At 37.6% G+C, this 248,598-nt stretch overlaps 4 protein-coding genes and 1 gene segment (V, D, J or C); 1 reads left to right on the top strand and 4 right to left on the bottom strand.

The window, feature by feature from the left end:
* Positions 1-5,135: 5,135 nt before the first annotated feature.
* cacna1aa (calcium channel, voltage-dependent, P/Q type, alpha 1A subunit, a) lies at positions 5,136-142,713 on the bottom strand. Its single transcript, XM_073839715.1, has 49 exons — positions 142,442-142,713; positions 115,695-115,800; positions 115,360-115,499; positions 92,274-92,365; positions 89,379-89,531; positions 89,079-89,266; positions 84,420-84,523; positions 83,066-83,181; positions 82,775-82,831; positions 82,353-82,427; positions 81,234-81,440; positions 79,884-79,996; positions 78,749-78,861; positions 78,515-78,646; positions 78,298-78,370; positions 78,102-78,219; positions 77,934-78,001; positions 77,464-77,570; positions 75,942-75,992; positions 75,294-75,426; positions 74,383-74,888; positions 72,762-73,105; positions 72,531-72,669; positions 72,210-72,339; positions 71,906-71,965; positions 70,559-70,665; positions 57,844-57,943; positions 56,278-56,438; positions 56,059-56,199; positions 55,684-55,885; positions 55,376-55,540; positions 54,993-55,103; positions 51,957-52,040; positions 48,878-48,994; positions 46,944-47,009; positions 46,720-46,817; positions 46,478-46,628; positions 44,840-44,967; positions 42,314-42,410; positions 37,468-37,582; positions 35,960-36,067; positions 34,243-34,346; positions 26,999-27,108; positions 24,434-24,569; positions 22,161-22,274; positions 16,984-17,025; positions 13,166-13,367; positions 12,809-13,053; positions 5,136-10,796 (listed from the first exon to the last, which is right to left on the bottom strand). Exons 1-49 carry the CDS (start codon positions 142,711-142,713, stop codon positions 10,176-10,178), a joined length of 7,122 nt encoding a protein of 2,373 aa, XP_073695816.1. The 3' UTR covers positions 5,136-10,175.
* Positions 142,714-160,874: 18,161 nt separating this feature from the next.
* alkbh7 (alkB homolog 7) lies at positions 160,875-163,121 on the top strand. Its single transcript, XM_073835400.1, has 4 exons — positions 160,875-161,232; positions 162,172-162,345; positions 162,444-162,568; positions 162,690-163,121. Exons 1-4 carry the CDS (start codon positions 160,951-160,953, stop codon positions 162,808-162,810), a joined length of 702 nt encoding a protein of 233 aa, XP_073691501.1. The 5' UTR covers positions 160,875-160,950; the 3' UTR covers positions 162,811-163,121.
* A 67-nt stretch (positions 163,122-163,188) lies between these two features.
* gtf2f1 (general transcription factor IIF, polypeptide 1) lies at positions 163,189-176,026 on the bottom strand. Its single transcript, XM_073835390.1, has 14 exons — positions 175,822-176,026; positions 175,175-175,216; positions 173,367-173,413; positions 173,191-173,263; positions 172,830-173,023; positions 171,107-171,277; positions 170,774-170,979; positions 170,546-170,699; positions 170,359-170,417; positions 169,368-169,499; positions 169,021-169,091; positions 168,489-168,630; positions 166,298-166,430; positions 163,189-163,921 (listed from the first exon to the last, which is right to left on the bottom strand). The coding sequence occupies exons 2-14, from the start codon at positions 175,184-175,186 to the stop codon at positions 163,717-163,719; spliced, it is 1,599 nt and encodes a 532-aa protein (XP_073691491.1). The 5' UTR covers positions 175,187-175,216; positions 175,822-176,026; the 3' UTR covers positions 163,189-163,716.
* A 1,985-nt stretch (positions 176,027-178,011) lies between these two features.
* The window catches only part of ighd (immunoglobulin heavy constant delta), a 157,922-nt gene continuing 87,335 nt past the window's right edge, over positions 178,012-248,598 (bottom strand). The window contains exons 5-16 of the mRNA XM_073832539.1: positions 185,648-185,986; positions 185,238-185,555; positions 184,715-185,095; positions 183,612-183,775; positions 181,502-181,643; positions 181,090-181,362; positions 180,685-180,984; positions 180,228-180,573; positions 180,092-180,117; positions 178,915-179,235; positions 178,514-178,828; positions 178,012-178,370 (exon numbers count right to left, since the gene is read on the bottom strand). Coding sequence (XP_073688640.1) covers positions 178,027-178,370; positions 178,514-178,828; positions 178,915-179,235; positions 180,092-180,117; positions 180,228-180,573; positions 180,685-180,984; positions 181,090-181,362; positions 181,502-181,643; positions 183,612-183,775; positions 184,715-185,095; positions 185,238-185,555; positions 185,648-185,986 — 3,269 coding nt within the window. The 3' untranslated portion in view covers positions 178,012-178,026. The remainder of the gene's footprint in view (positions 178,371-178,513; positions 178,829-178,914; positions 179,236-180,091; positions 180,118-180,227; positions 180,574-180,684; positions 180,985-181,089; positions 181,363-181,501; positions 181,644-183,611; positions 183,776-184,714; positions 185,096-185,237; positions 185,556-185,647; positions 185,987-248,598) is intronic.
* On the bottom strand, positions 228,468-233,412 carry LOC141342308 (Ig mu chain C region membrane-bound form-like). The segment is given in 4 exon segments: positions 228,468-228,637; positions 230,510-230,797; positions 230,887-231,177; positions 233,394-233,412. Coding segments are annotated over 4 exon segments (768 nt in total).

Here is a 248,598-nt window from a genome sequence, read left to right as displayed (position 1 = left end):
AAAGTTTGTCAAGACAAACTAGGTTAGTTTAAAAGTAGATAGATTAGATGATTAGCATGTTGCTAGCATGATTAGAATGTAGTTAGCATTATTCTAACATTTTTCTAGCATGTCTAGTATGTTTCTAGCATGATTAGCAAATTTCTAGCATGGTTAGCCAAGTTGCTAGCATAATTAACATGTTACTTGCATTATTAGCATGTCATTAGCATGTTTCCAGCATGATTAACTAGTTGCTAGCATGCTTTATCATGATCAGCAAGTTGCTAACCCGTTTCTAACATGTTTCTAACATGATTAACAAATTCCTAGCATGTTTCTAGCATGATTGACAAGTTGCTAGCATGTTTCTAGCATTATTAGCAACATGTTTCTATCATGATTAATAAGTTGCTAGCATGTTTGCAACATGATTAATAAGTTGCTAGCGTGTTTTCAGCATGATTAGCAAGTTGCGAGCATGTTTCTAGCCTGACTAGCAAGTTGCTAGCATGCTGTAGTATGACTAACAAGTTGCTAACATATTTCTAACATGATTAGCAATTTGCTAGCATGCTCTAGCATGATCAGCAAGCTTCTAACATGTTTCTAACATGATTAGCAAGTTGCTAACATGCTTTAGCAAGTTACTTTTATCTAACAAGGATGCTTAAAAAAATAAAATAATAATATATATATATACATATATATATATATATATATATATATATATATATATATATATATATATATATATATATATTTTTTTTTTTTTTTTTTTTTTTTTAAGCAGCACATCAGAATAATGATTTCTGAAGGATCGTGTGACTGGAGTAATGATGCTAAAAATTCAGCTTTGAAATCACTGAAATAAATTACATTTTAAAACATATTCAGATAGAAAACAGTTCTTTTAAATAGTAAAAATATTTCAAAAAGTTGTACTTTTTTGCTGGACTTTGGATCAGAAAGTGCAGGCTTGGTGAGAATTAAAAAAACAAAGACATTCTTAGTCAATCTACACAATCTTACTGTTCAAAAACTTTTGACTGGTAGTGTATATATAAAGTATGTTTTATTTTTTGTCCGATACAGAAGAGTCCGCGCTCCAGCAACATACTGTTGTTATGGTCACCTCTGCACAGATTTGTAACCTAATATAATTACTAAAATATTTACTATATATACACTTGTAATTTCATTCAAAACCCAAGACTTGATTGGCATTGTGGTGTTATTAACAAACTCTGTGAGTTAGATTAAACAAATATGTGTAACAGAAACATAAATCTGATTTTCATCATGTGTATATTTGTTGTTGACGCAGCAAATCATGCCCCATGTTGGAAGGGGGTAAGGGAGCAGGAAGCAGGAAGTGGGGCAGGCGCGAGAGAGAGGAATGTGCGAGTGAGCGGAAGGAGGTATTAATAGACTGGAGGAAGGACAGCACCCTTCACACATCCGCACATCTGGCCGACATACAGCAGACAGCCAGGGGGGAGGGGGATCTGCTGAATGCCTGTGTGGCCCATCGATTGTCCTGCTAATGGAATGAGCTTCCCCCTCCCTTCCCTTTTGGAGTCTGAAACCCGAGCCTCCAGTGTCTGAAATCTCACAGGAATGCACTGTTAGCTCCTGCAATCTCCTGACCAAACCACTTTACAACACTGGGATCAGCAGAACTACATATACACAAAGACAAGCAGGAGCAGAAAAGGACAGAGCAAGGGTAAAAATAAAAGAGAGAAGCTAATCATTTATCATGCCACCCGATGATACAGTAGATTTAAGATTCGAAGCTTTGACTTGTGACAATAATAGACCCTTTCACACATTTTATAATTACTGGTAAATCACTGTTAAGAGATTGTGTGTGAATTTTTATAAAATACCGGTAAATTTGTTCTGGCAATTTTTCTAGCTGCTGATATGAGAAGTTGTAAAATTACGCAGAATGACATTACCGGCATGAGCATGAACGAGTTCAGAACACGCTGATGTAAGATGTCTACTCTGGGCCAAACTCAAATGGTGCATTAACTCCTAAAGTTGCCTGATGTCTAAAGTTGTGTCTGAGCCAAAAGCTACTGCATAAATGTGAACATTTGAAACAAAAACACTGACTGCGTTTACTAATGTCACAAAATTTACTGGTATTTTGAAACTGATGCATGAATGGCGTTTTACTGGTAAAAAAAGACTGAACGTCGCTGCCTGTGTGAACAGTTTTTTGCATTACCGGTAGTGTTGGGTCCGAGTCTTTAACCATTCGAGTCCGAGTCCAAAAAGGGGCGAGTCGGAGTCCAACTAAACGCTACTGTTTGTCAGTATCTTAACCTTGTTTTAACCTTTACAACTAGAATAAGGCAATGCCAATTTAAATCTAACAAAGCAAACCTCTATTGCATATTGCCATTTGGATTTTTGATTTCACACCATCTCATAATTACTGTCCTGCTCAGCAAACTTTAAAGTCATGTAACAGAAGTTATAGATTATGTATTGTGACATATTTCAGAGTGAAAAAAGCTTTTAGAATGTGAAAAATTCAACGGGGTGGGTAGAGGAAGCTTAGTGAATGAGCAGAAAATACACCTCTTATCTCTGATTGTGGCTGTGTTTTGGGTTTTATATGACGAATGATAAGGCCTTAGACAGGGTAGATTGCTTTTTTTTTTTAAATGAGGCTGTAAGGGTTAATGACAGTTTATTAGTAGCAGAACTGACAAACTCGCTACTGTTGAGTTAAATTGAGTTATAAAGTCAGTAAAATTTCCGTCAACTGTCCCTGGACTCAATAATTCCTGAGTCCGAAAAGCTCAAGTCCGAGTCAAAATGCATCCGAGTCCGCTAAAAATTGTACTCAAGACCGGACTCAAGTCTGAGTACCCCAACTCTAATAACCGGTAAAGTCGCTCAGGTAATTTTACGTCAATTTACTGGTATTACTGTGTGAAAGGGGCTAATGACCATATTGAAGAGTTAGTTAATCCAAATCTGAAAATTCTTTCAACCTTCACATGTTGTTCCAAATCTGCATAACTTGCTTTAGGGAAGCCTGTTTCTGCCACAGAATTAAAAAGGTAATTGCAGATTTTTATCCCACAATTCAGCATTTGTTTCTCGCAAATCTAAGTTTATATCTCATAATTTAATTTAAAAAAAAAAACAGTTTTGAGATAAAAAGTTTTTATAGTTGTGCTGGCAACAGAAAGCTGAAGACACATTTACAGTAGTGTTTTTGTTTTTAAAACACATAACTTGCTAAGGTTACCCCTATCGTTAAGACTACTCCAGTGTTCTCAACCCTTGAAAATGGAGACTTTCGAAAACACTGCAGACCCCGTTTTAGTTTAAAAACTCCAGGGTTGCATTTCAGTGTAAACTGACCAAAACGCAGACTTTTGAAAATGATGGCGTGGCTGCCCACATTTGGTTGTGTAGTGTGGATAGAGATCGTTTCTGAAACGCAGTGAAAATGCCAGTGTAGGCAAGGAACATTTTCATTTTAAAATGCAGTTTTTAAAACGAAAACGCACTTGTGTAAACAGGGCCTGAATTGTGAGGTGTAAACTCAAGTCAGAACTATGAGATGTGACCCTGATATGGTGGAGGGGGAATCAGAATTCCGAGTTGATGTCCTACAATTCTTTTTACTTTCTTTTTTCTTGTTTCTCTTTTTCCCTCCAAATCTGAAATTATGAGGTAAAAATTCACAATTACCTTTTTTTAGTTCATGGCAGAAATGGGCTTCCATATTTTTACAGATTTTGAATTACATATAGTCAAACGTTTTTGGACAGTGAGATTTTGTGTTTTTTAAAGTCTTGTCTGCTCACCAAGCCTGCATTTATTTGATCCAAAGTATAGCAAAAACAGAAACATTTTGAATTTGTTTTACTATTTAAAATAACCTTTTTCTATTTATATTCTAAAATGTAATTTGTTCCAGTGATTTCAATTTTAACATGAATTTTTAGCATCATTACTACAGTCACATGATCCTTCAGAAATCATTCTGATTTGATTTCAAAAACATTTATTATTAATATTTTTTATGTTGAAAACAGCTACGTAGAATTTTTTCAGGTGTCTTTGATGAATAGAAAGTTCAGAAGAACAGCGTTTATCTGAAACAAATCTTTTGTAACATTACTGTCTTTATCAACACTTTTGATCAATTTAAAGCACTATTACTAAGTTAAAGTGTTCATTTCTATCATTTCTTCCCCCCAAAAAATGATACTGACTCCAATTTTTTGAATGGTATAGTGTATAATGTTACAAAAGCTTTTTATTTCAGATAAATGCTGATCTTTGGATCTTTCTATTCATCAAAGAAAAAACATTTTACTCAACTGTTTTAAATATTGTTAATAATAATAATAATAATAATAGTAGTAGTAGTAATAAATACTTAATAAATTAATAGAATGATTTCTAAAGGATCATGTGACACTGAAGACCGGAGTAATGATGCTGAAAATGTAGCTTTGATCACAGGAATAAATTACATTTTAAAATATATTCAAATAGAAAGCAGTTATTTTTAAATAGTAAAAATATTTCACAATTACTGTTTTTGCTGTATTTTAGATCAAATAAATGCAGGCTTGGTAAACAGAAGAGACTTCTTTAAAAAAAAATGGCAGAGTAAGTGTAAGTAAATAATGACAAAATTTCATATTTTCCCTCTTTGTATTTGACGTCCTTGTTACCACTGAAGCTTCATTTTGGATCCATCTATCAAATTTTACACACTTATTAATGTTCGTGTAGCTCAAGGAAGAAAAATAGAATAAATGTCTGGGAATTTTGGGGCCAACTGTACATATTGGTGCTTTTCAAATATTTGCCAACAGCGTGGGTGTGTAACTGATAACAGCTGCACCATAAATGGAAAGTGTTAAATCCCACTCAGAGCACTTTCTTCCGACCATACTCGATTTAAGCAAGCCACTTGACCTCTGAAACTCTAGAGGTGTCCTATGACTACTCCTGTGGTCTGTGTGTCAGATAAGGCTGAAACATGCTCTGTGTACTCCCAACCATGCCCCGTTTTGCCAAATCCACATTCTTTTGGAATTGTGAAAGAATCAGAAACTTAAAACCAAATAGTTGCGCACACTCCGGGTCTGAATCAAAAACAGCAAGGATTTTCTTCTTGACTCTTTTATTTCTTTTTTTGTGTGACAGTAGTCATATTGACGTGCCCTGAACATAGTGTTGAAGTGTCTCTCCTTCTAGTTGGCAGAAAAAAACAGCTAGAAACAGAAAGAAATAAACAACTTCCAAATTGCATCAAAGTGATTTTCCTCCACAGAATATGCTGTTATTTTTTTTGTTTGTTTGTTTTAAAAAATAGAGCATAAAGGAATATATTACTTTAAAAAAGATTGATCTGTACTCGTGTGTGTTTTTCTACAAAACATTTCAGTTTTTTTTTATTCCTGCAGTTGACTTATCAAACGCTGTGGCATGCACATTGCACATGCAGTTCTCGAGGTAAATGCTTCTCTACATTTTTTTTTCTGACAAAAACTTGCTTTTTTTAGTTTCTTCTTTTTACAGTGTGACTCCCACATCGGCATTGTATTTTTAATCGTTTTGCCAAACATGAACTAAGGTTGTTAGTAGTGATTAATTATTATGACAGACAATGAGGGATGTCAATGTCCTATCCAGACTAACGCTTTTTCTCTTTTCTCTCACAGCCACGCGCACAGCAAGAAGTCGAGAGAACATCGTGCATGCAAATGAGGATGGCTGAAAATAATTCGCATGGTGAATTTTGTCAAACACAGCTTCGTGGACCTGATCACAAACATAGACACACACAGTTCACAAACAGAGACACATCATTTCCTTGACGCATCTTGTACTCAAAACAGGTTGGTATTGCATATATAGATACTCTCCGTAGAAAAACTAAAGCCTGTTGTGGATAAACGAAACCAAGAGACGACTTCACTGCAAACGATAGTGGGATGTGCGCTCTAAATAACGGTGAATAAGGCACTGATTAATCTCAGTAATACATTCCTAAGAATGCAGTTCTCAAAGAAACGATGACAACAAAAACGAATCATGCTCCACTAGCAAGGGGAGACGTGAAACTTGGATCCTGTATCTAGTGTTTACATCCTCAAGGACAATATACTCACCGGTTAAAGAAGAGAGCCTCAAACTTACCAATTTGACCAGTAATGCTACATACAGGACTTACTCAAGTGGGATTGTGCGTGAGAATATGTTAGTAAATGCTACATACATCGTCTAATTTGCACATGCTGCAAAGTTGGACACGTTCGGCAGCGCGTCTGTGTATGCCGAGTCATTCCACAGAAGATTCTGCCTCGTAAAGAAGACTGACATGGCGATGGTAATATGGGCCGAAAAGACACAAAGATTAGTGGGACACAAGAGACAAGTTTTGGCAGAAAAGGCCCGGTCGTTGTTTCACCCATGCAATTTGATTGGCTGTGTTACATGTTCCTGTGCAGTTTGATTGGCTGTGTTACATTTCCTGAACACAGAACGGTGCACCATCGGTGACAGACACATAGCACTACTCTCAGTGTACAGGTCATTGACATAAACATGGAACAGAAAAAGGTTAGACTGACAGAGCCAGAACCACTGGCTGCAGAACAATGTGGATCACAGCGCCATCTGCTGACCCAGTAGAGGTAGTGGAGCTCAGTTACCCTCTCACCGTTTACTTACACATTAAAATGTCTTGAGGATTTTTTAGGTTCGTTTAAAGCAGTGGCTCTCAACCTTTTTCAAACATAGGTGTGAGGAAGAGATACTCCAGATTTTTGTTTTGAATATTTTAAATGCTGATTTATTCTGTAATTCAGTTTTGTGATAATTTAGACATTAGTGTTGGGGTAACGCATTAGTAACGCTTATGAGTTACGTAATCAGATAACTTTTTTCAAGTAACTAGGAAAGTAACGCAGTACTTTTTAATTTGCAAGAAAATATCGGAGTTACTTTTTCAAATAAGTAATGCCAGTTACTTTCTGCTTTGTATTATTTATTTGCTGTTTATTGATTGAAACCTCTCCTGTCCCCATGTTAAGAGAAATTCGGAGTAAGATGTTACTTTAGATCTAGAATAAATGTGAACATGCATTAATTCATCTCTCTCTCTCAAAAAAAAAAAAGTTTCGGTATTCCCTAAAACGAATAATAAAAACTCAGAATATGACGCAAACCTGCAAAAAGTAAAAAATATATGTGACAAATACAGTTATCCTTTATGTATTTAATCCTATTTTATTAACCAGTGTCTTAGCTGCTGGCCTTCGATGATCCAATTCAAGCACACTAATAAGCAAAAATGACTCGGGATGAACATTTATTGTTCTTTTTTTTAATTACTGAAAGTGTTGAACTTTCTGCTGTTCTACTGTATAGATGTGAATTTACTTTTTACTCTTAGTTTTTATATTAAAAACAAACAAGCAAGCCCTGCCCAGATAAAAAAAAAAAAAAAAAGTAATGCAAAAATGTTACTTTCCATAAAAAGTAACAAAGTAACGTAATTCGTTACTTTTTTGAGGGAGTAACTCAATATTGTAATGCAAGTAGCTTTCCCCAACACTTTTGGGCATAGGCGGAGCGTGTGTAAGGCTCATGTTACACCGTAATTCCTTTTCGGCCTTTTTTAAAGAGTGTTGCGCATTAAACTAATCAAACACGATTCTGTTGAGCCAAGAAATGCAATGGCCAATCAGAAGCGTCATCGCTGAACTCATCAGTTTTGTTGAGTGCGCCTAACTCTTGAATTCTCTCAACATAAACAAAACGCAAATGTACGTACAATGTAAGTAAGAGATTCATTTCACAGCGTAGAGAGCTTTAGTGATTATAATGATAAATTTGTCTTTTTGAGAGTGCTTACACTTGCGATAGCTAATGTTGCTTTCTGTATATAATTTATTCGCTGTTTGAATAACCGTGGCAATGAAACGTTATAATTATCTATTTCTAATGTTTTTATTAAATTGTAATCACGTTAAATACAGATTCAGTCCCATTCAAAATATTTTATTAGCATACATGACACCCATGCCTGGATCTTTCCTAAAAAAAACTTTATGATGTTTGTAGTTAATAGATTTGTCTGTTTTTAACCTTACCCTGGAGTTGGTTCACCCTCCGCCTATGAGTTTAGACTATTTTAACTGTATTATTAATCATTCGGGATTTTTTGCTGAGGCCCCAGGTTGAGAACCACTGGTTTAAATGTATGAAAAATCATTCTAAACAGATAATTATAAAAATAAATAAAATAAATCCTTTTAAAGATAGATTCTTAATGAGAAAAAAATAAATGCAAGAATTTTATGCCAACCTAATTAATCTCTGTTTACTTAGCTAATATCTAAATGCTCTTTTAAGATGTATATAACATGTTTATATCACTATGGTCGATAACTAGCTCTTCCTCTACTTTCTTTTTTTTTTCTCCTTCTTGATAAGAAGTGTTCACAGTTACAGAGACTCGAGATCAGATGCATGCTTCGAACTGTCATTAACGCTCAATGATATGGCTGAGAAAGTGTTTCCATGGAAACATCCGAAGTCGTCGTGCTGAAGGTCAGATGGGTTTCTGTCATGGCCCGTAATGGATCACTATCACAGAGCTCCACACACCATCTACACAAAACTCACATGAAAACAAGTATGGCAATACAAAGAGCAGCTGAGTCAAATACAAAAACAGGTAGAAAACGAAATCCAAAGCATCATCGTCATCATCATCTTCATCACCATCAAATACGCTATCATCTTTATACACACATTGTCATTATCAACATGAAATCATATGTAAAGATGGAGACGTTCTCTCTCTCTCTTATTCTCCCCCTCAACTCTCTTTGTCTCTGCTTTTACCCTGGAAGACTGGAAGAGCATGTTTACGACGGGGAAAAGAATTTGAATTTATGTGCTACTACATCTGCATTTTTGTGCAAGTGAGCAAATCATCTATACATTGATAGAGGAATGTAAATAAAAGGTTATAAAATGTTAAGCTTAAAAATAATTGTGCTATTCATTTGTGTTTTTTGATTCGCAATCATTATTGAATGGTATTTGGCACCAAATCTCATATAAAACGTTGCGAACCTCTCTCTGGTCGCCCGTTTGCTAGTTCTAAATTAGTAATGGCTTCTTCTCCCCTTTCCTCCTTCAGGAGAAAGGGATCTCAGAGAGTCGCGAGAGAGAGAGGGAGGGTGCTGATGGGAGAGAGAGAGAACGTCACGGACATGACAAAAGAGCCAAGGAATTGATCCCCCCTCCCTGTTTTTATCCAAAGTTTCTTTATGTACTTTTTTTTTTAAACTTGTTTTTTGTTTTTTTTTTCAATCATGCAGGATTTCCAAGGGATTTATTTTCTGGGAGTTCAAACAAAGCTGGGCAGTGCAACAGAAGATTCAAACTCCAATGTTTCCAATGAGAAGCAGAAGACGAAGCCGTAGAAGAAGAAAGAGTGAGGAGCTTTTCATTTTTTTCTCTCTCTCTATTATTATTATTTTTCTTATTTTTTGTTTGTGATTCTTCTTGCTTGCGTTTGGGGGTCTGAAGTGCAGGGTGGGCTTTTCTATTTTAGTTCAGGTGAGTTCACCTCTGCCCATCTCCATCTCCCACCCACACGGCGAACGCCTCCCCCTCACTGGGATAAGTATTAACAGTAAACACAGATGATAAAACTCATCGATATTTCCCAGCATCTGGACTGATTTTTGCAATAAACGAATCTCCAGTGATCCACCTTCTTTTTTTCTTTTAAAACGAGTGCTAAAGAGTTCCTAGCGTCTCATTTCTGGAGGGACTGCGTGAAATGTCCTGGGAAAAAGAGTTCAGACATTCCTCCTCCTTATCAAAACATTTTTGTATTCTTCAGAAAAAAGGCTAAGAACAGGATATTTGTAAGTTTTCGTATTCACTGTCAGCGGTCCGTCGCTTGCAGGGAAACACTCGGCAGCAGAGGAATCGGAAAAGAAACGAGAAATAGAAAGAAACGAATCATGCCTTGATTTCCCCTGTGGACATTCAGCGCACTGCCTAGTGTTTCCCCGGCTAATCCAGTGAGAGCATTGTTTCACCGTGAGCCGGCGCTCCGCGTGGCGGCAGTCCGTTCCAGAGAGCGCGGAAGGACTCACCCCTCCCCGTCCCAGAGGCTAGCACCAGTCATCCTCATCAGTCTCACTGTAGGGTTCATGGAGGCCCTTCCTGGGCCCTCTGGGATGAGGAGGCTTATGAGTTCCCGAGTGGGCGGGGGTGTGGTGGTGGGGAGAGGGCGAGGACGAACGGTAGCCGTTCGGCATGCGCCGCGGATGTGGCTGGCCCTGAGGGGGGGTGCTGTGGCGGGAAGTCCTGGGGGAATGTGGGTGCGGGTTGCCCTGCACAGGGCTTTGCTCGTAGGACGGAGGCTCGTGGTGATTAAACTCGTAGTCTTGGTCATCGTAGAAACCGTCGCCCTCCACGCTCTCCGTTGGGCCGGGGCCCCAGTGCGCGTGACGGCCGGAGCGAGGAGAGCCGTGGTGGGGAGGCGACGGGTGGTGGTGAGGGGGAAGCGGGGGCTCGGGGCCTGTCGGGCTGAACCGACGGGAGGTCGGGGTGGGGAGTCGGTTCTGCTGGCCCGGAGGGGGGGTGCCGCCAATGGGCTTACGGACCACGGGAGAGTAGGTGACATGGGGTCGGGGCGTAGCGGGGGTTTGGGGTAGCTGACGCCGGCCGCGGCGGGGCGTGCTGGTCCCAGAGGTGGAGGGGACTGGACTGCCGCTTACTGAACTACTGCCCTACATGAAAATGGAACAAGGCAAATAAAACAGAACCACAAAATTAACCACACAACAAGAAGAAAGACAGTAGGAGATGACACATACACCGCAGTCAGAGAGGAAAGAGCGCAGTCATGAGAGAGAGAGAAACAGAGATACACGAATGACAGACATTGCAAAGCAGTAGAGCAAAGCGACCGATGCAAACAGCCATAAAAGAAACGACCAAACGTAAAGCAACATATCACAGGGAAAAGAGAGGACACAAGAAAGAAAAAACAACAGAAAGAATTGAATTCTGTTGCAACTTTGAAAACAACTTGATGAATTTTGGTTTTGACAAATCTAGGCTAGGTGTTAATACAATTTAAAGGGATGGTTCACCTAAAAATGAAAATTCTGTCAGTAATTACTCACTCTAATGTCATTCCAAACCTGTAAGACCTTCTGCATAGACAGCAATGCAACTATCACGTTCAAGGCCCAGAAAGGTATTAAGAATATCGTTAAAAAAAAAGAAAAAATCAGCAGCACAACACCCATGCGTCGTGGTACTCTCCTGAACGTGCATCGAAGACTGACATGGAAGAGAAGAAATTGTTGAATGAAGTCACTATTTTTGTTTTCTTCGTGTACAAAAAGGATTCCCATACCTTTATAAAATTAAGGTTGAAACCCTGATGTCACATAGACTATTTTGTCAATGTCCTTACTATTTTTCTGGGCCTTGAACGTGTCAGTTGTGTTGCTGTCTATGCAAGGTCAGAAAGCTCACGGATTGCATCAAAAATATCTTCATTTGTGTTCTGAAGATGAACGAAGGTCTTACAGTTTGGAACAACAAGAGGGTGATTAATTAATGACAGAATTTTCATTTTGGGGTGAACTATCCCTTTAAGCTGAAATAGAATTAATTTACACTGGTCACATTATTCCTGGTCTTGACTGTCACAATATTGTTGGAAATAATATTGTTACAATATAAATAAACAGCATAAAATGACTATGGCAGGTATAAAACGTTCGATCATTTAAGTTAAACATCCTGTTTTAATACAAGAAACAGATGGGTTCTTTGCAAAAATCATTTCACTCAATCAGTATTTTAGTCATGTTTTTCAGTAAGCATCCTTAAAACAAGATTTACTTGAGAAGCAACAAAAATCGTACTAACCCCAAACTTTTTGAATGGTTAATTACTTACATTTAAAAACATTTACTTAATTGTTTATTTTCTGGTCTTTTCTAACAATGTTTAAAGGGATAGTTCACCCCAAAATAAAAATTACCCCATGATTTACTCTCCCCCTTAAGCCATCCTAGGTATTTATGACTTTCTTCTTTCAGACGAATCTAATCAGTGTTATTTTAAATAATGTCCTGGCTCTTCCAAACTTTGTAATGGCAGTGAATGGGTGTTAATATTCAATAGGAGGATTTCAATATAAGTCAAGAGGAGACTGGTTTTACTTTTGATAAACAAAAGAAAACTTTGCTTTCCTTGCTCCTGTAAACAAAATGTGGTTCTCGTGAAACTAGCACATTTTCGGTTAGAGATTATGTTTATAAAGTTTTAAAAATGGATATTTTTCTCACAAAATGCCACGATTTGATTCAGAAGGCCTTTCCTAAACCCCCGGCGTGGTGTGGATCACTTTTTATGATAGATGGATGCACTTTATTTGACTTTAAAAAATCAACACCCATTCACTGCCATTATAAAGCTGGGATGAGCCGAGACATTTTTAATACAACTCTGATTGTATTCATCTGATTTTTGGGTGAACTATCCCTTTTAACTAATGTTTACTCTTAAAATAAAATGCAATTTGCTAATAAGAACAATAAACCTAATGAAATTATGATTCTATGAGTAAGTTTAACTTTTTTTAATTGATGTTTGGATAATTTTACCGAACAACAGTGAAGGCAAAATGACTGATACAGGAAATGATTTTTGTCAGTGCTGTAGAAATGTTCAACTGTGATGTGTATTATAAGCACATGTTCATTATGAATGAATCGCCCACCTGTCTGTGAGTCAGGCACTCTCTGCCCTCACTCGGGGAGCGGGACCAGCGGTGGTCTCTCTCTCTAGACTGTCTGTGGCCGTAGTCCCCTCGTTCTCTCTCATGTCCGTAGTGCTCCTTATCTAGAGAACCGTGGTGGTGATGGTGATGATGGTGGTGCTTGCGGTCTTTGGCCCGGCCTCGGTCCCTCTCCTTGGATGGCAAGTCTCCTGACTGTGTGGTGGTGCTGAGGTCAGTGCCAAGACCTGCTAGGCCACAGCCAAACAGAGGAAATAGGGCATTACTATTAGCTCTCCTATTCTCTGAAGCACACACAATGCCATCAATAACATTATTTGACATGTTTTTGTCTCTGACCTGTGTCAGCATCAGTGTAGCGGCTCAGGGAGCGCTCTGATGCACGGTGACTGCGGTCTCGGTGGCGATGTCCATGTCTATGACCCTCTTCTGGGATTACCCTGTCCATGGCGTAGTCATCACCCCGCATTGAACGGCCTTGACGCCCGTGCCCCAAAGATGAAGCCGAACGCTTCATCGGACTGTTATCGGTGATGGTCTGCTGAGAGAGCCGGCACAGGAGAGACAGAGAGAAAGAGGTAGGGAGAGAAAAGAAAAGGGAGCGAAGGAAGAGAGAGGAGTCTGTTTATTGGAAATTAATGGGTCTGGAAGATTTGAGAAGGGAACTTCATGTCCGTAGTATTTCGTAAAGGCAGGCAGATGGTCGTATGAATGTACGGTCCTGTTTACTCCTGGTATTAACATCTGTCTTGGGTAATCCCATCATCCTGTTTCCACAAAAATATTATGTAACACAACTGTTTTCAACATTGATAATTACGAGAAATGTTTCTTAAGGAGCAATCTACTATTAGATGCTTTTGATTCTCAAGTAAACGTATCTACTTTCAAACATTAAGGATGTTTGGATATTTAACTAGAAAACGAGACAAGCACCCCGCTTACATCTGCATCAAGTGCTGATAATTTTGGCCCAATCATATGTTAATACCAGGTGTAAATGGGGTTTTTGATGACTTAAATCAGGTATGTTTAATTCTGTAGGTCTGGGAGTTGGTGTGGTTTGATTGTGTATGACCTGATGGACACATTCAGCCAATACCAGCGAACAAATAAAGAAATTCACCATGCAGAATCCGAGTAGAAGAGAAAGATATGTAAAAAAGAGAGAGAAACTGAAGGATAGTTGCAATAAGTCGTGCCTTACATGCATCCAGAATCTATAAAAAGGAAAAAAAAAAATATATTCATCCGTGAATACACATCCGAGTTCAACATTTGAGAGAAGGACATTTCTTCAGCAGACCTCTCACAGTCATGCACACCACAAAGAAAGAGAAAAGAAAGAGGCCTAGCCAGGCTTCAGATAGGATGTATGGGGCAGCAGCACCAGATAAATGGTCCAGGAAGAGGGACGTGCAGAGTGGGTGGTGGTTTGCAGTGGATCAAACCCTGTACCCTTGGCACACATTGGACTTTTGGTGCTGCTTCACTATCAAACCCTTTCAACACTGACACTTAGAGGCATGGATGCAGCATTGCATACAGTAGACTAGTATACTATACCATGTATACTATGTATGTAGGTGTACCTCAATAACACATTCAACCCTTCCTTAAAAAATGTAAAATAAATAAATAAATAAAATAACAATAAAAAACATGCCCCAGAAAGTCTCTTTTCCCCCTTCGACCCACTGAATACCATAAAATCTCTGCACGTCTCTGCTCACCAACACAGTCACACACACACACACACACACACACACACACACACACACACACACACACACACACACACACACAGCACAGATAATTGCACACTTAAACATTGTGGACAAATATGCACACAAAAACATAAAACACGCACATGAACAGACAGCACACAATGAGTGTTGCAAAGCCCACAGATAGCAGATATTCGCCTGATCTCATGACGAAAATGTACCTGTGGGAACTTTTTCACAAGATGCGAAATACATTCCGCTATGTACGTTTCGTGACATATTCGATGTGAAATGTCAACTGAGTGGCGGTAAAAGAGTGTTCGTTTTTTCCCCGAAACAGATAAACGTACATATGGTATGTTTTATGTGATGTTGTGATGTTCACAGTTCTGGCTTAAAATGTTGATTGAATATGCTCTGTGATGTTTTAAAATAAGGTACCATCTGCACTACACCTAAACCTACCTAATAGTATGAACAAAAGTGAATGTGATGTAAAACCGCAATTGCAAGCATGCTGTTTTATCTTGTTTTTTTGATCTCTCATCTTTCAGCTTTTTCATCATGAGTCATGTTTCTTGACAGAATTCGTACCCAAGGATTCCGCATCCTGAGTTCAATTCCGTGCCGGCTGAGCTAGAAAGCAAGCTTGTTATGTCCGGAAAGCAAAACATATGGAGCTGTAATCATAACTGTGTACGAAATCGTAACAATTGCTCGCTGTTTTACCACTTCTAGTGTTCATTTCTGCTGGAAACTGCAATGAAATGTATTTATTGGTACGTATTTCGTGTCTTACGAAAACTTTCTCTCAGGTATGTTTTCGTCATGAAATCAGGTAGGCAGATATACATCAAGAGGAGGCAGACAAGGAATTGTCTGTACTGTGCAGATAATAATGCCCCAGTATTATTATTCTTTCACACATAGTCTTTACTGGTAAATTACCGCTAAGAGATCATGTTAGAACAGGATCTTTTTAAAAAATACCCATAAATTCGTTCTGGCAATTTACCGGTATGAGAAGCTGTAACATTACCAGTAATGTGCTGAACACATACCGGTATAAGCATGTCCAAATTAAGAATGCACTGACGCAAGACGTCTACTCTTGGCCAATCATAACATTCTGATTAAGATGATGCATTTACTTCACTACAGTGCTACTTTAACACTTTTGACACAGGTTGTTTTTATGTCTGCTGGTTGAAGCGACCACAATAATGTGATATTTAGCTGCTGGAATGCAAATTTTACCAGGAGAGCCGTACCAAAAAAATTTGTATTTTATCCCCGGAATGCAAATTTTATTTTCCTGCCCCAGAAAAGTGATTAGGCTAGTTTTGAGCTAGGAATTGGTTGGATTTTGTTGTGAAAACCTGGCAACCTTGTACTTTGATTTGTAGTCGTCTAAATAGGTGGTCTCCAGGCCAAAAGCAGCTGAATGTGACTATGACAGTCTGTAATGTAAACTATTACAGAAGGTTCAAACACTCACTGATGCTCCAGAAGGAAAGATTATGCATTAAGAATCAGGGGTGTAAACTTTTGAACAGAATGAAGATGTGTCTTTTTTATTTTTATTTTGCATAAATATCATATATTTTCATTTAGTACTGCCCTTCAGAAGCTACAGAATATATTTACATGTTTACCAGCAGACAAAATAAGTTCATTTTACCCCGATCTTCAAATTCAAAAAGTTTTCACGCCCTTGCTCTTAATGCATGGTTTTTCCTTCTGGAGCATCAGTGAGTGTTTGAACATTCTGTAATAGTTGCATGTGAGTCCCTCAGTTGTCCTCAGTGTGAAAAGATGGATCTCAAAATCATACAGTTATTGTTGGAAAGTGTTCAAATACACAAAAATGCTGAAAAACCAAAGAATTTGTGGGACATGAAGGATTTTTCTGAAGAATAGCAGGCAGTTTAACTGTTCAGGACAAACAAGAGACTCATGAACAACTATCACTAAACAACAACAACAAAAAAAAAACAGCTATTGCAACAACAACGCAGTATTAAGAATCAAGTGTATGTAAACTTTTGAACGGGGTCATTTTTATAAATTCAGCTATTATTTTCTTATGTGGACTCTATGTAAACGGCTTTTATGTGAAATATCTTATTCAGGTCAGTACTAAATAAAAATAACATGCATTTTGTATGATCCCTCTTAATTTAGTAAAATAATTAACATTTTGCAGATTCTGCAAGGTGTATGTAAACTTTTGACTGTATGTATGTAAACTGCATATAGTCAAAAGGCCAATAAAACGCATACTCCAATATTGAAAAATGTCAAGTATTTTTTTTCCCTGAGACATTCAAGCACAAATTGTGATTTCCTGAGAATGATCCAGAGACAGATGCCAGAGTCCAACAGAGAGCGATATAGAAAGTAATAATGAACGAGAAAAGCCGCACATACAGTGAGATTATCTCCCCGGTGCCGTCCTTTCCTCCGTGGCTGCTGAACAGCCATTTTCACACAAACACAAAACACGCCACAAATATGTCCACACAAATACACACATAGAAAGCACATAGGGCCGCATTTACACAAGACAAAGCACATTAACAGTGGGTGACCCCAGGCATGACAGAGAAGGAGAGAGAAAGAGAGATTGCACTCAAAAGAAGACAAAGTTGAGAGGGGGTTTCGTGCAGGAGTAAATGAGTATGGGGAGGACAAAAACAGAGTGAAAGAAAGGAGGAAATAAGGAGAGAGAAAGAGATAAAAATAAAGAGAGAGAAGAGAGACACAGAGAACCTGGTTAGACACAGAAGCAGTGGAGACGGAAAAAGACACTTACCACAGCAGCACACACACTGAGGACCAGAAGCAGTGTTAGAGACACATCACAGTACACCACACAAAATGATACGGTGAGGAACAGTACAGTGATCACGAGACACAGTGGCCAAAAAGAGGTATACTACTACAACACTGCGCACACATACAGTACAAATAGCCAACACCAACAAAACTCTTGTACTTGGTTTCTAAAATGGATGTAAATCACTCATACTCTAGTACGTTTAGTGTTGCGCAAGTACAACACATACACTACCATTCAAAAGTCTGGGGTCAGAAATTTTTTTCTTAAATATAAATGAAAGATTTTATATATTATATATTAATTTATTTTTATGATTTTGTTTCTTGTGGAGTGCCTCAAGGATCTGTTCTTGGCCCAACATATATATATATATATATATATATTTTTTTTTTTTTTTTTTCAACATTAAAAGGCATATCCTCTATAAACTAACATTTCTCTTCAGAATTTTCTCGGTTACAAACATTAATATACTACATGACCCAAAGTATATAGACATCTGAACATTATGTCACAAATGAGTGTCATTTGTGCTGCTATACCATCGTCAGAAAGATTTTTTAATGTTTCTAAAGTCTCTAATGCTCACCAAGGCTGCATGTATTTTACCAAAACAGTTAAATTAGTAATATTTATATTTTAAAATGTAATTTATTCCTATGATGGCAACGCTCAATTTTCAGCAGTCACATGATCCTTCAGTAATCATTCTGAAGTAATATGCTGATTTGCTGCTTAATTATTATTGGTGCACAATTATTATATTGGTCATCAGTTCTTTTTACAATTAATGTTGAAAACAGTTTTTGCTGCTAAACATTTTTGTCAAAACAATTTCTTCCAGGATTCTTTGATAAATAGGATGTTTGAAAGAACAATATATTTGACATAGAAATGTTTTGTGACATTAGGAAACTTCCTTATTGTCACTATTGATTCATTTACTCCATCCTTAAATAACACAATTTTAAAATTATATCCACCTTATTTTTGCCGTAAGAGCAAAAGAACTACATTTTATGGGTCTGGCTTCCGATCGAATCCACGTCCAGCTATTTTACCTGTACAAACAGCTCTTTTTGCTGCCTGATATTGCAAACTGGTGTGTCTTACTATATTATTTTAATGTATTATCTTAATTATGAACACACTGGTTTGTAGTGCAAACAGTTTTACAGTTTACTGCACGTTGTTATTCTTCTCTTTATTTCCCTACAGTGGCTAATGAACCGGAAGTCTTGCCCATATGCGTACTTCCGCGTTGAAGAATAAGGTGGATAGAAAAAAATTTACTGACCTCAAACCTTTAAACGGTACTGTACATACATAGACTTGGGAGACATTAACACGCACACAAACACATGCTCACACAAATCCACATCTCAGAACCAACTCCCAAGTCATTGCTTGCTTCAGCCTCAAATTTCACTGAGCTATATGACCCTGAATGAAACGCTATTCAAACTTGGGCAAAATAGAATAAAAACTAAAATAGAAAGGAAGCAGTAAAACTGAGCTGTAAATACAGTTAAAAACAGAACTTGATTCTTTATAGTAAAGACAATGTGAGAACACTGGTTAACTTCTTTACTGAGGGAGGAAGTCAAGAGTTAGCCAAACCCAAAATGAAAATAAGAGAAGGAGAGAAGGAAAGACATATTCACAGAAAATTCATGGAGACAGCATGAGAAGAGAATTTATTCAGAAAAAAAGGAAGCAAACCCAACCCTGCTTTTCTAATCTGTCAGCTCCTCAACTCCCACAGCATCATGGGATAGCAAAGTGTGCACTTGTTATGAATTTCAGAATCCCAGCAGATGCAGTATGTCATCTGGGAATTGTGTTTAATGAATACAGAGCATCCAGATGTCCTGTTCGTGTGACATACTGCTTTTTGTATAATGTGTAGTAGGGAAGTGTATATTAGGGTCTGTATGAATGAAGGGGAGGAGGCTATTTGAAGGCCAGTGGTGAGAAACATGAAATAATAATAATAATAATAATAATAATAATAATAATAATAAAAACACTTAAATTACACCCTATACCCTGTTCTAGGCCTGCATCAAATATGCATTATAAGTAATGAGGGTGCATGTTGTAATATGTTAGATATCAAATATCTAGACAATTATACTAAGATAGTGTTTGAATGCAAAAAATGTATTCTTGAATACATCACATATATTCAAACACATATTCTGATAATTACAAATACTTAAAATGCATATTTATGACAGGTATGCTGATGAAAGTATTTAATACTGACTAATCAAGCTTTGTTTCTTGTGGAGTGCCTCAAGGATCTATTATGGGGCCAACTTTCTTTTTATGTGCAACATTAAAAGGCACATTTATAAACTAACGCACTTCTTCAGAAATTTCTATATTACAAACATTAAAGTATTAGTTCACTTCCAAAATACAAAAAAATCCTGATAATTTAATCCAAGATTTTCATGTCTTTCTTTCTTCAGTTGAAAATAATTTTTTTTTTTTTTGAGGAAAACATTCCAGGATTTTCCTCCATATAGTGGACTTCAGTAGGAGCCAATGGGATGAAGGTCCAAATTGCAGTTTTAATGCAGCTTCAAAGGGCTCTACACGATCTCAGCCGAGGAATAAGGGTCTTATCTAGCAAAGTGTTCGGTCATTTTCTAAAAAAATAAAAAATTTATATACTTTTTTTTTTTTTTTACCACAAATGCCCTTCTTGCACTAGATCTGTGATGCGTCTCCACTAGGGATGAGCGGTATGGGATTATAAATATATCACAATAATTTCTGGTATTTATTGCAATAACAATATCACTGACGAAACAAATGCATCACAGAAATAATAGCACTGTCGATGCTCCAGGAAATCCCTCATATTGACAAGGTACGCAGTTATTGCTGTAGCTGAATAAAGCGCAGAGAGAGACATTTTAATTGAGGAAACCTGAAGACAATAAACATACGACTGCAACAATGTGTGACCCTGGACCACAAAACCAGTCATAAGGGTTGATTTTTTTTGGAAACTGAGATTTATGCTGAATGAACAAGCTTTCCATTGATGTACAGTTTGTTAGGATATGACAATATTTGGCTGAGATATAATTATTTGAAAATCTGAAATCTGTGGGTGCAAAAATTCGAAATAAGTTCTTAGTTCTTAGAAATTTACAAAATATCTTCATGGAACATGAAGATGAACATTTTGGCATAAAAGAACAATTATTTTGACACATACAATAATTTTGACTCATACCATTTTTTTTAATACATTTAATAAATTCATACATTTTTGGCTATTGCTACAAATAAACTCATGCTACTTAAGACTGGTTTTGTGGTCCACAGACACATACATGTTTTATCTGTGTTCTTCAAGCAATCCTGGGTATTTTTATAAGGATAAAGTATATTTATAATGCAATGCTAATCGACATAGCCTTAGTCGCTGTATATAATACTATAAAATAGTGTGATTTCTGCCTCATTCTGTGATATGAAACCACATCTGATCAAAAAAGTTTATCCAAACACTCGACTTATGTTATTAAGTCCATTAAGTCAATAAATGATATCTTTGTTGGACAACAGGTTTGTAAACAGGCTCGTATACAGTGCCTTTATTATTCATACCCCTTCATTTTTTTTCACATTTTGCTATGTTGCTGCCTTATGTTAAACTACTTTAAATTATTTTTTTCCCACATCAATCTACACTCCCTACTCTATAATGGCAAAGCAAAAAATAGGTTTTTATCATTTGTGCAAATGTATTAAAAATAAAAAACTGAAAAGATCCCGTTGCATAAGTATTCATACCCTTTTCTGGGACCCTCGAAATTTAGCTCATATTGCTTCTAGATGTTACTACACTTCGAGTGGAGTTAAACTGTGGCAAATTCCTGTCTGCCAGCCCCCATCCCAGCTGACAGAGCTTGAGAGGTGAAAAGGTGAGGCAAAGAATGGCAGATAATTGCCAAATGCAGATGTGCAAAGCTTGTCACATCATACCCAAAAAGACTTGAGGCTGTAAAGGTGCTTGATTACATAATGTGTGAGGTTGAGCTAGTGCAAGATGAGCATTTGTGGGTAGATTTTTTTAGAAAATGGCCATTGTTTCATACTAGATAAGACCCTTATTCCCCGGCTGGGATTGTGTAGGGCCCTTTGAAGCTGCAGTGAAACTGCAATTTGGACCTTCAACCCGTTGATCCCCATTGATCCCAAATCCTGGAATGATTTCCTCAAAAACCTTAATTTCTTTTCGACTGTAGAAAGAAAGATATGAACATCTTGGATGACATGTGGGTGAGTATATTATAAGGAAATTTTCATTTTGGAAGTGAACTAATCCTTTAATATGCTACATGGGACAAGTATATAGACACCTGATCATATGTCCCTAATGAAAATGTAATTCATGCTGCTTGACCTTCTAACACATTCCAGCTCAACAGACTGCATGGCTGTATACGTGACTTACTGCACCATTTAGCCATCTAATACCATTATGACTTAGCGATTTAACATTATTGACTTGTTTGTGTAATTCACCCTCACGCTTGCCCATACAGGACATCTATCCACTGCAGAAGCTATAATCGTTTCGCTTTACTTTATCTGGTCAATGGGCACATTTGTTTAATGCAACGGCAGCAATGGAAAGTGGGTTGTTTGGAGGGTCAGGAAAGGAAAGACAGATGTAAAAAGGGGGTAGGAGAAAAGGAAGGGGAGGAAACATGAAGGAATGACAGGATGAGGCGCTCACTTGATTGTCTGCTGGGAGTCGAGGCATGGAAGCAGCCCTGCCATGGCCTTCCATCGGCAGATAGTGCTCAGTGTCCGAGTACCCGTCCCGCCCCATCTCTCTCATCTCTACTGTCTGCAGAAACAGAGGGAGACCATGCATGACTGCCCAGGGACAGCAGGCAAGAGCGAATGCCAAGGGCCTGAGAGACAGGCCTAAGCACAGTGGATGGAAGGAGGACATCTCCACCTTCATCTCTCCCTTCACCCTGTGGGGAGATGCAAGAGTAGCAGGACAGTCCTGCCCCAGCCTCTGTTCTATACGTCACTGCTGTTCTGATGTTGTTAAGCTGGGTAAATATATGCAGGGCTTCAACTACAGGATCACTGAGAGAATATAAGGAGATGCTGGTATGGTTTTTTGAACAAAAGAAGTCTCTTCTGCTCACCAAGCCTGCATTTATTTGATCCGAAATACAGCAAAAGCAGTAATATTGTGAAATATTTTTAGTATGTGAAATAGCTGCTTTCTATTTGAATATATTTTAAAATGTAATTTATACCTGTGATCAAAGCTAAATTTTCAGCATCATTACTCCAGTCTTCAGTGTCACACGATTCTTCATAAATCATTCTAATATGCTGATTTAATATGATTAGAAAGATCCAAAGATCAGCATTTATCTGAAATGAAAAGCACTTGTAACATTATACCAATTAAAAGCTTGTAGTCAGTATAATTTAAGATATTATAGAAATTAATATTTTTCTTGCGCAAGGATGCTTTAAATTGATCAAAAGTTATGAAAAAGACATTTATAATGTTACAAAGATCTCTATTTCAGATAAATGCTGTTCTTCTGAACTTTCTATTCATGAAAACCTGAAGTTCTACTCAGCTGTTTTTAACATCATAATAATAATTTTTATTTTATTTTTATTTATTTTTTGAGCAGCAAATTTAGAATACTGAAATAATTTCTGAAGGATCATGTGACTGGAGTAATGATGCTAAAAATTCAGCTTTGAAATCACAATAAATTACGTTTTAAAATATATTCAAATAAAAAAACAGTTATTTTAAATAGTAAAAATATGTCAACATTTGACTGTTGTTGCTGTACTTTGGACCAAATAAATGCAGGCTTGGTGAGCAGAAGAGACTTCTTTAAAAAAACTAAAATCTTAGTTCAAAAACTTTTGACCGGTAGTGTAGATTTTTTAAGATTTTTTCCAGTAAATAGTAACTTTAACCTTGTAAAAACCCCACTCCTCATTCACTGTCAATATGTTGTAATGAGCGTCCGGTATATTCTTTAAAAAAATCACTGAAAAAAGAAAGTCATATGAGCTTTGATTGACAGGTTGATTAAATAATGTCATTTTTAATTTTTCAGTTACATTTTTAGGAGAACTATGCTTTTAAGCTTTTGCAATAAAAAAAAATCTGTTCTTACTAAACAATACTATCTTACTGTTTCTCACGTTCATCTGCTCACAAAAGTAAGATTTTTTCTTCGCTTATGTTGCCTTCCACGTTGATAAGATTTGGATAAAAGCAACTACTGTTCTTGTCGTGAATTACATAAATAGTTGAGCTGGGCAGGAGTGTCTCACCTCCTTACAGTACAATGGCACTTAAGACTGCGGAAGGGTTTAAACATCCTTCCCAGACAGCCGAATATGGATGCATATATTCAATGACATGAGCTTCACCGTACAAAGCAGACATGTGAGAGTAATAAAAGAATATAAACGGTAACAGAAGGACACACAGACTGAAGGGAAATATAAGAAAGAGAATAAGAGTGTGGAAGATAGTCCACCGAATTCAGTTTTCGCTCAGCAACAGAGAAGGGGCTTTGTTGCTGTCTGCCAATGAGATGCACATGGATGAGGGATAGACAGACCAGCCATTCAGGGTTATGAAAACAAACCGCTCCAGTGGACACCCTCCACAAAAGACTGGGAATTTCTGATTTGCTGTCTTATAAAGGCAGAGAAAACATTATTGATCCACTGAGACGTCCATGAACGTTCTAACAAATATTATCATGCTGTGAGGGGAGTTATATTCATAACTTATGAAATAGTGACTCTCATATCACAAAATATTGTTTTATCGCATACAGTAGTGTGTGGGAACAATCTCACTTTTATTGCTGTACTACCATACTAATCTGGTAATGTTTGAGGTTAAGAGTACAGCCATGCACCAAGTAATTTTCACAAGTTCAAGCATTTACATAAGGACTGACTGAAAAGTGTAAATGAGATTAGACAGGCTCTGTGTACCTGAGATTGTCTGCGGTTATCTGGGTTGTCATCTGGGTGTTGGCCTTCAGGACTCCAGCTTCCGGCTTTCTGAGACATCTCTTGGGCTCGCGCCGTCACCCATGATTGGCTCTCCGGGATCCTTTCATCAACAGGCCTGACAACACATCCACATTTAGTCAGATTACAAGATCTTTACGGTCCCTGAAGGGCTCATGGCTCTGGTTTGTCAATCACTGTGGTTTAGATGATCTTTCTCATTAGATATCCAGGGAAAATGGTGCACAGTGGTCTGATTTGGTCAGCTTTGTTACCATTAACAAATAGTAATGAAAATGTTTGTTAACATTAGCAATTTCATTCATAGAGGGTTTGCACTTTCGTCACGGTTTGGTCAGTTACCCGGATACACGGCCATACTGGCGATACTCAACAACAGCATGGATTGCAGTTAATGTACTACTGAATACATTGTTCTGTCAATTTATATTGTCTAAACCACAATTGTGTGGAAGCTGCTAAATTTTGCCAAGTAAGAAGTATGTGGTAAAGATAAATATGTGCAGTATCAATTAAGATACTAGCCTAATATTTCCCCTACCTGACCGGAAATGATAAGAACAAACACGAATGTTGTCAAGATTCTTGGTTCAGTTTGGACAACCACAAAAGCCTTTTGTACCTCAGTTTTTTTGCACTCTTCTCTTTGATTTGATAGCTTTTGGCAGTCTATAGTACTCCAAATGTATTTCCCAGTCCGACCGATTAGTACAGTCCAAAACATGACAATAATTGACCATTTTCAGCAGCAATAATCATCAAAAAATGCAAGTTTCTTTTGGTTCAGTGGCATAGTTTACATTCAGTGTCGTGAAAACCCTCTATACTGAATTTTACACTATAAACCTATATACTGTAAGAGAGACTAGGAAGGAAATGTTATGCGATCTAGGAAAACCCAACACATGATGAAATTTGAACTTTTTTAAGTTTTGATACCATATGAAAGCTGTGCCCTTTCCAAAACTGTTATTATTTTGTCCATAGCTTGAACGTAACAAAAGTTATGGCTGTCGTAAGTTGGCTGATAGCTATGATTTTCAGGAATTGAATTTTGAGACAAACTAGTTTAAATTTAGACTTTTTGAGGTTTTACTTTCACTTCACGGGTTTAACGAGAGCTGTCTGTTAAATTCAGGAGTGATAATACTGCATCATTACACAAACAGACTAACGTTGTTTATCATGGGCATAGTCTCTGAACTTTTGATCAGCCCTTGTATGTTTAGATAGCACGAATAGTGTACCTTGTAGTTTACATTTAGGCCCCGTTTACACGAAGGGAAAACGCAGATATTTCCCTGCGGTTTGGCCTCTCATTTACACGAAAACCCCGTTTTTATCACAGAAAACGATTATTTCTAAAAACTCCGGCCAAAGTGGATAAATTTGAAAACGCCGTTTTCGCGTTGTAGTGTGGACTGTGAAAACGGAGGCTTTTGAAAACGATGACGCATATTTAGTCATGTGACGCATATTGTACCAATAGATATATGTTTACACCAGTAATTGTGCCTGTGCTTTTCACTGTCACACAGCTGCTAAAGAGATTTACCTTTTACACTCTTCAAATTACAGTCCTAAAATGATGACAGAAAATTTACTTTTGCTGTCCTGAAAAAACATGACGACAGCTGCTTTTTCAGATAAAATATGAATGAGCGCGATATAGACGCGTCAGTGGAGGATGAGATATTTCCGTAAATTATCCCGCCAGAAGAATTGCGTGAAAACTTATTATGTCTGTATAATTTTGGAGGCTTTACGCATGCGCAGTAAGGTGAATTTGATGTTTTTCTACGTTTCAGTGTGGATGAGAAACTTTTGGAAAACGCTTGGAAACGCTAGTGTGGACGGAGAGCGTTTTAAAATGAAAACTCCGTTTTCAAATGTATCCGGATTAATGTAAACGTAGCCTTAGAAAAGCGAGCGCAGCACAACTGTTTGCGCATGTAACATATTGTCATCGGACTCCTCCTCTTTAGTAACTTCATCATCCGATCCTGATCCGATCTCTGAATGTGAAATCGCCCATTATTACATCGTTTAGGGCACTGACAGATTGAGTGGATTGAAACGTTTAAGTGAGCAGCTACAGTACTTCAGACTGTGTTGTTGTGCTCCACCATCTCACGATATAAAAAAATAAAACTTTGCGTGCCATAGTTTACACATGACTTGTGGGAAATGTGCATCAATACATCTTTATTAAATATGTTCCATGGTTTATGCTGATAGATTAACTGTTTTTGAGGTGTTCAGAGAAAGCACCACTGCAGCGTGTTCGTAACATAAGAGAAAGACACAGAAAGTCATTTTTGCTTGCTTCGATAAATCGCTATTTTTTTTCTGTACTAAACAAGTGAATTTTGCCAAGATGTTATAGAATTAAATGACAACCTAATTTTGATTAAAAAAAAAAAAATTGACATTCAACCTATTTTTTTTTATTTCCTGAAAATGTCCCAGCAGGACATCCGAGGGGTTTTCCCAGATCGCATCACAAATTGAGAGGGTGCTACTCACAGATGATTTGCAGGGTGCTGTTGTGTTTCGGGTAGGCCGGTGACTCCCTGTCCCACATCCTGGCTTGGAGACGGCGGCTCCAGGCGCTGAAACATTAATGGCGTTCGATTCTGTGTAAGATACAACATGGCCTACAGCTGGTATCAGGCAAGCTGATGGGAAAATGGGGTTGGGGAAAGATATGGGATGCAGAGCATCCCATGTGCGAATGGGGAGGGAATCCAGCAGCGGTCAGTCAGGAGGCATTCCAGGAGCATTATGGGTAAATGGGTATCCTGTGAGTTGTTTTGCCTGAAATCTGCCGATGGTACCATGCTGAGAATTCATTTACTTTCACTGTCCCAGTAAATGAAGAGTTTATGTAAACAACTAGCTGCTAAAAAGTGGTGATAAATCTTGGTGTCATTCAGTAGATTGGGATGTTTCTTAGCTATAAGTTAATCTGTATGCTAGTGTACATCTAAACAGACAAAATTCAGTTTTAGCAGATAATTTTAAAAGTTTAGGGTCAGTAAGATTTTTTTTTAAATGTATTCTTTTATTCAATAGGGTCACATGAAATGCATCAAAAGTGACAGTAAAGACATTCTATTTATCAAAGAATCCTGGAGAAAAAACCCATGGTTTTAACTCTTATTCTTTATCTCTTTTCAACATTAATAATATTAAGAAATGTTTTTTGAGCAGCAATTCAGCATATTAGAATGATTTATAAAGGATAATGTGACACTGAAGACTGGAGTAATGATGCTGAAAATTCAGCTTCATCGTCACAGGAATAAATTATATTTTAAAATGTAATAAAACGGAAAACAGCTATTTAACATTGTAAAAATATTTCACAATATTACTATTTTTACTTTATATTTATTGGCAAATACAAGCAGCCGTTGTAATCATAAGAGGCCTCTTTTAAAAACATTTTTAAAAATCATACTGACTCCAAACACTTAAAATTTAGGGTCTGTGTCTTTGAGAAAACAGATCAAAAATATTGATGTCTCCTCCTGCAACACATATTTTTGTCCAATCGAATGCTTTCTAGTAGGAGAATATCCCACTCCCAAATCCCACCACCAAAATGAGTAGAAAGTCGCAAATCATAGCTGTAATTTACAGTAACTACAGCCAATATGCTATTTAAGATAGAACAAGCCTTCTGATTATGTATCACCCAGATGTACGACTACTAAGTTTTTGGTGTGAATCCGACCCATAAAGAAGACAATTGGTACCACCAGCTAAAAATGACACCTTGAGATTTGGAAAATGAAGGAAGAAGAAAAAACAAATCAACCTAACCAGTGAGAAACACAAAATGCATGTAGCATGTAAAGGCAGGTTTCATACTAAAATCTCATGAGAGGAAGTAATAGTTGATAAAAGAATGAGAGCTGATAAAAGAAAAGGAGTCATCTGTGAACAACATGCACAGATCGAGCTTGTTTACTTAACGCTATCTAATGGATGAATTAGGAGACTGTATGAGAAAAAGCTTAGCAAGTTCAATGGTATCTGCAAAAACTGCTACATCCACTTGAAACATCATGGTTACCACTAACATTGTACAGGCCAGCTACATGTCCACAAAATTGTGTTTGACTTTCACGTGGATGTAGTTGTGGATCACACAAGAACAAAACAGTATAAAATGCAGATCAGGCCCATGTTGCATTACACTCTACTATTCATACTATTCGTCGTCTATAAAAACACCTTTTTTTACTGTGTTTGACTGCTAAAATAATAACTCAAACAATGATGTTGTATACTCTTTCTGTAACCAAAAACATAGTAACTGCTAATATTCAATAGTCATTGACCCCCTAGGATTCAATTACAGCAGGACACACACTGTTCTGTTATTCAGCAGAAAGAATGAATGGACATAATTAAAACAACCCATCGGACATACTGAAATGTTAAACCACCCACTCCAAGTGACTTCATAAAATGAGGAATTAAGTCAGTTAGTCAATAAGTTTGCCAATTAATTATTAATCTAGAGGTTTATGTGGAAGAGAGTAATCATGCAATGCAGTACTTTACAGATTGTAAAATCCTTTTAAGGGGCAACCTCTTACAAGACTTCCCAGGTTTATTCTATTTCCTTCACTTCTTGGAAGGATGCCACAAATGTCACCGATGTGATTTAAGTCACAAAATCCTTAGATTATGATTGTAAATCCTGTTTTCTAAGAAAGATAAATTGTAAAATGAGATTTGCCCTTCCCTTTATTAAAATCCGTCGGCATGTATAGTTTTTACTAATTTAGGAGATTAAACTAAATGTTTCTGAACTCACAATTCAGTTAGGAAATGACTGCACTTGGAAGAAATCAAATATTTTACTGAATATTTTACTCGTTGAGTTCTACTGAAGAAACAAAGTCACCTAGATCTTGGATGCCTGGGGTAAGCAGATAAACATCAAATTTTCAAAGGAACCAGGTAAATCTATTGGACTACTAAGAAAGTTATCACTTACAATCCCAAAATGCAAAGGGCAAGGCAAATGCATTGTTAAAGGGGTCATGAACTGCCTTTTTTATTATGTTGTACTGTTCTCTGAGGTACACTTATAATGTTATCAAGATTTTTACATCAAAAACATCATCATTTAAAAGTAATAGGCTATTCTCTGTCCTGTTTTGATCCCCCTCATCTAAACCCTCTGTTTGAATAGGCGTAGACTCGAAAGTAAATGCCCACTGCTATGATTGGCTAATAGTTGTGTATGTTTGACAGCCTACATCCTTCACAGATGGACGCATAAATACTCAGTACATATTAATGATCTGTAATAACAGACAAAGCAATAGTGACCACATAATAAAAACAGTTGCTCACACTTGCGTGGTGTGGCATTACTGTTAGATCCTATAAAATCGGCACAGCATCGTCTTTTAGTTTTAAAGCAACACTAAGTAACTTTTCCTTCAATGCTCCCTCTACAGGTTAGAAGCGGAATTGTCCATTACCGCTGTCGTAAATAATTTAGCCTACCGTCGTGTCACATGCACGTTATTTGTTTGAAAGGCTATCCAGGACCGGCTTTGGAAATAACGATGTCCAGTGACAAGGTAGAGTATGTTGTATGACTTTATAAAAGTATGAAAACCTTTTGTGAAGCCTGCAGTGAAGCAAGTCGCATTTGTAGTCTCATTTGAACTACAAAACCGCGACCCGACGACCCAAACTTACATAGTGCTGTTATGGCTGATAGAGGGTCGCAAAGCGAATACGAAAGTGCCGTTTCACCCTGTTATGAGTTGATGAACCACTGACATGAGTTCGGAAACATTATTTTAAGGTAAAAAACAGTTACTTAGTGGGGCTTTAATCTTTCTAAAAGTCCAGCGTCAAATTGTGTCTTGTTTGTAAACGAATACACGGTAAAATTAAGTGAACAAAAGACCAAGTTCTTACTGAAGCGGTCTGGAACTTCATAAAAAATAATTTAGGGATTTGAAAGAAGGCAATGCAAAGACTGTTTTTCCACATCTTGGCACTACACAGCGTCTTCTCTTATGAGCCATCTTTATTATTTTGTTTCAACGTAGACGTGTGTTTGCCCCTCTCATTATTTCCAATACATGTGTGAAGGGCTGAACAGGCAGAGATGTAGAAGCTAGTGTTGATCTTCTTCTGTGAAGGTGCTGTTTAGCCACACAGTTACATCATAATGTAGCACATTCCACAACCTGTCGTTTTGACAGACTGGCTTCAATAAAAGCTGTTTTTAGACTAACGAAAAAGTTCTGAAACGTAGATGTTTTTATAGTACAATGACCTCTTATATGTCAAACGATCACAGGAATTTTGATTTCTCAGTTCATGACCCCTTCAAATTTGATATGGAGGAACAGATTATTCTCAGATTCCACATGAACTGTGACAAGCTGTAAGAACACAACACATTTACAGTTGTTCCTCATCTTAAGGTGAGTTGTTGTTTTGCCCTTCTCAATAGCTTCATATCCACTGGCATGTAACTTGCTCACTATCTAAGATACAAGTGTGTTTTTATAATGGTAAAAATTAGGGATGCACGATATGAAAAATTCTAACCGATACCGATAGCCGATAATTAAGTCCTTCTTTTGGCCGATGCCGATACCGATACCGATAACCAATACATTCATATTTTTATATGATAATTTTGTGCACAGAGGAGAATACAAAATCTAAGATAAACTAATGAAATGTATATTATATATCTGGGTCTAACAATCATAGCAAACAGTCCTGACTCTTCAAAAATGTTTTTTTTTTTTTGTGTAAGGCACCACAATTCTAAATAAAATAAAATGCTTTGACATTTTGTCAACCTGGAAAAAATGAAAAGTGCATCATGGAGTAAAGTCAGATGTCCAAATGTCTGTGGTAAAGCTTACATGCAGTCCATTCTTATTGATCATATTATGAATGTGTGCAGCAGCCAAATCGTACAAGGCGGGGAATAAAACATCAGAATCGAAATAAAAACGTCTCAACTCTTCAGAATACTGCAAGCGCAACGCAGGTCATGTGACATGAACCAACCAATCAGCTTCATCCTTTCCCTTAATAACACTGAAAGCACTGGCAAGGTGGGGAAACAGCTTATCAAAGCTGTACAGGAATAAACATTTTTAAATAAATTTGATAACAGAGCTACTGCAAGCGATTTTAATGCTGAAAATCTATTTATTCTTTGCTGAAACTACCGCGTCTTTATGGAGAGCGCATGTCATGGCTGCTTAGCAACGGCAGACGCCACTGGAGCTCAAACTACAGAGCAGTTTGGCAAAGACTTTGGGTTTTCGGAAAGAAAGAGAAGGCGGCGCTTCAGCGTTTTCCACACGTTTTAGGCGCGACATGTGAACGGCCCCTAAAACAGATTCACCGCGATGACGACCTCTGAAGTGAGATATAAGATTGTTAAAACTTAACGGCTTTTTACCTCGTCTCAGAATCCTTGCTAAACATGTGTTGCAAATAGCAGTAGCCAGAGCCGGATTAACGCAAAGGCAAACTAGGCACGTGCCTAGGGCCCGATTGGCGGGATGGGGCCCAGACAGAGGGACAAAAAAAAAATTAAAAAAAAAAAAATTTAAATAAAATAAAATGTACAAATGTCCTATCTACAATTTATTTCAATATTTATTAATTAACTAAAAATAGTGACCATGTTTATCTTAACCATAGACTGTTACATTACGTCACATTAATGCCAGCCCATGACTGTATATATATCAGTGATGCGCGGGTTGATCCAAAATGAGCGGGTGCCTGCTGTCACCCGCGGTTACGAATAAACAAATATTTTAATGATTTTTTGTTAATGATATTCGGGTCGCAGTCAGTCGGGTCGTTTGAAATAAAGATGCCAATTAAACCTTTGTAATTTATATAGTACTAGACACGATTTTCTATGAAATACATATACTTATTGGCTGAATAATATTTACCTTTTGAATGTTAAGCGTTATTAAATGTAGAAAAATGCCCGATTTCCCAACAGGTTGAACTGAGCAATGCCATTTTTATAGGCTACTATATATATATATAGAATTATTAGACACATTTCACTATGTCTTTTTAAATGCCTAGGTCTGTTTAATTTCCTTAATTCTAAAATTTCTAGCACTATTTTTAAACGTTTATTCAAGCAATAATATATAAATTATCTCATATACGCTTGTTTAAAACCAGGGATTAATAACGAAATTCATGTAAAAACGGTATGTTTTCTTTACATTTCCAGAGAGCGAAACGAACGAAATTAAACATTACTTAATAAATTCAAAGCACTATAATTTCCTTATTCATTTGATAAAACTATTAATATATATAAAATAATATTATTTTGTCATATTCGTGATTCCTGAATTTCTATATGAAAACTTCGTTTTGAAGTGCATTCGTTTGTATAAGAAAATTCGTTAACCTAGCCTATTAAGTTGATTTAAATATTCTTGATAATTTTTAGAAAAAGTTAAAAGTTAAGAAAAAAGGAATTAGCTTGTAGTCTATATATATTTAGCTACAGGCTAATATTTTTCTTAACTTTTATTACACTGTAAATCGAAATAAAATTATTCTTGATCATATTTAACATCGCAGAATCACTGACATAATTTAGAGTATTTCGAAAACAAACTATTTAACTCTGTATAAAGGAAAGACCAAATAAATCACAATAAGAACAATATGTATTTTCTTCTAATCAAGAACATTTCTTTTGACAAAATTACCTAATAAATGCCGAATGATGTTTGATAGTGAACGCATCTCCACCGCATAGCCGCATAATCGCTGGTGTCAGTCGCAAATATTAAACATGTGGGTCAGAAAGCGGGTCAGGTACAATTTACTTTTTTTTTTTTTTTGCGGTCCAAGTTGCGGGCGGGTTAGTTGAAAACGTCGGTCGGGTTTGGGTTGTATATACATTGACCCGCGCATCACTGATATATACAGTATAGATGCGCCAGCTAAACCAGATAAAGTTATTTGCTCTGTTTACATAGTTTACTGACACCTATTGGTTATTTACTGATACTACTGCCTTAACAATGACACTCCCAATGGATGAGGATAATTTAATAGCATTTAATAGAGCCGTGTAATGACGTATAAATAATGAATATCAAAAAATAGTCTGATAGACTGTTTAATATACAACACATGACTTATTTTGGTATGCAAACAACCAATTTGTAACTAAAGACTAGGCTATGTAAAATGTGAATTAACTTATTAGTAACTTTGGTAAGTTTCAGATTTCAATTCATAAAAAACATCGATGGAGGGGGGCCCAAAAAATGCAGCCTGCCTAGTGTAGTCCATTTATTTAATCCGGCTCTGGCAGTAGCATTGTCCTCCTCTGCCACCGTGAAAAACTTCCAGACCTGCGAAGGCGATGATGACGACACAGATGATGACGTATTAAACGCGACAAAGGCCGAGAGTCACTGCAGTTTACAGCTGCAGTCACTTGCATTCGGAAAGCAGATGAATCTCAGATAAACCAGACTGATTGATTGATTTACCAGCAAGAGTACTTTATCGGATCGGGTTTCATTTATTTATCGGAGCAGTAAAAATGACGTCATTTTTACCCATATCGGTCGATAATTTATCTGTCCGATAAATATCGTGCATCCCTAGTAAAAATAAGTACTTAGCACAGCTGAAGATTGCTTGTCACAGCTCATTGTAGACTGAGATTGTGATTGCAGAGTGAGAGGAAGACGGCATACCTGTTCATCGTGGAGAGCCTGTGTCCGTTTGGCTTTACTTTGCCGATAATACTCCATGATCATCATGGCAGCGTAGATTTTTCCCACTGTCAGGTCTGTCGCTGCTGAGAAACGGACAAGTTACCCTGCACGATTAGACAAGGTGAGATGGACCCTGAGCGAGGGGGATGGGAGTGCGGACGGGACGTGCACAAGACAAAACACAAACTCACATGCACAAACAAAGAGTGTCAAATCGACACACACAGAGCCAATGGTCTTTTCACAAGCAGACTGATTAAAATGCCTAAAATATTACGCACTTCACTCATTTTTGAAATACTCTATTTCTACTGTTTCAAGTGCAAAAGTATTGGAAGAACTGATAGCAAACTACAGCATAATTCCTGGATACAGTAAAACGGTCTCCCAAAAACGGTCTTAGCCGCTTTATGGAACCACATGGAGAAGTTACTAAGAGTAACTTCAGACTAGGTTTACATGCCATGCTTAGTGGTGTTTAAAGCCATGGTCACCACCTCTGTATAGGATCTGCATAGAACAATGAAGATAAAAATTAGCATCAAACAATACAGTTCTAAATTACTACATGCTTGCTGCAAACTCATCTAAAGCATACTTTCATATTACTAGCATTATGATTTTGCCAAAAGCTTTATTGTCTAATGTGCGCCAGCAATGCCACCTCATTATCTCATGCTTTTTAGAGCATCTAGCTAGCATTCGCTAGCTAGTTTTAAGCATATTTCAAAAGATTGTTAGCTTTAAGCATATTTTAACATGTCTTACCAGCGAGCTAGCACATACCTCTCATTGGTAGCATACTAGTGGTGCAATATATACATATTTTTAAATCATACTGTTTTACGTACATCTTGTGAGGAATCTCATAACACCTGTAGTGAAAAGACATCTATAGAGGGTTGATCTATAGTAAGGCACCCCCTGGTCTCAGGCATAGTGAGCAAGACATACCCAAATGTGTGTTATCAGTGTTGTTTTGCAGCACTTTAACATAGATTGTGTGTGAAGTTGCAGTCGTATGTATCAGGAGGAGCTAAAGCTAACGGCAACACATCAGGTGCTCGTAAAACATTTTCAATGCTTTTTATACTCCACTAAAGCCCTAAGTAAATGCAAAGTAATTTAGTTCTTATGCGCACACTACGGTATGTGTATAGTATGTATGACGTAAATTTCATTATGCTAGTACACCCGATTTTTCTAACCGCTTGTACAACAACAAACTTTTTGAGATGACAATGACAGTAGACGACTATGTTGATGCTTATGTGCAGATGTTCCAAGATAACCAGATCTGCATTTTTATTGCTTATAATTTTGGAGAGAAACAGCACACGCTACCAACTGGAGTATACTTTGAAAGGCTATGTGTTTGCTGTTCATAACAAAACTGAAGTATATTTTACACAACTACTATCTTCATTTGCATATGCATTGCATCTATTTATCCATCTGAATAAGACTTACTTTGTCACTTTCAGTCTCTACGATTCATTCTAAGTGAATATCTTCTTCTGTGATCAGTCTGCAGTCTAAATGTGTGGTATGTATCTATATAGGCCTAAAATGAAACTAAAGGTGCAGGCCTGGACCATCAGGGGGTGCAGAGCAGTGAGTGGTCTGACTGAGAGAAGCTGTCCTTGGGTGGTAAAAGAAAGACACCGTGAACACACCAACCTCCTGGGTAACTTACACTTGTGGGGTGTCACCAGAAGGTCCAGATTCTTCTGAGAGAGATTAGGCCATATCGCCATCATCTCCTTCCTTAGTTCAGCATCCATCTGGTGCTTATCTACACCTCCTATTTACACAGCAAAAGGTACACATACACACATATATGAAAACATATTTCCACAAACACACACACAAAAAAATTTGGTTAAGGTTTGAACAATGTAGCATCCAAATCAATGCAGAAGTACTAGGGGTGTGCGATAATGACAAAAAATTGTGATTTAGGAGATTGACATTATCAATAATTAGACAGTATTTGCTGAGCATGTTATTGTGCTGGTACTTTAGCAGATTTAGGACTGTGCTGAGATTAGTTTGCAAAAGTAACAGAAATGAACTTTTCCAATAATTTAAAATAGATTTTTACCTTTTATAGGCTTTTTTTTTTTTTTTTACCTTTGTAAGGCCATTTTTTCCCCAATCTAGTAAAATGTATGCATTGTCTTTTGTGTCAAATTCTTACATATAATCAACAAATTCAAATTGTAAGACACTATAGGGCTGTTATCAATCAAATGAAATCAATATCAACTAAAGATGCATAATCTGCTTCTGAAGTGGCATTTAAAAGCATTTACACAGAATGTTTAATGTAGGATATGAATGCATTTAACCTGCAGTTATAATCGCATATTTAATGTAGTGATGTAAAAAAAAAAAAGCTTGAATAGTGATATTTGAATTGGGGGGGGGGGGGGGGGATTACTCTTTAAATATAACTTAAAATATAACTTAAAACTTAAAATCACCAGTAGAGTGAGTCATTCATTCAACAGATTCGTTCAAACGAAACACTGTCGTGTATTGAGATGCAACACAGTTCTGTTGTGGCTTTGTTTGAAACTACTTTAATTGCGGAAACACAGCAACAAGAACTGTTCAGTCTAAAATGTAATTCTCTTTATATTAACGTCTTGTTTATTGAACTGTTCTGCAAATCAACAACATTTGCAATCATGCAGATTTTTGGAGAAAAACGTCACTTTTCATTTGATATTAGCTATATTAGATAATATAAATATAAAAGACATAAAAGCCATACTGGGCATTTTTGCCCCCTTATCTTGAATTTAGCAGGAAATATAAATGTATTTTAATAGACTAAATGACACAGTGAAAGCGTGAACTCTAAATGTGCTCCCACAGCAGTCTAATCTGTATGTTTGCACTCTCTGGGCGTGTTTTGGTTTGGTTTTGGCAACATACTCGATAATGTCAAATTGCATATCATTCAAACAACAATTACAATCCATATATATCGACGATATATATCGCACATCCCTAAGAAGTACTGTGCACAAAATCATTATATACAGTGGGATCCCAAAGTCACTTTTCTTTGAGGTTTGACTTTCCAAATTTAGATTAGGTTTAAATATCAGACCCCTCTGTACTTAAACAGCTGTAGGCAAATACATCAACCGTTCAAACTACAGCAATGAATGTGGAAAGAATGTAGTGCCAAACCTTCCCCACCCTTGGCGATCTTGATGTCGAGAGCAGTTCGGATTAAGGCCATAAGGGTGGAATTAAAGTGCACTGTGTTGTCATCAGCAACCGGCAGATCCATCCGCAACAGTCTCTGTGGAGAGCCAATCGGGACTAGTTAGACAAGCAGCACTACTGAGATATACATGTGCTTTGAACCTCCAAGTAGGGTGTGCTTTTGGTGTGTGAGAGGAAATAGGAGGGGAAAGGAAGGAGGGATTTTCAGGGTTAGCTCTGTGACCCTTGTTACTCAGTGCAAGAAATAATTTAGAGCTGTTGTAGTGTAGTAATCATGGCAGAGGAGGAGACTGATTAATGGTTTATGAGATTGCTGTGGAAGTTAATATATAAAAAAATAGTTCTGTGGTCTAAAACAGTGGCTCTCAACTGGTTGGTCACAATCCAAAATGGGTTGCAGGTCTGTTCTCTACAAATACAACTAACACAAATGCTTACAGATATAGCAATAGGGATGTGTCCGAATAGTGAATCCAAATTTGGAAAGTCACAGAAAACAAATAACACATTCTACAGAGCCACTAAAGGGACATGGTTAGCCGCTTACTAGCGGTAGCCTGTTACGTTGTAAGACATACAATTTCACAGACTATGGTGAATGATTTGCAGATCCTGAGCACAACTGAGAAACATCTAGGGCCAGATTTACTAACAGCTTGCGCCAGCACAAACTATCTTTTAGTGTTAAAACAGTACTATCATGATTTACTAAAGATGTGCAGTGAAGAATTTGCGCTGAAAAGGCATGGACACAGAGGTTTTTGTACCAGACCTTATTAAATATGCATTGTAGGAGTTTTCCTTTCAGATGCAAAATTTATGGGAGGAGACTTTAAAATAAAACACACAATGTGATTTATTAACATTCGTGCTCAACAAATGACTGGTATTTGCGGCATTATTTAATGCCTAAAAAACATGTCTAATTTGCGCTGCGTCGGTGTTCTTTAATGCGCTAATTTGCCCTGTTTAGTAAATCTGGATTCTAATCTTGTAAAATGTGTGGTAAGTACTGCCGCTTCATAGTATACACAGAGAATCTTGAAAGTGAAAGTAAAAAGTGAGCACACATAAAAATGATTTCAACGCCCTGCATTTTAACAGCAGCTCCCTGATGCCTGCAATTTATATACAGTATAATTACCCAATAATATAATATAATTGTGAGAGAAATATTTATAAATATTTACTCCGTTTAATGGTTCCGTAATACACTTCATTTACTTACAAACACGGTATTCGAATTTGGGCACATCCCTAATAATTGAAAAAATTGAGGAGGAAATGATTCCTATTTGTTTAGCTGCTGACCTCAAAGGCTCTTTAGCAGTATTTTTCTGCAAATTCATTTGTAATCTGGTTAACATGACCTCAAAAATCAAATAAAATCACGTATAAGCATGATTGTGCCAACCGCAATGTATTTTCAACAGTGAATTATAAGCTGTTTGATTTTAAGTACATAATTGTTAGTTTTGTAAAACTTGAAGCAAAACCAGTCAAAAACCACTGTTTTGTGGAAGTCCACAAAACTGAGGCTGTATATGCCACAAATCAAATTCATATCTGTATGATCTAGTTTTCATATCAGCATCTGAGTTGTCAGTCAAAGAGCTTTTCCGGGAGGAGGTTCACATATTAAACTCAGACCAGCGGATGAAGTAATAAATTAAAACACTGTTACGTAAATGTCAGTGTTTTAAAGTACAATTCATCCTGTACTGATCTGGGGAAAGATTATACTCAAACACATAAGTCATAATTGCATTGCACAGGGTTAAATGTTACCTCAATCCTTCCGTTACCATGTCACCCTCTGCGATGCAATCACCCACGTTACCCGATGCCTCCCCATCCCGCTCCATCCCAGAAGAAACACTCACCCTCCACCCCACTCCCCCTTTTTCCCAGCATGCATCATGCAGTTGCATGCATCACAGGACAAGCAACAGAGCAGCCAACACTGAAAGCATCATCTAGTTGGTTCATTTCAGCTCATTCATTTAGGTTTAGTAGTGGTTGCTGTCATTGAGACTCAATCATAGATGGGCTACTGGACAAAACAAGAGCGCGATCCAGATTCTCTGGTCTCTCAATGCAAAAAAGATGGGTGCAGGCTATTGGTTTAAGTTAGAGCAGCATTCTCCAGAAAAAAATAAATAAAGAACAAAAAAGGGAATGGCTTTGTGAGTTGTTGTCGTGAAGAGGATGAGCTAAGAGTGAGGATTCGGCTACCTGCTGCGAAAGGGTAATACTTTAATGCTACGAATGATAAAGAGAAAAGCAGTGGGCTGCCAGAGAGGAATACCGGAGCAGGAAGTTGGTTTAGGACTGACAGCTTACAGGAGGAGATTGGATGGTTGAGATGGAAGTGATGAAAGAGACAGGACAGAGACAGTGACACCAAATTTAAGAGAGCTCAAAAGCTACATGAAAATCCGAGGGCGAAGGAGAATGAAGCGTAAGATAAAGCTAGAGGAAACGTAAAAATAGAAAGCTCTACCACAGGCTGGTCACATTCTCTACAGGCGATCCTCTATTATGGGCCCTAATGTTTGACAGGGAGAAAGAGGGTGAATGCAATGGTTGTGGTCACTGTTCTTCATTCCACTGAGGTTGCGGGGCAACAGAGACCCTGTCTATATTGAATACACAGAGATTGTCGGTCTGCCACCACATGTTTATGCTGGTGGAGATCACTGAACACTATGGAGCAAAAATAGTTTACGAAATGGAAGATCAAATGGGACAGAGAAAAATGAAGGGGGTGTAAGATAAGAGAAAGGAGATCCCAGACTTGTTGAGGGTTGCAGATCTCATTTCTTGCACTTTTTTAGCTGTCTACTGGCAGGTGAAATGTCAGTGCAAGGTTGCAGACAGACAAAAGAGAGAGAAGGAGAAAGAGAGAAAAAGCTAAAGGAGTATTTTGTGGGAGGGGCCAGTGGCCTGGAAGGCAGAGCATGCAGATGATTGGCAGAATGTAAAGAGGAGGGGCTGGAAACAGATTAGAACTGCATTGACAGAAGAAAGAGAAGTGGGAAAAGGATTATTTGTTTAAAAGAGTTACCAAAATGACGTTGTAGGGCCATAACGCTACCCAAGGATTACATGTGTGTTGTTGCGTATGTGTGCTTATCTGTGTGTAAACGAAAAGAGAGAGAGACAGAGAGCTGGTCCCAAGAGGAAAGGGAGGTCCCTAAGAGAGCGGCATCCACAGAGCTGAGGGACTCGGAGGACTAAAGTCCTTCAGGCCTTCCTACCACTGCTGCACACGCACATTTGAGGTGTTTTTGAGCGTGTGTGCATTTGTGATAATGTGAATATACAATATACGTGTGTGTGTGTGTGTGTGTGTGTGTGTGTTCACATGCGTCCCAATTTGCGTACTTATGCACTATTCTATGCCATTTTGTAGTTCAAATAGTGTGGAATGTTGAACACTTCATGCACTTGGCTGTCACTGCTTTCCTTACACAGCAAAGGGCAACCAGACTCAGATTAACATTATATAATTCATAACTAGACGGTAAGGGACATAGTGCATAGTATAAGTGCATAGTGTGTAGTTCGTCATTTGGGACACAACTTTTGCATCTCAGATCTTGAATTTGAATGCAATATTGATCACCGCTGTACATTAAAGCATAAGCATTTTGCTTTAATGTACTGATAATGATGTGTAATTTAAAAAACATGTTAGGTTTGATCCTTTTGAAGCACTTATGAAAGTGTGCGTTGGTGTTTATGTGTGTGTATGTGTTTTCATACGGTGCAAAAGTGCTGAGAAGGTTTGTCCGTTCCCGCTTCCCTGTGGATCGGCCCGCCTCGGTCTAACACCCTCGAACCCGGCCCTGCCACCAGAATCACAATAGCGGCCTCCGTCAGACAACGAAGGAGGAGAGAAAATAAAGAGAAAACACCAACAGTACAGACACAGCGCTGGCCACTCGGAGGCCCTCTACCTTGTAGGCAACCCGTGCAGGGCACTTCTTCCCCAGGCCTAACGGAGGAGACATGTGCCTGAGCATCTCATACATATCCCTGAAACTGATTCTGCCACTGGGCAACCGAAACAAAACAAAAACCAAAGGAAATGTGCATGGGAGAGAGAAAGAGAAAGAGAAGAAGGGGTAAATCAAAAAAAGAAGGGACCAGGAAGGAGAAGGGGAAGTGGGAGGGGAGGAGAACAAAACAGAACAGAACAAAAAGAAGGTTATTGGCCTGGACGAAAGGAGCGGTTTGGTAAACTAGGCTGCCGTAAGACTGATGATCGGTCAGATTTGTGGGTAAGGGGAGGTGGGAGGTGGGAGGGGGCGTGCTCAACGTCTGAGTGCTAAAACGGCGTTCTATGCAATGGGGCGGGTTGCATAGAAGAGCATGCGGCTTCAGAACAGGCATGAAGTCCCGCTGCTGACAGGGCGTTGTAATGAAGTTTAATGTCAATGCAGTTTCTGTCCCCCTCCACCCAGAACAATGCACGCTACCATACCAGCTAGGCCTAGCCGTGCCTCAACAGCAAGCAAAACAAAAATCAAAGATGGCTGATTCGTTTGGATTTGTTTGTTTGTTTCTTTCACTTTAGTGCTTTTCTCGTTTGCTTGTTCTATACACACTAGTGCACTAGTTCATGCTCCTGTAAGTGTCGGCATTGTCCTGCACATTCTCATTGTCATATCAAGTAGAATGCAAGTAGAAATGGTGAGAGTACATAAACATTGTTGAAAAGAAAAAAAGAAGAGGAGGTAAGCGACATTCATTGCATTCTGGATGCTAGCAGGTAATATTAGTTTTTAAGTGGAAGTCAAACCTTGCAGGCCACCCTATGAGGACATTTCTTGCCTAAGCCCAGAGGGGGGTCGATAACTCGCAATAAACTGTACATATCCTTATAATGAATGCGCCCGCTGTAAGAAGAATACAGGGAAGTTAGAGAACACAACTCAGAACAGAGACATTGGCAGGAAGAAGAGCACAAGAACAGGAAGAGAAGCACAGAATCACACACACATTTTCTTATTTGCTCGTCACCCGTTTGTGCCGTCAAATCTGCTCGCACACCTCCGTATTACTGTTCCTCACCCGTCTCCACTTCTTGTTTTTTTTTTTACCTTTTCCCTTCCTTTCACTTTTGAGGTTGTTTTAATGTTTTCTTTTTATCTTTTCTCTTTACCTGGCTTACTTTTTCTTTTCCTCACTCGCTCTTTCTTTTTGCCCTTTTCCTTTTGTGTTATTTTCTGTTTTCTTCACTTGCTATTTAATTCTCCCCCCACAATTATTTCTTCCTATCTATTCTACATTCTCTTCTAGTTCCATTTCCCTCCTTTACATTCCTTCCTCCTCTTTTTGTCCTTCTTTCCTTACTTCTTATATTTTTCCTTTCTCTTTACCATAATTTCTTGCTTTCTTCTTTTTTCTGTTTTCCTCACTTGCTTCCCCTTTTCTTTCTGTCAGTTGTATTCCTTCCTTCTTTTTACTTCCACTTTCTTTTCCCCCTTGTTTCCTCACTTATTTCCTGCTTCCCTTTCCCCATCCATTCTTTCTCCTGTCTTTTCATTATTTTTCTTTACATACTGTTTTTCTGTCATCCTTTTGCTTTCTCTTTCTTTCAGCATACATTTTTTGCCTTTACTTTCTTTCTTGCTTCTCTTTTCCTTCCCACCTTCCTTTCTTCTCCTTTCTCTCTTTTTGTTATCTTCTGTTTTCCTCGCTTGCTTCCTATTTTTTCTTTTTCTTTCTTTCTCTCTTGCTCTTTTCCTTCCCACCTTCTACCGCCTTCCTTCCTTAACTTTCATTCTGTTTTCCTTCCCTCTTTCCTTCATTTCTTCCTCTTTTCTCTCATTTAGTTTTCTTCTGTTTTCCTCACTTGCTTCCTATTCTTTTGATCTTTCTTGCTCATTCCCTGCCTGCCTTCTACTGCTTTACTTCCTCCTTTTCTTTCATTCTTTGTTTTCCTTCCCTCCTTCATTTCTCTCTTACCATTTCCCTTTCTCGTTTTGTTTTCTTCTTTTTTCCTCACTTGCTATCTATTATTTTCTTTCTTTCTTTATTTATTGCTCTTTTCATTCCCACATTCTACCTCCTTCCTTCTATTTTCATTTCATTTTTTCATTCCTTCCTTCTTTTCTCTCTTTTCCATCATGTCTTTCTTTCTCATTTTCCCATCCATCCTCTCTTGTCCTTTCCTTCCTTTCTCCTTCCTTTCACTTTTCTTCCTTTAAGTTTACCTTTTATTCACTCTCCCTTTCTATCTTTCTTCGTTCTTTTCCATTTCCTTTTCACTACATCTTTTCTGTCCTTGCTTCTTTTTCTACGCTTCTCTTCTTTCTTTTCATCCTCTTTCCTTCTTGCTTTCTTGTCAGGTTGATTCTGCCATTCAGAATGAAGACTCTCTAGAAGACTCACTCTCCTCAATCTTTTCAGCATAATTTCCCTGGGTAAAAAGGCTTTAATCCTGCTTGCATGTTAAGATTCAGTGCTTCCTATTCTTCTCTGAATATCTGATTAACTCTCGGTTGCCCGCCTACATTACTGTCTAACACACAACATTAGGGTGACAGGCACTGGAATGCAGATACCGGGAAACTTAGCGTGTTCAGTAGAAGGGAGGGGGCTGGCACAGTAAGTTTGGCTTGCAGTATGCAGTATTCCAGAGTGGGAGGACTGGGACTCACAGAAGGGCACGTAGGAGGGTTTGGGGGGGATTGATGGATTTTAGCAGAGCTGAGAAGCTCAAATCCATGATCCCTTTTTCTCAGCTGGTGCTGTGGTATTCTCCTCCCTGTTTGGTCCAAGGTAGGATACAATGAAGCCAGGCTCTGTACGTTAAAGACTGTGCCAGAGGCCACGGCTCTATACCGATGTCAAAAACGAAGCGTTCCAGTCGAACACATAAGAGAGGGCCAGTTTGTTCTGTTATATAGGACAGAGGCTATATTTATAGGTGTGAAAATGTATTGTTAAACACATTTAAAACACACGGGTCTTTCACACAAAACCTAAAAACGTTAAAATAGCCTCTTAAAAATGGTGTGTCCAGAATATTTAGGGGCCAAACATATTCAAAAAGTTAGGGTCTGTTACATTCAATTGTGCATTTTAAAAGATGGCCTCACCTTTCGATTAATTAGCAAGAAACATATTACTGACAATCTGGAATCTATTCAGTACTACCAAGAGTGTATTAATAAGTTTAGTGATATGTATAATAAAATACAATCATCTTCACTTCAAGTTACTAAGTACTTAGTACTTTTCACCATTAGTATGTGACATATAACATTATTAGTATATAATAAAATATTGAAAGAGTGTGTTTGTGTGTACATAGGCTCACCAAGCAGCTGGATCATACTCCGCCCAGATTCTCACATACTCGTCCAGGTGATGGGGTCCCAGGATGGAGGAGTCACGTGTCAGGTACTCAAAATTATCCATGATCACAGCCACGAACAGATTCAGCATCTGCACACATGTAAATCACAGGCCTAAGCAGACAAACCTGGCAAGTTGAGCTATAAATTACAAAACAAATGCACATGAGACTTTGTTATTTGTCGCTTTTTAAGCAATATTAATACAATATAATCATGGATGTCATGCTTTATTAAAGGATTAGTTCACTTCCAGAATAAAAAGTCATGATAATTTACTCCCCCATTTAATTCAGGATGTTTATACGTTCATGCCTACGGTTTTAGTGCAGTTTTCGACTTAAGAAAGACAGACATGAACATCTTGGATGACATGAAGGTGAGTAAATTATCAGGACATTTTTATTCTGGAAGTGAAAAAATCCTTTAAAAAGGTGGTCATAAAGTTATTGTCACAGTTCTGTCTGGTTTGTCATTGGTTTTTCCCATTTGTCTTCCCCCTGTCATTTTGTTATCATTTGGTTTAGTCCTCGTTTGTGTAATCACCGTCACCTGTGTTTGATTATCAGTCATCTATGTCACCTGTGTGTCTTGATTAGTTTGTCTTTAAGAGTCTGTCTTTGAGTTCAGTTCCCTGTCGGTCTTTAACGTTGTGTAATGTGTGTGAAAGTGTTCCTGCCTTGTTCCTCTTGGAGAATTATATTAAATATCTTGTTAATTTGTAAGATATAATCATTCTTCCAGACCAAAAAAACAAACTTGTGAAACATTTTAGTTTCATCTGCCACTATCTGTCTGGTGTTTGGTGGTAAAATTTTTTAGTTTTAGTTTGAACAACTTGGAGCCAAATACAATACACTGTACACTCTTAAAATTAAAGGTGCTTCATGATGCCATAGAAGAACCTTTTTTGTCTAAATGGTTCCATAAAGAACCTTTAACATCTGTAGAACCTTTCTGTTTCCCAAAAGGTTCTTTGTGGCGAAAGAAGGTTCTTCAGATTATAAAAAGGTAAGAAAGCGGTGGTTCTTTAAAGAACCTTTGACTAAATGGTTCTTTGTGGAACCAAAAATGGTTCTTTTATGGCATCGCTTGAAGAACCTTTTAAAGCACCTTTATTTTTTAGAGTGTAACTACATAACACAATATACACAGAATAAAACACAAGGTACAACATAATAAAAACTAAACTGCAGCTTTACGTCAGTGGATATAATCAGTAGTTGGAACATATTTGTTTGCATTTTGTTTTGCCGTTTCACTGGAACAGATGGAAAAGCAATAGAGAAATATGTCGCATGTCTGAGTCACTTTTCACCACTGATGACAAATGTGGCGACCACTCAGCAAAACATCAAAATGATCAATTCAGTGCCAGATTCCCTCTCGTTATAATATAACGCCCACTAAAGAAAAGGAAACTGCTGCTCAACAACTGGAGATCATTTCATCTGTATTTTTATACAAGCCTTCCAACAGCTATTTCGTAAAATCGTAGGGACAAAATCAGCCATTGTAAAAAGCTGTGGATGAAATGTCCTCACTATAAATGACGCCTTTGAGTACAATGGTAGTAGTAATAACAGTGCTAATGTTCTCACCAGAAAGGAACAGAGGAAGATGAAGGAGACAAAGTAGAGGTAGGCAAACTCGCTCCCACATTCTGCCTCCACGTTACCAGAGAGTTGATCACACTCCTTCTTTCCCAGACATGACAGCATGATATCATGCCATGCCTCACCTGTGGCACTCCTACAAACACACCGTGTTGAACTATGGTCAGAAAGTGTATGTAACCCACACACATCATTCAACAGAGCCCGTCTGTGATTCACACACAAACCTGAAGAGCAGCATTAGGGCCTGGAAAAAAGTCCTGAAGTTGTTGTGCTGGTTAATGGCACTCTCACCGTCCTCCTCAATCGCAATGTTCCCAAACAGCTGTGAAACACAAAAGCCACCCCAGCATAAACCCACAATCTCATTGCCCACTACCTGCAAATATAGCCATTTACCTATTCTCAGTATGTCCTGTGCAGCCTCCCACACACTCTCTCACATACTCACCTGCATCCCAATGATGGCGTAGATGAAGAACAGCATGGCGATGAGTAGGCACACATACGGCAGAGCCTAGGCACAGCAGAGAAGTCAAATTTAACCAACAATTAAATGTGGGGGGAAATCTGTTACTGCCAGTTTGAGGAGAAATGTGCAGCGTAATGTCAAAACCTTAAGATAAATGTGTGTCAACTGGGACACTTTTTAAGATGACTGGGGGGAAAAATGTCCCAATTAATATTGTAAATATGCTCTTTCCATAACAACTTTCTGACTAGCACATAACATAGCAAGTGAGTTTGCACCATATCTGATTAATTTAATGTATAATGATTTGTTTTAGTTTTCATTTAGTTTATTTACGTGCTAGCAAAGTGCCTAAAACTCCAGAATTTTTTAAAAAATAATTAAATAAATAAATAAAAACAGCTAGAATTATTAAAACTATTAATACTCCTTTTTAAATGAAATAAAATAGAATAATAAAAAATCATATAAAATGTGATAGTTCAAGAGGTAAAATTACTCATTGGAAAGAAATAAAAACTAAAACTGAATTTAAACTACAAAGAAAAAGAACTTAAACAATAATACAACAGCTACATTTAAAATAAAAATAATAAAATATAAAAATAAATGTAAAGATTAAATATTAATAAAAACATCTAAATATTAATAAAACCTAGTGATTTGTTTAGGTTTTAGTTCAGTTAGTTTACATGGTACCAAAGCACCTCAGCTCACACAGCCCTAAAGTTATTACTGTTACTTTAACTAAATTTTAAACAATTATAAACACATTTTATGTGAAATAAAATGAAAATGTATTTAATTTAATTAAAAATATTAAATAATATTAATAATTAATAATAATATTAATAACTTAAACTAAATCTAAAACCATTAAAAACACCTGTTTAAAAATAAAATAAAATAAAATAAAATTGCTCACTGGAAATACATTAAAAACTAAAACTCAATTAAAGCTAAAAATAAAAAAAACTAAACAATATATTGACTAACAAGCAAAAATAATAATAATAAATTAAAATAATGATTTGTTAAGGTTTTAGTTTAGTTAATTTACATACTAGCAAAGCTAGTGTTAACTTAACTAAAACTATTCAAAACATCCTTTTAAGTGACAAATACAAATAAAATAAAATAAAATAAAATAATGAAGAGGTAAAATTACTCACTGGAAACAAATAAAAACTAAAACTGAACATCCAAATAATAATTAATTAATTAAAAATTAAAATAATGATTTGTTAAGGTTTTAAAAAAAATGAAAACTAAAAATATACAAATAAATTTGAATGTTAAATATTAATAAAACAACAAAATAGTAATAAAACAGGTGAAAAACCTAATGATTTGTATAGGTTTTATTTTAATTATTTTACATGCTAGCAAAGTGCCTCAGTTTCAGCTCACACAGCTCCAATGTTATTACTGTTAACTTAAACTAAATCTAAAACTATTAAAAACACTTGTTTAAATGAAATATAGCTCAAATAAAAAATTAAAAATAATAAAATTACTCACTGAATTAAAGCTAAAAATGAAACTAAAAATAAAACCTAAACAATAATATAATGACTAACAATTAAGCTAAAATTAAAACAGAAGCTAAAAATATAAAAATAAACCCAAATAAATAGTAATAAAACATCCAAAAATGAACAAAACCTATAATAGTATATAAATAATACTAGCAGTTTAATCTGTAACATTATTGATTATAATTAGATTATTTGAAAGATTCATATTCTTTATAGAATAGACAAGTAAAATTTTTTATTCATTATTTATTCATCATCATGATCCACATTATTCTTCACAACTTTATTGTTTTTCACCTTGTTAACCAACATTTTCGCCACATTTATACTGTTTGACTTAAAAAACAAAACGTGTTTTTTTCTGTGCGTTTTTACCTTGAAAGACTGGACGAAGGTCCAGAGCAGGATGCGTATGGTCTCACCCTGCCTGAGCAACTTAATGAGACGAGCAGCTCTGAAGAGCCTTAGAAAACTCAGATTTATGAAGTTGTTCTACAGAGACAGAAAAGAAGCAGTAGACAGAAATAGAGAAGGGGCAGACAGATAGAGAAAGGAAAGCATGTCAGTCTAAAACACTTGATTACAAATTGTGAACAAATTAAAAGGAACTAAGGAAGGAAGAAACCAAAAAAAACTAATAATCAAACTGACAAGACTGAACAGGCTCAGCATATCCAGTGGTGAAAAAGGGGAAAAGACAAAGATAAAAGGAGGAGGCAGCAACTCATACAAAAAAAAAGTAAAATTCTATAATAAAATAAAATACTGTAAAAGAGTCCTCATTAGGGAAGGGAGTGCACAGACCCTAACTTCTTGCTTCAGTCAACCAAATGCACTGATCTGTAGATTCACGTGGAATCATGCCAACCACACTAGTAGCATACAATGACCAACAGAGGGCACTAGCAAGGACAAGGGACACGTGCTGGGTTAAAGGACACATTTCAGTCAGTTAGGTTCAAAGTTTGGTACTTTTTCTTTAGATTTTATTGAAAGCGTAAGGAACTGAGAGGAACTGTTTGTTGTCCTTTAAGCAGCACAGAGATACAGGGAAATAAAAACAGAAGTGTTCAAGGTGGATTTAACTCCATCTCTACTTAGCTGACATATTTAGATGTCTTTAGTACGCTTACATCTGTGTGTGTTGATGTATTTGAATGTCTGTATGAGTGTATGAAGATGCAGTGTCAAAAACAATAATCACTAGCGTTCCCTCTCAGCAAAAAAGCGCGACATGCATTCAGGAAACCTGCAGAGAAACACCAAATGTTTAAAGTGTGTGCTACGGATCAATTACACCTCATCTGAGAGGGGTTTTGTCATATTGTTAGACAAACAGGGGTGAAAGGTCATCATGACTCGAGCACATGCATCATTGTATCATCATCAGCCACAGGGAAACAGATGCATTAGATGCATTACTCCAAAAAAAATTACAAACCATCTACATGTAGATGTTGCAGAAGCATGGTTTATAGCAGTATTTTTGGAGGTTGATTAAACAACCATTGTGATTGGTCAGGTCAGGTCATGGATATACACATGAGATTCATAGTGCATTTTGATTGGATGGAGTCATCAGAGGGCAAAGCCGCCATAAAGAAGAGTTTAAAGAAAGCATGTAAAACAAAGATAAAACAAGACATGAATTATCATTATGCATATCAACCTTGAGATTCAAATAAAGCTTGGTTATAACAAAAAACATTTCATTTTTTTTTTTTTTAAATTATGATGCACTTTTCAAATGCATTCAATGCAGTTTGAAAAGCTTTACACATCAATACATACATATTTGTCAGTCATGTAACTGGAGATCTGATTCAGTCTTTAATTACAAGTTTAACAAAACATCAGCACTCTTCAGGTGGATCTCCAGGTACAGGACTGGGGCTTTAAAAAATAAATTAAATAAACACACACTGCTATTAAAATCACATAATAAAGTATTTCACCACACATTTCTGTTAAAAGACACCATGAAATTAATATAAAAGCCCATTTGTGTTTGCTTTATATGTTTTTATAGTCCTAAAAGCCGTGTAAATTTAATAAAATCTAATATTCATGGTTTTTCTTTGCTAGGGAAATGGAACAGAAGTATTGATGACTGAAATGTAGGCCCAATAAAGTGCTCTCTAGAATGTGAATACCCCTTTCCCCTAATGGAACAACAAGTAGTAAATCATGGTTTTGCCACTTTGATGTAAACTAAAATCTACTGATATTAAAAAAAAGAAAAAGAAAAGAAAATTACTAAATGATTACCAACTAAATAAATAAATAAAACATTTCAAAATACAAACATAAAAAAAATGTTTTCCAAATAAATAAATGAATGGTTAAATATCGAAATAAATACATAAAAATTACATTTTAAAACAAATAATACATTTCTAATTCTTAAAGACCAATTGTAGAAAAATAAATCAACAAATAAAATTACAAAATAACTACATAAATAAAAAAATATTACATTTCCAACGTAATCATAATTTTTTTTTTACATTTATTTTATCATTTTGAAAATGCCCATTTTGAGTGGAAGCAGAAACACACTGTTTTCATGCACATCTTTTTAAATGCAAATGAGCTGCTACTCCCCGCCCCCTTTTCCAGAATAGGGCTGTGCCTTTACAGCTCGCACCTCAGATTCTCTAAACGCACACATCCGAAGCACGTGCACAGAAACTGGCAGTCGCACTACACTAAGTTATTTTTCATGTCATATTGCGCTTAAGAACTTGTACACCATTAAACATGCAAAAACTAAATGACGGCAGCGTGGGTGGACATTTTAAAGAGTTTGTCTCTCTCTCTCTCTCTCTCTCTTTTTTTATTAAACAAGCAACAGACTATTTACATTACAGCCATGATTTGCTAGTCACATTTGGGGGTGGGACATTCTCTTGAGTCATCAATATTTTTGGTCTGTTTTCCTAGAAAAGAACAGTACTTTTTGAATGTGTAGATTGAATATAGATTAAGTTGACAAATTTTTGGTCGATTTTGATTCCATGGTGTCTTTAAAGTGCCTGTACAACAGGTTTTGATGATCTGCTGTGAAACCAAGAAAAAAAAACACACACATATACACAAACAATTAGATGATTTGCTAATTTTCACTATTTGTTGGATTATGAATGTTAACATTAAAGAACAACGTTTTTTACTGGTAGGTCATTTTAATCTGGCTCGGGGATAAATGACGAAGCTGGAAGAGTAACAGACCCCATCACCACTGAGCACCACTGGCTCACTGATCTGCCTCACACACCAACTGGGACGATTATATAAGACTTTTAGGAGTTCCTTACACCTCAGTGAGCAAGAGAAGATCCTGCTGAGAGTCTCTCAATCACATACGGAAATACACACAAGCGTACAGACAGGATACACAAACAAACACGCACATACGCACACACAGATGGCGGCCCTTCTGCTACACACTTACCCCTAGCTCTGTGACTAAAATATCAGTGATGCTGCCAAGTACAGTCACACAGTCGAAGATGTTCCAGGCGTCTTTGAAGTAGTTCTGTGGTAAAAAAGACATAGATGCATTTGTCAGCTGGGCTAAAGGAGGATTACATTTGGCACACACACATACACTCAGTGACCCGTCGACAGAAACAGGAGCAAACGATTTATTTTCACTCTCTGGTGCTAATGAAATGTCTCCTTTCCCAGTTTTAGGCCCTTATTCCTTCATTGAGTTTTTCTCTCCCTCAGCCTGTGTACAAAAAAGAGTGGATGCCTAGAAGACCAGTGGCCCAGATGCTGAACATGACGGCCTTTTTGTGAGCTGCCAAGTGAGTGCCTGCAGGAAAACAGTGCATTAGGTTCATTCAGTACACCAGCTGCATGGAAACAGGGGCACCGGTGCAACGAGTGTGTGTGTATATAACTCTTTCCATCAACTAGCCGGCATACCCGTCGTCTCGAAATCCGTCCTTCTTTTTCCATTTTCCACTCCTAATCGCTTCAATGTGCCCTCTAGTTCACTATCTTCGTGTGCGCCTCTTACTGGCATGACTTTTAGCTGACTACAACTGATTCCTTTGTTTCTTGCGATTCCATGTCCCAAACCCTTTTCTCATCTACTTCTGAACACAACCTCTTTTATCTTTTATCTCTCTCTCTCTCATCTGTTCATAAATCTGCTTGTGTAATGCTGATTCTAAACTCTCTGGTTTTTAAAGACTTTTTCCCACTTTTCTTCAGCCCTGTGTCACACAAAACAGGTACATGAACACAGAGGTGTAATGGTACATTAATCTCGAACAGTCACGGTATGGATGCCACAGTTGGGTTCATACAGTCAGTCATAGGCGATCATTTCAAAAAGGGGCATTCGCAGAAAGAGCAGAAGAGACAATCTATGCATCTAGCCAAAACAAGATTGGCGAGTTCATATGGCACGCAAGAGCTCGGAGCACTGCCTGCTTGCGTTAAATCAGCAGTGTAGGAAAGTTCAGAAATTTTTTTAGTTTTATTTTGTCTAATCTCAATTCCTGAAATCTACACAAAATTCATTGCAATCGTTTCCCAAAATTTAATTATTGTGGAATTTTTCTTCTTACCTCCATTTAATGCATATTAAAGAAGTGTTTATAATGCCAGGCTCAATCTACAAAAGTTTTAGGACAATTTATCCCTGATTTTCTCCTTTAATCAGAGAAAAAATCTTGTTGAGGACCTCGGTCAGTTCCGATGTTCAGCACAGATTATCTGGTAATGTGATGCGTGTACAGATCGACCTCCCGATCTGCTCGCACAAAAATCAGGGCCTCCCAGATCATAAAAAAAACATTGTTTGCCTTAAGCGTAGCTGTTTTGTTTACAGACGTAATCAAGGAAACTCTATATCGCTGCTGTTCCATAAGCAGCACCTGCTGTCAGAAAATAAATCTGCATTTTCATTCAGCCCATCTGCTGTTTTTGTTTTGTGCAGGTGACTAATGTAGCATAATTTCACAAATCTAAAGTCTGTTATGTTCTTGCTTTAAATCTTGAAATTATACAATCTAATTCAAATTAAACAACTGATCATGCTACATGTGCCTGTGGACGAATAAAACTTCCTAAAGACCTGTGTTTTGTTCCTTCTACTTTAGCCCTGATGCCTTTGAGGCTTTTAGAGTACCACAGCTACTGAAAGAGCTTACAAACGGCAGAGACAAGAAACGCTAGATGGCATCTCAGTATGGCATCTCAGTACTGCCCTACAAAGCAAAAAGGCAGTAACTGCATTTTTGGTCAAAAATGAGTTATTATCATTTTCATGACATTCAAGGCATCCTTTGTTATATGACAAAATATCTTATCTCAAATGTGTGTGATTTCGCGGCATCCTCACAGGACGGTTTTAACATTGGATAACAGGCTGGATGACGGGATAACTTTAAAGTAATTTTTTCTCAGTTCTGCACTCGGCGCAGTTACTGCCTTTTTGCTTTGTAGGGCAGAGTAGCTGTGCTCATCGTATCAGTATTTTATTTTTTTCAGCGCTGTGTATTCTAAATTGTTTTATGGTAAAAATAGTAACAGGTAGTGCCAGTAGATCACCAAGCGCAACAATTTCACTTCATAATAACACCCCCCATACTCCAAAATATGTAAAAAATATGTTTTTTTTTTTAAATAACAAATCTTTCACATGGGTTTTCTACTACATATGTGACCCTGGACCACAAAACCAGTCTTAAGTCGCTGGAGTATATTTGTAGCAATAGCCAAAAATACATTGCATGGGTCAAAATTTTTGATTTTTTTTTATGCCAAAAATCATTAGGAAATTAAGTAAAGTTCATGTTCCATGAAGATTTTTAGTAAAATTCCTACTGTAAACATATCAAAATGTAATTTTTGATTAGTAATATGCATTGTTAAGAACCTAATTTGGACAATTTTAAAGGTGATTTTCTCAGTCTTTTTGATTTTTTTGCATCCTCAGATTTCTGATTTAAAATAGATGCATCTCAGTCAAATATTGTCCTATCCTAACAAACCATACATCAATAGAAAGCTTATTTATTGAGCTTTCATATGATGTATAAATCTCAGTTTTGTCAAATTTAACCTTATGACTGGTTTTGTGGTCCAGGGTCACATATTTCATTAAGACACATAATTTACATTATATTAAGCCATACATGCCATAATACCCAGGGTTTCCTTTAAGACAATGTGATTTTGTATATGAATTTGTGTAATTGCCTCTCTCAAGATAAGCCAGTTTTTCTCTTGTAATTTTGTTTGATTTTGTTATTGTTTTTTTGCCAGCACACAGAGTTTTGCATCGGGGGAGCAGAGTAGGCATCTTAGATAAACTTCTGATGGTAAAAAGGTTTTAAAAAGTCTTTATAAGATGTTGCAGATTCTAATAAAGTCACTGTACACTGTGCTTTCACTTGCATTTGTTACCTAGTGAGTGACCATATTGGACCCTACACGCTCACACATACACTTGAGAAAACTGTAGACTCACCAGCGCTCCAAAGGCAATGATCTTCAAAATGCACTCCATGGAGAAAAGTGAGGTGAACACTATGTTCAGGTTGGCTAACACAGCTTCATAGGCATCCGATGCTCCATCATACTAAACAAACACAACATATTTAAACTGTATTAAACTGTATTTAGAAAAGTCTCAAATTTTGGTAACTGGACTGCAAAAAATGCAAACTTTGTAGAACATAGGTATAGAAAATTAATTGTTTCAGGCCTTTAGTTTTACCCTATTTGTGGAAAGTGTTGGTAAACAAGCAATGCTATTGTCTACAAAACTATTATAAAACTTAAAGATTATAAAACTTTACTATATGTTGAAAGTCTGGTTTTCAAAATATACAAAGCGAAATATTGCCATACCTTCATCATAAGGACAATGGTGTTGAGGGCAATCAAGGCCATGATGGTATATTCAAATGGCGGAGACACCACAAACTCCCACATGCGGTACTGGAATGTTTGTTTGTTCTGCGGCATGTGGCGCGTGAGCGGTTTAGCATTGATGGCGAAGTCTATGCAGGCTCTCTGAAACCAGAACAGATACAATGAAGTTAATCAAGCTGAAAATCTGCGGCACCATATAAATGAGATCAGTGCCAGTGCTATGCATAAAAAATTAGCTAGACTGATTATTTGGCTTAAAAACCACCAATTGATATGTCCTTGACCTCATTCTTTTCCAGGCTATAGTCCTCCATCATTTTGTCTCCCTGCTCCTGGAAAGTAATGATTATAAGAGCCACGAATATGTTGACGAAGAAGAAGGGGAAGACCACGAAGTACACCACGTAAAAGATGGACATTTCCATCCGGTAACCTGGACTCGGGCCCTGATTCTCGTAGGTCGCATCCACTGAATGTTTCAGCACCCTGGAGAGTGGCAAAAATATAAGGCATTGAGTGATTTGCTGCAATGTGATACTGTCAAATCTTTTACATAATTGCAACGAAAAACATTAGAAAACAGAAGCAATTTTACCAGTGGCTTAAAACATTGGTAACATACACTAGTAATTAGGTTAGGAATTGAGATGTATACATACTGTGGCCACCCCTCTCCCGTAGAAACGGTGAAGAGGGTGAGAAGGGCCCAGAGCACATTGTCGTAGTGGAAATCGTATTTCTTCCATTCCCGCTTCTGCGCCCTCACTTCGTTATCTCTTTCATAGACTAGATATTCGCCCCTAACAACAAAATGTGTTTAGATTAACATGCCAGTGTACCTGTTCGTCAGTGTGTTTGCGTGTGTGTTTTTGTCTCACCTGCAGTCACGCTCAAACTCTTTAGACTCATCGGTACAGTAAAAGAAACGGCCTTTGAAGAGCTGCACAGCCACCACAGCGAAGATGAACATGAACAGCATGTAGACAATGAGGATGTTCAACACATTCTTCAGAGAGTTCACCACACAGTCAAAGACAGCCTGAAAATAGACAAAACAGAGAAGAGACAAATTCAAATGAGAGCCTGAAAGCAGAACACAAACTCAGCCTAAAAACACTAACGGTAAAAAAAACAAATAAATAAAGATCCATAAAAATGGAATTATAGTCAACTGAGGACTTGTCCACACTAACATGTTTTCACAGTTTTGGTCTTCAGTCCACAATGAGACGGCATTTTTTTGTCAAGGAAAATTCGAATAAATGGATCATTTAAATCTGTGTGAACTGTAAAAATGGAGACTTTTGTAAATGATGAGTCATGTTATGCATATTGTACCAATAGATATCTATGTTTATATCGGTATTGTTCGGTATCCTATTCAAAATGAGGGCAGTTGCGTTTTAGATCAAACATATCATTTTGTGAGTGAGCACGTCTGTATTATCTTAAGAGATTTCTGTTGAAAACTGCAGTGATTTGTACTCATTGGTATGTATTTCGCATCTTGCGAAAAAGTTTCCACAGGTACGTTTTTGTCATGAGATCAGGTCGTTTTTATATGAAAGTCTGTTTCCGCCACTAAATAAAAAATAAAGGTTATTGCGACTTCTCTCACAATTCTGACTTTTTTCTCAGAATTGAATGATAAAAAAGAGAGAAAAAGTCAGAATTGCAAGATATAAAATCGCAATTGCAAAAATAAAAGTCAGAATTTTGAGTTTATTTCTAGAAATTCTGACTTTATAACTTGTAATTGTGCATTTATATCTCACAGTTCTGAGAAAAAAGTCACAATTACAGGCTTCCATAGTTTTAAAACAAAAATGTTGTTTTCAAATGTATCCGGATTAATGTAGATGTAGCCTGAAACAAACCAAACAAATAAAATTAAATACCCTAAAATGCAGCAATAAAACCACTAAAACAGCCTGAGAAACAGAGAATGAACGAAAATTAAAATATAGCCTTATAACACTTAGAACGCAAACCTTATAAGATATGACAAATCAGCATTAAAACTGTACAAACAAATAAAACAAAAACAGACTGAAATACAGCAAAAAAAAAGAAAAATCAAAAGCAACATGAGACACAACAGACAAAAGAAAATGAAAGAACACAATTAAAACAGCATCAAAATATACAAAACAGAATAATCGTACTTACATACAAAATTACTGATAAAACCAGATAATAAACAAATCCAAAAACACTTCATTAATAGAAATACAGCCAAAGACAGGTAAAGAAGTAAGTGATACGAATAAATAGGTCTGAAAACCAGACAAAACAAATTAAAAACAGTCTGATCAAACACAGCCAGAAACAAATTACACAGAAAAGTAAAGCCCTAGTAGTGGAAAAAACACAAAACATACTCTGTAAACAGGCAACTCTCAGTCAACACAAGGAGGAACAAAAACAGCCAAACATAGAGGTACCTTCAGTTTGGGCAGACGCTTGATGGTTTTCAGAGGCCGCAGTACTCGGAGCACACGCAGGGACTTGATAGTACTGATGTCTTTCCCCTTGCTGCTTCCTCTGCAGATACACACACAAACACCAGTGAGTTAGAAAGTGAAATGGCAGGAGGTGTTAAGCTACACGGGTAATTGGTCTTGCACACACACAATTTAGGGGTGAGTTAGTAGCTCGGTCTGTTAAAACAATGAAACATGCCTGCTACATCCACACATTTACTCCCAGCCAATCAGGAATCTCATCTGTGTCTCCTCACTGAAAATGTAGCCTGTTGTAGCCACAATCAAGCCCATTTCACAGCACTTAGGATACACATACTAAAACACATGCACACGGTCAGTCTCACAACACACACGCTCTCAGACACGCTCGCCGGTGTGGCTCATGCCGTACTGGAAACTAGCTCAGCGGATGTAATATCCACTGTACCGTCTTAGCCCATGATGGAACCACCACTGTACCTCTTTTCCCAAGGAACACTGGCTGGTTTCATTACATTGCCATGACGACAGCGTGAAACATAAGGAGCAGATTCAGGCATCCCTGCTGCAGAATGCCCAGCCAAACCTCTTTCTTTCTTGTTTTTGGGGTTGTCCGTTGGCAAACACGTATTAAACATATAAAAGGACCTGGAAGCACACATTCAGTCACTCCAGAGGGGAGGAGCTTCTACCAATCAGCTCTGGCTCTGTGGCGTGAAGAACCGTGTCACCCTGAAGCTAGTCAATCTGAAGACTTTCTGGCCTACATTATTACAATTTGCACGTCGCTCTTGTGGTACCCAAGCACAGCCATCCACCAGATGTGTGTGCAGCTGTTGCACGGCAGATGTGCGTCTAGTGACCAGCAAGCTAAATGCAAAAGATGTACACTGAAGACTACACTAGATGCAAATGTGTGGTATTACACTAATTCATATCATTGCAAAATAAATTTCAGTAATTATGCTTCCCCCCCCTCCCCCCTTAGAATCACATACAGTGAGTTCTAAAAGTTTTTTTTTTTTTTTTATTAATGCAACATTTTGTAAGCAAAAATACGTTTGTCTGTATTTAAGGTTTGAGTAAAAAATTAAAAAAATCTCTTATGCTCACCCAGCATTTATTTGAAAACATACAGTAAAAATTTCACATTTTGATTCGATTTAGATATACAAGCTCGTGATTCGATATGATTTCCAAATCAATATCAATTATTTTGGATATATATATCAGGTACAGTACATTTTTCTCAAGGAAAGAAAAAAAAATCTCTCAAATGCTGTTAAATACATGAGCCATAATGTTTTAGTCCAATTCGTTTTTTTTTTTTTTTTTGTTCTTTTTTAAATACAACGTTAAACATTTAAACGGTGGCTGTCATAAAAACTTAACGGATATATTCAAACATAACAAAAACTATAATGAATATGGTATACGGTGCTTATTTAGCAAAATGCTCCTCTCTAGAGTTAATTTTTCTAGCTGACTGTCGAGTTTATGGTCACCGAATATTTTTTTCTGAGGCAAATGTGACGTTATTAAGTGACATTGTTTACAAGCTGTTACACTGACGTCTTTTCGCGGTTGAAACACTGATTGAGCGATTACGAGACAGGATGCGGATTTCGGTAAGTTGTACTCTTTTTTTTTTTAACATACCTTCGGATGTTTATTCATATATTCGAGCTGAAAGTGGTATTAAATCGGAGGAGACGATCAGTTCACGTCTGCGGCCGCTTCTCTTGAACTGAGGTGCTACAGCAATCTGTCACTCCACATTAAACAGCGCCAAAACGGCATTTATGGTTTGAATACTGTACTAAAATGGCCAGAATTTGAATTCTGAGACTTTGTTTCATATCAGAAGTACAAAGCACAAATCTTACGACGATTTATTGGATGGGAGGTGCGCTATAGACTAATCGATTCTTAGTTTCCTAAAAATGAGAATAAATTAAATTCGATAAACATTTTTACCCAGCCCTAGTAAAACAGTAATACTGTGAAATATTACACAAATATTATTATTGTAATCAATTTAATGCATCCTTGCTGAATAAAACTTCTTAAAGAAAAAAAATCACCCTGACCCCAAACTTTTGAATTGTAGTTTATATAAGCACATGAACATAAATTAGTGAATGGTGTGAAAGTGTTTTGATAGTTTATGGTATCAAATGATTAATATTCATTAATTAATATCAACAAATGTAACTTTATTGTAAAGTAATACTGATGCTCATGGACTGGATATACTACTGCATCTTTAATGAGGTAACAACGACTTAAATTTGGTTTGGTTCCACATACAAATCAAAAATTTCTTAATTTTAAGTCAGTTCTTTGTCTAAAAAAAACATGATTTTCACACTTTTGGACCTCACTGTATAAAATATAAATATGTATTTATCTCTCTATATATTTTGCATCTTTGTCATCCCTGTCCTTTTTTCTCCTCTTGTGTCTCAGTGTCAAGGACAGAGGGCAGCGCTCTAGATTTCCAGTGCCATGCCGAATCCTGCCCTGTCAGCAGATGTGGTTACACACTGTCAAGCATAAACAAGCGTCCATCAGAGAAGTGCTGTTAGAGTGACGGGTGCAGAGGTGAGGGACCTCTCAAACCCCCCTATCAGGACTACGTGGACTGAATGATCATCCACGGGTGGTTAACACAGAAACAGTGACAGAGTGATAGAAGGAGATGGGTGACTTGCAGACAGACATAGAGACAAATCCAAAAAAGAAAGAGAGGAAAGCTGTGTAATTGCCAGGACAAGCATTAAGAGCGAAAGAGGGAGGAAAAGAGAGAGAAAAAGAGAGAGAGAGAGACATTACCCGCTGCCTCCGCTGTAGGTGTGAGCAGTTGAAGAGATGAGAGAGGAATCAGACACACGTACACACACACACGCACGCACACAAAAGACACGGGGGAGAAAGGGAGTTTGAAGGAAGAAATACATTAATATGAGACACGTACAGTAAAAAGAGAGAAATAAGGATGCAAGCTTGTGAATTGTTACACATCCACACTTCCATACATCTGTGTTCACTTACCCATTTATATCATTTGCAAAACTCTAAACAATATATATAGGCCTAAGCTACACCAGCAGAACATTTAGCCTTATAGCCAGACTTTTGACTTGCAGCAAAACGTCTGGTCCTCCTTGCAGCTTAGTCTATTAGACAGGAAGTGACCGCCTGACTGACATGTAAAGTGATCAACCACAGTCTGTTTTGTTTTTATGTTATGTTCAAATTTTACCACAGTTGAGTGCAACAGTCAGTTTCAAGAATTGAAAAAAATATCCCATTCATTTTCTACGTAGTGGAATTGATATAGGCAACCCCAGGTATTATGACTTTTGAGTGATTCTATGAAGTCCTGTTATCTGATTAAGTGCGCTAACTATCAAAATCTTTAAATATATTTTAAAAAGTATGGATAAAAACAAAAAAATTATTTCACACATAAATAAAAACTGAACAAAACTTAATGGCTTAATATACTGAAATATATAGTAAAAAACCAAAATCCACATCGTTTTATAGATATTTTGGACTATTACGGGTGCCATTATGATGTGAAATGGTTGCCCTCTGTGGGCTACTGGCATCATGTTGCTATTTTTACCACAACACAACTTCGACAATAAAAAAATACTGATTCAATGACCACAGCTACTGAAAGAGCTTACAAGTGGCAATCAATATAAGCGTAGCTTAAACCAAATGCCGTACCATCGATTTTTGCCCACAAGCAGTCGCCATGTTTACATCCTAAATCTAGTGTTTCTTGTCTCTTTCAGTAACTGTGGTCTACCAAAAACCTCAAAGCCATCAGGGCTAAGGTGGACAGAACAAAGACGCAGGTCTTTAGGAAGTTTTATTCCTCCACAGGCATCTTCCCATTCTTTTCTCCTGTCCTTATGCCTTACATAGCTTTTCTTGTTGCCCTTCGACTAAAAAATTACAACCAAAAGTGGCATCGTATCAATATTTTATTTTCCAAGTTGTGTTGTGGTAAAAAAAAAAAAGCAACAGGTAGCGCTAGTAGCTCACCGAGTGCAACTGCACTGTAAAAAAAAAAAAAAAAAAAAAATTTGTGGAGTAAACTTAAAATAATTTGTTACCCTGCTGCCTTAAATTTTTAAGTTGAATCAACTCAAATATCTAAGTTGTCACTTAGTACTAGGCATGGGATGATAACCGGTTTCAAGGTTTACCGCGGTTTGAAAAAGTCACGGTTTCAAAACCGGAAACAAAAAAAGTTATACCGTTCCTACGATATGCGCATTTTCTGTGTCAAAGTGAAAGCGCAGGACTCCCTACTAGGTTGTGTGTGTGAGTCCCTGCAGAGAAAACAATGCAGCCCCTCCCCCACCGGTTAGTGCTCAGGCGCGTGTCTGTGTTTGTGCACGTGATCCACAGTCAGTGAGATTCAGCAGTAATATAAGTTCAGGACGGCCAAAGGAGGTGAACCCCCACAACACAGAGTGGGGAATAGTAGACTATATGTACTAATTTTACGTTTCTGTGAACTTTAGCACAACAATTAAGTTAAAGTGAAATCACGTCTTTGCTTTTAAGCTTTCTGTCACGTTAAAGGTGCAGTGTGTAGGTTTTGTGGCATCTAGCGGCGAGATTGTGAATTGCAGCAGAGTACCGCTCACCCCTCCCTTTACAGAACTACGGAAGCCGATACAGGATTTAAATCTCACCTTTTTTTTTGACATCAACGAATAGTGAGATTTCTTTTAAAATGTAATTTAAGGAATTATATTAACTTTATCATTCAATAAAACTATGTTATTGTGAATATTACTTGTTCATCATTGTGTCAGTGTTTTTTTCGCAAGCTGATTCTATGTTAATAAAAACATAATGGTTAATTAAGGTCTTTATGCACCCCTGAAAACATAGTTATTGCACCACTGTCTAGAGATCATCTTAAATATTACACGGGGCACCTTTAACACAAGTGACTGCAATTTAATTTAATTAAGAAGATTCAATTATTTATTTTAATTATTTTGCCTTCTGTTCCATGTTACAAAATGTTCTATATGTTTCCTAAAATAAAATATACTGTAATCCGTTTGGGGAAAAAAAGGTTGTTTTTTTTACCCAGACATTTAAATGTAACATTGTAGAGCAGTGATTACAATACCGTAATACCGTGAAACCGTGATATTTTTATCCAAGGTTATCATACCGTCAGAATCTTATACCGGCCCATGCCTACTTAGTACAACTTAACATTTTAAGTTGACTAAACTTTTCTGAGTTGACTGAACTTAAAATTATAGCCAGGTAACAAATTATTTTAAGTTGATTCAACAAATTGTTTTTTACAGTGTGTTTCACGTCATCAAAAGAATGGCAGCCCCCAGGTTTTTTACTACTTATTTCAGTAAGAGACATCATTTGCCTTATATTAAACCATACAAGTCTTTAAAAATGACTTATAAACCTTTAAAAACAGACCTACTGTTAGCCTAGAGGTTGTTTTATGTTGGATTACTATGTTGAAGCTCTGTTTAACATCAGAATTCCTTGTGAAAAACTACATTACCCATGATTCTGCGAAGAAATCTTTGGAAATATAAGCAAATAGTAACAAAAGATTACTTTAGAACTTGCCTACTCCCATGAATTACTGCGAATGACAGTCAGTCCCCCTAAACTACTTACATATTATTGTTAAATATTATATGTACTGTATGCATATTTTGCAAGATATGCCATAACATCATTTCAATTGTTTATTAGTTTTATATTTATCTGTTGTTTTTGAAGGATATTAAGTGCATACTCCTATATTGTCTTTTTTCCAAAATGTTGTTTTTCGCTTAAAAAAATGTTTTTAATGTTGCGAATCACCTCGTAGGTGGTTGATTTGGTTCATGACTTAAAACTCTTTAACAAAGACTTTATAAAACCCTCTGTGGGGAAAAAATGAATGGGATAAATACTACCAGAACCAAGGCTGCTGAAAAAGTAGAAGTGCACTCTATATAACAACTGCCTGTCATTGAAAATGAATTCAAATAACAGCACAACAGTTATATTTAGCAGAAAATGCGTATACTATACTTTTATACTTACAGACAGAACCAAGAAAATAAGGAATATATTCTTCTGGCTCAAACAAATCGCGAATTTGATGGCACTAGCCTGGTAAACTTTTAAAATCTTCTGATTGGTTCTTCCTTAAAAAATGCATAGCTTAGCTTTGTTTCCATATTGACTTCCAGTGCAGAGGCTTGAAAGAAGAAAGAAAAAAAAAAAAAAAAAATCAGTCTGAACTTAGTGTACGGTATGCATCAGATGGTCACTGAACGGACTGTGGATGATCTGTAGGCATGTCGTCTGAGGCTGAGACTAGCTAACATACACATATACACACTTTCCACACAAATCTAAATCTATTTGAGTAGTAAACATGCATTGCCATATTGCATGTGACTTCATCATTATGGTGACAGCATCTGGAGTTAGTTGCCATGCCTCCTTGTTCATCATGATCTCATGATCCAGTGCTTTAGAGCTCATACGGTCACATGGCATACGAAAGTATGTCACATGGCACTGTCATATGACCATAAGCACTTCACCTGCAGGGCAATGGAGACGCGAAACTCTGCTGGTGTCTGTGATTCACACACATTACACATGCTACTTTTATGTGCAAAAACCATATGAAATATATTTACTAAGAAGTCCAAATCCAGCACCCAACACAAAAAAAAAGACTCCCAGCAGGCTCAAGTCTATCAGCTCAAGCAGTTCACAGGCTTAAATCAGGAAATGTGTACAACTGTGTGGCCTAAACACACACAGACCTTCTCAACAAACATCTCTCTAAAGGATGAGAGACGTTGTCTCAGTCATCTCTCTTTATTCTCTAGAGATGATCTGGATCAATTTCAACACTAAAGACTTACTTAGTATTGTCTGTGCCACTAACTTACTCAAACATGCTATATTTAAGCATGCAGTGCATCTGTCATATTCCAATGTGTCTTTTTTGCCAATCAACCCTATAAAGTAAACACCTGTTGAAAGGTGTATAGTAAGCAGGGATGAGATGTTTATGCAGAAACCTTTGGCCCACCAAGATAAATGTCATCACCAACACCGGTGAACACACAATTGATATATTATCACAACAAGTTGCCATGTTGCTTGAAAACCAAGAACAGCCTGATGTATATATATATATATTTAATTTTAGCAAATAAATAGAAGCCAATAGCTAATTGATTTACACATATTTTATGATGTGTTTGTTATCCAGCTTTCTGACTCTATATGCCAGCACAGGGAAGTGCATAATGACTACTGGCATCTGTTTCTTTGAACTTTGTAGCTATGCAGTTGCTCTCTCTTTCGCTTTCTCTCTCAGCTGACTTTTTGCCGCAATAAATAGACTGCCTAATTGGATCTTGCGTTCATCAAAATGGTGATACACATCTCAATTGGACAGTGCCCTTCTAGGAGGTGAGCAGTTTGATTGTCTGTAATCCCATTATGGTGTTATCTTTCTGGGCAAAGACCCTGTCCAGCCCTAAGAGGTCCTAATGCATTCTGTGTTGTCTTGTTTCGCTGCTTTACATGGGCAGCTCTGCAGAAGTGATCTGGTATATAGAGCATCGCCTGACATTTCCTTTTCTTCTCCTTATGCTGCTATGAATCACTCTGCAAGTGTATCGGTCTAATCTGTTGATTTCTATCATGTCCAGATCCAGTTATGAGGTCCCTGTAATGATAGGTGAGTGATTCTATGAAGTCCTGTTATCTGATTAAGTGCGCTAACTATCAAAATCTTTAAATATATTTTAAAAAGTATGGATAAAAACAAAAAAAAAATATTTCACACATAAATAAAAACTGAACAAAACTTAAATTGTAATGTAATAAAATTACTTTGTAATCTACCCTGTATTTAAATTAAATTTTAAAAATTATATTATATATAAAGACTTTTTTTTTTAATGTTAATGGTTTTTTTTTTTCCGAAGAAGTATCTTATACTCATCAAGGCTGCATTTATTTGATCAAAAAACAGTAATATTGTGAAATATTATTTAAATGTGAAATAATTGATTTCTATGTAAATATGTTTAAAATTTGTATTTATTCCTGTGATGCAAAGCTGAATTTTCGGCGTCATTACTCTTGTTTTCAAAGACACATGATCCTTCAGAAATCATTTTAATATGAAGATTTATTATCAGTGTTGGAACAGTTGTGCTGCTTAATATTTTATTGAAACCTGTGGTACTTTTTCAGGATTCTTTAATAAATAAAGAGTTAAGAAGAACAATTATTCAAAATAGAAATGTTCTGTAACAATATAAACTACCATTTAAATGTTTGTAAAAAGAAATTAATACTTTTATTCAGCAAGGACGTGTTAAATTGCAAAGGCTTATATTGTTAGGAAAGATTTCTATTTTGAATAAATCCTGTTCTTTTTTTTACTTTTTATTCATAAAAGAATCCAGAAAAAAAGTCACAGGTTACAAAAAAAAAATATATTAATCAGCACAACTAATAAAGAAATAAATAAAGTACTAAATAAACATATTCAAATGATTTCTGAAGGATCATGTGACACTGAAGACTGGAGTAATGGCCGATGAAAATTTACCTTCGCATCACAGGAATAAATTATAGTTCAAAATATTTTAAAATAGAAAACCATTATTTTAAACTGTAATAATTATGTTTTTTTTTTTTTTTCAAAATTTTTGATCAAGTAAATGCAGCCTTGATGAGCATAAGAGAATTCTTAAAAAAATCGTACTGATCCTAACATTTTGAACGTCAGTGTATATATGTAATTAATATATAAAATGTATGAATTGTATAAAAATAAAAATAATATTAATACCATTTTAAATATTTTACAAAAATGTACAATAACAACTAACTTTCCCATAACAAAGTATATTGGTTTACCTATTCACATATACCAATCACATTTATATAAAAATACAAATTTGAATTAAAAAAATAATCTTAATTTAATTTAAACTAGATCTATCTATATCTGCCTTTCCAAAATAAAAAAGGCACTTATTATAGACTCAAGTATATGCGACCATTTTACCTGCAAAATCAGTCAAACCACACTTGTTGGACGTTTTAGAGAAATCGCATTCGAAGGCCCGACACAGAAACAAAAAGACACACACATACACATAGACACAAACACATTTAGGTGTCCACATACTGTAGCATGAACCAAGAGTTGATAAGCTGTAAGATTGAGTTACTGCAGCTGGCTAAAGAATGACATGACCTCGCCCTTGGCTTGTGTCCTATGTGTGAGGGACGTGGTGAGAGGACGTTTGGATGGACAATCAGACAGACAGATCAGTCTATAGAAGGAGAGGACAGGCGTGTGATGAGAAGGACAGGCAATAAGAGCAAACAGAGGGGAAAGGGAGAAAGAAAGAGACATTACCCCTCTCCTTCCCCACCGCCTCCTCCGCTGTAGGTGTTGAGAGATGATCAGAGACAGGAAGACAGAGACAGACAGAGCCAGAGACACATAGAAAGACACAAAACACACACAGAGACAGAAAAAGGCACAGGGAAAGAATGGGGTTTTTTGAAGCAGGAAAAATATCAATATGAGACAGAGAATACAATCGCAAAATAATGGCAGAGCTCCTAGTTTGGTTTATATGTGGACACCTAATCTAGTGCAAACACTTAAAACAATTTAAATACAAATACAAAAATACATATATACAAACAGAGTCCAAAATTAACTTTTTGCTACACCTGCCTTGGCTGGATAATTTTGAACTTACTAATCGGAAATGTAGACTTTTATATTTCTGTATTTGTTCTTATGACAAAGAAATTTCATTAAAATTAAAATTGCCACTGAAAAAAGTTAAAGATTGTAATTTACTGTTGTTTTGGTGACTTGGCTTTCTTTTTTTGGTTTGATTTGATTGTTGTAACTCCAGAAGTTTTGTAACCTTGGACCACAAAACCAGTCTTAGGTAGCACAGGTATATTTGTAGCCAGGAATACATTGTATGGGTCAAAATGATCAATTTTTCTTAATTGCCAAAAATCACTATGGGATGTTAAGTAAAGATCATGTTCCATGAAGATATTTAGTAGATTTCCTACCGTAAATATATAAAAACATAATTTTTTATTAGTAATATGCATTGCTACGAACTTCCTTTTAACAACTTTAAAGGCGATTTTCTCAATATTTAGATTTTCTTTTCTTTTTGTTTTTGCACCCTCAGATTCCAGATTTTCAAATGGTTGCATCGCAACCAAATATTGTACTATCCTATCCTATATATCAAGGGAAAGCTTATTTATTTTTCAGCTTGCAGGTGATGTATAAATCTGAATTTTAAAAAATGACCCTTATGACTGGTTTTGTGGTCCATGGTCACATTTTAACAAATAAAATAAAATGCAGTTTTTAGGAAAGTTCCAGCTTCTTTTTACTTGCATTTAACAGTCTGCAAGTGCTAATTGTGGACTCTGTACACAAAATACTCAAAAAACATGCACAGATACATACACACAGATATGAATCACTCCCTGAAATTGAGTAAAAGGTTAAAAACAGATTCTGTGAGTGATAGCAGAGATATGGGAACTGTTCCCACGCTCACAGCCAGGGAGCGCCAGTCACCCCAGAGCGCCTGCCGTTCTGAGCGCACTATCGCTGTGTGGAGAGAGAGAGAGAGGGACGGAGAGAAAGGAAAACTGGAGAATCTATCGATGATACGACAGAAGTACAGTATTTTTCGGGACAGGCAGGCACATCCAAATGCCTCTAGTATAAATCGCCTTTCATGCAGGAGCTAAAGATGTGGGTGCAAATGGAAGTGAGGTCGGTGGGATTGGTGGTAAGGGGAAAAACAATGCTCAAGGCGGTTTCTTTAAGAAAGTCATGCTGGGAAAGATCATCAATGCAGTTTGCAAACTCTGTTTCTCCCCTTAAACATGATTGTTTCTGCTGCTTTATGACTTATAACTCAAATTTGAGTTATAGAAATACATATACAAAACTCTAGTCACATCAGGGCTTAATATGTGGCATAAACAAGATTTTAAAACAAAATAATACATCTATATAAATTACTTCACACAAAGTCTGAAATATCATACTTAAGCTTTTAGTGTTCAGATGCCAAAAAAGGCATTCAATGAGAATGTGAAATTCAGCATCAGACTTTGCATGAACACCTCTGTAATGCAAATTTATTTGCAGGGATGTTACACTTTGCATATTTAATTGTGTAAGACTTGTGTGAACGGGTCTTTATTAACATGAATTTGTCTATCTGACAGCCATTCACTTTTTGTATGCATGGTACATGTTATGTGTTGCATGTATGTCCACCTAGTCTAGAACTGCATTACACACAAACTGTTTTGTGGAAAAAAAATGTGTGCAATCACATTTACAGTTGTTCAGAGACTGAAGAGGATGTACACAAACACATAGACAGAACCATATAATATTACTATTTCAAAGCATTCAGATTCTGGTATTTCAGGAAGAAAAACATTGATCTGGGTTCATATTTCTTCCATTCATGCTTTCATTCAGGTCACCTGACATGTCGATTCCCAGAATCTGTTCTCATGCTCTGCTAAGTCCTTCCACATGCATTTTTTTTCCAGTTTCATATTAACAGATGCACCTTTCTGACCTTTCCCTCATATTAGCAACTCTCTCAGCTTCCGCTGCGATCAGATACACAACCTGGAACGGCCATTTTCCTTTACTCCTCTTGTCAGCTTTTTAAGTAAATAAATCCCTGAGCATTTCGGTCTGATCTTACCAGTTTAAGCGGCTGATTTCTGCATGGATTGTTGAAAAAAAAAAAATCAACAACAACAACAACAAAAAAAACTCTAAACTGGACCCAACTGTAAACCCTCATCACATGAATAAGCATTATAACTCATTTCACATGCAGAGGTCAGCCAGTCATAAAAGGTGTCATTTACATATATAAATCCTACACAAGCCTGTTTAATTCTGCTTAAGGGTAGAAGAAGTTATCGGAAAAACTAGTTTAAACTAATTATAAATAACTATCAATAATACAAAACCGTAGCATATGGTCCCTTGAATGTTTTCCTCTTGCTCTCTCGTTTTTCTTCTAATTGCTTGTTTTCCTCATGTTTGGTTCCAGGTATGTGGTGTAAAAATGGAGTAAAGAAATACCTGGGGTGAGTGTGGCTGGATGCTCCAAAGAGTCCTGGGCACTAAAGGGTTAAAGGTGCCCAGGTAGGCTGAACACCCTCATGGAAATGGGCCCAAGCGCACCTACTGAGTAGGCATTGGGCAAAACATTGCGCATGGAGGGTCAGGGTGGGGATATTCGGTGAGAAATTACCAAAACTAGGGCTTAATGTGGGAAGGGATAAGGGTAGGAAAAGAGAGGGTCAAGATATGCCAAATGCAGAGTTGAGGAAGGAGAGAAAGGTAGAGAAACTGTGAGAGAGAAAAGAAAAGAGAGATAGAGAGTTGGGTTGTATGAGTAGCAGGCTGGCGCTCCAGGGTGGCAGAGAGCTGTGCCGACTGCACAGACGTTTGACCTGTAGGGAGCAAGACGGGAAAGGACAAGGACAGGCAGCAAGCAGGAGAGGAGTGAGGCATGAGCGCTCGGGCCTTGATGACACTTACGTGAAGGCGAACGCCACCAGGGCACCACTAACCACTATAAAGTCCAGGATGTTCCACAGGTCACGGAAATATGAGCCTTGATGCAGGACAAGACCTAAATCTACCATCTGAAAACAGAAAGAGAAAATGGTTACTAAGTGCATCGCTGTTTAAACGTTTGGGGTTTAGAAAGATTTCAAAGAAGTCTATTATGCTCACCAAGCCGGCATTTAGTTGATCAAAAATATAGTAAAACAGTAATATTGTGAAATATTAGTACAGTTTAAAGGGGTCATGAACTGAGAAATCAAAATGACCTTGTTCTTTTGACATATAAGAGGTCATTGGGTTATAAAAACATCCAGTAGGTTTCAGAATTCAAAATTTTCTTGTTAGTCTAAAAACAGCTTATATTGAAGCCAATCTGCCAAAACAACAGTTTGTGGAATATGCCACTTTATGACATAATAGTGTGGCTAAATACCACCTCCACAGAAGATCATCAACGCCTGATTCTACATCGCAGCCTGTTTAGCCCAGCCCACCGATTCACGCATATAGTGTAAATAACGAGAGGCAAATGCAGGTCTACATAGAAACCAAAAGATAAATATGCCACAGAAGACAATATACTGTGCAGTGTCAGGTTGTGGAAAAACACAGTCTTTGCATCGCTTTCTGATATCAGCATTAGGAAAGAGTGGATGAACTTTATTTTTAATGAAGTTCTGGACCATGTCAGTTACAGGGTTTCTGCAGATATCATCAAATCTAATTTAATGCTTTTTAATGCCATTTTTTTTGTGCCATACGTATAAATATACATATATAATGTAAATATTAATACTAAACGTAGAGTAAGAACTTGGTCCTTTGTTCACTCCATTTTACCCCAAATTTGTTTACAAACAAGGCAATTCGACACAGCATTTTCAGAAAGATTGAAACTTAAAATACGATGCTATGCCAGCTATTTTGGATCCAACAGTAATGTTGCAGCACAGAACTGTGAGTATATGTACTGAGTTTTTATGTATTTTTAACCTAAATCACAGCAGCATCCATCTATGAAGGATGTAGGCTGTCAAACATACACAACTGTTAGCCAATCATAGCAGTGGCCGTTTACTTCCGAGTTTACAATCCGCCACGCCTATTCAAACAGAGTGTTCTGATGAGGGGGGTCAAAACAGGGCAGAAAATAACCTATTACTTATAAATTATTATGTTTTTATATAAAAAATCGTGATAACATAATAAGTGGCAGTTTATGACCCCTTTAAGTACAAAACACAAAATTATAATGTGTTTAAGAGTGAAGCATATAGACCATCACACTACAGACAGCTGTGCAGGATAGATATGTACCTTAATGAGCATCTCAAAGGTAAACACTCCCGTGAACACATAGTCAAAGTACCGCAGGACCTGCAAGTACAAAATAGGGACACAGCGTTAGCAGTAAAATTAAGCTCTTTATGACAAATCAATATGACATGGTGACTATAAAGAATGATAAATAAATAAAAGAAAATGATGTAGGAGAGAACTAGTAAATTAGGTGATGATTAGAAGCAGGGATGTACAAATAGATCAAATGGTTACTAGTCCAGTAGACAAAAATGGACTCAACCACAGAGACATAAAGAGAGGATGTTGAGAAGTGTCTCACATTGTTGCGGGGGGATTCGGGCCAGACAGGGTCTTCAGCGGCCAGGGCAATACTGCTCATTGCAATAACCAGCAGAATACACATCTCAAAATATCTGAGTGTGACGATATAGTGGCATAGCCTCCGAAATCTAAAATGAAAGTTCATAAAAAAAGACCTGTTAATAACAAAAACAAGTTCTTTTGAAAGAAAGCTCATTTGATTTAATATATAAAAAAAAACAGCCAGGTGAAACCAGGTGACTCTTGGTAACACGAAAGACTGTTTGCACCCCGTTTTACTTCAACAACTAGAGACTGTAATTGACTGGATTGCACTCACGGGTTAGTGGTAGTCAGAATGAACATTGAGGTGTAGGGTGGCATGGGTTTAGGGCCCCCATCATCTTTCTCATCATCATCATCGTCACCCTTTGTATCCTCCTTCTTTGGCAGGGGCTCTGTGTTTGCATTCTTATTGACTGTGGAGACATGAGGAAGAAGATAGTAAGACACATAATTGAGACAATTACTAAAAAAAAAGTCAGTTATTCTCTTCAGCTCCTTCTCTCACCCTGTAGGATGGCGTTACTGGAGGGGAACATCGGGGGGATGTCCACGGCAGTGTAATCAGGGTTCATGCCCAGGTGACTAGAGCTGGTAACATTAGCAGTGGTAGAGGAAGGGTTGGTCAGAATGAGGCTGCTCTCAGTGCAGGTATGAGCCAGGCTGGCAGTGTGGGCACTGTTGGCCAGATTGAGCAGACTATCATGAGGGGTGGAGTTACTAGGTGGCTGGGTGGCAAGCTTGTTGTTCATGGCATTGTCCAGGTCCTCACTGTACTGGCTGTCCTGCCTGGACAGAGTCTTCTGAATGGGACGGGTGGTGGAGAGAGTAGGGCCATGACCATGACCATCCCTGGAAAAAGAATACAGTGAGATTAGAAGTTTAAAACACACTCTTTAAAAACATATATATATATATATATATATATATATATATATATATATATATATATATATATACAGTTGAGGTCAAAAGTTTACATACACCTTGCAGAATCTGCAAAATGTTCATTATTTGACCAAAATAAGAGGGATCATACAAAATGCATGTTATTTTTTTATTTAGTACTGACCTGAATAAGTTATTTCACATAAAAGACGTTTACATATCGTCCACAAGAGAAAATAATAGTTGCATTTATTAAAACTACCCTGTTCAAAAGTTTACATAAGTTTGAATTTTAATGCTGTGTTGTTACCTGAATGAACCACAGCTGGGTTTTTTTTGTTTTTTTTTTTGTGATAGTCGTTAATGAGTTGCCTGTTTGTCCTGAACAGTTAAACTGCCTTCTGTTCTTCAAAAAAATCCTTCAGGTCCCACAATTTCTTTGGTTTTTTAGCGTTTTTGTGTATGACTTTGAGATCTTTATCATGCTATGGACAACTGAGGAACTCATATGCAACTTTTACATGAGGTTCAAACACTTACTGATGCTTCAGAAGAAAACACAACGCATTAAAACTTTTTGAATTTGAAGATCAGGGTGAATTTAACTTAATTTGTCTTCTGGGAAACATTTAAGTATCTTCAGTAGCATCTGAAGCGCAGCACTAAATGAAAAAAAATCTATATGTTTAGGCAAAATAAGAAAAATGTACACAACTTTCTGTTCAAAAGTTTACACCTCTGGCTCTTAATGCATTGTTTTTCCTTCTGGAGCATCAGTGAGCGTTTAAACCTTCTGTAATAGTTGCATATGAGTCCCTCAGTTGTCCTCAGTGTGAAAAGATGGATCTGAAAATCCTAGTCATTGTTGGAAAGTGTTCAAATACACAAAAATGCTGAAAAACCAAAGAATTTGTAGGACCTGAAAGATTTTTCTGATTAACAACGGGCGGTTTAACTGTTCAGGACAAACAAGGGACTCATAAACAACTATTACTAAACAAAAAAAGCAGTGGTTTATTAAGAATCTAGTGTACAGTATGTAAACTTTTGAACTTTTGTCATTTTTTAAATTCAACTATTATTTTCTCTATATGTCTTTTATGTGAAATATCTTATTCAGATATCATGATTTTGCATGATCCCTCAGATTCTGCAAGGTATAAGTAAACTTTTGATGTGTCCATCAAGTGCATAGAACAAAAAAAAAAAGGTTTTCAGAGATTAATTGCGACTAAACTCACTTCCTGTTACGGTGTCGCACTCCTCTTTCTTTTCTTCCTTCGCCCTCATGGCGATGATGTCTGTGTTTCCGCTCTCCTCCATCTCCACGCTCACACTCAGATCCTTTGTCCCTGCCCTTACTCCTGTGTCTCTTCCCTCCGCCCTCTCCGTCCTCCTCTGCGGCTTTACGATGTTGGCGAGTCTGGCTGCAGCGCTCGCCATGCTGATGTCTGCGGTGAGACTCTCTGCCCTCCCCATGGTGCTCGGAGCCTAAAAGACTCCGTCGAGATCCTGTGGAGTCCCCCCTTTCCAGTGATGTCCAGTTCCCAGATCCTCCACCTCCTCCTCCACCCTCGCCCTCATTGAAGTTGGGCTGTTTGTGCAGGAGCTGACGAGTGCGCTGGGGCTGGCCGTCACCCGGACGGGTTTTGTTGGTATTGTTATTGCGGTTCTCCTGAGGGTCTACGACCAACGGCCGGTCCAGATGTGTCTTCATATCGGGACGAATGTGACGGGAGTATGAGACCTACAGGCATGATAAAAACAAAACAAAAGACCACACATTTGTCAATCATTCAAATAAGAAGATAAGACCCTTTTTCTTAGGCTGGGATCGTGTAGTGCCCAATTTGAAGCTGGATTGAAACTGCAATTTGGACCTTCAACTTATTGATCCCCTTTGAAGTCCACAATATGAAGAAAAATCTTGAAATATTTTCCTCAAAAACCTTAATTTCTTTGCAACTGAAGACAGAAAGACATGAACACCTGACATGGGGGTGAGTAAATGAACAGGAAATCTTTATTCTGGAAGTTAACTAATCCTTTAAATTATTTGTGTTTTTAAATATTAGCTTTACTGAATGTTAGATGATGGCAAAGGTAATCTGAATGTAAAAAAAGTGGAAAAGTCTCTGTCATTTCTTCTCACCTTCCAGCGGTCTTCAGGCTCCAACTCATTGTAAAGAGCCTCTCTGCTGTTCACCAGGGTCTGTCGTCTCAACTCACTAGTGCGCTGCTCCCATACCGACTTACAACCTTTGTGGTTCTTCTGTTGCTCCTTACTGCAGAAAAGAGAGAGAGACAGAGAGAGAGACATTTACAGTATATCTGAGATTAGCAATCATCAAGAGGGAAAAGTGAGGTTGCTGCAGCTACCGCAGGCTGAAAATGCCCACCTACAAGCTACCAGCTACCATTTGTTAAAGAGGATGATTGCACCGCTTGGGTCAAACTCACTCACAGAACACACACAGAAAGAAGATAACTATAATAATTCTGGGAGTGAACACATCACAGGCGCCCAACCATTGGAGCAAAGCATGTGAAAGAGAGAAAGTAAAGGAGATAAGAGGAGAGCAGCAGGTGATGAGTAGCAGGATGAAGAGAGAAGAAGAGACGAGGAGTGACAAACCCGTCCCATCCCACCCAGCGGTCTGGAGAACAGAGCGGGGAGCAGCACAGAGAACCGAGGAGGAAATGCACATGTCGAAAAGGCTGATGGGAGAAGAGTGGGAGGTGTGGGGCGAACAGAGAGGCGTTTTTCGAAAGAACAGAAAGAGTATAAATGAATAAATACCAGTCCAGAAAGTGTTCTGTTGCATCAAGACGCTCAGAGTTTACTGTCACGCTGAGGAGGAAAACAGCATGTGAGAAACACAGAACATCTATTTGCTCTTCTCCCTCATTCACACACTCGTCCTCACTGATACACACATATTTTCTCACGATTCTCTCTCTTTTTCTTTACAAATACATGGATGCATAGGCACATTGACAAACTGGAATCATCTTCAATCTGTGCCTCTGCATCTAAGTTGTGTGTATTTAAATTGAGAAGATCACAAATTAGCTTCTTGATGGACTAACAAACACAACATGATAGATTTACAGTACCAAACATAACAGAAAACAAAGTTTCTTTAAACTGCTATCTGTGTTTTAGAACATCTAACTTTAACATTTAACTTTATTATTTTTAAAAGGTTAATTCGCCCGAAACTTGAAAATTTTGTCATTAATTACTCACCATCATGTCGTTCCAAACTTGCAAGACCTTCGTTCATCTTCAGAACACAAATTAAGATATCTTTGATGAGCTTTCTGACCCTGCATAGACAGCAATACAACCACCAAGTTCAAGGCCTAGAAAGTAAGGATATCATAGTCCATGTGACATCAGTAGTTTAACCGTATTGTTATGAAGCTATGCAAATAATTTGTGCGCAAAGAAAAAAAAAATAGCTTGTAGAGACTTAGACTTTCCATTTCAGTCTTCAACACGTTCACGAGATTAGAAGAGAAGAAATTGTTGAATAAAGTTGTTATTTTTGTTTTCTTTGCACATTAATAGTATTCATGTAGATTCATACAATTAAGGGCGAACAACTGATGTCACATGGACTATTTCAACGATATCCTTATAACTCTTTTAACTAACAGTGGTGGTACCATTGCCATCTATGCAGGGTCAGAAGCTCTTGGATTTTATCAAAAATATTTAAATTTGTGTTCTGAAGATGAATGAAGGTCTTAAGGGTTTGGAACGACATGAGGGTGAGTAATTCATGACAGAATTTTCATTTTTGGATGAACTATCTCTTTAAGCTGGTTAACCAAAACGCATTTACCAACCTAAACTGGATTTCCAGTAGGATACAATGTGATCCTATCTACAGTTTGTGAGTGACTTTTTTAGATATTATGAACATTAAAAATATGGGTTCTGGTTCCTTTTAGAATTTTCTAAAACAGGCCAGGGGTAAGTTTAAGTTTGGGGTCAGTTTATTTATAGATAAGAAATTAGTACTTTTATTCATCAAGAATACGTTAAATTCATCAAAAGTGATAGTAAAGATATTTATAATATTACAAAAGATTTCGGTTTCAAATAAATGCTGCTCTTTTGACTGAAACAAAAAAAAGCCAGATTGAAAGTGTTGCTTCTTTGTCTGTCACTGACCCCTTTGTTTATTTAGCTGATACACGAGCAACACATAGTCTGAACACATAAAAACAAACATTAAAGGAAGACAAAGAAATTGTGGGAGAGAATATGTGGCAGCAGGACAGAGAGAGAGATGAGAGAGAGATATACTCACGCAGCAATGGAGAGGTTGGCTGCAGACAGTGGGCTGACCTCTGCTACTTCCTTGGCCGCCTGAAGAGCCATTTTCTGATTGGCTGCTTGCTCTTCCTCCTGTTCATCCTATACATGGAGAGAATCATGAAGCATATTGGTTTAAATGTGATGCACACTGGTGCGTAGGAGTGTGAAGGATAAACAGTCAGAGATAGAGAGAGAGAGAGAGAGAGAGAGAGGAGAAACATGGTCATTGAGAGTTATCATACTAGTGCCTAGTGAGGTAATGGAACCACCATAAGAAAATAACAAATAAAGAAAATTATTTAACACTTTTTTTCCTGTACATAACTATTTATTAGAGATTTAACACTGAACTTCTAAACAAGCCTTAGCATTCCACATGCAGTTTTGTGAAGTGCACATACTGTTTGTTTTAACACCTGATCTATTACCCAGAAAGTGTGGCAAATTTTTATGCCTGTTTACCTTGGTCAGCTCTTGCGCATTGGCCAGATTGTCCACAGCGATAGCCAAGAACACATTTAGCAAAGTGTCTTTTCACAGATAGGTTAAGGAACATTACATTAATGCTTTACTGGTGTGTGTGAAAATTAAACTAACAGTGTGTCAGCATGCAATTATATGTTTGGATACAGTTGCCGAAGAGTGTAAGAACGATGAAGAAGACTGAGAAGACCATGCCCTTTTTGACTCCACCCTGAGACTCGATCCCATCATACATGACCATGTTCCAGTCTTCACCCGTCAGGATCTAAGACGCAGAGAAAAGGTTCATAATCACAAAGGTATGGAAAACACACAGAATGATTGCACACTGTTTGATGCTCACCTGAAATACTGTCATTATTGCTGCAGGAAAAGTATCAAAGTTTGTTGGCGGTGTGCCGGCTTCAAAATTAAACCTGAAGAGAAGAAACAGTGGTTATATTACTGCTACATAGTGTATTTCGATTCCATGCCTTGGACTGACTCTGGTGACCCATAAAAAAATAAAAATAAACAAATAAATAATCCTTTGATTATGTGCATTTTAGTGCTATACTGACTGTCCTCCAAAAAGCTGCATGCCCAGAAGAGCAAAGACCACGATGAAGAGGAAAAGGAGGAAGAGTAAACTGATAATGGACTTCATGGAGTTCAACAAAGACACCACCAAGTTTCTCAGAGATGCCCAATACCTGAAAATGAAAAAGGGGCACATTAGTCCTTCTTGAGACAACTTGAAATCTAATGGACAAATTGTGGGATGGAAAGACAGACATGGGACTCGAGACACTCACTTGGTCACTTTGAAGATCCTCAGTAACCTGAGAGCTCGTAACACACTGATTCCAAACGAGGTCCCTGGCTGGATTATAGACCAGAGCACCTCGAAAATGCTGCCACAAATGACCTGTCCCACACACACACGCACACAAATACACACAGATATATATATAAAACACACATTTAAAACTCATTCAATAACAGCAAGCCACAAAACAAAAACCCTCAATCAATGTCAAACACATACAGTTGAGGTCAAAAGTTTACACCCCCCTTTCTGAATCATTAAAAATGTTCATTATTTTACCCAAATAAGAGGGATAATACAAAATGCATGTTATTGGTTATTTAGTACTGATCTGAATGAGGTATTTCACATAAAAGACGTTTACATAGTCCACAAGAGAATTTTTTTTTTTTTTAAATGACCCAGTTCAAAAGTTTCCATCCCCTTGATTCTTAATACTATATTGTTACCTGAATGATCTACAGCTGTGTACAATGACTGTATGATTTTGAGATCCATCTTTTCACACTGAGGACAACTGAGGGACTTTAATGCAACTATTACAGGTTCAAATGCTCTCTGATGCTCCAGAACGAAAAACATGCATTAAGAACCAGGGGATGAAAACTTTTGAACATAATGAGTATGTGTAATATTTTTTTTTTCTAAATATCACATTTTTATTTATTTAGTATTGCCTTTAAGTGGCTACAGAAGATACTTACATGTTTCCCAGAAGACAAAATATATTTAATTTACCCTCATCTTCAAATGCCAAAAGTTTTTAATATGCATGACTACATATTTGTGTGATCCATCTTATGTTGCTAAAATAATTAACATTTTTTAAGATTCTGAAAGGGGGTGTAAACTTTTGACATCAACTGTAACTGTTTCTCACAAAATCATAATTTGGCAAAACATCCAAAACATTGAAATAACGATTAAGAAACTGATTTATTTTACAGCGCAGTGAATTACGAATGATACAAACACTTCAGTAATACAAACTTCAGTAATTATGTCAGCATTAAGATCTGACAGAGGAATGAACAGCTGATATAATGTTTTGGTTTTCTTCAAATGTTTTTTTTTTTTTTGGGATTTAGCAAAAAGGAGGAGGAAGAATAAGTGAAACTCACAATGCAGTCAAAACAGTTGAAGGAGGAGTGAAAATAAGGTCTGGTCCCCAGCCCATACATCTTAATACACATCTCTGACATAAAGATCCCCAGGAAGATGAACTCAGCAAAGTCTAGATTGCAGAGAGAGAGAGGAAACAGACATAGAGAGAGAGCATTTGTAAAGGTCAAAGATACAAAGAAAAGAAAAAGCAAGAGCAGGCCCATCAACATGTTTTATTCGTAAATTCGTAAGTCACAGATAATTTAAGTCAATGAAGTTTTTGTTCCGGTTTTATTTATGTTGACGTCACAGCTTACAGAGGATCGCTACTCAAAATCACTGCGTGCTTGTGACTCTTTAGCTCCATCCACAACACACCTCCAGAAGCTCAGTTGTTTTAGGAGAGAAGCATTATAGCTGTATCTTAGTGTGTCTTTTATAAATCTGCTAAAAATAAAAACTCTAAACACTACTACTCTGTAGGTACTCAAGATTAAAGGCGTCATCTGATGCAAAATTCACTTTTAAATTTTTACATTTTACATAAATTTAATTTTTTTTTTTTGTTTGAACAAAAATGTGTTTTGGCAGGGTGTGTACACAACCACCCTATAATGATAAAAATCCACCAAGTGCTTTTTTTAGAATTTTTTTTTTATTATTACCCCTTACCTTAAACCCGCCCTAAGTGAGCTGTGAACAGTTCGCCATTGTTTCGACGCCGGAGCAGGAGTAGACAAGAATGTCTTCTAAGCAACTGAGATGTTTTGTTGTTTGATGTAATAATGAACATAGCAGTCGTCATTTACTCCGGATATCTGAGCCGTTGAAAAGTTTACAGTCTCAAGAAAACTACTCGTCATTTGGAGAAAAAGGTGGGGTGAGCAGAAATCATTAGCATTTAAAGGGCCATGCACAAAAATGGGTCGCTGTGAACAGAGCTGTTTTTGACAAGGTTGAAAAAGCTGTTGTTTTACACTACTATTGGGAAATTTTAACCAAAGTATGACGTAGACTTTTTTTTAAGACCCGAAAGAATCTCATCAACTTGTGGCATCCGATGACCCCTTTAACATGAGATTGGCAGAAACTGTGTTATGTCTGCATTAAAGAATAAAAATTAGGAAAAAAAGAGAAACAGAGTAACTACTTGAGAATGTCAAATAAGAAACCCTAAACAGAAAAATAAAAAAGGAAAACTACAAGCAACGAAAGAACCTTCACAGTTTTGAGCACGTCCACAGAAAATACACCCTCAAATTAATGCCAGTTTTCCCACACGATATGCATGGAAAATACAGGAAAGTCCGCACATTCTGTGCAGGTCTACTGTACTAATGAGTGAACAGACAGGTGGACAGACTTACAGAGAAAGTCGGAGAGCACATCGGGTTGGTCGTAGTGCACAACAGCCACACACAGTGTGTTGAGTCCCACCAGACACAGCACAGTCCAGTAGAATGCCTGTGTCTTCACGATGTGCCTGATGAAGAATCTCAGTCGACGCTCCTTTTTATGAAAAGAAGAGCCCTCCAGTTTGGAGCTCTTCAGACTGCCCCGTGCAAACGGAGAACCTGAAGGTCAGAAAAGAAGCAGATAAGCAGAGTGGCAGAGAAATAAACACACAATAGAATTAAATGAAAAACAAAAAGTGCAATCTGATATGACCTTTGAAAATACAACACCAATTTTATTTTTTTTAAATCAAATGTAAATTCATGCCCAAGTAACATTTTCTTGGTTAAACTTTGTACTTGCACTATCAAAAAAAAAAAACGAAAAAGATACAATTTTGTTGTATATTTTTATATTAACCTCTTAAGGCCCAAGCTGTTTTTTTACATGCATTTTTTATTTCTCTTTGCTATTTGGGCTTATTGGAACCTAATTAGAATAAAACCTAAGTATCATCTTTTGATACGGTGTACTTTTGGAGAAAAATGATGTCCACATATGTGGATTCATGGTCCGAATTTCCATAAAACACAATAAAGTCACCTTTGTGTAATAGAATGAAAAACTTTGTATTTCTGCCTTGAACACAGCAGTTTTTGTAATCAATATTTAATTTATTAAAGCCATGTAAAAATCTAATCAAATTAGTGTTTTTTACATTTATTAAAACAACTTAAGGCAGTAACAATTGAACAATATGTTTTATTTGTGAACTTACGTTCAACTTATGTTTAACTAATTTTTACTTTTTCGGATCATCAAAGCTCTGTAAATATTGGACACATAGGCACAGAGATTTACTTCTAATTTCTGAAAAGCTGATTACTCCCTAAAAGCTCCCAAAGATCATGTTTTCATTACAGTTTTTTGTCTTATTTTGACGTTTGACGTTCAATACAGTAACAACATCCTACGTTTTTTTTAGAAAGAATACCAAAAACTAATGTTTTTTTTATAGTAATTTTTATGCCAATACCCTACTGATCAACCCTGAGGCAAAAAAAAAAAAAAAACTATTTAACTCAAAGCACCTATATCTCCATCTCCATCCTCTGCATCGAGCAGGTCTGCTTTACTCTTCTTGATGGTAGGCCTCCTTCGTGAGCCTGTGTGTAACAGACCATAATCACTCATTTATAACATACTCTCAGATTCAGAAAGCCTGAAATATTAATACATAACAGATAAACAGATTAACAGAAAGAAGACTGAGATATCACATGTCTGCTGTGAGCTACAGACGGACGGCCCATGTAAATGTGCTCATGAGCACTACATTAACTGCGCATTTGGACATGAAGTATACAATATCACCCCCTCAGCAAAGCCAACACGCTATTGATCTCTCTCCTCCTTTACAATGGAAAATCAACACCTAGTCCCAGTGAGGGAGCAAAGAGAGGAGGAGAGGGGGATGAAAAGGAAGGAAGGATGGAGGAGTTCACGTAAATACCGTCAAAGGGCATCCGGTCATCTGGGTCATTGTCCTCGTCAGCCAAAATCACTTCTTCTGCACACAATCAAAAAAAAGATTCAAATCAAACCACTGGAAAAGTCATGAAAATCAGGACAAATGCTAGTGCTTAAAAGAAGCCTAATGAAACATTTTGTACGTTATCAGCACGTTCCAATACTGAGACATACGAGTGTAAAGACATCCCTATCAAAAGAGACAAGCTACTATCTGAATTCTTGGCTTGAGCTTCTCTCTGGAGTATTTAATGGCTCTTTCTATGGCATTTACCTGCTTTGCAGATCCACTCAAGATATCCGTTCAGCTCTCTCTCTATCTGCTGCTGACGCTTCAGCTTCAGGAACTCTCTCCTGTTCTCCACACGCTCCCTTTCTTTGGCAAACTCTCTGTATCACGTACACATGCATGCAAACAAATACTCATCAACAAACACAAAATGCACTTATACTTAAATACAGATACGCTTGCTGATTTTTTTTTTGGCTATTTTGAGATCATCAGAATTTCTGGTCCAATTAAAAGGTCCAAATTGCAGTTTCAATGCAGCTTCAAAGGGCTCTACACGATCCCAGCCGAGGAATAAGGGTATTATCTAGTGAAACGATCGTTCATGTTTTAAAAATGTTATTTTATATACTTTTTAACCACAAATGCTTGTCTTGCACTAGCTCTGCAATGCGATTCTACCACTTCACGCATTACGTATGTTTGAAAGAACGTAATGCGCTGGAAAGTTCAAGCGCGGTTAGTTCTTCATCTGTGTACTTCAGTTCAAAATGGTATGATAGAGCAAAAAAAAAAAAATCATTGTTTTACTTTTTTTTTGTAAATGGGTGTTTGACTTTCTTTGCACGTTCGGTTTATGACAAATTTGTGGTTAAAAGGTACATATTTTTTATTTTTCTAGAAAATTACAGAAAGTTTTGTTAGATAAGACCCTTATTCCTTGGCTGGGATCGCGTAGAGCCCTTTGCAGCTGCACTGAGACTGCAATTTGGACCTTCAACCCACTGATCTCCATTGAAGTCCACTACATATGGAGAAAAATCCTGGAAAGTCCTCAAAAACCTTAATTTCTTTTCGACTAAAGAGAAAGAAAGACATGAACATCTTGGATGACATGGGGGTAAGTAATGTTTTAGGAAATTTTAATTATGGAGTGAACTAATTCTTTAAATCTGAAAATAAGTTAAAAATTATGACGATGACAAAATGATTAAGAAATATCTCAGATTCCACACTAGCTCACTAATAAAATCAAAATTGTACAAAAGATTTCTTTCCACTGAAGCACAAGATGCAATTTTCCCTCAGTTTTCATTCAAATTGCTCTGCTGATAATATATAATTGTTCATCTGAAGTAATTTTTACTTGAGGTGGTGTATCCAAGATATCAGCTTCTGCATAGACCATTAGTAATCATATCACACAATACACGAACAATTCATTTTTTAAACATACAATATCCACAAACTGTATTTCACATAGAATCAACAAAACTATCATAAACACTGTAATTCATAAGCAAATGAGACAATGCACCAAGAGTGCAGACCTGAAAAAAAAAAAAATGACAGAGCTGAATTTGAGAAGAGCTCACGCTAACTGAAAGCCGTTTCTTACCCTGACAGCACACCCAGCACAAGATTGAGCATGAAGAAGGAGCCGATGATGATGAGGGGGATGAAGTACATCCAGTTCCATGCACTCCCTGAAGCATCATTGCTCTGTAACAGCATAAAACAGCCCAGTCAGTACCATGAGGCACACATCCAAACATTTTTTCTCTCTCCAGCTGAGAGTGCGGCTTGTTCATCTGGTTTTCTTTGTGTTTGTCTTCCCAAGACTTTCCACAGCTCACTTCCAATGGTGTCAAGCAGAAAGACATCAGGCTGTTTGCCATTTTTATTTTGTAATTTTGTTAAGGCGATGGGAAATTTGACCCCACAAACAGAGGATGGGAACATCTATGACAGGACCGTGGCAGATCCTAGGACACCACGTACCATGCGACATGCAACCTGAGAATGGCAACCATCTGGCTGGGGCTGCTTCATCTGTGGTACACACAGCTGGGTGCTCGACACCGCTGCACCCTGTCACTGCAGAGAGGAACAAATGGGCAGCCATCTTGTGTGGCATTGCTCCACTGGCTGCCTCTAGGGAAGGAGCCCAGGCTACAAAAGCCCTGATAGAAACTACAAGCACTGCTTTAGGAAAATCGCAGATGATGGTGCAATCTCTGCACATTTTGGTATTTAGGTATTTCAAGAGGACACATTTTGTATAGGGATAGTTCTCACACAAATGAAAACTGTATTGTTATTTACTTGCATTCATGTTGTTCAAAACCTGTATGACAATTTTTCTTCCATGTAATAGAAAAGATGTTTAGCAGAATGTCCAAAAAGTGAACATGGATGGGGAACAAGGATTTACTCAATTACTTTAATCAATATTTTAAACTGTTGTCAATAAAAATAGACTGTTTTAAATAGCATCTAAATTATACATGTAAAAAACAGGAGCACACAGGGCTGCAATATTATTTAAAAAAAATTTTTTTGTAGATTATTGCTCTTTATATTGTGATAATGATATACTGATATAGAAAACAATATAAAACTTTTTTGTTTTGTTTTGGGCACATCACATTCTGGCTTCATAAACAAACACGTTAGCCAAGTCTAGCGTAAGTTATGCAAAAACTCCTGTTATAATCACTGAAGCTGCAAAATTAATTGTTTATTTACATCATATCTGCATGGTGTTGTTTATGATGAGGGAATTCGCGAGCGTGCACACTCAACAACAGCTCCAGCGTTTTCAGCGCTGACTAATCTAAGCTCCTCTGATTGGCCAATGCATTCCTAAATTCAACAGAAATGCGTTTGATTGGTTATAAGGCTCAATGCTGCACAAAACAGTGCTTAAAAGCTATATGAAACAGTTTGAGCGAATCTAAATGTAATTCCGGGAATTGACACTTTTCATTCATTTTCACATTTCATTTTAATCGCGACAGCCGTAATACATTTTTTTTACCCCTTTGTCTTGAATTTATGGGGCATTTTGGTCTTTTTGGTGACATTTTTGGCACAAGCCCTTGTTAATTTCCGACCCTGCTTCCAAAAAAAGAAAGAAGACATAAGAGCTGGGAAAATAAATCGTTGCATTGCGAATCGAGAAATGATTCTGTATCGCTTCTGAGATTTTCCGAATGCACCACGATTCTTGAACAAATCGATTTTAAGCTTAGTTTTGAACAGCAGATGGCACTGCATGCTTTAGAAACAGCCGTAATTAACTTGCTTCCAATTCCTTACACACACTTGAACCTAAAATAATCATTTATAAAGTTCGAAAAGTTACAAGCGTGTTCAGAGTAGGCTGTGTTTACCTTAATCTTGCGTCTTTGCATCTACATTAATTCTTGAGCATTTGTGTGTGCGGTTAAAGACTAGATTAGAGCACCATCTGCTGTTAAAAATTAAGCTCGATTCCAGAGAAAATCGCAATGCATTCAGAAAATCTCGGAATCAATCCACGAATCACGAATTAACATTGCAGCCCTTTTTGGAACTTTAAAGTAAACTAGCTAATATAAGGATACAAGGATATCTTAAAATAACCCATGTGATTTTTTTTTTCTATTTACATTACATCTATGTAATTTGCAGATGCTTTAATCCAAATCGATTTAGAAAAGAAGTAAAGCATTTTGTCAATATTTGTAAAATACAGTGAAAATTTGTTGTTGCTATGCCCCACAGTCTTCCTTACTGTCCCTTCTTCTGTCTCCTGATGTGCCTCACTTCCGTTTCGTCCGCTCCTTCGCTCTCTCTGCATGTCTGAGAGCTCTGAAAGCCCCAGTATGTACTGCAGCTTTTTTGCAATTAAATTTTCATAGGTTTCTTTCTCAGCAGCTGTAAGAATAACTTCAGTTGAGCAGGGTCTGTTATATATAGAGCCCCATTCACCGGAGAGAGGAGGAAAACAGGAGGAAGAAAAAAGCTGGGGCAAGTAAAAACCGGGGGTACAGCGAGCCAAGCAGCAAGAGTAATAAAAAGAAAGGAGGGATAAAAATACAGTAAGACCAAATAAGAGATGATGCCATCTGATTGGGCCGTACAGAACTGCAAGCCTTGGTCATATGGAATCACCATCCTCAGACTAATTCTCATTGGCAAGATCATTTCGAAAATAAACCTTTAATCCTTTAGGTAAAGCTGCTGTTGATTTGCGAGATGCATTGACGTGGCATTGGGATTAAACTGGTCCCTGAGGTAACATCATGAGTTTGTGAAAATCTTGAACATAACATTGACATCACTGCCCTATTTTCTGTCGCAGAGGGCGGGTGAACTCACCGGAAACAGCGCGCTCTGTTCAGGGTGGACAGGCTGGCCACAAGCGATAAGACTATAAATGAACTGCACCGTCTTTGACTCTATAGGCAAGATTTTGCTTACTGTATGTCTGCGACTGAAAGGTACAGGGGATGTGGATTAGGCGGGGCTGTTCGGTCCCTCAGATTAGATTTTTCTTTGCTGAAAATCTTTAAGTAAAAGAAATCAGTAATCCTTTACTCTGAGGATTAATCAAAATCAAAATAATACAGGATGTCTAGGTTAAAAGTTGAGGCCCACCAATTTCAAGATGAGACAAAAGTGTTTTTTGCAATTCATGCACAAGGACTGCTGTGCTGCTATAAAAATATAAATTAAATATAAATTATTGTTTTTTATTCAGCAATGATGCATTATATTGACTCCAATAAATGCTATTCTTTTAAACTTTCTATTTATCAAAGAATCCTGAAAGCATCAGTTTTCACAACATATCTATAACTCACAACATATTTATATCTCGCAATTGTGACTTTTTTTCTCAGAATTGACTTTTTTTCTCAGAATTACGAGTTTATATCTCGCAATTGTGACTTTTTTTCTCAGAATTGACTTTTTTTCTCAGAATTACGAGTTTATATCTCGCAATTGTGACTTTTTTTCTCAGAATTACGAGTTTATATCTCGCAATTGTGACTTTTTTTCTCAGAATTACGAGTTTATATCTCGCAATTGTGACTTTTTTTCTCAGAATTGTGAGTTTATATCTCGCAATTGACTTTTTTTCTCAGAATTGTGAGTTTATATCTCGCAATTGTGACTTTTTTTCTCAGAATTACGAGTTTATATCTCGCAATTGTGACTTTTTTTCTCATGCTGCGTTCACACCAAACGCGAATATGCGTCTAAATTCGCGCCTGCCGCATCTAGTTATACGCGTGACCACTTTGTGTTCATTCGCACGTCAATTGTGAAATCGACGCGCATGAAAACAAAAGTTTGAAGCAAAATTTACGCGCGTCAGAGGCGAAAGTTTCAAAAGTTTCGAACCCCGTTGGCGGCCATCTTTTTACAAGATGTCTGTTGTTGATCGGTCATTTATCAAGAGAGTCACCGCTCTGTATTTGCTCTGAAGAGCGGCGTAGGGATCATCGTCGCCGTATTTGGGTCCACCAGACCCTTCGGAGGCGAACCAAGTTCGGCGAGTTTCATCATTTGCTCCAGGAGCTGCGCCTGGATGACGGCCGCTTTCAGCGGTACTTCCGCCTGTCCCGCGCCCAGTTCGATGACCTGCTGTCCCGCATCGGAGCGAGGATCACCCTCCAGGACACCAACTACAGGCGCTCTATCCCGGCTGCGGAGCGCCTGTCCATCTGTCTTCGATTAGTAAATGTATATGATATTTTAAATACAGTATATTCAATATGCTAACATATGCTATCAATGTTTTTTTTAAACTGTGGTACAGATACCACTGTTGGCGCTCTTTCTAGTGATACTGAGTTAACTGCTATAACCTAGACATTAACCTAGAAATTATTCTCTTGGCAGACGTGATACTGTCATGTTTCTCTGTATAAATACAGTGATCTTTGTAGTGCATCACAGCATCAAGCAGGATCCTGATTGGTTAACGTGGCGCGAATTGACGCAAATTTTTGGGTGAACAACCCGTTTAGGTATTCAAGTCATTCACAATGACTGAAAAACATACCATTATCCTCATAAAAATTACTCATACCTAAAATAAGATTTTGATCACCTCCAGTATTAACACAGATATTCAGAATACACACTCACAATCAAAATAAATCATTGCTTAGTGCTACTCGTGTTCTCGTTTAAGGTTCTATATAAGCGTAGGCCAAAAAAAATCCAAAAATGAAATGAGGAAACTCTATGGCTTTAGTGAAGTGTTTGAAATGTGACTTACATAGTATAACAGGTCAGTCCAACCCTCCATGGTGATGCACTGGAAGACTGTGAGCACGGCAAACAGGATGTTGTCAAACTGGGTAATACCATAGTTCGGTCCAATCCAGTATGTTTTACATACTGTTCCATTAGGACAAGACCGAGCGTTAGTTTCATTTCCACATGGAAACTCCTCCCGGATCTCATCTATCAGAAAGAAAGGGGTGTTTTTTATACTTGATCAAATTTGTGTGCTTGTTATAGTGACAGTTGTGGAGATCATGATTGAAGAAGTGAGAAAAAGGACATTGAGGCCTACCGGTGATGTTGTCAAAGCAAGTGGTATGAAATTTGCCCATGTAGAACTCTAGACCAATGATGGCGAACATGAGGATGGCAAAGAACAGCAACAGACCGATCTGCAGCAGAGGGATCATGGCCTTCATGATGGATTTAAGCACAACCTGCAAGCCTGGAAGAAAGAGAACAAGCATTTTTTGCAGTGGATTACAAAGAATGTCAGTTTGGAAAACAGAATATTTAAGTGAACTGTCCAGGTTTTGTGATCATGACACTATCTTTTCACATTTTAGTATTGGCATCTGTGATTAAAGTTTTAGCTATTAGAGTTCTTTCATGGTTGTTGGCTTTGTGAGGCTTTCTGTGCTGGGTTTTTGTGGATTCAGGGTCTTCAAGGTGAATATTAAGGTTTGCTGTCACTTCGCTTCAGTAGTTCTGTATTGTTTGCTCACAATCCTTCTTATTGTGTGACTCATTATCTTTCACTTTTAGTTTTCACCCACTATACTTATTTGCTGATAATGTCTTGCCAAGCTTTGTCATATGCAGCCATGATCATAAAACTTTTTGTTTTGAAAACACCAAAAATTAGGCTGTGAGGGTGTTACGAGCCCCTGCTCTTTCTCTCATTGTTTTTTTTCCTGAGTGCAGCTGGTAATTGGATGGGGGTGGAGAATAGCACACACTTCCTATTTTAGAGCTGCTGGTTGCACTTCAATGGCAGCTTGCCCTGGGAACTCTGTTTTGTGTTTGATTTTGGGTTTTGTTTTCCTTATTTTCTTTTGTTAAGGATGGTGAGTGATTGTTTGTTTAGTTATAACAGAGTACATAGAAAGCATAGGTAAGTGAGCTGACCCGGAAGACTTTTGTTGTGTTTAATTTCTTTCTCGGGAGATAGGAAGTTTTTCTTAACTCTTCAGTAAGTTGTAGTCTAAATTAGTTAGCTCACCAATCCTTATTTATGATTTAAGTTCAAGTGCATTTCCTTTTTGTTTTCTGTTTTGGTCATATTCTCTTACTTTTACAATAAAACTTTTAACTTTTTGCCCTGGCCACTGTTGTTTTTGTTGGTTTTAGAATGGCTCTTATGTTGGTCCCTAAATGGGTCGTAACAGAGGGTTACAGAAGCTCCTGCTTAACAGGCTCCCAAGATTTGTCCTTTTTGGAAGTCAAACCACAAATCAACGACAAATCACCCATTTCTATGGAAGACCATTTCCAACACAGAATAAAACATTTTAAAAAAATTAATTTAGAATTTGGAATTTATCTCATAGGACTTTTTATTCTTCCAATTGCGAGTTTACATCTCACAGTTCTGAATTTTTCTCAGAAATGCATGATACAAACTCGCAATTCTGACCTGTTTTTTTTAATTGTCAGATACTTTATAACACACAATTGAGTTATTAAGTCAGAATTTTATTTGTATAAACTTGCAATTCTGAGAACACTTGCAATCTTTTTCCACCTCAGAAATGAACTTCATAACTCGCAATTGCCAGTTTATACCTCATTCTGAGAAAAAATGTCAGAATAAGAAGAAAAATTTCAGAATTGTGAGATATACATGCAGAATTGCAAGAAAAAATCTGTATTGCAAGACACAAACCTGCATTTGTGAGAAAAAAGTAACAATTGGAAGTTTTCATCTCGCAATTCTGACTTTATTTCTCACAACTGCGAGTTTAAACCCTGCTATTCTAACTTTGTTTCTTGCAATTGTGAGTTTATATCAAGCAATTCTGAAAATAAATAAATAAATCTGAATTAGGAGAAAAACATTAGAATTGCGAGGAAAGTCAAACCTGCATTTGCGAGAAAAAAGGCACAATTGCAGGTTTTTATCTCGCAATTCTGACTTTATTTCTTGCAATTGTAAGTTTAGGTTTATGTCCCGCTATTCTGACTTTAGATCTTCCAATTGTCAGAATTGCAAGACACAAACATGCATTTGCGAGAAAAAAAGTCATAATTGCAATGATTTTTATCTCGCAATTCTGATTTTATTTCTTGTAATTGTAAGTTTATATCAAGCAATTCTGAGAAGAAAAGTCAGTCAGAACTAGCAGAAAAACATCAGAATTGAGAGAAATTGCAAGACACACCTTGCATTTGCGAGAAAAAAAAGTCACAATGGCAAGTTTTTATCTCACAATTCAGACTTTATTTCTTGCAATTTAAAGTCAGAATTAGGAGAAAAACGCCAGAATTGCAAAACACAAACCTGCATTTGCGTGAAAAAAGTCACAATTCTGCCTTTATTTCGTACAATTGTGAGTTTATATCCCGCTATTCTGACTTTAGAACTCACAACTGTGAGTGTATATCACACAATTCTGAAAAAAGTCACTACTGCGAGTTTGTATTACGCAATTCTGAGGAAAAATGTCAGAATTGTGACTTGCAAACTTGCAATTGTGAGAGAAAAACTCTCAATTGCAGTTTATAAAATCAGAAATGTGAGATACAAACTCACACCTCAGAGAAATTCCTTCACAATTGTGACTTTTTTTCCCAGAATTGTGAGTTTATATTGTGCAATTTTCACTTTATAACACAATTCTGACTTAATAACTTAATTGTCTTTTTTCTCCCTCAGAAATAGACGTCATAACTCGCAATTGCAAGTTTATATCTTACAATTCTGAAAAAAAGTCAAAATTGCGAGATATAAATGCAGAATTGCCAGAAAAAAGTCTGAATTTTGAGATAAAAACTCACAATTACTTTTTTTTTTTTTTAAATTCAGTGCGAAAACAGGCTTTCATACATTTCACCCGCAGCTTATATTAAACACTAATTAACACAATTTGTACTACACTGATTTACAAACTAAAGAATATAGACAATTTGCTATAGCCTACACAAATTAGAATAACCCCTATAATAAATGACAAAATACGTTACTCACTGGGAATCCCAGACACCAGTTTAAGGGGTCTCAACACTCGAACAGCACGCAACGTCCTCAGATCAAAGTCTGAGCCCACTGTGGATAGGATTCTGGAGAGAAAAGAAAACAAAAGAAAATACAAAATCAGTCAAAGTTTAACTTGGGATGTTGTGGTAAACTGCAGTCTCTCTACCCACACAGGATTTGCTTTTAAAGACAGTTTTGCTGTTTGAATCGAGAGAAGCATGTGTAAAAGCAGACAAAGGTGCTTAAAGGAACACTCCACTTTTTTGGAAATAGGCTCATTCTCTAACTCCCCCCGAGTTAATAAGTTGAGTTTTACCGTTTTGAAATCCATTCAGCCGTTCTCCTGTTCTGGCGATATCACTTTTAGCATAGCTTAGCATAGATCATTGAATCCTATGAGACCAATAGCATCGCGTTCAAAAATGACCAACGAGTTTCCATATTTGTTGTATTTAAAACTTGACTCTTCTGTAGTTATATTGTGTACTAAGACCGGAGGAAATGCAAAGCTTCAATTTTCTAGGCTGATAAGATTAGGAACTAATTTATTGCTGCCGTAATAAAGCTGAAGCAGGAGCAGTAATACCACGCAGCACATGTGCAAATGCTAAACTAGCTGGGAACTCATTTCTGATAATACTCCGCCTGCTTCGTCCATATTACGGCAGCAAACTTCCTTGACTATTACGCCGGAATGGAAGTGTAGTTCCTAATCTTATCAGCCTAGAAACTCGCAACTTTTTGCATTTCCACCGGTCTTAGTACACGATATAACTACAGAAGAGTCAAGTTTTAAATACAACAAATATGGAACTCGTTGGTCATTTTTGAACGCGATGCTATTGGTCTAATAGGATTCAATGATCTATGCTAAGCTATGCTAAAAGTGATATCGCCAGAACAGGAGAACGGCTGAATGGATTTCAAAACGGTAAAACTCAACTTATTAACTCGGGGGGAGTTGGAGAATGAGCCTATTTCCAAAAAAAGTGGAGTGTTCCTTTAACCTGAGCTCATGTAAACCTATTTGAACCCAGACTAAACTAATGTCCAATTTTTAATGCAGATAAAGTGAAAATCCTAAATGACTGTACAGTATTAACACTCCCCCTAATCATCTACTCGACAGTGTGTGAATCCAAGACTACGGACAATAAGAAAATAAGCAGTGGGCACTAATGGTTTTAGAGAGGATGGCACACACTGCCCGTCCCCCTGCAGAATGAATGTCAGAGGTCCATGCGCAGAGAATAGAGATAAATGTGGATACCGCTGCTTTGTATTCATATGACCTTTATTTGTGCAGGAAAGTCACTGGAAACGGATTCTCTTCAGTGATAACATGCAGAGAAGAACAAAGACGCGAATCCAACTGAATCGATACAGCACCGCTGTTAGTGAAACATATGACACAGGAATTTTAAATCAACATTCATACGCACAGTTGCAGCAGTAAAATATCAGTTTCAACACCACGTGTTTCTGGAGACTGCTACCAACCTAAATCAGCTTCACTGGGCACGGTGACATACGAAAATGACCCTAACCTGTCTAAAAGTGCTTTGATATGAATGTCAACTGTTAAATAAATCTTCTGCCTTTATCTTAGTGTTCAATAAAACAAACTAAAAGCAAAATACGACAGAAAAAAACAAACAAATGACACAGGAGAGGCTGAAGGAAAACTGGTTATGCAGTTAATATTAATGGAAATTACTCAGGATGGACAGAAAGCCAAATGAGAAAGTAAGCGGGAGAGAGAGAGAGAATGAACAGAGCAAAAGGGGAGGAGGTGAAGAAAGAGAGCCAAAGGGGGTTGGAGAAGGAAGAGGGAACAGAGAAAGGGGAGGAGCTGGATGAGAGTGAGAGGAAGATGCTGACTGGCTGATTTATTCCCATCTCTCCTCGTCTATTTATAGAGCTGCAGTCTGAGAGCCACCACTGTCAGCTGTACCTGACTTATTATACAACACTTTCTCTCCCGTTCTCTAACACGCTCAAGTACTTGTTTTTTTCTGTGAGGGTGGGGACTTTTCATTGACTTGTGCTGTTTTATAATGAGCTGGCGATACTTTTGATTCATGACCCTGTTCTTAACCTTCACACAAACCCTTATCTTTTCTTTAAGATGTTTATTAAGCCATATTCCTAAAACTTTCAATTTTAGATTTATTGGGGGACATTTGGTCCACACAATGTTGGCAAATCCTGATTTACGATCAGAGCTGGGTAGATTACTTACAGATTGTAATCCATTACTGTTTTAAAACCAAAAATGTAGTTAGTAATGTAATTCATTACGTTACATATTTAAGGTAATATAATCAGACTACTTTTTGATTACTTTTAAATTACTTTTGGCCTAACTCGTGTTTTATATTGATTTAAAAAGGACAATCTTGAACCATATTGATATAAAAATACAAATAGTAGGAAAATATATTCCATTTGTTAAAATTAACAACATTAAGTGCATTAAACATTAAATGACGTCAAGGTTTCCCAAACTGGGGTTTGTAAAGGAAACACAGCAGGTTCATGAGTTTAATTAAAAAGCTAATGATTAATTAAATCATAAAAAAATGTCAAATTAAAGTAAATCATTTTAAAATAACATCAGTTAAAATAAAATACTTGCTAAACAATGAAACATTTACAAAAATAAACATGCAAATGTGATACTTAATTCATAAAATATTTATTTTAAGCAAATATATTAGGTGAGCAAGGTTTAAATGACGACCAAAAAAAAAAAAAAAAAAAGTTTGGGAATGCCTGCATTAAATAAGGAATAATGAATGGTGAATAGTTAATTTGTGCATTTTAACGTGTTTGAAATTCAAAATCCTTACAAAGACAGAGAAACAGATGGTTAAATAACCTACAGAGTGATAATGATAATTAATTTATTCATCAGTAGTTGATGCAATGTTGAAACAATTCTTAAACCTGAAATGATTTTTGTAAATTCAATCTAATTACAAGTACATATGAAAATTAACAAACATACATGCACAAATAAAATAAACCTAATGGCTTGAGTTAAAGGATTAGTTCACTTTCACAATAAAAAAAAAAATCATGATCATTTACTCACCCCTGTATCATCCAAGATGGTCATGTTTCTTTCTTCATTCAAAGAGAAATGAAGGTTTTTGAGGAAAACATTTCAGGATTTTTCTCCATATAGTGGACTTCAATGGGGATCAACGGGTTGAAGTCCTGAATTGCAGATTCAATGCAGCTTTAAAAGATCAGCACGATTCTAGCTGAGGAATAAAGGTCTTATCCAGCAAAGTGATCAGTCATTTTCTAAAAAATAAAAAAAGTCTATACTTTTTAACCACAAATGCTTATCTTCCACTAGCTCAACGTTATGCATTATGTAATCACGTTGGAAAGGTCACGTGTGATGTAGGCGGAAGTACCGACCCAGCATTTACAAAGCAAACGTGCAAAGAAAGACAAACACCCTTTACAAAAAAAGGTAAAACAACGATGCTGGATGATTTTGAAGTTGGAGGAGAATACGAGATGAAGTTTAACCACGTGTGACTTTTCCAACATGATTACGCAAAGCATGAAGTTGTAGGGGTCGGCTGGGATCGAGTAGAGCCTTTTGAAGCTGCATTGAAACTTCAATTTGTACCTTTAACCTATTGATGCCCATTAAAGTCCACTATATGGAGAAAAATCCTGGAATGTTTTCCTGAAAAAACATAATTTCTTTTCGACTGAAGAAAGAAAGACATGAACATCTTGGATGACATGTGGGTGAGTAAATGTTCACAATTCTTTATTTTGGAAGTGAACTAACTCTTTAACATGTTTAATGACCCTAAAAATACAGCAGAAGAGGCACACAGCCAAACCAGACATCAAATAAAGTAATTAATTCAACTGAAGGCCTACGTGTTGTTCATAAAAAATAAAAAAATAAAATACCTAGCTAGGCCCACCTAGGCCACCAGATAATCTAAGTTTATAACCCCCACTGTAAAGCTACATAAAGCGTCTGTTACTTCTAACTAGACTGGATGTGCTGAGAAAGATGCCTTGCTGTTTTGAGCTTAGGAGGTTTAGGAAGGTGAACGATGTTTGTGTGGGCTCCAGTGGAGCCTCCAAAGAAGCTGGCAGATTGGGTTTATGGGATACAGAGGAGGACTCACAGGTGTTTACACTGCACTGACAGGGGGCAGCCCACTGGGAGGCATCTGCCAATCCATCCCAGCACAATCCCAGACACACACTGTGAAAGTGGGAGAATGTGTGTACAGCTGGGAGTGAAAGGAAAAAAGGAGGGAAAGTGGCAGTGTTTTTGTAACAATGGATGTAAATGTAGGTCAGCGCTGCTACTAGTCACAGCACTACCGCTTGTTTAGCGCTACTCCACAGATACTGTACCAGCAGCGAAGTCAAAAATACATTCAAGCCTTTTTGTTTGTTTAGAGAGCCGATGAGGATGACTCTCACCATAGACTTCCTCACAATACACCATATCCCCATAGCAACTGGCAATTCCTCATTCAGACAGTTTCTACGGTTACTGGGGCCTTCTCATTCATAACTGTTTCCATGGGAACAAGAGCCATTTCTCATTGATAGAATCTCAGCATCACTGCGCTAACAAGGCAAAAGGAGGGGTTTGACGGATTTATAAACGTATAGCATTGCATGCTCTGGAATCATTCCAATACACAGTCATATATATATATATATATTGTGGCGAGGCGTCTGCCCGCCCCCCTAATTTTCATCACCACCCCGTCCCGTATTCGCCGCCCTTCTCCAGGCTCCCGACGGGAGTGGGTGTGTAGGGGAGAGGAGGGGCGTGTAATCGGCTCGGGCTGGCGGCGTGTGATGGGGACACCTGATGTAAATGAAGCCTCATCACCGCCGCTGTTTAAATCCCGAGCGCGCCTCTCCTCGGGAGACCGGTCTCTTTCCCCCGTGCATGCACGCTGGTGTCCTCGCGGGTCCAGGAGGGGGTGAAGAGGGAATCCCGCGCCGACCAGGAGGACGAGCCGCCGGACCCGCGGTTCCGGCTAAGCCGCCAGAAGTCGCCACCCCAGCGCCGGACAGCACGAGAGGGATGAGCCTGCCGGAGATGCCGCCGCCCTTTGCACCCCGGCGCCAGTATGGGAAGCGCCCGCGGCCGCCGGACTCCGCCCCTCTCCTGGACCCTTCCCCTCTGAACACTACCGTTCCGTCACGCTGCCCCAGCACCCGAGGACACCAGATTCCCCTTTTATTTTGGACACTGTTTTACTTTATGGACTCACTTTCCCTTACTTTCTGTTTAATAAAAGCCTCTCCGAGGCCTGACGCCACACCCACTGTGTCTGTCGTGTGCCCCTCCCGCCACAGTGGTGGAGAATGCGGGCAAGGCGGGGCTTAGACAGCGCAGTGGGCAACACCTGATGACGTCATCCCCTCTCGCTCGCCAAAGCTCGTGAAGACCCGGACGGGGACGGAGAACTACGGAGACGGCCTCCCAGCCGCAAGAAGGGTAAGTGATGTTTCAGTTAGTCACTTATCCTGCGGTTGGTTGAGGCTGTCGACTAATACCGGTTTTTCTGTCCCTGTTCCGGTACGCGGCGAGAGGGAGCGTTGCCTTGGAGAGGAATCCCCGCCCACTCCGACCGCTGGAGCCTGGATGAGGAAGGTAGCACTCCTGCGTGGGCGGCGACCTTAGGACGGGGATGTCGCTTGGGGGGGGGAATGTGGCGAGGCGTCTGCCCGCCCCCCTAATTTTCATCACCACCCCGTCCCGTATTCGCCGCCCTTCTCCAGGCTCCCGACGGGAGTGGGTGTGTAGGGGAGAGGAGGGGCGTGTAATCGGCTCGGGCTGGCGGCGTGTGATGGGGACACCTGATGTAAATGAAGCCTCATCACCGCCGCTGTTTAAATCCCGAGCGCGCCTCTCCTCGGGAGACCGGTCTCTTTCCCCCGTGCATGCACGCTGGTGTCCTCGCGGGTCCAGGAGGGGGTGAAGAGGGAATCCCGCGCCGACCAGGAGGACGAGCCGCCGGACCCGCGGTTCCGGCTAAGCCGCCAGAAGTCGCCACCCCAGCGCCGGACAGCACGAGAGGGATGAGCCTGCCGGAGATGCCGCCGCCCTTTGCACCCCGGCGCCAGTATGGGAAGCGCCCGCGGCCGCCGGACTCCGCCCCTCTCCTGGACCCTTCCCCTCTGAACACTACCGTTCCGTCACGCTGCCCCAGCACCCGAGGACACCAGATTCCCCTTTTATTTTGGACACTGTTTTACTTTATGGACTCACTTTCCCTTACTTTCTGTTTAATAAAAGCCTCTCCGAGGCCTGACGCCACACCCACTGTGTCTGTCGTGTGCCCCTCCCGCCACAATATATATATATATATATACACACACATACACACACACACACACACACACACACACACACACACACACACACACACACACACACACACACACACACACACACACACACACATACATATATTTAATATTAAACAGACACTTCATTATCTCTATATGTAGAAATATCTACTAAAACATTTGACAGGATTTCATGTGGCCATACAGAAATCCACACACACAAAATGGAGACACTGAATTGGTTCCTCTAATGATTCTCATGTTTAAATCTTATGCCCTGAAGGAGCATTTCAGTGTATTTTTGTCCTATTTCTCTGTACCCTAATCCTACCCCTCACACACACACACAAAGTAATTCTGTATGATTTCTAAGCATTTTTTCTCATGGAGACTTAAAAAAATATCCCCACAAGGTCAAAAATGACTGGTATTACTACCCTTGAGTAGTACCCTTGGAATACCAGCGCGCACACACACACACACACACACACACACATGTTGGGTTTACATGTTTTATGGGGACATTCCATAGGCGTAATGGTTTTCATACTGTACAAACTGTACTTTCTATCGCCCTACACCTACCCTACACCTAAACCTAGCCCTCACAGGAGATTGTGCACACCTTTACTTCATCAAAAAAACTCATTGTGCATGATTTATAAGCCTGTTTCCTCATGGGGACCTGAGAAATGTCCCCACAAGGTCAAAATCTACTGGTATTCCTATCCTTGTGGGGACATTTGGTCCCCACAACGTGATGAATACCAGGTACACACACACACACACACACACACACACTACACAGATGACTAGGTAAGGTAAATTTAACACTAATAACTTCCCTGGTTAAAACAAGTTAGTGCTATCAACGGACCCTAATGGTGGCATATACTAATATATGTGATAAACTGCATAAATATTTTTTTTTTCGAAGAGTCAATTTTAAGATTTCAATTTTAAACTAAAGACGTTAAACTAAATATTTGTTTCCACTAAATATGAAATCTATAAATAAGTGCTGTCAATCGATTTAAAAAATATTTTTTCTGAAATTATTCACGATTAAACACGATTAATCCCACCTAATATTAAAGTTTTAAATATACTTTTATATTGCAATAATTTCACATTCAAACTTCAAATTCTTGTAGAAACAACAAAGACATTTTTTTATGATTGAAGGAGAGTATCACTGATATCAATATTACTGATGTCTCTAGGAAATTGTTCTTTTTTCCTAATATTTAACGATTGACTATAGCCATTCAGCATTACAGTATAATTGAGGGCTATCAATTTTAACATTAATTAGACTTTTAAAAAATAACAGCTTCTAATTTAAGTGAACTTAAAACTATCCTTACATTCGAGCTGCACGATTCTGGATAAATTGAAAATCACAAGTGTTTTTATCTCAAATAGAGATCACGATTCCCCCACGATTCTGTACCAAACAAAATAATGTGTGACAAAATATTAATTGCTGCAGTCTATTTAAAAGTGTTTAAAGGGGTCATATGATGCAATGTCATATTTTCCTTTGTATTTGGAGTGTTACAAGCGTTGTGTGCATATATAAGATCTGTAAAGTTGCAAAGATTAAAGTCTCAAACCCAAAGAGATATTCTTTATAAAAGTTAGCCACGCCTTCCTAAAATGGAACATTCAAACACGCCCCCACATGTCTACGGTGTGGAAAGATTTGCATAACACCGCCCAAATGTATTCGCAAAGGCATATAAAAAAGGCTTAACTTTTATTCTGTAGTATTGTTGCAGCCGCTGCTATGTTGTGGAGACTTTGTGTGTTTCATAGCGAAAAGTACTTTGTTTGGCCTTCCAAATGAGTACACAACTACAAATCAGTAGTTAAGTTGTATTTACAACACTGTTCCAGAACAGTACAACGCAAATATTTAAGTGTGTGCAGCCACTTTACGGAGGACTGTTTCATGAACCTGGGAGAGTAGACTACAATGCTGGCTGTGAACACTATAAAGTAGGGCAATTCCAACTTTACAAGGACAGACTGGCGAGTCTGGCTCACAGCCTGTAAGTACATTTTCTTATTTTAAGAATTTGCTACTGACTATTCAAATGCGAGTTTTGAGCAGTGTAGAGTAGTGCTGCTTGTTTGTCGTTTCTACAATCACAAATGCAGACATGGTGTTGTTTTTACACGACGCAATGTGTAGAAAGACAGTATGAGTCATTATAATCAGAATTATGTCCTCACTGGATAAACAAATGCCTCATTCATAATGAGTTTTTATTGTTTTTGTCTTGTCGCATCAGAACACGGCATCACAACATGGTAAGGAGCGTAACATTTCCGTCACGCGCTTGAGGTATTTGGCCAATCACAACACACCGGATAGCTGGCTAATCAGAGCTTTTCAGAGTGATGAGCTTTGTAAAAATTAGAGATGCACCGATTGATCGGCTAGTGATCGTTATCGGCCGATTTCTCGCATGATCGGCCCGGATCGGTGACTGGTCGGTCAATTTGTCCTCTTGCGATCGTTTTATTTCCAGTGGTGCATACAATTACGTCACAGCCATGCGCTCGCATTCACAGTCGCGTGTAAACATGTCTTTGGTATAAGTGAAGATGACACAAAGATCGCAGTTTGTAACATTTATAAGGCCAAAATACAACGTGAGGGAACAACCTCGAAAACGTTCGTAACAACAAACCCGATAAGACACTTCCATCATCAAAACCATCACTCAGCTGAATATGCCCAGTTTGAAAAGGGGAAGGCGGCTAAATCTAGCGCTCCGAGACAAAGCTCGCCAAAGTGTCTAAAGTCAGCGCTTGTTTAGCTTGGCTGGACATGTGGTAGATCGCGCCCGCCGCTTTGCATATTTTGCATGTATCTCTTAGTTAACAACCTAGTTAACTTGCTCGTTAGAAGTAAGCTCCGTGAATGAACTGTGTTCCGATTGACATGGTCCCTGCACAGTGTTCATTGCCCCCTACTCCCTGAGCAGGGGAAATCCGTTGACGTTTACTACACTTTCATTCATTCACATATTTGCGCTGCGCCACCGCATACAGCCTCTTCACACACTAATAGTTCGAAGCGAGCGTATATGTTCCATTTGAAGGTAATTAAAGCGTGCGCGACGTGAATTTAATTTGTATTTATTTACAGATGCATTTATGTCACACTTCTCTATAGGAAGTTTCATCTGTGTATGAAGACGCTGTATGCGGTGGCGTAGCACAAATATGTGAATAAATGTTACGAAGTGTAGTACTGCTGGATTAACTCGTGACAAGGCAGAAATGCTACGCTTTATCAAGAAAAATTTGCCATTAATGCTCAAGTAATAGCATTTCGTTCTAGCATTGTTTTTTCTACCTGTTTGAATACACAGTGCACTTTTTGTTATTAAAGTTATTGTTGTGAGACGATCCTGTAATTAATGTTTAAAAAAATTCCATATAAAATTAATTGAAGAAAAGTAGATTTTTGTAAGTACAGTATGCCTGCTTTGTTACTTATATTTTATTTCTAATGTTTTCAAGGCTCAGAGCACTTTACTTTGTTAAAGTTATTTTATTATGAGAAGATGCTGTAATGTTTATTCATTTATTTTATTATAAAATAAAAAAAAATACATTGAGGAAAAGATTTTTTCTAGTATGACTATACTATGTTAGTTACAGGAACTAATTTTCTTTCTTTCTTTTTTTTGAGGCACAAAGCACTTTATTTTGTTGTTAAAGTTATTTTGTTGTAAGAAGATCATGTAATGTTTAATAATTTGTGACCCTGGACCACAAAACCAGTCTTAAGTCGCTGGGGTATATTTGTAGCAATAGCCAAAAATACATTGTATGGGTAAAAATTATTGATTTTTCTTTTATGCCAAAAATCATTAGGAAATTAAGTAAAGATCATGTTCCATGAAGATTTTTTTGTAAAATTCCTACTGTAAATAAATCAAAATGTAATTTTTGATTAGTAATATGCATTGTTAAGAACTTAATTTGGACAACTTTAAAGGTGATTGTCTCAGTATTTAGATTTTTTTGCACCCTCAGATTCCAGATTTTCAAATAGATGTATCTCGGCCAAATAGACCAGTAGAAAGCTTATGTATTGAGTTGTCATATGATGTATACATCTCAGTTTTGTAAAATTTAACCTTATGACTGGTTTTGTGGTCCAGGGTCACATTTATTGTATTATAAAATAAATTTAATTAAAGAAAATATTTCTGTATGGGCCTATGCTTTCATTATAGTTCGGCAAAAATCGGAATCGGTAGGTCACATTTACTGAAAAATCAAAATCGGAATCGGCCAAGAAAATTGCAATCGGTGCATCTCTAGTAAAAATCGACACGTTTCAGAAAGGCGTGGCAGAGAGGAGAAACAATAATGTACAGCATGTGAAAAAGAAAGTGTTTTTGAACCTCAAACCGCATTGCATTGCACCAAATACACAAAATAATGTCCTTTTTAGCAACATCATATGACCCCTTTAATTAATTTGAATGAATTATTGAGCATTTTACTATATATGTATTTAAAATATAATATATTTAATCCTCTAATTTTTTATATTAAAATTATGAAAAAGTGGTTTGAATGAATGATTCAATGACTCACACATAAACACTTCACTTGTTTCATTATTGGATGAATCAGTGTTTTTAAGCAAATCTTTTGAATGAATGATTCAATGACAAATACATTTTTCAACAGTCACTTGTTGCCTATTAGCAAAACGATGCAACTGACAAAACATTATTTGAAGCGTAGTTACTTTCAAAAGATGACTTGCTCTATTTTGATCACCACCATATACATCAACATTTATATCTAAACTATAAACTTTTATCCCAGTATTTCCATGATAAGATGAATAACTGTAAGACAAATAATACTGTTTAGTTGAAAAGACAAGTTTGTGAAGCTGTTTTTATCTAAACATGGTAACTGTCTGCTCTCTGTGTCAGCGGCAGTGCGAACGCAGATTTGAATGTTCTGGTATGACTTTTCATATGAAAGTTTTCATTTAGAAATTAGATCACATCACAGCAGCTGGGTTATTAGGTTATTTGGCTGCTATTACTTTAAGAGCTGCCGCTGCTGAACGTGACATGGATCTGACATTCCGTGTTCACTTAACTACCGCTTGTCGCTGAGGTGAAGTGTAGTGCATGTCTAAAAAGTCTCCATTTTGGTGTGGTAATAAAGACGTTCTGCGACTAAATAAACGCAATTAGAGCAAACTGAAAAATGTATTGCCTATGTTAAAGCTCCAATTTTGACAGTACTACTAGTAGAGGAGTAATTTTGTGATTACAATACATTTTACATAACTTTCGGATGCAACCTCAGTCAGGAAAGAAAGATTTTTGGAATAGCTGCATTTCAGCTAATATATATATATATATATTAGGGCTGCAACAACTAATCGATAAAAACGGTTGTTATCGTTAATGAAATTCGTCGACAACGATTCTCATTATCGATTAATCAGGTCCACCCACAGTGCACTTACAACTTCAGAGAATCACGTCAAATTACAGCACTGAATGACACATTCCTATAGACAAAATGCATCTTAAAATAGTGGAGGAAACAGACTGAGATGCTGCAGGAGAGTTACGTGATCCAAGCTGCCAAAAACATGAGAATTCCTTATTTTAAACTTGAAGCTTAGCGCAATGGCTTGCCCTGTGAGACGCTTTGACAGATCCGTTTGCATCCTCAGCATGAAAACTTTCAGTTTACGGTCATATCCTTATCTGTAAATGTTACACATTCACACAAGCATTTCCATTTATGCATAAAGTCCGTCCTGACAGTCTGTGTTAAGTTTAAATCTTTACTGAATGAGCGTGTCAGACTGGAACACAGACAGGGAGACATTAATACTCAGCGCAAAACATTTATTGTGCTGAAACATCTGTCGCTGAATGTTAAATTTGGATTTAAAATACAACATGTAGTGCACGTACCTATTTATGGAGGGTAGGAACTGTAGGGCTGTGACGGCAGCAGATTTTTACCACAGCGGTGGTGCGGTGTTTTATATATTAATAAATGAGGCTCAAACATTATTCACAAACGTGCGTGTTTATTTTAGCAATTCCGTCGGTGAACAAGCAGACTACAAAACGCTAAAATAAATCAAAGAAATAATACATTTAAATAAGAAAGTAGCCTAAATAAGTGTTAAATAGGCTATTAAACAAACACTTTTTCCAAAAAATTACTAACAACCTCGACAGCTCATCAGAATTACTGGCCCGAGTCCGACTGGAACCTGGCTTTTTTCTCTTTCTCTTCCCCATTGCACAGCTGCTGTTTTTAATAGCAAAGTAATTACATTTATTTTCGTTTCTTTAGTTTATAAAGTTAATTTAGAAATATATTTGGAACGTTTTTTTTTTTTTTTGTGAAATTCAAGTTTTTGTTTTTTAAAGTAATGACAAAGCAGCCAGCGGCAGACAGATCAATTTAGCCTTCTCAGGTCATCACGATTTAAATTAAAATCCTTAGATATATATAAAACTTAAAGCATATCACAATATTAGTTTAATCGTTTAACCTAGATAAATGTGTGCTAGGCACATTTCCAGTCGTTTGTGCGGAGAGTGAAAGCTTTGCAGGACATGGAGGTGCCAGCGCAATGTGAAAGTTCATTTTTGCTCATGAAGGTAAGAGTAATAAATTGACTTTAAATTATTACTTCACTACTATAAAACGAAATAATTCAAATCGAAAACAAAACTCTTTTATTAGCTATAGGCCTAATTCATAAAGATGCATTTAGGCTTTAAAAGCGCATCCAGTGAGTAGCTGGTGAGTCAGGATCGTCAACTTCATCTTTGCGACACTGACTCAGAAAATACTAGTTTATTAATAAAAAAAAAATGTAAATATCTCCTTACTTTTCTCCTGGCAAATTCATGGTAATTGCTTTAGCTGAGGCTTTGCATCTGAACGCGGAACTCTGCTGAAGGCACTTGCGCTCGCTGCTGCTGCTGCTGTTGGCGGGACACTAAACACAGCCACGGCAGAATAAATAGCAGCAACACTAATTTATGCTTGTTATAATGTGTTTTTCTTCAGATATTTGTCTTTTCTCTTTATTATGACAGGTGGTCTAATAAATTGTTAAGCACTGTGTTCTCATAGCATTCAGAATGTGGAATAGTGTGATTTTGACAAAAAAAAAAAAAAAGAAATTGGATTTTTTAAGCCAACTAATCGATTAATTGAAAAAAATAATCAGCCAACTAAATGATTATCAAAATAATCGTTAGTTGCAGCCCTAATATATGAGCAATATCACACTCGTAGACTTGAGATATGGCTGTATATCAGCACGGTTGTGATTCACCGTGCGGCCTCGTGCCGTAGGTAATCACAGAGTGCCGATATACAGCCATATCTCAAGTCTATGAGTGTGATATTGCATTTATACAACAGTTCGACGGCACGAGTGTGTAAATACATAAAAAAAATAACAACGGAGTGTCTTTAAAAGCCCTCTTTTGTGCGAACTATTCCTTCCGCCACTAATTCAAATCAAAGTTTGACAGTTGATCAGCTGAGCATAAGCTTCTTCGTTACTAGTTCCAAAACGTCACTTTAGAACTAGTAACGAAGGAATGTTGAGTTGCTTCATTGAAAGCCTATTGTATTACTGTATTATAAAACGGTTAGTTCCATTCCTCAATTCTGATTGGTCAGCAGCTGTGTCGTATTCATGATACGGCACTACTATGACCGCTTCACTCAACGGTTTTGTGTATCATTGAACCCCCTTAGCAACCACCCGTAGCAACGTAAACACAGCTGCAGCAGTTAGGGACTACTTTTTACAGCGGAAGGCAGTTAATGATTTTACTTTATGAAAACGTACAACTTAATATATATAAATTAATATATATTTTTGATTTTAATAATTCTATTGTGTGGTAATCGTTTTATAAAAGCAATAAGGTACTTGAGGCCGTGCTGTATCATGAATAAAAAGAATACACGCACGTTACTCAAAACTAAGTACTATTATTAAATACATTATTTAAAATATAATTTATATACATTTTTATTTATTGAGTAATAATATTTAATAAACAACAACAAAAACAGACATCAAAAAGTTGCTAGGCAATTCAGTCAAGAGTAAAGGCAGCATTCAGCATTGTATTTACATAAACATGCTACATGAACTATCTTCTTCTCTGGAACAAATAATAGATTAATGAGATCAAAGACTGCCCGTTAGATTTACCCACAATGAATTACATGTCATGTGTAACCACTACAGAGACATCAGAGCCAGCGGTAAATTCCTGAAGATCTGGCCGTGGCGAGAGCGCTCTGAGCGGATTGATGAGTGCAGAACGCCCCCTGACGTTATGGCTCTCGCACGTCCGAAAACGACGAAGCAAATTTTCAAACAGACGTTATCTTTATTAAGAAACTGCATATTTGAACTATAAGCAAGTACATTCTGAAAACCTCTTAAAACTACATTCTGTGACACAAAAAGAGTAATATTTATAAAATGATACGGGATTTGGACGTCCGCCATGTAACTCAGAAGAAAACGGTCCCGGCTAGAACACGCGAAGTGATACAAAATTGTGAAAGGGCGTTCCTGTAGCGATACCAGTAGAATATCACACGGTTCTCAACCAATCAGAGAACCAGAACGAACTGTTGTATAAATATTAGTGGTGGGCATAGATTAATTTTTTTAATCTAGATTAATCTAGATTAAATCTTGAAATTAATCTAGATTAATCTAGATTAAAATGGCTAATTTGAATTCTTCTGAAGGCATTCAGAATATGTGTGCTACCCAAATAATGACTAAAAGTAAGTCTTTGAGAACGGGTTTCTCAAGCCAGGTGGCGCATTAGATCAGGCGCTCATCTCCTGTTTCCAAAATGCATTACAAACTGCTTGACAATTGCATTTACAACACAATTAACTATACAAACTTGTGTAACCAAGTACTTCTGCGCAAAAGGCTGTACGACGTGCGCGTTCCAGTAAAATATACAGGCGCGCGGGTATGGATAGCCTATCTGCGTGCATCTTCCAATAAACTGCGTTGCTTTTAGAAGCGTCAATTCAGTTGTTGCATATAGTTTAATGTCTTTATTTCGGGATTATCAAAGTAAATTATAACTCAAACTTGAGATTTTACTGGGGCACAGCAGATTTTCACTGGGGCACGTGCCCCAGTAAAAAGGGTCTAGCAACGCACGCACCTGCCCTGAAGCGGCTTCATAACTGCATCCATGTCTGCGCGTCTCATTTGATGTGATAATTTCACAGAAGTTGAAGATTCGTTCTCGCCCCCTACATTGCAATTCAACTAGATATACGTCATCCGCGCTAAACTATCAAGGTGAAGGTCATCACAGCTTACGTAGTTTAGACCCAGCTCCCAACCCAACTTTGAGAATAGATTAACGGCGATATTTTTTTTATCGCGCGATATGAGTCTCACGTTAACGCAGCACGTTAACGCCGATAACGGCCCACCACTAATATATATATATATATATATATATATATATATATATATATATATATATATATATCATGGGCGTCGGAACCATTGTACGTGGGTGGGACAGGACCCACCCACTTTTGAAGACCAATGATATTGGACCCACCCACTTTTACTGTCTCAGTGAGTATGTTTGCACTTTTCAGAGCGCCTTTTCCTCAAATTCATTCCACTTGGCTTATTCAGAGTCCATATCAATTAAACTCATTCCGGGTTTTCACTTGTAGGTCGTGCCTGCTGCACTCCCGAGACACAGCAAAGTAAACAAAGCAGCGTAACTTCTGCTCAGATACACCTCACCTAGCTGATACTTTATTTCAACTTTTTCGATTATTTCATTAATTTTTATTGAAAACAAATACCTTTCCGATGTGATATAAGTGAAAAGGGAGACGATTTCGAAAATGATCCACCAAAAGGCGGATGCGAACTCCGGTCTCCCGCGTCAAAAACGATGTGTATTATCACTTACGCCACTGAAACTGTTCTTTTGATACCCGTCTTTTGTAATATTTGTAAATATGGCCTATTTGCATTGTGTAATAACATTAAATAAAAGGCACCAGACTACATAAAATGACATATACTAGAGTAATTTTTTTCTGGGGGAGGACCCACCCACATTTATTTTGCTTCCGACGCCCATGATAGATAGATATATATATATATATATATTTATATATATATATATATATATATATACCCTTTTACTGGGATCCATTGGTGTCCTATTTAAATCATTCTCTTGTACGTACATTGTCTTCAGTAAACAAGCTGCTGCAACGAACGAACAGGTTTGTACAAAAAGTCCCAGATAGGAATCTTACAGGAACGGTTCCAAAATATGATAAAAATTCTAATTAGAATCCTGAACAATTTTCTTATTGCAATCCTTTAGGATTTTTTTTTACAGACTGTGTGTGTAGATGGTGTATTTGTGCTCTCTGTGCTTGATGTAGCAGCTGTTTTACACCAAATTATGATGTGTTTTTAGCATATTCTATCAGAAAATAAAGAGAAACAGAGGAAAAAGAGAAAGGGCTATCAATGTGGTTTATATCAAAGAACCAGGGCTGAGGTGTTGAGAGGGGACATATCATTTCATCTTCAAAGTGCTCCTCAACTGAAAGACATATCCGCCATTTACCTACCACAGCAAAGAGAGAACAGCTGTGAAGAGAGAGAGAATATCATCGTGTGAGGAGAGAGAGAGAGAGAGAGAGAGAGAAAAAGAGAAAGAGAGAGAGTTCTTGTGTCTCAAGGCTTTGCTGGATGATTGATCATCTGCAGTAGTGAAAAACAGGTTACTGCAGCAGCTCCTGCACAGACTGCTCTTATTGGCTTGCTCTGATTCTCCTCTCTCTCTCTCTGTCCTCTCTCTCTCTCACACATATACACACACAAGCCACTGCTTGTTTCCAACCTATTGCTTCTCCAGTTGCATCTTTCCCTTTCTCTTCGCTAAACCCTAGGAAACATGGAAAGACAAACCCAATATCACACTGCAGTTCATTCCACCAGCCACAGCAGCTGTTCTCACTCTCTTTCTCAGTTTCTGTTACTCACTTCCCTTTCTTCCTTTACCCTTGCTTATTATATATTTGTTTTACACAAACAAATTTCATCCTACATCTGTTAAACAGTACAACTGCTCAACCTACTTCAAGCATTCACTGTGCACACATGATAAAGACTCAGAATGGAGTGAGAAAAGAAAATGGCTGCAGCAGGCAAACAGGGCTATAGCTCTCCTCCCTACTGCAGCCAACACACCCTCTGACCCATTTACACACACACAGTCTCAGAAAGATCAAACGAGAGAATCTCATTCTGTATGTACACATATAAACATATACTATACAGTATATACAGAGAAGACAATATACGTATAACAACTATGCTTGTACCTTGACAAAAAAAAAATGCTATAGTAACCAGTACAATGTTAATACAGACATTTTATAAACGCTTATTTTTCTTTTTTTGTATTTTCTTTTTTGCTATATTAGCAAATATTCACATAAAAATTGGGTGTAGAAACTATTTTCTCTCAGAAATTGCTAGAAGCTTTTACAATGGCACCGAAATGCAAGTAAAACATTGAACTAAATGTTATGTTTTTTAAGTAGAAAAACTGAAAAAGTATCTTGTAAAAAACATACCTCAATAATCTGTTTTATTTAGGCTATCTCCTGCTTCAGTAGAACCATACGCTTGTGTTGTGATACTCATGTGAACGAGCATCAAGGACTGACACGTAAAAGAAAAGATTGTTGAATAAAGTCGTTATTTTTGTTTTCTTTGCGCACATAAAGTATTCTCATAGCTTCATAAAATTACGGTTGAACACATTAACAATGTGCTGACTACCTTTCTGGGCCTTGAACATGTCAGTTGCATTGCTGTCTATTCAGGGTCAGAAAGCTCTTGGATTTCATCCAAAATATCTTAATTTGTGTTCTGAAGATGAATGAAAGGTTTGGAACGACATGAAAATCTAGAATCTGAGGGTGCAAAAAAATGAAGCTGTCCAAATAAAGTTCTTAGCAATGCATATTACTAATCATAAATTAAGTTCTGATATATTAAGGTAGGAAGTTTACAAAATATCTTCATTGAACCTGAAATACTTAAAATTCTAATGATTTTTGGGATAAAAATAAAATCGATCATTTTGACCCATACAATGTATTTTTGGCTGTTACTACAAATATACCCGTGCTACTTAAGACTGGTTTTGTGGTCCAGGGTCACATATGTCCTTGTTAATATTATATTAACCTTGAGAAGACACAAAACTATTTATTTGTTTAACATAACATTTAAAGGTCCCATATTGTACACATTTCTGGAGGTTTATTTTAGTTGTTGATGTCCTTAAGAATATATATTTGCGGTACCATATAAGTGCCAAAATCCATCTCAATATATTTTTACAGCTCCTTTTTTAGGAGCTCTGTCAAAAACAGGTCGATTTTGGCCCATCTAATTAATATTCATGAGCCTCTCTTCTGATTGGCCTGTTGTTTTCTGAGTGACGCACAGCCAGGCCAACCACAGGTAACTACGGTCATGTATGCTTTAGCCGAGCCCAGAGCCATAGAGAGAGCCTAGCCTGCTGATACTCAACAGGATATTTCAGAACGATCATTAATGTTTTTTCTTTTTCAAACACCGAATGCAGTAAGCTACATAACTGTTGCTTTAGTAAAGCCCCTACTTCTATTTCTACTCTTTGTTCCTTTTTTCTAATTTTTTTTTTTTTTTGCTGCTCTTTCCTTTTTCTTCTTCTTCTTCTTCTTCTTATTATTATTAATATTATTATTATTATTATTATTATCATTTGTCCTCTTCCTGATTTCCCAACCTCCCCTCACCTCTTCATTACTATCATTACTTATACTTTTGTTATTATTATTATTATTATTATTATTATTATTATCATTTGTCCCCTTCTTGATTTCCCAACCTCCCCACACCTCTTCATTACTATCATTACTTATACTTTTGTTATTATTATTATTATTATTATTATTATCATTTGTCCCCTTCCTGATTTCCCAAACCTCCCCTCACCTCTTCATTACTATCATTACATATACTTTTGTTATCATTACTATTATTACTGTTCTGATTTGTCCTTTTGTTATCCTATCATCATTATCAAGTATTTCTACCATTATTCAAGTTGCTGATGTAGTAGCAGTTATCGTAGTAGTAGAGATTGTAGTAGTAGTTGTGGTTGTAGTTGTAGCTGTTATTGTAGTAGTAGTTGTGGTTGTTGAAGTAGTAGTTGTAGTAGTAGATGTTGTAGTAGTAGTATTCGTAGTCACTCCTTACCACTGATTGATTTCTTTACATTTGTTTTATTTATATCTGTTATTTGTTTTCTTATACTGATTTATACATGTTTATGTATGTATGATTATTTGCATATATATATCTTTTTTTTTTCTCTCCCCTCTATCACCTGTTTTCCAAAGTATGTACTGTGACACGTCCACCCAGTTACCTTTACATGCACACGCACACACACACACAAACGCACACATCTGTTAGTTCCTGACTGTATTGGTTTTGTTTTGCCTGTCTTGTCTGTTTGTTTGTTTATTTGTTTTCCCTGTTTGTGATCCCAATTTATGTACACCTTGCATATAATAATAATAAAAAAAAAAAAAAAAAAGTAAAGCCCCTTTCACAATGCGCGCTGATTCTGGAAAATTACGGGAACGAGCGCTGTGTGAACAAAAGCCAGAACCATAAAGGCAGTGTTGTAGTGATGATGCACGTTATCATGTGACTCTTCACAGCGAAAAAATACGTGCAAAGTGGAATGAAGCGGCGATCAGGCAGAGCCAGCTCCTCACTATCAGCGCTGAAGCACAGTTTGTTCAGGTTAGTTTCAGTTTCGTGAAACGTACGCGTCGCATTACATCTCACATCCAAACGTCACATGTCTTTATGGGTTGTGTGTAAAGCACGCACAGATTCCGGAAAACAACTGTGAATGAACCAAATCAAACAACTCCGGAACAAATCATGGGACACATTATCCGTGTATTTACCGGAATCGCTGTGTGAAAGAGGCTGAAGTTGAAACTTCCTCTGGTCTCTTATATTCACGTTGTTCTGAAGCCTGTGCAATGATGTAGTTTCGACATCTATCGACTGAACAGGGTTTTCTCGGCTTGTTTTCGTGTTGTCGTTGCTTAGCAATGTTATGGACACGATATTGTCTGGGTTTGACAAAAGGAGGGTGGGATGTGATTGGTGCTCGGGGTGGTGACTGAGTAGATCGGACGTCACATCTGTACGGAAGTCACAGCGGCTTGTGAAAATGAACAGCTACTTTAAGCAGGCTGTGTGCAGTTTACTGTGGATTGACTGTTTTGAAACTCATATGGTAGTTACATAGCCCCTAGACCTCAGTTATCATGAAAAAAGCCAGGAAATTTCGATTTTGACAATATGAGACCTTTAAAATCTTACAAAAATTGACTGGAAAAGGTACCAGATTCAAAGAATGCGAATGGCATAAAAACACACCTACATAGACATCTACCCTCTTCACTGCTGATGTGATGGAGCACGTCACATGATAAATGTTTTTGCCACACATACCTCCTGCACATTTTTCACAACACCCACCATGCGTTAAACTACCAATAACAGCACATGAGACCCAGCAGTGCGTTAGCAGTAATGCTAACTGAGCTTCTATGGATGATCAATCAAGCTTGTGGATTGTAGGTCAAGTGGCAATATCTGTCTCAGCCAGCCTATTAGCACCTCTGCGTTCAGTCCTAGTTCTCAATATTACAAACTAAATAGGATGAATGAGCGAATTTGATGTGTGAAGAAAAGGATGGAAAGGCTACAACTAACAAGTATACAGGAGAAGAGAGGCATTCAGAAGTAATGTGCTGTGGGAGAATAGGCAATGTGGACATTCTAACTGAATTTAACATCCTGATCTCATGACGAAAAATGTACCTGTGGGAACGTTTTCACGAGATGTGATACTCATATAATGCTTATTTAAATAAAAACAAACAGACTAACTTCCACCATGTTTGGTATAGGCACTGTGTAAACCTAAACTCCTTACAACAAATAGAAACTGTCAAGATACTTCCACCGGACTCTAAGATATTGAAGTAAGAGGACAACAATCTAGGCAAAGTGTGTCTAACCTTCAGACTTTCTTATGCTCCTCCCTCCTCCTTTGCAAAAAAAGTCATGATTGTCTACAGCCCTGTGCTGTCCCATCATCCTTCCTCTTGTCTGTTTCTCTTTTTTCTGTCTTGCTCTTGCTCTTTCTCTCTCTCTCTCCGTTGACATTTGTAGCATGTCCTCACCGCTTGTATCCGCAGTGCTGCTCTGATCTGGGCTCACCATGAGCTCATTAGGTCAGGAGAACACAACATCACTTGCCGTGCGGTTGCATCTCACATACACACACGTTGACGCAAACACATGCAGAATTCATGAAACAAAAAATGGCACCCATTTTAAAACAGAAAATAACAGCCGGCGACATGCATGCATTATCTGTGTTTAAAGCACCAACACAGCAATATTAAAAAGCTTGTGGGGTAAATTCACTAAAGTGTTGCACCACTTTTGCACCTGAGTCTTCTTCACCAGCCACCTGTAACCCAGGTTTAACCAGGCGTTATCTGTGCTGGTTTAGCACTGCATCAGGTGTATTTAAATTAAAAAAACTTGCTGTCATTGTTTTCAGCACAAACACACCTCCTTCTATGCTAATTAGGCTCATTATAGATGCTATCTGCCTGATGCAATTAAAGGGATAGTTCACCCAAAAATTAAAATTCAGTCATTAATTACTCACCCTCATGTCGTTTCAAACCCGTAAGACCTTTGTTCATCTTCGGAACACAAATTAAGATATTTTTGATTAAATCCAAAATCTTTTTGACCCTGCAAAGACAGCAACACAACTGACACATTCAAGGCCCAGAAAGGTAGTAAGGACATAAAATGATTAAAAATAGTCCATATGTGACATCAGTGGTTTAACCGTAATGTTATGAAGCTATAAGAATAGCGAAAAGAGAAGAAATTGTTGAAAAAAAGTTGTTGTTTTTTCGTTAAGCACAAAAAGTATTCTCGAAGCTTCATAACATTATGCTTGAGCCACTGATGTCACATGGACTATTTTAACAATGTTCTTGCTACCTTTCTTGAATATGTCAGCCGTGTTGCTGTCTATGCAGAGTCAGGGTCGGATTTCTTCAAACAATATCTTAATTTGAATTCCAAAAATTAATGAAGAACTTGGGCTTGGAGCGACATGAGGGTCAGAAATTAATGACAGAATTTTCATTTTTGGGTGATCGATACCTTTAATGCTATTACTGCATGTGCAACCTGGGATGGCAAAAGTATCAGTCTCTCATAGTGAAACAGTGTTTGAATATTGATAGTACCAAATACCAACTCAATTCAGACTGCTTTGAAACAATGTCATGGGTATCTGCGCATACCGTGAACATTGATGCTTAACTTTGAACAGCATACTGGTGAATCAGGTGTCAAAACAACACAAACGGCTTGTGCACATAACTAACTGTATCATTTATTCCTAATAAGTGGTTCACGCATGCAGATGTGTTTGTTCCGACTTACCCAGTAAGCACCACTACAAAGTCCATGACATTCCAGCCATTGCGTAGGTATGAGCCCTTGTGGAAGGCAAAGCCCAAAGCCAAAATCTTAATGCCTGACTCGAAACAGAACATGCCGATGAAGTATGGTTCTGTGTCCTCCTGTGAGAGAGAAACACAAAGGGATGGACAAAAGAGAAACAAGAGTGTGTAAACATGAATTAAACAGTGGATTTCTGAAAAAAGAATGATACATCAGAGACTGATTAGTTCCTCGGTTTTCTGTTGAGTTACATGGCTTTTGGTATTACAATATACAGAAACAAAGAAACATTGATCAGCACAAACAGAACTCACCAAGCGCTCAGACATAGGTGTCTTGTCCCCATCTGGAAGGTGCTGTTCCAGGGCCAGGACGATGCAGTTAGCGATGATGGTAGCCAGGATCATGTACTCAAATGGAGTGAAAATCCCAAGTCAAGGAAAATGTTTAAAACAACATGAATGCTACAACAGTTTTGCCAAGGAATGTAATTTACAGATGGCTGCTCATGTTGACACACCCTTAGAGAATAGCTGGCAAAGGGATTATAAAAAAATTTGCTTATAATTTGTGAATGAAGCTTATAAAGCTATACAGTGTTCACATAGACTCAAGGAAAAAAAAAGCATAAAATATAAATAATATAATTATCAAAGCTGGGTTGAGACACAAATTTCACGATTCAATTCAATTCTGATTCACAAGCTTGCAATTTGATTTCTGATTCGATTTGATTTATTATTGATTATTTTGGATATAACACAAGAACAGGTACAGTACACCAGAATGTAATACCTGTAATACAACAAAAGTTGCTTTACTGTAAAGTGTTATTCTAACAGTCATGATTTATAGAAATGCTTGCATACAGGTGCAGTAAGGTCAGCTCATTCACCTTTATCATCTGTAGGCAAAATAATGGCATATTTCACTTCTACTGTTGTACTGTTTCGAGCGCGTTATGCCGAGCTCAGACTGCACGATTTTCAAAGCAATCGCGTCACAGATGTTTTCACACTGCATGACTATCTGGGGTAGCATTCCGTCGCTGCTGTGTTCACGCTGCACGATGGATCGGCGACAGGGGGTTTCACACTGCATGACTTTACAATAGGAAGAATCGCCGACAACTTTGTCCCGGTCCGCAAACTGCGTCTCACAACCAAACACACGCGAGAAGTGACAACACGAGGTCAGGCATGCAAGTTCTCACGTGAGACTGGTATTATTATAAAAAAATGGTAGCCCGCAAGAAGCTTGTCATACAAATTGCATGTGCACTCATTTGCAGCGAATAGAAAATAAGCCGAAGCTATGCTTGTTGATATTGTGGTCTATACCTTCGTAACTCCTCCCCCACCTTACCGCTGGCCTGGATGTTGCTGTCTCATTGGCTGTAGGTAATCGCCAATGTGATTTTCAGTCAGATCATCTTTCACACGCCATGATTTTGAATCGCCGACAGGTCCAGATATTTAGCATGCCAAATATCTCACGGGTGTCGGCGACACGTCGGCGATTCTCTCAGATCGCGTCTTTGATAGTTCACACTGTGTGATTGTCACTCGCGTGAACGAGCACCGATTTGCCTGTGATTTCGGGCATTTGTCGGCGATTTCTCAAAACCTGTCGGCGAGTCAAAATCGGGGCTAAAATCATGCAGTCTGAACTCGGCATAAAGCCTGGGATACACTGTGCGATATTATCAATCGTTGCTCTTGGCTCTAGCTCAAACTGCACGACAGAATCGCAGGGTGTAAAAGTTCGCAGCTCACGATTTATGTTCTCACACTGTACGACCCGATGCTCTTATGCGATCTTACCGCTCACACTGTGCGTCCAATATCGCACGTCGGACTTGAAACAGAAGAAGAACAACAAAAACACGGTAGTAGGATGCTGACAAGGAATGATGAGGGTCACCAGAGCAAAAAGCGCTCGATCTCGTGCCTTTCCGTGAGTTCGTGTAAGCGCATGGACTTTTTTTATCTTTTTTTTTTATGATGTTATTTGTATCTGAAGAATGTTCTTTTTTTATTATTATTTTTTTTATTGAACTTTTGAAATAACAGAACATGTTGCTTCCTTCTAGTGATGGGTCGTTCTTGAACGATTCGCTCATTTTGAACGAATCTTTAATGTGACTCGGGACAAACGAGTCGTCTCGGGGAGTGATTCGTTCAGTCGCGCATGCGCAACATCCTATTACTGGAATTAGTTCACCTGTTTTTAGAGTCGTTAGGCGAGGTGAGCGAACCATAGACTAAAGTAGACATAGACTTAAATCTAAGCCCTAGCCCGGCCCTGGTCCGAGACGCACAGGCTGTAGCCCGGCCCGTGTCCGACAGCTTATCAAAAATTTTGGCCCGAGTCCGACCCGAAGCCCGTCTTTTTTTCCGCCAAACAGCTTATACTGTTACAGCCATTAAAATAGACCAGATTTCGTATTTAATAGAAAGTTTATGTTTTTTCGTTTCGGTTTTTTTATCAGAACAATTTAGAGAAAAGTTTGGAGTTTTTTGTTTGTTTGTTTGTTTGTTTTTTAAATGTAAGTTAGTTTTTTAAGTGACATCGATATCCAAGCGGTATGTGGTCCACAGTGTGTTTACTCAATTTAACCATATATCAAATCAACACTTGACTAGTCTACAATGCAATTCACAGATATAAAACAAACATCAATATAGCAAAATGTTAGATTTAAAGTTTATTATCACCATCTCAGAACAAAGGCATTTCAAACAGGGCAGGCAGTTCTGCTGCGCAAAACCGGAACATACAAAGTCGCAGTGGTAAAGTAAACGAATATTGAACAAATATATAAAGAATAAATAATAATATAGAAAACTTAAAAAACACAACTTTACCACGTGGCTGAAAATCTCTCTGCGGTATGTGAGCACAGTGGAGCGGCAACAATTTCCCCCGCACTCCTTGCATTTAATAATCCAGCTCCACTCCTCTCTCACTGATGTCAGAAACACCGCTCCGCGTCAAAAAACAAAAACAAAAAAAAAAAAAACAAATTAAGTATGTTTGAAATGTAACAGTCCTGTTCATAAAATATAATAAAATAAAATAACAGGAGAGTTTCAAACATAGTGTGCAATATTTGTTCCGACCACAGCTAATAATTGTCAGCATTAAAAGAGTATTGCTGCTTTATCCAGTGCAAAGTTTGTAATGAAAATAATACGTTTTCGTCAGTTATTTTACCTACAGATCACATTATTTCTGATTTGAGTGATCCATCTCTATCAAGCTAAACAGCGGTGGTGGAGCGCTCTTGAAGAGAGTGAAAACCATGACGCTCCGACTTTTAAAAAAATCCGCTCCTTCCTCCATTCAAAATCACACCGCTCCACTCCGCGCTCCGCTCATACTCTGCTATGCGCGAGAAATCACTGGCGCTTCCGGGGACGCACGCATGAAATCATGAAATCACGCCCGATATATGTGCAAGTTATGACGTGAAAATTGGCCCGAAGCCCGGCCCTAGGGGCAAAAAAAAAAAAAATTCGGGCCCCGACGGGCTCGGACTCAAATGCAGGGCTCTAGACTAAAGACCCAGGCAAACAATGATTTAATATTTTCTGTTTCTTATAGCATTATAGTTTTGTTTTGTTTTGTTTTGTTTTGTTTGAAGTGTGATTAACGTTTGTGTCAGCAGTAGATGTGTTAGGGAGGTTAAAGGCTAACATTTGAATTATATTTATTGTTAAAATGAACGAAATTACTCGAAAAAAGATTCGTTCTTTTTGCTGAACGAGACTCAAAGGTCCGAGTCGGTAAAATGATCCGAACTTCCCATCACTACTTCCTTCACTTTCACTTTCGTGTTTGCACAGGCGCAGTGCCAGAGTTTTGGGGTAATCAGGTCGTAGACGCTCGTAGCATTGCTTCAACGGTGCGATACACTCAGGAGGGCCGACCAGAATTTCAAACCAGTTTGATTTTCATCCGACCATACGATTGTCGATCGTGAGAGGGTAATCGCTTCTCGTTACCCTGTGTATACTACACGATGTGAGACGCACGAGTCAGCTGAAAATCGGCCCGATCCAAGAAATTCTCGCACGAGTGAAAAATCGTGGCAAAAAGGGTCAAAAATCGTACAGTGTATGCCCGGCTTAAGAGGATGCTGCATTCAAGTCATTACGACGTCAGATGTGTTCAAGTCACTTTGGTGGCGATTTACTTTTTCTGACGAATAAAGAATATTCTGTTTTTACTCAGTTTATGAAGGTGATGTAAACTGCATTATTATATATTCTATAGTAATTATACAATAATATAATATTTTGTATATATAACTTATATAGTTTTATTGTACATTTTACAAAAAATAATCATTTTATTCATTTAAATCCATTTACCATCAATACAGACGCTGCATATCTGTCTTTGGCTAAGTCCATTGCACCAGACACATTTTTTCACTGACACACCCCCAACTCGAAAACTCGGGCTTAAAGAAAATTTCGAGTTTTCCACTCGTAATAATGACTTTGTGCGTTCAACTCACAAATATATCCGATATGACTTGAACGCACCAGGAGTTTCATCTGTTTGATGATCCATCGCGTCGTTCTGTTGTCACGTTTACCGTTTTGCAGCAATTTGGGAAGCACCAATACAGGTGAACTTTGGAACAGCAGCATATAAAACACTGAATTGATTAAAGACCCCATGAAGTCAAAATTAAAGTTTTTGATTGGCTTTTAGTATGAATATGTTAGCCTTAAAGTTATCTATAAGCTAGTGTGCTTTAAACAATGACAAAATTTGCGTTTACATAATATGAGCATTCAAAACGTACAGTCTCTCACTTCCGCAAATATGAATCAACGATTTTGATGACATCACGCTGCACTTCAGCTTCTCATCAAACTTTCTGTCCAATCAAATGCTCTCTAGAGTCTGTAGCATCCTGCCCCCAACAGTATAAATAGATGTTGAAGCTGCAGCTGATATGATATGTCCCGCCCTGTTTACCAGTTTCAGTTAAATTTATGTCCCCACATAGAATAACGCTGCATGTTTCAAGGCACTTCAGTGGTCCTTTAAAATGATAGTATTGAACCGACTGAAATAAAATATATACACTAGTAATTTTCCAGTACCGGTATCACTGAATATGTTTTTTTCTGAGGTAAATGTGAAGTAATGTAATATTGTTATACTGACGTCTTTCCAGAGATGAAACAGTGACTAAGTGATTATGAGACAGGATACAGATTTCGGTAAGTTGCACTCTTTTTTTATTTAACATACCTTTGGATGTTGATTAATGTTTATTTTGTGCTGTAACTGGTATTAAAGAGAAGGAGATGATCGGTTCACGTGCATTTTGTGCTGATGCTTCTCTTTAACTGAGGTGCTACAGCGATCGGTCACTCCACATTAAACAGTGCCAAAATTGCATTTATTGTTTGAATAATGTAATAAAATAAACCAAATTTGAAACGTATTTGAATGAAGTACAAAGCTTATTGCAATTTATTGGATGGGAGACACGCTACTTGTTCCATTCATGAACCGTAAACAGGCTAGACTAATCGATTTTTCAATATCGTTTCATAAAAATTACAATTGATTAAAACTGAGACATAAATATTTTTTTTTACCTTACTATAATAATAAATATAACTTTATATTTTAAAATATAATAGTAAATGATAAATGCAAATAGGAAAACTATCATATTTGTGTATTCAATTACTATTTTGTATTTATGTGAATATTTTTGCAGCTTCTAAAGAGCAGTACTAAATATGGAGTACCAAAAATGTTTCATAGTCTTATTTTTAAGATTGAATTCCTTTATTTTAAAAAAAGCTAAACAACTTACAGACTCTTCTTATGAGCAACTGTACTGGCTCTCTAAACTTCAGTGAAGAATCAATACATCTGATACTGAGAGGGCAGACATTCAAACAATCGCCCTAACCTGATTACTTGGCAAAATCACATTAAGCCCCTTGCGCTAAATACAGGTCAAGGTAAAATGCAGCAGTGGTTTTGCAGAGGTCAACTGAGAATCAAGTCCAGCCTCTCAGAGAAAATGCTTCACAAAGCGAGCATAGCATCATGCTCACCCTGCATGGGCCAAACAACATCTTGCACCATCTCCTTGTTTGGCTGGTTGAGCCTGTGGCGAATAAACTGGTATTCATGCTGAAGTAATAGATGCTGTGGATGAGTATGAGTCAGGCAGATTCTGTATGCTTTAAATGACCTCATCAGTCGCCGCTCATATTTACTGCAGGCCAATTTGTGTATGCATGCATGTGTGTTGAGAGCCAGCACGCGCTTAGAAGGTTAGAGCCTGCTGTGTGATTCAAAGTGACATGCCTCTTTGGCTCACTATACACAAGAACTTAAGGGTGGGTAGGATTTGGCTATCAGAACTGATACACACACACACACAAGCTCTGTTACAAAACCCAGCAAGATATGCAGACCTTTTTTTTTTTTTTTAATCGCAAGGTAACAGAAGTAGAAATAGACCGTTTATTTTGTAATGTAAGTGAAATAGATTATACACACACACACAAAAAGGTTCTTCAGCAGTTTTTTGGGGTGGTTGAGGTGCAATATAACACCACTGCCATACAAAGAACCCTGTTAAGCCCCTGTATCCACCTTATTTTTCCCGTAAGAGCCATTTGTAAATTGTATGGGTCTGGCTTCTGGTCTCATCTGCGTCCAGCTATTTTTAGCTTTACAAAACAGCTCCTTTTGCTGCTTGATATTGAAAATAGCTGTGTCTTACCATATTATCTTAATTATGAGCACAGTGGTTTGTAATGCAAACTATTTTACTGTTTCTGCGCATATTTTTCTCGTTATTTCCCTATAGCTGCTAATGAACCAGAAGTCTCGGACATAAACTTACTTCCACGTTGAAGAATAAGGTGGACAGTTATTTAAAGGTTCTCTAGCTCTTTCTTAGTCTCTCAGTTTAGTTGGGCAAAGGATTAAAAACAACATTAAAATAAAGTGTATTTTCTGAAGATAGAGTGGTTTTCACCCTTTTTGCCCTAAAGGCCTTCCTATAAGGAAATATTCCGGGGCCCCCACATGAAAGTGATTCAAACAGCTTTTGCCATTTTAGTACATTCCCATCATAGCAAACATATGAGAGTGGAGTAACAAATCTAAAATCTAAGGAGGAGAATGGGGTTACTCTTATGGTTCTACATAGCACTATTTGACAAAGTTGCTGTATAGCACCTTTAAAGATAGGTGTTATGTAGCACTTAAGGTGGTTCCCCTATTATTACAAGCCAATGAACCACTTTTAGTACTATTTAGCACCATTTTGTTTAGAGTGTATCAAAAAAGGAAAAATAAAGGCAGGGCAGGGACTTGATTGTATGCGACAGTTGTTAGTTGGATGGAGGGATGGGGTTTAAGCAGACTAAATTATTGGATAAGTCCAACATACATCACCAGAAAGAACTTGTCTTGAATAAAAATTGGCCAAATAATTAAATAAAACCATGCACAGATGATTCTCTGTAGAATAGACATTACTATTATAGTTTATAATAATAATATTGCATTTAAATTTTTATATTGAACATTTCAGTAAATTTGTTGTTTTTGTCATTTTAATTACATTTTTTAATTTCTACATAATTTTATTATTTTTATGTCGATTTTAATTTGAGCCATTTTAGTAATCAGCTGTTTTTTTATACTTTAAAAACATTTATTTTATTTTAAGAAATTTAAGTTTTAGTTTTAGTTATCAATATTAGCCCTTATGCTGGCTTTGTACTCTGGTGAACGAGTCTGACACAGAAGAGAAGCAATTGTTAAATGCATTGTTTTTTTATTTTGTTACTTTTTTTGTGCACAAAACTGATTCTTGTAGCTTTATAAAATTACAGTTGAACCACTGATGTCACATGGACTATTTTAATGATGTCCTTACTACCTTTCTGGGCCTTAAACATGTCAGTTGCATTGCTGTCTATGCAGGGTCAGAAAGCTGTCAGATTTCATTAAAAATATCTTCATTTGTATTTTGAAGGCATCGACTCGCTCCTAATGCAAGGGCTTTATCCAAAAAGTAGGCAACCTAATTTTGCCACTTCCTAAGATACTCGTTTTAAACTAGAAGCAGAATATCATGTTTGCTGCATGAGTACATAACGCAATCTCAGAATGCTCTGTAGTGTGCTCAGTGCAAAAGAGAGAAATGTCAATTAAAATGATAATCCATTCAATATAAAAACAACCTAACTAAATGGTCTATTTTTCCTGAAATCATGAAATTACTGAAATACAATCGAGAAGAACTTCAATGCAGGCAATGCATTCTGGGAAATGAAGTGTTCTTTCAACATGGTCCACATAAAATCCAAGCTATCCACCTTTTTCTTCCCGTAAGAGTGGGCCATTTGTAAATTGTATGGGTCTGGCTTCCAGTCTCGTCAGTGTTCAGCTATTTTTAGCTGTACAAAACAGCTAGTTTTGCTACTTGATATTGCAAATTGGTGTCTTACCATATTTTTTAAATGTAACATACTGGTTTGTATAGCAAACAGCTTTACTATTTACTGCATGGTGTTATTCGTCTCATCATTATCCTATAGTGGATAATGACTTACTTCTGCGTTGAGAAAAAAGTTGGATAAATCTTTAGATTTTTTAAACGTCTTCCTCAAGCCAACATTTAAAGTTCATTTCAACAAATGAAAATTTAGAGTTATACAAATTTATTTTGATTTAAATTGTCCTCCCTTACATACAGTTAAATTTTACATCCCATTTGCTACCTCAATTCAAATTTAGGAATTTAAAAGGCATTCTTGATTCCATTTTGAATGACACAACCGACATAACCATGGCTTGCTGACCTCCAGAGATAAAAACCACCATCAGAGTGAACAGGTTGTAATGTGTAAAAGAGCATGAGGCGTTACGGAGAAAAAAGGAAGAATGATTCATTTTAGTGTGGCATAAGCTGAAATATCTGTCGAGGCAGAAAGAGAAGGAGAGATCTGGCAGGCTTTCAAAGGCTCTGTACAGTAAAGACTCCGGCTCCTCTAATACCCGGCAGTCCGTCCAGCATTACAACACATTAACACCCTCGGTGCCTTTTAATTAGCCTGCTTGGCCTCTGCTCCGAGTGTGTGTGCATGTTCTTCCACATGCATGCGTAATAATATCAGTGTTGTTGTGTGTGATCATTCTAGTGTCTAATTTAAATACTACTGTTTGTGTGCATGAGTGTGTGCTTTTGCACCCACCGGGATGGTATGATGAAAGCAAAAGTGGCGCACTCTTCCCCTGTCTCTAGTAGGGTGGATGAATGGACATCCCGTGTGTGTGATATGGCCGCAGAGTGTGATGTGGCCGAAGCGTGTGTTTTGCTGCTTTGAAGACCCGTCCTGCTCACACTCTCTTGCATTGTGAAAAAGGCGCCCATTTAAAGACAGGATGAATATGAGACAATGCTATGATGTGCTCAGCCAGAAAACTTTAATTATGAACCCACCTTCCTCCCTCTGCACAACACTATATATAGCAATGCCACTGAGATAAAAGAAAGCGGGAGACAAAGGAAGGGAGAAACTGCCCTTTCTCTGCCTGTGTGCGTGTGTGTAAAGCAGCGTCAGTGGCGCTGGGCTTGTGAACGCTATCTGGATGCTCTGAGAGGTCATTCCTGTTAGGTGTGAGGTGACAGCTGGTACAGAAGGTCATGACGAAAAATCTCATAATGCAGGGGTCCTTACATGGTAGGTTATTCTGCTGCCTCCTAAGATGCCTCATTTTCACAGAATTCTACAGCAGCAGTGAATGTTTCCCAGATGAAGCAAAATAAAACCTGTTGATCATAAATATACTTTTCAATATTTTAAAGAGATTTATAATTTGAAGGGGACAATAGTCTCAATAGTCCTCAATAGTCATGTAAAACAAAACCCTTTTTACCTTGTCAAAAACAGCTCTGTTTACAGCGACACATTTCAGTGCATGTCTCTTTAAATGATAATGAGCTACTGCTTGCCCCGCCCCGAGTCCTCAGTGGTGGGAGAAAATGAAGACTCTTATGTTCACTTTTACATCCAACTACAAAACATCTGCATTGCTTACCAGATGTTGTCGCTACAGCTGCTCAAGCGCAGAGAAAATGGTGGACTGGCTGATGGTGAAGATATGCTAAAACGGGACAGTCCGTCAGAACTTGTGGGCGGGGCCTGAGCAGTATGATGTCATACTGCTCAGAAAATCAAAAAGGCTTGATAATTAAGACTGTTTAGGTTTTTTGGGGATTAAAAAAAATTGTAGAGAATGGATTTTTATCATTGTAGGGTGGTTGAGTCTGCACACTGCTAGGACATGTAAAAGTGAATTTAGCATCCAATGTCTCTTTAAAAGACAAATTTTTAATAAAAATGATTTTAAACTACTTTAAAATCTGTGTATGTAGGCAGTAGATAGTAGTCAAGCATCAGACTAACAGTAGTTTCAATCATTTTCTCTAGAAATACACTACTGTACAAAGTTTGGAGTCCAATTTTTAAATTTTTTTGACAGAAATTAACACTTATATTTACCAAGGATGCATTAAACTGTGGAGACATTTATATTGTAACAAAATATTTCTATTTCAAATAAATAGTGTATTTTGAACTTTCTATTCATCACCCTGGGAGAAAAAAAAAAAAAGAAAAAACTTCTGGAGGATCATGTGACACTGAAGGCGGAGTAATGCTGAAAATTCAGCTTTGCCATCACAGAAATAACTTTCTTTTAAAAATATATTTAAATGGAAAACACATTTAAATTGTAATAATATTTCACACATGTTTTTTTTTACTGTATTGAACAAATAAATTCAGCTTTGGTGAACATATGATGCTTTCAAAAACATTTAAATCTTACTGAGCCCAAACTTTAAAAACAGTAGTGTAAACACACACACAAAGACACACACCAAGTGTCCTTCAAAAGTCCTTTGCCTTGTGAATCTGATGTTCTCCCACTCTTCCGGCACCCTATGCATCACGTCAATCTCTCATTCTCCATCCCTTCATCTCTCTCTGCCCCCTTCCCTTAGTCAACTGGTCCCTCGCTCTACCTCTCCCACTGAACCTGTGCATTCATCATCTCCCTCCATCAGCCCATCTTCATTCAGCCGAGTGCAGTCTGCACCGTCAGCACGGCTGCCTGACACAACGCTCCACAGAGAGATGGATAGAGAGAGATGGAGAGACAAGTTGAGACAAGAAGACGGAGTGAAGGAAAAGAATATAATCTGCAAAGGGACCAAAAGACAGAAAGATGCAGATGAAGGTAGAGGGCAAGCACAAGGAGGCATTAGACAAGAGAGACAGAGATTTTGAGCTTTGAACAGTTTTAACGGGTTAGTTTACCTAAAAATGGAAATTAGCCCATGATTTACTCACCCTCAAGGCATTCTAGGTGTATATGACTTTCTTTTTTCAGACGAATCCAATCAGAGTTACATTAAAAATTATCCTGGCTCTTCCAAGCTTTATAATCACAGTGAGCGGGTGTTTCTGTTCAACAGTCCAAAAGAAGTCCAATAAAGTGCATCCATCCATAACAAAAAGTGCTCCACACAGCTCCGAAGGGGTGAATAAAGGCCCCCCGTAGCAAATTGATGAGTTTTTGTAATAAAAATATCCATATTTAAAACTTATTAATCACTTTTCTCTAGTTTGTGCTAACTGTCGTACACGGAAGCTGCTCTGGACGAAGGTCCTATGTCATCCGCCTGGAACGGCTTACACGTATGATAGCCAGGGCAAGCAAGAAAAATGATTATTACTTTTTTAAATATGGATATTTTTCTTACAAACACAGCCGTGTGGAGCAGTTTTTATGATGAATGGATGAACTTTATAGGACTTGTTTTGGACTGTTAAACAGAAACACCCGCCCACTGCCATTATAAAGCTTGGAAGAGCCAAAATAATTTTTAAATGTTCCTTCGTTTGAATTTGTCTGAAAGAAGAAAGTCATATACACCTAGGATGCCTTGAGGGTGAGTAAATCAGGGTAATTTTAATTTTTGAGTGAACTAACCCTTTAAAAGGGCTGGTAAACTAAAGTTGCGAAAATATAAGTCGCCATGAAAACAAAATCTAACTATTCATGAATTTTTCAACTGCAAGTGATTGATCTTTTTTGTAAATTATTGATCTGTTAGTATTTTTGATTAAATTGGATCTTGCAAGAAAATTAATTCTCTCTGGTGATGTATGCCAGACTTCTCCAATCATTTCCATTGATTCCATTAAACTCTGCACCATTCTTACAACTGACTGCAAACTCACATTCAGCTCTGCCTCCACCCAATCAACAGCCAATGAACAGAACCAAGTCCTCACCCTACTTTTTAGGCTGACAGTCAGGATACGCATTCTAAATCTCTGACAAGCTACGCCAAATCGCGCTCAAAATCGCATTGGATTCGCATTCGATTTTGAGCGCGATTTGGCGTAGCTTGTCAGAGATTTACGTTGCCGCTCCAGCGGAACCTGAGCGGAACGCACGTGATGGAGATTTACTACTAATCAAAGTACCGGCTTCATTGACTAAACGCGCCTCACAATATCGTTCGATTTATCGTCTAGCCCTAGATGAACATGAGTTTCCAGGGTTGGGTTTAAGCAGACTAAATGACTGGAAAAGTCCAGTACATGTTCTCAGAGCGAAATCTGTCATTTCACCATATCGAGTTAAGACACACTAAGAGTAAATTAAGATATTTTTTACGAAATCGGAGAGCTTTCTGACCCTGCATAGATAGCAACATAATTACCAGAGGTGTCAAGTAACGAAGTACAAATACTTCGTTACCTTACTTAAGTAGAAATTTTGAGTATCTATACTTTACTGGAGTAATTATTTTTCAGACGACTTTTTACTTCTACTCCTTACATTTTCACGCAATTATCTGTACTTTCTACTCCTTACATTTTAAAAATAGACTCGTTACTCCTATTTCTTTTCGGCTAGTTTTCATTCATGTCATCGTTCAAAAAAAAAAACTATCCAGATAAATTGCGCCATCCACATAGAGTGAATTTGGTTGTGGTTGGATGAGAAGTATAAACATATACCATTCCGACACCCTATTGGTTTGTACACGATCCATCACACCTGCACGTGACATGACACAAATCACGTCACACTCCTGGCCATCGGGGAGAACCGGGACATTCCCGGTGGCCCGATCGCCGAAGAGAGGCAGACCTCCCGCACATTATGCGCAGGGGTGATAGCGTTCCGGCACCACGCCGGATTTCCGGCGTACTGTGGCTGCGGGGGAAAAAAAAATCAGGTTCGCGGATATTGATCTGTCATTTCTCTGAGATGTGCAGGTCAGAGAGCAGCTTGACGCTCAACGACTCAAACAAGTCACATTCTAGCCGATGAGCCAATCAGAAGTAGGGAAGGGGCGGGCCTTGTGTCTTTGTCAAATAGATTGATACAGGTTAAGGCAATGCTCCATGCGCGAAGGTGTTTTTAGCTCCCATACTGTACAATTGTCTCCTACTGGCAACTCAAACCGTAATTCATGGATGTGTTTATGAAGCCAGGGGAAGACATTAAGGATTTCGATAAAGGCATATTTACAGGGCTCGCAAAATCGCTAGCCCGACGTCCCGGAGCTATTGGGTTTTCCAGTCGGGCTACCAACATTATTTGACCGGCTGCCCGACGGCTATCCTGAAGTAGAGGGCTCATGGGGTCCTTAAAACTCAATTTAGTTGTATCAAATTTAAGGCCATAAAAAGTGGTAAATATTTTAAATAGTAAAAGAAGAGGATTAATTATTTTAAGAGGTCTTACAGTTGGGGACGGAAAGACGAGAATCGCGATAGAGCTGGATTAAACTTTAAGAGGCAATGATTTCATTGAATAAATATGCTCACTGCACTTTCAAAGTCAAAACGCGGCACTGTTGTCTTTATATGAATGTATCTGAAGGGAAGCGACTGTCCTCAGAAACGTGTCGTTGGCATTTTCATTTCATGACTGATAAAACAGCGTTAATGCTGCTTTGCTTTCAGCCATTCTTAGGGAAACCGTAATATTTCAGCGCTCCTAAAGCGCCCCCTCGTGACATAGAATTAATTTGCACGTCCAAATTTTTAGCTGTTTTTGGTCAGATTATTGCAAATCTCGACCAATGTTTTTTATGCAAACACAGAGTTGTAAATGTGAAAGAAGTTAATGTGCTTTCTAAAAATCTAAACAATTAGGACATTGTTTTAAATAAATGTTATGCATTATATACTTGATTTATTCATTTTAATGGGATAAAGGCTGAAATGCCAATCTATAAGCTTTTTTTGTAAAAAAAAAAAAAAAACCTTTATCTGACTGAACTGAACCAACAAGTTATGTGTTAAAAGTGCGTCGCATACATAGTACCTCCACCCCACTCACCTCGGGGGGCAAGGGAAAAAAAAGTTCAGGCTCAGGAATTTTTTCCACTATCAGGCCTGTATGCGCTATTTTAAATGACATTCGAAACTGCAAATAGTCCAAAAGTGTGACGTGGCGGAATCAGTCACCCGCACAGCGCGATGCAAAGTGATAAATAGCGCAAGTTCAAGTTGCTTGACGCATTTAGATTTAACACAGAATTGTGTTTGGCAGTTGTGTGATATGAGAACATTAAAGGTTCTGTAGGTTCTGCTGGGCTGCTGAAAACAGCTGCATGAGGAGGTAAAGTGATAAACGTCAATACATAATTACTGTCATTTTTTTATTAAAAATTTCATAGTTTATTATTATGAATTATTAAAAAAAAACAACCATTGTAAATTTATTCTTGTGACGACATCTTACTAATACTAGTCAGTTAATATCTGGATTTTAAGCAATAATTTCTTTCTTTTTAAATATTAAGTTGTAATTCATTTTAATTGGAGTAAAATGTTAATTCAGTAAGAGCCTGATTAAAGATAAATATCAGTGCCTTATATAAATGAGGTGTTTACTATACATATTAAAGTTCTTAAAGGGACAGTTCACCCAAAAATAAACATTTTCATTATTTACTCAACATCATGTAATTTCAATCCTGTATGAACTTCTTTCTTCTGTGGAACATAAAGGAAGATACTTTGAGAAATTCAAAAATTGTGTCTATAGAGTAGAAATCAAGGGTAAACAAATATGTTTGGTTACATTCTACAAAATATCTTTTGTGTTCTACAAAAGTAAGTAATTTTTACAGAATTTCTTAGCAATAAAAGTCCTGCATTCTAGCTCAAAATCAATGCTTTACTGCATGCATTTTTATATGACAAAAATGCATTATTAATTTTATAAATTATTAATAAAAGTCGCATTTGAATTCAGTATCTAACATTATTTGATTCTGTCCTGTTTTATTCATTCATTTATTTACTTTAAATAAAGGCCCTGCACTCCAGCAAGGATATAGCCAGTGTTCGGGTCATTACTCAAAAAAGATGATTTCTTACAAGTTATTATTTCTCGACTACTTGCTTATTTATCAAACGGGTGCTTTCTCTTCATCCTCTGCAAATGAAGCTATAGTAGGTAGTTTGATAGAAAGACGTTTGAATAAATAATAGTTTGCGATTGACAACGCGATTGACAATGTTGCGATAACAATACTTATAGGCAGCAACTAATCATCATATCTTCCGCTCCATGAAACACGTTAATGCTCAGTAGTACACATTTATGGTTCTTTAATGTAGCCTATTTGCATTGTAATAAAATGCGTTTATTTTCAATGGGCAAATATGCAGCTAAAACAGGTAGCCTAGTGCATTCCAAATTTTTCAACATTAACATTTTAATATAACATAGTCACTATGGCCTTTAGAAATGTTTTTTGGGGAGGTGGGGTAGTGCACAATAGGCCCCTGTGGCGCGGCCTAAGCTTTGGTCCTTAATGGCATTTTTTTCCCCTTACATTACTTTTACTTTTTTACTTTAAGTAGTTTTGAAACCAGTACTTTTATACTTTTACTTGAGTAAAAAGCTTGAGTTGATACTTCAACTTCTACAAAAGTCTTTTTAAATCTTAGTATCTATACTTCTACTTGAGTAATGAATGTGAATACTTTTGACACCACTGATAATTACCACGCTCAAGGCCCTGAAAGGTAGTAAGGACATCATTATAATAATCCATGTGAAATCACTGGTTCAACCATAATGTTAGGAAACAACAAGAATACTTTGTGTGCAGAGAAAAATAACAACTTTATTCAACAATTTCTTCTCTTTCGTGTCAGTTTTCATCACGCATTTACGAGAATAACACAAAATATTTGTGTGGTGCTGCTGATGCAGGAGCTGGCATTCTGAAGTGCATCCTGGATAAAATAAGTAAGGCATATTCCAAACCACCCTTTCTGTTGAAATCTTCAGACATGTTTACGAAGATTGTTTTATGTACAGCATGCATATTCTTCTACTTGTAAACAAGGTGCAATGCATCTGGGTTCTCCTGCGTCAGCAGCACTATACGCATACTGTATGTGTTGTGATACCCTTGTGAATGTACATCGAAGACTGACACAAAAGAGAAGAAATTGTTGAATAAACCACTGATATCACATGGACTATTTTAATGATGTCCTTTCTGGGCCTTGAACATGTCAGTTGCGTCTTACGGTCTTTCGAGTTTGGAACAACATGAGGGTGAGTAATTAATGACAGTATTTTAATTTCTGGGTGAACTACCCCTTTAAAAAGATACTTTCAGAATTCCAGAGATGTTCCCTTGCACTCAGCGCAAAACATTTACAGTAAGTCAGATTTGGCTCATCAAGTATTCCCCACCATTAATTGCTTTTATTGAAGAGTTGCAATCTACGAAATCCTATACAAGTAGCGGTATCAAAATGGCTGACAAGGCATATCAGACTTTAGGACACACAGAAGCAGAATGAGTCGAAGCAATCGGGACACACACTACACACTAATCCACTAATACAGTACATGAGTGACTCAGTGGGCATGTCAGTCAGTCAGTGAGTGTATGTGTGTGAGAATCACTGGTGTGGTAATTAGCAGTAGTAGACGGCGAAGCACTCTACAGAGCGACCTGAGAAGCCCAGCCAGTGAAATGTAAATATGTATTGATTTCCTCATCTGGCTGTAAGGTCCCAGGCTGTTTGCTTTTCTAATTCTATCTCTTGCATTCTGGCGCTGCAACCTGAATAATTTATTAACTAGAAACAGCGGCGCTTTTCCCTCTCTTAATGCAGCTATGAAAGATAGGTCTGTAGTTACAAGCGCTAACACTCTCTCCATCTCTTTCCTTCACTCTAATCGCTCATTTACCCTTAGTGCTCATAAATTAGAATGTTAGGACAGGATTAACACAGATACCGTTTGTGTGCGTGTGTGTTTGAGCAGCACAAACGTGTGACTGAAAAGTGCAGTAGGCTAATTAGCTTTATAGGAAGTACTATGTGGAGCATTCCACTTAATTCCTGTATCATCCTACTTATAATCACTTAAACATGTTCATTTATGAGCGAGAGAGAATATTTTACACTACTTTTTAAAAATGTAGGGTCAGTACTTTTTTTATATATACACACTTCTATTCAGCAAAGATGCATTTAATAACGGTACAAAATATTTTTATTTCAAATAAATGCTGTTCTTTTGAACTTCCTATACATTAAAGAATCCTGGGAGAAAATAGATCACAGTTTCCACAAAAATATTAAGCAGCACAACTGTTTTCAGCAGTGATGATAGTATCAAATGTTTTTTTGAGCAGCAAATCAGCATATAACAATTATTTATGAAGGATCATGTGACACTGAATACCTGTGCAATGACTGCTGAAAATTCAGATTTGCCATTAGAAAGTAAATACAACTTTAGGATATCTTAGAATAGAAAACAATTATTTAAAATTGTAATAATAATGCATTAATTTCTCACATCATTATTTCTGATTAAATAAATGCAGCCTTTGAGCATAAGAGACATCTTCGAAAACCATAAAAATCTTACTGACCACAACAGTAGTGCATACACATAATATAATATAATAATGTATTTTAGTCGAGTTTGAGCTATAAAGCTACAGCAGTGTGCAGAGAATAGAATGGTCCTGTCTCTAATAGTCTAATACTATTTATGCCTCTCTGTGTGCTAGAAATAGTAAAACAGCAGCATTGTAGACGGTGTTGGTATCAGTGATATGTGTTTGCGTGTGTTTCTACTAGACTAGAGAGAAGGTAGTAGGTAAAGGTGTGTAGCAGTGGCAACAGCATTAGCAGCAGCAGCACGTGACACGAGCACCAGCGTGAAAATTCAAACCACCACATCTTTTTTCCTCACTCCGCACCCAAAATAGATTTCTCCCAAGTCAGCATCACACACACATACCACCCAGCCACAGAAAATGAATAATTCACTACTAGAACACAAGATACAGAACCAGAGAGAAAGAGGAAAAACATGAGCGGGTAGTGAAGTGCAATGCTAGACTGAGACGCAAGAAATACCAATAAAACAACTGACTATACACCTCTGCTACATTGTACAAGGACATACTGTACATATCAACAGAGATAAAAAAAAGTAATTCTGAAAAATTCTAACGGGAAAGAAAAAATACACAGTATATATCTGTCATCTTTTACCCTCATGTCGTTACAGACCTGCATCTTTCTTCTGCGGAACATAAAAAGAGGATTTTGAAGGTTTTTACTGGTTGCTCTTTTCCATCCAAACAAAGGTGTCATATGACTCCAGAAATTATATGGACATCTTTTATACTTTCTGAAGCTCAAACACCTCAGACTTTAAACAAATAAGTATGTAAAGCTAGACAGGTAAAGAGATCCAGATTTCTCTAGACTACAACTTTGTGATTGTGAATGTGGATGAGTGAGAGTGTGTTAACGACTGGGTTTTGTAGCCTCGTCTGCGGCAGTAGCAGCTGAGCAGTGTGGGGCTGCAACATTACGGATGACTACACTCATTTAGACCCAGACATTAGGAGGTATGAAACCACCAGATTAGGCCTGGAAGGCAAACACAAACATGCACATATACACACACTGCTTAGCTGAAACAACAAGACCGGTGCGCTTATAATTTGCAAACAGGTCTCATGCTGTAATGTGACTTCGATGGCATTTCAAATTTCATGTGACACTTTCATTTTCAGAAATGTTGTCGCGCCCCTTCTCAATACACATTTCTGCCTTTATGTAAGTAACACATCACACACACACACATTACTTACACTAGCAAGAAAAAAATATATATTTTCGATTTGCACATTAAAAATGTAATTAATATTCTATTTATTAAAGGGATAGTTCACCCAAAAATGAAAATTTTTAAGTCAAACCGTGGTAGTCTGTTAGTATAGCTAATATAATGGCAGTGAATGGGCACCAAACCTTTGAAAGTAAAAAAAAAAACAAAAAAACATGCACAGACAAATCCAAATTTACACCCTGCGGCTCGTGACGATATATTGATGTCCTAAGACACGAAACGATCGTTTTTTTTTTTGTGAGAAACTGAACAGCATTTATATAATTTTTTACCTTTGATACACAGCAATTTCCAACTTAGCTCAGCATCGGGCGTTTAATGTGTACATGCTCTGGCGTTGTATACGTAAATGCCGGAAGCGATCTGTCGCATGTATACGACACTCACTGTTTACACAGCGCACAGAGATTGTGGGTATAGCGGCTATTCAAAATGGTAGTTACTTGAGCTTATCCTGGTTGTTCAAACCGATTTAAAGCTAAAAGTTTACATTTGCTTACGCAAACTCATCCAGGACTGTTGACTTTTCACCGATTTCCCCTTCCCGCATTTGCGTATACTACGCCAGAGCGTGTACACGTGTAATGCGCCGGATGCTGAGCTGAGTTGGGCACTGCTTTGTATCAAAGGTAAAAAATGATATAAATACTGTTCAGTTTCTTGCAAAAAATGATCGTTTCGTATCTTAGGATCTCAATGTATCGTCACAAGCCGCATGGTTTAATTTGGATTTGTCTGTGCATAGTTTTTTTTTTTTACTTTCAAAGGTTTGATGCCCAACAGACTGCAACAGTTTGCGTTAAAAATCTTCCATTGTGTTCTACTGAAGAAACAAAGTCACCTACATCTTGATGCCCTGGAGGTAAGCAGATAAACATTACATTTTCATTTTTGGGTGAACTATCCCTTTAAAACCATGTACGAATCTCAGGTTAGTGTTTTTAAGCATTTTACATTTAAGAGGGTTAAAATAATAACTCAAGGCAGTAACAATTTAAGCAATATATTTCATTTGGGAACTTACCTTCAGCTATTCTTTTTATAGTTAACTTGTAACTATTTTTTACATTTTTCAGGTCATATCAGTCAATCTAGGTAAATATTGGTCACAAGCACAGACATTTACTTTAAAGATGCATTGTGTAAATTTTAGGGCCATCTAGCGGTGAGATTGCGAACTGCACACAGAGAGAAGCTACGGTGGCTGACAAAGGACAAATATTTAGTTGTCTGAGACAGCAGAGAGTAGCCACTAGTAAATTAAAAAATTATATTTACTTAATTATTCAGTAAACTGGTTGTATTGTGAATATTATTGTTACTTGTTCATCATTGTTGCAGTGTTTTATTGACAAGAACAACATGATGACGAAACGTGCTCTGTAGAGCAGTTTGTCCATTTAGGACTAGGGCTGTGCAAATAATCTAATGTGATTACCATGTACATCTTGCCAGTAATGCCAGGTCTGTGATTAGTCGTAAATCTCCATCATGTGCTGTCAGATGGAGTGGCATTTACAACACATAGTCGTAGTTCACTGACAAGCTACACAATATCGTGTTCATTATCGAAGCGATACATCTCCGATATTGAATGCGATATTGCATAGCTTGTCAGTAAACTACGACTCTATCGCACTCGATTATTTGCACAGCCCTATTTAGGGCTATGAAATATGATGGCGCAATTTCCACGTAAAGGGAACCCCAAGTTTACGTAGATAACTTGTAGATAACTGGTGGTGTATGTAGATTGTCTGTGTGTAACAATGTCTAGTGTATTGTCCCTGTTAAATAAACAAACAAATAAATAAAATATAATCATAAAAACATAACGGTTCATTACGTAAGGTCTTTATACACTTCTGAAAACATAGCTGTGTATATTATATTGCATTTTTTGTTAATAGATCCTCCTAAATATTACACACTGCTCCTTTAAATTTCACTAAGCTGATTACTCACTAAAAACTCCCAAAGATAATTTTTTCAGGCCATTTCAAATCTTATTTTGATGTAACAAAGTGGTTATATCTAAGTGTGTGAGCGGTTTACTTATTTTAATTAGTCTTTGCATTAACATTGTTTATCCATACTGACTCGCGAACGCGGTAAGAACACAAGAGGTGGGATTTATTGCATGAACCAATCACAGCTGAACATAACTAGTCATATCCAATCATATCACGATCATATCCTCTCATGTGACTTTGCCCCCTTTCATTCTCAATTACCACCCGCTAAACTTACGGCACGCTTTAGGGGGTCTGTTAAAACTCAGTGGGCTCAGGGGAGGCGAGAGAGACACTGGCTCCCGCTGTATCTTTACCTGCTGGTGTTGCTGTTGAACAATGTTACATATTTTTATTTTGAGGAGACACTGCCTCCCTTGCCTCCTCTGAGGAAACACCCTGATGCACACAAATTACCTGACAGCATTTTCCATGACTTTTGACCAAATGGTCTAATGGATGTATGAGGTTAGTTGCTTTCAAGACTGCTGTAAATATCTGAATCCTTTGCCAATCCAATATTTATATCTTTTACAATCATGCCTATAAACAGAGAGGGTGAGCGAGGAAGTGAGTGGCAGAGATGACAGTGACAGTTGTGTGAATGAATCTAGGATGACACATTTAACTCCCTGCTTCCCAAATGGAAGAGAGGATCTAAGATGACGGGACAATCTTATCATCCAGTCATATCCCATCATACCCACTGTTGAGACCAACAGGAACATGTTGTGATGCTGTGAACCAAGGGAGAAGAAGAGCTGAAGTGTCTATTGAAGCCAGGGTTTATAATCCAATTAAGTGACGTGCGTTTAAAAAACAAAACAAAACACAATCAACCAATCAATGTTTAACTGAAAACTGCATGCTTACTGTGTAGCCTTTTAAAACTGTATGTTTGTATTTAGGTGTGTACATCTAACTATGCGTCCATACTAAATAATTTACATAAAGACATCCTCCCATCTTTTTTTTTAACGTTAACGTCTCTTACCTTTTTAAAGACTTTTCTTTAAAGACATTTTTATTCAATTATCAGAACCCCTATTAGATCACATATGTAGAGTTGAAGTCAAAAGTTTACATACACCTTGCAGAATCTGTTAATTGTTTTTTTTAATCAACATAAGAGGGATCATACAAAATGCATGTTATTTTTTTATGTTGTGACCTGAACAAGATATTTCATATAAACTATGTTTACACACAGTTCACAAAAGAAAATAATAGTTGAATTTATAAAAATTACCCTGTTCAAAAGTTCTTAATACTGTGTTGTTACTTGAATTATCCACAGCTGTTTTTGTGTGTGTGTGTGTGTGTGTGTGTGTGTGTGTGTGTGTGTGTGTGTGTGTGTGTGTGTGTGTGTGTGTGTGTGTGTGTGTTTTTGTGATAGTTGTTCATGAGACCCTTGTTTGTCCTGAACAGTTAAACTGCCTGCTGTTCTTCTGAAAAATCCTTCAGGTCCTACAATTTTTTTTGTTTTTTCAACATTTTTGTGTATTTGAACCCTTTCCATCTATTCCATGACTATGATTTTGAGATCCATCTTTTCACACTGAGGACAACTGAGGGACTCATATGCAACTATTACAGAAGGTTCAAACACTCACTGACGCTTCAGAAGGAAACACGATGCATTAAGAGCCAGGGGGTGAAAACTTTAGGAATTTGAAGATCAGGCCACAGTACATTGAACTTATTTTGTCTTCTGGGAAACATGCAAGTATCTTCTGTAGCTTCTAGAGGGCAGTACTAAATGAAAAAAAAAATGATATATAGGCAAAATAAGAAAAATGCACGCATCTTCGTTCTGTTCAAAAGTTTACACCCCTGACTCTTTATGCATAGTTTTCCTTTCCGGAGAATCAGTGAGTGTTGAACAACAATGTCAACTATGTTTGCATGTACTGTAAATTGGGAATCCTAAATCCTAAATAACACTTAAAAGTATAAATAAGGATGGCTTTGTGTGAACCAACACATTACTTAAAATACTTTTCAACTTGAAGCCAATCTGTGCAAATACACAAATAGGAAAACACATCCGATGTAAGTTATTAGAAAGTGTTAGAATGAGTAAACATGAACTGCCAAGAAATAACAATACTATAATCCAGCCAGTACACATAATACATAGCCACTTTACATTTGTGGTTTATAATTTGTCCGATTCTGCTGAATAGACAAGAGAAGAAAAATATTTGAGCACATAACACTGACATATACGCTAAACACTGCATTATACAGTAGATTCAGTGGTCTATGATGCCTGTTCTCAAGACACTCTGCAGCCCTCTTAGAAAACTACATTCTCCATTTCTCCTCTAAACTGGCATTGGGGTATGCAGTTAGACAGCATTGCCTGTCTGTGGCCCATCTTTATGCATACAACAGCGGACTGACTCCAAGGAGGCAGAAAGGCGGGAGGGAAGGAGAACATGCCATTGAGAAGCGGTCTTTCAGTCCGCCGCTGTTATTTTTAGCCTGACAGGAACATCGGAACAGGAGAAAGCACGAGACATGCTTCTGATAAAGCAAAAAGAGGTCTGATATGTCAGAAAATGTGTAAGCTATGTGTGTACATATCAGATTTTACCATAATTCTTTGAAATGCTGAAACACTATTGGTAGACTTGAGCCTGTCAGCACCAGCTAACACAAACCCAGCTTGATACTAACGCTGGCATTGATCATCTTTGCATAAAAACTGTATTCCAGTTATAAGGAAACACTAGTTTGAAAATGAGAAGGAGGAACTGAGAGAGAAAGGGAAAGGAGAATAAATAATTGAAATTCTGCAGACTGAATGTAGATCACTGCCTCTACACATGGAAGAAAACTGCAAGGGCTCACGACTCACGACAACTTCTTTCTATCCGTCTGTCTCCCTCTGGTGTCCACTCAACTGCTCTTTCTGCCTTCTACTCCAACTCATCTGTTTATAGCATAGTGTCTTTTATATTATTAATTTCTTGTTTGTTTCTATCTGTCATTCTTTGGTGGAAAACTAGACTTGATGGACTGTGAGTTCAGAACATTCAATCAACTTATTTGTATTTGAAACATTCATGCGCTTCTCTTACTTGAATGAGACCAAAGGTTCAAACATGTTTCCTAAGTAAACTGGCTTAAAACTGGACACATATTATAGGTCTCCTCAGATAGATGTGCATATCTGCACTCCAGATAGGCTGCAGTTTCATAGTCGTCAATGAAACTAAAATTAGAAAACACAGCTATAAGGTTACATTCCATTTACAGTGCAGAGAGAGAGAGAGAGAGAGCCCATAGACGAGACAATGTAGGCATCACAAATGTCTTTTTAGACTTTCATTATCTCTATAGAGAAGGTAAAAGAAGGGATGCAATATTTGGCAACCATAAACTGAGTCTTTTCATCTACATGTGACAAGCTCTTACACTTCTGCAATACATCAAATCTTAATCACATATTGAAACTACTAAAGAAGCCTGCTATACTGTGGGCGTCTAAAAAACACTTTGATAAAGCAATTCCTAAATTAAGGAGCTCAGATCACAAGGCCTCATTAGATGTTTCCGTGACATGAATCAGAAGAATAAGGCTTTTATAGAAAGAGGGCTTTCAGGCTGAGTGCAAGGTTAAAGGTCATTGAAAGCTCTGACTGATCAAAACACAGTGTCAAAGAGAAGTGTGTGTGGGTGCAGTTCTGTGCACATGTAATGATTTTAAATCCTAAGAGGTCTATTAGAAAAGGCAGGGAGCTTTAGCTACAGCTTTTTTCTGTAGCTAAAGATTTGTTTAACTAAAACATTAATGTTTTTTGGGTTGTTCTGCCATTATAACAAGGCATCAGGCATCCAATCTGATATAACAATAGTTATATTGTGGAAAGTCTTCAGTGGAAAAGGGCAAAACACAGTCTTTTCAGGACATGCCAAGTCAAAAATACATGCATGATTCAATAGACCTGCTCAATGGATACGCATGGTTTTTCATTTTCAAAAACAAATACAAAAACAAAACTGGTCTACAAAAAACCTAAAACCTATTACATGAAACCCCACATAATAATATACAATTACACACACATAAAGCAGTGTTTTTATACAACAGTGACTTACTATATATTATGTAAAAACAAATATGTGGCAAGACAATTTAAAGTTGTCCAAATGGAGTTCTTAGCAATGCATATGACTAATAAAAAAATTAAGTTTTGATATATTCACGGTAGGAAATTTACAAAATATCTTCATGGAACATTATCTTTACTTAATATCCTAATGATTTTTGGCATAAAAGAAAAATCAATCATTTTGATCCATACAATGTATTGTTGGCTATTGCGACAAATATACTCATGCTATACATGGTTTTGTGGTCCAGGGTCACATATGTAAAATGAGTACTATGTCCAAATTTGCAGTATTAATATAACACAGGGTGAATATGTATATTTAGTTGATAGACACTTTATTATCCCATAAGCCAATGAGTGAAGAGTTGTCATAATCATAAATGGCACTTAACATGCGGCTGATGACAGAAGCATCAATACCACACATCCACACTTATAAAATGTAGTTTATTAACACTCAAGAAGTAAATTTTTAGTCTAACACTAAGCGATTTTAGAAGTTGCCAAGTCTATGTCGCTCTGCTCCACTCACATATGCTATTCCAGACCAGCTTTCGATCTGTGCGCTCCTTGATTTTTTTTTTTTACTATTTACTAATTTTTATCTAAAATGCAAGTTTCTGTTTTTTTAAGGTAGCCTATGCTACGTGTTTACTAAGCTATTGTATAAAAGCAACATGTGAACCACAAAACCAGTCATAAGTAGCACAGGTATATTAGTCGCAACAGCCAACAATACATTGAATGGGTCAAAAATTATCAATGTTTCTTTTATACCAAAAACCATTAGAACATTAAGTAAAGTGCATGTTCCATGAAGACATTTTGTAAATATTCTACTGTAAATATATCAAAACTTAATTCCTGATTAGTAATATGCATTGCTAAGAACTTTATTTGTACAACTTTAAAGGCGATTTTCTCAATATTTAGATTTGAGATCTACCCTCTGATTCCAGATTTTCAGATTATGTCTTAATCCCAATAAAAAAAAATAAAAAATAAAAATAAAAAAAAACTCATGACTGGTTTTGTGGTTCAGGGTCACGCTGTATTGAGCATCAACACTGCTTTAATTACCTGCGGCCTTGTGATATTGCTTTAAGTTTTCATTTTTCCCCATACAAAACCCATTTTGTCTTTAAAAACGAGGCTCAAAAGGTGCACTATGAAAGATGCAAGTACACGTACATATCTCGTATTCTCCAGGAGCTCTTAGAATATGGGAAATGGTGGCTCTCCCCCTCCCCTCACCTCCCCTTTTCACCATCGCTTTCTCTCGAATGAGACCAAGCTGAGAGACTGCACATGCTGACATCAGCAAGCCTCTGCGAGCCACAGCGCCGCCCGCTATCGTCACACAGCACCGCTCACCTCACGCCCGTACGTAACACACCGAACACACACCAGAAATAGACTCGATTCATCTTGCCACCGAAATAACTTGACAAATAAACGCCTGAAAACGTTCTAATGCGCGTTTTCCCACAAAGCTATCAATAACCCAGCAGTATTGTGACTCATTATGGTCGTGTTGTAAGACATTTTCAGGTGACCTTACATATGCCACACTCATACCTGCAACTGGAGGCCCCAGGGTACTCACTGTGAGGGGATTTAAAAGGATATGGCCATTCGGTGATCTTTTTGGCGTATTTTCTCACAAAGTTGTCCTCACTGAAGATGAACAGAGATCGGTTGACAGTGAAGCAGTTTTGCCGCACCGGTATAGGGTTGTACAGGGCCATAGTTCTGGCTCGCTGGGCCATTGACTGCTTGTACACTCTCTGATGTGCACCCGGCGGGCCGCCCTGCCTGCTGCCGCCGCGGCCGGGTCCCCCTTGAGCGTGTCCCGGTCCTCCGCCATACCTGGACGGCACCTCATCTCCGAACCGAGCCATTCTATAGACACCAAATGCCAGTCTTCACGAAGCAGGAAAAAAGGGGGCGAATATTCAACGCGACCACACCACATTACATCCCATCTGCTTCAAAACTTAATACGTGTATAACTGGAGTACACATTTGTCTTCATGGCTTTTATATGCGATGCCACGCTCCAGGAGCTGATGGTTAGATTTCAGGAAAACGAAAAATAAGACGAACAAAAACCAAACAAACAAAATTTTAAGAAAAAAGCGTGCCTTATATTCTGTAGTTCACAGGTTCGTTGTCCACTTCAACATACAAAATGATCCTTCATCACCTCATTTTATGTCCAAAATCAACATATTTCCACGGCTATGTAATTCTTGGGTAAACCTCTCGTTTTCTGTGGCTCCATCCTCATATTTTCCAGAACTGTCTCTCTCTCCTGTGCTTTTCCTTGAAAAATCAGGTTGTAATTATCATAGCTACAATCATTTATACGATCTAGGTGTGATAACCAAGTGAACAAAAATGAAAACATTTAAAACAAAATGTTTTAACTGTAGTACATTCTGATGATTACGGTATCCATATCTATTTTAAAAAGAGAAAAAATAGAATGAAATTTTGATTATTTATTTATTTCGCAACATCCGCAATATTTGGCACGGTGTAGCTATAATCTGCCTTCGGTCACCTCGCGCTCACGTTTACTCGCATGTATTTGCATCTCAGCTACAGAGGTTTGTGCGATATCCGATGTTAATTCTGCTTTCCTCTTCTTTACGACACAGGTAAATTATTCGGATGCAAAAACAGATCATTACAAGTATCGATTGGATTTTTTTTATGCTCACTGGTAAGGTGTCATCCTTTTCGCCAGAGCCATCAATGGCATTTCAGTGCAAAAGAACCAATCCAACCGTCAACAATTCCAATGAAGGGACACACAGTGACAGAAAGTAGAAGCATCAATCGCGAGGGGACAACGGCGACATCTCCGGGTTCCCATAGCCGCTTGTGTTCCCCTGCATTGGGCTCTGGGCCGCGTAGGATCTGTTCATCTTCTCCGAGTGAGGGCAATCCGTTCGTGAGAACACTCGGATCCCTCTATTCCTTATTTCTGCCAATGTTGAGCTGTCTGTTAGCCTCGTTACTCTCCGTCAAGCGCCCCTGAGGAAAAAAAGAGGGGGAGGAGGCAGTTGAGGACGAATGTGGGGTGGGGGCTCACAAGATATCAGCTTGTGAAACACAAGCCGAACGAAACAGTTAGCTCCGATCAGCTGGCAAGCTAAGCTATAATGAGCCACTGATCAATTCAGCGCGCTGGCCAGTTCTTCTTGCAGCACATGACGCACGGCACACGCACCCCACTGACTAATTTATTCTGCTAACTCCGGTCTGTACCTGTACCGACGGTTCATTCTCTACCGAATGCGTTCACAGCTTCATCTCACCTGCCTTTACCGCATGAAAATACAGTCGGCTTGTTTATACGACGCAGAGGGGTTGTGCAGTTTTGGAGATAACGGAACGTAACAAACTGACAGCGCGTTGTCAGGTTATGGACTGTTTGTGCCAGTGGTCGGGATGCGAGCGCTGGGAGACAGCTGCGCATTCAAACGTGCGTCTCTCGGGAACGGCTCCGCTTTGCGAGGGCACGCAGGGCGAGGACCGACAGGCTATTCTTAGACGCAGACATTTCGGAATTAATAGACGGAGATTTCCCATCAGTACAGCTGACAACTCTCCCTCTCCTCCAACCCACCCACCTTATTCAACAATAGCGGAAAAAAATGCTTGTTAAGTAAAAGAAATGGCACCTGTGAAATTTACCTTACAGGAAAATGCAGAAAAAATACAGTAATGATGTTACAAGCATATGGGGTGACATTTCGTTTGCTGTATATTTTACAGGTTCAAACTATAGGTCTATATGCCGGAAAGTTAATGTTAATATATCATGTCATTATCAAATTTCATGTTCAGATAATTGCTAAAGCTTGATCACGGTATACGGTATCATCACAATATTGAAATAAGTTGGAAAAATTGTACAAATTGTCATAATACAGTATAACAGGTTTTAACACATAAATACAATCAAGCAATACACAAACATTTTTATAAAAGGAAAAAAAATGGTTTCAAATAGATTAAAATGCAAAAGAATCATAATGAACAATAGGTACCACTTTACAATAAGGACACGTTAGTTAACCTTACTGCATTAACGTTAACATTAACAATAAGCAACAGCTAAATTTGTTACACAAGTTATTTTTTGTTAAAAATGTTAGCCTGTATTAGCTCAGGTCAATAAAATAATTCACTATATATAGTATTTTAATAAATGTTGAAGATTAATACATGCTTTAGAAGACTTTTTCACTAGCAGTTTATGTTAAAGGTTGTTGCCTGCCCCATAAATTTGTCTGTGAAAAAAAACGCGTCTCTCTGGTCAGCCTAGGGTCCGAGATATGCCAAAAAAACAATCGGCACTACCAACCTTTCCACAGATAAACAAACAGTGTTCCAACCAATCCTTTCCTGTTCCACCAGGACTTTCCTACTGGTGCAGGGATGTGAGGGAGGCGGACCGAAAGTCCACAACACCAAACCCCTGACGCTGATTGGTTGGAACACTGTTTGTTTATCTGTGGAATAGTTGATAGCGCCGATTGTTTTTTTGGCATATCTCGGACCCTAGGCTGACCAGAGAGATGCGTTTTTTTCACAGACAAATTTATGGGGCAGGCAGCGAGCGGATCGTGAAGAAAGGTCAGCTGAAATTGACACTTTATGTTTTAGGCTAGAAATCGCTGATACAACCTTTAACTAATACATTACCTAATGTTAACTAATGGACCCTGAATGTAAAGTCTTACTGAACAATAAAGGAAAAAAATAAAATAAAACAATATCTAGGGAATGCAGTAGTCCAGATAAAAGTGTAAAAATAAAAAGTCTAATAAGAGTATTTAAGTATTTGGCTCTGTGAAGAAATAACATCGCAAACATGCAAATCTAAATGGCTGTTTAAAAGAAAGAAGAGTTTGCTTAGAAAAAGAAAAAGTAGTGCATTTGTTTTTTAGGGGGTTATTGGGGTATAGGTTGTATTTCTGCTGTTCCATCATCGCCATCTACTGGCAGAAAGCGAATGTGCATTTTCATTCAGCGTGTCTTCTTCACTGTTTGATAATGCGCTTCTGGTCTTTGTTGGTCTTGTTTATATCAGAGTGCGCTAATACTCTTTGACGCAGCATACAGCGGTCTTGTGTATTTTAACAAGTTGATGGGAAAAGTAGGCTAGTATTAAAATGCATGCAGAAAATCTGAAAAATTTGTAATAAATAATTAATCACAGCATATTGAAGTGTCCTCGATAACAATATTGTGCATAATCATTGCGATATCTTCATTATCATGATACTCCATACTGGCACATGTACATTTGACATTAAAATGTCTTACTGTAAAATAAAGGATAATAAAGTGCGGCGTAGAGGAAGGCCACGATTACAAATTAATCAAAATTAGTATCAGGGTAACACCTGACATCAAAATGACTAAATAAAAAAAATAAACAGTCCAATGTAATCACTTTTAAACAAACGTGATGTTTCACGCATGGAATCGGGAAGTAGAAATGCACCAAAAATAAGGCCATATTTTCCACTTGTGAAAAACACTGTATTTAAAAGAAAATAATAAATTGCCGTAAAGCCGTTAACAAATTTACAGTGCATACATAGAATGCATGGCTAATTTAAGATATTAGCCATGTGATGTGTTTGAAAATGGGTTTGGGAGTCAATAAAGCAAGAGCAATATGCTTTAGGACACGGCAAAAAATCAATAGACCTGCACGACCTTAACAGTGCCCACCTATCCGATATCACAGGAAGCAGTAAGCAGAGGAAGATATTCAGTACTAGTCCTCCTAAATGTCCCATCCCATCCGAATGTCTAAACATTTGGACACAGTCGTGGTACGGTGGACAGTGCCTCTCTCCCATGTGTAGTTTTAATCAGTTGTCTCCCTGTCCACTTTACTGCTAAATTCTCCTGAAACAAATCAAGAAACACCACCATGACTGCTACTGCTGCAAAAATAAAATGTGAACTTGAGGGGAAAAAAAGTCCTCTGGATCTCTGCTCATCCCTTGATCTTGTGCAGCAAGCTGTTCACTATCTGAACCAGCACGCGTGTGATCAACCGTATGTGATGCGTTTAGCGTCAGTCCGGAAGAGCTCGGGGTCAGGAGCTCAAACAGGCACCAGCCTCCAGCCTCTAGGCTTCAGTTAACAGATCAACAGCGGCTGACAGACGATTTTCTCATGTAACATATCTCTGAAAAATCAGACTAAGCGACAGTCAAGTGAGAGTAGAGGGTTTACACACTGTGTGAATCTTACATTATGGTTTTTATTGGTAATTTATAGCCTAACAAGTCTGTAAATCTATATCGCAGCTACATTAGCCTACGTTTCAAAGCACCGCAGCGTATACGGTTTCAGTAGTTCGTACGCGAAACCAGTTGGAAAGCGTTTACTTTGCGCAAGGCAAAATAAGTGTTCTGCCAAATTAATAATCCGACATTTGTTGTTACGAAACACTATTTGAAACACAACGAAACGTAAATAGCATCCTTAGTGTATTAGAACTAAATCTGTTTGGCATTTGTACTATTTAAGCCATTGAATAAAAGATTGCCTAAAGAGATAAAAGCATGCAATATTACCGTGTGCAGATCCTAATTTTTACTAGCTTTATGTTTTGTTGGATCTACGCACCAGACTTGGTAATTTGATATTGAACATATGGCGCTGCTCCTCTCCTGTGATTTTGTATTTACTATTTAAACGACCCTCATCTTTTGGTTTGGACGGTTGCATTAATGAAACCTCAAACCCCCAAACAAAGTTCGATCTATAAGCTCAGTTAGGCAAGCGCACCGATCTAATGACAGAAACCACACGCAGTCACCGCGCCAAGGCAGCTGTCCATGGTTCTGACACAAGTTAATGATGATGGTCACACTTTATTTTAAGGTCCAGTCCAGTTCTCACCATTAACTATTAACTACGGGTTTTGCCTCAATAAACCTTATTAGTTAGTAAGGTAGTTGTTAAGTGTAAGTATTAGGTAGGATTAAGGATGTAGAATAAGATTGCAAGTACTAATAAACAGCCAATATGCTAGTAATATGCATGCTAATAAGCAACTAGTTAAAAGCAAGAATTAGTCCCTATCCACCTTATTTTACCCTTAAAAACTGGCATGACCATTTGTAGGTTTTTGGGTCTGGCTTCCGGTCTCGGCTGCATCCAGCTATTTTTAGCTGTACAAACAGCTCCTTTTGCTGCTTGATATTGCAGACTGGCATGTCTTACCATATTATTTTACTGTATTATCTTAATTAAGAACACACTGGTTTGTAGTGCAAACAGTTTTACCATTTAACAATAACGTTTTTCTTCTTGTTATTTCCCTATAGAGTGTTTTCACGACACTTCATCAATTGTTCAAAATGGCTGCACTGAACGTAAGCAATGCCACTGAACCGAATGAAACTCACAAATTTAGCTGATTAGTACAGCTACAAATTGTAAATTATTAATACTGCTTGTGCGAATGTACCACCTATTAAGTTTGTCAAACTATTGCACCCTTTCCTGCTTACTAGGTCCTTCTCTATATGATTTAGCAGCTTCCACACATTTGTTTCCATGGTTTAGACAGCATAAGTTTGCAGAACAATGTATTCAGTACTGTAGTAGTACATTTATAATGCAATCAATGCTGTTGTTTACATCCGAGTATCTCCAATTTGGCTGCTAATATGGGTAACCCTCTATAGCGGCTTATAAACTGGAAGTCTCATACACTCTTAAAAATAAAGGTGCTTTAAAAGGTTCTTCATAGCGATGACATAGAAGAACCTTTTTCAGTTCCACTAAGCACCATTTTAGTCAAAGGTTCTTTAAAGAACCATCCCTTTCTTACTTTTTTATAATCTGAAGAACCTTCTTTCATCACAAAGAACCTTTTGTGAAACAGAAAGGTTCTTCAGATGTTAAAGGTTCTTTATGGAACCATTTAAACAAAAAGGTTCTTCTATGGCATCGTGAAGCACCTTTATTTTTAAGAGTGTAGGTTTACTTTCGCCTTGAAGAATAAGATGGATACTAAAGTGTTGCCATTGTGATTAACCAAATAATACAAAATATAAACATGTTCAGTAAGAGCTACAATGTGTATATATTTTAGCACATACAGAGTATTTGCTTCATGTAAAGACAGTTTGGTTCAACAATAACAAACATACATTTCAAAGAAATAAAACAAGAATGGTGTTGCAACAATATTTACCCATATTTTAATAAGCAATTAACACTAATGTCAGCGTTAAACTACAGTAGTTGCAAATCCGTGTGTGGACAGATTATAAATTATACGTGTAATGTGCTAGTTTTATGATTCATAGAATTATCTTTAAATTATTCAAAGTGAACAAACTTGAGAACTGGTGAGTCAGAGCTCTAAACTGTGGCCTAAATTCATTAATCAAACTATGAACAGAGAAAGAGAGAGAAAGAGAGAAAAACATGCAAATTAAAGGCTATATAAAGAATGCATCTCTACAGTAAAGTAATCGAACATCCACAAAACAAACCAGGACTCATTAACTTCCTAAATCAAATCTGCCCATTTAGTGACTGTCCTACACAGTCTAGTGGCTCCTACCCTATAAAAACCCTGATCAAGACAAATTCTGCTCATCATCCTGACAGCTGCCTCCGTACAAGAATTTTGCACAGCTGTGATATTACATCGCTAAAAGACATTTAAAACACAAATTTAGGGTTTTGCTTAGCAGTAGCACTTTTTGTCATTTAGAAGATGAAGTGAAAAGACTGTATACAGTCGAGGTCAAAAGTTTACATACACCTTGCAGAATCTGCAAAAATGTTAAGTATTTTACCAAAATAAGAGGGATCATACAAAATGCATGTTATTTTTATTTAGTACTGACCTGTATAAGATATTTCACATAAAATATGTTTACATATAGTCCACAAGAGAAAATAATAGTTGCATTTATAAAAATGACCCCTTTCAAAATTTTATATACACTTGATTATTATTCTGTGTTGTTACCTGAATGAATCACAGCTGTTTTTTAGTCATAGTTGTTCATAAGTCCCTTATTTGTGATGAACAATTAAACTGCCTCCTGTTCTTCAGAAAAATCCTTCAGGTCCCACAAATTCTGTTTTTTTTTTTTTTTTTTTTTTTTTTTTTAGCATTTTTACAATGACTGTATGATTTTGAAATCCATGTTTTTACACTGAGGACAACTGAGGGCCGAGAGGGGGAAATTTTATTGAATTTGAAGATCAGAGTAAGTTTTGTCTTCTAGGAAACATGCAAGTATCTTATATAGCTTCTGAAGCACAGTACTAAATAAAAAGATATTTAGGCAAAATAAGTAATAAAATGTACACATCTTCATTCTGTTCAAAAGTTTACACCCCGGCCCTTAATGCATCATGTTTCCTTCTGAAGCATCAGTGAGAGTCCCTTAGATGTCCTCAGTGTGAAGAGATGGAATCATACAGTCATTGTTGGAAAGAGTTCAAATACACAAATATGCTGAAAAACTAAAAGTATTTGTGTGACCTGTCAGCTGTTCAGAACAAATATGGTACTCATTAACAACTATCACTAAACATACAAACAAACAAAAAAAGATAAGACAGTTTTAAGAATCAAGTGTATGTAAACTTTTGAACAGGGTCAATTTTATAAATTCAACTTTTATTTTCTCTGGACTATATGTAAACATCTTTTATGTGAAATGTCTTATTCAGGTCAGTACTAAATAAAAATAACATGCATTTTGTATGATCCCTCATATTTTGGTAAATTAATTAACATTTAGCAGATTCTGCAAGGTGTATGTAAACTTTTGACGTCAACTGTGTCAACTTATGTTCATCTAATTAAGTTATTCTTTTGTTAACACTTATCTGAATGAATAGTTTCTGTATATTGTGCGTTTAAGTATTGATTATAAATGCAGTCTCTGTGGTGGGGCTGTATGCTGTGATGTGTGCTGTAGCCATGTTGTGTGGCCTTGTCACACAGTTGGGGTTCACAAGGCGATTGCTTTTGAATGCCAGAGCCTCTCTCCTGCTGCCAAGCAGAAACACCCCTCCCTTAGTGCATTATTAAAGCATGCCACACTAATCTAACACAGCAGCACACAGAAAGCACACAGCGAGCCAAAGAAAGAGAGAAGTCAATAAGATGTCTCACTACACTGCTCTACGAAGATTTGTTCTGTGACAGATGAGTTTGGCTTAGCTATGCTCAGATTCAGAAAAAAATGTGGTGTGAGAATTGTCATCAAATCAATCAAAATTCAATCAAGTGCTTAGAGCACACATAAAACTGTCACATGTAAATCTTGCAAATCAAAGGCAGCAACATATTGCCTCAGTTTGAATGAGTGTACTGCATACAATTGTGATAAAGAGATATTAAAAGAAGTGAACATAAACACACATGTCCGATCAAGAATTCTGAAGTAATGCTGCTGTGTATTTGCAGCAGAAGCTAAACTCAGTGACTCATAAAATTGAATAATTCATAAACAGCATGTATACCAGGTTCTCTGCTCCTTATTTAACCTTATCTTCCAGATATAAATCCTACTGGTCAGTGGAACGGGCCGCACCATGACATATCGCATCTGTATGTTAGTGTGTCAGATGCAATAAACACGTATTAGAGAAAACAAGAGAGCTGAACACATAATTGTGTGTTTATGGGCTTCTTTAGAGGCTCATTTCCATTTATATACTTAATATTTTATACTGTTAAAATGAAAACACAAATAATAGACCGTTTTTGGCACAGGTAAGAGACAAAGATGAATATGTAGCTGGGATACTGAGACTGTGGGAGAGCGTAAAGTGGGCCATCGTCCTCTGAGCGGAGTGTTTTATTTGGGGAACAGCCTGATGTAGGTACAATACATTTTTAAACAGTGTAGAATTATTAAAAGCCCCAATGCCTGACAAAACATCTCTTTTCGGTACCTGTAACCCTTTTACTAACATATAGACAGTCTCATTAACTGCACCATTAGGAGATTAGCAAACAGACATTTTGGGATTAACATGTTAACGTAACATTTCAACAATATGTCAGGAACTATTGTGCAATTAATGTGTCAATGCTGCAAGAAATAATTAGTAAAAACCATCAAATTATCAAAAATAGACAGACATTTGAAATGCCTTTGTTACAGCACTTGAACAGTGACTCAAAGTGCTTGTAAACCGCTCCAAACATCTTAAGTAGGCCAGCATCTTCACAAAGGGACAGAACTGTCATCACAATATATGCTTTCACTCATCTGTCATAGTTTCTTTTCGCTCAGCTTTCCCAAGCTCAGTATTTCTTTTCCACTCAAATACAAACATTTCTGCTACATCTGTGATTCCCATTAACTTAAAGGGATAGTTCCCCAAAAAATGAAAATTCTGTCAATAAATATTCACACCCATGTCATTCCAAACCTGTAAAACCTTCATCTTTGGAACACAAGATAAGATATTTTTGATGGAATCCGAGACCTTTCTGATCAGCGCAGCCATTGAATCCGAAGCACGGTGTACATAAAACAGTCTTCGTAAAAATGTCTGAAGATTTCGCCAAAGAGGATGACTTGCAATTTTTGCTCAGTGAACTAAGAGAGATGGACATTCTATGTCAAAATGCCATGTCGTCGTACTCTTGTGATAGCACGGTCACATGGACTATTTGAATGATGTCTTTACTACCTTTCTTTCCTTGAATGTGGTAGTTGCATTGCTGTCTATGCGTGGTGAGAAAGCTCTCGGATTTCAACAAAAATATCTTAGTTTGTGTTCTGAAGACGAACGAAGGTCATTTTTGATAATTTTTGATAAATGATGACAGAATTAAAATTTCTGGGTGAACTATCCCTTGAAAATTTACAATCAGATTTACATTTGAACACTCTCAAAATATAATTTACCCTTTGCTAAGCCTTGCCCCTTTACTGAGTCTTGTTAACACCTACTAGCTTTACAAAACATCTTTTAGAAATGTACCAGAAATTCTGTGAAGAGTGTTACTTTCAGTAAAACATGCTCATGAAGAGGTTAAAAAAGTAAAAGGTAAAAAAGTATTCTTACAAATTGTGAAGTTGAAAAGTGTTTATCCGCTGTTTTTATAAGAAACTGAAATTATGTATAACGGAATTACGTATAACATACATTAAAAAAAACTATCCCTTGAAAATTCTGTCATAATTTATTCACCCACATCTTGTTTCAATTTATATGATTTTAATTCTTGCTTGCCACATAAAATATATTCTGAGAATTGTCTTTGCGTTTTTTCTCCCAAAACTTTCTTCAAAACTCTCTCTGTGCCCGCTTCATGCCTTGTACCTTCAAGTCAGAATTGCGATATAAACTCAACAAAAAAGTATCCTCGTAGCTTTATAAAATTAAGGCTGAACCACTGATGTCACATGGACTATTGTAACGATTGCGATATAAACTCGCAATTGCTAGATATAAATTAAGAATTGCGAGACAAAGTCAGAATTGCGAGATTTGAAATCAGAATTGTGAGATATAAAGTCAGATTTGCAAGATACAAGCAATAAAAACACTGTAAAAACAAATTCAGTAAAAAATATGGTAGCAACGTTTTAGGTTTTACGGTTTTAACTTAAATTTACTGTTGAAATACCAACCTATTTAAGTACGCAAATCTGTTTTGTACCTTTGTAATACACTGATTACCACCAAACGCAGTGAATTCTGGAAAAAAAAAAAAATCGCCTTATGTCTGTTTTAGAGACATGTTACAGGTCTTTGATAAAGATCTAATTGTTTTCCTTTGGAAAAATGTTTCAGATTCACACTGTAAAACATGTCTGTGTGTGTCAAAATCGTGATTAAAATCAAAATCGCAATATTGTTAAAGTCAGAATTGCAAGATATAAAGTCAGATTTCCAAGATATAAAGTCAGAAATTCGATAAGTCAGAATTGTGAGTATATGAAGTCAGAATTGTGAGATATAAAGCCATAATTGTGAGATATACAGCCAGAATTGCGAGATATAAAGCCAGAAATGCGATATGAAGTCAGAATTGCAAGATATAAAGTCAGATTTCCAAGATATAAAGTCAGAAATGTGATAAGTCAGAATTGTGAGTATATAAAGTCAGAATTGCAATATGAAGTCAGAATTGTGAGTATATGAAGTCAGAATTGTGAGATATGAAGCCAGAATTGCGAGATATAAAGCCAGAAATGCGATATGAAGTCAGAATTGCAAGATATAAAGTCAGATTTCCAAGATATAAAGTCAGAAATGTGATAAGTCAGAATTGTGAGTATATAAAGTCAGAATTGCAATATGAAGTCAGAATTGTGAGTATATGAAGTCAGAATTGTGAGATATGAAGCCAGAATTGCGAGATATAAAGCCAGAAATGCGATATGAAGTCAGAATTGTGAGATATAAAGTCAGAATTGCAAGATATAAAGTCAGATTTCCAAGATATAAAGTCAGAAATGTGATAAGTCAGAATTGTGAGTATATAAAGCCAGAAATGCGATATGAAGTCAGAATTGTGAGATATAAAGTCAGAATTGCAAGATATAAAGTCAGAAATGTGATAAGTCAGAATTGTGAGTATATAAAGTCAGAATTGCAATATGAAGTCAGAATTGTGAGTATATGAAGTCAGAATTGTGAGATATGAAGCCAGAATTGCGAGATATAAAGCCAGAAATGCGATATGAAGTCAGAATTGCGATATGAAGTCAGATTTCCAAGATATAAAGTCAGAAATGTGATAAGTCAGAATTGTGAGTATATAAAGTCAGAATTGCAATATGAAGTCAGAATTGTGAGTATATGAAGTCAGAATTGTGAGTATATGAAGTCAGAATTGTGAGATATGAAGCCAGAATTGCGAGATATAAAGCCAGAAATGCGATATGAAGTCAGAATTGTGAGATATGAAGCCAGAATTGCGAGATATAAAGCCAGAAATGCGATATGAAGTCAGAATTGTGAGATATAAAGTCAGATTTCCAAGATATAAAGTCAGAAATGTGATAAGTCAGAATTGTGAGTATATAAAGTCAGAAATGCGATATAAAGTCAGAATTGCAAGATATAAAGTCAGATTTCCAAGATATAAAGTCAGAATTGCGATATGAAGTCAGAATTGTGAGATATGAAGCCAGAATTGCGAGATATAAAGCCAGAAATGCGATATGAAGTCAGAATTGTGAGATATAAAGTCAGAATTGCAAGATATAAAGTCAGATTTCCAAGATATAAAGTCAGAAATGTGATAAGTCAGAATTGTGAGTATATAAAGTCAGAAATGCGATATGAAGTCAGAATTGCAAGATATAAAGTCAGATTTCCAAGATATAAAGTCAGAAATGTGATAAGTCAGAATTGTGAGTATATAAAGTCAGAAATGCGATATGAAGTCAGAATTGCAAGATATAAAGTCAGATTTCCAAGATATAAAGTCAGAAATGTGATAAGTCAGAATTGTGAGTATATAAAGTCAGAATTGCAATATGAAGTCAGAATTGTGAGTATATGAAGTCAGAATTGTGAGATATGAAGCCAGAATTGCGAGATATAAAGCCAGAAATGCGATATGAAGTCAGAATTGCGATATGAAGTCAGATTTCCAAGATATAAAGTCAGAAATGTGATAAGTCAGAATTGTGAGTATATAAAGTCAGAATTGCGATATGAAGTCAGAATTGTGAGTATATGAAGTCAGAATTGCGAGATATAAAGTCAGAAATGTGATAAGTCAGAATTGTGAGTATATAAAGTCAGAATTGCGATATGAAGTCAGAATTGTGAGATATAAAGTCAGAATTGCAAGATATAAAGTCAGAATTGCGATATGAAGTCAGAATTGTGAGATATAAAGTCAGAATTGCAAGATATAAAGTCAGAAATATGATATGAAGTCAGAATTGTGAGATATGAAGTCAGAATTGCAAGATATAAAGTCAGAATTGCAAGATATAAAGTCAGAATTGTGAGATATGAAGTCAGAATTGTGAGATATGAAGTCAGAATTGTGAAATATAAAGTCAGAATTGCGAAATATAAAGTCAGAATTGCGAGATATAAAGTCAGAATTGCAAGATATAAAGTCAGAATTGCAAGATATAAAGCCAGAATTGCAAGATATAAAGCCAGAATTGCAAGATATAAAGCCAGAATTGCAAGATATAAAGACAGAAATGCGATATGAAGTCAGAATTGTGAAATATAAAGTCAGAATTGCGAGATATAAAGTCAGAATTGCAAGATATAAAGCCAGAATTGCAAGATATAAAGCCAGAATTGCAAGATATAAAGCCAGAATTGCAAGATATAAAGCCAGAATTGCAAGATATAAAGACAGAAATGCGATATGAAGTCAGAATTGTGAGATATAAAGTCAGAATTGCGAGATATAAAGTCAGAATTGCAAGATATAAAGCCAGAATTGCAAGATATAAAGCCAGAATTGCAAGATATAAAGCCAGAATTGCAAGATATAAAGTCAGAATTGCGAGATATAAAGTCAGAATTACAAGATATAAAGTCAGAATTGCAAGATATAAAGTCAGAATTGCAAGATATAAAGTCAGAATTGTAAGATATAAAGCCAGAATTGCAAGATATAAAGACAGAAATGCGATATGAAGTCAGAATTGTGAGTATATAAAGTCAGAAATGCAATATGAAGTCAGAATTGTGAGATATAAAGTCAGAATTGCGAGATATAAAGTCAGAATTGCAAGATATAAAGCCAGAATTGCAAGATATAAAGTCAGAAATGCAATATGAAGTCAGAATTGTGAGATATAAAGCCAGAATTGCAAGATATAAAGCCAGAATTGCAAGATATAAAGACAGAAATGCGATATGAAGTCAGAATTGTGAAATATAAAGTCAGAATTGCGAGATATAAAGTCAGAATTGCAAGATATAAAGCCAGAATTGCAAGATATAAAGTCAGAAATGCAATATGAAGTCAGAATTGTGAGATATAAAGCCAGAATTGCAAGATATAAAGCCAGAATTGCAAGATATAAAGACAGAAATGCGATATGAAGTCAGAATTGTGAAATATAAAGTCAGAATTGCGAGATATAAAGCCAGAATTGCAAGATATAAAGCCAGAATTGCAAGATATAAAGTCAGAAATGCAATATGAAGTCAGAATTCTCACAACTGTGACTTTGCAACTCGCAATTGCAAACAAAACCTCTCCAGCACGAAATCAGACTTATTTATGAGTCTGTATTTACATTACAATCAATTGAGCAATGTCTGAATCTTGGAGGCTTAAACGATTTCCTGTGTTCTTTGGATCAGCTGCTGTCAATCATAAAGCCCATTGAGAAAAGGCTCTTGCAGGAGGACAGGCTTGGAGGGCAGCCAGACAGACCTCTCAGGAAGTGAGATAAATATGTTGCTCTGGCTGTCTGCATGTGTATGTATGTAAATGTTCAGCTCTAGTGTTGATTTTTGTCACTGTGAATCGACCCTTCTTAAGCCCCACATTGTTGCTGACCAATACCTTAGAGCTTTTGCAGTCTATCATTAACTCAGAAATGTTTTTGCTTTGTTCTAATGCATGTCTATGCATTAGGGTATCTGTTTGTGTGGTAAGTTTAAAGGTCCCATATCGTCAAAATCAAAATTTCCTGGCTTTTTTCATGATAACTAAGGTCTAGGGGCTATCTAACTACCATATGAGTTTCAAAACAGTCAATCCACAGTAAACTGCACACAGCCTGCTTAAAGTAGCTGTTCATTTTCACGAGCAGCTGTGACTTCCGTAACGATGTGACGTCCGATCGACTCAAGTCACCGCCTTCAGTCACAAACCAACGTCCCACCCTCCTTTTGTCAAACCCCCAGACAACAACGCATCCATTCCATTGAGCAACAACAGGAAAACAAGTGGAGAAAACCCTGTTCAGTCGATAGATGTCAAGCTACGATCATTACACAGGCTTCAGAACAACGTTAATATAAGAGACCAGCGGCACGTCAACTTTCCCTCTTTCACACAGCGATTCCGGTAAATACACGGATAATGTGTCCCACGATTTGTTCCGGAATTGTTTAATTTGGTTCATTCACAGTTGTTTTCCGGAATCTGTGCGTGCTTTACACACAACCCATAAAGACATGTGACGTTTGGATGTGAGATGTAATGCGACGCGTACGTTTCACTAAACTGAAACTAACCTGAACAAACTGTGCTTCAGCGCTGATAGTGAGGAGCTGGCTCTGTCTGATGATCGCTGCTTCATTCCACTTTGCACGTAACGTTATTTTTCGTTGTGAAGAGTCGCTTGATAACGTGCATCATTACTACAACACTGCCTTTAGGTTCTGGCTTTGGTTCACACAGTTCCCGTAATTTTCCAGAATCAGCGCGCATTGTGAAAGGGGCTTTACTAAAGCAACAGTTATGTAGCCTACTGCATTCGGTGTTTGTAAAAGAAAAAACATTAATGATCATTCTAAAATATCCTGTTGAGTATCAGCTCTCTCTATTGCTCTGAGCTCGCTTACGCTTACCGCATACATGACCGTAGTTACCTGTGATTGGCCTGGTTGTGCGTCACTCAGAAAACAACAGGCCAATCAGAAGAGAGGCTCATGAATATTAATTAGATGGGCCAAAATCGACATGTTTTTGACAGAGCTCCTAAAAAAGGAGCTGTAAAAATATATTGAGATGGATTTTGGCACTTATACCGCAAATATATATTCTTAAGGACATCAACAAATAAAATAAACCTCCAGAAATGTGTACGATATGGGACCTTTAAATACCAAATGTTGTGTTCCCTAATGCTATCAATTGTAATTTCTTTCAAATAAGGCTTTTTTTAATAATATTTTTTTTTTGTAAATTGACCATGTGGTTGGCTCAAATTAAATTAAGTCTCAGCTGTTTCGAATTAGGTTGTTGCTAAATTTCAGTTTCTTTTAAAAACAGGAGATAAAAACACTTTTCAACTTTTACTACCTCATAAGCATGCCTTACTGAAAACAAAAATCAATATGCTGTTCACAAACAGCATGTTCACAAAATGTCCATTTCATTTCTAAGGGATGTTTTGTAAAGCTGGTTTGCGGTTACAAGTCTCACCAAAGAGGCGAGGCTTAGCAAAGGGTAATTTTTTTTTTTTTGAGTGTTCAAATGCAAAACTGACTGTAAATGGATCTCATCTGAAGTTGCTTCTGAAAGTGATTTAAAGTTTTTCAAGAAATGAAAGACAATTCCCCTCTTAATATGTAGAAAATACTAATGTAAACCAGTGCATATCTGCTACAAAAGCACCAATAAACTATTCTGGGGCTAAGTTCTGAGTTATTTCAGGCTTTGCAATCTTCGAATCTTTGCTGTATTGGCTACAGCGTGGATATATTGCACATTCCCCAGAGCCATGTATCAGCACTCAACGTCTTACTGCCTGTAAATCTCACTTACTCACAGACTGTTTAATGCCCTCTTACTGCCACAAACAGCACTGCCTGACCATTACAATTACAAATAATTACCATCATTACAGTCTTGCAGGCTAATTGATGAGAGAAACCAGTCAATGTGGTGTGTGTATGTGTGTGTGTTTGTGGAGAGAGAGACAGAAAGAGAGAGAGAGCGACACCTAAAAGAACAGTGAAATAATAGTCTGAAAAAAAGCACAGTCATTGGAGATGGGTTAGAATTGTAATGTCTCAAGTCTGGATTATAATATATACCAAAGAAATACTGAATAGCCAGCAGGTGGAGGGGAGCGGGAGCTATTTCAAATTTAACAAAAAACATGACAATACAAAAAACAGAGGCTGGTTACTTCATAGATTTAACACGTAAGATTTCAGCCAAGAGGCAAAACAGGAAAAGACAGGAATTAATAGGAAATATGGTGCTTATGTTAAGAGGAAATGCGTTTGCCCCCAGAAACATTTTTATTTTTATCCTTGTCATTTACAGCTAGCAATAGTCATGTGGTGCTCTCTAGTGTTCAAAAGTTGAATTGCAGTTAATTTATCATCACTACAGTTGAATGTTCTTTACTCACTGGAAACAAGACCGCAAATAAAACTCATTTACGTGTAGGGCCTATTTGTAGCTGCATGCATCACCCTTTGAAATATAATATACACTACCAGTCTTTGAACAGTAAGATTTTTTATTTATTTAGGATTTTCATAAATCATCATTTATGAAAATCATCACTCAGTCTTCATTGTCCAAGATCCTTTAAGAAATCTTTCTAATAATATGATGTTCAAGAATATTTTAGTATCATTATTCTCAATATTTAAAACGTTTTTTCAGGATTCTTTGATTAATAGAAAGATCCAAAGATCAGAATTTATCTGAATTAAAAAAGCTTTTGTATACACTATACCATTCAAAAGTTTGGAGTCAATACAAGAAAGGGAGGAAATTATAAAAATGAATACTATTTAGCAAGGTAAATGCTGTTCTTCTGAACTTTCTATTCATCAAAGAAAGCTGATTTTTTTACTTAGCCGTTTTCAACATAATAATACATGTTTTTGAGCAGCAAACCAGAATATTAGAATGATTTCTAAAGTATCATCATGAGACTGGAGCAATGATGCTAAAATTTCAGCGTTGGAATCACAGGAATAAATTACATTTTAATATAGTAAAATAGAAGTTATTTCTAAATAGTAAAAAATATTCTAAATGCTACTGTTTTTGCTGTAGCCTACTTCAAATAAATGCAGGCTTGTTGAGCAGAGTAGACTTCTTAAAAAAACATTAAAAATCTTACTGTTTAAAAACTTTTTGACTGGTAGTGTAAATAACACGGATTTAAAATTAAACTTTATAACTAATTAAAATAATTTTCTGGTAAATTACAGTTAAATGTAGTATTTTTTTATTGAATTACTGTTACGTTACTGCTTGCATTCACAACTTTCTATCAAACTGTTTTGTCGTTGAGCACTGACCTAATGCTAGAACACTGCTAGGTTAAAGAGATTTGACTAAAATACTTCAAGTCCCAGAAGTCTTCGCGCGTTCAAAATGGCGCCTTGTCGTTAACAGTAGTGACACCGGTGCGCTTAATATTGTGGATATTGAGGTGTAATCGTATGTCCTCGACAGAATGACACTACTAATTAGAGTATCGAAACAAGTACAGAGGAAATCTTTCCAAAATCCCTCATTGTATAGGTTTTTATCGGAGAGCTCGGCTTTACGAAAAGGCCCCGAGAGCAAGGAGGAGTGTAAATGGTTGTATGGCTCATCTGAGGAAATTTTATCCGCAGTGCGTGGGCATGTTGAAGTTAGACAGAATTTCATCAGCGAGGAAGAGGAGAATGTCCTTTTTAAAGAAGTAGAGACAGGACTTAGAAAAAAGCGATATGAATTTGACCACTGGGACGATGTAAGTACCACAGAGAAGTGTGTTCTTGCTCTACTGTCAAACATCCATCCAGCGTCATTTAAAAAAAAAAACTCAAACTGTAACCGTCGTTTGTGACTGTTACTCTTAACGTTTTTATGGTCGTAGGTTATTAGTATTAGAGTTTAGCTACAACCTACCTGTACTTTTCAAGTCAACTCAACCACTTTCTTGAAAACGTTCCTACGATGCGTGAAATAGATATGCTGATTAATAATAACACAACTTTTCTTTGTGGAAGCCCTGGAAAAACAGCGAATAAAGAATTTGAGCGCGAATCAGATATCTTGCAGGTGGCTCTCGTCCAATCCCAAGAGCTTTGGGCGGGGCTACTTTGTCAGAACGACAGAAGAGAGGAAAGTGTTTAGGAAACCTGCTTGGAAACAGTAATTTTCTCGTTATTGGTCCGACGTTTTCCATCGAAAAATACAAAACATCACAATAAAGCATAATAAAATAGACACGTTTAATTACGAGGTAGTAGTTGGAAGTGTGTCAAAGCACAGGTGAATCTAAAGTAAAACAAAAATAATTTCCATAGGACAATATTTGGCCAAGATATAACTATTTAAGTTGTAAAAAAAAATCTAAATACTGAGAAAATCTTGTTTAAAGTTGTCCGAATTGAAGCACTTAGTATACATATTAGAAATTAAAAATATACGTTTTGAAAAATTTACAATATCTTAATGGAACATGATCTTTTATTTAATATCCTAATGGTTTTTGGCATAAAAGAAATAGATCATTTTGACCCATATGGTGTAATTTTTTTTGCTATTGCTTTAAATTTACCCATGCTACTTACGATTTTAAAGCCCAGGGTCACATTTTATTTGTAACATTAGTTATTGGCTGTTGGCTAATAATTATTTCTTGCCATTTCCCAATTCTTTGGTACATTTCTCGTTCACCACTTAGGCTATTCACGGCTACAGAGAAACAGAGCGCCTGCAGTGGGGAGTTACATGTGACAGTATTTTAAGGCGAGTAAGAGCAGTTGCATTTCCCGAAGGCAGTCCACTGCTTGGGCCAGTTCACGTTCTGGACCTGGACAAAGAGGGCTATATCAAACCCCATATTGACAGCGTGAAGGTCTGCCTCTCAGTTATTTGTACAATATTGATGTTCTCCACACTTAACACTGTTGTACATTATTAATGTTCTCTGTGTCTGTTCTTCTCTCTTGCCAGTTCTGTGGAAGCACTATTGCAGGGCTGAACCTGTTGTCGGATAGTATTATGCGATTGGTCCCAGAAAACAAATCCACAGATTGGGTGGACTTGCTTCTGAGTCGGCGCTCGCTATATATATTAAGGTATAGTCCCAGCGCATTTCATTTTCTTGCTTGATATTTCACAAAACAGAATATTTTGGAACATTTATATTAGGTAACATTGAACATTTGATTTGTAAAACACGCATGTTTATATCAACAGGGATGATGCTCGATTTAAATTCACCCATGAAATCCTGAAAGACGAAGAATCCTTTTTTTCAGGACAGAAGGTTCCACGTCATCGCCGCATCTCTGTGATCTGTCGAAACCTGCCTGCTTAAAAGAACTATAATCGTACTGACCTTTATAATCTTGGAAACGATGTGGCTTTTTCACATTACTACCTTGGTCTAGAATTGTTCTAGAAGTCTTTCGGATACTCACACCCACATGTAGCTAAAAATGTGTACATCATATGCATTCGTACTGGAATAACCACAAAGCAACTGTTAACATTTGAATAACATTTAGCTCACTGAAATGTTTTCCATATATCTGTGAACATATGAAGATTTAATTTATGCAATGTATAATGTCAGCCATTGGAACCGATTCTATTTACAATGTCTATTAATAAAAAAATTTTTTGCTATCCCGTATTGTGGCTTTCTACTAAAACAATCTGAATTTAAAGGAAATGAACCCAAACACCGTTTCTGATTTCTGAACAAATTTAATGGACTACCAAAGGAGGTATCTCTTGTAAAAGCTTTACCTTTTACAGCTTTTTAACAGTGCAAAGCTGTTAAACCAGTAAAAAAAAAAAAAAAACAGCAGACAAATGTGATACGAAACAAATGTGTAATAAAAGCCACAGATGCGATTGTATTCTATGGGTAAAGACTCAAAAACTCAAAATTCAGCAGGTTTTCATTAAAGGTCACTGGGTTTCTCTCTGATGTTCAACTTGTCGTTAACAGACATAAATGTGGATTTTACAAACACGTCTTTCCTATATCCGTTTCAATATACAAAAATCTACTCCATCTTGCTTCTCATTTTTTTTTGTCTTTTTAGACCTCCAGCATTCTCACCTGTAACTTAATTAACAGCACTTAATTACTACTGTTCATCAATGCTGGATGGATGAAAGTAAAAAGACAAATTTCAGATCAAGTTGGTCTTAACCTAAACAAGCTGTTTTCGAAACGGAGAGCCTGCTGATTTTGGAGTATCCTCAGCTAGGTTCACTCTGTGAGGTAGAAGTGCATCTTTTCATTGATGTTCTTCCTCTCTGGATTGAGCCTCTTTAAGATCTGGGCGAGCACGTTGACTGTCTGCTCACTGCTGAGGCCTGTTCGCTTGGTCTGGAACTTCTTCAGCAGGTCTTTGGTGGTCATGGGCTTCCTGATGAGATACCTGCGCACGGCATCCTCCGTCAGCTGCACATCACTAAAGATGGGAGATGGAAAAAAAAAAAGTGTTTTATGTGCTTCAAATAAGACAATGCTTGTCTGTTTTTGAAAGTATAAAATAGGTATTATGAACTGCAATGTGGTGGAGAATTGTGATGTGTTGGGACATTGGGCATAAACTCTGCATTATGGGCGTTAGTGTTACTGGATACAGCACTGTATGGTTTAACCCTCTGGGGCCGACGGTCACGCCGGCGTGACCAACCTACTTTTTTTAAGATCAGCGCAAAAGACACTAAAAATGCTCTGTCAGTTTTAGTCATACAAATTAGAGATATACATCATTGGAAACTGTAAAGTGTGTACTTTTATTTGTGCACACTCACAGGAACAGCAGAAAGTTGTGCTTTTTTATTTAGAATAAAGAAAACAAACAGGGTGATTTCTGTTTTCTCTGTCTCCGCGAACTGCTTTTAGAAATGCGTTACTTAAATCATTCAAACTCGGTGAATACTCAGCACACAAACAGAAAAGTGGTATCTACTGAAAGCTTGAGATTTATGCTTTTAAACGAAGTAAGTTTGATCAAAAACCAATAATCTGTGATAAATTAATCTATATGAAACCAAGGAGATGTCTAGTCTATCCAGTTCCAACTAATTATCTCTAATGTGACCGCGCCCACTATCGCGAAATCTTTTGCCATGCAAATTAGCCATGTGCTGCAGGCGCGGCAAGGACCGGAGTATCTGTATGCGAGGAAACTCCCACATCACCGCAACAAAGCAACATGACTTCAAGTTCATCTTGGTTACAGTTTGTTCCTGAATTAAGATATGCTGTGAGGAATTAGACTTATATTTACCACGATCATAAGAAGGACGTGATGCGACGCAAACCCAACAGGAGGAGACATTTACATGAGTAAGTCTTACTTTCATTTTCCTACTAGCTTTCGCTGTTGTTTCCTTTGGCAAAACATGTACACATTTTACTAGTTAGACTTATTCCAAACTAAAATTCCTGACTTAATCAAATGAAACATTATGAAGTACGTTTGATTGCATCTCACACAATGGCAGGATATTTATAATGTTCTAGAAAAACGATGTGATTATGACTGTGAGATGCATTTATGACGATATCTTTATGACTGTAGAATCATACTTATTAATTTATTTATTTTATTGTACAACAGTAGGGTGAAATATAATATATAATATAATATGAGTGCTTACACTGAATGTGTGTTTACATCACGTTTGTTAGTAATATAGTGCTAAACGATAATTATTAGTTTCTCAGATATTACATGTCCTTTTTTACATTAGTACAAATGCTAGAGTATAGACTGTATTCTGACAGATGATCCTGATATGATTTTTGATTTGTTTTGTTTTTGTAGTGATCTCAAACCTGCTCAAAAGTGAATCCTGCCCTCTTTCCCTTGAGTCCCTTCAAACTGTTTTCCTGTGAGAGCACTAGAAACTTGAGATGTTCAACTACACTGATATTCTAGTGTAAAAAAGTTTTTGACTTTTTTTGTGTGCATGCAAAATAGCAGGTAAGATTTTTCCTGTTTCATTTGTTGAACAGAATTCAGAAGAAGTTTTCAGAAATGCCACAAAGTCTGTGCACATCCGTGTGGTTAGATGAGGGAGCTCAATAATGTGTCTTTGACGTTCATTATGTATGTTTTGTTTATACAGTGTAGTAAATAAAATAAAAATAATCTAAAACTCCATTCTCTGAATCTTCTCACATTGTTTCTTGTTCTGCTAGTGAAGTCAGGCATTGATGGGGCCATTAGGGAGGGCTCTTTTGTCTCTCAGGTGTGAATTGCTAAATATTCATGGGCCATTGCCACACCTATGAATAATCCCTTTCGATCACAAAACATGTTTTATAAAATTTAAATCAATATATTGTTTTCTCTGAACGAGTGAACGAGATGATTTTCACATCATTTGGTTGAAAAAATTCTAACCTACGACATCCAATTATCTAAAGTCTTGTAAAGAAATGTCCTATAAGTCGTTCATGGCCTTATTTCAGTGACTTCAAAACTTTAGATTTTCAATAACCACGCATAAACATAGTTTTCTCAAAAACACAAACATGCACATTAATGTTGCTTGCATATTATTGTAGCCCAATATGTGCTGATTACAATGTAATCTGACTTTAACCATTCATATGTTTTTAAGATACTGAAAAAAGCACAAATGTCAGGGCATGTCAAAACTTCTTCAGGGCCCCAAAACACCTCAGACCCCAGAGGGAAGTGTAACTGGGTAGGTGCAAGTGTAACTGGGTAGGTGTAGCTAGAGAAAAGACCCAGAACCCAAAGATGGGGAGAAGAGTGAGTTGAGAGTTTTCTGGATGTAAATAATGTTCAAGAAAAAAAAAGTACCTGGAGCTGGGGGTGGATTTCCCTGATACTGGTTGGGGTGTGCTCTTCCCTGAAGAACTCTGAGGACTGGGCTCCATCTTTAATCTCTTCGCCGCTGGAGTCTCTGAGCTGGGCACAGTTGTTTGACGCTTACCTGAGACAGAAGAACAAATACATAAAGTTTAAACTTTACCTAGCAGTAAAGAGAAACAGAGAAAAGATGAAACAAGGAGATACTAGTCAGATAATATAATGTTATGGTTTAATATTTAATACAAAAATCCTCTCATCTTACCCTCATGTCGCCCTAGATGTGTATGACTTACTTTCTTCAGATGCACACAAACCAAGATTTCTTTAGAAAACAAATCAATGTCTGAGTTCATATAATGCAAGTGTATGGGACTCCCAAAGTTGATGCTTCAAAAACCAAAGTCTTTCTGCACCACTTCTTGAAAGTGTTTCACAACATGTTCACCAACATGACAGTTGGCTGGAAGCAATGGGTTTTTTTTTTGTTAAAGTTTAAAATATTAGTATTTTTCCCCTCACACACTCCCATTGTTTTACTTCAAAAGCCAACTGGAGTCATATGCATTACTTTTATGTTCACTTTGTGTGGTTTTTAAAGCTTCAATTTTGAGTCCTAGACACTTGAATTATATGGACTCACAGAGATGGGTTTGTTTTTCTAAAAATCAAAAAAAAAAAATTAGTTAATCTGAAGAATAAGTTATATACGTCTGAGACAGCATGAGGGTGAGCAGATGGAATATCGCTTTAACTGAAAAAACTGTGACTAACAAACAATAAATAAATATTACAATTAAAATGTTTAATTATACAGAAAAAACAGCATGTTAATATTAGGGCTGTCAAATCGATTAATCGCATCCAAAATATAAGTTTGTGTTTACATAACAAATGTGTGTGTACTGTATTAAATATACAGTTGAGTTCAAAGGTTTACATACATTAATGAATCTGCAAAATGTTAGTTATTTGACCAAAATAAGAGGTATCACAAAAAATGCATGTTATTTTTTATTTAGTAATGACCTGAATAAGATATTTTACATAAAAACCATACACATAGTCCACAAGAGAAAATAATAGTTGAATTTATAAATATGACCATTCAAAAGTTTACATCCCCTTGACTCTTAATACTGTGTTGTTACCTGAATGATCCACAGCTGTATTTTTTGTTTGTTTGTTTTGTTTAGTAATAGTTGTTCATGTGTCCCTTGTTTGTCCTGAACAGTTCGACTGCCTGCTATTTTTCAGAAAAATCCTTCAGGGCCCACACATTCTTTGGTTTTTCAGCATTTTTATGTATTTGAACCATTTCCAAAAATTATTTTGAGATCCATCTTTTCACACTGAGGACAACTGAGGGACTCATATGCAACTATTACAGAAAGTTCAAACGCTCACTGATGCTCTAGAAGAAAATTTAATTAAGAGTATTGAATTTGAAGAACAAATGTAACTTAATTTTACTTCTGAGTAACATGTAAGTATCCTCTATAGCTTCTGAAGGGTAGTACTAAATGAAAAAATACATATTTTGGCTCATTCTGTTCAAAAGTGTACACCCCTGGCTCTTGATGAATCGTTTTTTCCTTCTGGAGCATCAGTGAGTGTTTGAACCTTCTGTAATAGTTGCATATAATTCTCTTAGTTGTCCTCAGTGTGAAAGGATGGATCTCAAAATCATAGTCATTGTTGGAAAGGGTTCAACACAAAAAATAAATAATTTGTGGGACCTGCAGGATTTTTCTAAAGAACAGCGGACAGTTTAACTGTTCAAAACAAACAAGGGATTCATAAACAACTACAACAAAATAAAAACTTTTGACTGGGGTAATTTTTATAAATTCCACTATTATTTTCTCTTGTGGACTGTGTGTAAAAGTCTTTGTGACATATCTTATTTAGGTCAGTACTAAATAAAAAAAATAACATGCATTTTGTATGATTTCTCTTATTTTGGTAATTATTTTATTAACATTTTGCTTATTCTGCAAGGTGTACTGTTGTACTCATGAACTCTTTTATATATTACATTTATTTCTAATATATACAAGTATATATTTTTTAAATGTAAAATGTTTCCTGTAAAATTTTTATGCAACTAATAGCCATCTCATGTAGTTCATTTGATTAACATTTTTTCATAAACTTTTTTTTATTTTAATTTTTAGTGTACCTTGCTCCAGTTTGCTGGCAGCGGCACGGAGAGTGTTGGAAGTGGCAGCGTTGTCAATAGAAGGTGTGCCAGGTCGACTACCTGTTCTTGAACTACCTGCTGAGCCACGGCCACCCGCTCGCTTAGGAGGAGTGCGCTTCTTCTGTGAGACAGGGAGACAACAAGAGAGGATTGTACCATATACACATGAAACAACATCAGAATGTTCTTTCTCATACTCTCTCCCACACACACACACACACACAGATTTGGTTTGCTATCCTTGTGGGGACTCGCCATAGGCATAATAGTTGTATACTGTCCACACTGTATTCCATCTATCCCCTTACCCTGAACCTACATCTCACAGGAAACTTTCTGCACTGTTACATTAAAAAAAATTATTCTGTATGACTATAGTCTTGTTTCCCCATGGGGACCTCAATTTAGGACCAAGTTGACACGAGTCGACATGAGTCTTGTGTATTCAAGTTTAAATCCCCACCAGGATATAAAAACAAGGTCTCACACACCCAAAATAGGACATTATTACCATGAACAGTGCTGAAGCTGCCTCTCCTTCAATATCACTGTCTTCAGAGCTGTCAGACTCGCCACTGCTGTCTAAAACAACATACACAAACAACAACACAATGATTTTTACAAAATAAAAATAAAAAGATAAAATACAAAGTGTCAACATTTATCCACATATTAATATATCAAATAATTAAATCAATCATATATATTTAGATAATTATTTATTATATTAGGCGTTCTTTAAAAAAAATATTTTTAAATGAATTGATTAGTTTTTTTAATTTTATTTCACTTTTTTAGTGGTATAGCTAGTATCCAATAAACATAACACTTTCAAATACAAAATGATCCTGCCTTTACCTTTCTTTTTCTTCTTTTCCACCTGCACCGGTGTCTTCTTTCCATCTTCCTCCTCTTCTTCTTCCTTGTTTTCTTCCTCATTTTTGTTTTCTTCCTCACTCTCTTCCTCACTGTCAGACATTTCATCAATCCCTGAAAGAAAGCCATTGTACCTTCATGTTTTCTCAAATCAAACATCAGAATTAAGGCCTGTTCACACCAACAATAATTAATTAACATTCTAAAAATTTGTTTTAAATTTAAGAGAATAGCAAAGTTCATACCACGACTCTAACTATAACTTATACAGGAACGATATAGTTGAGATCATTTTCAGAACTTTGTTTTTTTTTTTTTAACAACTGAGGAATGATAAAACATTGACATCTAATCAGACTTCAATCAAATTTAAAGGGCTTGAGCATTTAAAAAAGCAGATGACATTGTGGAGAAGCTTTGCACAGCAAACAGAGAAACACAAAACATAAAATGACCTCAGGTATCCAGCACTAGGGCTGGGCGATAAATCGAAAGCGATTATGAGGCGCGTTTAGTGAATGAAGCCGGTACTTTGATTAGTAGTAAATTTACTACTAATCAAAGTACCGGCTTCATTCACTAAACGCGCCTTACAATCGCTTTCGATTTATCGCCCAGCCCTATCCAGCACTTGTTTCGACAACACTGTCTTGCATCCGTATTGTTTTTATTCCACTACATTGACAGTGTTAGCTAAATTCACTGACAGAGATCAGATGGATTACACTCGCTAAATTCACTGTTTAGATGTGCTCAAAACGCAAGGAAATCCTGAGGACATCTACTAACTGACGTCGTGTAAATCCAACAAGACAAAACAACAAAAACAGAAAGTTATCATTTGCTTGTTTGGAAGCAAATATAGTTATCATCGTATTTATAGTTATCGTTATCGCTCTTGGTGTGAACAAGCCTTAAAATGAAGTACACTTTTGCAAAAAGGGGAAAGAAAAAGCCCTTCAGAGTCACCAACCTTTAGGGACGTCCTCTCCCTTATTGGGCTTGGTCTTCTCTGGCTCCTCTTCTTCAGAACTGGAGCAAAGAAAGAATGATGATGATGATGATTAGACTACAGTAACCATGAAGACACTTTGTAAAAAGTGCTGATAGTATGTGGCAACAGTAACTGTACATAAAGATTTAAGTATAGCTCTAGTCACCTGCTCTCATCGGACATGTAGTCCACCTCCAACCCCTCAAAGTCACCATCATCACTATCCTCGATCCCTTCCAAGTCGCTGCCCTTTTTCTTCTTCTTCTTTCCCTTGCCTTTGGGGCCTTTGTCCTTTTTAGCTTTTGATTTGGCTTCATCATCTGCATTGAAAGAAGGCATTTTGTTAAGAAAGCCCTACATTTGACACTCCTCTTGCTCTCACAGATTTGCTCACCATCTCCACCGCTGCCGTCACTGTCATCGCTGCTCATTTCCAAATCATCCTCAAGGTCATGTATGCGCAGGTCGCCTCCCTTGCCTCCCTTCTTCTTTTTTTTCTTTCCCCCTTTTTCTCCTTCCTCCTCATCATCCTCTCCTCGCTCCTGTTCTCTGAGACGTCGCTGAAGCATGATACTGAAGTGGTTCACCACTTTGTTTCTCCTATATGAGGAAAAATAAGCAGATGTGATGTCTGAGCTTTAGACATGTTTGCAATTATTTGACAGTGGCCGCTCAGGAGAGCCATCAAAGCTGTTCTTATGAATGCAACCGCTAAACCTGTTCTCACCTGCCCCACTCTTCCTCTGCCTCCTCTGCTGTGAGCGTGCGGTGTTTGGCCTGCGGTGTGAAGTTGTACCAGGCGTTCACAGGGAACGCCTCAAAGGCCCCGTCGGGACACTGTGTGAAGATGTAGTAGGAAGCGTTCTCTGTGACTCCGCCTTTTTTCAAACCTTTGAATCTGAGTGATAAATAAATAATGATGCAAAAAATAATGCAGTGATTTAATAAGGCATGCAACATTTAAATATACTCAACAAAATGCTGATAGCAGTTAAAAACTAATTTTATACTAGTCAGTGCAGGGCTGTATGAAGTTTGTATGTGTTGTTGATGATTTATTCAACCCCATGTCATCCAAGATGTCTTTCATGTCAAAAAAATTAAGTTAAGGAAAACATTCCAAGATTTTTCTTCATATAATAGACTTCAGTGGGAGCCAACAGGTTGAAGGTCCAAATTGCATCATAGTTTTACCTTTTTTTTTTCTTTCTTTGCACATTTGCCTACGCCAAGCGTGCAGTTATGTAATGCATGAGGTTGAGCTAGTGCCAGATGAGCATTTATGATTAAAAGTATGCAAATTTCTATTTTTCTTAGAAAATGATCAATCGTTTCGCTAGATAAGACCCTTATTTCTCAGCTGGGATCATGTAGAGACCTTCAACCCGACCATTAAAGTCCACTACATGTTTAAAAATCCTGAAATGATATACTCGTGTTTATCATGTTAATTCAATTTATTATTGCAATCATAAATGCACTGGTTTGTAGTGCAAATAATTTTCCCTTCTAATTTTTTTCATTATAGCAGCTAATCAATCATAAGTCTTACACATTATAGAAAATGGCTTACTTCCACATTTCAAAATAAGGTGGATAGTTAGACAGCAAATGCTGAAAACACCTTTAGTGTCATGCTTTCTTAGGTATGTGTAGTAGAAAAAATAGTACCATTCATTCACACAGAACAATAGAGGGTTTACACCTATGTTTTGGTCAATTACCTTGATGAACAGCCATTTTGGCGATACTCGGATATAAACAACAGCATGGATTGCACAGTTAACGTACTACTGAAGACGTTGTTCTACTAATTTATGATGTCTGAACCATGGAAAAAATGTGTGGAAGCTGCTAAATCATATAGAGAGACTTAAGCAAGCAGGGAAGGGCGTTATATTTTGACAAACCAAAGTTAATACAGGGCTCAACGCCAAGCAGCGATAGTGTTTTCTTGGTTACTGCTGAACACAAAGCGGCACTATACTTATTAATGCTGCTTTATAATGCATTATACAGTGCTAGATTAGAAAAAACTCCATGTAAACTTTTCTGAAAGCAGATGCCAGATAGTTTATAGTACACTCATGAACTCCTACCCCCAATCCATTATTTTTTTTCAATATTTTGTGCATTGTGAACAGTGAGATTGATCTGACTGCTAAAGAATTGTCTCCTCTTTATGTACGTCTTCAGTGTTTCTGGCCTCTGTTAACAACCTTTAACAGACTAAATATAATAATAAGTAAATATATATATATATATATATATATATATATATATATATATATATATATATATTAAATATTACACTTATATAATAAATATAAGAGTAATATTTCCACACAAATTACATTTCAGAACATAAATGCAGTGTAAATATGGGCAGCTAAACACACTCAAAACATAACACAAAATAAGATGAAAAAGATAAAAGCAGAAAATTGTACCTTTTTCCTGCCTTGCCATTAACTTTAAGGATCCAGGGCTGGTCCTCCACCTTGAACTCCTTCGTAATGATACCATATTTCTTCCTCCGTGCTTCCTCTCTATGTTTCTTTCCAAACTCACTGCCTGCTGCCCCCTCCTGAGATTCCTCCTCACCATATATACGCCTATTACTCATGTCACGCTCCATACGAGCCTAAAAATTGCATATATATATATATATATATATATATATATATATATACATACAGAGAGAGAGAGAGAGAGAGAGAGAGAGAGAGAGAGAAAGAGAGAACAAAACAAATTCAGGGAAGAAAATATGTCATGGAAGAGTGAGAAGTGGCTATATATAATGTCTGTTACCTGAGTCCATGTGGAACAACTGACTTTATCACCAGCATTGAAAGCCATTATGTTGTATTTCTTACTGGTGTTTCTGTAGGGCAAAATACCATCAGATATATCAACTGCTTTCTTTGACAGCACTATAATCATTCTAATTTAAGAAAAATGAATGAATTAATTAATACAAATCTTACTTTGGAACTCGTACGACATACTCCGTCGTGGAGGAACTGCTGCTCCCCTGCAAACAAGAACAATCTCTTAGGCCTGAGAGACAGATAACACCTACAAAAGTTTTACTGTCAACTTTAGGCATAATTTTTAAAATGACACAATGTATTCTGCCAAATCTGGCTGGTGTTGAATCCAATCTTTTTTCTTTCTTTTTTTTATTCTGCAAACATTTATCATACAAAAAGTACAGAACAGACAAAACCTTTACAGGAAAAGATAATAATAGGACAAAACAACACATATTTACAGACAAATAAGAAAACAATAAACACATACAGAAGAAGAACCTTATGCATTACTGGTATTACCAAAACAATCTTAATAATATTTAAGGAAGGAAGGAAAGGAAGGAAAGGAGGTGAAGTGAGGCCAAGTATGGTGACCCATACTAGGAATTTGTGCTCTGCATTTAACCCATCCAAGTGCACACACACAGTAGTGAACACACACACACACCGTGAACACACACCCGGAGCAGTGGGCAGCCATGGCTGCGGCGCCCGGGGAGCAGTTGGGGGAACGGTGCCTTGCTCAAGGGACTCACCTCAGTCGTGGTATTGAGGGTGGAGAGAGTGCTGTACATTCACTCCCACCACCTACAATCCCTGCCGGACCTGGGAATCGAACCTGCAACCTTTCGGTTACAAGTCCGACTCCCTAACCATTAGGCCACGGCTGCCCCCTTCAAAATTATATCAGTTTTCTTGTTTTTAATCAATCTAAGAGATTTAAGGAGAGCATCGATTTCAATGAAGAAATTAGAAAAAGGCGGCTGCGATTTAGAAATTTTTTGTTTATGAATAAAAAAAGTCCCAATCAAAATCAAAAAAATTAACTGTAATTCACTGAAATACTAGTTTTACCTTTATAGTAACAAATTATATATTTTAACTGAAAGGAACTGAAAGAATCAAGATGCTTGCCTATATAAAAATGTAAACTATTCCAAAAGTTTTGAGTCTTTACACATTGAAACAATAAACGAATCAGTGTTTCATCCTCCATCCCACAAAACGAGCATGAACTGTCAACATCCATATGTTTTGCCAATGTATCGTTTACAGGATATATTTTATGAAGGATCTTGAAGTGAACTTCTTTTTTTTTTTATTTGAAATGCAGTACTTGTGAGGTGATAACCAGGCTTCCTTCCAGACTATTAACTCAATAAGAGATGCCCAGTAAAATTTGCCACTAGGAACATTATATATATATATATTTTCTGCAGAATTTGTCAAATATGCTTTTTATTACATTTTTTGTTAAAAAATACTAATTCCGTATAATGACAAATCAGGTCCTTTGGTGTCACTCTTACTAAAACTTAAATGGCATTTTATAAGTTGAATTAAACCAGAAGGAATCGCTTTTAAAACTGCATTATATTCTTTAAAAAGTATGGGAAAATTATAAGTGGACATAAATTGCTCATGAGTCAAAAAGTTACCGGATGTATCAAAAATTCCAATTACATTCCTGTTAAACCACGAAGAGAGAAAAATAGATTTTTTCCTAATCATTATATCCGAGTTGTTCCATAAGAAGGTTTTATGTGGTGAAAAATTGTGGGAATAACACAGCTTCCAAGAGAGGGTTTATTAAACATCTTTTAATCCAATGTATCTTAAATGTGTTCACTATGTCACCAAAGTCTAACACTTCAAGTCCACCTTCTTTTCGACTATTCGCCAGGACTGTTTTTTTTTTTTTTTTTTTTTGAGTTTATGAGGATGTGTTGAATCCAATCAACTATAACTGAGGCACTTACCAGTGACGTCATCACTGCAGAGCAAGACGTCCCGTTAATAACCTGTGAGAACATGCAAGTCTTTTAGAAAACACTTTCACATTTCTTATAGAAAGTATTAAAAGGTTGTGGTTGCAGCACCACTTACAACACTATTAGCAATGAGCCTAGATTAATTAAGCCTGGTTGATTTCTGTCAACCAGTGCTTAAGATCAGAAGAGTTACTGAGATAAAGTGAGTATCGTTCAGCTGGTCATGTGATCGACATGTTGGCCCACTCAACTTTTATTAAAAGAAATAAAGCTTTTATATGACTACTGATATGCCTGGTGTCTTGATATCATCAGTGTTTTAAAATTAACTTTTCAAAAGTTCAGTAGTTGAATACGTTACTCACTTGGCTAAAAATAAAATCAAATTCAGATAAGTAGTTTGATAAGTACTTGCATGGCATCATGGGATGTCTGGCTCTCTAAATGACTCAAACTTTTCATAAATTCCTAATGACATGGAAATAGACATCCCATATGTTCTCTAGTTTCTTCTTATGCTGGATGAATTCACCGGCATGGACAATATTCCTCGAACATATCCCGTTAAACTCGTCGTAAAACATACTATTCGTCCTATAAAACGTGATGTTGATGTATGTTTGAAATGAACGTACCTTCAACCGGCTAACTAGAGAACATCCGATGCTCCACTTTATTATACTGCTTAAATTTGTTGCACCTCGTCCGGCTGCTGATACTGTTTCTTATTTGTGTATTCGATAAAACGAAATGATAAACTGACTTCCAAAAACAGATAAATAAAGGTACACTAACAAAATAATGGAGGAGATAAAAGCAGCTTAGCCCATCCACAACTAAAATTCTTCTTCTCTACGCTTGTTCTCAGCTTCATGAAGACTTACTGCCACCTGCTGTACCGAAGGGAACACTGCAGTGAACGCAGTCTGCAGCCTGTGTGCATTGTACCCATAGCCTTTGAACTTAAAGTTAAACTTAAAACCATTTCAGGATTTCTCTCCGTATAGTGGACTTCTATAGTGCCTGTGAGTTTGAACTTCCAAAATGCAGTGGCCCTTGTGTATAGCGAAACAATCGGTTATTTTCTAAATAAATTTACAATTTATATATGTTTTTAATCTGAAACGCTTTTTTTCTCTAGCTCTGCATGGACCCTGTGTAATGTGTATTCCGAATCAAGACAGTTAGGGTATGTCGAAAAATTCCCATCTCATTTTCTCCTCCAACTTCAAAATAGACACATCACCGACCCAGGGTTTATGTGAACGTGCAAAGAAGATGAACTGGATTTACAAAAATCATTTCAGGTTTAAGAAGTGCTTCAATTTTGCAACAACTACTGATGAACACAGTTTTAATTGAATTATCACTGTAGGTTAACCGTATGTCTTTGGAAGGCCTTTCAAAAACATTGAAAATGCACAAATTCACAAACTTTTTTGTCATCTGATCCTCTTTCACTGAATATATTCATTTTAAGTATTTAGATTTTAAAATAAATATTTTAATAATTAAGAATCACATTTGCATGTTCACTGGTTCTTTGAAGTTGGTTATGGCCACATGACATGCAGGTAAATGGTTTTTTAGTACTATATTTTTTGATTGGTTTTAAAATTATTTATTTAAATAAAAAATGATTTTATGAATTTTTTGATTTTCATTTAAAATCACAAACCCCCTGCAGTTCACTCACAAACACTAGTTTGCGAAATAATATAATGTTTAATGAACCTCGTGTTGTTATAATAACAACAAATGCAATATATTTTCTTTGTGTTTTTTGATAAATATCCTATTTAAATCAATGTGGTGGCATATCTTAATGCGCGCCTACATTATATCTAAAAAAAAAAAAAACAAGATGCTGCAGCCAATGAGCAGCCGGCGGGGGCTGGTTGCCAGGCTGCAGGATGACTCAACCTTGCTCCACGGACATGTTTTATCAGACAATAACTATTTAAGATTTTGCTTCAGTATAATTTTCGGGACAATTAGAGCGGGATTATATATATATGCTGTGGATGTTTCTGTGTCTCAGGGATTATTATTTTCTTTTTTCTTTTCTTTAAACCGACAGATTTTTTGGTTTGTTTTTCTATAAAGCACCAACTATGGAAATTAAACTGAAAAATATTATAATATGAAAATATTAATTATTATGTGTTGTGATTATTATAATATATATATAATATTAATTTGTGTATATTAGCATAACAACACAATGGAGTTGGCCATTTTTATTAAAATAAACACACACACACACACTTACATTCATTAAAAAATATTTCAAACACAATATATAATTTGAGATATAGTGGAACTTTCAGAATTTTTTTTTTTTTTTAAATGACAGAAATCTATAATGTGTATTCATACAATAGGGACAAAATAAATAAACTGTTAAAAAAGTGTGTTATGACCATTTATTCATTCATATTCAAATGTTCACAAGGCCAAAAGTGGATATTTATCATATATTTTTTTGCAAAAATAAGTAAACTAAAAGACGATAAAAAAGAAAGAAAGAAAGAAAGAAAGAAAGAAAGAAAGAAATTAAGAAAGAAAGAAAGAAAGAGATTAAGAAAGAAAGAAAGACTAAGAAGCAAAGGAATCCAGAAAACGTAAACAGACACAAAATACTGTTCATGCAGGCTTCACTTTGACCAAAGTCACTGTGCACCCATAGAGAAGAGAAAGAAGGAACAGAGCAAGGAAGGCACAGGCCATTTTCCATATCTCTTCGACCGTATCATTTGTAAAGCCTTCAGGTTTGTTCTCATTTATGAATATAGCCTCCTCAAAAAATGCTGTAAAACGCATAAGAATAAGTTAATATTTTAAAGCCTCATTATTTTCTTGATCAAATTGTTATAGCACTTGAAATCGGGGGTACCTGTTGTCTTTGAGATGCTACGTGACACGTTACCAGCAACATGAGTGACCTGACATGTGTACACCTCCCCAGGTGCCCAGACTGGAGGTTTGAGATCCAGGTGACTTTGAATGCTAAATTTTCCATCAGGGCCTTTTGCAGGGTCGCTGACCCTGTGGGCAGACACCTCAGTCGTACCCCGCAACCAGGTGATGTTGATGGCAGGTGGGCTAAAACCAAATATCAGGCACACTAACTCACCATAACCCTGCAGCAGCTTTGCAGATGGAGCAGTTCCAGTCACAGAGGCTAAAATGGAAAAACAAAAACAAAAACAAAAAAACACATGGTATCAAAGTTTCTCAAAAAACAAAAATGAATACAATGTTAGCAATTCAATCAGCGGATCAATCCTATTTTAAATACCAGGTATATTTCCTGATGCCACCCACCATACAAGTTCTCTATAGTGGCGGTGATTGGACTTTGGGATGATTCGTGAAAAACAACACATGTGAACACGCCATCCTTCCGCTCTGATGCAGGCAGCATTAGGGCACTATGCATAGCAAAACCTCCTGAAGTGTCATCAACCACAGGACTGTTACTGAACTGAGATGCATCTAGTTCTGTCCCATTTAGTTGCCACTGCACAGAGATATCAGATGGGAAGAAACCAGTGATCAAGCAAAGAAGGTTGGCATTTTGGAGTCCAGAGAGATCACTGTCTGAGGGCCTGAGGATTCTTAAGGTGGGTTGTTTGGAGTCTGCGGGCAGGAGGCAACAATTAATAATAAAAAAAGAAAATATTCTTTGTACCAGCAGTGTTGAGTGCTCAACTGTGAGTGCTCACCTCGGGTTTTTGAGATGTTCCTCTGTAGTATGTTATTAGAGCACAAATGCTTAACCTCACAGGTAAAGACAGCAAATCCATTCCATTCTTTAACTGAAACCTTCAAAATATTTTCGGTGCTTTCAGTCCCATTGTTATGATCTTTAGGATTTTGTCCATAGCCATGACAAAGTTTACCATTCACTTTCCATTCGATAGAGAATAACTTGACACTCTGACCAACAACCAAACATGTCAAAAACACATCGGTGGCAGATCTCACATTACTGAGGGATGGACCTAGCAAGTAGACCCCTGCTTGTTGGCTGTGAGGTGCAATCACTGTTGGACAGTAAACACATTTGTTGAGATATTATAATCATACTCATACACTCTTTAAAAAAAGTCTTCAAAGGGTTGTTTTTACAGAAATAGTGCCATAGAACAGGGGTGGTGAACGTTGGTCCCAGAGAGCAGAATTTTGCTTCAATGCTAATAAAAGGGTTACTCCACCCCAAAATGAAAATGATGTCATAAATAACTTACCCCCATGTAGTTCTAAACCTGTAAAAGCTTTGTTCGTCTTCGGCACAAATTTTAAGATATTTTGGAAGAAACCGGAAGCCATGTTTTCTACATTTATTTACGCTTTGATTCAAACAAAAACAGCATATCTGCGTCCAGTGGATGCTCTCCAAAACAGCACTGCGGTGATGCGGAGGAGACGAATTGTTGAATGAAGTCGTTGTTTTTTCTTTGTGTATACAATGTATTCTCATAGCTTCGGAAAATTAACGTTGATCCATTGATGGCAGATGGACTATTTTGACAACACCTTTCATACTTTCCTAGGTTTTTCTTTAATTGGCAGCCAATTGGACAGTCACAAAGCTCCTGACTTAAATTGTGTTCTGGGTTGTGACAACATTTTAATTTTGGGGTGCAGTAACCCTTTAAACAAACCTGAACAAGCTAATCAAGGTCTGAAGGGTTACTAAGAAGCTACAGGCAGATGAGTTTTTATTAGGGTTGGAGCTAAATTCTAATTCTAAATCTAATTCTAAATCCCTAACCAGAATGTCATCCCTCTTTTCTGGGAAACAGACTGTGGCTGTGCTGTACAGCTGAAATAAATAAAGTTAGCTTTACATTCAGGTGAAAACCACAAGTGATGGTGCTTATACTGTCAAGTATAAACTATTAGCAGAAGGTTTGAGAAAGCTACTGAGAACAAATAACACAGCTTTGCTGCAGAACTACAATCAAACACTGTGCCATGTCACACATCTTACGTCAGAAAAAAAAAACATTTGGAATTCTGTTTGGATTATTACTTGACCTCTGACAGCAGAACAACTGGGTTCCAGGCACATTTGGTATGTTTACCTGCACAAACACTGGTGCTTCTCTCGTCAGTTGCCTGACTTTTTCCGTTAGCAGCCTGACAGGTGTAAGTGACCCCTCGATTCCACTCTTGCTGTGGCACCAGTATCTCACTGTATGCAATTACACGTCCATCTTCCAACACTGTAACGTCTAAATCTTTGCCAGTTTTCTCCCTAGATTGTGAAAGCCACTTGATCTTAGGGTCAAACCCTGTCACAGAACACAGCAGCTTCTGTGAGTCTGAACTAGATTGACCCACACTGGGAACAACAGTGAGCTCTATAGTAGGAATACCTGAGGAAAAAAAATGCACCAGGTGTTCAGTGAAGAAAACATAATACATCACTAATAAAATACTGTCCTCAGACTAACTAATGTGGTATTAATTACATATTCATTCCTTACCAAAAATGTTTACAGTAGGTTGGGATGTCCAGAATTTGAAGGGCCTATGAACTTTGCAGGTAAAGACGTTTCCATTCTTCTGGTGCTCACTAGGTATTGTAATCCGTGTGGTCAAGGACCAAATGTTTTCGGAAGGGGCCCAATCCATACAACTTAAATTTGAGATATCACTAGTATTGACCTGGAAGATGATGCAGACCTCACCAGAGGGAAGATCATTTACAACACACTCCAGCACAGCCTGCGTTGATTTAATCAAATGACTCCTGATCATCACTACAGGACTTTCCTTTATATAAACTGAAGAGCAAAAATACACTTTATCATGTGATATGTGAGTTTTAGAAGCTGAATTGTCATCAAGTGCATTGATGAAAGCAGATCAGTTCAGAAGTGACCACTTACCATGTGTATATTCAGCCTTCTCTTCTTGGAAACATGGATGCTTAGCGGTACAAGCGGTCCTAAGATTCAACCACTCATCTTTGGACAAAGTCAAGTTGCTCACAATGCTGGGTGGATCTTTGACTTCACTGGTGGCTCCAATGTTTGTCAACCATGACACTTTAGTGTTGTCTGGTGCTTTAACAACACAGGAAAGTGTGACCTTATTCTTCTGTATAATGTCTTTGAGATGGGCTCTCTTTATTTGGACTGAAGGTTTGAACAAAGACTGTGCTGTACAGGTGAAATAATTAAAGTTAGCTTTACATTCAGCTGAGAATCACATGTGATGATGCTAATACAATAATTATACTTTCAAATATCTATGAGCCATACATTAGTTTTTGAAACTTGTTCATTATGCTTAACTTACCCTGGCAGTGGCACATGTCATATTCTTCCTTGAACTCTTCAAAGTTGAAGGTGGCTTTACAAGTGTACTTTTTGTCTTCATATGAGGCACTGATAGATCGCTGACTTATGTAAGTGTAGTTTTTCTCGCCTTTATCAGTGTTCTGAAACTTTTTAATTTGTATAATTTTATCACTGACAGGCTTATCATTCTCAAGCCATTGTACAGTAATTTCGTCTGGGAAATAATCAATCAACTGGCACTCCAACACAACCTTGTCACCATCCTTTCTACTCAGCAGAGCAATAGTAGGCTTATTGACACGTATTGCTATTAAAATAGATATGAAAAATCAGTTAACTTAGGCAGCGTGCACAAAGTTACAAAGATTATGAGTATGTTTGTTCAATTAATTCAAATAGACATGCAAATTAATGGTGTTGGTGTTTCAATGTGGTGGTTATTTACATCATGAGTGTTTTTTTAATGTTGCAGATACTGAAACAAAGACGGACAGAAGAGGAAATCAGAAACATGCTTCAGAGAACATAGCAAATAGCAGGTGGAAACGTTAGGTAACAGTCAAGCTGAAATAGCCACCAAAAGCAGAACTGAAAACCATCTGCATCTCTAAAACATGGTTGAAGACATCTGCACAGGAAAGACACCTTGCCATTTACATAAAATGACTCACTTGTTATGCAATTTATTTTTTTATATACTGTACTTCACACCATGAAACATTTACACTCACAAATATTCACATCTAAAAGTGGCTGAAGTACAAAGTCTTGCAGATTTGGAGAACATCATTTATTGGGTTTTACAAAATTATGCAGAACTTATTTCAGAAATGAGGAAACTATTTCAATGAGCCTTTGAATACTCTCTGTGTTAATAAATGCTAGTCATTATTGGGTTTGTATACATATATTTAGAGCAGCATTAGAGTTTATCATACAAATCAGAGTTTCTCCCTGAGATAAAAATTTGTAAACCTACACTCTTAAAAATAAAGGTGCTTCATGATGCCATAAAAGAACCTTTTTGCCTAAATGGTTCCATAAAGAACCAAAAAGGTTCTTTGTGGCAAATAAGGTTCTTTAGATTATAAAAAGGTAAGCAAGATATGATTCTTTAAAAAACCTTTGACTGTTCTTTGTGAAACCAAAAATGGTTCTTCTATGGCATCGCCTAAAGAACAAAATACAAGAGCCTTCAATTGGTTTCTTTCTTTTATTAAAGTAAAATTTCAAAAATTTAAACACACATCACAATCACATATTTACAAGAAGAAAAAAAGAATAAAGCTGTTTTTCGGGGAGACGTCTTGCATGGCCTTTAAAATGAAAGGGATCGTTCATTTTACCTGAAAGCATAATTTTACACCAGTTAGAGCCAGAAAAATAACTGCTGTTTAACATGATAAATACATGTCAAAGTTAAATACACTCAAACCAGTTTTTATTCAGACACCTTCAACATTTCTCACATTATCACAGTTTATTTGCTTTAGTTTAGAAAATGGTAATAAAACATGACAATAACTCAGAGCTAAACTGTGTCAGAACAAATTCATATTTGATAATGTCAAATATGTATAGAAAGGTATGTAATGATTACAATCCACTAAAAATTCAGATAACTGTATGACAATATTTACACAACTAACAATACTGTTGACCAATTACCAAGCAATGCTTCATTTTGTTTAGTCTGTAGTATAAAAGGTCACATTAGCAATTAAAGAAAAAACGCTTAAGCAAAACATGGTCAGGTCAAAGTATAATTTTCGGTCCCATATTTTTTTAATCAGTTTTACTAGTTGTCTACTGTATAATGAATTTTTGGGTATAATATGTCACATGTTTACTTTATTTTGATATGCTCATTTACATAAATGAACTATTATGTCCTGCATGCACTAGTAAAATAAAAATCAACAATTATATCTGGTGTCTGAATCATTTTTGGTCTAACTCTATACGTTTAAAAAGCAAGGACAACTTTTTTTGCATCATCTCTCCCCAAATGACTCAATAATTGGCACAAATTTAAAATGCTCCTATGAAATCTATACTCATGTTTTTCCTAAACTGAAAATGAACTAGAAAATCTACAAATGGTATACCTTAACAAAAGTAGCCCCTATGCTGTAGAACAAGGTGATGAGGAACAGGAAAACAAAGGTTACAGCGGTGTTGGCAATGCCACTATCATCTGTAGCTTCGTACAGGGGTTGCTCAATCCACACAATCCATTCTGTGGGAACAGACAAGAACACATTTGCATGACCTACAGGACAACAATGCCACTGTCCAACACAAACATGTACTCTTATAATGTTTTAATCACTTCACCTGCCCATCCTCAAATAAAATTAGACGGGTGGACTAAGGACAAGAATGTCCAGTAAAAGGAAATCAATTAGAATATTGTGAACCTTGATTGAATTATATTGTTTTTGAAATTTTTCATTTTGTTAACTATATAGCATGTTTACTACATAATTAAAACACAATAGAAATCTGAGTAAAGAAAGGTGACCTCAAACAAGTCAGATGAATGTGTCTTGGCATGCTGTAGATGAACCGACGTGGCTGTGAATGATCAATCTCTAATAACTGAACTGTTATGGAGAGCATTTTGTGTTTAGGTGATTATAATATCAAACAGTACAAATGACATACAATATGCACACATAAACACACACACACTGACAAAACATTTCCTTTCATTATTAAGCATTTTATGTGCCAGCTAATGGTATAGCTTTGATTACAATGTGTTAAATCATATATTTAAATTTTGTATATTTTTAAATGGCATTTTTTGTATAATTGCATTAAAAAAGTTTTTGATTATTCTTCCATTTTTCATTTTTAACCGGTTTCATGTTTTAATTTGAATATATTTTGTGTCATTCAGTAAACATATATGATATGAGTGATGTTATTTTATGATGTTTGTGAGCTTTAATGCTCACATATGCTGTGAAAGATAAATATGATGATAGCATAAATTAAATGCACAGGAATTATGCTTTGTTTCTTTTTTATTAGTCTTGTCCTAAATGTAACTTGCATGAAAGCATCTCAAAAAAGCAAGAAGCCACAAACATTAAAGACCAACACAATTACAAATATGGACATGCAACTCAAAAATCTAAAGAACAAGAAAACAAGATGAACACTGAAGAGGCATAACAGGAAGACACCACATACACAATGCTCTAGTTCTTGCAACATGCAGGGGTATTCATACTTAGATTAATTACACCTGCTTTCTCCATTTTATCATCGATTGATCTCGTCAGCACGCGCATTTTGTCATCAATGCCTTCGTGGTACACGACACAACTGAACACTGCACCGCTCTTCCAATCAGAATCATGAACTGTTAGCTGACTGTAGACTGAGAAATGTTGACCGTTCTTAATTGGCTGGCTAGTGCTGTAACTGTATTCAGAGGTCAGAGGTTCATCATCAACAAGCCAAGACACAAACACCTCTTTGGGATAGAAGTCCTTTACATAACACATCAGGGTCACAGGTTCTCCCGTTTTGTGCTCTGGGGGTGCTATTATGAAAACAGTGGGTTTTTGGGGATCTTTACCTATAATACAAGATCACAGTTAAGACCAAACTGAGTCATGAGTCATTATTTTTATTTTGTCAAACTCTATATCAACATGTAAATTAAGAGAGCTTGTGAAAGCATGAACTGCATGCTGTTTTACAAAAAGAAAAACACATACCATTTTCTCTCCTGAAGGTTGTCTCCTTGGGTACTGCTAGGTCTTTGTGTTCAACAGTGCATGTAAATATAGTGCCGTTGCTCCATTCTTCATAGCCTATAGGGGCATCAAGTTCCACAGTATTTTTGGTTTTTAAATATTCTTCTGATTGGTAAGCAATGACGTTATTATTTGCTTTTATTGTTATTTTGGTGAATCCTGGATTTCCTGCCGAAGCTTTGCACTTCAGCGCTCCTTCTCTATTTTTCAGCATGTCTTCAGTGGAGGGAGGCACTATATTGGGCTTTATATCAGTATTGTCGATGCAGTCTTGGTTGGCTACAAATAGCAGACAAATTTGGGGAGACTTAAAAATATACGAATAAAAAAACTGCAAATAAAAGAAATACTTCTATTTTTTTTAAATTCACAGTTCTTAAGAGAAAACATACCTGGATATTCAACCTCCTTTTCTTCATTTCCCATCTTGTGCTCGAAATGGCACTTAACTTTGCTGTTAGGCTTCCATTGTTCGGCAGTGATTTGCAAAATGCTTGTGACGCTATATTCGGTTACTGAGCCATTCTTCTCACTTTTTTCATATGTGTCTATCGCATCTGTCAAATCTTTACCATCCTGAAACCACTTAAACGCGTATGCTTTAGGCGAAAACCGCTGGGCTACACACATGAAGGTTGCTGTTCCATTGTCTAACCCCGCTTTTGTAGGTACTGTTAAGTACAGAGTTGCAGGCTGATCTCGCGGTGGGGCTGGCAACATACAGGAGAAAGCAAAGAGGACATGAAAAGCAAAAGAAAATAGTGCAACATGCCTTTTTAAGCAAGCAAATAAGATGCTCTTGAGTTTGAACTTCAGTGTTAAATGTTGTATGTTTATATTTAAAATGTTTTTGTTGTTGATCTTCTTGTAGTTTGGTATGCCCTAAAGTATTCCTGAATTTCACTGAATAAAGAAATCATGTAGCCTATTATATGCTTTTCTAGCATTTTTAAACTTGCTATATTTGTAGCTTTAACCTGGAATAGGCTAAACATTGACTGAAATCAGACTTTGATAAAGGACAACTGCTTGACATCCACAGACATAACAGCTAAACTTTCCATTCAAACATGAATCTCCACAAAGAAACAACAACATAATCTTAACCCAACCGCAGGATACAGTTACACATTAATTAGCTCATGTAAAATGTTCGAATTAAAAAAAAATGTAACTTACATGGTCGGACGACGGTAGCTTTCTGTGTGCCTTGAGAATTTGTAGCTTCGCATGTGAAAGGTTTTTGAGAATCCCACTCGCTTTTTTCCACGCGCCTATGGCTGATTTTGGTGTAGTCTCCTTCCGGTCCGAACGCCGGATACTGTACGAAATCACTCAAATCTTTGTTGTCAGAATCCTTCCATGTAAATGTAAGCGAGTCCGCAGGTGAGAAACCTCTTGCCAAACAGCCGATGGTAAGGTACTCCTCAGAACCAGGAGTACACTGAGACATAGCGAAGATTGACTTGGGCGCAGATGCTTGAGCTGTAGAGACATTACATTGTTCTTAGACAACATAAACAACGTAATGTAGATATGCAACACTTTTAGACCCATTAGAGAGCTATGCTACATCTCAAATTAATAACTGGTTGAATTAATGAAGAAAATATAACAAAACTTAAACAATTAAATAGACTATAACATAAAACAAAATGATAGAGTTTAACTGGTTTTACGCGTCAAAGTGGAATGATCAGTAGCCTATATTGTGCCTATATTGGTTGAAATTGTGGAGACCGGGGAGCTCAGCTTTTTTCAAACAGGTTTCTCGGATGAGCAAAAAATTAGGGTTGCCCTTGAAAACTGCTATGTTAAAGTTTTAGACGCTGAATGCCGCGATTGACCAAACAGAAGTATTTCGATGAGCCGCATAATAAAACAAAATCTCGAGAACAGGGTGAAATATTTTTTTTTCTTGGATTCTGTAATAAATAAAGTTATACATATAAATTATATATATAGTTTACTGCAATTTTCGACTGCGAAATTGCTTTCCATTTTGTTTCAAATAAATCAGTACACAAGGTATGAAATGTTTAAGTTAAATTCTCACTATTAACTAGTTGCTTATTAGCATACCTATTATTAATATATTGGTTGTTTATTAGTACTTATAAAGAACATTCTGCATGACCATATTCTACATCCCCAATTGTACCCAATGCATTTGCAGTAAATTAGGAGTTTTATTTTAGTTGAAAGTCGTAGTCGGTGGCTATAGCAGGAATTAAAATGTATGATAAATTTAACCTACAAACAAATTAAATACAATCCCAAAATTTCGAAAATTTGTAACAATAACAATATTGTAACTTTAAACTGAATTATTCGAAAAAGGGATAATTAAGTCAATTTGTGATTGCAAATATTTAGGCCTATTAAATATCGGTTGGGTATGGACCTATACGCCAGCGTTTTACCTAGCCTATTTTTTATTTATTTAGTACAGCTGAACTGTATTTTCTTTTTAACAGCGGAATGCAATATATTATTTAAAAAAAAAACATGTAATGGCCATAGCAGTGTAAAACTGCTATAGAAAAATGCAGTAGCCACATTGCAGTCTAGTTATTTAGTTATATTTAGCCTTTTCAGCTTCTAATATTTGCCCAGATTAAGACATTTGCGAGAAGAATGAACAGTTAAAATAGTCGTTTAACAATAACTACTGTTATTGATTTTGGTTCGTTTTTTAGTAGCTATACAACAAAACAATATTAAAAAATGAGGTAGTATTTTACATTTTCTAAAGAAATAACCAATATTCTAACAACAATTACTAGACAACTGAGACATAATAAGAAAACTTTACATAATAGGCTAACACGTTAATGTGACATTTTGTCTTATTTTTTACGATACAACTGTCATTGCAAATTAATAAAACAATCTTACTGTTTGTTACGGTGACTTTGGTGCCGCTTCCCCAGTAGTCGAAAGCCCAGTTACACAATATTCTTTTAATGTTACAGCGCAGTATAAAAATGCAGACTGTTAAATGACCTGCAGCCGATTTGTTTTATCTGAATGCGTGTACTCATCAAATTATTTAAAATGTAATTATGCATAATTAATGTGAATCTTTGCGTTTCTAGCTAAACTCTAAAGACATGTCACGACTTTAATTGTTCTAATCGAAGAGTAAATCGCCATATACATTTTGCTTAAATATAAAAACAGCTTTTGACAAATTACAGGTAACACTTTTTCGTACTAAATCAGATTTTGTTTTAGTAAGCTTTTCTTACCTGACGAGACAGTGACCATGGTTCCTTTCCCCCAGTAGTCAAAAGCATTGTCACAATGACAGTTTTACCCATGGATATTGTACAAAAATAGCTATTATGTACGCTCGTATGACAAGTCATTTTAAGTTATTATCTTAACCCACAAATTCGACCATTTATCCGTTTACTTCACTCTAAGGTGTATTCTTGCAAAACGGACACGCGGTCTGTACATTTAGTTTTTATTATTATATTTATAACATATGTCAACGTTTATGAAAAAATTAAATTTGATTTCTTACCAGATGTCACTGTGACAGACGTTCCTTTCCCCCAGTAGTCAAAAGCATAGTCACACTGACAGTTTTACCCACTGATATTGTACAACAATTCACTCGTATGACAAGTCATTTTAATTTATTACCCAAACCCACAAATGCGACTATTTATTCTTTTGATTCTGTCTAAGGTTTATTCTTGCGAAATGGACAAGCGGTCTGTCGATTTAGTTGTATTATTATATTTAAAACATATTTCAGCGTTCATGAAAGATTTAAATTTACTTCTTACCAGATGTCACTGTGACCGAGGTGCCTTTTCCCCAGTAGTCAAAGGCTTCGTAGTCACAGTGATACTTTTGATTTCTTCAGTGCGCAAAAACACTAATGATTATTTATTTATTTATTTATTATCAGCAAACCCAGCTACAATCCTATTTATTTCATAATTAAATGCAACATTATCCATTATGTTTTTCTCTCTCTTTTTTAACCAGTGGACTAAAAAGTCTGTTACTAAACATGCAGTTTTAGTTGTTTGACTGTAACTAAACAAAATCTAACTTCTTACCTGATGTTACAGTCACCGTTGTGCCCTTTCCCCAGTAGTCAAAGGCAGCGTCACAACAAGAAGATTTACGATAAGAGCCATACCATAACCCTAGTAGGCTACATCTACGCTGTCTTGCCATAGGACTAAAGCGACTAGCTTGGAGACCTTTTAGTGCGCACCTTCTTTAATCTGAGAGTTTAACTCGATACCGTTTACCGACGTCCCCTTTCGATTATTAGCAAATATAAAAATTGTAAATACGCCTGCATGTTATTTTGCCACAAGACCACTTACCTGACCTTCGAAATTAAATAAAAATGGAATAGCAGAAAGTATCAACAATTTCTTACCTGAGGAAACGGTGACTTTGGTTCCTTTCCCCCAGTAGTCAAAGTAATAGACACAGTGACTGGTGCCTTTGAGTTACTAACCAAAAACCAACAAGAAGAAGCAATGTTAATGTGATCAAACTCAAACTCCGCATCTGTTATTTTACCTTACTTTTAAAGATTCAGTGAAAACATCTCTTCAGTCTGCCTTTCTGTATAGCTGTCCTTCAGTATAGGTCAGAAATATAATTTGCACTAAAGATATATCACTAATGTTCTATACTATACAAAACATGAAGACACTGATATTAAAAAGTGAAACCATTTTAGGCTATAGTAATAACCAACTAAACCTTTCCTGCATCTGTCCTTACTTTACCTAAGTGCCGATGTTTGCTAATAATAAAAAAACCAAAAAAAAACTTTGATATACATAAATGATTTTGCATCATTTATCGTCATTCATACATTCATAGGCCTACATGCATACAAACAAACTGTTACTTCCTGTCATTGAGATATAAAAGCTTTTTAATGAAAAGGGACTGAATCTAGGATGTAAACAATGACATTATTTTTAGTTTCAGCAACACCATTATCATGGGAAATCCTCTTATCAGCTGAAAGTAACCATACTGCAAAGACATCTCTTTCCACAGCGGGCATTCAAACTGATGTTTTATTGTGAGTAGACTGGGCTGAAGAATGAATGCTGTATCAGATGCAGGTGACACTTGCTCAGTCCATCTCTCTCTCATAATACTCTACATAATACAATAAGCTGGTCACTTCTTCGAAGCAGCAAAACATTCTTTTTTAACTAGTTCTGAAGTGATGTTTTCTATTTAGCAATAAAGGCTTGGGCTCATCCGTTAAACTGTCAACCTCAGATTTGAATCAGTGGCAGAAGGAAGTAGTTTTTTAAGACACTCTTTAAAGAAACCATTTATTTACATACTTGTGCTATCAAACTTTTGTAAAACCACAACATCACACAATGTAGTCATGTGAAATAATATATATACATATATAATATATATGTATATATAGTGCCTATAATAAACCTATTAACAGTTTTTTCTGTAACGTTTTCACGATATTTTACAGTTAAAATTACATTAATTTTTACAGTGTACCAGTTGCGTGTTTAGGCAACATGCAAACCACGGGGTCCCACGGGGCAGAGCGATTTCCACTAATGGAAATTTCTACTGAGGGGGACCCCCCGGGGCTTCCTGTTTAGAGCCCTCAAAACTCTTATGCCCCTGATGGCTACTTGCATAATATTGCTGGGGTACTTTTACTTTTTAAAAACATTTAAAAATTGTATTTCTAACTTCTTTGTTTGTAACTGTATTCTTTATTTTTACACAAATATGTTTTTGGCCAGAAATTGAGTACAATTGTACTTTCACGTTAGTATAACTTTTGAGTTCTTGTTACACCCCGTTTATACAGTGCAATTGAAATAGTTACTCTATTTGTCATACAGCCTGAAATCAAAGCCCATTCCAAATAACTTTTCCAGCCTAATTTACAATTTTGGGTTTAAAAATTAAAAATTTTACAAATTAATAAAAACCAAAAAAAAAAAAAAAACTAGAATAATAGTGTTGGAAAAGTTATCAGCCCTTGATTTAATACTTGCTTAATTTACTGCCATCAGTCTTTTTGGATATGTCTGTACTAGCTTTGCACACCTTGACTGGGGAATATTTGCCCATTCTTTCTTACAGAATTGCTCAAATTCAGTGAAAATATGTGGTGAGCAGTAATGGACTGCTCTCTTCAAATACACAGATTTTTGATTGGATTTAAGTCAGGGCTCTTACTTGGCCACTCAAGGACATTCACCTTCACATCCTTCGTTGTTGTTTTGGCAGTATGTTTAGGGTCATTGTCGTGTTTTAAACGGTGAATGACCTGCCCATCTTCAACTGTCTAGCAAAGGAATGCAGGTTTTTCTCAAGAATTTGGATGTACTTGGCAGCATCCATTTTCCCTTTAATCCTGACCAATCACCCAGTCCCAGCTGAAGACATAATATATAATGCTGCCACCACCATGCTTCACAGTAGGTATAGTGTGTTTTGGGTCATGTGCTGTGTTTGCTTTTCGCCAAACATAGTGCTTGGAGTGCAATCCAAAAAGGTCATTTTTGGTCTTATCAAACCATAGCACCATTTGCAAGAAGATATCAGATATACTCTTCCAAATGTGTTTTTGTATAGCAAAACAAAAAAAGCTTCTTTCGTGCCACCCTGCCATATGATCTCCTGGCTCTGTCATCCACAACAGTATACTCAGTATACTAAGCTTTTATTTATATTTGAACAAAGTGGTATGTCCAAAATTAATAATACCCTTTGCAAACTGTCACAGTCTATGGGAAAGTCCAAAGTTCTATACCATTCCAAACAAGCTGTTCTAAAGCATACTAATTACCCTGATTCATTGGAAACAGCTGTTTTAATCAACTCAACAGGTGAAAAATGTGGTCCACTGTCAAACATGGTGGTGGGAACCTAATGTTTTGGGGGTGTTTTTCAGCCGGTGGACCAGAGAACCTAATCACAGTGACACAATGAAAAAGGAGCAATACATCAAAATTCTCAACAACAACATCTGCAGAGAACTTGACTGTATATATTTTTAACTTAATAAAGTTTCTGTTATGATGGAGTTTTGTAGTTAACATCGTGCTGAAGAGTGGAGCTTGTGACAGGTCCATGAGGCCTGACAGTTTCATAATTAGCAATTATTGTGTATACATAATACATGGGTTATCACTGTTATCTTGATTTCTCATGAAATGTGTTCTATTGCTATCTAATTCTGAAAAGGATTAGTTTGAGTTCCGTTGACATGCCTGTGAGTTATTCTTTTGATTATGTTGCATGATTAAAGTACAAGTTCAAGTCCAAATTTGCTTGTAGAGTATGTTTTGAACTAAGTAAACATTACATTTTTGATGCAAAATATATAAAATAACAAGGCTACTGCTAAACACCAAATATCATTAAGCATCTAGAGAAGAAAAAAGCATAAGGTTATTTTAACAGTTCAATCAAGAGCTTAGAGGTTTGAATCTGACAGTATCATCAGGAAACACCTGCATTTGGTTGGAAGCATCTATCCGATCTGTTAAAATTATGTTTGATAAACAATCCACAGTTTAAAACAGCAATATCAGTTTCATTTATGCTCTGATATCACAAAACAAAGCAACATGATATGATTATAAAACATAAGATGCGTTAAAAATACACACTAAATGCAGTAATATTCACAACATACAGCAAATTAAACAGAATAGCCACAGTGTACAAAAATCACACACATCTGAGGACTGCTTTAAGTTAGTGTTAATTGCCTACTACATTTAATTGACCGGAAAAAAAGTGCTCTTTTTGAAAGAAAACAATACACTTACTTGTTCACTGCCTGGCCAAAAAAGTCACCTTTTGCATTTAAATAATCAAATACTTAGGATTTTAGGACTGAAATATTTTGCAGTGGTTAATGTGTTTCTGGCATGTTGTATGTTTGACAAAAATTCTTATAACTCTAACTGATACAGTGTGTAGCTTTTTATTTCTCAGACAACCATCCCTGATAGAACAGGTACATCTCAGAGACGTCTATTTGACGTCTGCATTTGCATCTGCAAGACGTAGTTTGTTAATCTGCAATATGTCTATTGGATGTTTCCTATCAGATGTCAAATAGATGTCTATTAGATGTCTTTAAGATGTTTATGAATTAGAATATATGTAAAACTGACATCTTACAGACGTTTGCCAGACATTTGTACACAGCAGATGCTTTCCAGATCAAGAGATCTTGTAGACGTATGTGTGCTATCTGGGATGTTGGAAGATGAACACATGTACGTTTTCCAGGATGACAATGTCAAGATTCATCAGGCTCAAACTGTGAAAGAGTCATTTAGGGAGCATGAGAAATTATTTTCATACATAAATTGGTTACCATAGAGTCCTGATCTTAACCTCATTGAAAGTCTTTAGGATGTGCTGTAGAAGAAAAATAACACAGTAATGTATCAAAATTAAAAGTTATCATGGCTAAATTATTTTGGGATAACTGAAACATGTACTCTTTACTTTATTATCTGTGCAACTTAACAAATTATGCGGAATCAGTGGTCAGAATTCAGTTGATTAAATCAACAAAAACAATAATAATGTCTGTGTTTTATGGGGGTTTATGAAGTGAAATGTTTCACTGTGGCCACCCCATGCACAGTAATACATGCTTCCTCAAATACTCTTCATGCTTTACAGCAGCACAATTTCTTTTTGCTGCAGGTTCTTTTGAACTTTGTGCGTCTGAGTGTGATTTTTCTAATAATGTAATTGATAAAGAAGTTCAATATGATTAGATTTTAAGTGAAACTGTTGTTTGACAGGAATATAATAATGATGGCATATTAGGAAAAGATGCATTCAAATACAAACACTAAATGCAATAATATTTACAACATGCAAAAATTTACACTGTTTTGTCACAATGTACAAAAAAAAGGTGAATCTTCTTATCATATTCAGGCCTCCCTGTTAACATTGTTTAACATTATTGTCATTTGATATCTATATATAAAGCCCTTTTTTAATATTTGTGTGTGTGTGTGTGTGTGTGTGTGTACCGGGTATTCATCACGTTGTGGGGACCAAATGTCCCCACAAGGATAGGAATACCAGTAGATTTTGACCTTGTGGGGACATTTCTCAGGTCCCCATGAGGAAACAGGCTTATAAATCATGCACAATGAGTTTTTTTTTTTGAGGAAGTAAAAGTGTGTACAATCTCCTGTGAGGGCTAGGTTTAGGTTTAGGGTAGGTGTAGGGCAATAGAAAGTACGGTTTGTACAGTATAAAAACCATTACGCCTATGGAATGTCCCCATAAAACATGTAAACCCAACATGTGTGTGTGTGTGTGTGTGTGTGTGTGTGTGTGTGTGTGTGTGTGTGTGTGTGTGTGTGTGTGTGTGTGTGTGTTTGTTTTTGTGACATATCAGGACACAAATTGGTGTAATAACATGGGTATGACATAGGTATTACAAGGAGAGGGTGACTTATGAGGACATTGCCCATGTCCCCACTTTTCAAAAGGCTTATAAATCATACAGAATACGTTTTTTTGAGAATGTAAAGATATGCACAGTCTCCTGTGAGGGCTAGGTTTAGGTGTAGGGAAGGTGTAGGGTGATAGCAAATATCGTTTGTACAGTATAAAAACCATTACGTCTATGGAATGTCCCCACAATTCACAAAAACAAACATGTGTGTGTGTGTGTGTGTAAGAAATAAAAACTGCAAAAGGGCTACAGACTGATTGCATTTTGTTTTATACTTTAATGTAGTCTATATGGTCATGTACAGTGTTGGGCGTTACGTAAATTACATCAGATTACAGTAACTACTAAAGTAACACATTACTTTTTTATTTTACAAAAAATATCAGAGTTAAGTTTTAAAATAAGAAACGCCAATTACTTTTTTTCTCATTTATTGATTGACAAGTCGCCTGTCATCGTGTTGAGATAAATCGGGAGTACACTTGCATCTCAATAAATTAGAATGTTGTGGAAAAGTTCATTTATTTCAATAATTCAACTCAAATTGTGAAACTTGTGTATTAAATAAATTTAATGCACAAGTCTTTGGTTCTTTTAATTGTTATGATTTGGCTCACATTTAACAAAAAACACACAATTCGTCTCAACAAATTGGAATTGGAATTGTTGGCCTTCTGGAAAGTATGTTCATTTACTGTATATGCACTCAATACTTGGTAGGGGCTCCTTTTGCTTTAATTACTGCCTTAACTCGACATGGCATGGAGGTGATCAGTCTGTGGCATTGCTGAGGTGGAAATCCTGCTGGAAAATGAAATCAGCATCTTTAAAAAGCTGGTCAGCAGAAGGAAGCATGAAGTGCTGTGACTTTGGTTTTCAAAAAACACAGTGGACCAACACCAGCAGATGACATTGCACCCCAAATCATCATAAGACTGTGTAAACTTAACACTGGACTCAACTTGGCAACTTGGGCTATGAGCTTCTCCACCCTTCCTCCAGACTCTAGGACCTTGGTTTCCAAATAAAATACAAAACTTGCTCTCACCTGAAAAGAGGACTTTGGACCACGGAGCAACCATTTCTTCTTGAATCGTTTTTGCTTGACAAGCCACTCAAGGCTGCGGTTCTCTCAGTTGGTTGTGCATCCTTTTCTTCCACACTTTTTTCTTCCACACAACTTTCTGTTAACATGCTTGGATACAGCACTCTGTGAACAGCCAGCTTCTTTGGCAATGAATGTTTGTGGCTTACCCTCCTTGTGAAGGGTTTCAATGATTGTCTTCTGGACAACTGTCAGATCAGCAGTCTTCCCCATGACTGTGTTGCCCAGTGAACCAAACTGAGAGACCATTTTGAAGGCTCAGGAAACCTTTGCAGGTGTTTTGAGTTGATTACCTGATTGGAATGTCACCATATTCTAATTTGTTGAGATAGCGAATTGGTGTTTTTTTTTTGTTAAATATGAGCCAAATCATCACAATTAAAAGAACCAAAGACTTAAACTACTTCAGTCTGTGTGCAGTGAATTTATTTAATACACAAGATTCACAATTTGATTCATGTATTCCTCAAATAAGATAAGGACAGTGAAATACAAACTCAGAATAAGACGCAAACCTGCAATACATAAATTTGTTGAATAACACAAATATCCTTTATGTATTTAATCCCATTTTATTAACCACTGTTTTTGCTGCTGACCTTCAATGATCCAATTCAAACATTCTTATAAACAAAAATTACTTGTGCTTATTTGTTTATTTATTTATTTATTTATTTATCTTTAATTCTGAAAAGTGTTAAACTTTGTTCTCCTGCATTCTTCTGTACAGACATGAATTTATTTTACCTTCAGCCTGAGGCTTATTCAGATTACTTTTTGATTTGAAAGGGCATATATTTGCTAAAAATAGAATGTTTTATATAAAAAACAAACAAGCAAGGCCTGCCCAGATTTAAAGGTGCCATAGAATGGAAAATTGAATTTACCTTGGCATAGTTAAATAATAACAGTTTAGTACATGGACGTGACATACCATGAGTCTCAAACACCATCGTTTCCTCCTTCTTATATAATTCTATTATTTGCAAAAGACCACCGAAAAATAGGTCAATTCCAACATAACAGCGACTGTTACGCAACATCCCAGAGATCGTTAATAGTTACGCCTCCAACATTTGCATCGCCCAATCATCATTAACGTGAGCACATCAGTACAAGGCGAGGCACTCAAGGGACACGGTTACCACATAAACAGAGAGATGACTGCGCTGATGATGAATTTTGGAGAAATAACTGCGCTGATGATGGCGAATGATTTACAGATCTTGAGAATCACTGACGAGCAGCTCAACTTGTGTGGTAAATACTTGTGTCTCTGCATTATAACTTTACACAGAGCACATGCATCACAGTAATCAGACTAAAATGTCCACAATTCAAAATGGCAGATTCAACAAACTGCATATTAAAAGTGGCGAGAGCTCCTAATTATATTTATATTTTTCTCCATGTGTGAGCTATTGAGACGAGCAGTTCTGTGAAACAGCCAATCAGAGCAGAGCTCATTAATATTCATGAAGCTTCCAAATAAGGCAAAAACAGTTTCATTCTAGGGACAAATTCTAGGGTTGTAAATGGACCTGTAAAACCATTTCTGGAGATTTTTTGCCCTTTCCTATGCCATATACCTTCTATGTAGATATCAGAGAACAATTTAAAATATGCTCCCAATGCATTCTATGGCACCTTTAAAAAGTAACATAACACATTACTTTCCATGTAAAATTTAATTAGTTACTTTTTTAGGGAGTAACACAATATTGTAATGCATTACATTTAAACGTAACTTTCCCCAATGGTCATCTAAAAAACACTGATTTTAATCTGCTCTTTTTGATTATTAAATTACTGCATAATGTATTAAGGTGAACAATGATGATAGAGAAAAATCTATTTAGGCTGCACATTATAGATTCACTAATTGCGATCACTGATTTACAGATGCTTCTGACCTTTTTGTAGTGGGTTGAAATACTGTGCCCCAGCCCCCGAATACACAGACAGACAGTCCATAACAAAAACAAAGACCCTGCTATCAGAGCACACACATTTATTTGACTTTACTATCTGTGACTTTAGGATCACTACGTTTTCATACTGACCCATTTATGCTGGGATAAATTAAACACATACTCTTTACTTAAATACTTATATTTAAACTATATGAATGAGAAAGGTAACTGTGCACCCAAGCTAATTATGTGGAACCAGTGGCCAGACATCAGTTGATTAAATCAACAACAACAGCAAAAAAAAAAAAAAAAAATGTTTTATTGAGGTTTATGATTATGAAGTCAAATGTTTCACTGTTTGACCTAATGTTGTTGGACATTGTTGTCATTTAAAATCTATTATAAAGCCATTATTTTACTCTTTGTGTGTAAAACTGGAAAATGGCATTTGTGGCATAATTAAGTGTAGTGAATATGTAATAAATACAGAATTTAATCTGATCACTTTTATTATTTCACTCTATGAAGTCTTAAGATGAAAAATTATGAAATGGAAAATCTTTTTATGTTGCACATTATAGATTCACTATTGTGATCATTAATTTCCAGATGCTTCTGAGCTTTTTGTAATGGGTTGAAATACTGTGCCCCCCGTATACACAGAGATACAAGTCATAACAAAATCAAAGACCCTGTTATCAGAACACACATTTATCTTTACGATCAGTGATCACTGCATTTTCATGCTGACTTCTCAATGCTGCTATTTAGTAATATGCCCGAAAAGCAAGTTAAACAAATGTGGGTATACTTTCAAAATAAATAATAATTATAATAATAATTATAAATAGATATTTTAAACAGTAATTAATAATATGCACTATAAATGTTTGTTGAGGACTGCTTTAAGAAGTCAGTTGTAGTACTTTTAACTGACTGAAAAAAAATGCTCTATTAAAAATACTAAACACTACACAGTTAATTGTAAAATCAACTTACATACAATAATGTATACATCATTATATTGCGTAAAGTCTAAGTGAAATTCAGCATGGTCTTCAAAATTGTATATGATATGTTCACATTGCAAGAAATTGTTCAAATACACTGTTTTAGGATTGAATTATTTTTGCAGTGGTTAAGTTTGTGCCATGTTGAATGTTTGACAACAATTCTCTTAATCCTAACTGATACAATGTGTAGCTTTTTATTTCTCAGCTAGCCATGCTGGAAGATGTATCCATGTACATATTTCAGGATGACAATGTCTACTGTATGTGTAACCAAGTTATGTAATTCAACTGAGCAAAAATGTCCATGTTTTATTGGGTTTTATGCAGTGAAACATTTCACTGTGGCCATTCCATGCACAGTGATTCATGCTTCCTCAAATACTCCTCATATAACAGCTCCTCATTACACACAGCAGCACATTTTCCTTTTTTGCTGCAGGTTCTTCCAAAGCATTTAAATGTATAGTTTAGCTGTGTATTGTCATTCATTTATTTAAACTACAAATGTAGCCAATTTCATGCAGTGGATCATTACAGATGAAAAAGTTAACCAGTTTTAGACTGGGACTGAGGTTTTTGTCATAGCTTTTATCACCGTGGCCGTTGTAATGCACAGTGATCTGAACAATAGCAAATACATGACACCTTATGTTTCCTACTTCATAGACTAATAGATTGAGATCTTTGAAGGTTCTTTCAAATTGAAATGCTAATATAAGCACAGTTAACTATAGTAGATTCTATATTAGACATACAAGGAATAAACATAATAGTATTACTGATTTCTATTAAACATTTCGATCCATGACCTGAGGCCTATATTTTATGTATAAATAATGACTCCTGATCGCTAATAAAGCTAGTCACTAGGCAATGATTGCAGAGTCAGAAATATATTGTTTTATTTATAACAAACAAAAAACAAAAATAACTTTTAATTCGCTTTGCTTAATGAATGTTGCAACGTCCTCCTTTTGATTTCGTGGACTAGATGTTTCATTTAGTCTCGGGTTGTATAGAGTTTGTGTACAGGTGTAAATCAGCGTGGTCGTAGTTACTGTAGCACAGTAGCATAAAGCCAGACAATAACTACTTCTAGTGATTACAATGCAGAGTAAGTTGGAAAATTTTAGACTTTTCGAGAAATTATTGTAAAGGCGATTCAAACAACAAGCAATCCAACATGCAGAAAAGCATATATGGAACTTTATGGAGCATCAAAATGATCATTGAAAATAAAAATATACGTTAAAGATTGTACTTACTAAGACCAATTTCTAGCCAACTTTTCCTTGAAATTTTCATACTTTATAAAAAGACATTATTCCAGAAACTCTTGACAATTTCTTGAAACTTCGCAAGAAGAAGAATCATTGCTGAGAAATGCATTTCAGAAGGTTCCATAATCCAAAGCTTAAGTATCGAAATCGCACCAAAAGTGTATTAGTGAACTATTGGGGAAGACAGAGGAAGAGGGTTCGGGATGACCCAAGTGATTCCATTGCCTTTTAGCGCCGCCTACTGGCGCGTCACGGTTCACTATTTATCACTGCAATCACTTCAGTCTATATTGAAATATGTGTTGACTCCTTACAGCCTACACCGTACAGCTGGCATTTTGTCAGTACATTCATTTATAAGTAATAGAATTAAATGTCATATATTGCTTACAATTTTTAGCCATGTTATTTAATGCCGTTTAGCTTTGAATGTCTATCCATTCACTATAGAGTGCCTATTCTAGCATTTTGTGCCTGTAGATTTGCATTTGATTCATCTTATTAAATTCCATTCAGTGCTTAACATGTTTGGTCGTTTTAGTATTTACTACTCAAAATAATAAATAGCAGCAAATGCTTCAAATAAATAAACTGAATTTACTTGTCAAGTGATTGCGACTTCTGTCAACACTGACGTAAAAGGCACAAATTGAGAAACACAATGAATATGTCCCAATATGCACACTATAGCTGATAACAGATAAGGAGTGTGACCATTATGTGATAAAATCCACTTATGTGAATTGTTTACATTACGGTCTCTCCAAATGATGGGAATTCTAGTGCACTCATTGTAGCTGCTGTCACACCATAATGGTCACAGGACTTTCCCCCACCATGAGTTGTTCATTTTTAAGAAATCCTTTGTTTCTGAATACCTAGTCGTATAGTCGAAAAGTTTTTCTTTTAATCAGTAACAACCCAGCACACGCATCTGCTGTGTATGAAAATCTGACAGATGTCTGTAAGATGTCAGTTTTACATACATTCTGAATCATAAATATGACATCTAAAAGACGTCTATTTGACATCTGACATGAAAAGTCCTATTCCAGAAACACTCTAAAAAATGTCTTTCAGATGTAAATGCAGACTTCGAATAGACGTCACTTGGATGTACAGTATGTGTCCTAGGGAACACAATGCACAGAAGGCCATAGCGTACAAGAATTGAATAACCTACAATTAAAGGTTGTATCAGCGATTTCTAGCCTGAAACATAAAGTGTCAATTTCAGCTGACCTTTCTTCACGATCCGCTCGCTGCCTGCCCCATAAATTGTCTGTGAAAAAACTGCGTCTCTCTGGTCAGCCTACACTCTAAAAAGTGCTGGGTTAAAAAATAACCCAACCATAACCCAGCTGCTGGGTAACTATGGGACAGAACACGCGTTGGGTTGTTTTGACCCAAGTGCTGGGTTGAACCATTTGACCCAAAATGCTGGGTTGTTTATTTGACCCAACCAGTGGGTCAGATTAACTGTGCTGCTGGGTTAAAGATTACCTAAACATTGGTTTATTTGTTGTCTCATTGCCTTGCTACCTTTATATTTACCAATAATAATAATATCTAAATCACAAAGGAATGTAAAATTATTATTGTTTTTCTGTAATACATTTACACAACACAAAAAAAAATGCAAAGATGCAAACATCAATTTAATGAGTTTTCACATTTCTTTTTAATACAAATTTTCAAAAAGGGTACAGCTGTCACATTTTGTCCAACCCCTACAGACACAAATAACGGTTTTAGTAGATCAGTTTTTTTAAAACAAAACTGTAAACTAGGCACTGTACATTCCTATTCTTTATGTCAACATTGCAGCAGAAGAACACTCAAAAATGAATTATTACCACATTAGAATCATTCCAAACATTGTGCCATTAAACCTAAGCCCAACAAAGAGTCCACCAGACAATACTTACAATTTAAAACATGTTAGTGTTTAAATGTTAAGTGGCCAGAAAAAAACAGTTGCCCTCAAAAACTTCACACATGAAGACTTATGTCCATCAATATGATATACTGCACGCTGGAGAAATTCCCAGGCAACAAGTCCGCTTCAATGGCATGGCCTGGAACAATGGCGAAGGTCTAGAAATGTTGTTGTCTCATCCCCAAGGCACAAATGTTGAATGTTGGTCCCCACCTGTAAATTATACGACATTTAGTCTTGCAACATAACTAACATTTTAAGTTAAGTGTATTTTATGAACATAAACACAGAGGTGTTGAAATAAATGCTAATTTCAGAAGAAAATTTCAAACTGCACTTTTAGTCTTTTACATCTGAACTCTTCATACAAGGGTTGGCCAAAATTATTAGAACATTGGTATTTTCACCAATTAAAAAATGGTTTTAAATCAGTGATTTCTATCTTTTGCTGTGGTGTGTCAGTACGAAATATCAGTTTACATTTCCAAACATTCATTTTGCCATTAATTGTGATAATCAGGTGACATTTTTGTTTGCACAACAGCCAGTCCTCCACACAGAGATCTGTTCTCATCATCATTCAGAAGAACTGTGGCAACGTTTTCAAGATGCTTCAAGAGACCTACCTGCAAAGCTACAGTACTGTTAAGAGTTTTAAGCACTTGTCTAAAAATGTTGTAAAATGAGGATGCTGTCAAAAATAATGTCATTAATAGATTTACTTTATCAATTAACTTCGATTAACTAAATTAAATCAATATTTGGTGTGACCATCCTTTGCGTTTAAAGCAGCTTTTGCCCTACAGTAGGTGCACTTGCATATAGTTTTTCAGGTAGGTCTCTTGAAGCATCTTAGATATGTTGTCACAGTTCATCTGGATTTAGTCTGTCTCAGTTTGTTCTGTTTCTTCATGTCATTCCAGACAGACTGAATGATGATGAGATCAGATCTCTGTGGAGGATTGACTATTGTGCAAACAAAAACCTCACTGGATTATCACAATTAAAGGCAAAATGAATGTAAACTGATATTTCCTACTGACACACTACGGCAAAAGATAACAATCACAGACTTAAAGCCATTTTTAGCTGGTGAAAATACTACTGTTGTAATAATTTTGGCCACCTCTGTGTTTATATATACACCCTTATTAGAGTAGAAAAAGTAAAACAAAACTTACAGGTTGTATGTCAATGAATGGCTTCCGGGATTTCCGTGGTTGTGGGTCTGAAGACCTTTTCTCCAGAGAGGGCAGGACTTCCTCACTCTCCTCTTTAGCATCTAAAACATAGGAATAATATGCAAACTGTGAAACTTATCTTATAATGCTCAACATACAAATGATGGATCTATCGTTGGATTCGGCACGTCGCAGACATTTACTTGTAAAAATATGCCCTTAAAAGATCAATTTTTGTACGAATTGATTGACGAATTTTGACAAAACATTGCAAAGCCATACAGTAACAGTTACACAGACAGAAACAGAACTTACCCCCGTATTTCTGACCTACTCTTTCCATAAGACGTTAAAATAAAGGCCATGTATACTGTAAGTTATAAATAACACTAACGTTACACACACACAACTTTTATATAACGATAAAGCGACTGTTGTTGAGGCAAAAATAGTAAGTTAACGTTACCTCGCTAGGCTGCTAAAGTACTTAACGATCGTCATTCACGGAATAAAATGCGAACCCCGCACAGCGACAGATCAAATATTGCATTAAACAGTGAAATCAGTGTGCTCTTAAACACAGCTTATTAAAAATAAAGGTAAATAATTATATAATCAAATTATAAACTTAAGTTACCTTATAATCCTGCTTGCTGCAAGGTGCGTGACCGCCTGGCGACGAGACGACTGAAGAATCCAGAATGTTCGATGAAGTGAAAAAAATAAACAAACCGGTTGGGTCAAAATAACCCAACCCAGGTGTTCATAGTGAAAGAACCCCTTACAGTCCATTTGACCCAGCATGATCAACCCAACTGTGTGTTTACAGTACCTCAAACAACCCAATATTTTGACCCAGCACAATTAACCCAGCAATGTGTTTACAGAAATAACCCAGCACTTTTTAGAGTGTAGGGTCCGAGATATGCCAAAAAAACAATCGGCACTACCAACCTTTCCACAGATAAACAAACAGTGTTCCAACCAATCAGCGTCAGGGGTTTGGTGTTGTGGACTTTCCTACTGGTGCAGGGATGTAAGGGAGGCGGAGCAAAAGTCCACAACACCAAACCCCTGACGCTGATTGGTTGGAACACTGTTTGTTTATCTGTGGAAAGGTTGGTAGCGCCGATTGTTTTTTTGGCATATCTCGGACTCTAGGCTGACCAGAGAGACGCGTTTTTTTCACAGACAATTTATGGGGCAGGCAGCGAGCGGATCGTGAAGAAAGGTCAGCTGAAATTGACACTTTATGTTTTAGGCTAGAAATCGCTGATACAACCTTTAAAGTAGCCTACAATTTGTCGCCAAATCAATATATTAGTCAAGTCATAGTGTCACGATTGAGCCTCCGTTATCAGCACTCTTGCACCACTCACCATGGACTTCATCCCCCACAAGCCACTGCACTCATCACTGCTCACACCTGCAGCTCATTCACACACTCAAACACCTGCAGTTCATTTACACACACTGCATATAAGCCACTCTCACACCTAGTTCTTGGCAAAGTCTTGTATTGCCCCAGCTGCATTTCTGAGCGTTTCTTCCCGTGTTTGTTTTCCCGTGTTTTGATTCCTGGACTCCCACTCGTGTTTGATTCTCGCTGCCCGCCCCGACCATTCTGCCTGTGTTTGACTTCGATTTCTGCCTGCCCCTGTGTGTTTGTCTGTACTAATAAAATGCTGCAAATGGATCCACTCGTCTCAGACGTCCCTGTGATAGAAGATTTCGCCACTACAAGGATCCAGCAGCTAGTATGGTGTCATCCAGTTCCAGCACGAATTCAACAGTACAGATCATGCGTCTCAAACAAGGTGATCGGTCTGTTGAGGAGTATGCAATGGACTTCATCGAATTGGCTAATCAGTCTACTATGGATGAGGCATGCCTGATGATTTTCTTCCGTGGAGGACTCTTAGAGCCATTGGTTTCACTGATGCCCATGTTTGAACCTAACTGGACTTTGCAATATTATATTGACATTGCTCTGCAAATAATTGGCTCTCCTTTTACTGTGGGAATCAAAGAAGAGGACAATGATGTTCCCACAGTAAACTCCAGCTCAGAGCCACTACGCAAGATGGCTGCCACGCCAGAGTCTGCACACAAGATGGCCGCCGATGTTCCTGCGTTCCCGGCCAAGATGGCCGCCGTTCCTGAGTCCTCGGCCAAGATCTCTGCTGGTTCCGCCCGGCCGTTCAGAGTCTCCGCTGGCTCCGCCCAGCCTTCCAGAGTCTCCGCTGGCTCCGCCCAGCCTCCCAGAGCCTCCGCTGGCTCCGCCCAGCCTTCCAGAGTCTCCGCTGGCTCCGCCCAGCCTTCCAGAGCCTCCGCTGGATCCGCCCAGCCTTCCAGAGTCTCCGCTGGCTCCGCCCAGCCTTCCAGAGCCTCCGCTGGATCCGCCCAGCCTTCCAGAGTCTCCGCTGGCTCCGCCCAGCCTTCCAGAGTCTCCGCTGGCTCCACCCAGCCTTCCAGATCCTACGCTGGATCCGCCCAGCCTCCCAGAGCCTACGCTGGATCCGCCCAGCCTTCCAGAGCCTCCGCTGGTTCCGTCCAGCCCTCCTGAGATTCCTGTCTGCCCTGTTCAGGCCACGGAGGCCATTAATGGACTGTATATTTTCCCCGTTCTGGCCACGGAGGCCATGTATGGACTGTCGAGTTTCCCACCCACCCTCCCTACTGCCCCAGTCCTACCACCTCTGTCTCCTGACAGTCCCTGTGCTCACCTTCAACCCACCTTCAGTGCACAGGACTTGCCGTGGGACTGCCAGTCTCCATTGGTGCCCTGGCTGGAGGATCCCTCACCATCGCCTCCAGCCTCAGAGTCCTGGGCTCCGCCTCGGCCCTCCGACCCTGTGGCTCCACCCCGGCTCTCTGCTCCCTCGTCTCCGCCGTCGGTCCACCAGCTCCACCGGGCTCCATTGTCCCTCCGGCTCCGCCCTGGTCAGTCGTCGCCCCACCTTCGCCTCTGGACTCTACTCCTCCAGCTGTGCCTCGTCACTCCGTCCTACCGGCTCTGTGGACCTCCTCCCTCCCGCGTGCACAGCTTCGGTCCTCTGTCGCTCTGGCTCCGCCGTGTACCTCCGGACCTCCATCTCCGCCTTGGTCGCCAGAGCCTTGGGTTCAGCCTTGGACCTCCGGATCCTTGGTGTCACCCATGACCATCAACTCTCCGGTTCCGCCTCGGGCTCCACCGGCTCCACCTCCGTCGGTCGGCCCCATGAAGGAGCCAACCCTTCCTCCACCATGGCTTCTCCCTCCATTTTCTACTGCGGTCACGTCAGCTGCGTCTTGAAAATACATGGTCACGCCAGCCGCACTTTTTTTTTGTTTGCGCGTCTAATCGCGCACTTACGGTATGGGTGCTGAGAGCGTCAAAATGGATGTAAAGACGTTGTTAGAACATCTCCTATTTACTTTAGCCGATACACACACACACACACACACACACACACACACACACACACACACATGTTGGGTTTACATGTTTTATAGGGACATTCCATAGGCGTAATGGTTTTCATACTGTACAAACCGTATTTTCTATCGCCCTACACCTACCCTACACCTAAACCTAGCCCTCACAGGAGATTGTGCATACTTTTACTTTATCAAAAAAACTCATTGTGCATGATTTATAAGCCTGTTTCCTCATGGGGACCTGAGAAATGTCCCCACAAGGTCAAAATCTACTGGTATTCCTATCCTTGTGGGGACATTTGGTCCCCACAACGTGATGAATACCAGGTGCACACACACACACACACACGCACACACACGCACACACACACACGCACACACACACGCGCACACACACACACACACACACACACACACACACACACACACACACACACACACACACACACACACACATATATATATATATATATATATATAATTTATTCCTGGTATTTTAAAGCTGAAATTGTCAGTCTTCAGTCTCACGTTATCTTTCATAAATCATTCTAATATACTGATTTGCTGCTCAAAAAATTTATTATTATTATGTTGAAAACAGCTGAGTAGTTTTTTTTTTTTCAGGTTTCTTTGATGAATAGAAAGTTCATACGGACTTTAAAAAAAATCTTTTGAAACATTAATGCCGTTATCATCAATTTTAATTGATTAAAAATAAACACAGACTCCAAGCTTTTGAATGGTATAGTGTATAATGATACAGATCTTTTATTTAAGATAAAGGCTGATCTTTGGATCTTTCTATTCATCAAAGAATCCTGACAAAAATTACTCAATTGTTTTAAATATTGATGTTAATAATAAAAATAAAAATTAGCATATTATAATTATTTCTGAAGGATCATGTGACAGAGAAGACTGGAGTAATGATCCTGAAAATGTTGAAAATAAGAGAAAATAAATGGCAAATCATCCAAAAAACAAAACAAAAAAAACACAATTTCCTATTTCAGACACTCATACATTTTTTTCCTTCATAGGTTTTAATTTTCAATGAAATTGAAAAGTCATTTTCAAGTCATTTTACTGTATAGATATGGAAAAAAAAATTAAAATAAAACTTTTCCTTTATAGGTTTGCTCATTTTCTGAATTGATTCTTGTTCACAGTCACCCTGACTATTACTGTATTCATTTTCAAGTCATTTTACTGTATAGATATGGAAAAAAAAAATTAAAATAAAACTTTTCCTTTATAGGTTTGCTCATTTTCTGAATTGATTCTTGTTCACAGTCACCCTGACTATTACTGTATTTATTTTCAAGTCATTTTACTGTATAGTTATGAAGAAAAAAAATACAAAATAATTAAAATAAAAATTTTCCTTTATAGGTTTGCTCATTTTCTGAATTGATTCTTGTTCACAGTCACCCTGACGTTTCAGCTGAAAATCACGCAGTAGTGTAAACACTGATTTTACAAATGACACTCAAAATTAAAATGGGTTAATGTGATAAAATCGCAAGTTAGATCTGACATTACCAACCTTATTCAGGGAGAAAAAATGCGATATTCTTTTGTGAAAGGGTTTAATAAATACAAGTGTGTCTGGTAAAGGCAGCTAGCAGGCTAGCTCATTTGTTATGAATGTTTTTAATATTGGTCTCGAATACACAAAGGGGACAATGAAGGCGCTGACAAAGAGGATTAATGTAATTGGCAGACGTGGTGCACCGCAAATTCAAACCAATCAAAAGCATTAGAATAGCACCGCTTTAATAAATGGCCTTAGCAGAAGGCATCGTGCATATCAAAAACAGGCAAAGCAACAGATTAATATTATTCAACATATCCCAGATTTTTAAAGAACATTTTTAGATGTAACCCCATTTGTAATCTTTAACATTTTCATAAGTAACTGTAATTTAATTACACATTTTTCTAAGTAACTGTAACGAATTACTGTTACATTTATTTTGTAATTAAATTACGTAACGCCGTTACATGTAACTAGTTACTCCCCAACACTGTATATATATATATATATATATATATATATATATATATATATACACAGAAGTATACTTTACTTTAGTATACTAACTAAATGTCTTTTTTTTTTTTTTTTAAAGAATTGAAAGAAGGCCAAATGAGGGTGGAAGAACACGCATGTTCTTACAACACCAGGAGACACTTATTGTGTATATGGTCCGTCAAAATAATGCAATTCGACTGCGAGAAATACAGCAGCGGATTATAGAAGACAACATACATTTTGAGGGAATAAATAGTGTGAGTCTGTCAACAATTGACCGTGTCCTGCAACGCAACAAGATAAGGATGAAACAAGTTTATCGGGTACCATTTGAGCGAAACTGTGAGAGAGTGAAAGAGCTACAATGTCAATATGTGCAAATAAGTAAACTTTTACAGTAAATTCAGTACTATAATGTATACTGTATTGTCTGGGAAGCAGCACATGTATACATCATACTGTATCATATACAGAACTAAATGTAGTTTGTTTTCACTGTTTACAGAGAATCTTTGAGCTTGACTCAATGGTTAGGCCTCATGAATACATCTTCTTGGATGAAGCTGGATTCAATCTAGCAAAAAGGAGAAGAAGAGGTCGCAATGTCATAGGTCAACGTGCCATTATTGAAATGGAAATGTAACTATCTGTGCTGCCATCAGCAGCTATGGGGTTCTCCACAGTCATGTTCCTCTTGGGCCATACAACACTGAAATTCTACCAACATTCCTGGATGGTCTACTACAGGATGCTTTGCTTGAGCAGAGAGCTTGTGAGCAGGCAGAGCATCCCATGTATGTTATTACAGTTTTTTACGATTGCTTACACACTAAAATTAAAAATAACACACAGTTAGTGAAACCTGACACCCAAGGAGCAAAACCTCAGCCCAAATCTACACAACTATAAGCACATTCTCAGCCTCACACTTTTTGCAAAATACTACACACATTGTTTTGCAAGACACTAAACACACTTCTCTACATTAGACACAGAAATCTACAGAAATGTCACTTCTTTGCCATTTTAAGGCACTGCTTTCCAAAATACTACACATGAACCAATTGATCAAACATGGCCATCAGGTGTGCAGACCCTTAGGTGCTTAATTGTAAACTCAACAATCAAGGTGTAAGCACTATAAAAGGCAGTAAGTTGCAGTAAGAGGAATAAGGAGAAAGATCTTTTACCACAAAGATATTTTGAATGTCCCCGGCCAATGCTGTGGGAACATTACTATATATGCTGCAATCATTCAGAATGGGCTCATTACACTGGCATGCCAAAATAGGTCCTTACAATACAGAACACATACTCACATTTTTAGACAGACTAATTATTGGACAGACTAGGTACTGGACTAATGCAACCAGAAACTTGTTCCATCATTACAGTACCTCCCACAACACTCTCCCTTCCTTTCCTTTTTCCCTTACGCATGGCAGTGGAAGGTTTAGGATCTCCAACCCTATGTTATGCCCCTCATTCAAGCTATGGAGGAGGCCTGTGTGACCTACTAGAAGACGAGTCTGGGCAAGGACGGAATCGCCATTCGAGAAAATTCTTCCCTTGCCATCTTGCGAGGGAGGACATTGGCTGTCCCTGTTGAAAAACAAACAAACAAAAATAAAACAGCTAAAACCAGCCTAGGCTGGTTGGATGGTTTTAGCTGGTCAACCAGCCTGGTTTTAGCTGTTTTGTTTTTTTTTCAGCAGGGGTAATGTGGACAAAGTGTCCATATTCAGCTACATGAAGAGATGATGATGCTAAGGTGTTTTTTTCTCCACAAAAGTATATGTACTATATTGTATTTAGAATATGTTCTGATTTTCAGTGCAAAATGCAGCATACAGTTTTTCTCGATTGTTTACACGCAAAAACTGGTACTTGAGACACAATGACCACAACATGTAACTCGTGCACCAACCCCCTGAACCAATTCTGCTAAACTACAAGCACAATTCCTGCTTTACACTCAAATTGCAATTCTAAAACACATTTTTTTCACAACTCTACACACAATTCTCTGCATTTGGCACAATTTTCATGATGAAAATATCTTGTTTTCACAAGGAACACACTACCATTCAAATTCTAAAGTTAAGTAGTCCTACTATGCACACTGACTCATCACAATGGTAAACACCTTTCACACAGGTTTACAATTAGCACTCAGAGCTTTAGCATAAAAAGGGCAACAGGTCAGCTCTGTTTTGGAGCAATGGATGCCAACATTGGAAACAGAGGGAGAGCCAGAGCCAGAGGAGTAAGAGTAAGAGGAGGAGGAGGAATATAATCGGGCAGCGTGCTATTGTTGAAGTCCCTGGCCAGCGCGGAGGGAATATCACAATGTGTGCAGCGATTACGCACCACGGTGTCATGCATCACCATGCTACCCTTGGCCCCTACAACACTGGCCATCTGATCACATTCCTGGACACGCTACACAACACACTCATTCCACCAAACCAGATAGATGGCCCAGAGCAGCTCAGGTACGTTGTAATTTGGGACAACGTAAGTTTCCACCGGGCTGCTCTGGTTCGTAACTGGTTCATTGCCCACCCACAATTTTTAGTTGTTTATCTCCCTCCATATTCCCCATTCCTAAATCCTATTGAGGAATTTTTTTCTGCCTGGAGATGGAAAGTGTATGACCGAAATCCACAAACGCGTATACCCCTTCTCCAAGCTATGGAAGACGCATGTAGAGATTTAGCAGTTGATGCTTTCATGGCTGGATTCACCATGCTAGGTGATGTTTCCTCCGCTGCTTGGCCAGGGAAAACATTGTCTGTGATGTGGATGAGGTGCTGTGGCCAGACCGAAACAGAAGACAGGATGCAGCATAGTTTTTTTTCTTCTTTTTTTTTACAGTAACTGTATACAGTAAATCCTTCTTTTGTAGACCACTGTACAGTATGTGGAACTTTGTGTTGGTTGGGATGTACACTGTGTACATTGTTTTTGTGGGAAAAATTAAATATATTCATTACCATGTATTTGTGTGCTCTGAGTATAAAAACAATATTCTCAAATATTTTACATCACAACACACTTATGTATATACTGTCTGTAGTAAGTGTAACACTGAACAAAAAAGGCCTAAGTCATTACGATGAAAGGAGAAGTGTGTTTTACATTGAGCATGTCAGTGTTCATCTGGTTCTTATAAATGTCTATTGATATGATGGTTTGTGTGTGTCATTTGAAAACAAAATACCATTTTGAAAAGAAATAACATTGTTTTGAATGTGAAGTTTAATTTTGCAGGAGAATTGAGAGGTTTTGCCCATTGTGTGTGTGTTTTTGGATTTGTGTGTAGAGTTCTGAGAATATGAGGCATGCTTTCAGAAAATGTGTGTAAACAATCGAGAAAAACTGTAATTGCAATGATGTACTGAAGGATTTTACAACGTGGTAAAAAATAAATACTTTCATCAAGGTGCAATACTTGTCTTGTGTGTTGTGTTTGGACAATATATTCATATTCTTTAACAATATCTCAAAAAAGAGAAAAAAATCAAACCCAGACTGTATCATTAGAAAGGTAGAAATGTTACAAGTGTTTAAGATTGAGCACAGCAGTGTGTAAGTGGTTCAAACAGAATCCGACTATATGAACCATGTGTGTGCCATTTGGTACCAAAACAGGCTTTTGGTAAATCATTGTACAGTTTTGAATTAAGTGTTTCATTTTGCAAAAGATCTGAGATGTTCTGCTACTTGTGTGTGTAAATGTGTGAATTGTGTGTAGGGTTTTGACAAAATGAGCCTTGTTTTTAAAATTGTGCCTAAGCAATCGTAAAAAACTGTATTTGGGACAATGTGAGCTTTTACCGTGGTCCAAGAATACGCAATTGGTTTCACAATGAGCAGCATTTTATGAATGTATTTCTTTCACCATACTCTCCCTTTTTAAACCCTATTGAGGAGTTTTTTCTCGGCTTGGAGATGGAAAGTATACGACCAAAACCCTTACACACAGCAACACATCTACTTCAAGCAATGAATGGAGAGATAGGAGTGGAATCTTGCCAGGGCTGGATTCAGCATGCTAAAGGATTCGTTCCTCGTTGCCTTGCAAGGGAGAACATAGCATGTGATGTGGATGAAGTCCTGTGGCCTCACCCAGCACAGAGGCGTGATGCTGAGGCAGAATATTATCTGAATATGCAGTAAAAATATATAACTTTCTTTGCTGCAGTTCTTTTTTGTTAATATGTGAGCTTTTTTTGTTTAAATGTGAGTACATAAATATTATTTTTCCCACTATCCCACAGTGTTTTGTATTTATTTATGTAGTGTGCAATTGTTGCTATGCTGTGCTTGCACATTGGCTGGTTTTGTGTGGTTTTTCACAGTAGTGCTTGATTTTGAGTAGAGTTAAAATAGTTTTGGGTCAAGTGTTTGGTTTTGCATCACAAGTGTAAGGTTTTGTGAGTGTAGCTTGAATTTTAGAGTTTGTGTTTATTGTTTTGAGACAAACAGATGAGATTTTAGGAAATGTGTTTTAGCAATTCAGAAAAACGTCCCAGGTTACGTATGTAACCCTGGTTCCCTGAGGGAACGAGACACTGCGTCATCAACGCTCTGGGGAATGCCATTGGCGAACCCGCCTCTGAATCAGTCTGTAACCAATAGAACGACGGGAGTGACGTCACCGGCGCGGTGACGTCAGCGACCAGGAAGTATATAAGCACGTGCGTTTCAAACCGGCTTCAGCTTCCAGGAATGAAGCGAAGCGCGGCAGGAATGCGGGAATTATGGTCAGAGACGCAGTGTCTCGTTCCCTCAGGGAACCAGGGTTACATACGTAACCTGGGACGTTCCCTTTCGGGAACTCCACACTGCGTCATCAACGCTCTGGGGAACGATATACCAACTATCCATAATTCCAAGTTCCTGCCCAGTGGTGTTTGTCTGGGAAAGGAAAAAGGAAAGCGTTGCTTCTGGTGGATCAGGCCAGGAAGAGCTCTCTGCCTGGGGTTACCAGGACAAGAGAGACAATATCCCTCTGTCTGGGGGACCAGCCCAGAACGAGAGGGCAGTGCCAGAAGATACTTACCTGAGGGGCACTGATGGTTCTCCGCCTGGGAAACTGCCAGGACAGGAGAAGTATTACACCTCTGTCCGGGATAAATGCCAGAGCAAGAGGGAGATGGTATATACCTCGGCCCTCGGGCTCACGAGGAAAGTGGTCGCTCAGTCTGGGGAAACCAGCAAAGAGGGACCAGAAGAACTCCGCCTGGAAACTGCCAGGACGTGAGTGTGATGACATCTCTGCCTGGGACGCACCCAGCGAAGAGGAAGAGAGATGAGAACCTCGGCCCTCAGGCACACGAGGAAATAGTCCAAAACTCCGTCTGGGGAACAGCCAGCACAGGAGGGACTGGATTGGCTCCGCCTGGAAAACTGCCAGGACGCAAGCAGTATTACATCTCTGCCTGGGAAACTCCCAGCGAAGAGGGATCTGATCCGCCTCGGCCCTCGGGCACACGAGGAAAGGAGTCCACCTCTGTCTGGGGACCAGCCAGACGTAGAGGGACAAGAGGTGTCTGGGGGTACCGGAACACCAGGTTGCTTCGCCTGGGAAACTGCCAGGACGCAAGCGGTATTACATCTCTGCCTGGGACGTACCCAGCGAAGAGGGATAAACCTCGGCCCTCGGGCTCACGAGATTTTGGTCATACACCCCAGTCTGGTCACCAGCCAGATAGGGGGTTCTCCTCGGCCCTCGAGCACACGAGGAGAAAGGATGGTCCTTTGTCGGGGCTTACCCGGATCAAGAGGGACCCAGGTGGTGCCTGGAAACTTCTGGCCAGAGCACAGGAATGGCTCCGCCTGGAAAACTGCCAGGACGCGAGTAGAATTACATCTCTGCCTGGGACGTGCCCAGCGAAGAGGGAATGCAAGAACACCTCGGCCCTCGGGCACACGAGGTGGAGGCCTCTGTCTGGTGACCAACCAGACCGAGAGGAAGGAGTCGTCCTCGGCCCTCGGGCACACGAGGAGACAATAGTCCTTTGTCGGGGCGCACCCGGACAAGAGGGACACAAGTAGTGCCTGGAAACTTGTGGCCAGGGCACTGGCATGGGCTCCGCCTGGGAAACTGCCAGGACGCGAGCGAAATTACATCTCTGCCTGGGGGGTACCCAGCGAAGAGGGAACTTCTACCTCGGCCCTCAGGCTCACGAGGTATAACTCCTGTCAGCTAGGACAGAGGAGCCTGGAGTGGCTCGTAGGTCTAGCTCGTAGAACCTAACGAAGGTCAAAGGTGTAGACCAACCCGCCGCACTGCAGATGTCCTGGATAGGGACACCTGCCATCAGAGCTTTCGAGGCCGCCATGCCTCGGGTAGAGTGAGCCTTGACGCCCATCGGTGATGGGAGGCCAGAGGACTCATAAGCTGTAGTTATGGCATCTACGATCCATCTACTGATAGTGGGTTTAGTTGCAGGGAGCCCCCTCTTAGGGGGACCGTAGCAGACCAAAAGTTGCTCTGATTTTCGCCACAGGGCAGCTCTGTGGACGTATGTGTCCAATGCTCGCACTGGACACATACAATTATACTTCCGATGGTCGCTCTCCACGAATGGAGGAGGGTAAAAGGCCTGCAGGGTGACTGGCTGTGGTACTGCTGTCGGTACCTTCGGTACGTACCCGGGTCTAGGGTAGAGGAATGCTTTGGCCAAACCGGGCGCAAAGTCAATGTAAGAAGGGGCCACTGAAAGGGCCTGAAGGTCTCCTACTCTCCTCAGAGAAGTAAGAGCCAACAGCAGCGCCGTCTTAATAGTAAGGAAGCGGTCTGAAATCTCCTCTAAGGGCTCGAATGGAGGCCTACAGAGGGCTTCAAGCACCACAGCGAGATCCCACGTGGGGATTCTGGGGTTCACCCGAGGCCTCAACCTGAGTGCACCGCGAAGGAACCGTATGACCAGGGGGTTCCTACCCAAAGACAGGCCACCGAGAGGGGCGTGGAAGGCCGATAAAGCCGCCACGTAAACCTTCAGGGTGGAGTGGGCTATCCCGGTGGAGAAGCGAGACTGCAGGAACTCCAGCACTGTACCAACTGGGCAGTGGACTGGGTCAGCGTGTCGCTCTCTACACCATGAAGTAAAGAGTTTCCACTTCAGGTCATAAAGTTTCCTTGTAGAGGGAGCTCTAGAGTGAAGGATGGTCTCCGCAACCTCAGTTGAGAGACCCTCACTTATGAGATGCGCCCCCTCAGGGGCCACACCCATAGTTTCCACTTCTCTGGGTGGGGGTGGCAAATTGCGCCCCCAGCCTGAGAAAGAAGGTCCCTCCTGAACGGAATCTCCCAAGGAGAGCCGTCTAGGAGGGCTATGATGTCCGAGAACCATACTCGGGTCGGCCAGTATGGGGCTACTAATAGTAGACTGACTCCGTACCGGCGTACTCTTTCTAGAACTCCCGGGAACAGAGTGAACGGGGGAAAGGCGTACAGACGGAGCCTCGGCCACGTCTGTACCATGGCGTCCAGCCCAAGTGGAGCTGGAGGCACTAGAGAGTACCAGAGGGGACACTGCGAAGTCTCTTGAGTCGCAAAGAGGTCCACCTGAGCCTGGCCAAACACTCTCCATATCTGCTTCACCACCTGCGGGTGAAGCATCCATTCCCCGGGCTTTACTTGCCCCTGCCTCGACAGGACGTCTGCCCCCACGTTGAGATGTCCAGGAATGTGAACTGCACTCAGAGAGAGGAGTTTCTCCTGGGACCACAGAAGGATATGGGACGCCAGCTTGCATAAGGGGCGTGACCGCACACCTCCTTGGTGGTTGATATAATAAACCACCGCTGTGTTGTCGGTGCGGACCAACACATGGCGGTTTCTCAGGTCTGGGAGGAAGTGCCTCAAAGCCTTGAAGACCGCCAACATCTCCAGGCAATTTATGTGCCATGAGAGGTGCTGACTGGTCCACAGGCCGGAGGCCGAGCGGCCACTCATGACCGCTCCCCACCCGGGGAGGGATGCATCCGTCGCTAGCGTGACGCGGCGACACGGTGCTCCCAGAACCGGGCCCTGAGACAGAAACCAAGGTTTCTTCCACATGTTCAAGGCACGAAGGCATCGCCGCGTGACCTTGATCTTGCGGAAAGGATTTCCCCTCGGGGAAAAACCCTTGGTCTTGAGCCACCACTGTAGCGGCCTCATGTGCAGCAGGCCAAAAGGTATTACGTTGGCTGCTGCTGCCATAAGACCTAACAGTACTTGAAACTGTTTGACAGTGGGTGACAGGCCTAGCTTGACCGCATTTACTGCAGTAAGGATCGACTCGATCCGAGCAGGAGACATACGTGCCTGCATCGTGGTCGAATCCCATACGACACCTAGATAAGTGGTTCTCTGTAAAGGAGACAGCACACTTTTCTTGGTGTTGAGTCTCAACCCCAAAGCTTCCATGTGAGCGAGAACAGCATCTCGATGCTGGACTGCTAACTGTTCTGAGCTGGCTAGGATCAGCCAGTCGTCTATGTAGTTGAGTATACGGATGCCCTGGAGTCGCAGAGGAGCCAGAGCAGCATCCATACACTTTGTGAACGTTCGGGGTGAGAGTGCTAGGCCGAAAGGAAGAACTCTGTATTGGTAAGCTTTGCCCCTGAAAGCGAACCTGAGAAACTTCCTGTGCTGAGGAAGGATGGAGACGTGAAAGTACGCATCTTTGAGATCTATCGTGACAAACCAGTCCTCGGACCTGATTTGAGACACGACCTGTTTGACAGTTAACATACTGAACTTCAGTTTTCTGACTGAGCGGTTCAGCTGTCTGAGATCTAAGATGGGCCGCAGCCCTCCATCCTTCTTGGGAACAATGAAGTACCGGCTGTAGAACCCGGATTCTCTGAACTGAGGAGGGACCACCTCGATGGCCTCCTTCCTCAGAAGAGAATCTACTTCTTGTTCCATTACCAGAACCTGCTCGGGGCCTACCGTAGTAGGAAATACCCCGTTGAAGGGCGGCGCCGGGGCGCCGAACTGAATTTGATACCCTCTTTCTACAGTACGCAGGACCCATGGAGACACATTCGGCAGTAGTTTCCACGCTGCCAGAAAGTGTACTAAGGGAACCAGCCTCTCGAGGCTGGTTTCTGGTAAATTTTGAGGAATTAATTCGGTGGCCTGTAACAGCTGACTGGCAGGCGACACCTGAATTAACTGCTCTGAGGACCCCCGTGGGGGTGACAAACTTACTGGGTCCGCTACGTTGCCGGGCGGGACCACCAGCAGAGGTCTGTGCGAGACTGTCGCGCCCTGAAACACTGGCAGGGTTAGCTGACTGGTCTCCTGAGGGCCCCGAGGAGAAATGGGCACCATATGATGTGGTGGACCCCATTTCCCCCCGAGAGGGGCTGCCCTCAACGGCCCTGAGCCACAACAGTCAGGGCCGCTTAGCCGAGGACCTCTTTGACTGAAGCACGACCCTCAGGTCGGGCCTAGTCTTGGAGGCCCCCGACTTGGAGCGCTGCTTACCCCGTCCCCTTGGTCTGGGAGGGGTGCGGGTAGCAACGCTCGCTTTCTGCGCCTCGCGGCGTGAGGAGCTGGTACGCGGCTGGGGCTGCTCCCGTCCAGCAGCCCCAGAGGAAAAGACACGGCGAGGGAGGTACTGCTGAAAGGCTGCAGTTTGTCTGCGAGCCTCCTGGTACCTGCTGACGACCGCATCGACTGAGTCGCCAAACAGGCCAGGAGACTGAATTGGGGCGTCCAGCAGGAGGGCCCTGTCCTTTTCCTTCATATCGGACAGGGACAACCAGAGGTGCCTCTCCGCGACCACAAGGGCTGCCATAGACCGCCCAATAGCACGGGCGGTCTCCTTAGTGGCGCGGAGAGCGAGATCTGCTGTACGCCGCAATTCTGACACATTCACCTCCCTGCCGTCGTCTAAATCCTTGAGCAGGTCGGCCTGGTATGCCTGCAACACAGACATAGTGTGCAGACATAACCCAGCCTGACCCGCTGCCGCGTACCCCTTGCCCAACAAGCTAGATGTTAGTTTAAGAGGCTTGGTGGGCAAGGTCGGAGCCTTCAAAGATGATGCCGCTGCAGGAGACAGATAGCTCGCGAGCGTCTGTTCAACTGCTGGCATCATCTTGTACCCGTGCTCCTCGACCCCTCCCACGTTACCGTAGTAACCGGAGGAGGGGGTGAAAACACGGGCCGAGAATGGTTTCTCCCATGATCTCGACAGCTCACTGTGGAGATCAGGGAAAAACGGAAGGCTCAGCCCTGGAGGTGGCTTGCGTGTCCGCAGAAAGCGTTCATCTAACTTGCTTTCTGGCGGCTCATGGGTTTGCTCGGCGGGCCAGCTGATGTTGAGTCTGGCTACCGCACGAGTTACCACCTCCAGGAGCTCCTCAAATTGTGGGGATTTCGTAGGCGGTTGAAGAAGATCAACACTCTCTACATCAACCTCCTCGGAGGAAGATAAGAGGAGTGTTGAGACCTCCTCCCGGGGGGAAGAAACCGCAGTGCGGGCTTCCGCATCCAGGAGGAGATCAACCGATCTGCTGGGTGAGGAAGGAGATAGGGGATCACCCGTCTCCATACCCTCCAACAGATCGAGCTGCGAACCCCACGAGTGCAGCTGCCGCTCCGCCTCGGCGGAAGCGGGGCCAGACCCGCGAGGAACGCTGGTGAAGGCTCCCTCCTCGAAGAGAGCCCTCCGGGAACGAAGCACCCGCAGTGGAAGACGTTCACACTGCGGACAGCCAACCCCCTCAAGGGCTGACTGAGCATGCTCCGCTCCCAAGCAGAACACACACATCCTGTGTGTGTCCCCACCAACGATGAATCGCTGGCAAGGAGGAACACACATTCTGTGTGGCTGCTGAACCGCCTTAGAAATATCTAATTTCTTTCCCCTTTTGGCAGACATTGCTCAAACAAAAGCTGTGCAAACTGGCACAAAAAACAGCAATGAATAACCAGACAAACAGACCAACATAGAGCGCTTCGCTGAATGACAAAAGCTGAAGCCGGTTTGAAACGCACGTGCTTATATACTTCCTGGTCGCTGACGTCACCGCGCCGGTGACGTCACTCCCGTCGTTCTATTGGTTACAGACTGATTCAGAGGCGGGTTCGCCAATGGCATTCCCCAGAGCGTTGATGACGCAGTGTGGAGTTCCCGAAAGGGAACTGTAAAATATTCAAAAAGCCACAAAAGAACCAATGACATGAATACACCAGTGAGAGGCAGCAGTGCGCTAATGTGCAGTAAACCCGACTCAGTAATCACTGCGCTACATTTTATTTATAATTTCATTTCAAATAATTTCTTACGGATACAGTATACCTGTAACCACTGTATATTTAAATATTTTTTGCAGATCTAAGAGGCCACTTCAACCCTACAACCCCTAAACATGTAACTTAATTTTTTTCAATATTTTAAATAGTAAAATAAAATAAAATAAAATAAACAAGGGCAATTATTTCTTTATTATAACTTTGACAAACATATTTGTACTTTAACATGTGAATGTCTTAAACTTTGTTTTTCTTTTTTACTTTTAGAACCCAGAATTGACAACACTGCACACCTATGGCCTACCTGTTTTACTTCTACTACTGACCTGCTTTGTAAGTTATCATAGTTACACCTTGAACAAGCACATAACTGTGGGAAAATTTCCTTTGTATTTGTTCTGATATATCATCAACTGTCTATGGTTTTTGATGAATAAACATTCAAAGCCAGAAATTTAATTGAAAATGTCTGAATTTGTGTTCTGAAAATAAACAAATGTCATGGGTGAGTAAATAAAAGCAAATGTTATTTTTTGTTGAACTACTTGGTTATTTTAGTTGAATTTTGGTAACACCAATCAACACACAACTGATCATCCACATTCCCATACTTAATATTGTTTTTGAGTGTTTTTTATACAGGTGTCTGCACATGTTAATGCAGTCTGGACACTAGGATCTGTTGGGTTGTTGGCTATTATTGAAGATGATGTAGCAAAGAACTGTCTCTTAAAAAAGCCTCTAATATACCTCAACCATCTGATTCTGGACTAGGGATGTAACGGTATTGTAAATACCGTCGTACCGCAATAACACATTTTTTCGATACTATCGTGGTCGCATGACTCGATAAAACAATAGGTCTTCTGAGAAAAGTTTGCTCAGGCGAATGGAGCGAACGGGAGGTAGCGGGAACTACATTTCCCATCAGCCCAGGCGTGGCCATCATCCATTGCGGTCTGTTGTCGCTATAGACTGTAGCAGCAAGGAACAGAGATGGAAATGGTCGAACCTGCTCCGTCTGAAGTGCGTATGCGTTACGTATTCTTTTCAGCACCCATGTTAACGGATTAGAGCGTTCACATTGCACGCGGTTGTCCGGTAGTACGTCCTAGAAGCGGTGCCTTTGCAGCAGCGCAGCGATCGTTTCGGCACCGTGACCGAGTCTATTTTTGTCTGCGCTGAATTAATGTTACAGTGCATTGTTCGCTGTAAAAATTAACATGGATTGACACGGAAATGTACCATAAATGCATATAAATTTCACAGTCAACACGTGGCTTTTTGGCTAGGTTTAAAATAAGGAAAGGTGCAGTTTTAAATAAACTAGGCAACATAATAGATGCACTTGTCCAGGTAGAAAAGTTTTTTAAAGGATTGTTTTTAATAAAGATTTAATGCGAAAGAAAGGCATGAGAGCATACTGCACTGCAAAAAAAATGCTTTTCTTACTTAGAATTTTGTCTTGTTTCCAGCCCAAATATCTAAATATTATTAAATCAAGAAGGATTTTCTAGACAAGTAAAAATTATTGTCTTGTTTTTAGTATAACCAGTCAAAATTAAGTGAGTTTTTGTTTAAAACAAGCTAAATAATCTGTCAATGGGGTAAGAAAAAAAATCTTATTTCAAGCAGACAACTAGATTCAGTCAACTCATTCAGCTAAACTGATTTGACTGTTTTTTACATGCTTTAATAATTTTTTGTTACTAAAATAGTTACTAAAGTTTCTGTTTCAAAGTTTACAGATAGATGGCAAATGTGTATGCCATTGATATGTTCAGTGTTCATGTAAACTGTTTAATAAACACTTCTGGCACTTTTTTCGTGTCTCTTCATTAGTTTTGTTTTTCCTGTAAATGATTCAATAAATACCGTACCGTGCCATTCATACCGAGGTATTACCGTACCGTGAAGTTTTGATACCGTTACATCCCTATTCTGGACTGTCATTTGGTACATTTGGGTTACTGCTACATTTGGATTGCTCTAATATCATAAAAAAATGAAATTTATTCAAAGTGCGATGCTTGACTAGGGACAGGAAAAAATCCTAAAACTAAAGTGACTTTTTAGACTTCATTTATATATACCATGTGCCATACTTAAACTAATCCTACTGATTATTTTTGATGTGTTTCAAAAGGTTTTTAATTCAAGTTAAAACTGCACTGAAAAACATAAAAAAAAAAAAAATGTAACCTTTCGTCACCTTGGAATTATAAGGTTTTATCTGCGTTCCGAGTGGTTTTGAGATATTGAGCTTCAAAGTTCTATCTCACAAAACATTAATTAAAGCAACAATTTTCAAGAAATAAAAGTAGTTTACTTTTCATTTGTTTTAAAACATAAATTACTGTTGTAACAATGTGTCAACATGTATGAGAATTTAATGCTTTAATGCTTTATCACATTTATTTAATATTTTAAGACAAATATTTTTTTCTTGTTTAAGTTAGGCATAAAAGGCAGTGCTGAATATTTTGTCCAGAGCAGATGTTAATTTTATAATTGTAGTGGGTAATTAAAGACATTATTGTAGAAACGGTTAAAAAAATCAGCTACTCTAATCCATCTGACCAGGACTTTATTCCACAAAAAGCCATATTCAACCATATTCGCAAAACTATTGTATTCAACATCTTTAATAACAACAGTTTGATCGCTATTGACCACATTCAACATCAAACTGGTTCCCTCAGGAACTGGCTCCCATATGAGGGCATTAAACCTGTCCTGGGTCCGTTCAACAAAGGGCCACTCGTAGTGGCGCGCCCTGATAGTGGATGGTCGGTAGACATTAATAGTGATATCTAAAGAGTTGAACCCAGGGGACCGGGGTTGTACGCCAACTCCAATAAATGGGAACAAGGTGAAACGCGTGACCCATACCATAAAGGGTTTAAGGAAGAACCCAAAACTTGGTGGGAACTTACCACACACGTGGATTTAATAGAAGTGCCCCAGGTGTATGTGCACTTACCACTCTCGTGGATTTTATGAAAGATGCCCAGGCGTAGCGTGGGACACTTACCGAAATGATCGGATTTTAAGGAGAGTGTTTTCCCAGGGGGTTTCACTACCAGCTCCATGCCGTCCAAAGAGACGGAAGAAGGGGATAACCCTCACCATGAGGGGACTGCCATGCTGCATCCTACTCTGGACAGAAACTCGCAAGCTATCTGTCAACAGAGATAACCATGGAGCTGAGACCATCCTGTAATAGTGGATGATAGTAGAGGACAAATTCCTAACCCTGGTCCATAGGGAGGATCGCTCTCCAGAAGGGGGCACTGCTCACAGGAAACCCTCAATGAGAAGGGGGAGTGTGCACAGCCCAGTCCACACAACCTGTCAGGCAATCTCACATAGGTGGGTTGGCGCTCATAGAGGACCTTTTCAAAGAAAAATAGCACATGTATTTTATTGACAAATTATTTTAGTTTTTGTGTATATTTTTTTTTTTCATTCGATCAGATAACATTTTAAGCTGTCATACAGTCCTGTTACATCGTGCCCATCAGATGTTACAATGTAGCCCACCTACGGGGCATGTTGTCACGTTTCACTTCCTTTCTTTTGGGGTAAAAAACTAAAAATGTATACACTGTACATATTAAACAAAGCGATATATTTGTACTAGACAAATGTGAAAATAATGCAGATAAAAAGTGTCCTGTGCCCTGCTCTCCCCTACGCCTGTCACATGATAAAAGAAAGAAAGTTCAAGTCGAGTAGTGTTCGTATATGAACAAAGTTATCAGACTTATCTGACGAGTTCGGAGTTCCCTTTCTCAATTGCTAAAACACTATAACCAGTCTTTCGAACTAAAACTTCAAAACTATAACGCCATTTTTGAAAAAGCACACCCATTTCCCTAAACAATAAACTAGGGATGCACCGATACCGATACCGGTATCTGGTATCGGCCTCGATACCACATTTTCTAAAGTACTCGTACTCGTTAAAAGTCCCCCGATACCGGGGAAATATACCACGGTCTGAGAAATGGCCCCGGCTGCAGCTCCAGAGCAGGGAGAAGGCTAGGTATGTCAGCCGTGTGGAACTATTTCAAAGTGAAGGAAGACGACAAAACAAAGGCGGACTGCAAATTGTGCTCAGTGAAATTGTCCGGTGGAGGCTCAAAAGGCTCATTTAACACAAGTCATTTAATCAAGCACCTAAATCCCAACATGACAACAAGTACAAAGAGTTTACCCACGCTTCTAAAAAAACACATGCTGCAGCAAACTCTTTCAACTCGTGTTAGATTCAACGCATTATGCAACAAACTATGGTAAACAAGCTAACGTTAACTAGATAAGTAATATTTTACTCGCTAATATTGCAGATTCATTGAAAATTACATCGGTAACGTTAATCAGCATTTTTGCCACAACCAAATTATGAATGAGTCTGCATCAACTACATTAAAGAGAATCGATTTATTTAGAGTTAATAAAATACCCTACTTGCTGGAGTTCAACATTAATTGAACCGCAGCCACACACCTGACTCGAGTGTGTAGAGCAGGCAGTGGGCCAAACCACTGTGAGGAAGGGGAGGGGGGACTCAACTGTTTCTAAATGGGGGGGGGGGGGGGTTCTACTTACACGAGTATTTTAGGTATACATATATATTTTTCACAATAGAGAGTGCGATTTTTTTTTTTTTTTATAATTTTTTAATAATTTTTTAGAGGGGGGGACAACCCTCGCCGGGATTTACGCCCATGACTGTCACTGTTTAAATTTTTTTCTATAATTATTTATTCTGTAATATGTCGCATACAACATGCTTTGCATTTTAAATAAATGTTCTTAATTCCAAACTGGTCCCTTGTGTGTGTGTGTTTTTTTTTTTTTTTTTTTTTCTTTAATTATATGTACAAAGTTGTTACCTGTAAATTTAAATCATGTTTTTCTAAGTACTCGGTATCGGTATCGGCGAGTACTGAAATGCAAGTACTCGTACTCGTACTCGTTTTCCAAAAAAGTGGTATTGGTGCATCCCTACAATAAACCTTATTCCCTGCTTTGACACGTGAGTCAGATTTGGTGAACTGTTACTGCAAAACTCTACACACAAATCCCTACATTTCTCAGTGCTTACACCATGTGGTCATTTGGAAAGCACAAGCATTCAATGTTGTTCACTCTAGTCTGCGAATTCTGATCTCAATTAGCACACAATTACCCAAGTGGAAACAATAGGAGTGAAAATTTAGCACACACCAATCAGAAACCTCGATGGAGATAAAAGTCAGCTAACAGTTTTTCAGTCACTTGGTGCATTTCTCAGATCAGAAATGAAATTGTCCAAATGTTGAAATTGTTCAACATTCACATCATCTAGTCTCTTTTGCACATCATAAAAAGCTTCTCATTCTTCTGATCAAGTTGCGATTGCTTTGGTACAATCATACAACTGTTTATAGACATTTGTCTGTGGTTTCCCTTCAAAACATCAAGTCATTAGCTCATAGTATAAGTCATTACCTAAATGCATTTTTTTTTATCTAGTTGTCTTAAACTGTCAATCATATAATCTACACATTTCTATTAGACTTTTTGTAAATTTGCCATTAATTATTCAAGTGAATCTTGACTTTCACTAATGAAGATAATATAGATCAACCAATGATAAAGCAGTTCTCTGAAATAGCTCAAAGGTACATCTCATGAACCTTCAATTAGAAAGCATATATACAGAGAGGACAATGCAGGAGTTACAAATTCTGACAGTGGACTTTTTAATTTTTATTTTCACCTTTGTGCTCATATTTCTTTTTCTTTTCTATTTCACAATGATGTTGTAATTTTTTTTAGGAGGTGAAAGAGGAAGAGGAAGAGAAGAAGGAGGAGGATGACGACAACATGGAAGAGACAGAGGAAGGGCAAGAAGACCAGCAGTCTCATATATTTTAATTGATGTGTGCAAGGGTTGGATCAGGCATGCAAGAGGATTTGACCCCTGCTGCCTGGCCAGGGCTAATTTAGCCTGTGATGCTGAAGAGGTTCTTTGGCCTCTCCCAGACCAAAGACAGGATTTGGGCAGAATAATTATTTTTGTTGTTGTTTGCTGTTTTGTAACTGTACTCTAGAGTACATTGAATTAAGGAATAAAACACTTACAAATGCATATTGTTGTGTTCATCATGTGAAAAGTTTTTAATATTTAGTTTTTAGTTTTCGTAATATTGTTTTGAATTTATCTCATCAGTGTGCAAAACTGTGTTGTAGTGTGTGTGTTTTTGAGGATTTGTGTGTCATGTCTGAGAGCAAAGGTTGGTTTTTCAGCAAGATTGAGTTGTTTTGAGTGGAGAGCTTCATTTTGACCTCAATATAGGAAGTTTGGGGAATTGACTTAGGAGTTGTGGATTTGTGTTTAGAGATTCGCAAATAAGAGGCATAATTTCAAGAAATGTGTTTAAGCAATTGAGAAAATTAGCATGGTTAATTTTCATAAGGGGTGACTCACTAATTTATTTAATTTTATATACATTTATTATAAATTTTAGGTAGTAGAAGCGTCCAGGACAAGAATAAAACAATCAATATGCATTTTAAAACTCAAATGGTGTCATATAGACTAACTGCATCTTCGGCTTCTCTTGATGACCCATGACTGTAAAGACATCAAAGTAAATCGTTTTCACCACTGGAGGGCGCAAGGGCCATTGCAAAAACAAGCACGTTTAAGACCTTGCATGAAAGTGCATTTGCAGGATTCTGCTTTTTAGCGCCATAAGTAAGGAATTGAGACTCTACAACAACGTGTTATTATTAGTCATGTTCTTTTTTATTAAGACTTACATTCCCTATAACATTTATCATTTTTAGTAAATGTTAAGAAAAGTACTCTATTTTTTACTAAACTTGTTTTTTTTCCTTCAAAGTGATTAAGAGGCAATAAAGTTATGCTACAGAAAGTATTGCATCTTTACCAAGTTAAATTAACTTTTTTTCACAGTTTTGGATTATGCCTTATATGCCTATCAATAAAGTGTAATAAAATAAATCCTTACAGGTTTCGGTTTTAAATTTGAACATTTCAACCTTCTTAAGAATTGTTAGTCATCAACACGAACGCAGTTTCACTTCAGCAGGTGTGAGGAAAAAAAGAGGAAGAAAGAGAGATCTGAAAACAGACGCTCTCGAATAGATCTATTTTTGACATTCTGAAATTCCTTCGAGAATATTTAATCAAATAAACATTCGCCCAGCACATTTGCATATATCATCAGAGCTGAATTTATTAGACATTAAAACTGTGAAGTTTTATTTCAACGCTCTAAATTCTCTGCATGTTTCAAAGGGCATAATTTTGCAAAATGTAATTAAAGAGAATCTCAAGGGCATTCATTAGCAGTAGTAACGTCTACATGTAGAGGATGATGTCACAATTGAATCAGATCACAGAATAAACCATTTTTTAAAACAATTGTATTTTACAGCATGACAATTTGTTTTTTATATATTTGCAGCTCATCATGCATGTTAGAAACTGCACATGGATTGTTCAGTTTACTACTCTTTGGCTATTATTTAAAAAAAAGCCTTGAGTGCTCAACCGTTTGCAGCTGCTGAATGTGAGATATGAATCACCCTTAGAGATTAAATATTCAAATACAACAACCAGAAACCCAGGGGGAAACACAGTAAAATGTGATGTGAAACACATTGCAATGCACATTTGCATTACCCTAAAGTCCAGTTTTTCTAGGAATTTGTGTGCACTTTGAATCAGTCTTAATTTCTGCACAACTAAAAGAACATAAAAAATATTGTAAAAATTATTATTATTTTTTTTTTTACATCTATTTGAAGTATGACCCTCTTCAAAATATATCAATGGTGCTTGAAAGCCTTACTTTGTTAATCTGTTTGATTTAGCAGTTTATTTGAAATCCACAGATGCTTTTGCCCTCATACTTTTAAGCAGCAAACACATCAAGACTGAGGTCATGGCTTATAGATAATATTCTCACTTTTTAATATTTTCTGAGGAATCTCTACTAATATCTGCTGAAAATACAACATAATGTTATTTGTAGAAAAGAAGCCAATATTAAAGAGTAAAATCTCATTTTGACAGAGACATAATAAGATTTTATTGATGTGTGAACATTCAGTACATATTTGTCAGTGTCTTTGAAATGTGTGCCGAGAGGCAAATTACATAGTTTCAACATCTCTGTAAGCCTTTATGTTTTCAAACAAGCTCACAGAAAGAAAGGAACAGACAGAGCAAAGAAGAGACAGAGATGGTTATTTTCCTTTTTGATTTCAAAATAGATTAGACTAACATTTAATTACAGTCACAAAACAAATAAGAAACACTGGAGTCTTCACAAGTTATTTTAACAAATCATCACTGCTTCACCTGGGGGGGGGGGGGGGGGGAAATATATAAAACAATATAATACAATAGATTGTATAAAATCATAATACAATCTAAATTGCAGCATGTATATAACACTAGCATCATGAAGTAAAGTTCCAAAAGGCATCATCTTACTTAAAATGTTCTGCATGTTATTGAGTCAAATTTGTATTACCTTGAAGAAGCTGAGTACAGCGCTGTAGGCCAGAGAAAAGAGGAAGAGGAAGATGAATGAGGTGGCAGTGGACCAGAGACTTCTGAACTCATCCTCGTCCAGAACATCTTTATTGCAGTCCAGAGCAAAGCCATTTTCTGGCTCGGGTGGCTCACCTGAAAGAGAAAACACATGTGCAACATATACATGAAAACATAAATAATACAACATGAATTTAAAGTTCAGTATTATTAGACTTCTAGTTAGTAACACTTCAGCACATGACGGCTTTATGTACTGCATACGTATACACAAGTACATTAATTTGCACACACAACTAAGTGCACATTGAGACAAACATACAGTACATTATAGTTCTGTCTGTTAGACATTGTTAGTGCATTAGAACATACACTTTATAAAAAATATACATAGGCATAGTATTACATGTATGGTATGCTTATCAAGTAACTTACTATTTTTAGTTGACATACTAATAATACAAGTGCATATAAAAATAGTCACATATATCATCTGTATGTTGAATTGTTTGCAAAGGTCAATAATTCATTTGATGGTTATCTTTAGAACTGAATAAGTGGCTTTACTAGAGACAGACAAAAATATTCTCATTTGTCTAAATACTAAGAAAAAACGGGAGCAGAAAGTGAAGCACGACAAGTTTTTGATTAGGAAAACAATTGAGAGCTGGACTATATCATGCAAACACAAATATTTATTGTTTGTAAAACAAAATGGCAGAAATGGCATGTTATATTTGAAGCTAACAGCAGTACAGTAAGCACAGAACAAAACATGAAGAAGCTCAATGAAATTGTTCTGACAATGTTTCCATGTGACCATATTTACTTACATGCAACATGTAAGTAAATATCAGATTAAACATATAGTCATGAGTGTAATTTGACTTGATGTTAGACTCATGTAGTAAAGTGATACACACATACAGATATATGCACAAAAACAACATTGAAGATACTGTACATAATCTGACAAGAGAGCAACAGGACAAAAGCACTGGCACACTGAACAACAGATAAACAATGATAGTTTAGGAATGCTTGCACATTATTTACATGAAAGTACTGGGCATTTACTTTTGCTTGTTGAAGCTTTTGATGGAGATTTTCTATTGCTCATGTTGGCATGTATGACTGCACAGTTGAAGGCGGATTTAGGATCTTGGTTTTTCAGGATGCTGACAACAGACGTGGAGTCCTTTTGATAGATGGGAGCACTGGTTATGCCCTCTATGTAAGGCTTTGTATCCTCTTTCCACATGATGTAGACGTCACCGAGTTTAGGACTGGTGACCTCACAGACCAGCGAGATAGGATCTGTGACTTCCTCACCGTCATGCTTGTAAACGGTAACACTGGGTTCATTTCCATCTGAATTAAAGGAAGTGAAAAAGGTTTCAGTCTAGTCTTTTTGACACTGAAAACATTTCAAACGATCATACAATTTTTTGCCAGGCAATAACATTGTTTTCAAACTTTTAGCATCTATAACTGCACATTGAACCACAAAGTTAAATATAAGTTTCACACTGACTTACCCCCTTTATCAAAATGGATTTTCTCCTGGATATCTTTGTTATTTGTGTCACTGGTGGTGCAGGTGACCATTTCACCATCAAACCATTTTGTTGTATCGACAGTGACATTGATTTTTTTTATAAACTGTGAAACATCACTTGAAAAGCTGGTTTTTCCTGTAGTGATATTTTCAGGGGTTACAGGTACATTCTTCACTTCACATGACACTGAAGCTTTTTCCACTGCCACTTGTATATCTCCAGAAACAACAGCTTGCAAGACAACTTTATCGTTTACAAATATTTCTTTGTTATTGGGTGGCTTCAGTGTCATTGCAAACTTAGCTACAGGGGAGTAAGAAAGTAAATATGATTTAATGTAGCCTATTTGGATTTGTGTGTATGTCTGTAAATCATACACTGGGATCAGTTTGAAGGAATGCATTTTTGTGTGAATTTGAAACAGAAGCAAACAAACAAACAAAGTTACCTTTGAAGTTTGCTGTCTTAAAAATCTGTTCTGTCTGGTATGAAACCTCACAGGTATAGTTAGTATTTGAATTCCAAGTTTCACTGCTGACTTTATAAAGACTGTATGCTGTGTAAAGACCTTCAGTATTTACTTTATAATCCAATTTGGATTTCCGGATTTTGTTATCCTGTTCTTTCATCTGTAGAGTGAGGTTCCTAGGGTAGAAATTCTCAGCAACACACATCACAGATGTACTTATCTCAGTTATTACAGGAACCACACTCAGGGTTGGTTTTTGGGGACTCACTGTAATTAAAACAATTTATCTTTATATACTTATATATCTGGAGAACAACTTAAATTTCATAACAACAGCTGTTTTTGACTGTCTTTACCTTTTCTGAACGGTTCTTTAACGTTGCCTTCTTGGTGCATTGCTTCACAAGTTATATTGCTTTGATTAAATTTCTCTTTGGTAATATTCAAAAGACTGACTTTAAAAGTCTCAACTCCATTTTGTACTGTAGGGTAATCTGTGAAACTACTCAGGTCATTTCCATCCTGATCCTTCCATTTGAACTTAAGAGAAGCGGGTGAAAAACCAGAGGCCAGACAGCCAATAATTTGGGAATCCGAGGAAGATTCACACTGAGACATTGTGAACACATCTGGTTTTTTCTTAAGATCTAAATAAGGGAACAAAAACACATACACCAAAACCACAAGTTATTATAACTGGCATCATTGAACAAAAAAATTAAAAAATAAAAAATAAAATAAAATAGTGACACTTTTTGACAAGAATCTCATATTGACACATATAATATTGTCTGTACTCTTCTTAATTTTTAAAAAATTTCATCTGAATGTTCACATGTGTAAAATGTAGCCATTCAAAACAGTTTTAATCTTTTATTTTATTTTCTCTCTCTCTCTCTCTCTCTCTCTCTCTCTCTCTCTCTCTCTCTTTAATAAATTAGCCTTACATTTTGGTAACACTTTACAATAAGGTTCATTAGTTAACATTAGTTAACCACATTAGTTAACATGAACTAATAATGAACTGCTCTTATACAGCATTTATTAATCTTTGTTAATGTTAATTTCAACATTTACTAATACATTATTAAAATCTTGTTAACGTTAGTTAATGCAGTGTGAATTAACATGAACAAACAATGAACAACTGTATTTCCGTTAACTAACGTTAATGAAGATTAGTAAATACAGTAACAAATGTATTGCTCATGGTTAGTTCATGTTAGTTAGTACATCAACTAATGTTTAACTAATGAACCTTATTGTAAAGTGTTACCCATTTTAGCCATCTTTGCTAGGCTTGAGTAAATTGAGTTCAATAATTAAATAATAATAATAAAATCATTTAATATGAATCCATAGTTTTGTTGTTAGTTAGTTATAGAATAAATTGACTGTCATATGAATCTCTTGTACTGATTCTGCTTTGTCTGTCAGGTTACTGAATTGTTCAAATAATTGACAAAACACAATATTAAATAAAATAGATTTTATATTCTGTTTTATATTAATGTTACATTTAAATAAATATTTACATTTATTTTCCTTAATAACACTTTGGTCGATCAACTTTTGGAGAATTTTAAATGACAGTATTATATAGCACTTTGACCTATGAAATCGTATAAAAAATTATCATAATTGAATCAATTTGTAACTGCAATTTTTAATTTTTTTTTTTAATATGGAGTAGCTATTTCCATGGGTACAAATCCTTATGTTTAAGCATATAATGTTATTCAATAGGGGACTGTGTTCTTCTAATTTGATAGCAACAGCTTTGACAGGACCCTTTTCTATTCTAACATGACAAAGCCTCTGTGTATAAGGCAAGGTTCCAAAAGAAATGATTGATTCACTAAGTGTGGAAGAACTTGACTGGTCTGCAGAAAGCAAAGTCCTAATCCTAACAGACCATCTCTTGTCTTGAGTTAGGGTATGGGTTCCAAAACGGTTGCAGCAGAAAAGGAAACACAATTGATAAATACATGAATTGTTTCCATTTTTGTTGATCTTTTTTGTTGTTTTGTTGTCCCTTTTTCTGTTCTAAAGAAGAGGTGTTCCAATACTTTTGTCCATATGATGTATGTACAAGTCATTGGTGTTTGGTGATGTGTTTTTGGCTCAAGGTCTGTTAAAGTAACACTAGAGGTGTTCAGCTGAGATTATGACTTTACTTTCTGCAGACCAGTCAAGTTCTTTTACACTAACTGAATCATTAATTTATTTTTGAACCTTGCCTTATACACAAAGGAAATTATTAAATCAGTCAAACCTGTTCATCAGAAGTGGGTGTCCCAATACTTTTAGCAATATCGTGTATAATAATAATAATAATAATAATAATAATAATAATAATAATAATAATAATAATAATAATAATAATAATTATAATTATAATTATAATAATTATAATAATAATCAATGTGATATTTTGTCTTATTTTATGCTACACCTGACCTTGCCATTGATAATAAAATCTTACTGTTTGTTACGGTGACTTTGGTGCCGCTTCCCCAGTAGTCGAAAGCCCAGTTACACAATATTCTTTTTATGTTACAGCAGTAAAAAATGCAACTCATAAATGCTCAGTTATCAGTTAAATAACATGCAGCCGATTCGTTGTTTTATCTGAATGCGTACACATTAAATTATTTGAAATTTAATTATTCAGAAATAACGTGAATCTTTGCGTTTCCAGCAAAACTCTAAAGTCCCGACTTTTATTGTCCTAATCGACAAGTGAATCGTCATTTAAATACTGCTTAAATGTAAAAACAACTTTTTGATAAAATCAGCCCTGATTTATACCTGTCACAATTTCTCGTACTTATCAGATTTTGCTTTAGTAGGTTTTTCTTACCTGACGAGACAGTGACCATGGTTCCTTTTCCCCAGTAGTCAAAAGCATTGTCACAATGACAGTTTTACCCATGGATATTGTACAAAAATAGCTATTATGCACGCTCGTATTAATTCATTTTGATGTATTATCCTAACCTACAAATTTGACTGTTTATTCTTTTAATTCAGTCTTTTATTCTTGCAAAACGGACCAGCGGTCTGTGAATTTAGTTTAACTTTTAAGCTTAAAAACAAATGCCAACCTTTCTTAAAAAAAAAAAAAAAAAAAAAAAAAAAAAATAGCTACATTTTACTTCTTACCAGATGTCACTGTGACCGTGTCTTTTCCTCAGTAGTCGAGGGCAGCATAGTCACAGTGATACTTATAAATTTTTTAGCGCACAAAACACTAACGATTTTTAATATTAGCAAACCAGCTACAGTCCTGTTTATCGCATAAATGCAGCAATGTCCATAATCTTTTTATTTCCAGTGGAATAAACATTTCTTTGTTTGGCTCGTATACCTAAACAAAAATCGGATTTCTTACCTGATGGTACAGTCACCGTTGTTCCCTTTCCCCAGTAGTCAAAAGCACCGTCACAGCATGAAGGTTTGTGATAAGAGTCATACTATAACCCTACATTTACACCCCGCCGTGCTATAGCTATCAAAGCGATTAATTTTGAGACATTTTAGTGCATACTTCTGGACATTGTGTATGATTACCGACGCCCCCTTCAATTGTTAGCAACGATAAAATTGTAAATACGTCTGAATGTTACTTTGAGACGAGACTACTTTCCTGATCTAAAAAAAGTGAGTAAAAACGGAATAACAGAAAATTTTAACAATATCAGATAAAACGGTGACTTCGGTTCCTTTCCCCCAGTAGTCAAAGTAGACACAGTGACTGATGCCTTTGAGTTACTAACATAAAACCCACAAGAAGAAGCAATGTTCATGTGATCAAAACTCTAACCCAACATTTGTTATTTTAGTTTTTTTTTTAATTCAGTGAAAACGTCTCTTTAGCATGCCTTTCTGCAGCTGCCCTCTAGTGTAGGTCAGAAATATGATTTAGACTAAATATATAGAACCAATATACTATCCAAAACATGAAGACGCTGATATTAGACAGTATTTTTAGTAGGCTAGGCAAGACAATGCAAGTTTATTTATATAGCGAATTTCATATACAATGGTAATTCCAAATATGCTTTACTTAAAAAGGAATTACAACAATCATAAAAATAATCAAAACAATAAGAGCAGAGAATAAACATTTTAAAATGATAAAAAAAACAATATTTAAAATGAAGGTCCTTGGCCATTGAGTGATTTATAAACACGTAATAATACTTTAAAATCAACTGGGAGTCAGTGTAAAGAGGACTGGTGTGGTATGCTCAGACATACTGCTTTTACACCGCGTTCCAAATTATTATGCAAATGATATCTTACTCTGGTTTTCATAATTAGTCAATGCAAATGACAGTCAGTATAATTTTTAAGTCATCAACCATTAGGGTATAATTCGAATTTTATTGAACAAACCTCCTAATGATAACAGTATTTATTTCAAAAATAAAAAACTGAAAATGCACTGTTCCACATTATTATGCACAACAGAGTTAAAACATTGTATAGGTTGTAAAGAACTGAAAATTTCATTTGCTGAATTTGCAGCATTAGGTGGTTATATTTACTGAAATCAAAAGCTATTTCAATCAAAAACATCCTAACTGGGCAAGTTACATCTTACCATAGGACCCCTTCTTTGATATCGCTATCACAATTCTTGCATCCATTGAATTTGTGAGTTTTTCGAGAGTTTCTGATTGAATTTGTTTGCAGGATGCCAGAATAGCCTCCCAGAGCTGCTGTTTTGATGTGAACTGCCTCCCACCCTCATAGATCTTTTGCTTGAGGATGCTCCAAAGGTTCTCAATCTGGTTGAGGTCAGGGGAGGATGGTGGCCATACCATGAGTTTCTCATCTTTTATGCAGATAGCAGCCAATGACACAGAGGTATTATTTGCAGCATGATATGGTGCATTGTCATGCATGAAGATGATTTTGCTACGGAAGGCACAGTTCTTCTTTTTGTACCATGAAAGAAAGTGGTCAGTCAAAAACTCGACATACTTTGCCGAGGTCATTTTAATACCTTTAGGGATCCTAAAGGGGCCAACCAGCTCTCTCCCTATGATTCCGGCCAAAAACGCCACCTCCTTGTTGTGGTCGCAGCCTTGTTGGGACATGTTCCATCCACTACTCCATCCATCTGGACCATCCAAAGATGCACAACACTCATCAGTAAACAAGACTGTTTGAAAATGAGTCTTCATGTATGTCTGGGCCCACTGCAACCGTTTCTGCTTGTGAGCATTAGTTAGGAGTGGCCGAATAGTAGGTTTATGCACAACTGCAAGCCTCTGGAGGATCCTACACCTTGATGTTCGCGGGACTCCAGAGGCACCAGCAGCTTCAAAAACCTGTTTGCTACTTTGTAATGGCATTTTAGTAGCTGCTCTCTTAATCTGATGAATTTGTCTGGCAGAAACCTTCCTCATTCTGCCTTTACCTGCACGAACCTGTCTGTGCTCTTAATCAGCCACAAATCTCTTCACAGTACAATGATCACGCTTACGTTTTCGTGAAATATCTAATGTTTTCATACCTTGTCCAAAGCATTGCACTATTTGAAGCTTTTCGGCAGCAGAGAGACCTTTTTCTTTCCCATATTGCTTGAAACCTGTGGCCTGCTTAATAATGTGGAACATCCTTCTTAAGTACTTTTCCTTTAATTGGGCTCATTTGGCAAACTATTTATCACAGGTGTCTGAGATTCATTTCAGTGATCCAAAGAGCCATGAGACACAATACCATCCATGAGTTTAATTGAAAAACAAAAAACTGTGTGTTTATGACACTTACATCCAATTTGCATAATAATTTGGAACGCGGTGTAGTAATAATTACGGAGAGCAGCCTTCTGTATGAAGTGTCTAATGGCTATGGTCTTTTTGGGCAGGCCGGTGAAGAGACCATTACTATAGTCCACCACGAGTTTCTCCAAGTCTTGACTGGAAGCATCTAATTCTCGCAGTGTTTTTTTTTTTTTTTTTTTTTTTTTTTGAGATCATAATATGCTGATTTGGTTATTACTTTGACATTGACTATGGAAACTAAGGTTGGACTCCAGAATAACAACATTCTTGACTTGATTTTTTTGTTGTTGTTTGACCCCTAGAGTTAAGTGATGCATTCACCTTGAAAAATTCATCTTTTCAATGCAATGATTTCAGTTTTCTCTTTGCTTAACTGAAGACTGTTTTTCATCAATGCATTGGCAGAGGGAGTCAATAGTTATGTTTCCATCTAAAAATGCGAATTTAACTTGCAAGCAGCGTTTCCATCCAAGGCAAGGCAAGGCAAGGCAAATTTTATTTCTAAAGCACGTTTACAACAGCGACTGCTGACCAAAGTGCTGTACAATTCAAACATAACTTCACAAAACAATATTCAACAATTTCAATGCATAAATAACACACATGCATTCACTTATACTTAAATAAAAACAAATAGCTAAAGAATAAAAATATGTCTTAAGATGAGATTTGAAGCTTACAATATCTGGAGACAACCTAATATATGCTGGTAAATCGTTCCATAATCTAGGGGCAGCAATCGAGAAGGCACGATCACCTTTTAATTTCAGACGTGATCGAGGCACGAAAATGAACCTACTATCTGAAAACCGTAATGTTCTACCACAGTTTCAGATAGTGCGCCTAACTGATTGTTAGTCAAAGTAATAGAGGCAGGTGGGCCAAAAACTACAATCTCAGATTTGGAGTCATTCAATGTAAAAAAAATTGCAGCCAGCCAGGATCTAACCTCGGTCAGACAATTTAGCAAAGGAAGTATGTTGCAATTGTCCTTATGGTTTAGCGGAAAATAAACCTGCGTGTCATATGCATACAAATGATAAGGAATATTATATTTCTGAAAAAATACGACCCAAAGGAAGCAGATATAATTAAAATAACAACGGACCCAGAATAGAACCCTGAGGCACACCACAATTAAAAGGAACTGAAGAGTCGATTTTATCGACAAAATAATGCAGGAACTTTTCACAAATTGTGGTAGAGGCATCAGGAAATAAAAGAGTAGAAGGATTTAAAACCTGATCAATAGTGTTAAACAAAATCTTAGGACTGTGAGCATGTTTTGTAATCAAACTAGCAAAATAACTTTCCCTGGCAGTCTTGACTGAGTGCTGATAATTTGTCATACAGTCTCTCATGATATCATATGAGACTTGGAGCTTATCCTTCTTCCACTTTCTTTCAGCCTTCCTCCATTCCTGTCTAGAAGTCCTAGTAACATTATTAAGCCATGGTTTCACCAGAAGTTCATAATTTTAAAAGGGGCAAACGAGTCCAAAACATTGTTACAGTGAAAATTGAATTGAGAAAGCTGCTCAGCCACAGACAGATCTAAAAAGGAAGTCATGACGGGGCAAATGTCACTCGAAAATGCATCTGCAAACAAACACGTAGAAGAGTTCACAGAACGAATTTAGCGACCACAGGGTATAGAATCAGCCATTAGAATATTAAGAACCGAGTTAAACAATACTGGTTTATGGTCGGAGAGAAAGAAGTCATCAATTTGCAAATTTAAAACTGAAAACCCCAATGACAAAACCAGATCTAATCAGTGACCCTTAGCATGTGTAGGCTTAAACACAGACAAAACCAAATTAAAAGAGTCAATAATTTGAAGAAACTCATTAACCAGGGGATGAGAGGGACAACACACATGAATATTGAAATCTCCTAAAATTAGCAGTTTGTCATAAAAAGGAACCAGAGATGCCCCACCTGAAAGTGATCAAAATTTTTTCAAACACCTTTTTGATGTAGTAGCTCAAGAGACAGAGGGAGTTCTAATTTTAGGGGGGGATTTTAATGTAGTATTAAACCCGAAACTGGATACCACCAGCCACTGTAATAGAAAAAGACAAATTTCAAAGTGAGTTAGGAACCTCATGGAAGATCTTGGCCTAATTGACGTGTGGAGAGAGATTCACCCACTATCCAGAGATTATACTCATTATTCAGTGCCACATAAAGTCCACTCGCGAATTGATTATTTTTTGATAAGTAAAGAAGATCAACATAAAGTGAAAGAATGTGAAATTGGTGTAGCAGATTTATCAGACCATAGTGTAATAAAATTAAAAATAGACATGAACACTCGAAAAAAGAACACATTGTGGAGACTTAATGTAGGAATATTAAATAATAAGGAAATAGTTAAACAAATAAAAAATGATATTAAATTATATAAGGAGGAGAATGATAAAGGAGATGTTAGCCCCATTTTTGTATGGGACGCTGCTAAGGCAGTTATAAGGGGGAAAATAATAGCAATGACTGCAGCTTTTAAAAAAGCCAGATTAGCAACATATGATAACCTAGTTAAAGAATTACAAACTCTAGAACACAGACATAAAAATAAACAGGACCAAGAGATACATAAACAAATGAGAGAAATAAGGGGAAAGATAAATGATATTTTGAAAAGTGAGTTAGAGAAAAAGTTGAGATACACAAAGCAATCTTATTACGAGTCTGGCCCTAAAAGTACAAAGAAACAACGATTAAAGAAACAACAGACGTTGAATACGGTCTACAAAATTCAGGATCCTAAGATGAAGCAATTAGTATATGAACCAGAAAAGATAGAAACTATTTTTGAGAAGTATTATAAATCACTATATTCTCAACCCCCAGCTGTAAATATAGAAAAGATGAAAACATTTCTGGACACACTAGATCTACCCACAATTGGCACAATACAAAATAAATTCCTCACTGCACCAATCATGATGGAAGAAATAGATAAAGCGATAAGTGGACTAAAAAACAATAAATCTCCAGGCAGTGACGGCCTCCCATCTGAATGGTACAAGATTTTTAGAGAGGATTTAAAACCAATCTTGTTAAGATCTTTAAATGAGACTCTTAAAGAAGGCAAACTCCCCCCATCATGGAGGGACGCTGTCATAACAGTAATCCCAAAAGAGGGTAAAAATAAAGAACTTTGTGATTCATATAGACCAATCTCAATATTAAATGTGGACTATAAACTATATACTTCAATTCTCTGTAAAAGGATTGAAACATTTTTACCCGACCTAATTGATGAGGACCAAACTGGTTTTATCAAGAACCGACAAACACATGATAACATAAGGAGAACACTACATGTCATAGATAAAATTACAGAGAACCATGAATGTGCAGCTATTTTGAGCCTTGATGCAGAAAAGGCATTTGATAGTGTCAATTGGGCCTTTCTGTACCAGGTGCTTGAACGATTTGGTTTTAGTGAAAACTCAATACAGTGTATTAGAACAATTTATTCAGATCCAAGAGCCAGAATTAAGGTAAATGGAAATTTGACAGCCAGTTTTAATTTATATAGGGGTACGAGACAGGGCTGTTGTTTAAGCCCTACTCTTTTTGCTCTTTACATCGAGCCTTTGGCTCAAGCAGTTAGGCAAAGTGAGAACTTGAGTGGGATAAGAATTGGAGGAGAACATCATGTAATTGGGTTGTTTGCTGATGATGTAATTATCTATCTTAGGGAGCCTGGAACTGCTCTCCCTGTACTTATGAATCTACTGCTAGAGTTTGGTAAATTATCTGGTTATAAGATAAATGTTTCAAAAACTCAGGTTTTAACATTTAATTTCTCCCCTTCACAATTAATTAGGCAAACTTGTAATCTAAAATGGGAGGCAAAATATATTAAATATCTTGGGGTAATTCTGACCAAAGAATATTCAGAACTCTATCATAAAAATTATAATATCATTAATAAAAACATCCAAAGAGATATCGAGAGATGGTCAACTCTACCTATGGAATTTAGTTCAAGAATAGAGGTAGTGAAAATGAATATTGTTCCGAGATTACTGTATCTTTTTCAGGCTCTGCCGGTAATGATTCCTAAGAATCAGTTCAGGGCTTGGGACAAGACAATTTCAAGATTTGTCTGGGAAGGGAAAAAACCTCGAATAAAATACACAACGTTACAGCTAGCAAAAGACAAAGGAGGGCTAGCCTTGCCAAATCTACTGGAATATTTTTATGCAGCACAAATTAGGTCTTGTGTTTGCTGGTGTAACCCTAGTTTTACGTCTAAATGGAAAAATATAGAACAGACAAGCCAGGGACTGCCTATACAATGTCTTTTAGGTGACAAAGAAAAATTCTTAGCCCTAAAAAATAACCTCAAATAACAGTTAACACACTTGAGGTGTGGTTCAAATTGGTCGAGCGGTATAACCTACAAAACCAGATTATATTGCTGAGATGGGTGTCTTTTGACCATAATTTTAAACCAGGGCTTTTTGATGCTGGTTTCAAAAGATGGGCAAACAAAGGTTTAACTGCATTGTGCACTTTCGTTGCACAAAAACAATTCAAAAGTTTTTCAGAGTTAAAACACAATTATAATTTGGATAATAAAGATTTTTATCGTTATTTACAAATTCGGGATTATTTTGAAAGAGAATATAAAAGAATGGGTACTACTGAATTGAACAAGTTAGTAAAATTGATAACTGAATCCTACACAAGGAATAATCCTAAAATAATTTCTTCTTTCTACCTGGCCCTGAGGGAGAGTGGAAAAGACTCATCTAGCTATATTAAGCAGAAATGGGAAAAAGAATTAGAGGAAGAAATTCCAAATGAAAAATGGTATTTTTCCTGTAAGTCACAACATACAATTACCTGCTCACGGAGGTGGAAAGAGTTTGCATGGAAAAATTTGGTGCGTTTTTTCATTACTCCTAAAATTAAAAGTAAACAATTATCTACATCACAACTATGCTGGAGGATGTGCGGTCAGGTCGATGTTGACCATTTTCATATTTTCTGGAGTTGTACAAAGATATTACCTTTTTGGAACATGGTTTTATCGGAGTTTAAAAAGATCTTAGGATATGAAGTACCAAGAGATTTTATAACATTGTATCTTGGAAATTTTGCAGACATTGTGTTGAAAAAAGATGTGTATCTTGTAAATATATTAAGTGTAGCATGTAAGAAGAGCATCACCAGGCATTGGTATAAGCAAGACACCCCCTCACTTGGTGAATGGATAGAAATTGTTAAAGAAATATGTAATATGGAAGAATTGACTTTTATTTTGAGACTCAAAAAGGACTTGTTTCTAAAATATTGGAAGAAATGGACTGAATACTGTAATATAAACAACCACTGAATATAAATAATGTACAAGTACAAATTAGAATTTTATGCATACTTGTTAAAAAACAGAATGTATACCCCCTACTGTATTTGTTTTATTTGGATTTTTTTTTGTTTCTTTCTTTTCCTTTGATCTAAAAATGTTCCATAAAAAATAAAGTAAAAAAAAAAAAAAAAAAAAAGGAACCAGAGAAGATAAGAATTCAGAAAATTCATTGTCAGTGCCAAACTTAAGTAGTTGAACTTCAAAACTACTGAAGTAGTCCACAGGTAGTAACCGGCACTTAAATCTGTGCCTACCTTACGTTACATCATCAGTGCGAGTCCATAGTTCCAGAAACCAGATACGATTCAGCTGTTGATCGATTTATTTAAGGTAACTAGCCTAGTAAAGGTGTATTGTTTTATTTTGCATGCTTAAAAACTAAAGGTTAAGTCGGTCGTTTAGACACACTCGTTAACGTGACCAGTGTAAGCCAGCGGCTGCTTTGAAAACAGATAGTGTTTCCAAAGATTCTGTCTTGTGTTAGCCACAATGTCCTGTATATTGGCCAAAATGAAGAACGAATTCTGTTCATTGCCATGTTTTTGTTTAACAACGCTGGGTCTAGCTCCCACTTAGCACTGACCCTGCCTTTATTATTATAGCTTTATGTAATGATGATAGACCTCGCGAGAACTCAGTGTATGAATAAGGGTGTGTTTGTACTAACCATTTGTGCAACTGGATGCAGTGTTTAATTAAAACACACTAATCATTTTCCTTGCATTTTTCAGGATTTAACACTATGGAACAACATCTGGATGACAGATACAGACCTCTTCATTCACATTAATCTTTATCTCTTTTCTGTACCTTACCTTTATGCATTTTTTTATGTAATCAACATTCATTTACTTTTTTAAAATATTATATTATTGTGATTAACCATGTTTAATTTTATGTTGAGCAGTGATGTAAAAATCTTTGAGATTACAATACACAAGATGATGTTGGTTAGCAGATGTTAGGTTAGCAAAATTGGGTTAGGTTATTGTATTTGCTTCAGTATTACCAGTTGTGAAATTTGCTGGTCATTCAGACAGACTGATCATAAAAAGGAATGCACCAAAGATTATTCAGTATACTTCATTCAAGTTCTGACTTGTTTTGAATGTTTCAATTCTGACATAAAACCAGAACATTTACCAATGCATAAAAAAGCTTTATGCCTTAACAAATATTAAGTCATAGGGTACCATTCTAAAAGAAATGTAGTAATAATGCATGACTTAAATCAGTTGAAACTGTCAAAATGGATGGGTTGCAGCATGACTGTTTTGAAAGAGTTACAGTTCCAAATGAAACTTCTAGATTCACATCACAATTTGTGGCAGAGGTTGAATTAGGAGCAGCTACTTGTACATCATAAGCCTCACAATTCTGAAATAAATAGTATCTGCAGGCTGCAACGTAAACAATCTTAAATTAAATGTACATGGTTTACAATGTGTGTATGTTATTACATCGTCATCAACTCAATGTGTGCCATCGTAGGATTTGAGACACAAGACAAGTTTTGCTCTTACAGCTCTTTCCTGTTTTCAATAAAAAAACAAAACCACAAGAGACTGCTTGAAAAATATCCAAATAGATCATTTTCATTTTCTATTTAATTACATGTCCCATCTGTAAAAACCTTATTTTATACTTTATATTGAGTTTATAATTTTAATATCTTTATGCGGTATGTTATCCACGTGAATGATTCTTTATTAAATAAACATAACAATCGATAAATATTAAAATCTAATACACTCTGAGCAGCTGCTGGCTTACACTGGTCACGTTAACGAGTGTCTAAACGACCGATTTTTAAGTAAGCATGCAGTATAAAACAAAATGAGACGATCAACAGCTGAATCTGGATTCTGGAACTATGGACTCGCGCTGATGATGTAAGGTAAGGTAGGCACGCCCACAGCGGGTTATGATTGGTCGATCGGCAGGCTCAAATCTGATCGGCTAAAGTGTACGAGTGACCCCCGTGGTAGGAGTTCTCTGCCAGGAAAGTCTCAAAAACACGCACGCAAGTCTAAAAAATGCACACGCAAAAAAGGCTATTCGTACATTCACAGTCCGGGATACACTCGTGATTTTTAAACATTCAAAATTGTTGTACACAGTTGTAAATTTGTGAATTGTGTTTTGCAATTTGTGAAACGTATTTTATGAATTTATATTCTTATTTTTTGCACGTGAATTGGTTTTTGTGAATATATATATATATATATTTTTCATGCACGTGAATTGGGACACGCATGTGTGCATCGTGTCTTTTGTGTGAATTATTAATGAGACTAATTTGCTTCCATACGGCTCACACTCCTCGTGTGATGAATGAAATCGGACTCCTGTGGCGGATCTGTGATGCGACTGTTGAGCAGCTGAGTTCAGTTTTTAATTGCACTGTTTGTTCTCTAACTGAACTAAATGATTTTTATTACTATAAAAAAAAAAATCTAAATGTGGTGGTCAAGTGACAAAACTGGTGAAGGAAACATTTCAGAATGACCAATACAACATTTCTGATGCTGTGCAACAAGATGGGTCGTAGTCGAGTTATCCCGTTCCATCGTGCAGTCACATGATGTTTTTAATACGCATGGAGGAATTTATTCGGTAAAAGTGTTTCCATCGTAGTTTATGCACATTTTTCCTTTTTTTATAAAAAGTTTATCCTACTCAGTTGTGCGCATAAAGTTTTTAATGCGCATTTTCAGAATGTATGCGCATTTTGGCGTTTCCATCCAGAGATTCCCTTTCGAAGGGAACTCTCACTGCGTCCTCTAGAGGGCGCTTTGGGGGGAACGCCGCAGCGTGACTCGTGTCTAAAGAATACACAGAAAAACTACATGAAATGGCCAGCGACAGCGTATGACGTCACCGCGGTGCTCACGTCGCTGCCGCTGCGTCACTACCGGGCGACCATAACATAAAAGGGCGCCGGTGCAACACAATACATCTTCACTGTCTTCAGCTTCTCTTTGTCTAGGAGTGCATGTATTCTCTTACCGGAGGCCTGCGTGTGACGTGTGTGGTAATCTGATACCCGCACTTTCACACGGTACGAGCTGTGCGGTGAGAACGCAAGCAACATCAGCTCTTGAGAGAGTAGAATGCAATCGGTGAATTCATTGCTTGTTTGTAAACAAGAGGCACGCTCTCATACCCACTTGCATGTGGGTGTGGTAATAACAGCATGTCCGGCTCCCGAGGGAACTAGATGTGCTCATTGCGAAAACGCATTCGCAAAGGAGGGAGGTGAGTTTCTCTGTTCCTCATTTTGCATGAGTGCGTATGCCTCTCGCGGCATTAACAAACGCATTTGCGGCGTCACCAACGGCTCTTGCTTGTTTTATTCGTGAGGGAATTTTGAACGCTAAATGGGTGGAGTATGTTTGGTTTCCGCGGGAGCCGAATATGTGCTGCGCATTGCGATTGTGGAATTAATTAACTGCCAAAAAAAAAAAAATAAATTCCTATGACTAGTTCAGCCATAATTATGGCAGAACAGCATTATTAACTACAAGCTGTCTGAGGCTAGTTGTGTGTTAATTCCTCCCACTTTTTCAGGGTCTGGAGGCTTTTAGTCATTTTCACTTCTGGTGGTCCTCCTACACACACAGTAATCTGAGGATGTCTGTGTGTTGGCTTACTAACTGCTCCCCTTTCGGGGTTTTTAAGCAGTTCTCTTTAAGCTCTTGCCTAGATGGCGCTGTCTCCCCTGTTAAGGTTTTAAGTTGACAGCCCACTCTGTTAATCGGGGCTGCTTCTAGGAGGACTAACCGGAAGTCTCCCACTGATCTGTTAGTCTTCCCAGGCTCATTGGCTTCATTTTCTGAACCGGATTTTAACTCCTTAAACAGGTTTTGTTTAAGTTTGAGTTTAATCGTTTAATCAGGTCATTTATGGGTGAGTACAATCCATTTTTTCTTTTAATAGAAGAAAAGGAACTTAATACTGTCTCAGGCCTGTGTGTTGTGTTTTTGGTTTCAGGAAAAAGAATGACGAGTCTTCGGCGGATGCTCCCCCTCTGATCCTATGGATTATGGTTATGGCAGTGTTCGTCCTCTCCACGCCACAGGTTGTGCGGTAAACCACCCTTACAGCATATGTTAGACATAGGACTTATGTCCTCTTCAAGGTAAGCTCCCTAAGTTTCTTTCTTAGGACTGCCCATGGCATGTTTAACGCTGTCCTTTGCAGGCCTTTTCTGAGAATCCCTTTTCCAGACCCTCTCTGTGGACTCCAGATCTGGGAGTAATCTCATCAGCTGAAGGTTCTTCCAGTACCTCCTGAGTTTTTGTCTCCAAGGAGCAATTTCTCAGTCCTCCAGTTCCTGCTCCGGGAAATGTATGTCCTGTTGAGACAGGAACATAAGTCCACTTAGACTGGTGTCGGTCGATCCCCCTGTTAGCCCAAGGGCATGGTCGGTTCGACCTAAGTAGTACTCCCCTTTCTGCGGAAAGGGTTTATTCAGAGTACCGCTTTCGCTGCCAAAACCAGGTTTTCCTCCCGGTCATCTGGGTTAGGAGCTTGTCCTTCTTGTCCAGGCTGATTCTCACTCTTCAGGCCTCACGCACGAGCTGGGCTCTCCCCTTTCCGAGGAAAGGGTCCCTAATGAGTGCCCCCTCGGCTGGATGGGCGTTCCTCCCTGGCCTTCAGGGTTAGGAGTCTGTCCTCATGACTTACAGGAGCTTTACCACAGGCCTGTGTGAACCACAAGAATCCCCTTCGTGTCCTCTCCTTAGTGAACCACAGGATTCCCCTGGACCCTGTTTAAGTGACCTAGAGGAACTTCCTCTTTTAGCCTCTTGTTTCCATGGAAACAGAGCTTCTCTAACCTGTTGAGACAGGAGTTCGCTTAAATGGAGTGCCAGCAGGCCACCCCCCTTTAACATTATGCCTGTGGGCGGAGGAAGGGCTCGCTACAGACTCGGAACAACTAAAGGATGCTCCCTTTTCTGCGGAAAATGTTTATTTTGAGCGGCGCAAGGTGGCCAACTTTCCAATGATGGGTTTAGGATTCTAGTTCACCTATGTGAACGCTCCCCTTTCTGCGGAAAGGGTTTTACTAACTGAGTGTCACTCTGTGACTCATCTCAAGCCACCTCATTTTAGCCTGAGGGCTGGGGTAAAGCTTGATGTAGAATCCACACCCAGGTTGACGGATGCTCCCCTCTCTGTGGAAAGGGCTTGAGCATCTTTCGGTGTCAAAAACCTCGAAAGCTGGCACCTTAGGGTCGATTCTCGCTCCTCAGGCCTCATTTCACTTCCCTTTCCAAGGAAAGGTTTTAAGAAGTGTCAAACCGTTTGGACGGTTTTTCCCCCTGGTCTCAGGGCTAGGAAGCTGTCCTCATGATTTAATTCTGGAGCTCCCAGGATTCTATAAGGCACCCAGTGCTCCCCTTTCTGAGGAAAGGGTCCTTTAGAGCATAAGAACTCGCGTTCCTCCACGTGCGCAGGGTTCTGGAACCGACCTTATAGCTCCCCTACTGTCTAGGGTTCCCTTCAGAGCCCCATCCCCGGGCGGAAAGTCTTCCTCCCTTCTTAGGGTTGGGAGTCTACCCTGGGTAGACTTTGAGAGTAACTAACCTTCTACGAGGACGTTGGCATACCCCCTTTCTCAAGGGTTTACTAAAACAGAGCACCACTCCTTGGTGGCCAAGTTTTCCACCCTGTACTTCAGGGTTAGGAGCTTAACCTTCATACTTCAGGTTTTTACTCTCCAGCCTTGTAATCTGGATGTATGCTCCCCTCTACGAAGGGTAACAGTGAGAGCTTTCGCTCCTGTCGGGTTACGCCAGCTCCCCTTCTTTAGAAGGGTCCTCTATGAGCGCCAACCCACCTTCATGGGACTACCTGACCTTTACAGGCTGTGTGGACCGGGCCGTGCACGCTCCCCCTTCTCATTAAGGGTTTCCTGTGAGAAGTGCCCCCTTCTGGAGGGCGATCCTCCCTGTGGATCAGGGTTAGGAATTTGTCCTCTACTATCGTCCACTATTTCAGGATGGTCTCAGCTCCATGGTTATCTCTGTTGACAGATAGCTTGCGAGCTTCTGTCCGGAGTAGGGTGCAGCATTGCTCCCCTCATCTGAGGGTTATCCCCTTCTTCCGTCTCTTTAGATGGCATGGAGCTGGTAGTGAAACCCCCTAGGAAAATACTCTCCTTAAATCCGATCATTTCGGTAAGTGTCCCACGCTACGCCTGGGCATCTTTCATAAAATCCACAAGAGTGGTAAGTGCACAGACATCTGGGTACTTCTATAAAATTATATATTATTGTCAGCTGTGGCTTTATGTCCCATTTTACTCCTTTGTTGCATGGTGTCTACATACGTGGACAGTTAAACAATTTTTTTATAAAACTGAATTTTATAAAAATGAAAATGGATTTCAATTTTAGCATCATATTAAAATAATAAAAAGAATCATAAAAAAATCTAAATAATGTTTTCCATTATTCATGCATTAAAGGGTTAAACAACATCTAATTAAACAAAATACTTGTATTTAAACCATGTGAAACTGAAAAGATACTGTGCACCCAAACTAATTATGCAGAACCAGTGGCCAGTGTCCAGTCAATTAACACAATGTGAGGGTTGGTTAATGATGGCAAAGTATTTATTTTGGGTGATTATCCCTTTAAGGCTTTATTGTTATGATTTATAATTTGGATGGTATGATCAAAGTTTACATAAATGGACATGTGTGAACTTAACCTATATTTAGTTTTTTTTTCTCATTTTAGGGACATCTGAAAGAATATATATAGCCTTATAGTTTGCATAAATGGGCATGTATGACCTTATGTATATTATATTTACATATTTGGAATGAGCCTTATAATTGTAAAATAAACCATGGTATAGCATTA

This window comes from Garra rufa, chromosome 1 (assembly GCF_049309525.1).
Source record: "Garra rufa chromosome 1, GarRuf1.0, whole genome shotgun sequence".
Lineage (NCBI taxonomy): Eukaryota > Metazoa > Chordata > Actinopteri > Cypriniformes > Cyprinidae > Garra > Garra rufa.
Note: the sequence above shows the minus strand (reverse complement) of the source record. Positions and strands in the feature narration are given on the sequence as shown.

Excerpts from the sequence above, each read along its gene's own strand:
- cacna1aa (XM_073839715.1), bottom strand. The coding sequence starts at position 142,713 with ATGGCTCGGTTCGGAGATGAGGTGCCGTCCAGGTATGGCGGAGGACCG. Across the intron at positions 71,966-72,209 it reads CCGAATCCCCCCGCAACAAT|GTCCTGCGGTACTTTGACTA; the intron begins GTGAGACACTTC and ends TTGTACTTGCAG. Across the intron at positions 46,629-46,719 it reads GCCCTAATGCTGCTCTTCAG|GAGTGCCACAGGTGAGGCAT; the intron begins GTTTGTGTGTGA and ends GTGTGTTTGTAG.
- alkbh7 (XM_073835400.1), top strand. The coding sequence starts at position 160,951 with ATGACACTACTAATTAGAGTATCGAAACAAGTACAGAGGAAATCTTTC. Across the intron at positions 162,346-162,443 it reads CCCATATTGACAGCGTGAAG|TTCTGTGGAAGCACTATTGC; the intron begins GTCTGCCTCTCA and ends CTCTCTTGCCAG. Across the intron at positions 162,569-162,689 it reads CGCTCGCTATATATATTAAG|GGATGATGCTCGATTTAAAT; the intron begins GTATAGTCCCAG and ends TTATATCAACAG.
- gtf2f1 (XM_073835390.1), bottom strand. Across the intron at positions 173,264-173,366 it reads TATGTCGTACGAGTTCCAAA|AAACACCAGTAAGAAATACA; the intron begins GTAAGATTTGTA and ends TTTGCCCTACAG. Across the intron at positions 163,922-166,297 it reads AAATCCACCCCCAGCTCCAG|TGATGTGCAGCTGACGGAGG; the intron begins GTACTTTTTTTT and ends TCCCATCTTTAG.